At 37.4% G+C, this 273118-nt stretch overlaps 14 protein-coding genes across 32 annotated transcripts; 12 read left to right on the forward strand and 2 right to left on the reverse strand.

Moving 5' to 3' along the window:
• The first annotated feature begins 1248 nt into the window (after window positions 1-1248).
• On the forward strand, window positions 1249-53558 carry celsr3 (cadherin, EGF LAG seven-pass G-type receptor 3). Its single transcript, XM_067395044.1, has 36 exons — window positions 1249-6154; window positions 15711-16048; window positions 16568-16856; window positions 22052-22274; window positions 23841-23956; window positions 24129-24217; window positions 24403-24560; window positions 24665-24828; window positions 25530-25655; window positions 25811-25980; window positions 27726-27911; window positions 28193-28303; window positions 29441-29609; window positions 31447-31588; window positions 32601-32721; window positions 35332-35515; window positions 35595-35696; window positions 35787-35881; window positions 36539-36748; window positions 36876-37059; window positions 38679-38828; window positions 38898-39078; window positions 39162-39329; window positions 41591-41717; window positions 41912-42118; window positions 45417-45591; window positions 45676-45788; window positions 45911-45990; window positions 46327-46453; window positions 46574-46693; window positions 46825-46922; window positions 48199-48320; window positions 48463-48636; window positions 48765-48953; window positions 49776-50649; window positions 51899-53558. Exons 1-36 carry the CDS (start codon window positions 1249-1251, stop codon window positions 51924-51926), a joined length of 11016 nt encoding a protein of 3671 aa, XP_067251145.1. The 3' UTR covers window positions 51927-53558.
• A 183-nt stretch (window positions 53559-53741) lies between these two features.
• On the reverse strand, window positions 53742-61148 carry LOC137027162 (uncharacterized). The gene is made up of 5 exons (XM_067395051.1): window positions 61043-61148; window positions 59384-60073; window positions 59176-59281; window positions 58999-59060; window positions 53742-56490 (listed from the first exon to the last, which is right to left on the reverse strand). Exons 2-5 carry the CDS (start codon window positions 59690-59692, stop codon window positions 55957-55959), a joined length of 1011 nt encoding a protein of 336 aa, XP_067251152.1. The 5' UTR covers window positions 59693-60073; window positions 61043-61148; the 3' UTR covers window positions 53742-55956.
• Window positions 61149-61284: 136 nt separating this feature from the next.
• wdr6 (WD repeat domain 6) lies at window positions 61285-72740 on the forward strand. Its single transcript, XM_067395045.1, has 7 exons — window positions 61285-61533; window positions 63213-63341; window positions 68350-71011; window positions 71317-71391; window positions 71501-71617; window positions 71714-71808; window positions 72143-72740. The coding sequence occupies exons 2-7, from the start codon at window positions 63245-63247 to the stop codon at window positions 72700-72702; spliced, it is 3606 nt and encodes a 1201-aa protein (XP_067251146.1). The 5' UTR covers window positions 61285-61533; window positions 63213-63244; the 3' UTR covers window positions 72703-72740.
• Window positions 72741-74561: 1821 nt separating this feature from the next.
• Window positions 74562-78909, forward strand: LOC137027163 (uncharacterized). 2 transcript variants are annotated; one of them, XM_067395052.1, is made up of 4 exons: window positions 74562-74739; window positions 75018-75149; window positions 75273-75336; window positions 77649-78909. In XM_067395052.1, exons 2-4 carry the CDS (start codon window positions 75054-75056, stop codon window positions 78107-78109), a joined length of 621 nt encoding a protein of 206 aa, XP_067251153.1. In that variant the 5' UTR covers window positions 74562-74739; window positions 75018-75053; the 3' UTR covers window positions 78110-78909. The 2 variants fall into 2 exon arrangements, with proteins under 2 accessions (XP_067251153.1, XP_067251154.1); XM_067395053.1 differs by having other exon boundaries at window positions 75053-75149.
• A 10100-nt stretch (window positions 78910-89009) lies between these two features.
• On the forward strand, window positions 89010-102668 carry slc26a6 (solute carrier family 26 member 6). 5 transcript variants are annotated; one of them, XR_010895995.1, is made up of 20 exons: window positions 89010-89279; window positions 91711-91853; window positions 91990-92129; window positions 92531-92641; window positions 95449-95597; window positions 95670-95834; window positions 95915-96061; window positions 96296-96378; window positions 96493-96640; window positions 96758-96871; window positions 98068-98145; window positions 98230-98325; window positions 98456-98562; window positions 98661-98730; window positions 99040-99129; window positions 99208-99348; window positions 99540-99594; window positions 99758-99867; window positions 100014-100157; window positions 102542-102668. XR_010895995.1 is itself a non-coding variant. In XM_067395049.1 (19 exons), exons 2-19 carry the CDS (start codon window positions 91711-91713, stop codon window positions 100035-100037), a joined length of 1896 nt encoding a protein of 631 aa, XP_067251150.1. In that variant the 5' UTR covers window positions 89010-89279; the 3' UTR covers window positions 100038-100819. The 5 variants fall into 5 exon arrangements, 3 of the variants coding, with proteins under 3 accessions (XP_067251150.1, XP_067251149.1, XP_067251151.1); XR_010895996.1 differs by lacking the exon at window positions 102542-102668 and having other exon boundaries at window positions 99762-99867; window positions 100014-100056; XM_067395049.1 differs by lacking the exon at window positions 102542-102668 and having other exon boundaries at window positions 99833-99867; window positions 100014-100819.
• On the forward strand, window positions 101345-118329 carry LOC137027159 (solute carrier family 26 member 6). 2 transcript variants are annotated; one of them, XM_067395047.1, is made up of 19 exons: window positions 101345-102074; window positions 102542-102681; window positions 102802-102912; window positions 104199-104374; window positions 104451-104615; window positions 104804-104956; window positions 106819-106901; window positions 107037-107082; window positions 108324-108437; window positions 112517-112594; window positions 112741-112836; window positions 113040-113146; window positions 113531-113600; window positions 115515-115607; window positions 115805-115945; window positions 116051-116275; window positions 116359-116413; window positions 116775-116893; window positions 117038-118329. In XM_067395047.1, the coding sequence occupies exons 1-19, from the start codon at window positions 101926-101928 to the stop codon at window positions 117059-117061; spliced, it is 2145 nt and encodes a 714-aa protein (XP_067251148.1). In that variant the 5' UTR covers window positions 101345-101925; the 3' UTR covers window positions 117062-118329. The 2 variants fall into 2 exon arrangements, with proteins under 2 accessions (XP_067251148.1, XP_067251147.1); XM_067395046.1 differs by having other exon boundaries at window positions 107037-107184; window positions 117038-118328.
• Window positions 118330-118683: 354 nt separating this feature from the next.
• mgll (monoglyceride lipase) lies at window positions 118684-135303 on the forward strand. Its single transcript, XM_067395054.1, has 8 exons — window positions 118684-118868; window positions 120006-120150; window positions 128668-128774; window positions 129597-129733; window positions 131982-132092; window positions 132731-132820; window positions 134484-134699; window positions 134806-135303. The coding sequence occupies exons 1-8, from the start codon at window positions 118721-118723 to the stop codon at window positions 134920-134922; spliced, it is 1071 nt and encodes a 356-aa protein (XP_067251155.1). The 5' UTR covers window positions 118684-118720; the 3' UTR covers window positions 134923-135303.
• A 3974-nt stretch (window positions 135304-139277) lies between these two features.
• prkar2aa (protein kinase, cAMP-dependent, regulatory, type II, alpha A) lies at window positions 139278-162991 on the forward strand. The gene is made up of 10 exons (XM_067395056.1): window positions 139278-140816; window positions 152025-152060; window positions 154040-154176; window positions 156078-156184; window positions 158659-158812; window positions 159033-159134; window positions 159311-159385; window positions 160364-160429; window positions 160724-160862; window positions 160966-162991. Exons 1-10 carry the CDS (start codon window positions 140558-140560, stop codon window positions 161088-161090), a joined length of 1200 nt encoding a protein of 399 aa, XP_067251157.1. The 5' UTR covers window positions 139278-140557; the 3' UTR covers window positions 161091-162991.
• Window positions 162992-163703: 712 nt separating this feature from the next.
• On the forward strand, window positions 163704-168248 carry LOC137026520 (N-alpha-acetyltransferase 80). The gene is made up of 2 exons (XM_067393889.1): window positions 163704-163891; window positions 167285-168248. Coding segments are annotated over exons 1-2 (789 nt in total). The 5' UTR covers window positions 163704-163889; the 3' UTR covers window positions 168072-168248.
• hyal3 (hyaluronidase 3) lies at window positions 164674-176407 on the forward strand. Its single transcript, XM_067393888.1, has 4 exons — window positions 164674-164721; window positions 173074-174011; window positions 175165-175254; window positions 175442-176407. The coding sequence occupies exons 2-4, from the start codon at window positions 173076-173078 to the stop codon at window positions 175700-175702; spliced, it is 1287 nt and encodes a 428-aa protein (XP_067249989.1). The 5' UTR covers window positions 164674-164721; window positions 173074-173075; the 3' UTR covers window positions 175703-176407.
• A 204-nt stretch (window positions 176408-176611) lies between these two features.
• On the reverse strand, window positions 176612-181646 carry si:dkey-20d21.12 (uncharacterized protein LOC556245 homolog). 2 transcript variants are annotated; one of them, XM_067393891.1, is made up of 5 exons: window positions 181525-181646; window positions 180940-181001; window positions 179505-179648; window positions 179222-179434; window positions 176612-177483 (listed from the first exon to the last, which is right to left on the reverse strand). In XM_067393891.1, exons 3-5 carry the CDS (start codon window positions 179632-179634, stop codon window positions 177353-177355), a joined length of 474 nt encoding a protein of 157 aa, XP_067249992.1. In that variant the 5' UTR covers window positions 179635-179648; window positions 180940-181001; window positions 181525-181646; the 3' UTR covers window positions 176612-177352. The 2 variants fall into 2 exon arrangements, with proteins under 2 accessions (XP_067249992.1, XP_067249991.1); XM_067393890.1 differs by lacking the exon at window positions 181525-181646 and having other exon boundaries at window positions 180940-181265.
• Window positions 181647-183407: 1761 nt separating this feature from the next.
• Window positions 183408-189864, forward strand: amt (aminomethyltransferase). Of its 2 annotated transcripts, none has more exons than XM_067393892.1 (9): window positions 183408-183751; window positions 185144-185311; window positions 185484-185564; window positions 186484-186615; window positions 186900-186978; window positions 187131-187276; window positions 187808-187988; window positions 188066-188221; window positions 188887-189864. In XM_067393892.1, the coding sequence occupies exons 1-9, from the start codon at window positions 183641-183643 to the stop codon at window positions 189063-189065; spliced, it is 1233 nt and encodes a 410-aa protein (XP_067249993.1). In that variant the 5' UTR covers window positions 183408-183640; the 3' UTR covers window positions 189066-189864. The 2 variants fall into 2 exon arrangements, with proteins under 2 accessions (XP_067249993.1, XP_067249994.1); XM_067393893.1 differs by lacking the exon at window positions 183408-183751 and adding an exon at window positions 184792-184934.
• Window positions 189865-190387: 523 nt separating this feature from the next.
• Window positions 190388-202745, forward strand: ifrd2 (interferon-related developmental regulator 2). 2 transcript variants are annotated; one of them, XM_067395065.1, is made up of 13 exons: window positions 190388-190794; window positions 192436-192495; window positions 194344-194457; window positions 194551-194632; window positions 194718-194842; window positions 196411-196568; window positions 196651-196704; window positions 196796-196974; window positions 198154-198262; window positions 198338-198472; window positions 198645-198773; window positions 200181-200273; window positions 201778-202745. In XM_067395065.1, the coding sequence occupies exons 1-13, from the start codon at window positions 190746-190748 to the stop codon at window positions 201856-201858; spliced, it is 1368 nt and encodes a 455-aa protein (XP_067251166.1). In that variant the 5' UTR covers window positions 190388-190745; the 3' UTR covers window positions 201859-202745. The 2 variants fall into 2 exon arrangements, with proteins under 2 accessions (XP_067251166.1, XP_067251167.1); XM_067395066.1 differs by lacking the exon at window positions 192436-192495 and having other exon boundaries at window positions 201778-202744.
• A 182-nt stretch (window positions 202746-202927) lies between these two features.
• On the forward strand, window positions 202928-226021 carry zgc:136971 (S9 family peptidase). 10 transcript variants are annotated; one of them, XM_067395059.1, is made up of 26 exons: window positions 202928-202955; window positions 203457-203628; window positions 203797-204101; window positions 205728-205785; window positions 207433-207839; window positions 212309-212441; window positions 212547-212673; window positions 212837-212912; window positions 212995-213070; window positions 215802-215941; window positions 216074-216208; window positions 216365-216456; window positions 216655-216692; window positions 216833-216954; window positions 218522-218582; window positions 218694-218788; window positions 218995-219064; window positions 219193-219278; window positions 219361-219499; window positions 219617-219700; window positions 220427-220507; window positions 220595-220683; window positions 220760-220953; window positions 223220-223322; window positions 223729-223835; window positions 224297-226021. In XM_067395059.1, exons 2-26 carry the CDS (start codon window positions 203553-203555, stop codon window positions 224397-224399), a joined length of 2997 nt encoding a protein of 998 aa, XP_067251160.1. In that variant the 5' UTR covers window positions 202928-202955; window positions 203457-203552; the 3' UTR covers window positions 224400-226021. The 10 variants fall into 10 exon arrangements, 8 of the variants coding, with proteins under 8 accessions (XP_067251160.1, XP_067251158.1, XP_067251159.1 ...); XR_010895998.1 differs by lacking the exons at window positions 202928-202955; window positions 203457-203628; window positions 203797-204101; window positions 205728-205785; window positions 207433-207839 and adding exons at window positions 207907-209010; window positions 209630-209783; window positions 209898-210595 and having other exon boundaries at window positions 220760-220862; window positions 224297-224328; XR_010895997.1 differs by lacking the exons at window positions 202928-202955; window positions 203457-203628; window positions 203797-204101; ... (1 more) ...; window positions 207433-207839; window positions 224297-226021 and adding exons at window positions 207907-209010; window positions 209630-209783; window positions 209898-210595; window positions 221310-221454 and having other exon boundaries at window positions 223729-223738.
• The last annotated feature ends 47097 nt before the right edge of the window (window positions 226022-273118 follow it).

The raw sequence follows: 273118 nt of genomic DNA on the forward strand, positions 1-273118 counted from the left end.
AAAGGAAACTGGTGCCGCGTTCGTTCCGGAAGGCGTAGGACATTCAGCGTAGCGTTTTGAAGAATGCGGAAACGGGAAGTACGTTCAAGGCGATATTTTGTGTTTATAAAGCATAAACGGTTGTATTTTTTTTTATTTTTTTTTTCGAAAATGACCGATCGATTCGCTAGATAAGAACCTTATTCCTCGTCTAGTATCGTTTAAAGCCATTTGAAGCCGCATTGAAACTGTAATTTGGACTTTTAAAAGTTTATTTTAAAGTGTACTAATCCTTTAATAGGCCTATACAGTTTTGTTTCCGCACACTAAATAGAAAGAATATGCTTGACATTTTGCTGATTAAACATTTTATGTATAGTTCATCATATATATTTAGAACACAATAAAATACACGGCAAAGCAAAAACAAAAACAGATGAGCCTAATAGATTTAGTTTTAAAATTAATTTTACTGTAAAAGACTTAAAAATTTTAACTTTTATAAATTGGTATATGGTAAAATTGTATTATATTCATATTACATTTTATGTTTTTTTGTTGATTTTTTTTTTTAGTTCTTTTTTTACATTATATGGTGTCTTCTATTTTTGCCATTGATCAGGGCTTATCCATTTTGAGACATCATCATGTTGCTTTCTGTTACAGGTGTTATTATGGAAGAAATCAGTAGGCTTGCCTATATTTTAGGATACAGAGGGTGGAATACACATTATATAATTTGAATGTTTTTATTGAAAAATAAACATTCTGATCCATTTTCACGTGTTAACGCGACTAATTAATGATATTGTTTTCATTTTGTTATTGATTTGTTGTCACGTTTGTAGTACCTCTCCAGCGGTGGACATGGCGTCATCCGAGTGAGGAAACAGCCTTGCGCACACTGGAACGAACCATTCCCGTATGAGAGAGCGAGAAAGAGAGCGAGAGAGAGAGAGAGAGAGAGGAGGAGAGAAAGAAAGAAGCGAGAGGGGGAGGAGTGAGGGTAGCACCGGGTTCGCTGTGAGCCATGTTGGATGTGAATGAGAGATGCTGCGCTCGTGTCGCTGCTAGCCGGAGCTCTACCAAACACCGAGAGTAGATGCGAGCTTCCCGGGATCACCGAGCGACCGGGGAGCACGGCGGAAGGAGTCGGGCGGTGGTGGATGAGCTGGCCACTTAGCCGGCGTTTGGAGAGAGAAAGAGAGACACTTCGGTTCAGAGAGAGGGGAGAAAGGGGGGAGAGAGAGAAAGGATTTCACCAGACTAATGGCTGCACTGCTACTGGACTTGGGCTCGCTTTCGCCGCTTCTGTTTCTCCTTCTCCTCAGCTCTTTGTTCACTGTTATCCCGGGGAGTGCAGCAGGGCCGTGCTGCCGCTTTCTGTGCACCCACCCAGCCCCCGGAGACGCTCAAATCGCCAGCCTGCCCGACGGAACGGTAACGGGGGCTTTGGCTGGGGGCTACTGGAAGATCCACCCTGCACGGACGGTACGGTCGCGTGGACAGGAATTGCAATGCTTACGGTCTAGTGCAGTGGGAACCTCCTCAGGTCCGTTGAGTACGAATTCTAGTACATGGGTATCAGAACCGGCGGCGCACACCGGACGCTGTCATCACCAGCCTTTTTGGAATAACGGTGGCAGCGGAGAGAAGGGCGTTGTTTCTCGTGTTCTCGCCTCTCCGGTTCAGTATGGCAAAAAGAGGACTATACAAAGGACTAGAACGCGCTCGCGGCCACAGACGCGCCTCGACACGGACAGGATCGTTGCACAAAGCGTGTTGGATAACTCTGGACCCGCAGATAGCAAATCCAGGCCTAAACACTGCCCATGTCACCCCAAACGGGTGTTTTCCATTGCCAAGACACCAACTCGGTCGTTATTAAAAGCCCATTCTCATTCTAATGTGGTTTCGGACGCCAATAAATTGCACAAAGCGACAGCGGACCGTCCCCTTTCAGGTACCCTGAATGTTATCGATCTCAACAGAGAGGGCTGGAACGGGTCAGGCTTTGGGTATACCCGCGGGTGCTCGGAACCGTGCGCGCGGCAGCTCTCCCTAAGGCTTGGAAGCGAAGCAAGCAGATGTCTCGAGTCACACCGGATCACAGGTTGTTCTGAAAGGCATCCAGCCTGGCACAGCAGTAACTGGCACCGGTTCAACATTTCTCTGAGGCGCTACGCTGTTTGTGGAAGGCAAGCAATAGAAAATACAAATACCACATCTTCAAATAACAACTCAAAAGTACAATTTGTGCATGCAAAGTCTGATAGTTCACGGAAGTATTCTAAACGGACTGATGCTCTGGATTTAATGACACAGGCTGACTGGGTCAGAACTGGCACTTGCTTTGATGACAGAAAAGCTCATTACAATAGATCAATTGGAATCAGCGCTGCTCCTTCGTATATCGGTGATGTACACAACTCTGACTCATCTGCTACTGGCACTCCCAGGGGTCATAATGCATCACATATCTACCTCCTAATCGAGCTAAACTTTCCTAAACGTTTTCGTGACTCACATATTCACACGCGAGGCAATCGCACAGAGCGCGCGAGAGAATATTCAGCACCGGCTCAGTGGACAGCGCCAGTCTCCGTGCACGAGCTCGCTTACTCGAGTGACTTTGCTGAAAGTTTGTTGCTGAGGAATTGGAACAGTAACAATAACAACAACTACGCCAAAAATCGTAATAATAGCCACACCACCACCAACAACAACAACAGTCCTGGCGATCAAAATACAAATGAAACTCAAAATGTTTCTGGCAGTGAAGAGCGCGACTCTGTAAGAGGGGAAAGCGCACGTTCCCCTTGCTCCGGTGCGCGTGCAGAGTGTGGTGACTACGGCGCCGACGACAGCTTAACCGCCGATGGGGGAGCCACGCAGCCGCAATTAAAGTCCGGTAAACGGGTGTCATTACAAGCTGAGGGTGTCAGTCAGCAAGAGGAGCAGCTGGAAGCCGCGGATGAGTGCGGTAGGAGGGAGGGACAGATAGAGGGCGGGGTGAAAGGGGAGGGAAGGGGGGAGGGTGACAGACAGCCTGTAGAGGGAGAAAGGGAGGAAAGCATAGAGTGGGTGATTGCAGAAGACACAAAGGAAGAGGCAGTGTTAGAAGAGACAGATTTACTGAGAAGAAAAGAAAAAGGTCAAGGCAATGGCACCACTCAGTCGGAAAGAGACAGTGATGAAAACAAAGAGGGAATGTGGACTGAACAAAATGAGCTTAAATATAGTGTAGATGAAGTGGGAAACACACAAAAAGATCAGTACAGTGAGAAACTAAAAGTAGTAGAGAGTGATGAAGTGCAGAGAGGAGAGGAGCAAGAGTACAACGAAGAGCATACAGGTATCCCTCCTGTTGGGCGCTCCCGTAGAGCTGCTAATCGCCAACCCCATTTCCCCCAATATAACTACCAGGTTCAGGTAGCTGAGAACCAGCCTCCTGGTACCTCAGTCATAACTATGACAGCTGAGGACCCTGATGCTGGTGAGGCAGGCAGACTCAGTTACAGCATGGCCCCTTTAATGAACAGCAGGTCCATGGATTTCTTCCAAATTGACCCAATTACTGGCCTTCTCACCACCACACACATTCTGGATCGTGAACACATGGACTTGCACTACTTCAGAATTACTGCAACAGACCATGGCTCACCACGCCTTTCTGGAACAACTATGGTGACCATCACCGTGGCTGACCGTAATGATCACTCTCCCGTGTTTGAGCAAACAGAGTACCGTGAGACCATTCGAGAGAATGTGGAAGAGGGTTATCCTATCCTGCAGCTACGAGCAACAGATCTTGACTCGCCGACAAATGCTAATATACGCTACAGGTTTATTGGAGAAAGTGCACCTGTTGCACGCTCTGCTTTTGAGATCGATCCACGATCAGGCTTGATCACGACACGAGGTATTGTTGACAGAGAAGCAAATGAGCGTTATACATTGCTGGTGGAAGCAAGCGACCAGGGGAGAGAGCCGGGCCCACGGTCAGCCACTGTTAGCGTCCATATCACTGTGTTGGATGAGAATGACAATGTTCCACAGTTCAGTCAGAAGCGCTACGTGGTCGCAGTTAGAGAGGATGTTCGACCACATTCCGAAATTCTCAGAGTCAGCGCTTCGGACCAGGATAAAGATGGGAATGCTGCTGTGCACTACAACATAATCAGTGGGAACAGCCGAGGACAGTTTGCTATTGACAGTGTTACCGGAGAAATCCAGGTGGTCGCGCCACTGGATTTTGAGACAGAACGTGAGTACACACTACGACTGCGGGCTCAGGACAATGGCCGCCCCCCTCTTTCCAACAACACCGGAATTGTGAGTGTGCAAGTAACCGATGTCAACGATAATCCACCCATCTTTGTATCCACACCTTTCCAGGCTACAGTGCTGGAGAGTGCTCCTATTGGTCACTCTATTCTCCACATACAAGCTATTGATACAGATAATGGTGACAATGCACGCCTGGAATACCGTTTGACGGGGACTGGCACAGATACACCATTTGTTATCAACGGTGCCACTGGTTGGGTAACAGTGAGCTCAGAGCTTGACCGTGAATCGGTAGAGCACTACTTCTTCGGTGTTGAGGCTCGAGATTATGGCGCCCCACCTCTTTCCGCCACAGCTAGTGTTACGATCACAGTAATGGATGTTAACGATAACCGACCAGAATTTCTGCAAAAAGAGTATTATGTCAGACTAAACGAAGATGCAGCTGTTGGAACAAGTGTGGTCAGCGTAACCGCAGTTGACCGTGATGTGAATAGCGCCGTCACATATCAAATCACCGGTGGAAACACACGTAATCGCTTTGCCATTAGCACAGCAAGTGGTGGAGGACTTGTCACCCTAGCACTACCTTTGGACTACAAACAGGAACGTCGCTATGTGCTAACAGTCACTGCTTCTGACAGAACTCTCCACGACACCTGTCAGGTGCACATCAACATCACAGATGCCAATACACACCGGCCTGTGTTCCAGAGCGCTCATTATTCAGTAAGTGTGAATGAGGACCGGCCTCCTGGCAGCACCGTGGTGGTCATAAGTGCTACAGATGATGATGTTGGAGAAAACGCACGTATCACTTACTACCTGGAAGACAATATTCCACAGTTTCGTATCGATCCTGCATCTGGAGCGATCACACTTCAAGCTGAACTAGACTATGAAGACCAGATGACTTACACTCTTGCCATCACTGCTCGTGACAATGGAATCCCACAGAAATCTGACACCACATATGTGGAGGTCAACGTTAATGATGTAAATGACAACGCACCTCAGTTCCTGAGCCCCAGGTATCAGGGTGGAGTCAGTGAGGATGCTCCACCTTTCACTAGTGTCCTACAAATCTCTGCTACTGACCGTGATGCTCATGCCAATGGCCGTGTCCAGTATACGTTCCAAAATGGAGAAGATGGTGATGGTGATTTCACTATTGAACCAACCTCTGGAATAGTCCGAACCGTCAGGAGACTTGACCGTGAAAGTGTTCCCTTCTACGAGCTGACTGCATTTGCAGTGGATCGTGGTGTTCCACCTCAGCGTACACCTGTACACATTCAAGTCAGTGTTATGGATGTCAATGACAATGCTCCAGTGTTCCCTGCTGACGATTTTGAGGTTCTAGTCAAGGAGAATAGCGCCGTTGGGTCAGTCGTGGCTCAGATTACAGCAACCGATCCAGATGAGGGCCCAAACGCTCAGATTATGTATCAAATTGTGGAAGGCAATATTCCAGAAATCTTCCAGATGGACATTTTTTCAGGTGAACTCACCTCTCTAATTGACCTTGACTATGAAACACGGAACGAGTACGTAATAGTCGTCCAGGCCACGTCAGCGCCGCTAGTCAGTCGTGCCACTGTGCGCATTCGACTGGTTGACCAGAATGATAATGTGCCCCAAATGCAAGACTTTCAAATCATCTTTAACAACTTTGTATCCAATCGATCCAACACCTTCCCAAGTGGGGTTATTGGGCGAGTTCCAGCCCATGACCCAGATGTTTCGGATCGCCTCTACTACACTATAGATCGTGGAAATGAGCTGCACCTGCTGCTGTTGAACCACACAAGTGGGGAGATTCGCCTCAGTCGGAAACTGGACAACAACCGTCCATTGGTGGCCCCGATGCTCATCACCGTCACTGGTAAGACCAAAAGAGGAGGGAAAGATGCGAGGGAGAGGGGGAGGGAGAAAGAAAAGAAAGAAATGGGGAAATGAGGCAAGGGCTATTAAGGTCATGAGGATGAAATCAAATCAGGTCAAATTGGTTTTGCTAACTCTTTTCTTCAGAGGTCTATTATGAAATATTGCTGAAGGCAATGTGTCAGTGTGTAGAGATGCTGTTAGTGGAAAAAATGGAAAGAATAGAAGATATCTTTGGAGAAAGCTGACCCTTGACTTGCATTTTTCCATCTATAGACATTTAGCGATCAATGTAAATTACTTTATGCTGGAATGATTTCTTACTGATATTAGCAGGTAACCATACCCTTCAGGAGTCTCAGTGGTAACATGAGAGAGTGTAAGTGCTGAGGAGAGCATTGCTTGGCCACAACGGCTGATTTTGTTGATAGCATTGCTGGGAAGTGTAGATAATTGTGGCTTTTGAAAGGTTATACATGGTGAGTTGTTATTTACAGACATTGTGACTAAATGATAAATGTATCAAGATGTGTGGGTTTTTTGTGGCTGTTTTGTGTTTATTTATCAGTTAGAGAAAATGTTGCTGATGTTGTTCCTTTTTTAAAAAAAAAAAACCTTATCTGGCAATTTGTGTTTGTAAGGCATATAGGTTGGGGAGTTTGTAAGACTGCAGTGTTAGACAGCTCAGTTACCCTCTGGTAAAATTCTCTCTCTTTCCTCTGAGGGAAGCACACTTTTGTTTCCATCCCCCTTTTGCTCTTCATTCCTCATTCATTTTTTGCCTCCCTGCTGTCTATCCCTTTCTCTCCCTTTTTTCTCACAGAAAATCTTTTTCTGTTGGGTTGAATAATCTAAATATGTGTTTCTAAATAAGCAGAGCGGCTTATGCATTGTGCGACTTTATCAGAATTTTGATGTCCCAAGGGAAATGGAAGGTTAATTTGAAGGGATTTCCTATTAAGTAATTCCTTTGTTTTTCAATTCACCCAGAGAAACAGCAGTTAGTTTCCTAATGAGCATAGCTCATTGTCTGTAAGATGAGATGACATAGTTTGAAGCTCAATGTCACTTTTATCTTGTTATTCTCCAAGCAATGCAGATGTGCTTATATGGATGATTAGTAGTGTTTATTTTGCTATGACGTGATGTACAAATACATAGATAGATAATAGATCATGCATGTATGCCAAAATAAATGTATATGTACATACTAGTAAATGTAGTTTAATAGAGGATTACAGACAACCCTCTTATCTTGCATGCTCTCTCTCTCTCTCTCTCTCTCTGTTCTACTTTACTTTGAGTGTAATAGGACGTCCTTAGGGGAAGCCTGGCTTTGGAAACAAACGGAGCACAGTAATCAGCTGTCTAACTAGTGCCCAAGATTTTGTGTGTGTGTGTGTGTTTGTGCAATCAGATGGTTTAATATTCGTTCATGCAGCCATCTACATTGTTTATGCCTACATCTGGGTTTGTTTGAGCATATATTAAGTTTGTGTGTTTATACACGTGTGTTTGTGTGTGTGTAAGTGTCTGTAGTTGAGTTTTTGGCTGATGGGGATAGAAATATATTTCCAGGTGACTAATTCCAACTATGAAGGGCAAATATATCTAAGCATTTCACTATTGTTTTGCACAAAACACACACATACACACGAGACTTGGGGCCTGTTTTTAATCATGCTAGGTTTGTAATTTCAATGTTTAGAAGCGTGTCAAATGTGAGAGCTGCTGTTGTGAGAATTTGTCAGCATGTGCGTGTATCAGGTTTGTCGTGTCAGGCAGTGAAACCTGGATAACCTTTACTGTAGGGACCTACAAAACCTGTGTATATTTCATGTTTTTGTAAGCTGGTAAAAGGTATTTGCATGTTTTCCTTTGGCCCCAGCAAGAATTGCATCAAACACACACTCACAGACTCACACACAGTTATTTCTAACATTCCCTTGTGCAAAACAAGCCTAAAATAAAGTTCACTTAGGCTGAGTAAGTGAATTAGATTATAAAAGATTAAAAGGGTCTGAGAGAAAAATAGAGAGAAATACAATGTAGAAAGGAGAAATGAGTTTAGGGAATTTTCTGAGGAAGAAGAAGAAAACAGACTGAGGACGAGAAGGTAACAAAACACTGAAGTGTGGAATAGAGACTTGGGAAATGGAGGGAGGTGAATGACTGACGAGTGATTGAACAGAAGGAATAGAAAGAGGAAAGGCTCGCTGAGTTCAGGTCTATCCTTTGAACAGCTGAGAGGAAAATTATTTCAGATGAAAGAAATGGAAAATTGCTCTCTTTGAAACCTACCATACAGCTCTAAATATGCTTTATATTGAATAGCTGTGTGCGTGAGTACATGTATGCAATGGTTCTGTTTGTATTTGTGCCTACATTTACAAATTATCTTCATGAGCAGTATTTTGATCTGGTTTAATGGTAAAATATTGAAAAATCACTTTAAAGTTAAAAAATTAAAATCTAAATGTATGATATAATAAGACTTGTTAGATAAATCTTAACCCAGTGACAATTTTTTTTCTTGTTTTAAGCATACATTTCACAAAATTTTGAAAGATTTGATAGATAAAACAAACAAACAAACAAACATAAACAATTTGTCAATGGGGTTAAAACACTTAATTCAAGATATATTCTCTAAAAGAAGTCTTAATATATTAGCTTATCAAATAAGTGCATCTAATTTTAAGGGTAAGTAACCATTGTATTAATGATATAAACTATATATATATATATATATATATATATTAATAATTTAAAATAAAGTTTTCTATTTTAATATATTTCAAAAAGTAGTTTATTCATGATGGCAAAGCTGAATTTTCAGCATAATTACTCCAGTCTTCAGTGTCACATGATCCTTCAGAAATCATTCTAACATGCTGATTTGCTGCTCAAGAAACATTTCTGATTATTATCAGTGTTGAAACAGTTGTGCTGCCTAATATTTTTGTGGAAACCGTGATACATTTTTTCAGTATTCTTTGATGAATAGAAAGTTCAAAAGAGCAGTTATATTAAATAGAAATCTTTTGTACAATTATGCATGTCTTTAATGTCAGTTTTGATTTAATAAAAAAAAATCTCACTGACCCCAAACTTGTGAATAGTGTACAATATAGAGAAATTGTTTAGGAGTTATAATCAGATGCTGAATAGAGTATCCATTAAAAGTTCTTTCAGGCAACGGTCCAAAGTGGACTCAATTTTTTTTCTTTATTTTCTTTTTTTTCTTTTTCTTTTTTAACTGTAGCAATGAACCTGAGTGTAAATCAATTGATTGAGTCAGTAAGTGCAATATGTTCCTGGATCAACATCTTTGTTGATCCTGGGACAAAATTCCAATTAACCAATTAGATTTGAGGGGCAAGTTTACAGTTTGTCAAGTTTAGGCTTACAGCCAGGGTTAGGTGCTTCTATATCAGTGTTATTCTATAATTTCCCTCTGATTTTAATGAGAAGTTATAGGTAGGGTTAGGTTTAGGGGTAGGGATAGGGTTAGCACTAAATCTTCGGAAAGGAATGTTGTTCAAAAATCATGGTGACCTTCCTCTGTCTGTTAATGTCAGATGCCATAGACACATATTAAACAAAAGAGCAAGGAAACACACACACAGACATGCTGGTGATTTGACTTATCCTCTGTGGGAGCTCGAATGTGGTGATTTAATCAGCATGACTAATAATATTTTCCTGCTGTAAGCTTCATTAATCATTTAAATAAATGATTTGTTTAGTTTTATTTAGATGTTGAGTAACCTGTGTGTTACACCTGAACATGTTGTGTCCGTTTATAGTAATTAAGATTATTTACTTGTCAATTTTCCATAATTGGTATTATTTGTTCTACCTCAGTGCTTATTGGAATATGACAGAAAAATGATAGACAAGAAATTGCAGATTTGCTTCTGTTGTGTTTTGCGCCATGTGCTTTTATAGTGCTTTAGTTTAATGGCTGCATGGTGTGTTAAAAAGAGAGATGGGGACTGATTTCAGGAGGTCAGTAGGGAGTCACTGCCTTACAATCCCTTAATCAAACCAGCTGCCTCCTCGCACCCTTCCCCCTACCTCTCCTGTACCTCGTTCTCTCCCCCTACACCTTCTTTTTATCCATCTTTTCCTCATCTCAGTCTCCCACAAACACACTTTCCCGGATCTCTTGTCTGCTTGATATTGCCTTCATCTTTCTGACGTCTATGTAAACACTCCTGCTCCCCTGCCTCTATCCTTCCTCCTCTAACCCCTTTCGCTCTCTCTCTCTCTTTCTCTCTCTCTCACACACACACACACAGGGTGGCATTTCATCAAAGGAGGATATAATCTCCTTAGACACTGAGACATCCAGTGACATTAAAAACTTCAAGCCACGGCTGTCGTCCTCTTGTAGACGCTCACGCGTTGCACTTGACAAACAAGAATTTATTTCTTCAGCCATTACAGCGCTTCATTCATACACTTCATCACTGTGGAAAAACTGTACAAATATTTTGAGTTAAACTGTAATTTACAAACAGTACTTGCAAACAGAGATTGGTGTGGTGAGCCAAGCAGGATTATTGGATCTTTGAAGTGTCCCAATTACGCTTTTTCGAATGTTACCTTATATGCAGTGTGTAAAATAGCTGTTTGTGAATGCAAAAGGTCTGCAAAGTTTTAAAGATCAAAGTGCATGACAAATAGTTATTGTCTCCCAAAAGAAGGAATCAATTCTAAACTGCCGAAACGAGTTGTCAACATTCCAGTCTCACATCTCACACCCGTGCTCATACACAGTAGTTATAGCTGAGGCCTGGAAGAGTTTGGTTTGTGTTGTCGACATGTCGAAAAGAAGCTATTTTTAGTGCTGCAAATCTACTTTGCATGCCCGTCAAAAGGATGAGGACTTGTGCTGGGATTGATACGAAAAACCAATGCCATCGTTACTGTTCATATCACTGTGTGTATGCAAGTGCTGAGGAAGCCTCCAGAGCTGAAATTTAGATATGGTAATAGAGTTTTGTTTCCGACATACGTATGCTCGTTGAAAAGAGGGGTTTAGAGAGATTGAATCTTTGAACAAACTGTTTTCAGATTCTTTGAGAAAAGAGGTGATGTGCGCAACACATCACATATGATTATATGAACCGCTAAACGCCACTTTTGTCAAAAATGAGATTATATTGAGTGAATGCTCTCCGCACATAGTACACGATCATCAAATACTTTTGCTTCAAATCCGCTAAATCCCAGCATCAGCCCATTCAGAAATACTGGTTCATTGGCAGAAACCGCTAAATGCCTCTTATCTTTGCAGCAAAAGTCCATAGAAGAACCAATCGGAAGACACAAATCGAATCATATGATTACAAATCGAATCATATGATGAATGACGTGTGCGTATGAGCTGGATTTCAATTGCCGAGCTGCAAGTTTTTATCATGTTTTGTCCATTGTTACAGTGGCAATGACAGGATTTCACAAGTAGAAAGGAAACGCAACAGCGTTCATTTTGCTGCTGTAAAACTGACAGAAACTGATGTTTTACTTTGTCTTGTTGTCCAAAGAGTTTTGCAAAAAAAGCACACATGGAAGTTATGAAAAATTTGTTAAATACCAATGAATTTTTGAAAATAAGGCATTTTAATAACTGACTAATAACCTTTTTTTATTGCCATTAAAGTAACATTACTGAACCTAAACATAGGAGCCTGGTAAAAAAAAAATAATTTAAAAGAAAACATGTCAGATGGACTTTTGTTTTTGCATCTGAACTCTTCATATGTTATTTGAATAGATTTGTGTCTTCTCATTTTTGTTATCTGTAGTGTACATTAGAGTGTTTTATGTTCAATTTGATGTTATTTAATTAATGCACTTTAGTGTTGTGTGTTCCCCAGATGGTGTTTTGACCTTGTGCACCGTCTATACACGGGTATTGTCTGTGTTTTATAGACAAGCCACTTACGATGAAATTACGGTGGTTTTCCATTTTTTACCACCTGTATTATTAAGGTGCAGATTTTGGGAACAAAGCAGATTTTGGTAGTTCAATTAGATGAGTATAAATAATATATCATGAAATATGTGGTTATAAGTTGTAAAATATACAGGCACTAATATACCATCCCATAATACCTGAAACATTGTCACTGTAATTTTTACAGTGATTTTCAGCCAACCACAGCTATCGGTTTTGTACCCTAAACATAACATATTTTTTACTGTGTAGTATAGAGGCTCTGAAATTGCACACTTTACCTTTTAAGAATGCAAATTTGTTATATATTTGGGGGTTATGGATTAAAATGGGAGGTGTGGTTAAGTAGAAATCACTTTTTGTTTCTGTCTGTGTGTTTAAGAGAGAGAAGTGGGGGATGGAAGATGTATTTTATGAGAAATGCTTATCAGCATGAAAGGTATATGACTTTTAAGTGGATGACATTATGATCTAACGTCTCTCTTTCACCCCTCCCCCATTCATTTTATCTTCTGTGCTTTTATTCTTTCCCATCCCTGACTCCTCCTTACCAGCCTCCAGCCGCCTCACCCCTCACCCCAAGCTCTCTCTCTCTCTCTCCCGCTCACTCTCTGCTGAATCATTTCCTCTTCTCTGAGTAATTTTCTTTCACTCAATTTAAATCGACTTTAGAGTGACTTGCTGCCAAGACCATATTCATGCACTTTATTGCAAAAGCATTTTTAATGTATTCAGAGGAAAAAATCATTTAGAAAATGGAAAAGCAACTGTGAAAATGTCATCAATGTTGTACAAACCGCATGGACATACTGAATAACACGATTCAGAATTGCTTGAACTGACAGGGTGTTAGTGGTACTGGAGTATCAAAGTCCTTCAGACACAAACAGCTCTCCCTCATGCTTCGCTGGACACTATAATGATAATAGCGCAATGGGGTGTGTGTTTTCAAACTCACAACCCAAACATTGGTGCATGGTGCAAAATTAAAGCCAGTGGCTGTAATATTTAAACCCAAACAAATATGGATGTATAAAGCTTAATGTCAGAAGACTTGCCGAGAAGTTTTCTGGGTAATATTTTAGGCCCCCAAAGGAAATATTTTCCCCTTTCAAAAGAGAAGCAAGCCCAAATTGTTTTTATATACATTATTTTCATGATAATTAAACACATTTCCCCCAACTCTCATCACTGTTATGCAGAACAACAGCAAAGTTGATTTTGAGAAAAATGGAATTAAAGGTACAATATGTAAAATTTTTGCAGTAAAATATCCAAAAACCACTAGGCTAGTGTTATATATTTTGTCCAGCTGATTACTAACAATATCTCTAATGTTTTCAACTACTTGTAAATCATGAGAAAATTCCCATTCTAAACAGTGACACGGGGCAGTGCAGTCGCCTGTCAATGACGTCAGTTACCTTTGTTACCGCCTTTACTGACGTAGAAACCACATGACAACAGTGCCGTGGACAAATGCGGAAGTAGTGTCTAGCGTCCAGCAAACCACTAGCTTGCTTCAAGCAGTTCCTTATTTACTTCTTGCACGTTTTATGGTGGATTGTGTTACTTATTTATGGAACATAATTACTGTTTACCATCTGCCACTGGTTCTGTCGACAAGGACAGCTCCCGTAAACTCATGACCGGAAAAGCGGAAGCGGCGCCGGCAACTGTGTCATAATAAAAGTCCCGCTGCTCGTGAGGCGTGTGTTGATCAATCGCTCCAGCTCCTCGTTCAGCTCCACAACACTCGCTCCTGTTCTGCTTCATACTACAGTAACGTTAATAATCGCATCCACGAACATGAGTTCTTTCAGACTCCAATCCCTATTCTTTTGCACCGTCCGTTGAGATGGAGACCACATGTCCCAAGTTTCCGCTCTTAAACTTGGCGTCATCAAACTACGCCTTTGTTTTGAATAGGCTTCTAGCGACCTCTAGCGGAAAAAAATATCAAAAACCTTTAAAGGGTTAGTTCACCCAAAAAAGAATCATTTACTCACCCTCAAGTGTTTCCAAACCTGTATGAATTTCTTTGTTCTGTACACAAAGGAAGATATTTGGAAGCATGTAAGTAACCAAACAGATCTCGCCCCCCATTGACTATGTTGCAGAGAAGAATGTTGCATCTTTTCCTCCGGTTCTTTTCTTAATAATAATTACTATATTAATAATCACAATATGGCTATTTTTATTTTATTTTTGTTATTAAAAATAAGAACAAAGGTGCAAATGAACAGTAGCGCAGTCAAGAGCGGCAAGCGATTCCGTCTTTTCTTTTATTGTTTGATTAACATTGACAAACCTAAGACCTACTGGAGGCCTAATGCACAGATCTAATATAACGTTACACATCAGATTCCCCCGCCCACCCCCAACTGTTAACCAAATGTTAATTTAAGACATTAATTATTATGTTTGCATAATACACACCAAGACAGCTATTTTGCAATATCTTAATTCTGTGTATGTGGAGATTGCGCGCTCTCGGAGAGACGCGTCTTATGCGCACGCTTTGGAAAAGTCAGTCAGCGCGATAGTTTTGTTTTCATCAGCATGGGTTTGAAAATCACATTCACTGGTTCGGACCCATCAAGAATTCGCAGTGAATACTCACAGAGCTGGAATGCTGCGCTTTAGGCCTACAACATGTGGTAAGAAGGAGCAATCGTCCAGAGGCGAGCAGAGAAAAAGTAGCCTACTCCTCTCAGAAAACGTACAAATAAAGATAATTTTAGATGTTTTATTTCTATTTTGAGCATTGGGATCGCTAGACGAGAGCTTAATGAAGTCATTTTTGTGTGAACCTCAAATTCGACCAAAATTTACATTTTTCACTTTTTTTTTTGCCTGATCCCATAGCTCAAAATTATCATCCGACTCATTTTGCCCTAATGCACAGATCTAATATAACGTTACACATCAGATTCCCCCGCCCACCCCCAACTGTTAACCAAATGTTAATTTAAGACATAAATTATTATGTTTGCATAATACACACCAAGACAGCTATTTTGCAATATCTTAAAGGTGCTTGCTCATGTAATCTGGACATGTTAGCATTATGTTCACTGGACATGTTAGCATTGTGTTCACCCACACACTTTCTGATCAGTCACAGAAAACCTTGACTCTTTATTTTTCTCTTTTTATCTTTCCAGTTTGCTTTTCAATTTGTATGCACTGTACGTGCATTGTGTGTGTATGATCATAAAGTGTGTGTGCATTTGATGGACACACATGATTCACTCCGCAGCGTGTTGCTAATTTCACAGTCAGTGAGCTGTAGATGATGCTTTACTGACATCGACCGACTCAGTTCTGCATGTTGAGATGGACCTGTAAAGTAGTACAGCTCTCACAGCGGCATTAAAATGTTTCACATTACAGTAGAATAAAACATAGATTGTGTGACTATAGAGAAACTGATGTTCTGATTGAGCTGTCAGACATGTTCTTATCACTTACAAACTAAAGTGATTTGACATACTGCTCTTACACATACTGTGATACAGGGCAAACTTGTCATTTTTTAACTTATTATCTCTCCTTAACTTCATCTTTCTTTGTTTCATTTTCTCAGATGGCATTCACAGCGTCAGCGCTCAGTGTGTGTTGCGGGTTCTCATCATTACGGAGGAGATGCTCAGCAGTAGCATCACTGTGCGACTCCAGAACATGTCCCAGGAGCACTTCCTGTCCCCGCTGCTCACTCACTTCCTGGAAGGGGTGTCAGCAGTGCTTTCAGTCTCTCCTGATGATGTGTTTGTGTTTAACGTGCAGCCGGATGCCGATGCAGGAAAGGTTCTCAACGTTAGTTTTTCTGCAGCATTGCCGGGAGGGCAGTTTTTCCCATCGGAGGCTCTGGAGGAGCAGCTGTATCTCAACAGGCCTAGACTCAACACCCTCGCACATATGGAGGTAAAACACATACACACACACACTGTGTTTAGACATTTAAGCAACATTTAACGTATGAATTTCATTGTATTAGATAAGTTCTTTAAAATAAATGTCATATATCTATAATTTGGTTATGTCTTTTGTTAAGGCTTCATTTATATAAAATAAAAGATACAGTAAAAATAAGTACAAAAAATTGTGAAATATTATTACAATTTAAAATAATTGTTTTTCTAATTTAATATATTTTAAAATGTAATTTATTTCCGTGATGGCTAAGCTGAATTTTCAGCATGTTTACTCCAGTCGTCAGTGTCACATGATCTTTCAGAAATCATTCTAATATGCTGATTTGCTGCTTAAGAAACATATCTTATTATCAGTGTTGAAAACAGTTGTGCTACTTAATATGTTTATGGAAACCGTAATACATTTTTGATGAATCGAAAATTCAATAGAACAGCATTGATTTGAAATAGAAATCTTTTCAAATTCACACAAACACTTACAAGCACTCTTTATTGTGTATTACGGCAGGTTCTCCCGTTTGATGATAACGTGTGCTTGCGTGAGCCATGTCAGAACTACATGAAGTGCATCAGCGTGCTCCGCTTCAACAGCTCCGCTCCCTTTATCGCCTCCCCATCCACGCTGTTCCGGCCCATCCATCCCATCACAGGCCTGCGCTGCCGCTGCCCAGCCGGATTTACGGGAGATTACTGCGAGATTGAAATTAACCTGTGTTACTCAAACCCCTGCATGAATGGAGGAGTGTGTGCTCGCAGGGAGGGAGGCTACACCTGCATCTGCCGAGAGGATTACACAGGTGAGAGTGGGATTGTGTGATTCAGTAAGGGATGTATTATTGTGTCTTTCTAGATGCTGGGGTGTCTTGCAAATGCTTGCAAGAATAACGCACTTTGCAGTTTATTCTGGCCAAGAATCGCCCACTTATGGCTGGTTCACACTGCCAAAACAAACGGCATCATGTCAAATGTGCACTAAAGCTGGCTATTGGATGTACAGTAGAATGATGGGAATCACAACTGTCAAGTTCATACTGCCCAATAGACAGCAACTGATCCAACAAACCCAACAACCTTTGGCATTTGATGTGTCTTGGTTAGACAGGAAAGGACAAAATCTATTTTTTGATGCTATGAGTAGTACTGGGTATAGATACAGATTTTCCATGTAATATAATATACCTTCTTGGTACATTACATAAATACTAATTTAATTAATAATTTAAAAACAAGGTACTAACTGAAGTGAACTTTAAATTGCATTACTTATGTAAAACAATTTTTATGACAAAGAAATTATTGATTAAAATGAATAAAGAAAAGCATTTAACAAAACAAGAAAAGCAATTGAAAAATGGACAAAGAAAATGAACTGGACATAAATAAATATGTCCATTTATTTTTCAAAAAAAACAAAACAAAATAAAATAAATAAATAAATATATATATATATATATTTATATATATATATTTGTACATTAAAAAGGGTTGTTTTTTTCTATTTTTATGATTTAATTATTAATTTGATAACTTATTTCTTCATCTTATTTTTAAGTATCACTAGTCCTCTATCCACCTTATTTTTCTAATGCAGAATTAAACTGTTTTCTGTGAATGTGTGAGACTTCCAATTCATTATCCGCTATGGGGGAAATAATGAGAAAAATATCAAAGTGCAGTAAATGGTAAAAGCGCAACAAACCGGTGTGTTTATAATTAAGACTATTCATTAAAATAATGGTATTACCAGTTTGCACCGGTAATTTACAAATAGCCTTTCCTGCTCTTATGTGAAAAATAAGGTGGAAACATACTGGTAATATTAGAAAGAAATAGACATGTCTTGGAATTTTAAGAATCGGTATTGAGTTTGTTCAAATGAATATCACATTTAATGGGAAAATCAATATTATAACCCAGCCCTGGCCATGTGCATCTCCCACATTTCCAAATCCAGCTACTAGTTTTTCCACAGAGGCACTCGAAAATTGTGCAGCAGCCTGCCAATTAAGCATTGCCAGTTTTCCATGCAATATGCATCAGATGGCCAGTGAAGGGGTTGTGAGCGGTCCGTGGGCGCACCATCTGATGCCGAGACTAGACGCTGGGGCCTGGTGGTGGTACAGCACAACTGCTAACCAGTTTTTTTTTTCAGTGTATGTGTGTGGCCAGTGGGGTTAAACAGACCTAAACTCTCAGCAGTGAAGTCAGTCTGAAGTTAAATGAGCAACTCTCAGTAATACAAATGCTGCAGTATGAGAGAAAGTGAAAGAGAGAAAAAGAAATCCAGCGGAAGGATGAAAGCAGGGGCAGATGCACGATCCCCCGAGGGCCGTACCATGTGTGTGGGGGTTGGGTAGAGAGGGTGGTTTAGCCCAAGAGAAGAAGAATAGCTTTGATGAATTAAACATCATTTGAACGAAGGGGAGAGAATACATTACCAAATATTCTAGATAGGTACAGGGGAGTGGAGCGAAGCAGAAAGAGAGAGGAAGAAAGAGGGTGAAGTGCTCTTAATAGTAAGGCAGGAAGTGAACAGCTGGAGAAAAGAGAGAGAGAGAGAGCACCAGGCACAAATATAAAAGGACAAAAGTATCTAGAGACTAAAGATAGAGAGACTAAAGATGGAGAGATATTTGCAAAGAGGGTTTTAGAGCCTTTCCTTGCTGGTTTTTAAGTGATTTAGAGTCAGCTGAGAATCAATGGAGATTTGTTTAAGTGTGCTGGTGTGTGTGAGAGCATGTGTGTACTTAAAAGCTCTTTTTCCCTTTTGTCCATGTCTAGATAACTGCACTTGAATGCTCTATGCGTTTATGTAGGTGAATATCTCTTTGTGCTGTCATTTGTATATGCTGTGGATGATAAAGACAATTCTGTTTTTCTTTGTTTTTGGACTTTAAGATTAACTTTTATACCTCATTGTAAACTGTGAGAATGTGTTTGTATTTCTGAGCATGTACATGTTGTTTGTGTGTTTCTGTCAGTTCTGGTTGAGGAGTTTAAAGAAATTGCTGTTGGTCTGTGTGTCAGTAAGTGCTCTGAGAGCAGGAGCAGTCAGTGTGAAATGTCTTCTCAGAATTGCTTGTTTTCATGTCAGTCCATATGGTTTAACTAGAGTCAGGGGTGCAGAAACACTGTGAAAAGGGAATTGGGGAACATGTTAAATAATAATAAAACATTCTGAAAGCAATTTAATTAAATTCTTATGATATATCTTGCATATTATAACTCTTTATTATACATTCAATGTAACAACATCTGCAAAGTTACAATGCTCAAAGTCAATGGAAAGGGAGATATTTTCTTTTAAAGAAATCGCTTTTTAAGGACTACAACAAACAGCTGGTAGGGAGTTGAATCAACTCCACAACAACTACTTAAGTTTATACACTAACCATTCAGAAACGTCCAGTTTCATTCTAAAAGTTGATACTTCTTCCTGAGTCTCTCCATCAGTGTCCGACTCCGGTTTGAACATTGTACTGAACACCGTTACTGACAATCTTTATTTTGGCTGCATGAGATTCTCCAGCTTTGTTGTTGTTGAGCAACCGAAGCATGAGCTGTTAAAGCTCCGCCCTCTTCTGGAAAGGGGGCCGGGAGCAGCAGTTCATTTGCATTTAAAGGAACACACACAAAAACGGCGTGTTTTGCTCACACCGAAATAGGGGCAAATAAATGATCTGTGGGGTATTTTGAGCTGAAACTTCACAGACACATTCTGGGACACCAGAGACTTATATTACATTTCGTAAAAGGGGCATAATAGGTCCCCTTTAAAGGTAAAACCTATGCAGTCTCTCATACAGACAGATAGATAAATAGATAGATTACTATGTAAGGGTGACTATGTGGTTGCGATGGCATTTTTAGGCAGTTGCTAGGGCATTTTGGATGATTGCTAGGGAGTTGCTATGCACTTGCTAGAGTGTTTTGGTTGCTACTGTAGGTAGAAACTATGATATTTCTAGGGTGTTGCTAGGCAGTTCCTACAGGGTATTTTGGTGGTGAGAAGAGTGCAGACATTTTATTTGTTGACTAGCAAATTATTAAAATTCATTTATATAATTTACTTACTTATTTATATAGGCCATGGCAACAACTTATATTACTTGATTTAATGCTTAATACTGAATATACGGTTTCCTCTTTTATAAAATATATTTATCATAAAATATATTTATGATATTTTTAAGTTTAGTTTGTGGGAAAAATTCAGTTCAGTTGGTGTTCAGAGGCCTGTGGCCCTCTTATATATTTTTATTCTGGGCATTGTGACTTATTTTATATTGGCTTTTGAAAATTCAGATACCTTCAAGAGGAATGTGTGCTCAAATCCTTTTCCCTTTGCAGGCGATATGTTTGTAAGCTATGATGAATATGCTAATTCCTCTTGTTGAATATGCAGAGAACTCTAAGTAGCCAGTAGGATAAAGTCTGGACTGAGCTTACTTAAATCTGCAAGTCTTGTGGGTTTTAGTGTTTTTTGTTTTTTAATGTGTGTGTGTGTGTGTGTGTGTGTGTGTGGCTGGTTTTTATTCATATTGAGCATTTACTATAGTGTAAACATTAATGTTTTGTTTTGGATGTGGTGTGTGTCTGTCCATATGTGTGTCCTAAGGCATTTTGTATGTGTGTGTATTTCTGTGGTGGGTCAAAGTTTGAAGTGCTTTTAAAGGCAGTATTTTCATACTCCCACTAAAGGGAGACTGAGATGTCTACATGTGTGTCTGTGCCAGAGGTTTGGACACGCATGCACATTAATGTGCTTTATTTAACAAGTGCCAAAGGCTCACCAACACAATGCTGGAATATGACAGTGCCAGAATCTGGCTCACATTTGGCTCAGCATCATAAAGCCTAAGGGCAGGATCTGCTGATGTTTCAAAACCCAAACAACAAGCTGCTTTATGTAGGAGTGTGTGTGTCTGTTTGTCTGTTATTGGTCCATTGGGGCTTTCCTGTCTACAGGTTTTTACAGAGTTTATACACGTGTATGTGTGTGTGCGCGTAAGCTAGACCCCTGCTGATACAGTGATGGTACAATTGATTAATTATATCAAATGTTTCTTACAGACTGATTAAAATACAGTGACTTTAATGTTCAGCTTTTCATATTCTACATAAAGCTTTTCATAAAGGGTTTCATTTTGGAGTGTTTGCCAGTTTTATTTACATTTTGTTGTCACATTTGGTGTCATTTTGTTCCACCTGTAAAATCAGAGCTGAATGTGAGGGGCGGGTTTTAACCAGACAAAATGAGTCTGTTGTTTTACTGGAACATCAAGCTATGACTTTTTTGAGATTTATTTTTGGTGTTTTTACTGATATTAAAATTCTGGCCAATACCAATAAGCCATTAATTATTTGTATGCTATGGCCAATAACTGATACATATAAATGGCATAAATGAAACTAAAATTCTAAAGTGTTTTCTGTAAAAACAAAAACGCTAAAAACTAAAATCAATAATTTGAATATACATTATAATGTACAAAAAAAATGATATTTCTTGAGATTTACTTAAAGCTGCTGTCCGCGATTTTTAGCCCTCTAGCGGTTAATAAACAGAACTGCACACGTCTTGCGGAGGAACATTGTAGCCGGAGCTACTTTTCTCCATGTATGTCTATGGCAAGTCACGCAGTTACTGTGATACTCTGCGGCGAGTCCTACCAGTCCGGTCTGAAGTAGTCCGAATTTATTACACTTATTATAAGTGTACCATAATGATTCAGGATAAGACAAAAACATGGTTTGGAAAATGGATTCATGTTGTATATTCTCATTATATAATTTTAGTACATTTTTAACACAAAAAATAAGATTACATTTAACAGTGTTATTAAATTATTAGGTTTTTTAAAATTCTTTAAAAGATCAGCATCTAATTTCAAAGACCAGCACCTAAAGATCAGTCAAATTTAATTGAATAAGTATCAATGTGTGCATGTGTATATTTCATGTGTTTTAAATTTGTCGTCTGTCTTCTCAGGCGAGCGTTGTGAGTTTGACCGGCGTGGTGGCCGGTGTGTGGCAGGCGTTTGTCGTAACGGTGGCACGTGCCGTGAGCTCTCCGGAGGGGGATTCAGGTGTGAGTGTCCTGCAGGAGGTTATGAGAAGCCCTACTGCTCTGTCACCACCAGATCCTTCCCGCCAAAGTCATTCATGATGTTCAGGGGACTCCGTCAACGATTCCACCTCTCCATCTCTCTCTCGTGAGTACATACATGGACACACCTGTTACGTAATGTAAAGGCATGAAAGTCCAAAACTATGACAGAAATAACCAATATTTCTCTTTTGGGGTAGTATATTTTTTTCTGAGATAGGTAGTATATTTTTTTCTGAGATAGGAGAAATTATTTTAAAATAGTAAAAATGTAAAATATTACACACTCCACTTTGAAATATTATACAGTGTTAATTTATCATAAATCTTATTTTCCCTTCTGTAATCTGTTTCTTTCATTCTCTCCTCTCTCTTTCATGCTCTGTTCATGAGAAAAGCTCCTTAGCACTCTTCTTTCATCCTGTTTTTTTCTTTTTTTCTGCTTTCCCTTGTGAGTGTTATTTTCTGGTCATGTGTTTGATGTGATTGGTCAGGGTTTGGTTGCTGTGGCACAGAGGTAATATAATGGTTGTTTGTTATAATCTCCAGGGTGACTAAAACAGAGCTATTTTATTCATTAACATGGTCAAATATCAACACATCCAGAAAGGGCACAACCTTCTCTCATCTCCCTAGACACGCCAGAATATTAAATCCTTCTCTTTTTATCTCCCTCTCGGTTAAAGTCTTGCCTCTCTGCACTGAAAGATAACCATTGTGCTACAGTGTGCAGTTTACCAACTGGCCATGTCCTATAAAAACTCTTTTAAATCTAAAAGTCTTTGTTCAGGAGAGCGTAAACAGGGTCCATCTCTCTCACAACTCAGGCCCTTTGTCAGCATTTTGTCTGGACCAAACTAGTGCATTTGTGAATCTTTTTGCTTTCCAGAGTGGACATCCAGATGCGTGTCAGCTAGAAATGTATGTACCAAAAAGAGAGATTATTATTTTGGCTTTCATTTGGCAATTTAGTAGCAATAAAATTGCAAGTTCAAATAATAATTTATCATTTTATTTATTTATCAGTCAGAGAGTTTTACCTTATCATTCAATAATCTTATTTATTTAAGTTTTTTTTTTTATTAATAATTAATTATTTTATTTTATTTATTAATATTTTGGATCAGTTTTGTTTTAGTTCAAATTTTTGTCATTTTTAATACTTTTTTAAATTATGTCTATATAATTTTTATTACTTTTTTAGTTATTGTAGTTCATCAGTTTAAACAAAATGAAAATGAAAAATGTTGCTTTGGCAACTAGCCGAAATAAAATAACTTTAAGTAAAATAACTTTTTTTTTCAAGTAATGGAAATGTTTTTTTTATGGTTTTAGTTAACTATAATAACCCTGGTTCAGAGTGCATAATGTAATAAAAAATTACATGAGAAATAGCTTTCTCTACAGAAATGTGATGTAAACTTGTAATAACCTTTCAATATTGCTCTAAATGCGCACACTTTTTGGCTTTGAAAGTTCTAATGGATATTGTTTGCTGATCCCCCTGCCATGAACTTCCCATGTTGACCAGAAATTGAGTTAAATTCATTTAGAGATCACATTCTGCTGAGTGTACTTTTAAGACAATTTGTGGGCATTACATTATTACACTCTAAATGGACCAGTACTGAGTCATTCCAGATCTTTGATGAGCATTAAATGTGTTTTGTAGGTTTGCCTCATTGGAAAGTAATGGTTTGCTCTTCTACAATGGCCGGTTTAATGAGAAGCACGACTTCCTTGCTTTGGAGATACTGGACGGACAAATGGTTCTTAAATACTCCACAGGTAAAGAAGACTGAATGTGTGTGTTCAGAGTTTTAAAATATACCCATCTATAGTCCTAATTTTGGATTACAATGAAACACGAAAGGGTTAAAATGATTCTGTTTTATGTTGTGGTGTGAATTTTGTCAGTTTGTAACAGCTACTTCTGATCTCTGTGTGAACTTTGCCACAGGTGAGTCATCTACTCAGGTGAGTCCATACCTGCCCGGTGGAGTGAGTGATGGCAACTGGCACACTGTTCACATCCATTACTACAACAAGGTGAGAAAGTGCTCTGAAGAAGCAGAATTTTCATTCTTGGGTGGACTATTCCTTTAAATATTAATTATTCTTCTGTTACTATGGACTTTTTTTACTATGACTTTTAGCATTTTCTGTGTATTTGGAATGAAGTTGTGTGCTTAGTGTTCGTGTACTTATGAGGAAACATTTGTGTGTGTATCTAGCCAAAGCGAAGTGTGAGCGGTGAGGTTCAGGGTCCATCCGATGAGAAGGTCGCTGTCTTGAGTGTCGATGACTGTGATACGGCCGTTTCTCTGAGGTTTGGCGCTCAGCTCGGCAACTACAGCTGTGCTGCACAGGGGAGACAGACCAGCAGCAAGAAGTGAGCATGCACAAACTCACACATACACATTTATATGTACATGTTGGTTTTGCTCAGGAAAACACATTTATTCTCTCTCTCATTCTCATTCTCTTTTCTCACAGGTCTTTGGATCTGACTGGCCCGTTGTTTTTGGGTGGAGTTCCTAACCTGCCTGAGAATTTCCCGTTTGGTACAAGAGAATTTATTGGCTGCATGAAAGATCTGCACATTGATAACAGACCAGTGGACATGGCAGGATTCATTGCTAATAATGGCACTTTACCTGGTGCGTGTGCGTTACAATGTGATGATAGTGATGTTCTGTATCTCTGTAATGACATCAGCATACACTACTGTTTTGGGGATAGTATAAGAACTTTGAATTTGAAAGAAATTAATACTTTAATTCTGCAGTTATGCATTAAATTGATCAAAAATGACAGTAAAGATTTTTTTTATTGTAGCAAAAAAAACAACTTTAAAATAAATGATGTTCTTTTGATCTTTCTATTTGAAGAAACCTGAAAAAACAATTCTTAAGGTTTCCACAAAAGTATTAATCAGCACAACTGTTATTACCATTCATAATAATAAGAATTATGATAAATCAGCATATTAGAATGATTTCTGAAGGATCATATGACACTGAAGACTGGAGTAATGATGCTGAAAATTCGGCTTTGCCATCACAGGAATAAATTACATCTTAAAAATCTTAAAATAGAAAGGTTATTTTAGATTGTAATAATATTTCATCATGTTTTTAACTGTATTTTTGATCAAATAAATGCAGCCATGGTGAGCATAAGATACTTCTTTCAAAAACATTAACAATCTCACCATCCCCAAACCTTTTTACAGTAGTGTATACTTCCTCTTGTGGTTATTTTTGGCCTGTTATTGTCTGCTGTCATGGTGATTGTGCTGTAACTGTCTTTTTCTGTGATTGGCTGCAGCATTTGTGGTGTAATGCTCTGTCTTTATTAGGTTGCAGCGCAAAACTGCCTTTCTGCAAATCAAACCCTTGCCAGAATGGCGGCACTTGTCGGGTGAGTTGGGAGACCTTCTCCTGTGACTGCCCTGTTGGATTTGGAGGGAAAGACTGCAGCTTAGGTGAGACCTACATAATTGTACAAAAACAAGAATAAAATATTGCTCTATTGATCTTTAAGTTAATCTTAAACCAGGATGCCAATATCAAACAGGAACTATTACTAAATGTTAATGTCATTGCTGATGATGGTATTGCTGGAATGATTCTTCCACAGTGATGTCCCATCCCCATCGTTTCCTTGGAAACAGTGCACTGTGGTGGGACCTTAAGAATGAAGTCACCATCAACACACCCTGGTACATGGGGTTAGTGTTCCGCACCAGATCAAAAGAGGGGGTTCTCCTGCAGGCTCAAGCTGGACAGTACACCAACTTGATCTTTCAGGTATACTCACTTATAGAAATGCTTGCAGAATTGCACTGATTTTTTCCCCCTGCAGCCAATAAAGTGATATGTTTGGCCACCAAACATGTTTTAATATTGATTTTAAATTCATTTTTAAGTTTACATTTACGTATTTAAATTTTATTTTGTTTTTATTTAAATTTTAATAAAATTTAATATCAAATTTTACTGAAATAACCCAACTGTTGTAACTGGTATTTTAACAGAAATGTTTTAGATTCAAATTAAATAATCTAATTGGTGGAAGGAGGAAGCCCTCTTTATTTTATTACAATTGTAGCAGTAGATTCTTAAAGGTGCCATCGAACGTTTTTTTACAAGATGTTATATAAGTCTAAGGTTTCCCCTGAATGTGTCTGTGAAGTTTCAGCTCAAAATACCCCTTAGATTTTTTTAAATTAATTTTTTTAACTGCCTATTTTGGGGCATCATTAACTATGCACCGATTCAGGGGCTGCTGGCCCTTTAAATCTCATGCTCCCTGCCCATTGAGCTTGCGACTCTATAATACAGTGTATTTACAAAGTTCACACAGCTAATATAACCCTCAAATGGATCTTTACAAGATGTTCGTCATGTATGCTGCATGCATGCTTCAGGTCATGTGAGTATAGTATTTATTTGGATGTTTATATTTGATTGTGAACGAGTTTGATAGTGCTCCGTGGCTAAAGCTAACATTACACACTGTTGGAGAGATTTTTAAAGAATGATGTTGTTTATGAATTATACAGACTGCAAGTGTTTAAAAATGAAAATAGTGATGGCTCTTGTCTCCGTGAATACAGTAAGAAACGATGGTAACTTTAACCAACAGTAGCCTACATTAGCAACATGCTAACGAAACATTTAGAAAGACAATTTACAAATATCACTAAAAATATCATGATATCATGGATCATGTCAGTTATTATTGCTCCATCTGCCATTTTTCGCTATTGTCCTTGCTTGCTTACCTAGTCTGATGATTCAATTGTGCACAGATCCAGATGTTAATACTGGCTGCCCTTGTCTAATGCCTTTCATAATGTTGGGAACATGAGCTGGCATATGCAAATATTGGGGCGTACACCCCGACTGTTACGTGACAGTTGGTATTATGTTGATATTCGCCTGTTCTTCGGAGGTCTTTTAAACAAATGAGATTTATATAAGAAGGAGGAAACAATGGTGTTTGAAACTCAGTGTATGTCTTTTCCATGTACTGAACTCTTGTTATTCAACTATGCCAAGATAAATTCAATTTTTAATTCCAGGGCACCTTTAATGTGTTTAGCTACTATTTTTTATAAGCATTTCATTTTAATTTAAATAAAACAATGAAAGAAATATTCATTAAAGGCAAATACTAAGTAAAATCAAAGGATTGAATCCTCCATGAATTATGAACCAAGCTTTTCCTCCTGTGTAAAGATGTAGTATTGTGATGCTTTCTGGCAATAAGGAAAAACCTGGCTTTGTTTGTCTTATTCCAAGAAATGTAAATATTCATTAAGAGCCTGATGAAAGGAAAACATTATCTGTTTTGGGGTAGGAAACAAACATTTTCACTAGAAGCGCAGAGTTAATTAAATAAAATGAGCTTGACTTCCCATAGCACTTTGAAGTAGACAATTCTGCATCAAACTCCAAAGGCTCCAGAAGCTTAGCTGATCAAATATAACTCTCATATCCTATGCAATCAATAAATTAAATTGAGAAATTGAGTATGTGTCTGATTCCAGGTGGTTTCTGGTCAATTGGTGTTTTCGGTGGCACGGGGTTCGACTCGGCCGGTCAGATTGAGACTGGATCAGGTTCAGGTGTGTGATGGACACTGGCATGACCTACAGCTCGAGCTCCGTGATGTCAGGAGCGGCAGAGAGACTCGATATATTGCAACAGTACGACTGGACTTTGGACTGTATCAGGTACACACACTCACACACAAACACATACACCCACACATAAGTGGTCCTCTAACCTCTATTATGTCGCTGACTCATTGTTATAATCCCATGTTGTAATCCATAATCTGGAATTCTGGAATATCAGATCCTAATCTTTGTGGATTAAACTACAAATCAGACACAGGTCACTGGTCTAGTGATTAAACACTGAAATACATGCAGTATAACTTAAATGGACTAATTTAATCTCACTTTCTTTCCATTTCTTTCTCTGCCTCTCTTCAAATCTCTCTCTGTCTCAGGGAACAGTCATTGTTGGGAATGAGATTAATGGTGTAAAGGTGAAGCACCTGCATGTGGGTGGAGTTTTAGGGTCAGGAGAGGTGCAAAATGGGATCCGTGGCTGTATTCAGGTTTGTTTTTGTAACTTTCACTGATTTTTGCAGTCTGTTGTTTCTGTAATAACCTGATACTTAGGCTTAATTTGTGGGTGGGACTGGTGGGACATGTCCCCACCACTTTTTTGCCAGGGTCGATATTGTCCTCACCACTTTTTGAAACATCTTGCGGTACAGATGTATCTAATATCTGTTCTTAATGAGAAAAGAAAACTATATGAGGGCGAATGAGAACCCAGAACCTCTGGCACGCTTAACAAAAGTTCTACCACCAGACCGTTAGAACTCACAATCACTGATAGCAGATCTATGTATTTATTCTCTAATGTGAAGAATCTCGAGACTAACAACATATTATAATATAATATAGTTGATAAAATGAGTTCTATATCATTAACCTCAATGTACTATTGAAATTGATTTCTGGACAACGTAATGTTGTTTTTTGGAGACACACACACTCCTGTCCCACCCACTTTTAAAAACAAAGTTACGCCACTAACTTGATATAACCTAAACTTTGCTCACCGCACTTCTACTTCTGCAATTTTCTTTAATGTATGAATTATTGGTAGTTATCAATTGCTAATGGGGCATTCATTTTTAACAAGCTGACAATTAGTTGAATAATTAATGAGAACTTAGAGAACAGAGATAATATAAAAGTTCCTTCAGATGTGCAGTCAGCAAATCATTTACCAAGTAAATTGGCATTTATAGTCGTTATTATAATTATTGTTATTTTATTGGAAACTAAGGACATTTTATTAATTAATTTTATTAATTGATTATTTATTTAGCTAATGTCAAAGGTGAAGTGTGTAACACTACCTGTGATCTATTTGATCAAAAATGCAGTAAAATCTCTAGCATTGTGAAATATTATTACATTTTATTATATATCTGTGATATAAAATATGAATTTTCAGCAGTGATTACTTCAATCTTGAGTTTTACATAATCGCTCAGAAATTTTTCTAATATGCTGATCTTATTATCAATGTTGAAAGCAGTATTTTTGTGGAAAAACATTATACGTTTTTTTTTCCGGCCTCTTTGATGAATAGAAAGTTCAAAAGAACAGCATTTATTTGAAATAAAAATCTTTTGTTAAAATTATAAAGGTCTTTACTTTTGCTTTTGATCAATCAGGGGGTGCGGCTGGGGGTGCGCCCTGATTCCCCTGCATTGCCCCGCCCTTCCAGAACCATCAAAGTGGAGACTGGCTGTAATGTTGGAAACCCGTGTAACTCCTCCCCCTGTCCCGCCCACAGCCAATGTGCCGATGAATGGGATCGACACACCTGTGTTTGTGAACCAGGTATGATATGAGTTATGATCATTGGATGCAAAACCTACAGAATGAAAATGTTTTGTTAATTAAATTTTTTAAGTACAATTTATATACCCAGCATTAGAATTTGATCTTAAATTTACAGAATTGTACTTTTTTGTTTTAAATCTTTCAGTATCCTAAAACTTTTATGTTATTTCCAAGTTCAAGTTTTTGAATCCCAGATTTTCAATGCGGTGTTAGACGCCTACATATATGTACTAGTAATACACTGAGCATGTCATTGGTTTCTAAGCTAACAGTCTGATAGTTCACCCACACAGAGTAAAAGATACATTTACAAATTCTGCCTGTGTTTGTATGAGCTCCCATCATGTCTAAATGAAGATACAGACTCGTTCACTTCATTATCATGCCGTTAGAGTTGCATCAGCCCAGTGTTATTAATAGTGCTGTGCAGAAAGAGAAATCAAAGACTCCCCTCATAAACTCTGAATTAATTTTTCAGACCCCCTCCTGGTAGAGTAAACCCACACACACACACACACACACACACGTGCACACACACAAACAGTGCATAAGAGACGAGTACCTAAATTTAAGAACAGCAATATCTCTCTCCTTCTTGCCCTGTTGTTTGTTAGATTCCCATACATAATTTTACATTTTTAATAAGTCTCTACTGCAGTGTGCTAGTTGAATGAATATTGAATAAAGTCACTTTTTCTGAGGGCTTTATTGAAATCCTGTACTGACTTCCATATCATTCAAAGCAGTGGAAAGCTTTACCAGAAGAGCATATGGTTACATTACTGCATTCCATTTCTGATTAGTGAGCTTCATTTGTCTTAATAGGGTTTGCACACACTTCTATAGAGTAGTTCAAACATCTCTCTGCTTAAAGAGAGAGAGAGAAAGGGGGTTATTGTGTCTTTTGATCACTTGTCGTGCAGATGAAGGCTTTTCTATATGACTCTGATGAAGATGAGATCAAGGCTGTGCTGTTTTATGTGTTGTTTTGAGTCGAGATTGAAATACTTTCTTTCCATTCAGTTCCTGTATGTTTTATGCTGTAAATTCAATAACTATGTATGTGACGTTTTTTTTTCATCATATATATTTAGTTGTTATGGATTTCATTGGGGCATATGTATCATTTTCTTAACTATCTAGGATGGATTTCATAATGTTTATTGCATTATTCTTCCCCTGATATTCACTTATAATGTTAGTCATGTTTTATTTACATTTTTGACTTTTTAAGCAGGCGTTTTTTTTTGCAGATGTGCCTTTAAGCCACGTAAAATGAGTAACAGCATAAGCTGAGGGTTTGCTGTCGGATCCAATATATTTGGCACTGCCTCATCCTGCATTATGTTCACAAAACACTTCACTCTGAAGCATGTTGCTCATACTGTCAAGGCTGAATTGATGTGATCAGTCATAAAGTTGTGCAACGTGTAATTTTTTTGCAGTTTACTTCCAATGAATGATCTACTGACCTCTTGAAAGTATGTTTTCATTTTTTTAATCTCAAAAGGTCAAACAGAAAATTTGTTATGATATAATGACACCTTTTAAAGACATTCTGGTATACAAACACCAGAAAAGTCTGTCCATCTGCATTAATTGGTCAAACAGATATTCCCACCCCAAACTCACGCCATTGGTTGATCCAACTGATAGCAGTCACAGCTATCATACTTTACAGTGAAAGAAATAGATGAATGGATTACCTACAGTGTCTCTGCATATTAAGCTGAGAAAGTACTTTAACACTGAAAAAAACTGCACACTTAATCTTTTAATATCAATGTATATACATGAGGATTGTGTTGTAACAGTTTACTTTTATCAAATACAGGATTCTATGGTAAAAGCTGTATGGATGCATGTCAGCTTAACCCATGTGAGAATCAAGCAAAGTGTCACAGGAAGCCCAGCTCCTCTCATGGATATATCTGTGACTGTGAGGACAGTCACTACGGACAGTACTGCCAACACAGGTACATTTTCATACACACCACAATCATGTGCAATTACACGAGCACAAATACACGCTACATGTTCATTACATGCACTTAAATTTTTTTTAATATTTTCTTAAACATTGTTTTTGTCCTGTTTCCCAGTAACAATATCCAAACATACTCCCAGTAACAATATCCAATCATACTCAAAACAAGATATATTTAGTCCAAAAAAAAAACAAATCTTCTTTAATTTTTTTTTTTTTTTCAATTAATTTTTTCCTTGTTTCAAGCAGAAATCTAAGAAATTTTAGTGCTGTTTATACTGCAAAAAATGCCAATAGGCTAATAAAAATAAATTTACTTCAAGATATGTTTTTTGAAAACTAATCTTTTATCTTAACAGTTTTGATTTTCAAGAAAATGTAACTTTATTATAAGGCTGATTTTGATGGGAAATGAGAAAAATACTGAAAAAGGATTTCTGCTGTGTACTGTAGCTCCTCTGTCCTATAGCCCAGTTACTCTAATAAATAATATCTCTAATAAATTGTCAAGCAAATGTACCAGTAAGATAATCAGTGATATATGGGCAAAGACTTTATTCATGCATTCGGGTTTATGGCCGAATTTGTGTGTGTGTTTGTGTGAGAGTTTTTTTTTTTTTTTTTTTGTCACACTAATCCAGCGTTCAAGCTTATCCAAAAGGCTGGATGTGTATGGCGGGTAGGTTTGTGTTCATGTTAATGATGCATTAGTTCTGCTTAGCCACATGTGTGCGTGTGTGCTTAAGGTTTGCTGCCTTTGAACGGATGAAAGTAGACTTAAGTTTGCCGACAGACTGTGACTCATGTGACCCTAAATCAACCCCTACCTCAAACACACGCACACGCTCAGCCAAATCCTTCAAAACAGCGGCAATCTCATCGGCTCTCTTTTATCTGTCGGCTCCATCTCTCTCTCTCTCTATCACGCTGGCTCGCTCTCTGTGTCAGATCTGCCCTAGATACATAGGTATTTGATCAAATCTAACTGCATCTGTTTGTAGGATCGAGCAGCAATGTCCTCGCGGGTGGTGGGGCAGCCCGACATGTGGACCCTGCCACTGTGAAGCAAGTAAAGGCTTTGACACAGACTGCAATAAGACCACTGGACACTGCCACTGCAAGGTATACACAACTGAATAGTTTACCTAAAAAATAGGTAGTCTTGTACCTGTGTGTGCAGACGCAGCAGCACACACACCACTAATGGATTCATCTCTCTAAACCAAAGACCTTTAACCCAGATTTTTGGCCTTAATTTGTAATCTTAGGTTCTGATCCGTTTTCTAACCTGTTTTGTGTGAACTACGGCAATAATTTAAGAAAAGATGTCTACTAGCTTAGATTCCTAAACCCTTTTAGAGTTTCTGTAACCTGAGACCAGGCATGCACAAGAGAATACTCTCTATACAGTATCTCACAGAAGTGAGTACACCCCTCACATTTTTGTAAATATTTTAGAATTTGTAATATTTTATCTTTTCATGTGACAACACTTGATATAACTTGATATAACAAGAAATGACACTTTGCTACAATGTAAAGTAGTGAGTGTATAGCTTGTATAACAGTGTAAATTTTTCTCTCCCTGGTGTCATGTGACTCGCTAGTGTTACAAGGTCTCAGGTGTGAATGGGAAGCAGGCGTGTTAAATTTGGTGTTATCGCTCTCACTCTCTCATACTTATCACTGGAAGTTCAACATGGCACCTCATGGCAAAGAACTCTCTGAGGATCTGAAAAAAAGAATTGTTGCTCTACATAAAGATGGCGTAGGCTATATGCCAAGACCCTGAAACTGAGCCGAGACCATACAGCAGTTTAACAGGACAGGTTCCACTCAGAACAGGCCTCGCCATGGTCAACCAAAGAAGTTGAGTGCACGCGCTCATCCAGAGGTTGTGTTTGGGAAATAGATGTATGGGTGCTGCCAGCATTGCTGAAGGGTTGGGGGCTCAGCCTGTCAGTGCTCAGACCATACGCCGCACACTGCATCAAATTGGTCTGCATGGCTGTCGTCCCAGAAGGAAGCCTCTTCTAAAGATGATGCACAAGAAAGCCCGCAAACAGTTTGCTGAAGACAAGCAAACTAAGGACATGGATTAGGAGTACAAAGACAAGCGTGTCTTGCCTAAAGTCAAGCGTGGTGGTGGGAATGTCATGATCTGGGGCTGCATGAGTGCTGCCGGCACTGGGGAGCAGTTCATTGAGGGAACCATGAATGCCAACATGTACTGTGACATACTGAAGCAGAGCATGATCCCCTCCCTTCAGAGACTGGGCCGCAGGGCAGTATTCCAACATGATAACGACCCCAAACACACCTCCAAGATGACCACTGCCTTGCTAAAGAAGCTGAGGGTACCTAAACCCTATTGAGCATCTGTGGGGCATCCTCAAATGGAAGGTGGAGGAGCACAAGGTCTCTAACATCCACCAACTCCGTGATGTCATCATGGAGGAGTGGAAGAGGACTCCAGTGGCAACCCGTGAACCTCTGGTGAACTCCATGCCCACGAGGGTTAAGGCAGTGCTGGAAAATAATGGTGGCCACACAAAATATTGACACTTTGGGCCCAATTTGGATATTTTCACTTAGGGGTGTACTCACTTTTGTGGCCAGCGGTTTAGACCTTGATGGCTGTATGTTGAGTTATTTTGAGGGGACGGCAAATTTACACGGTTATACAAGCTGTACACTCACTACTTTACATTGTAGCAAAGTGTCATTTCTTCAGTGATGCCACATGAAAAGATATAAAATATTTACAAAAATGTGAGGGGTGTACTCACTTCTGTAAGATACTGTACATGCCATAAGAACTCAATGCCATTGACTGTCATTGACATGAAATCCGTTCCAACAACCAGCAGCTTCCTAAACATGCAGAGCGTTATGCTCCTCTGAGAACACTTGTTCCTGTCCTTCTCAGAGTTTCAGGGGAGTGAAAACAGACTTTCTCAGGATCAGCCTGTGGTGAATCTACAATGTATATTTTTGCAGTTTAAAACCACAGTTTACAGTTTTTAAAATTTTTTTATTTTTATTTTTTATTTTTTGCAAGTTGCAATTTGCATTACAAAATAAAAGCGAAATAACTGGGAATTAAAAATATCACAATGCAGATGCTCAAACGCCACAGCTTTAAATTGCAGTCATAATTTGGATGACTACAGCTATAGAAATGGCTTATGTTAGGTTACTTCCTCTCACTAGCTGCATGTTCTTATGTACAGTATATACAGTTAAAACCTTCTCTAAATGGGACCACTAGTTATAGTCAAAAACAAACATGTATTTTAAACAAATACAATACTTTTGAGTTGGTACTATTTTTAGGAGTAAATGCCTACTATATACAGCATAGCTGGTCAGGGAAGTGTTAATTAGTTTGTGTGTGCGTTTAAGTGTAATTAAGAGATTAGAGATGTGTGTTCTTCACTCTGGGGTGCTATAATAAAACATTACTTACCCTCACACTGTACTGCATCAGGCTTTTCATTATCCGTATATTACACTCCAATCCCAAAGGAAAACACGAACACACACAATCATATAAGGCTTTGGAAATATACAGTTAAATGATTTGTCTTATTATTATTATTATTATAGCTATTATGATTAAAACATGTCAATATTTTTTTATTATGTTATAATTACTAGGCTTTGCGATAAAAAAAATTAGTTTGTATTATGTAAATGCATGCGTTCATATGGATGTTTTGTGTGTATCAGGAGTTTCATTACCGACAGCGGGGCAGTGACGTCTGCCTGCCATGTGACTGCTACCCAGTGGGCTCCTTTTCAAGGTCATGTGACCCTGAGAGCGGCCAGTGCCAGTGCCGACCCGGCGTGATTGGCCGACAGTGCAACATGTGTGATAATCCGTTTGCTGAGGTCACACAGACGGGCTGTGAAGGTACATACACATCCATCCAACCAGTAATCCCTCCATGTTACCAAAATGTGTTAATTATTTCCTCACCCACTTTTCTTAGTGATCTATGATGGTTGTCCGAAGACCATAACATCAGCAATCTGGTGGCCCAGAACAAAGTTCAACCTGCCTGCTGCTGTCCCTTGTCCCAAAGGATCAGTGGGTGAGTGTGTAGATTATTATCTTTGACTTTTGTCTTTTTTTTAAAGTCCAACTAATCCATCAATCCATCTCTTTTTTTTTTTTTTTGAAGGAACTGCAATTCGACACTGTGATGGAGAGAGAGGATGGCTGGATCCTGATCTGTATAACTGCACCTCTCCTCCTTTTGTAGAGCTGAACACAGCCGTGAGAAGCTATACTTTCACATTTATCATCCATTTACTATAATAAGGGCTGTTTTCACGTTAGGGCTCATAACCAATAAATGGCTGATATTAAAATTCTACACTATTTAATAATTTAAAATGAATTTAGGCAGCACAAAATTATAATGTGCTGTGTGAAAAATGCACACTCATTTTAAATTAGATCAATCTAAAGATTGCTTTTATCAGTCTTAATAAATTGTTTTTTAAAAGATTTATTTTACTTGAGTGCAAAATAAATATAATATAATTATAATATATATATATGATAAATGAGCTTGCACAATTTTTAATCTCCATTGTCCAATATCGACCGATAGATTAAAAAATATTTCCTAATATGGAACCAATATATTATGCATCCCTAATAGAATTGAGAATAATTACAAACACATGCAATAATTATATTTATATAACATCCTCAAATCATTAATCTACACAAAACTGAACCAAGTGTTACAAACTGCTCATTCATCATCATGAATGAATAGAATACCCATAGCTTGTGCAGACACTGGATGTGCGAAACAGAGCTAAGGCCCATAACTTTCAGATGGTCATGCGTACAGTATTGGAGCTGATTGTCTACATTACATAACCATCTTTTCAATATGTGTGTGTGTGTGTGTGTGTGTAGCTGGAGGCCGTAGAGAGAAATGAGACAGAACTCAGCACCATCATTGAGAAAAAACTGGCCCATCAGCTTCGTGATGTCACAGAGGCAACAACCCGTCTCTATGGCAATGACCTTCAGATAGCCGAGCGGCTGCTGTCTCGCCTCTTGACCTTTGAGAGCCTCCAGTCAGGCTTTGGGTTGACAGCCACTCAGGATGCACATTTCAATGAGGTGTGAATTTCTTTAGGGAACCGATGAATAGCTGTAAATTTGAGATTCAAATTTTATTGAGTTTGATAAGACTAGTTGATAAACGTCTCATTCTGTTCTGTCTCTCGCACTGTGTCTCTATCTGCAGAATGTGATACGAGGCTGCAGTGTTTTGTTGGGTCCGGGCAGTGCTGCGTTGTGGAGGGGTCAAAGTTCAGGTCAGAACGGAGCGGCGGGATTGGCCGATCTGTTGGAGCAGTACGCCCGCATACTCGCCCAGAACATGAAACAGACCTACCTCAATCCTGTTGCACTCGTCGCCCCAAACATCGGTCAGCATTAATACACAACAAACACTAACACTAACATACAAAAGTTTGGGGTCAATATGTTTTTGTTTTTTTATTTAAGAAATGAATACTTTTATTCAGCAAGGACACATTAAATTGATCAAAAGTGACAGTGAAATCATTTATAATTAGGGTTTGACATTAACACCCACCAACCCACCAAATGCGGACGGATTTTAGCAGTGGCGTGTAACGCAGTCACTCCTACTAGCCACTTTGGCAGGTTGAATTGTGTATATAATATATACATTTTTTGAATTGTAGTCTTTTAAAAAGGCATCTGAAATAATAAACTAAGTTCAATGTAGTGTTGTCAAAAATATATATATATTTTCGATACTGATACGCTTCCATTACTTATTTTCCGCAGAATAGATACACAATACCAGCTGTGCTTTCTCACGCTCTCACCTCTCCGACACACAAACCCGCCTCTCCTCACTCACTCATTTCATTTGCTTCGGATGAATAATGTTGGTGTTACAGGGCTTGAATTTCGGCATGGGATTGCGTGTATTGCGCATAGTTTTACTCATTCCTGCAGACTTTGTGCTCACACCCAAAGTGCATGCACATAAAGCTGCCTCTCAGTATTTTTCAGTGCTTAAACAGTCAAATACACACAAAATAATGTCAAAATGCCGGTCTTGGCGAGTATTCAGGTAAACACACTCAGTTATGTTGTAAGTGAACGTAAACAAGTGAGAAAGGAAATGCATGTGTAACAGTATAATGGATCTGTGTGTCAGGTCTTAAAGTGACAGCAGCCTAATATACCTGCTGCCAAATTAAGAGATAATATTAAAATATCTGTATTGCAGTTTTCCCCATGGTATTGATGTCAAAATTATGGCCAGTGAAAATGCTGAACGGCTAGTAACTTTGGAAAACCACTAGCCACAGTGGCTGGTGAACAAGCCCTGATTTATATTTCAAATAAATGTTACTTGAGCACCCAATCAGCATGTTTGCATGGGTTTTGAGGGAGTGAAAAGATCTGGGTCAGTTTAAAATTCTCGATCGACCTCTCTGAAAATTGTTTTTTTTGCTTGAAATACACAAAAATGTTTTTCATTACATTCGAAATCTTTAAAGCAGTTCTGTTGATTTGTTTATTTTTTATTTGTAAAGGAACCTTTCAATTTTGAAAGTTTTAAGACCAGCAATTTATATATTAGTAACGCTAGAGCAGACTATATATATAAAAACCGGTATTAAATATAAATCCCCATTGTAAATATATCCAGGTAAAATTATATTTTTAATAAATTTAATTAAATCATTAAATGATTTGTTGATCATTTTACGCTAATGAACAAAATACTCTGGTGAAATGGTGTTCATTTTTGTACGTGACAAGCAAAGCAATTCAGTTCTAGAGGACAGAGTGGCTTAGTCAGCTGATGGTGAGAAAAAGTAAATATTGGAAATATTCTGTCATGTGCAGTGTGAGATAAAGCTGAGAAAGATCAATGAGAGACTAACACCTGCAGTGTGCACCTATGGTATGATCTTCAGAAACTGCAACTGCAGCACTACAGAGAGCAGATCTATTAAATGAATCCTGTAGTTCACACAGTGTGTTTGTTTGTGTGTTGCAGTCATGACTCTGGATCGCGTTGACAACCACACACACGTCCGGCGACGGTTTCCACGGTACCACAGTACTCTGTTCCGAGGTCAAGCACTTTGGGATGCTCACACACATGTTGTGCTGCCCCCTACTGCACTAGTCCCACAGCGCAACATCTGTAAGTCACATACACACTCTTAAGTCCACTTAAAATGCTTAAAAGCACTGAGCAAGACTTTGTGTTTAGTTTCAGCTCCATCTCCTGCTGGCCCTGTGAACCTGTTGGCCAATCAGACGCTAGAAGCAACTGCAGCGCGACGTTCTTTGTCACTGCAAGAGGCGCCTGTCTCCATAGTCATCCTTTTCATCTATCGAAGCTTGGGGGCCGCACTTCCTCCTAAATACCACACAGACCGTCGTGGGGTCAGGTTAGAAAGGGTCTAAACTAAAGATAAACAAAACACAGACCAGTTGTGATCATCTTTCTAACCATGTGTGTGTATCTCTGCAGGTTACCCAGACACCCTGTGTTGAACTCGCCTGTGGTGAGTGTGTCTGTGTATAATAATCAGACATTTGTGGAGGGTTTTCTGGACACACCAGTTTTGCTGGAGTTTCGTCTTTTGGAGACCAGCAACCGCAGCAAACCGCTGTGTGTGCAGTGGAATCACAGCAGCCCGTGAGTCTGTGTTTGCAGTCCTTGTTTACTCAATAGTGTCTCAAGAACAAATAAAACCACTATTAAAGGGTTAGTTCACCCAAAAATAAAAATTCTGTTATTAATTACTCACCTTCATGTCGTTCCAAACCCTTAAAGGTGATAAATAGGATCTTTTCGTCGACTGAGAATCCAAAGACTGTTAGTGAGTTTTTGAAATGAGCGCATGCATAAGGACAACCCCCTTCCTTTCGAGGGAACGCCTCCCAAAACTCGCACGAGTATTGGAACACGAGTGTTTACCACCGGCATTTGCTGTGTCATGCTTTTTGGATTCATTATGTCGGACTCACCGCAGGTAACTCATAATCTGCAGTTGTTACTCCTGTCTCCTGACAAAAACATTGCATGCGGCGTCTGTGGAGTGTGAAAAGTTACTGGAGCGCGCAGCCGCGCTCCTCTCTCACAAGGAACGTCACGGCAGTGATTGACAAGCCAGAGGGCCAATCGTGTAAATGATTGGCTGATGTTTTTAAGGCCCTACCTCGTGCACAGATGATGTATATTAATATTATTCCTTTCAGTGCGCCTAACAGTCTTTTATCAGTTAGTAAATACAGTTTCAAGTAATATTGCAAAAATGTATAAAACAAAACATCCTCTTTAGCACCTTTAAGACCTTCATTCGTCTTTGGAACACAAATTAAGATATTTTTGATCCGAAATGTATCTGGCTCATCCATAGTCAGCAATTTAAATACCACTTGTCATTCTCTTAATGCTCTTTACGTACAGCACTTCAAGGTTATACATCAGAACGCAGACTCAGTATTGGCCGAAGCAGCATGACTCATACGTGTGATGTTGACGCAGAAGCCGGCCAATAATGAGTCGGCGTTCTGATGCAGAACCTGGAAGCACTGAACGTAAACAGCGTGAGAGAATGACACAGAAGAGAAGATATTGTTGAATATTGTTGATTTTGCACACAAAAAGTATTCTCGTCGCTTCATAAATTTAAGGTTGAACCACTGTAGTCATATCGACTATTTTAACACTGTCTTTAGTACCTTTCTGAACTTTGAAAGTGGATTATAAATTGCTGTCTATGGAGGAGTCGTATACCTCTTGGATTTCATCAAAAATATCTTAATTCATGTTCTGATGATGAACTAAAGTCTTAAGCGTGTGGAAAGACATGAGGGTGAGTAATTAATGACAGAATTTTCATTTTTGGGTGAACTAACCCTTTAAAGCACTATCGGGAATCTTGCATTAAACTACCGGTCAAACATTTGGAATAATTCAATTGTTTAGGAATTATTCTAATATGCTGATTTTATGTTCCAATATTAACATTATCAATTTTGAAAACCGTTCATAAAACTGATTAATATTTCTGTGGAAACCGTGATGCATTTTTTTCAGTATTCTTTGATGAATAGAAAGAATCAAAAGAACAGCATTTCATTGAAATAGAAATCTTTGTAACATTATAAATGTCACTTTTGCTCAGTTTAATGGGTACTTATTTTTTTCTTTCTTATCCCAAATTTTGAATGGTAGTGTATCATGGTTTCCACAAAATATAATTATAATAAATGTTTCTTGAGCAGAAAATCTGCATATTAGAATGATTTCTGAAGGATCATGTGACACTGAAGACTGGAGTAAAATTCAGCTTTGCCATCACAGGAATAAATTGCATTTAAAAATGCATTAAAATATAAAACAGTCATTTAAAATTGTAATAATATTTCACAATTAGGGCTGTTCAACGATAACCGTGGTTATCGTGTACAAAATAAGAGTCTTTGTTTACGTATTATATGTGTGTTTGTTTTGTGTATAATTATTATGTATATATAAATACACACATACATGTATATATTTAAGAAATATAAGCATGTATGTATAAATATATTTATATTTTTCTATATTTAAATTATATATAAATGTATTTGTATAGAAACATAAGATATTTTTCTTAAATATATACATGTATGTGTGTATATTTATATATACATAATAATTATACACAAAACAAACACACATATATTATGTAAACACAGACTCTTATTTTGTACAAGATAACCACGTTTATGTTGAACAGCCCTATTCACAATATTTCTGATTGTACTGTATTTTTGATCAAATAAATGGTGGTGAGCATAACAGACTTTCAACAACATTAAAAAATCTTACCAACCCAAATTTTGAACGGTAGTGTATATTGTTATTGTAAGAAGTAAAGTGTAAATACTATGAACGTGTGTTTTCAGTATATCAGCAGGAGGCTGCTGGACTGTGAGAGACTGTAGTGTGGTCTATAGGAACATGTCACATGTTCGCTGTCAGTGCCACAGACTGGGAACATTTGGAGTCCTTATGGACAGCTCACAGAGAGAGGTATAGTACACAAAAAAATTCAAGGCCACATAACTACTAAACAGCTATTCTTTACAAAAAGATTCACATTTTCCATGTTTTTCAAGAATACAATTCTACATAGCAACATGATGTTTCATTGTGACATCTCCTTCAGCACAATCATCACTGCTGATATCTTTTTTTCTTTTTCTCTCTCTCTTTTTGCTAAGCAGCAGTTAGAGGGTGACCTGGAGACCCTCGCCATAGTAACGTACTCCTCGCTCTCAGTTTCCATGGCGGCGTTGTTGCTAACAGTGGTGGTTTTATCGTGCCTGAGGGGACTGAAATCAAACACACGCAGCATTCATTCCAACATGGCTGCCGCTACTCTACTCTCCCACCTCACATACCTGCTGGGCATCAACCAGACGGAACAACAGGTCAGAGAAGAGAGATGTCTGTGTGTGTCTGAATCTAAATGTGGGTTAGTGAGACAGACAAAGAAAGTTTGGGTGGTCTCGAACACAAAAACACTAAAACAGTCAAAAAACACAGTCTGTGTAGTCTCCTTTGTGCTGAACGTACATTGTTTTTTGTAGATTGAATCAATCAATCAATCAATCAATCAATCTATCAATCAATCTGTCTATCTATCTATCATTAAAAAAATGTTTCATCATATGATTTTTTTTTTTTATTTATCATTTGTCTTTGTTTTAAAATACCAAGATCCTAAAACTTGAAGTCACAGATTTTCAGTGTGGTCTTAAATGTTTGTTGCCCACTTTACATTTTACAGCTTTTATAAGCCAAGTGTAACAGCAGGTTTTAAAGATCATGAATAGTTCAGTAGAAAGCAAGCTGATTGTCAGGATAAAGCAGTAGGCTGCTTGAATATGATTTGTCATTCAGAAACCGACATTACAGCCATTAGCGCAATATGGTCCAAAAACCACTTACACCACACAGTGAGTTGGGAAACCAATGTTATTAAACACTTTTCTGACACAGACGCTCTCTCTGTGTCTCTACCGTCCTCAGACAGACACTCACACATTCTTTCTCTTTCTAAAGCAGGTTAACACCATTTTTAACAGACATTATTCTCTGGAGTGCAAACCACTCACACTAAAAGCCTGTTACTGCTGAGTTCATTAATTTCAACTGCTGGGCTGGGCTGGGATGTGGGTGTGTGTTTGTGATAGAGTATGTGTTCATTCATAATTCATCTTTTCCCTCAGACATTGACTTTGCTTGTGTGTATCGATTTTAGACCTTATATTCTTGTCTATGTCTTTTGGACATGTACAGCAGAGAGTATTCAGTAAATGATGGGAATGGGATCAGGAACTGTTTTGAGCTGGATGTGAACTCACAACACCTGACTAAGCACCTCGGCTTAATAAGTGAGAACACATGTACCAAGCAGTAGGCTAGGGGTTTTCAAACCTGTCCTGGAGGACCCCCAACACTGCACATTTTGTATGTCTCCTTTATCTGACATTCCCTTATCAGGTGTGTTAGATGAGAAAAATCGGGACACTGCACTAGTCCACTCAATGATCATTTCCTCAGTGCTGTACTCTTACTATAAATTAAATGACCAGTATGTACAACTCCATGTTTTCAGAATAGCCAACATTTATCAGGCCAACGACCCCTTCATTCATGAGAGTGCAGAAATCGAGTGCTCAGCAGACAACCGTTATTGGCTACAATGCTCAGCACTGAAACATTTTATGCAGTGGAGTAAATCTAAATATAATGCTGTAATCAACACTTTTCATGATAAGTTAATCTTGACAGCTGTAACTGTAAATACAGTTTTTCAAAAGAGTTGTTCCTCATGTAATACTTAATATGCAAAGATGTTTGCTACACAATCACAGCAGTATATGTTTACATTGAAGTCTTAAAGGAGATATGCCCATTTAACCCTTTAAAGTCAACATGAAATGGAGGTTGTGATAGTCTTTTCTATGAGAGAAATGGATTCTTGAACAAGAAAAATATGGGGTTTCTCATTTGTCCATGAGGAATTGATTAGATAGTTCTCATTTGAGTGACAGGTTGTCCCACCCTCACGCCAGTAAACACTTTATTAGAGAAGAGATGTTGCTGCAAGAAGGAGGGGAAGTTGTTTTGATTAAAAAATTAAAAAATTAACCCTTTGCTACACAACATGGGTCAAAAATGACCTGTCTGAGTTCTTATTTTCTATATCTTTGCAAGAAATTAATTTCATCATTCAGTATTCAAGGTATTACTCAATAAACAAATCCTTAATTTAATTTTTCCTTTCTTTTTTAATTATTTTTTTTTTGTGTGTGTCATTACCTTTCTAAAGGCCAAAGTATACTTCACTTTTTAAGCGTACGTGAGGGTCAGCATACAGATTTTTTTTTTACTTTTTATCATTTCCGCCGGATTTCTGTAACTCTGTATGTGCAACCTGCACATACACATTTAAATTGCGTTCGACTGTGCGCAAAGTATACTTTCAGCTTTTTTTACAGTGATGTCATAATCCACCTCAGTTCTGTTGAGGACCAGCCGCTAACACACTAGATTAAGAAAATCACAAGCACAAGAATATTTTCAAATACACATCAAACCGTTGATACACTTATTATATATTTTCACTGTTGTACAGAAACCTTGTTCAAAACAAGGAACACTGATAGATGTAAAAGGTGACCGGTAGCATTGGTTTATGACAAAAAAATAAAAATTATGAAATACAATATATATTATATATTATATGAAATATAATATGTCTTTCAGCCATCAAATATAAAAAAGCAGCCATGTGAAATATGTGGCAGATGAATAGTTTTCTGCAGTAAATATGTTCCTACTTGCGAAAATTTGCAAAGGTTTGTATATGGGTCATTTTTAACCCATGTGTGTAAAATTGATGTAGAAATACAAAAGCTGTGTTTGTTTATAAAAACATTAAGAAAAAATAAACAATGATTTGTGAAAATCAAAATATTTAATGAATACCTGGAATAAATGACAAAATACATTTCTTTCAAAGATTTAGCAAAGAAACACATAGGAAATGAATACGGGTCATTTTTGACCCATGTGTGTAAAATTGATGTAGAAATACAAAAGCTGTGTTTGCTTATAAAGTAAGAAAGAAAAAATGATTTTTCTTGATGACATAATGATTGATGAAAACATAATGATTTTTGACAATCAAAAACAAGATATTTAAGGAATACATGGAATAAATTAATGATAAAATACATTTCTTTAAAAGATTCAGCAAAGAAACACTCAACATTGATTGAAATTACATAGGAAATGAATACGGGTCATTTTTGACCCATGTTGTGCATTAGAAGGGGTTTTCATAGCTTGTGCATCAAAGGGTTAATGATGTTCGCAGATAAATCATTTATAATAAATACTGCAATATTCCATAAAAAAAAAAACAAGAATTGTCAATTTTGATTTCAAGGCGACTTTAAATCAGAGGGCTAAAATCAGTGTAGAAAATGGCCTTTTTTAAAGCCCTTTATTGAGTGTGTGTCTGTGTGTGTATATATATATATATATATATATATATATATATATATATATATATATATATATATATATATATATATTTTTATATATATATATTTATATATATATATTTATATATATATTTATATATATATAATCCAGTATGCTTTTTTTTTTATACTCTCTTTTTACTAAATGGTTTATTGTCTCTGGTTGGTGCAGTTCCTGTGCACGGTGGTTGCAATTCTGCTCCATTACTTCTTCATGTCGGCATTTGCGTGGCTGTTTGTGGAAGCTCTGCATATTTACCGCATGCAGACAGAAGTGAGAAACATCAACTATGGAGCCATGAGATTCTACTATGCTATTGGCTGGGGAGTCCCTGCTATCATTACAGGTAGGTAGTAGGTACACACACACACACACACACAAATGTATGCTTTAATATAGATATGCTCTGTGACATGTATGTGTGCTGCAGGGCTGGCAGTCGGTTTGGATCCAGAGGGGTACGGCAACCCAGATTTCTGCTGGATCTCCATGTACGATAAGCTCATGTGGAGCTTTGCGGGACCAGTTAGCGTCGTCATACTGGTATTGTGCTCTTCAATGCGTTGTAAAGGATCTTTATGTCTTTGAATTTCTTTCTCTGTGTTTTGGATGTATGTAGTACAGCAATGATACTCTAAATTGGCAACTCTCTCTCTGTTTTACAGATGAATGGTGGGATGTTTTTAATGGTCCTACGTATGCTGTGCAACCCCACTCAAAAGGAGATAAAAAAGCTGCCCGTGATGTAAGTACATGCATGTATTCAGGAACATTCAATATGGATAGTGGGACGTGGACATTATAAAACTTATCTTTATGAATATTAATAAGCTGACTTAATATTCGCCCAACTAATTTGATTGAGAGAAAAATATTATAATATTTTATTGATCGTATTTTGTTTTACTGAATTTTGCTGTTTATTTTACTGAAATTGTAATGTTATAATTATTGTTATTGTTATAATGGTAGTTTCTTTCTTGCATTTCATGAGTCAAACCTGTTTTCAGCACAGAATTAATGCCTTTTCATCTCTTTATTCTATACTAATTCCTTTTATTCCATTTTATCTCTCTCTCAGTTCTACTATCCGCAGTGCCTTCCTCCTGTTATTGTTGAGTTCTTGTGTTTGGTTGTTTGGTCTTATGGCTGTTAATAACAGTGTCCTGGCGTTCCACTACCTGTTCATTGTCCTCTGTTGCGTACAGGTAAGTGTGTACTGGCTCTTACACATCTTTTTTTTTTTTTTTTTTTTTAGTTGAAAACTTTCATAGTTGTGTCCTATGTAATGTAATGTATTATAATGTTATTCTACTTACTTGTCTCAGGGTTTGGCTGTGCTGTTGGTTTTTACTCTCCTGAACTCAGAGGTGCAGGAGGCCTGGAAACTGGCCTGTCTGGGCAAGAAAAGCCCCAGTGAAGAACCTCCCAGACCTCCACAGATTACTGTTAGTGAACATAAACACACATATTAAGATATGATCCCCACTCCATGCACGGTTACGCGCACACAAACACATATTTAAACCCATGGAGTGAAAATAAGCATGTATATTTGTAACCTGCTCTATGTGTGCAGGGCCAAAACCCGTACAACAGCGCCTCCCTGCTGGAACAGAGCGGATTACACCGGATCACACTCGGAACTTCAACTATCTCATCAGTCAGCAGTGCAAGGTCTGTCAACACATCAATTTATGATTCAATATTCTTAAAATTATATAAAATTTATAAAACCATATAGATTTTGGGTGAATTTCAGGTCATCTCTGCATGTAGAGAGAAGAGATGGGGTGAAGGAAAGGAAACGTAGATTAAGGCAATGCTGAGGTGTGATTGACTCAGTTTGATTGCGCCTCGGATGGGGATGCTAATTTTGCAAGAGAAAGTTCAAATGTATTTCCTTTGTTTTTTCAAAGAGTAGCCCTCTCTTGGTCCAGACAGTCCAGCATTAGTCTTACAGTCTCATTAACTATGTTAACTGTTGAATGTTAATGTAATAAAGTTATATGTTAGTTCATTGTTAATTCATATAATTCATGTAATTTAAATTCATGTAAAGTTGTGTAGCTGTGAACTGTTCACTGATAATATACACTATTCAAGTCTGGGGTCAGTTTCATACACTCTAAAAAATGCTTGGGTTGAAAATGGACAAACCCAGTAATTGGGTTGTTTTAACCCAGCGGTAGGGTTAAATATTTGCCCAACCTGCTGGGTAGTTTTATTTAACTCCACTATTGTTTAAAAATTACTGTATTGCTTAATTAAAATGAACTCAAAGTATGTTGGAAATGAACATTTATTAATGTTCAATGAATATGAATTATTAAACAATAAACATTTATTAAATCGCTTAATAAACTATTAAATTTATATTAATAAAATACTAAAGCTTATTAATAAACATTCACCTTTTGTCTATTATTGTTGCCTCTAATTGCATCTGGTTTTTAATTTCCCAACTATTTTGGGTTCATTTTAAGCTAGCCATATAGCAATTTTTAAACAATAGTTGGTTTAAATAAAACTACCCAGCAGGTTGGGCAAAGATTTAACCCAACCGCTGGGTTAAAACAACCCAATTGCTGGGTTTGTCCATTTTCAACCCAACTTGGGTTGTTTTTAACCCAGCATGTTTAAGAGTGTACATGCATACATTTATCAATGTGTGTGTGTGTGTGTGTGTGTGTGTGTGTGTATACACATATATATGTATGTATGAATGAAACCGACCCCAGACTTGAACAATAGTGTATATATACACTATATGGGCAATATCACACTCGTAGCCGTGCGATATCACATGTCTACGCGTGTGATATTGCGTTTATACAACAGTTCAACGGAGTGTCTTTAAAACCCTCTTTTGTGCAGAATTACTTCCTTTCGCCACGGATTAATTAATTAATTTTTTCAAAAGAAGCTGATGTGTTATTTATGTTTTTCTCAGGGAGAATCTCTTGGCACGGCAGACTCTAGAACACAATCTTGCTCACACAGGGGCCACTGACCTGGATGTGGCAATGTTCCACCGCAACGGAGGTACACTAACACACAATAACCTGCATGCATGTACGTATTCACACACACAACACTTATACACTTACAATTGCTCGCTATTCATTTTTGAGTTTTTGGCCATGTCTTGTGACAAATCTCTGTCAGAATTAGTGACATTTAGTTGATCTGTTCTTCATTTATTCCTGTCTGTCAGGTGAGGACTCAGACTCAGATTCTGATCTGTCACTGGAGGAGGAGAGGAGTTTGTCCATACCGTCATCAGAGAGCGAGGACAACGTGCGCCTGCGTGGACGCATCCAGCGACGCTTCAAACGGACTGGTCATGGTGAACGTTTACTCACAGAGCCCTCCCACAACGGTGGAAAAGGTACTGATATCATTGTCGCCGACGCCTATATTATTATTGATAGTGAAGCCAAAGGAGTGCAGAAAATTAGTTTAATTCTTAGTTTCATGATGCCCAACTGTTAGTGTATGGAACTGTTTATGTGTCAGATCTGGATGGCAATGACCTGCTCTCCTATTGGCCAGCGCTGGAAGGCTGTGAGGCGCACTCTCTGCAGAAATGGGGCTCAGAGCGCCGCCTAGGGGGCGACTACAGCAAGGACGCAGCTAATAACAATCAGCCAGATGCAGCGCTGACCAGCGGAGATGAGAACGGGCTCACACACAGACATCGCAAGGGTGAGGCACACATTCATCTAAGATGTTATCCAGTAGTGGCCAATACCCATACATTATGATATTTAATTTTGCATTTTCATATTACCTATTTTTATATTCAGATTACCATCTGCCCTCATCTAATGTACACTTAAAGTTATTCTTTAAAAACATTAGTAATTATATACATGTAACACTGTACTTTACTGGCTATTGGCCAATATCAGGGTTATTATAGTTAACTAAAACTAAAACCATGCCAAAAAATGAATTACTTGAAATAATATCATAAACTGGAGGAAAATAAAATATAAAACACAACAAATATTTTTTAATCTAATTGAGGAAACATTTCTAATTCAAACTAATTCAAAATTTTAATAAAAATGTAGTAGTATCTCAATGATACTAAAATAACACTGTTCGATATTAAACTTTTTTTTTTAATTTATCATCTTATTCCCCTATCGATCCCCTTTCTGTCATCTAACACTTACTTAAAATTAATCTTAAAATTTAACACTTTAAATGTTATCTTTACTAAATCTCTGAATGAATATCCATTTTTCATACTGTATTTTATAATGTTGTGATGTCTAAATTCAGTTAGATTTTTGCAGTATTTTTAATTTATTTAAAAATAAAATAATGGTACTTTCATCTTCAATATTTTCTAAATAAAATAGTAATAAGATAGTGACTTCTAAATATATACATTTTATAAATCTTAATTATATTAAAATTTAGTTATTGACTTGGTATCAGTCAATAATTGGTATCAGCCATAATTTTAATATGGATGCATAGAAAGCCATACTAATCCCCTCTGCATCTATTTCTCAGGAATCCTGAAGAATCGTCTGGGCTGCCCTCCTGCTCTGCAGGGCCTGTCTGCTGTGGGTCGCGCTCCCAGCGAGATGTCTTGGTACAGGACCTCCACGTTGGGTCACAGAGGTGTCCCAGCCGCCTCCTATGGTCGTATGTACTCCGGTACTGGCTCGCTGTCCCAACCCGCTTCCCGGTACTCTTCTCGCGAACACCTGGATTCGCTTGCGCGACGACAGCGTTCTCGTGACAACCTTGACCTCTTGCCACGACGACGCGAACTTGGTGCTGAACACCTGGGTGGGTCCAGAGAGAGGCTGGGCCCTGTTCACAGTATCCATGCCTCCAGGGAGGATCTGGTGGGCAGGGGTGGTATGGTGGGTTTAATGGGGGCAGAGGGTTCATTGAGTGGATCGAGAACACAGCTTAACACTCTAACGAGGCAACAGGCCTCTCGGGAGCACCTCGGAGGGGCTCTTATGAGCAGTCGGTCCCGGGAGCAGTTGGAGTCTAATGGTGGAGCGCAGCCCTGCAGGGAGTGGCTGAGAACCCTGCCCCCCCGACAGCTCTCACACCCTGAGCCGCACCCACCCTCCTCACCTCCTCCACCGATCACAGAGGAACCCCAAGAAACCCTGCCCTCTCGCCGTGGTCGCCTAGACTCCGCCCCCCCATGTAGGTACCCGTCATCTGCAGCTGCACCCGGAGCCCCATCCAGTCGCCCGCCCTCTAGTGAACACCTGGATATCCTCTCCTCCATACTCGCCTCCTTCAGCTCCTCTGTCTTAACCCCGCCCCCTAACCCCGTCTCTGCCTCGGCAGGCCCTTCCCCTTCCCCGCCTCCTCTCTCTGCAACCTCTCAGAGCGTCTCTGAAGTGTCACCTGACTCTGAGTAAGTCCAGCCCATTTTCGTCTCACTGTGTGTCCATTCATATTCCACATTGTTTTATGATCATCCTCGGTTCTGTTCTCATAAAACTGATAGGTCTCTCCAGGTAATGATATGAAGATGCAACTTTGTTTGCTGTAAACTGAAAATTCTGTCATCGTCTGCCCATTCTCACACTGCACAACACTCATATGGCTTCTTTCCCATTGAACACAAAAGAAGCTGAACAAAATGTCTGCGCTATTGATGATGATCAGTTGCAAATTTTGCATGGTTTATAATAATAATAAGTGAGCTAGGACGCATAACCTGATATTATATGTTCTTGGGTCAACATTTTTGTTGATCCTGGAACAACGTTCAAATCAACCAATCAGATTTGAGGGACAAGTTTACAGATTATGTCAAGTTTAGGCTTAAAATCATGAATTGATGCTTCTACATCAGTGTTATTCATCTATCATTTCCCTCTGATTTTTGGGATAACTTATGGGGTAGGGTTAGGTTTAGGGGTAGGAATAGGGTTAAGACTAAATTTTCAGACTAGAATGTTTTTCCAGAATCAACAAAATATGTTGACCCAGATTCAGACATTTTTACCACAGTAATAGACCCCAACCCTCTAACAGCTTTATTCGGGATTCTTCCGGATAATGCTAAACTGACAACTTTAGAGATGGATAATATTGCACTTTGTACACTGTTGGCTAGAAGACTTATTTTAATTAATTGGAAGCTGCCATCTCCTCCAACCTATCGTCAGTGGGTTTTTGACCTACTTTTTGCCCTTAAACTTGAAAAAATTAAATTTTAAATTAGAATGAAACCCGATCTTTTCAAAAAATCTTGGAGCCCGTTCTTAGATTATTTTAAGGAGACAAGCTCTATCTAAAAATGTTTATTTTTATTTATTTATTTTGCCCCCTTCTCTGTTTACTTAGATGATTATATGTGTATACGTGTATATGCGTATATTATTCGTTGATTGTTTATATGTATGTGAGCATCTACTTTGCTTCTTCATTTTTTTGTTTTTTTTTTACTCGCACTTGCTTAACTGTGTAATATTTTAATGCTTGTATTGTGCCTTGAGATGTTTGTTTTTTATTTTTTTAAAAATTAATTAAAATAAAAAAGCGCATCTAACTCGGCAATATCAGGACTGCCTCTGGTGCCCCTTCAAAAATGTATGTACATGATGATGAAGTTCTTGACATATTTCCTATTCTGTCTTTCTTTTGTCTCTTTGTAGAGTTAACAGAAGTGATGGACAATCTTGATGATTCCTTCACAGCCCCATAATGCACCTATGCAGACGGGCTCAAGAGAATCACAGGACATAGCCAACAGGAGCGATCAGGACTCCTACTTCAACCTGGGAAGAGTGTTGTTCATCAAGGGCTTGAGATATCACTCTCCTGAGAACAGACAGGAAATCAAACCAGAGAAGGTGATGATTTCTATGATTTTCATTTATCCAAACTGCAAACCTCAGATTGCAGGCCAACAGCTGAGAGGACTGGTCAGAGAGAAAGAGAGAGAGAGAGAGAGAGAGAAAAAAACTGTACAGAACACTTTTATACTTTTGTATCTTTTTCATCAAAGATCAAAGAAGAAAATCTCTAGTGATGTTTTTGAAGATTGTGTGGATATGTGTTTAAGTGGGTAGGACCGAAAAAACATTTTCAAACCCATTCCGAGCCAAAACAGTCCCAAACATTCCCACTCCAGTCTTTATATTCCAACATGAGTTTATGCAACAAGCCACGCCCACTGATATATGGAGAGATAGTCTACGAAGAAAAGGATTGGTCCATGTAAATGCAGCAGTTATTGGCCCAAACATGGGATTGGTGGGAAACTCCAGAGACAGCGATTGTAAAGAATTCTGAAACAGAAGATATGATTTGACCGTAATGATTGTCAATCAAGAGATTGTTTTCAGACAGGTGACTTGATTGGAAGATTTGTTTTGTTGCTCTAAACTCTTCAACAAACTCCAACAAACTCATGCTTGTATGAGATGCCTGTCCAATTTCTGGCCAAACTGCTCTGAAATATTATTGAAGCATGTGTTGAAGTTTGTTGCAGCTGTGTGAAGAGACCTTTATTTATTTGTGTTATTGACCTGCAATCATATTCAAGACTTCGTAGCATAATTAAAACCTCTTTCATATCCAGACTTATCATAATTCAAATATTGCTTAAGGAAAAGTTACGCAAAGATTCCAAATCAGCTATTCATGAGAAGCTATTTAACAAAGATACCTAAATATCTGTCTCTGTTAAGTACTGAATAAACTTCAGAGAAAGGAACATTGTGAGATGAGCTAAATACAGTCATTAAGGGAAGATCATCTAAAAATATCAGGCTCTTGTTTAAAAGGGAAATCATGCTTCATCATATGACTTTATCTCTTTAGTCATTTATAGTATTACCATGAGTTTTGCCAAAAAAGAGTGCCCTATGTCACCCCTTTTATACCTCTTGCTTGTCATAAAGTGCTCCAGTACTTTTTCTATTCATGATTTTATATTTTATTTAACTGCATAACTTTATCTTGTACAGACATTAAATTAATTTATTTTATTTATTAATATTTATTGAAATTCATTTCTCTACCATAATCATTGCTAGAGTGTTTCTAAAGAAGTGCGTGTGGGAGTTTTGTTTTTTTATAAGAGCGAGATTTCATCTGTTTCAAATGTTTTATCTGTGAAACTTTTGTATATGTACTGTCAGATATGTCCCCCTCCTCTTCTGTTCACAATGCATTCTGGGAAAAGAAATGTCCTCTGTACATCAGCGAGAGAGAAAGAAAGAGAGCGGTGGAAGACAATGATTGGGTGGGAGAGAGAAAAGGGGAATGTATAATGGCTCAACATGTTTATTATAGGACATGTTGTATCCCTTTTACTCATGGGGGGTTATCAGAAAAAATCTGCAACCAACGGGAGTTGAAAACGAGAGCCGTTGGGAATCAATAAAAGAGTTATTGTTACCACGCTTCTGCTTGTTTTTTTTTTTTTTGAATATTCAAAAGACAAACACTTCTTTAGTTAAAAAAGATTTACTTGTTTTATCACATTACACATTTTTCGAATTTCAATCGAATAAAATGAAATTACATCTACATGTAAATTTCAAATCTACTTTAACAGTGGAAGGTTCTCACTAGTTTAACATTTTGCTTCACTGATTTACACACTCCATTTCCAGGCTACTACTGTAACACTTTTAAGGGACAGTTCGTTAAAAACTGAAATTTACTAACCCTCATGTTGTTGACTTTATTTCATGCAACATCATGACAGAAAGTAAATGATGACTTTTTTTTTTTTGTAACTTGAGAAGGGCAGAGGGCTCTGCCAAACACTGTTTACTAAGACATAAATGAACAACACTGAACTTAGCTAAATTCAACCAGTCCATGAGTATGATGTCCATTTACGAGAAACAGTTGTTTACCTGAAAAAACCTGCATAGTATAAATAAGCTACAGTGAACAGAATCAAAAGGTTGGTCCTGAAGACAGTCCTAAAAAACAGTCAGATGAGTTGGATCCAAGGATGGTTTCTGGACTGGCAATAGCCTCCTTCACGCAATTGCACTATATTGACTTTTTCCCTCATAATTGCAGTATAATTTCCTGCTATTTAGACATTATGAACCACAATTGCATCAAAAGGGGGCCTTGCAGGACCTTAATCCATCCTTACAGTAACATTAGAAATCTCATTTCAGTTCATTTCCTCTTCCCATTTAAGCAGCAATGAATATCACTGCTCAATTCTGGCCTGACTATGTAAGGGTTTGGGGCTGTTCACACAACGCATTTTTGATGTTTGATCAAATCTTTTACTGCGTCTCTCGTGTGACGTGGCATCCTAAGAACAAGGCACTCAAGTTAATGCTTATTTTTTTTCATATTACTCTGAGTCTTGCGATTTTAAACACAAAAATGCATTTTGTGTGAACGATCCCTTATGCTGTGTTCCATTCAACTCGGAAAGTCTGAACTTCCACAACATTTTCGTTTGTGTTATATCACTCAAACATGACACCCAGTGTAACTTAAGGCGCGCTTACACCAACAACGATAATTATAACGATAACTATATTTGCTTCCACATCAACGTATGGTAATTGTTTATTGTAAGCTCACGCGCTGCGGTTTCAAAGTGTTTACAACATGTTTTTGCTGTTCCTGTTGCATTTACACGGCTTTAACCAGCAGATGTCCTCAGCATGCTATGTTTCGAGTGAATAGCTAGTGTAATCGATCTAATATAACGTTGATTAAGTCAATATAGTGGAATAAAAACAACGCCTAGTCTTTTTCAAAGGAAGTAAGACAAGTCGACATAGCGCCTGATACCTGAGGTAATTTTATGTTACACTTTTTGCTAGCCTGGCATAATCTCATCTCCGTTTATACTGCTCACCATTTATTCCGAGGGTATGACCAATTGTTTTCCATATATTCATTTTCTTTATCCTTTGGTCAAACAGTGGTGGCTTTTTCTGGACCTCAGCGATTAACTTCTCAGCAATGTCGTCTGCCATTTTAAATGCGCAAGCCCTTAAATTAGAACTGATTCTGTCAGCGTTTAATCGTTTAACAGCTGGAAAAAATCGTTCTGAAAGTGATTGTTATTATCGTTATAGCTATGGTGTGGACAGTGTTATTTTCTTACATTTAGAATGATTATTGAACTATATCTTTATCTTTATAGTTATCGTTCTTAGGGTGAACGGGCCTTTAAAGGGATAATTGACCCAAAAATGCTCCAATCCTGTAGGACTTGCTTTCTTCTGCAGAACACAAACAAATATTTTAAGAAATATTTCAACTGTTTTTGTGAAACGAAAGCCATTGGGTCCAAAAAGAAAACAAAAAAACATTGGATCTGAAAATAAACACTTTTCAAGATATATTCTTTTGTGTTCAACAGAAGAAAGAAAGTCTCATAGAGTTTGGTAAGACATTAGGGAAAGTAAATGATGAATTTTTCAATTTTGGGCACACCCCATTTAAAGTAGAAATATCCTACTTTCGACTGAATGGAATGCAGCACCAGTGTGGATGAATGGAGAAGAGATTTCTGTTCTGCTATTGGAACGAAGCCTGCTTGAGTGAATTCCCCCTCCATATGATACACATGGTACATTCCTAAACACCAATTAAGTTTAGTCCACAATAAAAAATATATTGTTTTGTAAATAAACAAAATTGATAGAATAAAAAAAAAAAAAAAAGACTTTCCAAAAGAAAGTAAAAATAGCTAAGATGTCATAAACATCTGAGTTCATGTCTGTGGATGTTCATTATCCTCGCTGTCGCTACTGGAGGGCAGATAATCTGCGCCTATCTTCCGTAGTTTGGCTTGGTAATATCTCTTCTTGGCCCGTGCCGCCTTCTCCTTCTGCCTCACTGCTTTCCTCTTCTCCTCCCACACACACTGCTGAAGCAGTAACAGACTCATCGTCTGCTGATGCTCCAGCTCGAACAGTTCCTGTCGGCGTGCCTCCCATGTTGAGTCTGAGGTACAAGAGTCCATTGGCGGTAATGAATTCTCAAATGATCCTCTGGCAGGAGCACGTGGCACCGCAGGCTCTCTGTGTATGATATCAAAGTTTGCACCCCTAGTCCCTGATCCCAGCCCTGAGGTGCTTCCTGCATTGGTTGGGTAGATGAGGGAAGGACGACTGGACCTGGAAGAGACTGAATGTGAGCGGAGAGGAGAGGAGGCAGTGGCAGGAGGAATCCCGGAGTTGATAGGTGGGTGAGCAGGTGAGGCCAAACCAAGTTCAATGGCTAAGTTCTCCTTGCTGTCTACTTCCTGTAAAAAAGTGAGTTTAACAGCATAATATTTGCTGTACATTTATGCAGTAAGACTCAAAAAGGCATGCTATGTTGGCAATATAACATGCATGTATTAAACATGCAGTAAACACTATCGCAACACTGGTGAAAATAAGAGTTCGCATTTATAGAATATTTAAATAATTATACATTTAAATAAAATATAATGATAATGACCAAGGCTGCATTTATAATATTATATATTATGAAATCACTCTTTTCTGTTTTAATGTATTTTAAAATGTAATTTATTTCTGTGATGGCAAAGCTGAATTTTCAGTCTTCAGTGTCACATGATCCTTCAGAAATCATTCTAATATGCTGATTTGGTGCTCAAGAAACATTTCTTATTATATCAATGTTGAAAATCATGATACATGTCTTTCCTTTTTTTAATGAATAGAAAGTTCAAAAGACATATCTGACATTTTTTTAATGCATTTAATGTCACTTTTGATCAAATTTAATGAATCCTTGCTGAATAAAAGTATTGATTCCTTTTTTAAAAAAAAATCATACTTACCCCAAACCTTTGAATGGTAATGTATACACTCACCTAAAGAATTATTAGGAACACCATACTAATACTGTGTTTGACCCCCTTTCGCCTTCAGAACTGCCTTAATTCTACGTGGCATTGATTCAACAAGGTGCTGAAAGCATTCTTTAGAAATGTTGGTCCATATTGATAGGATAGCATCTCGCAATTGATGGAGATTTGTGGGATGTACATCCAGGGCACGAAGCTCCCGTTCCGCCACATCCCAAATATGCTCTATTGCAGGGATGGACAACTCTGGTCCTGGAGGGCCAGTGTCCAGCAGAGTTTAGCTCCAACCCTAATCAAACACACATGAACCAGCTAATCAAGGTCTTTAGGATTAGTAGAAAGTTATAGGCAAGTGAGTTTTTATAAGGGATGGAGATAAACTCTGCAGGACACTGGCCCTCCAGGACCGGAGTTGTCCATCCCTGCTCTATTGGGTTGAGATCTGATGACTGTGGGGGCCATTTTAGTACAGTGAACTCATTGTCATGTTCAAGAAACCAATTTGAAATGATTCAAGCTTTGTGACATGGTGCATTATCCTGCTGGAAGTAGCCATCAGAGGATGCGTACATGGTGGTCATAAATGGATGGACATGGTCAGAAACAATGTTCACGTAGGCCGTGGCATTTAAACAATGCCCAGTTGGCACTAAGGGGCCTAAAGTGTGCCAAGAAAACATCCCCCACACCATTACACCACCACCACCAGCCTACACAGTGGTAACAAGGCATGATGGATCCATGTTCTCATTCTGTTTACGCCAAATTCTGACTCTACCATCTGAATGTCTCAACAGAAATCGAGACTCATCAGACCAGGCAACATTTTTCCAGTCTTCAACTGTCCAATTTTGGTGAGCTCGTGCAAATTGTAGCCTCTTTTTCCTATTTGTAGTGGAGATGAGTGGTACCCGGTGGGGTCTTCTGCTGTTGTAGCCCATCCGCCTCAAGGTTGTGCGTGTTGTGGCTTCACAAATGCTTTGCTGCATACCTCGGTTGTAACGAGTGGTTATTTCAGTCAAAGTTGCTCTTCTGTCAGCTTGAATCAGTCGGCCCATTCTCCTCTGACCTCTAGCATCAACAAAGCATTTTCGCCCACAGGACTGCCGCATACTGGATATTTTTCCCTTTTCACACCATTCTTTGTAAACCCTTGAAATGGTTGTGTGTGAAAATCCCAGTAGATTGTGAAATACTCAGACCGGCGTGTCTGGCACCAACAACCGTGCCACGCTCATAATTGCTTAAATCACCTTTCTTTCCCATTCTGACATTCAGTTTGGAGTTCAGGAGATTGTCTTGACCAGGACCACACCCCTAAATGCATTGAAGCAACTGCCATGTGATTGGTTGATTAGATAATTGCATTAATGAGAAATTGAACAGGTGTTCCTAATAATCCTTTAGGTGAGTGTATATAAAGGTGCGTTCACGCGGCCCCGTAATTCCTGTAGTTACGAGATTCTAGCTTGTAAAAAGCGTTCACGTCCTCGTAGAGCTCTTAATTACAGTTTGTAAGCTGTGAGTTTTCTGAAAGCTCCCACATGTACCACGTGGCCGCTGTACCACCTGACTGCTGTAGATTCATTTAGGCCTTGATAGTGGTGCCATGGAAACGCATAATTCCCAGTCCGAGGACGTGAACAGCTCCGAATATAACGTCACGTGTTGTCATTTCAAGAATCCGGTAAATACGAGGTGACGTGAACGCAGCATAATTATACATTTATTTATTTTCCCCAGTGTTGCAAGATAACCACATTTTCTGTGTTTATTGCATGTAAAACGTTGACCTGGTAACACTTTACATTTTAACATAATGGTGCGACATTTTCCACGCCTTGTACATCATATCACATTTCTTGTCATAAAGAAAGAAAACCTTTAGCTTAAGAGGCATTTCAGTAATCGTTTCAAGGCTGATTTCAGTCTTACATCATTTTGACTGTGGTCAGCATCTTCATGCTCACTCCCATTAGTGCCAGAAAGCCCCATCACTACAAGAGAGAGAATGACTCAATTAATCTCCTTCCCTGCATAATTACAGAGTTGACAGCTAGGGAGAGTGGTAGTATTTCATCCTGTAATAGAGATGACATGACTATTAATTACCTGCTCCAGGTGAGCTGCCCCTGACTGAGGCATAGCTGCCATCTCCATCTACATCCTCCAGACAGGAGATCAGGTTTGGCACCAGAGCAATGACTTCTCTCTGCACCTGACAAGAAGCACACACAACCACACTGTGTTGACTCTAGAAGCACATGGAAAGTCTCCTACTAGAATTTCCAAAACGTATAACAGAAAGACTTTAATTTACCTGAGTGAGGGCAGACACTGGAAGCCCAGCTGCCTGCTGTTCCTGTCTCTTCTGCAGCGCTACACGACATTCCACCTTCAGTCGTTTCCACAGCGTCTTCAGAGACCCGATGCTGCTGGGGGGTCGACTAGGGAACGCCGCATTGAAGGCCTGAGCCAGCTCTGCCCATACAGCGTTCCGGTGCACAGTAGTGTTGGTGTCTTTCCGAAAGTCCTGGACCGTGTCTACCACCGCATGGATTCTCCGAAGCAGGAAAAGCTTTTGCTCCAGAGTGAAGTTTGGCATGCGGTACGTCATGGTGGTCAGCATGAGTGTATTTGTGTGTCCAAAGGCTTATGTTGAGGTACTATGTGTTACTTCATTTATAGAAAATCTATAAAATCACAATTTCTGTATATTCAACAGAACAGTCTACTTTCAGTGTTACATGTACACTTTGTACACATGGTAACATTTACAGTATCACAGTGTCAGTTTTTGAGATTTACACTCCAGCATTACAGGAAGGTGAGGTCGGTTTGGTCCCGTTATGTGCAGTGCGATTCCAGAGTTTCAGTTGCAGTGATATGTTAAACTCTGGATGCCACAGGTAAATATGAGTGTGTGAGGTTGCTTGATCATCAGTTCTCAACGGAAATGCATCCAGGGTCCACCTGATGCGCAAGGGGTCACCAGACACACATGTGAAGTCTGTAATTTAGCAGACAGAAAGCAAAATGAAGGGACTGTTTTTTGAATCTTAATATTTGCTCCTCCTCTTGAAAGAATTAATGAAACATTTGATCTTTGGGGGATAAAACTCACGTTTCTAAGAATCGGTTCTTTTGAATCGTTCGTTTCAAAGAACCGGTTCATTAAAGAATGTTCAGCAGTTCTTCTACTTCGTGATGTCTTCATTAAAGCGTAGGCATTTTTATTATTTTGCTGTATATTTCTGTTATTTTTCGATTGTTTTTTCATTGTCATTGTAATTTTATTGGTCCCAGTTTGTTACAACCATTGTTCAATTAATTTATAAGCGAATTTTATAATGTGTATACAGTGTACGATAAGATTCGTTTATATCTATCGGTTGAAAATAATTTGAAAAACTTACATAAAACCAACTCAATCGCGTGTGTTCATAAAACTGTCTGACAAGTAGAAAACATATTTCCAGTTTTATTTATAACAATTCTGCTATTTAGTTATTGAAGTAATTCATCCCAAATCCTCAGTTCACAATGCTTTCATTGTCAACTCACTCGGTTCTCGACTCCTACGATTAGATCCGGTTCGGGAACGAATCGTTCATTCCAGTTTTGTGAACAAGTTCAACCGACTCATTTAAACGATCACACTCAAAAGAACAATTCGTTTAGGAATCGCGTCGCTATTACACGCAAGAGAATGAACAAAGGAAAAACAAGCTTTTAAATCCATGACTTGTCAAGTACTACAGGTGCAGGTGGAGCAGGCTGCATTTTATTGCAATTATTATTATTATGGATCCACTAGTCTCGTTAGCCACAGCGCTAAACCCGAGCACTGCACTAGAAGTGAACCCGAGCTGCGATGTAAGACTACAGCTAGAGCTCACTGTTCTTCATGAAGCTCTCGTGCATTATACAACCGCTAATGACAAACTGATAATATATCATTTATATTGACCCTACTTACATGCAATCATCAGTCTGACGATTTTATCCCGAAAATATTACACTTTGTCCCCACCCCCTGGGTTTAAGCGGTCCGTAAGAAATTTAAACAACAGACTGGAGACACATGCGCAAAAAGACGCTCCGGGCGTTAAAAAAAAGGCAGTTCACCCGTTTGTGCATTTTATATGATTTGTATACCATTCTCAGGAGATCTGCTCAATACATATGGTTTGTGCATCAGGCAAAAACACAAATCTACGCGTTATAATAGTAGAAAGCGCAGGACTCGTTTCATCCAATTGATAGCCAGTGTGGTGCAGTCTGTGCAGTATTGAACAGCGCGATTGGACGCTGCGCGATGTCAACGAGGAAGCGAGAACCACATGCATGCAGAACGAAACATGTTGGAGCAGAAATGCAACTGTGGCTGGATTTAGTATGAAAGAAAATACACCAGTTTTTACAGTTCACCTCCTCCCAAAATAGAGGCACGATCTCTACAGGGGACGCGTAAGTGAAATTGAACTCGCTAGTTATGATGATCTGTTGGAAAATACGTTTTATGGTAACTGACGTTCATTCTTTCAATAAATAAGTAGCAAACAGACCCTTGGTAGAAAACCTACTTAGTAGTTATCTTTTGGAACGTTTTAGCTAAAATTAAATTTCCCATTTCCCGTTTATGACCATTTTAGAGAATCTAATGACTAGATTGGATAATTTTTTATTCATCTCAGGCCAGTTGGAACCAACTGTCATGTTCCAAAACACAGTAAACAATTGAATATGATTTTTCCAAGAAGGTAAAATTAGTCTTTGGTCAACTTATTCCTTGGTTAAAGGGTTAGTTCACCCAAAAATTAAAATAATGTCATTAATTACTTACCCTCATGTCATTTTACACCCGTAAGACCTTTGTTCATCTTCGGAACACAAATTAAGATATTTTTGATGAAATCCGATGGCTCAGAGAGGCCTCTATTGAGAGCAATGCCATTGTAAATCTCAAGGTAATGTACTAAAAACATAAAACAGTTAATTTGAGTTCTGTGGTTCTACCTTAATATTATAAAGCGACGAGAATACTTTTTGTGCGATATCTTGCTTACATTGCTTACAATATCTTGTGATGGCCAATTTCAAAACACTGCTTCGGAGCTTTACGAATCGGATCAGCGGTTCGGAGCACCAAAGTCACGTGGTTTCAGTAGTTTAGCCGCTTGATAGGAGATCCGAATCACTGATTTGATTCGTAAAGCTCCGAAGCAGTGTTTTGAAATCGGCCATCACGAGATGTTGTTGAAAAGTAGTTATTTTGTTTTTTTGCCGCACAAAAAGTATTCTTGTCGCTTTATAATATTAAGGTAGAACCACCGAATTCACATTAACTTTAATGTAAAAATGTAAACATTAATTTTATATGTTTTTAGTACCTTACCTTTATGGATCTTGAGATTTACAGTGGCATTGCTCTCAATAGAGGCCTCTCTGAGCCATCGGATTTCTTCAAAAATATCTTAATTTGTGTTCCGAAGATAAATGAAGGTCTTATGGGTGTAGAACGACATGAGGGTGAGTAATAAATGATATTATTTTCATTTTTGGGTGAACTAACACTATAACTTACTCAATTAATGGTGTTTGTTTACTTGACATTCCCTTAATAATCCCACACTTTTGTCAGCTAAACCCCTTTGAACTAAAATGTTTTCTGAAGTACCCCCTAAGATTCACATTTTCACGGTTATGACATGAAGGTTGACATAATAAAAATCATCTTTTTTAGTCAGGGTTTTATTATGATTTAGAATACAATATTTATCCCACACAATACTTAAAATCACAAAAAAAAAATCACATAAAATGTTTTTATATGATATACAAGTATGTAGAAAATATAATTCTAATGTATATTTTTTTTTTTAAATGCAAAAATGTGTGCAGGATTTATATATGTATTTTTTAAATATATTTTTTCTAGTTTATATTGAACTTTATGACCCATTGTGAGAATCTAGCCCTGGACTGATATCGTAACTACATTGATTTGATTTGATAGTATGGTAAAGGCCATTGCGAGTACGAGCAGTATGCATTTATTCTCATTTATTAATTTGACAGAGACTTTTGCCTTGTGTACACGGTACTTCAGGAATGAATAATGCTTTAATGTTTTTGTTGTGCTTCAGAAGTCCTCAGCCTGCTGTGTGGACCGTGTGAGATGGCATCTCCTGTGGAGTCTGCTGTGAAGAAGATCGCTGTGCTTGTAGCTCCAGTGACTGCGCTGGAATTCTTGGGGGAGGATTTCCTGTTGACAGGTGACATTCATTCTTTTAATGAACGGATAGCAAATCATCAAACTTAAAATCCATTTTGGATTAAATTATGCAGGATATGACTCGTGGCCATTTTGGAGGTGGTTGCTCTTAGCAACCATACGTTTCTCCAAATGTTCGTGGTTTAGCTAGTTTGCATTTATTTCATGCCTTGTTTAACATTACAAACTATAATATCCTGAATAGTAAGAGACTATAAAGTCTGCGTGACATACAGATCAGGGGCCATATTCACAAAACATTGTATCTTACCACTAAGAGTTCTCCTAAATAGCAGTAAAAGTTCTTAGCTAAGAGTTTTCTCTTAAAACCTATTTACAAAGCTGCTGAGACAAACTTTTACTAAGGTATAGACTGAAGTTTTAAGCTAAGAGTAAGGGCGGGGTTGACCTCGTTGCTATGGACTATACACACAGTGATTGGCTGATGGGGGAGGAGTCAGCGATTTAATCATAGAAATATTGTAGAATGAGGTGTCATGTTTCCATATTAAAATAAAGGTTTAAAAATACAAATACTGCCCTATTCAAAACAAAATGTTGCCATATTGTTGCCATAAAGGTTTTAAAATATAGGCTAAGTGTCACTAATTAAACTAGTATATAGTATAAACTATATAGTATAAACTAGTATATACAGCACCTAAGGCTCTGTCGCTATTGCCTCAATGGTGTTCAGTGTCTTTGGGTGGATTAGGACTGTTTGTGATTTGGTCTTACCCACGTAGAAGGCAACGTTCTCAGGACCTTACGCAATGTTCCCTAAAAGTTCTCAAAAGGTGATGAAATTTCTGAACCTTTACAGAACAGTCAGGACTAAAATGTCCTCTTGTGGTACTGAAAGTGCTGCAGTTCAAGGTTCCGGGTCATTATACGAAAACGTGCCATTTCCCACTTTTAATGTTTGATTTTCAAAGTACTGTTTTGAAAATCTTTAAGCCCCTTTTTGGATGAAGTAGATCCTTACCTCTCGGGAAAATGTGCCGTGCCATCTCAGGCTATCTTATTTTTTTATTATTTTTTTTTTTTTCATATAACCAACGTAAATGTGTGTGTTTGGTCAACCCTGTTACTGACATATTAATTACTTTTTGAAAAGGTTTTAAATACATATATAGAACAAATCTGATATACTGTGAAAGATAAACCCCCCTTGTTACATTAAGAGTGTTTGTGAATTGAGAATATTGAAAGTTTTATTTTTTTTTAGTGGATGAAAACGTTCATTTCCAAATGACACTCTCTCAGCATCTTCTATTTTAAGAAAAATGTATGGAAACAAAAATAAAACACCTCAATTCAATTTTGAGTGGATTATTAGCCTCTCTTACTAAACATTTACATTTAGTTGATTACATTTTTATTTTCATTTTTTAAATGATATTAGAATATTATACAAGTAACAGGGTTGACACATCAGTAACAGGGTTGACAACAGTTACCGTATTGGTTATACCGCTTGTTTGAGTTACAGTTATGGTTGTAATGGAGTCTTAATTGGACATTCATAAACCTTTGATTCAACATGACTAATCAGCATATTTTGTAGAAAGCTCTATTGAGATATTTTAGCATAAAAATGATGAAAAATGATGATGATTCTGCTGATGTAAATGTAAACCAATTGTTTTATTAAAACATTAACATTACATTGCAATTAAATGACCAATTGAACATGTTTGGCCTTAACAGAATAAGCAAAAACCACTAACGATCACTTACTAAAGGCCACTATAAAAAAGTATAAAAAACAAAATGCATATCATATGATTATGTAGGCATTTGGTGAATGTGTTGTAACATGGAGGAAGTAAACTGGCGAAAAATCTAGAGAAATTGGATTTAAAGATTAGACACATATCGACATTTCAGAGTGGCCATTTCCTGATTCTATCCTGAAGGTGAATGGTGATGCAGCGATTTCCTTTGTTAACCATTCCCACCCAGCAGACAGTTGTTAGTCGTCAACTATGTCCACAAAAACGTTTTAAATACTGGCACTCAGGACCGGAGCAAAAGGACTCAGTTTTGCTATTTTATTATTGGATTTTCTTTGGCTTTTCTTTTTTCTTTCAAAACAGGTTTGTTATAGCAAAAGATGCAGGAGAAAGTCTGATCAGACGAATTTGGTTGTTTAGTGCTGATGATTCACTGGTCTTTTCCAGAGTCTAAACTATGAGTGTGTTAAATGTCAGTTTTGCATCAACTTTTTTCCCCCTCCTTTTTTATTAGTTGTTTTTTTTTTAAATACTTTATACAAAGTTTTGAGCAGTGTCTTTTAGACTCACACAGACATCATGAATCAGCGTATGATCCTCAACAATAGAGACACTAAAAAAATCTTTTTTTTGTGACTTTAGTAGCTTGTTTTGTGATGTTCAGAGTTTATCTGTTTATCTGAAAATTTTGTCACCATTGTTGATGATCATACGCAGAATCGTGATGTCTGTGTGAATCTACATGATGCTGTCTGAAAAATTTCTGCATAAGGATAAGAACTTTCAAAGAAAGACATGATCTTATGCATTATCATATTTCTACATAAAAGAAAATGCAATATTCAAAGATCAGAGAATAAGGTCACTGATCAAATCAACAACGATGACTAAACATCCAAATCCAATTGATCATATTTATTTTCTCACAATTTTTTATTGTAACAAATGCTTTAGAAAAACAGTTACAACAATTGGAGAAAAAATAAAGTCAAATTGTCAAGGGTCAGGAGCCCAACTAAAGCAAGCGCTTACCTCCGTAAAACATCAACACCTCATTAAGAAGATTTGTATGAAAGACACAAAGTCAGAGTGGTTTGTAATAAGTGAAGATGCAGATATCTAGAGAGATCTGGGGCCGTATTCACAAAACATCTTAAGGCTAAAAGTAGCTCCTAAATTGCCGGTTTAGGAGAAACTCTTAAAAATAATGGGCGTGTCAGTCCTAATTTTAGGACTCCTACATTTTTGCTCTAAGAGTATTTCACAAAGCATTTTAGCGCTAAAATTAGCTCCTAAATCTGTGAAACGTTAGGAGTAGTCAAGAGGACTCCTAAGTCACTAAGACCAAATCACAAACAGTCCTAATCCACCCAAAGACACTGAACACCATTGAGACAATAGCGATAGAGCCTTGGCTGCTGAACCTTTTCTTCCTAAATGCAATAAAATGCAATGCAATAAAAAAAAATTTGATTTATAGATTTGAATCTGTGATGAGACGGCAAAAATTTATCTTTAATAAATAAATAAATATTGTCCGATTACCTGTGGCAGTGGTTTTCATGGGTTCACACTTACAAATAATTAAACAGAGTAAAAAAAAAAAAAATATATATATATATATATATCTTATCTGTGTATTTATTCCTCTTCTCGTGCTGATTAGAAAGACCGTTTGAATGTGTTTCTCCCAAACTTTGTTTATAAAACATAATTTGTAGATGCAGACATCCAAGAGGTGGACAGTTAACTCTATATACTAGTTTAATTAGTGACACTTAGCCTACATTTTAAAACCTTTATGGCAAAAATATCTCAACATTTTATTTTGACTCTGGGAACATTTTTATTAAAAAAACATTTATTTGAATAGGGCAACATTTGTATTTTAAAACCTTTATTTTAATATGGAAACATGACACCTCATTCTACAATATTTCTATGATTAAATCGCTGACTCCTCCCCCATCAGCCAATCACTGTGTGTATAGTCCATAGCAACGAGTTCAACCCCGCCCTTACTCTTAGCTTAAGACTTCAGTCTATTCCTTAGTAAAAGTTTGTCTCAGCATCTTTGTGAATAGGTTTTAAGAGAAAACTCTTAGCTCTTAGTTATTGTTTAATGTTGTTTGTGTTATCTGTATTTTATTTGTCACCATTGTGCTGAAGGGTAGCTCCTGTGCTTCAGTCAGTGATGATCCAGAAACTCTGATGTTCTGCTGCATGTTGCTTTATTCAAAGACAGTAACTGTGTAGTTACTGATGCAGTGATACAGCAGTTACATTAGCTCATGTGTGTGTTTTTGTCAGCTAATGACTTAATGCAAGAGATTTGCAATTTAAAGAAAAGGTTTCATAATATTAATCCAGGAAATACCTGTAAAAAGTGAAAATAGTTTTTATTTGAACAGCCACTTTGTCAAGTTTTTGACCAGGGCAGCGGGGACGTTCTGATAAATTGTGATAAATAACTATGACGTTGTGATAAATGACATGCAATTAAAAACGTATTGTATGTTGGAGAAAATGCTGTATTACTGTTACTAAAAATAAAGCTGCACGAAATAGTGTTTTTCTCTCAAGCATGGTAAAGCATGGTACTCGCAAAAAATCAAGAAAATTATATTTAAACAATAAGACTAAACGTGTTGAGCTAGCTATATAACAATAATTAGTTTTCTGTCTATAAAAGTGTCAAAACATCTCCCTTGTCTAATAAAACAAAAATCTTACATATTGCAGCTTTAAACAGAATCCACATGTCTGTGAGGAATGTAATAGCAATAGAATAGCATGTTTTTAATAACTTGTAATGCATTCTAATCACTGATCTGTATAATGACATAATGTTCTTTATATATATCAGTGATTCTAATAGTACAAGTTTCCAACATTGCTTACTTTTCTATAATTTATGCAAAATTTGAATGTATTTTCATGCTGTTATGGGGACCAATTTGAATGGCAATTTATTCTCAAATCATTTGCATATTCTGCAAATGATGAGCATTCTGCAAATGATTAATGAATATTGAATTATTATTCCCACAATAATTTAAACCTCATTCTCATAATGTAGAGGGTCTCAGTTTTCTTCCTTTGCTAATTCATTCCTTTATTAAGAGGGAAATGTGCTTGGGAAATGCAGAAATGTGTCTCAGTATTCATAATTAGTTAAAATATTAAAATCATTAAAATATTCAGTATTCATGTATTAATCTCTATAAACAATTAATTAATTTGATTAATTCTTTCCTCTAAATCTTTTTTTAGGTGAGGGACCAATCCTCTCTGTGTACAGTTTACAAGCATCTGCTAAAGAATGTGCATCTTTAAATGTTCTCCATAACTACCGTATCCATGGGATACGACCTGGTAGAAAATATCAGTCTGGAGAGAGACAGTTCAACAATGCAATTTCATCTGAAATTTCTGTTCGGGACAATGACGAGGAGGAGATCATTGTTTTTGGAGGAAAAGGAGTTCGGCTTGTCAGCTTTAATTCTGCAGGGCAATGCCTGAAGCTGATTGGTCCTCTCTTGGAGCTTCAAGACTGGGTGCTGGACATTCATTGGCTAAAAGCACAACCCCACACACTGTTGGGTGTAGCCTTGGCCCACAATGCCCTGCTGCTCTTAGAAGCCGAATCTGGTAAAATTCTCTCCTTCTACTCCTGCGTAGAGACCTGTCTTCTCTACTCAGCACTTATGATTGGTCAGAATTGGGACTCTTTAGTGTTGGTGGGTGGGACTGTTTTCAACCAGCTTGTGCTGTGGAGGCCCACAGGGACCAAACCTGATGGCCAGTCCCAGGTAGAGAGACGTCTGCTGGGCCACAGTGGAGTCATTTTCAGTCTTTGCTACCTTCAGAAATCTGGGTGGCTGGCATCTGCCTCAGATGACCGCAGCATTCGTTTGTGGAGCGTGGGCACACTGGGTGGAGATGCAGGTTGTGGAGAGGAAACACCAACATGTCTTCGGGTGCTTTACGGGCACCAGGCACGGGTCTTCTGTGTCAAGCTTACACCCAGCCGTGTATTCAGTGCAGGAGAAGATGGAGCATGCCTGCTCTGGGAATGGGGAGGTGAAGGGAAGGTGGGGCGTACATTTAGAGGGCATAGGTCAGGTGGAGTGAGGGCTCTGGCTGTCAGCGAGGGAAGTGTAGGCTGTAGGGAGGGATGGTTGGCTACTGGAGGTGCAGATGGTGGGGTAAGAATGTGGAGAGTGGCAGATGAGAGAAAAGACGGTGAGGAAACTCAGACAAAGACTCAGCTGGATCTGGGATTTAAAGCGCAAGGTTGTCCCAAAGTGGTCCGATTAGTGGATGAGGATGAATCAAATACAGTGCTGGTCTGTACTGATCAAGGAGAAGTGTGCCTTAGTCAGGGTGACACCTGGGATGTTATCTGGCAAGGAGGAGCAGAATTCCAGTCATATTGTGTGATGGAGATCACAAGCATCCAAGTCCAGAATTCAAATTGCATTGTGTGGGTATGTGCAGTGGGTAATCTGAATGGAGGGGTCCAAGTGTTTCTTGTAAGGCAGCCAAGTGTGGGAGTCTTGCTCAAAGCTGGACAGGGTAAAGTTCACTCTGTACTTTGGGTCAAGGGACAGCCTGGAGAGTCCTGGAATTGGTGTCTTCTGGCATCAGGCTCTGAAGGATTGGTGTACCGGTGGACAATAAAGGTGATGGAGGATGAATCAGGCCTTCATATAAAAGAGGAAACTCTTCTTCCATTCCTGCTGCCACCCTGTGCCAAACGTTGGCTGACTGCTGCAGTTACCTTGTCACAAAAAAAAGGGTTGTACCTGTGTGGTGACCGGAGGGGGTCACTACTGTTGTATGCTGAAAGAGAAATTAATGACAGAAGAATTGAAGGAGGAGAAAGAAGAATGGACTTGCATGGTCAAGAAACCGAAAACAGGCAAACGCACCTTGGAGATCCTATGTCTCCCATCAGTAGCCTTTATGGAGTCCATGGGAAGCAAGGTGTGACTTCTGTGTGCGAGTATCAAGACTTATGTTACAGTACAGGTCGAGATGGATCTGTTAGAATACTAACTGTTGAAGAAAACATCCTGAAAGTGCGTAGAGTTCAGCGGGCCTGCAAAGGCATGGAGTGGCTGGAGAAGGTTCTTTTTCTAGGCTCGGATGCACCACAAGGAAAGATGCTGAATGAGAGAACTGAGAAGAGGAAGATCGATCAAGAGAGTGAAAGCGTAGCCGAGGCTCGGTTTGTAATGGTGGGCTTCCACTCTGTCCACTTCGTTATATGGGACCCTCACCGACAAGAGAAGCTATTATCAGTTGCCTGTGGAGGCGGCCATCGATCCTGGGCCTACAAATGCCCGATACACACCCATACGGATCCTCATGCACATGCAATCGGACATGGTACCCTTGTGTTCATCAAACACGGAGCTGTCATGGCATCACGTTCATTAGCGTCCACAGAAACTGATGTGAATGTACATACCCTGAAAGAGGGGCTACATGGGCGAGGCATCAGCTGTGTGTGTCACCTTGGTAGTCTGAGAAAGACTGGAAAGTTGTCAGAACTTTGGGAGATTTTTGTTACCGGAGGGGAGGATACCACAGTGGGTGTACTTGCCGTCAATCCACAGAGTGGAACTGTTAAAGTGCTTGCAGTTCTAACAGACCATATCTCAAATGTTCGTGCTCTGGCTGCCATCAGAAGAGTTGAAACTAATGAAAGAGGGAGAGATGACCAGACATATACCTCCTTGCTGTCTTCTTTGGTGTTCTCGGCGGGTGGCCGGGCTCAGCTGCAGTGTTACCGGCTCTTGATTCGTTTGGATGAGCAGCAGGGTCAGCCGATCTGTCAGGTCACTCAGATAGCTGGCCATCGATTGGATGAGCAGTGGGAACGGAAGCGGAATCGACACAAGACCGTCAAAATGGACCCAGAGACGAGGTATGTGTATGTTTGTCAAAATACTCTCTACTTTCCAAGTTTGGATCTAGAATTCGGTTTGGGAAGTCATTTGTGTTGTCTTAAAGGGATATTTCACCCTGAAATTAAAATTCTGTCATCATTTACTCACCTTAGTGTTGTTACAAACCTGTATGATTTTTTTTTTTTTGGGGGGGTAGTAGCTGTTCTGAAAATGTATGACCACCAGAGGGCAGACAATACAATGTACCCTCTTCCTAATTGTGCTTTTTTTAATAGAGAGATTCATTGTGATTTACTGTGCAAGTGCTTTCTCATGTTTGCAGGTACATGTCTATGGCTGTGGTGCATAATGGAACTGAATATATTCTGGCTCTGGGCTGTAGTGATGGTGCAGTAAGGTAACTTGGTTTGAGATTAAAAACATGAAATAAAATGAGTTTCAAATATGTTTCATGTTTTAACATTCTGTGATTAATGTATTGAGATGGTGCTTGTTTTCTCTTTTAGGCTGTTCAGTGTGACTGAGAGCAATAGGAGTGTTGACATGCTTTGGGAGTGTTTTTTCCATCAGAGGTGTGTGCTCAGCGTCGCCACCTACAAGCTGGAGGACTCCCAGGGCAGAGAGTAAGGAAATGCTGTACATTTATCAAAAACATTGTTATTCCATGTTTAAATGATTTCTTACACTTATTTTCATTTGTCCATCTCTTTATGTCTCAGGCTTTTGTTGCTGTTCAGTGCCACTACAGATGGTTGTATATCTGTGTGGGATTTAACAGCAGTTTTGAACAGTAAGGCTGGTGTCAGCTGGCAGGGTGAGTCATACATACACCAGAACATAAACACTTGTTTTTTTTATTATTTTTAATGTTTTTATAACCGTGTGTGTTTGTATAATTAACTGTGAGATGACTACAGCTTAATAGGAAAAATTACAGTGCATTTGTTCTGACTCAAAGACAGAGTATGTGTATTCTTATAAATTAATAAATGTTTCATCAATTACAATTTCAAGAGAATTACAAAAAGTTATGCATAAAAACTGTGAAGCTGTTCCAAAATCCCACAGTGTCGGGTGCCATCAGGCTCGAGTCTGGTAATAGAACTCTATGTTTATGCTAATAATGATTTTCCCTGTCTTTGCTTCAGGCCCATCAGCACCTTTCTTTTCCATACCTGTCCATCAAAGTGGAGTCAACACACTTGCCTTAGCACCGCAGAGAGAGATGGGGCAAATGGAGGAAAACATTATCTCATTGGCCAGTGGTGGGGATGATGGACAGCTGTCTCTACTGAGTATCAAGATTGATCAGAAAGAGCAGGAGAATGGAGGCATGTCTCTACAGCTACTTTCTCAGTGGTCAGTGCCCCTGGCACACTCTTCCCCTCTCACAGGGCTATGTTTACTACGCCCCACCCTATTGGTGTCCACCTCACCAGACCAACGCTTATGTTTGTGGCATGTGAACAGTGTCGGCCTCCACCCACTGAAGGTGTTGTTCTCACACATCGCAGATGCTGCTGGATTGTGTGCGTGGTTTGGGGTGGGACAAGAGGGAGGAGCCTGGGTGGTTGTTTGTGGTCAGGGCTTACAACTGTTTCAGTTAACAGAAAGAGAGATCGATGAACCAAATGTAACTGTTAACAGGAGGGCAAAAGAAGAGGAAAGAAAGAAAGTGATATTTTCACATCGTGTTTCAAGGACATAACACTGACTTAAATTTATGTAATTTGTAAATTAAGATGCCAAAGAATTTTAATTGTAAAGTTTGAGATTTTCAAATAAAGATCTTTTTTAATATGTAATGTTTTTACTGTGTCTGGGAAAGTATCTTGTCAAGACATTTTTTATTTTCAATATGGCCTAACAATGAATGTTTATACAGCTGTACAGAATCAGTCAAATTTTGGATACGCTTGACTGAATTTGTTTCTCACCGTCATACAGACTTTTTGATATAAAGGCCAGTGTTGTTATTGTTAACTATCTAACACAAAACTATTAAAAAACAGTTTTGGTTATCACAATTAAATGAAACAAACAAAGTTTGAAGTACTAAAATGATTAAAACTAAAAATATAAATAAGGCTATATATATAAAATAAAAATGACAAAAGCACATAAGATTACTAAAACTAAATTTAAAACTGAAAATATCAAATTAAAAGCCAATTACAGATATTAATAAATACCATAATATGATGTGCTTACTAAAATAACACTCAGACTATCAGGCTGCAAGCAGCAATACGGGGCCAAGCCCCAGAAGGGGAAGTAGCGCAATACAGAGCAGGAAGAGCAAAAACAGCAGAAATTGAACATACATGCAAAACAGCTGGGTCAGAAGCACCGGGGGGAACTCAAAATTAATAGAAGTTCAGATGAAAATGAACACAGCATGAATAAAAAACATTTTTTTCTAATCCAAGAGGCAATAAAGCAACCAAAATGCACAATTTAATAAAAGCACTCTAACCTGGATTCAAACCCACAACTTTAGGTTAAGGTGCTTCACAGGCATTTGACTTTACACATTGAGCTACTTGAGGATGTAGGTTCACCAAGCTGCTGAAGAGAACTTTTTGTGTGTGAATGAACCAAAAAAAAAAAAAAACCTTAGCATGTTAACCAGATTAGTGGTTAAGATTAGATACCAGATTAGATAAATTTGTGACATAACTTTTGAACATGATTTAAAAAAAAATCGTTCAGTCATTTCTGTGCGGCTCAGTCCAAAGATTATGTGATCAAAGTTTGGACAAAATTGAATATATACTGCACAAAATGGCCACTACTGTAAAGGGCAGAGACTTAATTGAATATTGAATAGCATCAGTATGAAGAGACAAATCAGATGTCTAGAGCAAATATTTCAAAACTTACAGTATAACCTTTAGAAAAGTGCATTTTTGAACTGGTGGTGGCGCTATAGAGTTAGTCCTAGAGACTCCAAAATAGGTCAGATTACTAGACATTACCATCACTACAAGTGTGCCAAATGTAATCATTTTCCTTCTTACGGTTCATAGGGCTGCCATAGACTCCCATTGGGGAAACATAATAATAAAACTGACAATTACAATATGGGGCTAGGCCCCTAATTAATGAAATGGATGAGTTGGGCCGAGCATACATGTGGAACCTCTAAATACTGTTTAAATAAAATGTAAAGATAATTGATATAGTTTTGATTTGGTCTGTACACAGTTTGTGGTAGTTTTGGTTTTAGTGACTTTATCAATCTGAGATGTGAAATATAGAATTGAATATAGAAAGAATGAGTAGGTGTGTCCAAACTTTTAAATGGTATCAGATATGTTGCAACTGTGTACGTGTACATGTGTGCAAGTGGCTTGAAGATAGATTGATGTGTGTATAATGTATCAATGTTTTCCTGGGCTACAGGCCAGCAGGTGTGTGTGTGTGTGGGTGGGTGAGTGAGAGAGAGAGAGGGTACACAGTGTGTTGGGGGGCTTTGGCTGTGCAACTAAGTATAAATATTTCACCCCCTTCTCCAGTTCCCTTTTGTTCATCATCATAGCGGCTCGATGGCCAATCCCATTAATCCACAGCTGAACGAATGAAAGCAAGAGAGGAAAGGAAACATGTGAGAGAGAGTCAAAGATATAAAAGCCACATTAAGGTTTGTGGAATTTGAAAGAAAGGAATGAGAATATTTTCTGATCACATGATGTAAAAAGGAGTGACAAAATGTGAAGAGAAGAAGATAATTGGAGAGAATAAAGTGAGTATAACAAATACTGCAATAGCTACCAATGTTACTTTAGTATAATATCTATACTATTAAAATTTTTATTAATATTTTGAATTAGTATTCATTTTTATTTCTTCAATGCTTATTTTAATTTTAGTTCAAGTTAGTCATTTATATGTTTTCACTATTTTATTTTTAGTTATTTTAGTACATCAAGCTAAACTAAATCAAAATGAGAAAGTAGCTGAAATAAAATATCTATGTATTGTTTGTTTTATTGTGAGGCTGATGTGTCTCTCTGTTTGAAGTGAGTCAGTGTGTGTTTCCTGATCTTTTGAAAAAGGATGTCACAATTTAGGGAAGCTCATAAAGAGGATGAATCTGAAAAGAAGAACTCTAAGATGCCTCAAAAACGAAAGAAAAAGGCTGAACATGACAAGGTATGGCTGTTCCACAAAAATTACTTAAAAATAGGTTGGATATACAAGTAAATATACAGTATCAGCACATTAACTCAAACAAAATCACACTGTCATGATCATGTGTTTTGTATCACTATACAGGACAACAGAGTGATGTCGAAGGATAGGCTTCCTCTAATTGGTTCATCAGGGAACAGAGCAGCAGGTACAGTCAATACACCACCTATAGATAAATTACTTTTATGGAATCAAAATTTATACAGTTTATGACAAGATGGTATCAGATATTAACTGATTTGACTGGAAATCAAATGTTTTCATAAGACAGATTGAAAGGTTCATTGCATGAGAAGTGATGCTAATCAGTCCTCATGTGTGACATACAAACTGTGTGTTTACATTAATCTTTGTTCTTCATGTCTACACAATGTTACCTGAGCTCATCATCAGACAATGCAAGTGCAAACTCAAGGATATTCAGGAGGTGCTAAGTTAATTAGCTGCTATTGTCCCAACATTTGCCTTTGTAATGGGACTTGTTAGGCGAGGGGATAATTAGAACTGAACGTGTGTGTGAGATAAAGTTAAATAAGGTGGAATTTAGAAATTTGAGTTCATGTTTCCTACATCAAAACAGGTAATTAAGTTTATAAAGATAAAAGATATAAAGTTGCAAATCTGAGAAAGTAGCAGCTGTGAGAAATAAGATACAATTTCAACAAAATTACAACAAAGTTGTAATTAATAATGGTCACAATTATGAGATATTAAATCACAATAATGAAATATAAAATTGCATTTGCAAGAAAGTCATAATTATGAGAAATAGTCGGAATTAAATAATACAGTGGGTACGGAAAGTATTCAGACGCCCTTAAATTTTTCACTCTTTGTTATATTGCAGCCATTTGCTAAAATCATTTAAGTTCATTTTTTTCCCTCATTAATGTACACACAGCACCCCATACTGACAGAAAAACACAGAATTGTTGACATTTTTGCAGATTTATTAAAAAAGAAAAACTGAAATATCACATGGTCCTAAGTATTCAGACCCTTTGTTGTGACACTCATATATTTAACTCAGGTTCTGTCCATTTCTTCTGATCATCCTTGAGATGGTTCTACACCTTAATTTGAGTCCAGCTGTGTTTGATTATACTGATTTGACTTATATGTACTTAAAGTCACACACCTGTCTACATAAGACCAAAAAAAATTTGTGCTGCACTTATGGTTCCTAAGAGCACAGTGGCCTCTATAATCCTTAAATGGAAGACGTTTGGGATGACCAGAACCCTTCCTAGAGCTGGCCGTCCAGCCAAACTGAGCTATCGGGGGAGAAGAGCCTTGGTGCGAGAGGTAAAGAAGAACCCAAAGATCACTGTGGCTGAGCTCCAGAGATGCAGTCGGGAGATGGGAGAAAGTAGTAGAAAGTCAACCATCACTGCAGCCCTCCACCAGTCGAGGCTTTATGGCAGAGTGGCCCGAAGGAAGCCTCTCCTCAGTGCAAGACACATGAAAGCCCGCATGGAGTTTGCTAAAAGACACCTGAAGGACTCCAAGATGGTGAGAAATAAGATTCTCTGGTCTGATGAGACCAAGATAGAACTTTTGGCCTTAATTCTAAGCGGTATGTGTGGAGAAAACCAGGCACTGCTCATCACCTGTCCAATACAGTCCCAACAGTGAAGCATGGTGGTGGCAGCATCATGCTGTGGGAGTGTTTTTCAGCTGCAGGGACAGAACGACTGTTTGCAATTGAGGGAAAGATGAATGCGGCCAAGTACAGGGATATCCTGGACAAAAACCTTCTCCAGAGTGCTCAGGACCTCAGACTGGGCTGAAGGTTTACCTTCCAACAAGACAATGACCCTAAGCACACAGCTAAAATAACGAAGGAGGGGCTTCACAACAACTCTCTGACTGTTCTTGAATGGCCCAGCCAGAGCCCTGACTTAAACCCAATTGAGCATCTCTGGAGAGACCTAAAAATGGCTGTCCACCAACCTTTACCATTCAACCTGACAGAACTGGAGAGGATCTGCAAGGAGGAATGGCAGAGGATCCCCAAATCAAGGTGTGAAAAACTTGTTACATCTTTCCCAAAAAGACTCATGGCTGTATTAGATCAAAAGGGTGCTTCTACTAAATACTGAGCAAAGGGTCTGAATACTTAGGACCATGTGATATTTCAGTTTTTCTTTTTTAATAAATCTGCAAAAATGTCAACAATTCTGAAAAAGTGTTTTTCTGTCAATATGGGGTGCTGTTTGTACATTAATGAGGAAAAAAATGAACTTAAATGATTTAAGCAAATGGCTGCAATATAACAAAGAGTGAAACATTTAAGGGGGTCTGAATACTTTCCGTACCCACTGTATGTAGTTGCTATTAAAAATTGTTTTTGTTGCAGTTACATGAAATAATATCTCAATTATTATTTTTTATTCTAATGCAGAAACAGGCTTCAATACAATTCTGTTTGTTATATTTCTTCATCTGTTTTGTTTTTAGCAAGGCCTTCTCTATCCACTCCCCAACATCCTCCTCAGGCCGACACGAGAAAACGTGGCCATCCTCCCATCTCATCTGTGGCCCCTGACAGCATGGCACCCTGGGAAGTCTCCTCCCACTCTGAGTCCTCCTTTACCGATTTCCCCCCTGCACCTTCACCCCTTCCTCTTGCCCACTCGAAGCCAATCACAGCACCAGATCCTCCGCCCCCGCGACCCCCTTCTCAAATCAAAAACATTGAACCCGAGAATGGGCAGAGTGCCAGAGTAAAACGCAAGCCCCTTCCACCAAGACACCCCCCTAGACCTCCACGTTTACCCCCTCTGAGGCAAATCACAAATCTTAGCTTTTCTCGTAGTTTCACTTTTTCTTTTTTTGAGCTGCCAGTTCACCAGTCTGCACGAAGCAGAGCGGAGCGGCTCAGAGATCTCACTGTGCTGCTGAAGCAGTTTCAATACTGAGGGAAAACATGTTACTCTAAGTTTACATCTGGGGCAGAAAATACAATGTATGCAGATTTGCATCAGATGCTCAAAATGACCAGGCTATACCATGGCTTCACATCAGCATTATATGCTTAATTAGATATTAAGATTAAGAGTGATACATTTTTGCCTTTTTATCCTGTTTGTGGTGCAAATTTCTGTTGTTAAAGATGCACTTCGTCATTTTTATTATGCACTGTTTATATATGCTCACCAAGGCTGCATTTTAATTTATCAAAAATACAGTAAAAACATTGATATTGTGAAATATTACTACAATTTAAAATAATTGTTTTCTATTTTAATATATTTTAAAATGTAATTTTTCATTGTGATGGCCAAGCTGAATTTTCAGCACCATTACTCCAGTCTTCAGTGTCACATGATCCTTCAGAAATCATTCTAATATACTGATTTGGTCCCAAGAGACATTTCTTATCATTTTAAATCTTTAATGTTCTTCTGCTTATGTTTTTACTGTCACTTTTGATCACTTTTCATCCTTACTGAATAAAAGTAATAATATACAATGACCAATGGAGTAATGGAAATTCCCCAATTTGTGTTTGTCTTTTTTGATACTTTTTTTAGGTTGTTAAATGTATATTTAGAGGATGTGTGGGTGTGAGATTGTACAGCCTTTTGCCTTCTGATGTTAAGCACTGTCGACATTTATATTAACCAATGAGACACATAGATGGGGGAAATTACCATGGTGATTATTATGTAGGGTGGAGACAGCATGTGTGATCAATTATATATGAGGTAACATTATAAATCTGGGGCCGTATTCACAAAACATCTTAATTAAGGCTAAAAGTAGCTCCTAACTTGCTGATTTAGGAGAAACTCTTAAAAATAATGGGCGTGTCAGTCCTAATTTTAGGAGTCCTACATTTTTGCTCTAAGAGTATTTCACAAAGCATTTTAGCGCTAAAACTAGCTGCTAAATCTGCGAAACATTAAGAGTAGTCAAAAGGACTCCTAAGTCACTACCCCGCTAGAAATTTTATGTTCCCAGAACATTCTCAGAACGTCCCCACTGGTGTTGAGTAACGTTCCCATTATGTTCACAGACGGTCACGATGTGGAGTTCTTTTAAGGTTTGGGGGACGTTATTTGGTGGACCTTCAGGGAACATTCAAGACATTCTCTGAACGTTTAGGGAACCATACTTTATTTGGAAATGTTCTCAGAACGTCCCCGCTGCCCTTGTCAAAAACTTGACTAATAAAAGTGGCTGTTCAAACAAAAACTGTTTACACTCTTTACAGGTATTTCCTGGATTAATATTATGAAACCTTTTCTTTAAATTGCAAATCTCTTGCATTAAGTCATTAGCTGACAAAAACACACACATGAGCTAATGTAACTGCTGTATCACTGCATCAGTAACTACACAGTTACTGTCTTTGAATAAAGCAACATGCAGCAGAACATCAGAGTTTCTGGATCATCACTGACTGAAGCACAGGAGCTACCCTTCAGCACAATGGTGACAAATAAAATACAGATAACACAAACAACATTAAACAATAACTAAGAGCTAAGAGTTTTCTCTTAAAACCTATTCACAAAGCTGCTGAGACAAACTTTTACTAAGGAATAGACTGAAGTCTTAAGCTAAGAGTAAGGGCGGGGTTGAACTCGTTGCTATGGACTATACACACAGTGATTGGCTGATGGGGGAGGAGTCAGCGATTTAATCATAGAAATATTGTAGAATGAGGTGTCATGTTTCCATATTAAAATAAAGGTTTTAAAATACAAATGTTGCCCTATTCAAATAAATGTTTTTTTTAATAAAAATGTTCCCAGAGTCAAAATAAAATGTTGAGATATTTTTGCCATAAAGGTTTTAAAATGTAGGCTAAGTGTCACTAATTAAACTAGTATATAGAGTTAACTGTCCACCTCTTGGATGTCTGCATCTCAAGAGAATGCAGAATTCAACCGACGAATTCAACACATTCAAACGGTCTTTCTAATCAGCACGAGAAGAGGAATAAATACACAGACGATATATATATATAATTTTTTTTTTTTTTTTTACTCTGTTTAATTATTTGTAAGTGTGAACCAGTGAAAACCACTGCCACAGGTAATCGGACAATATTTATTAAAGATTAATTTTTGGCGTCTCATCATAGATTCAAATCTATAAATCAAATTTGTTTTATTGCATTGCATTTTATTGCATTTAGGAAGAAAAGGTTCAGCAGCCAAGGCTCTATCGCTATTGTCTCAATGGTGTTCAGTGTCTTTGGGTGGATTAGGACTGTTTGTGATTTGGTCTTAGTGACTTAGGAGTCCTCTTGACTACTCCTAATGTTTTGCAGATTTAGGAGCTAGTTTTAGCGCTAAAATGCTTTGTGAAATACTCTTAGAGCAAAAATTTAGGAGTCCTAAAATTAGGACTGACACGCCCATTATTTTTAAGAGTTTCTCCTAAACCGGCAATTTAGGAGCTACTTTTAGCCTTAAGATGTTTTGTGAATACGGCCCCAGATCTCTCTAGATATCTGCATCTTCACTTATTACAAACCACTCTGACTTTGTGTCTTTCATACAAATCTTCTTAATGAGGTGTTGATGTTTTACGGAGGTAAGCGCTTGCTTTAGTTGGGCTCCTGACCCTTGACAATTTGACTTTATTTTTTCTCCAATTATTGTAACTGTGTTTTTCTAAAGCATTTGTTACAATAAAAAATTGTAAGAAAGTAAATATGATCAATTGGGTTTGGATGCTTAGTCATCATTGTTGATTTGATCAGTGACCTTATTCACTGATCTTCGAATATTGCATTTTCTTTTATGTAGACATATGATAATGCATAAGATCATGTCTTTCTTTGAAAGTTCTTTGAAAGTGTCACCATTGTTGAGGATCATACGCTGATTCATGATGTCTGTGTGAGTCTAATAGACACTGCTTAAAACCTTGTATAAAGTATTTAAAAAAAAAAACTAATAAAGGAGGGGGAAAAAAGTTAATGCAAAACTGACATTTAACACACTCATAGTTTAGACTCTGGAGAAGACCAGTGAATCATCAGCACTAAACAACCAAATTCGTCTGATCAGACTTTCTCCTGCATCTTTTGCTATAACAAATGTGTTTTGAAAACACAGTTAAAGCAGCCAAAGAAAATCCAATAATAAAATAGCAAAAATCAAGAGCCCATTTAAAGCAAATGTTCTCCTCTATAACAGTGACTTCAAACTTTATTTTCTATAAAACACACACAAAGAAGGCGAAGTTCTTGTGCAACTTTGTCTAAAAGTGATGAAAATTCTGAAATTTTACAGAACATTTGAGACATAAATCGTCCTCTTTTGGTTATGAAAGAGCTGCAGTTCAAGGTTCATTATATGATTTTATAGGGGGACGTTCCAATTTGGTTTATTTTATGGTCACATAAGAACGTTACAATGAGGATATTTAGGACATTAAACTGAACGTTGCTACATGGTCTTCTGTTGGTCATCTAATAACGTTCCCGTTATGAGTTTAGGGGAACGTTCTATTTTGGTTATTTTATGGTCGCGCAAGAACCAAAGAGGACATTTGGGAAGTTAACAGAACGTCCTATAGTGATAGTCCCCTAAACATTCCTAGAACATCCTGAATGTTCACTGAAGGTCCACCAAATAACGTTCCTCAAACCTTAAAAGAACTCCACATCGTGATCATCTCTAAACGTTCAGGACGTTCTGGGAATGTTGAGGGTACTATTACTATAGGTTCGGATAACTTCCCAAATGTCCTCTTTGTAACGTTCTTGCATGACCATAAAATAACCTAAATGGAACGTTCCCCTAAACTCATATCGGGAACGTTATTAAATGATCAACAGAGGACCGTGTGGGAACGTTCAGTTAATGTCCCAAATGTCCTCTTTGTAACGTTCTTTTTTTTGACCATAAAATAACCAAAATGGAACATCCCCCTAAAGTCATGTGGGTCATTATACGAAAACGTGCCATTTTGTGTCCCTCAGAAAAAAAAAAGCTCTGTAAATAATATACCATAAAATAAACCATAAAACATATAAAATATTTTATAATTTAGTTTCCATAATATGTCTCATAAAATAAGAATAAATTAATTTCTGTTTCTTTTGTTTTTAAAGGATTTTAATCACATTTTTGTGCAAAGCATCTTGCAGAAATACTGAAAATGGCCTGTCCCTGAGTATGACTTCTACTTGCTATCGAGGCCAAAAAAGTCAAACTATCATAAAAAAACATATACTTGTATAAAGCCTTAAGTGTCAGTTCATTAGTCATGAATGGATTTTATTCTTAACGTGTCAAATTTAAAAAAAAACAGACAATTTAGGCAGGTCCCTAGGTTCTCGTCAACCCTGTTACTTTTTATGAAAATACCTCTTTAAAGATAATTGACTGTTCCAAAAGTTGCATCAGTTCCAGGAAGTGACATCATCTGCCTTTCATGAAGTTGACGGTAGAAGACAAGTAAGTGTTCTCTTCTTTTTAATGAATTTTCTTTGAGTTTATGTAATGTCTGAAAAGACAGGGACACGCTCATTGTGTCAGCCCTGTTACCAGAAAAGCATACGTTAAAAAGTTATTTGTACATATTCAAAAATGTACATATATAACAACATTTAAGCCTCTCATTAAGGCATGTAATGTGGTGTCATTACCTATACCTCATGGCTAGTAATGGCCACCAATAACCTTTTTTGTCAACCCTGTTACCGTCAACCCTGTTACCATTCCAGGGTTACACGGTTGACGCAAGTATGCTTTTGTGTGTCTTACCCATGTTGTATACCCAAGAAGGGTTAAATCAAGGGCAAATGGATTTGGTTCTTCCATATTTGAAGATACTGCCTCTCATCCAAGGGGTTTCTTCAGTTCTAAATGACTGATTGGGAGTGCCAGGTATTTAACCTCTGTGGGGTTGTCACCCCTGAGCTAACCCTTCTTGGATAACTATGACCTGGATGACTGAGAATTTTAACAGACGTACTTTTCTTACTAATAGTATTTACATAATATGGAGGCCATTATCCAACTTAATTAAATGTTTTTTTTTTTTATTTAAATACAAAGCAAAATGATAGTGGAGGCATAATGTAAACGTAGCGGTGGCATATTCTTTCCTAATCATACTAACTACTCTGTCACGAGACTACTTTTCGCCTCGACGAGAAATCTCGTTAAATTTTAGCCTCGCAAGATCTCAAGACATGAGATATCGTCACACCCCTACTACATAATGATGCAACATACTAAAATATACAGTGCTAAACATGCTACAAACAATCTAAATCATGCTAGCAACACTTAGCTGAGTGCTAAAGCATGATATTATCGTCACGAAACAGTAAGTTGTTGTAAAAGGCGTTTCTCAATGTCAAGGATACTTCCTTGGCAGGACTGGTCCTTCCAAGTCACTTCCTTCAGAGGCTAGGCAAGGCTCCTCTTTAGCATTCGGAGAACACGTAAATGGAACAGACTAGCAAGTGCATGTCATTGCGTCATTACGTCAGTGAAAAGGTAAAAGAAATGTCAGTGACAGCAACCAAGCTAACAATTGTTAAATGGTCCGGTTCAGTTAGCCATCAATAACGTAATTTGTATTTGTATAATTTATAATATCAATACGGTAGTAATTTGTACTGGCCTTTAAACGTTAAACTTTATTTATCTGACATATTTACTACCGTTATAACAAATGTTTGGTAACATAAATATACTTACATTTGAAAGCATATTGCCCACTAACGTCCGACATTTTTTTTTTTTGAACAAGGATCGCAAAGCTGCGCGCATAGGATTGTGGGTGATTTTAGAGTGCGAAGGCTACACGTATGCATCCTTTCCTGTATATGGGATATTTTTCGAACGAAGGACTCAGTCCTTGTTTGAAATTCCGAGGATCCTCAACATTGGAACAGTCCTTCGACAGATGTCGATGATGTAGCATCCTCGAAATTCTGGCTTCCGAGGATCCTTCCTTGACATTGAGAAACGCCTAATGGCCAATCTGCCTAAAACTTCATGTTTGATAAGTGCCCTGCCTGAAGACATCTAACTTACTCTCCAAAATTTTGTTTTTTTTTCCTTTACTTATCTTTAAATCCAATTTCTCTAGATTTTTCACCAGTTTACTTCCTCCATGTTACAACACATTCACCAAATGCCTACATAATCATATGATCTGCATTTTGTTTTTTATACTTTTTTATAGTGGCCTTTAGTAAGTGATCGTTAGTGGTTTTTGCTTATTCTGTTAAGGCCAAACATGTTCAATTGGTCATTTAATTGCAATGTAATGTTAATGTTTTAATAAAACAATTGGTTTACATTTACATCAGCAGAATCATCATCATTTTTCATCATTTTTATGCTAAAATATCTCAATAGAGCTTTCTACAAAATATGCTGATTAGTCATGTTGAATCAAAGGTTTATGAATGTCCAATTAAGACTCCATTACAACCATAACTGTAACTCAAACAAGCGGTATAACCAATACGGTAACTGATGTCAACCCTGTTACTTGTATAATATTCTAATATCATTTAAAAAATGAAAATAAATATTTACTCAACTAAATGTGTTTTATTTTTGTTTCCATACATTTTTCTTAAAATAGAAGATGCTGGGAGAGTGTCATTTGGAAATGAACGTTTTCATCCACAAAAAAAAAATAAAACTTTCAATATTCTCAATTCACAAACACTCTTAATGTAACAAGGGGGGTTTATCTTTCACAGTATATCAGATTTGTTCTATATATGTATTTAAAACCTTTTCAAAAAGTAATTAATATGTCAGTAACAGGGTTGACCAAACACACACATTTACGTTGGTTATATGAAAAAAAAAAAAATAATAAAAAAATAAGATAGCCTGAGATGGCACGGCACATTTTCCTGAGAGGTAAGGATCTACTTCATCCAAAAAGGGGCTTAAAGATTTTCAAAACAGTACTTTGAAAATAAAACATTAAAAGTGGGAAATGGCACGTTTTCGTATAATGACCCGGAACCTTGAACTGCAGCACTTTCAGTACCACAAGAGGACATTTTAGGAACGTCCCGAATGTTCTGTAAAGGTTCAGAAATTTCATCACCTTTTGAGAACTTTTAGGGAACATTGCGTAAGTTCCTGAGAACGTTGCCTTCTACGTGGGTAAGACCAAATCACAAACAGTCCTAATCCACCCAAAGACACTGAACACCATTGAGGCAATAGCGACAGAGCCTTAGGTGCTGAACCTTTTCTTCCTAAATGCAATACATTTCGATTTATAGATTTGAATCTAAGATGAGATGCCCAAAAAAATCTTTAACAAATAAATAAAGATTGTCTGATTACCTGTGCCAGTGGTTTTCATTAGTTCACACTTACAAATGAAGTAAAAAAAAAAAAACCCACACACATACATATATATATATATATATATATATATATATATATATGGGTCAGTGACAAATATGGTGCGGCAAGATGAGAAATTAAAAAATCTTTTAAAAACCTGTTTTAAAAGCATGCATCAGGTACGTTAAAATGTAGCCTATATATTGTGTCTAAGTGACACATTTGCACAATGACATTTACACAATTTTTTACTAAAGTTAAGAATGAATGTACCTAAAAATGTCAAATGGTGTAACCACCAAAGAATGAGAAGTATTAAATATTTTATCTACCTAGATGGCATGTAAGCTCACTTATAGAAATATATACTTCAATTTAAAATATCAAGTGAAAAATAATTTTATTAGAGTTATCTCTAAATGTAAATTTTAATGTGTTTTTGCAATATTAGATGGGACACATGCTGAAAACACATCTGTTTTCTAAATAATCTTTGACAAATTATGTTAAAATTGTTTAAAATCATGTTATTACACTAAACTAGATGATTAAATTTTATTCCACATTACTTTTCTGTAAATAATTATATTTTTTATGAAAAATACTGGTTACGCCAATTGACACAAACCAGTTACACCACCTGACCATGTTACTTACAGCCAAAGGCCATTGTTTGTTGAACAAATTGACACTGAAAATCAAGCATGACAATCAGCAAGTTAAGTGGTTGCAGTGATGAAAAACAACATCTGACAACAAGAAATAATCATAGTAATGAACAGTGAAATCATGTCTCATATATTTTACAGTTAAAAGGTTAGTTCACCCAAAAATGAAATTTCTGTTATTAATTACTCACCCTCTTGTCATTTCACACCCACAAGACCTTCGTTCATCTTCCGAACACAAATTAAGATAATTTTATCTCCCATAGAAAGCAACGAAATTACCCCTTTCAAGGTCCAGAAAGGTACTAAAGACATCGTTAAAACAGTCGACGTGACTGCAATGGTTCAACCTTAATTTTAATGGTTCAACCTTATTATGAAGAGACAAGAATAAATGTGTGCAAAAACAGAACAAAAATCCACCTGCGTGAGGATAATGACAGGAAGAGTTTGTTTATAGTCATAATTTTCATTTTGTTTTTGCGCACAAAAAGTATTCTCATCTCTTCATACCATTAAGGTTGAAACACTGCAGTCACGTTTACTGTTTTAACAATGGCTCTACAACCTTTCTGGACCTTGAATGTGGGCATTTCGTTGCTTTCTATGGGCGATTAAAAAAAACCTCTCGGATTTCATCAAAAATATCTTAATTTGTGTTCTGAAGATGAACAAAGGTCTTACATGTGTGGGACGACATGAGATTGAGTAATAAATGACAGAAATTTGTGATGATTTCTTAAGAAAAAAAATATCTGATAGCAGGATCAGAATTCACTGGTGCTCTGTGATGAGCCACTGTTTTCTTGCTTGAAACTATATCAATTTATCTATTGGGTCAAGAGGGGCTCTGTTATGTCGTTTTTTTATATATGTTTTTTTATATATATATATATATATATATATATATATATTGTTGACTTGTGTACTTATATTATGCCAGATGTTTCCAAGAATGTTTAAATCTAGAGAAATAATAACCAGGACACGAGCCATGTCTGTGCGTCGCCTATCAATGACATGATACCCGCGTTAATCTCGGTTTCCGGTTTTATTTTGTCGAAACCACAGAAACACCAAAGACACTTTAATATATTATGTGTTCTATTAGACAGATGAGCAACTGTTTGGATACATTTGTCGACAGAAATCTAATCATATTATATAGCTAAACACGTTTAGTCTTATTGTTTAAATCTTGTTTTCTTGATTTAGTGTGAGTACCATGTTTTACCATGCCTAATATGGATCTAGTTGACTGCAGTGTGCAACAAGTGTCAGCTGCCGAGCGAACGCACAGAGAAGCATTATAACAAATTTGAACACACAAATGTGTCTAATATTTTAAAACAGAGCTGCTTTACCTCACATACGCTTGACCTGAAGAAGCCGAAGCAGCGACTTCAGGCATAATAAAAGCTGTTGTCGATACGTTTGACGCGCTTGTCTTTCATTAGCAATCACTCCATGATATTATATTGCTTACATTTTTAAGTGAACGGAATAGAAATATGCATTGAAGCTAAACATTTCAATGTTAAACATTAATGTTCTAAACATTGATGTTGTGCAACATAATTATATATTATTTTGCTGAATTACAGAGCTTTAATAATAAAGTTGTGGATAAAGCACCACTTTCTCAAAAAAATAAAACATTGAACATTTGAAAATAGTTCCAAATAGTAGTTTAGTTTATATTACATCTTTAATCAGCAATATAAACTAGTGATTTTGTCTAAATTTGCCCCTAACAGAAAGGCTTGTAATAGAAGTCAAATGGTGTAACCGGTTACACCACTTGACATTTCAATTTAAAATCAAATTTGACAGGTATTATCATGGACACCTATGTAAGCACTTGGCCTTGGTGGAAATATTTCAAATGTAATTTTTAAAGTCAATACACATTTTTATAATAATGATGAATTATCAATGTATTCATGGGGTCATACCATTTGACATGTATACCTAAGAATACCTAACCATACCCTAAAAATGTCAAAATATCTCATATTTTAAAGACAGTTACTAACCTTTACATGCAGCATTTAGTGTCACGTACAGGGGTCCCTCTTTGTGATACAATTTCCTGTCACATGGTTTTATTGCACAATATTAACAAAATGGCTCCTTGAGTGGTGGTTACACCCAGACATATGTATATGGTTACACCACCTTGACACTTCAGGAATTTTACTTGACTCAAATGATTCCCCATATTATCTATAATATTCAGAACAATGGTGTTAAACTTATTTTTATTTACTATTAAATTGTTCTAATGTAAGATTATGCCAAACTAGATTATATGGTGTTTTATTGAGAATTTCCCTTTTTTTAAACAAGATCAATTATTTGATAGTAAGTTTTTACGGTTACACCACATTGACATTTTTGCTATCAATCATCAAATATTCTCTCAAAATTGATTAAAACCAGAAATTTTAAACTTGGTCCTCAAAAAAGAGAATGTATTTAAGTAATTTGTTAATTTATTTGCAATTTTTTACCCTTTTAAATTTAACTAAAACTATAAGGACACAAAAAAATAAGCATCACGTCATTGACCCATATATATATATATAAACTGTATATACTAGTTTAATTAGTGACACTTAGCCTATATTTTAAAACCTTTATGGCAACAATATGGCAACATTTTATTTTGAATAGGGCAAAATTTGTATTTTTAAACCTTTATTTTAATATGGAAACATTACACCTCATTCTACAATATTTCTATGATTAAATCGCTGACTCCTCCCCCATCAGCCCATCACTGTCCATAGCAACGAGTTCAACCCCGCCCTTACTCTTAGCTTAAAAGTTTGTCTCAGCAGCTTTGTGAATAGGTTTCAAGAGAAAACTCTTAGCTAAGAACTTTTACTGCTATTTAGGAGAACTCTTAGTGGTAAGATAAAATGTTTTGTGAATACGGCCCTTGACCTTTAAACAACAGAAAACAATGAAAATATTTAAGGAGATACATTCAGCTGAGATACGTCCCACAGGTGGCTTGAGGTTTTGTTGAGCTGTTTGGGTCATGTGCACAGGGATAATAAAGTGGTTTCCTCAGGACACACAGAACAGAATTCAGTGAATTCTCGATAGACAAGGTAAGAAAACGAATTGATAACAAGCTAATTTCCTCTTTTATTGCACACTCAACTTTGTAGTCACCTGTCCTCACGTGTGTTCCTATCAAAAAGTGCTGATAGACGCAGATGAGCTTTGATGTGTTATCATTTTTGGCTGCTGATATCTTTGTACACTTAAGACACTGCACCCCTTAGTTGTGATCAGATATTGTACATGCTTTATTTGGCGTATTCCCACCAAAGTTTGTAACTGGTACACTTTTTAAAGGGTTAGTTCACCCAAAAATGAAAATTCTGTCATTTATTACCCTCATGCCGTTCCACACCCGTGACTGCAAGCGGCAGCAGAGCAGAAGCAGCGCGTATTTTTTTCGGTGCCCATGTTAACAGACGAGAGCGTTTACACCGCACGCAGAGGCTGCGCGGCAGCGCGGAGCAGAGCAGAAGCAGCAGTGCCGCGATCGTTGGGTCTATTTTTGCTGCGCTGCTAACGCTCAATTAAAGTGAAAGTACACCTTTGATGGACAAAATAAATATGATTTCACACAAAAAGTGCTCAAAATGCACAGAATAAGCATAGCCTATCTAGTGTGTTTTAACAAGAATTGAAGTATGTCATGAAAGAAAATAAATATTAAAAAATATTTATAGAAGATTTACTCATTTACACTTGTTTTTAATTATTCAATTTTGGCTAAAGTAGGCTATGGTATATTATAGAAAACTAAACTAAACTAGCCAGAACATATTATATATATAAACATTATTTTAGTTATTACACAGACAGCAATATAGGCTCTTGCATACCCAAATCAAACCCGAGTTTGCTGTCTTTTTCGCCGAGTTCGCAGTCTTGTAAACATGTTCATGCGTCAGATGATGTAAAACACAAAGCTTACCTCATTCGTGTGCAGCAATGGATGACATGAGGCTTTTATTTATTTATTTTTATTTAGGCTATTTGTGTTTATGTGAGTGCTGTAGCCTACACCTTGCATGTTAACAAACTTTCAAGACTATCAAGTTTAACAATGACCAATTATAAAAACAAATTTAAAGCTGTCTTTGTAAAGAAATGCTCACTTTATATGTAGCTTGGAGCCGCTGCTGTGACGCTGTACAAACGCTTCCAGTGTGAATACTCGCGCGTCTCTGCAGCTGCAGTTCACGCTCACGCGCTGCTAACGCTCTGCTGCCGCTTGCGGTGTGAACCCGGCCCAGTAGCCTACCTTATCTCATTAATCTTCGGAACACAAATTAAAATATTTTAGTTGAAATCCGATGGCTCCGTGAGGCCTCCATAAGGAGCAATGACACTTTCTCTCTCAAGATCCATTAATGTACTAAAAACTTATTTAAATCCGTTCATGTGAGTACAGTGTTTCAATATTAATAATATAAAGTGACGAGAATATTTTTGGTGCGCCAAAAAAAAAAAAAAAATAACGACTTATGAAAATAAAATAACAATATTCTCATCACTTTATAATATTAATATTGAACCACTGTACTCACATGAACCGATTTAAATATGTTTTTAGTACGTTAATGGATCTTGAGAGAGGAAGTGTCATTGGTCCCTATGGAGGCCTCACTGAACCATCGGATTTCAACTAAAATATCTTAATTTGTGTTCTGAATATTAACAAAGGTCTTATGGGTGTGGAACGGCATGAGGGTAAGTAATAAAAGACAGAATTTTCATTTTTGGGTGAACTAACCCTTTAAACTGTAGTACTGTGTGTTAGAAAATGAATTTCGTGTATATCTAAATATGGCTTCAGAAAATAGTGTGAAATTTTTTCTGGTGTAACATCTGCTTGTAATGAATTTTGTCCATATACTGATAAGTATATAAATAAAACATTGCATATAGACTTGATGTATGTCCTCTGTAGCGTCGGTCTGCACTATATATATAGAGAGAGAGTGTCAAAGGTCAGATTTCTTGTGACTGAATACGCATTATTTGTTGAAAAGTGGCATGTCTTCTTATTGGATAATATAGCCCTGCCTCCTACAAAGAGGTTGCATAATCATTATCTGGATATCATTATTAAAGTACTACAGTAAAAATAGTAACAAGTCCGTTAAGTACAAACTGTCGCTCAAGGATGTGTAATATGATCTCTGTTCTTAGGAGTGGTAGATTACAATCGTTTAACCTTTGGTCAGACCGAAGCTGATCCAAAGATAATAGACAGTAAATATTTGAGACAATAAATAACACTTTGGAACTCTGGAGGAGGAAAAGAGTGAATAATGAATTTTTCTCTCTCTCTCTCCAATTATAGACTTCCAGTTTAATTGGTTTCAGCTACGTTTGCTTGTGAGAATGATAATAGACGTTTTGTTCAAGGCCACGTCACAACAGCTTCGACATGAGAAACATAATCATACACTCTCTTAAGGAGTGTGCCTGTTTTAGCTACTTTTCTTGTTCTCACAGATGGACAATCAAAGACTTTCACAGAGTGAGAATTTCAATCCTAATCCAGTTTATGGTCGGAATGAAGCAGAACTAGATATCCAGGGACAGCGCAGGTGGAAGGCACATCGTACAATTTGGGAAAAGCTGAAGGAGGAGAGCCGGTGAGTGTGGGTGGGAAGAGTAAAGGAGCTTATTTAAGAAGCATGCACACTTAAGATAATTGGGATCACAAAATAGACACAGTGTTCATGAGAAATAAACACATTTAACCTTAATTTCTCTGTTGTTTTTCATCAGGTGTTCAGGTACACGACTGAAGAGCTGCTTCCTGTCTATTGCACCTCTCTTGTCATGGCTGCCACAATACTCACTCAGGAAAAATGCTGTTGGAGATGTGATATCAGGAATCAGTGTTGGAATCATGCACCTGCCTCTAGGTTTAAGACTTCCACACACACTCCTTTGATATTTGAACTGCTATATATGCGGTATATGACATGCATGAAACTTTATTTGCTAAGTATAAAGAATTTATTATGGTGCAGGTGTCAACATAGATCACCATTGATCATAGTCTATTTTTAGGGTTCTCTGAGAGTGTAGACACTTAAAGTGTCTGTGATGTAAGGGGGTCGATTATGATTTTCATCACTCTGTTTTTCATACTAAACACCTACAGATCTGTATTATTGACTGGCAGCCAATAATTTTCCTCACAATGCTCTTTGGTTCAAATCCGACAGATAAAGTGGATGTAATGACTAATTCTATTGTACAGAACTGCGCATACTTCTCTACACACAAATTGTTCATTTTCAGCATTTTTCTATTCCTGTAGGGATGGCTAATGCTTTGCTGGCTGCGGTTCCTCCAGTATTTGGTCTGTATTCATCTTTCTACCCTGTTCTCATCTACTTTATATTTGGAACATCCAAACACATCTCTGTGGGTAATTACACATACGTGAACTCTCTTTCAAGTACATACACAGTGCCACTTTGTAAGAAAAAAAGATATTAAAGGAGCAGTTCACCAAAAAATGAAATGTAACAAGCACATTTGCCCCCTTCCTGATTTTATGAAGATTTTATGATATTATGAAAGGAAAACAAAATCCCAAACCCACATGGCCCTGTGTGAAAAAGTGCTTGCCCCCTAAACCTAATAACTGGTCGGGCCACCCTTAACTGCAACCAAGTGTTTGCGATAACTTGCAATGAGTATGTTACAGCGCTGTGGAGGAATTTTGGCCCACTCATCTTTGCAGAATTGTTGTAATTCAGCCAGGGTTTTCGAGCATGAACCGCCTTTTTAAGGTCATGCCACAGCATCTCAATAGGATTAAGGTCAGGACTTTGACTAGGCCACTCTAAAGTCTTCATTTTGTTTTTCTTCAGCCATTCAGAGGTGGACTTGCTGGTGTGTTTTGGATTATTGTCCTGCTGCAGAACCCAAGTTCGCTTCAGCTTGAGGTCACGAACAGATGGCCGGACATTGTCCTTCAGGATTTTTTAGTAGACACCAGAATTCATGGTTCCATTTCTCAGAGCAAGTCTTCCAGGTCCTGAAGCAGCAAAACAGCCCCAGACCATCACACTACCACCACCATATTTTACTGTTGGTATGATGCTCTTTTTCTGAAATGCTGTGTTACTTTTACGCCAGATGTAATGGGACACACACCTTCCAAAAAGTTCAACTTTTGTCTCGTCAGTCCACAGAGTATTTTCCCAAAAGTCTTGGGGATCATCAAGATGTTTTCTGGCAAAACTGAGATGAGCCTTTATGTTCTTTTTGCTCAGTAGCGAACACTGACACTTAGTCATGAATACTGACCTTAACTGAGGCAAGTGAGGCCTGCAGTTCTTTGGATGTTGTTGTGGGGTCTTTTGTGACCTCTTGGATGAGTCGTCGCTGCGCTCTTGGGGTAATTTTGGTCAGCCGGCCACTCCTGGGAAGGTTCACCACTGTTCCATGTTTTCGTCATTTGTGGATAATGGCTCTCACTGTGGTCTGCTGGAGTCCCAAAGCTTTAGAAATGGCTTTATAACCTTTTCCAAACTGATAGATCTCAATTACTTTCCTTCTCATTTGTTCCTGAATTGCTTTGGATCTCAACATGATGTGTAGCTTTTGAGGATCTTTTGGTCTACTTCACTTTGTCAGGCAGGTCCTATTTAAGTGATTTCTTGATTGCGAACAGGTGTGGCAGTAATCAGGCCTGGGTGTGGCTAGAGAAACTGAACTCAGGTGTGATAAACCACAGTTAAGTTATGTTTTAACAGCTGGGGGCAAGCACTTTTTCACACTGGGCCATGTGGGTTTGGATTTTATTTTCCCTTCATAATAAAAACATTCATTTAAAAACTGCGTGTTGTGTTTACTTGTGTTATCTTTGATTAATATTTAAATTAGTTTGATGATCTGAAATATTAAAGGTCCCGTTCTTCGTGATCCCATGTTTCAAACTTTAGTTAGTGTGTAATGTTGTTGTTAGAGTATAAATAAAATCTGTAAAATTTTAAAGCTCAAAGTTCAATGCCAAGCGAGATATTTTATTTAACAGAAGTCGCCTACATCGAACGGCCAGTTTGGACGACACCCCTCTACTTCCTTCTTTAATGACGTCACTAAAACAGTTTTTTGACTAACCTCCGCCCACAGGAATACACAAAAAAGGGGGCGTGGTCTTGTTGCGCTCCCACGGAGAAGAGCAAGAGTTGCGTTTGTAGAGTGTGTTTGTCGCCATGTCGTCGAAACGCTGTTATTTTCATCCCGCAGTCCAATCACCTTTGTTTGGCAATGGTTACAATTTATGTTTAACTCGGTTCCCGAAAATTATAATTGTGGTATCCTTACTGCAATAGTTAATGTTGAACTGCAGTGCACATAATGGCCACAAGAGGGGACTATGTTTATGTATATGGCTGTTTTCCGTATGAGGTTCTCTTCTGAGTGAGTGCTAACGTTGTACACTTTCTGTCGCTGCTTGTGGTGATTAAAGAGTTCAGTCTCTCGGGAATTCTTGTCTTTTGTGTTCATTCGGCACAACACCACAATAATCCTTCCGGGCAAGGAGCGCTAAGCTGCTGTCGAATCACAACACAGGAACCGCTGGCACAATCAGAACTCGTTACGTATTTCTGAAGGAGGGACTTCATAGAACAAGGAAGTCATCAGCCCGTTTTTATGACAGTGGAAATACAGATAAGTAAATTATGTGAAAAATACTGTGTTTTTTCACACGCGAAACATGAACACATGTTATATTGCACACTATAAACACAATCAAAGCTTCAAAAACACACGAAAAACGGGACCTTTAAAGTGTGACAAACATGCAAAAAAATAAAAAATACTTTCCAGACCACTGTATATATTTATTTCAGGTGAACTATTCCTTGGGTGAACATAAAAAAATAAAATAATCCAAATATAAAATATATCATAATATAAAATAATTTATAAAATAACTTAATAAAATGTAAAACAAAATGCATATTTAATTAGAAATAGAAATTAAAACAGAAAATCAAGTATAAAATATATAATAACATAAAATAATAATATATAAGATAACACAGTAAAAAACAAAACATTAAAATATAAAATTAAGTATAAAATAATGTTGTAATAAAATATACAATTACATAAAGTCAAATATAAAATAACAAAAAACAAAACAAAAAATAAAGTCAAACAAATTAAGTGGCTTTGTTCTTATTTGATTGGACTGATGATCTGTCTGATCCACAGGTACATTTTCTATCCTTTCTATCATGGTTGGTACGGTAACAAGTGATGTGGTGTTTCAAGGCAGTGGAGCAGAGAGCAATGAGAAGGAGTCTGAAAGCATGAGAGTTGCCTTTGCAGCTCAGTTGACCATTCTGTGTGGATTAATGCAGGTAATACACACACAAGGCTGTATTAATTCTGTATTAGAATGTGTGTTTTTGTATCAACCTCTCTCCTTATAGATTCTGCTGTATGTGCTGCGTTGTGGAGGGGTGTGTCGGTGGTTGTCTCAGCCGTTGGTCAGTGGATACACTACGGCAGCTGCCATCCATGTGACTGTTCACCAGTTGCCTTTACTGATGGGCATCTCCATAGTCAGACACAGAGGCGTCCTCGCTGTGTTCAGGGTGAGAATGAGCTCTGTGTGTTTGACCTCTGTGATTTCTGTATATCTCAAATGCTGAATGTACATATGTGTGTCCGATAGATGTTTTTAAGCATTGCGTATGGAATCAGGAGAGTGTTACCAGCGACACTGGTAGTTTCCTTTGTCTCCCTGGTTATACTTGCTGGTGGAAAGGTGCTGAATTCATGCTGGAGCACTCGATTTCCCATTCCATGGGAGCTGGTGCTGGTGGGCACACGCACAAACACACTTGAAACAGGGTTTTTATAGTTTCTTAAAATGTTATAGTTTTTATTTAAAGAAGTTTTTATTAATATAATATTGTTTAAATATAAATTTGTCCTTTTACTTATTAGTTATTGTTAGTTTTCACTATCAACATTAGTTAAATACATCTGTTCCGTGTTAGTTCATGTTAGCTCAACTAGCTGTGCAACACTAATTCTTTCTTCATGTTCCTAGATTATCTTTGCCACTGTGTCATCAGTGCAGTTTGATTTGTCTGGTCAGTATGGAATACAGATCGTTGGACCCATACCAACCGGGTCAGCAGAGTGTTGGATTTTCTTTACAAAACCAATTAGCTGGAAGTATTTCGGTGTTAAAACTAATTCTCACTCTCATTTATCCCTTTTTCTCTCTCTTTGTTTATCTCTAAGTCTCTCACCTCCCTCTCTTCCATCATTTTTCTTCTCTCAGGAGCTTTTTTTGACAGCTCTTGCACTGGCAGTGGTTGGCTATGGTTTACTAGCTTCTTTGGGCATGATGTTTGCTCATAAACATGGGGACCCCTTTCACAGCAACCAGGTAAAAAACAAATGATGTAACTTTAACATTTTGTTCCCTGTATCCTCACAATAAGACTAGTATAGATATTTGCAGCCTCTCCTCTGTCTGATCACAAATGGTCTCTTCCTCCTGTAGGAGCTATTGGCTCTGGGTCTGTGTAACTCTATTGGAGGTGTGTTCCAGTGCTTTCCAGTAACCGGATCCATATCTCGCAGCACTGTGCAGCAGAGTACAGGCGGACAAACTCAGGTGCGAACACCTGCTGTCTCATATTACAGTCAAATGTACAAATGCTCAACAATTCTTTCCCTGTTTACATGTGAATCACATAACATGGTAAGGTTATATTGAGTATGTTCTCAGACTTTTAGTGTTATTCAGGCACTGGCCACATTAAGTACAGACGTTCGATTAAAGGGGGCCTTTAATGCCCAATAATACACAGATCATTTATTAAAACTTGTCAAATTGGCCCCTATTTGGGTGTGAGCAAAAAAAGCCATTTTTGTGTGTGTCCCTTTAAATGCAAATGAACTGCGGTCCGCTTTCTAAAATAGGGGGGAGCTTTAACAGCTCAGACTTCGGTTGCTCAACAACAACAAAGCTGGAGAATCTCACACAGCCAAAATGATGATTGTCAGTAACGGTGTTCAGCCTTAAATTGTTCAAACCGGAGTCGGACACTGATGAATAGACACAGGAAGAAGTTACAACTTATAAAATGCATCAACTCATCATCTAGCATGTGTGACCATTAATCTTTTGTGCAAATTCAATGTTGAATTGACCCTTGTTTATGAAGCAGTCTTGCATAAAATGACAGCATGGCAACAACACTCTACTACAACAACTCCTTCTCTTCTCTAAAGCAGCCCAATATGGCCTCACCCCCTTTTCTTGCATGTTTGCAAGGACAGGGTTTATGTAAATTTTAGGGTTAGTGATGTCACTAACCTGGGAAGAAGCTCACTGTAGTCCCTACCAGCCATTTGTTGTAGAAAATATCTTCCTTTGCAGTGTTGTACCTTTGCATATGTTGTTTATGCCCTAACAGCAACATTACACACTAACTGTTAGTGAAAAAAAAAGTTAAATCATAATCAACCACCGCTTTAAAATATTTTGATGTACAAATAGATACTGAAACTCAACCGAGTTTCTTAATTGCATAAAACTATTTGCATTAGTTATTTCAAATAAATAAAAGCTAAATTATTATTCAATTGAAACTGAATTGTGCTGTAAGAAATGCAGCATGTGACTCTGTTATTAAAGCATTGTTCATTAACATGTCTCATTCTTATCAGCAAAAGCTCACTGATTAAATCCAAACCACATACACAAATGAAAATGATTTTCTTCAATATATTTATGTACATTTAGGTGTGGAGCACTGCAGTACGGTTTTAACTCCATGTTGAACATGACCTCTCTCTTTTTCTTAGGTGACTTCTCTGGTGTCTGCACTGATAATTCTATTGATCTTGCTGAAGTTGGGCCCCCTTTTTCAGCAGCTTCCAAAGGTCCCAATATCACCTTAGCAAGTATATATTATACGGATATAGTGTAATAAAGTGGTTTATAAAGTGTATTTGTGTGTGTTTCAGACAGTTTTGGCTGTAATTATTGTAGTTAATCTGCAAGGGGTTTTTGCACAAGTTAAAGATGTGCATAAACTTTGGAATACAGACCGCTTGGACCTGGTAAGGGTAACCAATCCATTTATCCTAACATAATAAATCCCAGTACGACATGCTACTAGATCAAAATCCTGCTCCATGTAGGCCTTTCATCCAGGGTGTTTCCTGTGTGTGTTTCCCACTGAGACTGCAGGTAGTGTGGGTAGTGACACTGCTCAGTGCTCTGGTGTTTAACCTGGACCTGGGGCTTGGCATTGCAATTGTGTTTTCTCTCCTTACTATCGTCTTCAGGACACAGCGGTGAGTCATCTGCATTGTCTGATATTAATCTACAGTGTCTCTCTCTATTTTTCTCATCTTTCTCATAATCTTATTATTTTTCTTTCTAAATTTTTCAGTGCCAGGTCTGCCGTTCTTGGTCATATTGCCGGTACAGACTGTTACAGGGATCTGGAGAAATACGCAAATGTAATATATTTACACACAATTCTCAGATAAACCAGCCTTTGGTTAAGCTGAGCAACTGCTTATATAACTGTATAATACAGTAAGACTGGAGTAATGGCTACTGAAAATTAAGTTTTTCCATCACAGGGATACATTATAAAATATAGTCAAATAGAATTATTTTAAGTCTTAATAATATTTCTCAATATCACTGTTTTACCGTGTTTTTGACCAAATAAATTAATCCTTGGTGAGCATAAGAAACCCTTTCAAAACATAATAAATCGAAATGATTCCAGAATTTCCTAAAATTCCATTTTGTGGTTTTAGGCACTCCAGGTCCCTGGTGTGACTGTGTTTTCCTCCTGTAATCCACTTTACTACACCAATGCAGACCAGACCTTCACATCACTCAAACAGGTATAACCTCCATTACAGTACCCTGCTTTTCATTCATTTAAATATGTCTATATTTTATTATTCTTTTTGTATATGCAGGCAGTTATTAAAGGCATTAAGGAGAATCCCACAGTAAATCCTCCAGACCAGCAGGGGGCTCAGAGTGTGCAACACTGCATTATTCTGGAGCTCAGTGGAGTCACCTTCATGGACTCAGTGGCCATGGGCACATTCAAATCAGTTAGTGGCACAGAACACACTCACACACATACCACACGTAGAAGTGTTGATATTTTACCGGAGATTAACAGAAATAGATTACCCGTTACTGACTCTCATTAACTCCTAACCAATGAATGTCTGTTTAAATTCTGCATGTCATTGTGTTTAAATGCGAACCTTTGTGTCTTACCGCTCTGTCTGGGTCACAGGTGCTTCAGGACTTTGAGAACACACAGACCTCGTTTTTCTGTGCTGCATGTCCAGGTTACACGTCTCACACATACAGCCACACTCTCACATGAATATGATGTTTTTATATTAATATATAATGTGACTTTTAAGCAATAGTTCATCCAAGAACTGAACTTTTTAACATGTTTAATGCAGTCATATATATTTACTGTAATTCTTGTGTGTTTGTTTCTAGATAGTTTACTATCTCAGATGAAGAACCATGGTTTAGTTCCAGATTTTCTGTCTCTTTCTTCATTTTTCCCTTCAGTACATCATGCAGTCCTGCACTGCCAGGGGCTACAGGTGTGTGTGTGTTTAAATGCTGTTATATATCTGTGTCATCTGGTTATTTTTTATGTTTTTTGTCTCTTTGTGTTTGAATGGGGCTGTTGTAGTTCACTGTAATTCAATAGCATTTTCTAATTCAGTTACGCATCTACATTTTACAGAACACAGACGTTACAGAGCTGTGACCTTTAATGGCCTCCCTTCATGAATGATGGATTCATGAACCTGCAAGCCTGAAAGAACCACTCAGCACTGGGCTTTAGAAGTGACAAGAAAGGAGCAGAACTTCCAATTTTGATTTAATGGTTTGGAACAATTTTTTTGCATTCATCTGGATTTAAGGTGATATGTGGCAACAGCTGTTTGTTTATCGGCTACTGAACATGAAATTAGCCCTGACAATTTATGTCAGATGTTTTACTTTTCTTATTTCATTTTTTATTTGCTTGCTTGTTTGTTGCTTTTGTCATTATTCTACTTTTAGGTTAGATGGCTGTTTGAAATAGTTAAAAATGCTGAAATATATATAGAAGTGTCCTCAAAACATTATGTACATATCTGTGCATCTGTAATCTGCCAGATTCTTTTTAACATATGTTTGTTTTTTATGTTAGAGACCAATTTGGTTTGTAGACAGTAAAATAAATCAAATATGTACAAAAGAACAACATGTAGAAACATGAATAGTATGGATAATAAAGATCTAAATAATTATGAACGCTCCAACAGAGTCACAAAGGGTCGATTGCACCATCTCATTACAGTTCAGTCAATATACGTAGAGATCACACAAGTGCATCGCTGTAATGTTTTTCTTGTACCCCCAGTGAATTGAACCATAAATGTCATTAGAAGAGACTTTGTTCTCCGGTCCATTGTTGGGGAGAGGCCACATTAATATTTAATACAGTTCATCTTGCTCACATGTTTACTGGGGACATAGCATATTGTATAAAGCTAATCATAATTACTAACGCTGCCACCAACTGAAAACTTTTAGCATTTTTAGTATGCACTCTAAAAATTGCTGCGTTGTTTCAACCCATGTTTGAGTCAAATATGGACAAACCCAACTGTTGGGTTTAAAATTTAACTTAAAATTGTAAACCAACGGTTGGGTTTGTCAATATTTGACCCAAACATTGAGTGTGGTTAAATAAAATAAAATTGTATTACAATTGAGGACATCCCAAAATTTCCCCAAAGGAATGTTTTGTCAGTATTAGTTCACTTTTGTCACCAAACTAAAGTTAGAGTACATAACCTAAAAATACTGGGTTGTTTCAACCCATGTTTGGGTCAAATATGATCAAACAAATATGATCAACCATTTGTTTTTGTTTTTCTTTTAATTACATTTTTAAACTCAACTGTAGGGTTTGTCCACATTTGACCCAAACATGGGTTGAAACAGCCCAGCATTTTTACACTCATCATACACTCATCAAGTTAAACGTATAAACACCCATTTTTACATGATTACATAATTACAATTTCATATACAAGTCTGTATATTCTCAAATATAGACAAGGATCAAAGATCTACCTTTAACAATTCACTCATACAAAACTACATTGTTTGACAGAATGAACATGGTGTTTTCTATCTAATCAGACTGAGATAAGGTGGCGTAGGTCTCTAGTGTGAAAGTGTCCAACATTGACTCTAAAGAATCCCCCCCCCCCTTCCTCTGTGTTTTTGGGACTTTGCTCCCCATATGAATACATTAGAATTCTATCAGTAAGTGTGTGAATGGATCAGACGGGTATCGGAAAGGGCAGGATACACATTAACACAACCTGTGATAGAAGAGAAGAGCCTGGGATGTTAATCAATCCATTGCTGTCCAGAACTTCACTGCACAACAAACAAGACCCATAGATCTCTCACTGGATTCACTGGAGAACATCCTTCTTGTTTCTGGGTCTATTTTCATGGACATTAAGAATTGAGTTTTCATGTGAGGACATGTTTTTGGGATCTTGGGAACAGTGAGTGTGAGAAGAGAAAATTTGATAAAGGTTCACATCCACATCTGGAATAGAGAATTGAGTATTCAATAGAGTTTCAAAATGGAAGAAGAGTTGAAAGGCACAGAGCTCAGGAAGAGGGTACCATATCACATCCACAGGGATGTACTGGATGAGCTCAGTGTTGACCAAGTTGCAGAGAAATCGGATGTCAAATTTTCAGCAAAAGAAAAACTCAAAGATGCTGTCAGGTGTGTAAATATGTCTTTGTGCTGAGCCTAAAGGGATAGTTCACCTAAAAATGAAATTTCTGTCATCATTTATTCCCCCATCAAGTTGTTCCAAACCTGTATAAATTTCTTTGTTCTGCAGAACACAAAGGAAGATATTTGGAAGAATGTTTGTAACAGAATTTTAATTTTTGAGTGAATTATCCCTTTAAATTACATTATATTAAATAATTATAAACTTGTGAAAATGCCTCTATTTTGCTTTTTTTCCCATTACAGTTTGTATCAGCAAAATAGTTTGAGTGAAGAGTTGAACTGAAAATGACCATGAATTAATTGATTGATCATGTTGTTCAGCATGATTTGAGAATGATTCAAAGAGCTTATTGTGCTTTAATGAAGGGAGATGTTTCAAACTTTTAAACCCCACTTTTAATTTGCTCTTCTTCATTTTATTAACTTCCTCAATCATTTTCTTTGTTCATCAGGTGTACAGGCCCAAGGTTTAAGAACTGTTTCCTATCATTTATTCCTCTCCTGGCATGGCTGCCACGATACCCATTTCGAGAAAATGCTATTGGTGATCTTGTATCAGGAATCAGTGTGGGAATCATGCACCTTCCACAAGGTTTAACACAAGCAGATGCACATATATATTTCCATAGCACACCTGTTACTTGATATACTGTAGACCTAAACAAAAACACAAACAATCATATGTCACCTGTAATGTGTTTTGTGTGTGTAGGTATGGCATATGCTTTGCTGGCTGCGGTCCCTCCTGTTTTTGGTCTGTATTCCTCCTTCTACCCCATTCTCATTTACTTCATATTTGGAACATCTAAACACATCTCTGTGGGTAAGTACACACTTCCTTTGATTTCTGTTGTTCCCAAAAGGAAAGTTCAATGTCAAATTCTGTCATCATTTGCACACCCTCATGTCATTCTAAACTTGTATTACTGACTTTCTTCGGTGGAACATAAAAGAAGATATTTTGAAGAATGTTGGTAACCAACTTCCCTTGCATTTTTTGTCTATACATTGGAAGTCAATGTGAACTGAAACTGTTTCCTTTTAAACTATCTTCTTTTGTGTTCCACAGACAAAAGAAATGCATACAAGTTTGGGACAACATGAGATTGAGCAAATGAAGACAGAATTTTCATTTCAGGCTGAACTATTCCTTTAAATCATAAATGCCACTAATCTTGCAAGTCTGACATTGTGTGGATGTGGAACACTTAAAGAGTTAGTTCACCCAAAAATGAAAATTCTGTCATTTATTACTCACCCTCATGTCGTTCGACACCCGTAAGTCCTTTGTTCATCTTCGGAACACAAATTAGGATATTTCTGTTGAAATCCGATGGCTCAGAAAGGCCTCCATAGCCAGCAATGTCATTTCCTCTCTCAAGACCCATAAAAGGTACTAAAGACGTCGTTACAAAGTCCATCTCACTACAGTGGTTCTACAATCATTTTATGAAGCGATGAGAATAGTTTTTGTTCGCAAAAAAAACCCTAAATAACGACTTATATAGTGATGGGCTGATTTCAAAACACTGCTTCCTGAAGCTTTGAAGCGTTGTGAATCAGTGTATCGATTCATGATTGAGATCGCCAAAGTCACGTGATTTAAGCAGTTTGGCGGTTTGACACGCGATCCGAATCATGAATCAAATATCCTAATTTGTGTTCCGAAGATGAACAAAGGACTTACAGGTGTCGAACGACATGATGGTAAATAATTAATGACAGAATTTTCATTTTTGGGTGAACTAACCCTTTAAGAACTAGTTGATATTACTGATTTCAAACCTTTGCTTTAGGTGCCATGTTTGATTTGAGAGCTGCCGGTGAACATTATGGCAAATAATGACATAAATTTAATTTTGTTTTCACATAAAGATATTGTATGACTTGAAATATAGCTCAGTGTAGTTGTATGGACTACTGTTCTGGTGCTTTTGAGTGATTCACAGCCTTTTTGTCACAGTTCACCTTGTTGATGCAGTATGAGTGAGAAAACAATGATAGATTTTCAATTTTTGAGTGAACTATGCCTTTAAATCCAGCTAGACAGTTGGTCCCCACAAATATAGCAAAAATGACCCACACTTTCTAATATCTCTCTGTCTGCAGGTACATATGCAGTTATGAGCGTTATGATTGGCAGCGTGACGGAGCGTTTGGCTCCAGACTCAGACTTCATGATGCCAGGCAATGACACCAACATCACCATCTTAGACACTGTCGGCCGTGATGCAGAGAGGGTCAAGATTGCTGCCACTGTGACTTTCTTATCTGGCATTTTCCAGGTAGGCTCTCTTGGAATTGTACAGTATGTAGCTTTGAAGGTGTGTATGTGACTAAGTGTGGTGTCTGTTTGTGTAGTTGCTCCTTGGTTTGGTTCGGTTTGGTTTTGTGGTGACTTATCTCTCAGAGCCATTGGTGAGAGCTTACACGACAGCAGCTGCCATCCACGTTATCGTCTCCCAGCTTAAATATTCATTCGGCATCAACCCACAACGTTACAGCGGACCTTTGTCTCTTATATATGTGAGTATGAACACATGCTAACAACAATATGTATAACAATAAATCCCATGTGACTAATGGTTTTGGAGCATCAAGGACAAATAATCACACCTATGTGTAATTTGTGTTTAGTGCGCCCCCTATTATTACTTACGCTCTGAAAACAATGAATGATTTTAATACTTCTTTCACTTTTGTTCTCTCTCCAGACAGTCATAGAGATTTGTGCATTGCTTGGAAAGACTAACATTGGTACTCTGGTAGTTAGCATTGTAACCATTGCTTGCCTGATCATTGCAAAGCAACTTAGTGCCTTGGCAGCACGAAAAATTCCTATTCCTATTCCTGTTGAGCTGATCACTGTGAGTAACTTCATACAGTTAAACACACACATGCATACATGCATATTTACTTAGCTAACTGAGGATATACAGGGACTTGTACTTTTTTAATAAAAGATAATTGGTAACGCCTTACAATAATACAATATTATTAAATGCATCAATTAATGATTAATACATTTATTACAGTATTTATTCGTCTTTGTGAACATTAGCTGATAAAATTCAACTGTTCATTGTTAGTTCATGTTAGCTCCATTAAATAATTTTAACTGATGCAACTGGTCAATTTTACTTAGTAATGTAATAATAAATGTTGAAATTAGAATAATAAATGCTTTAGAAGTAATTTTATCATTAGTAATGTTAATGTAGTTAACTAATAATAACAAATGGAACCTTAATTGTAAATTATTACCAGATAATTACTGAAAAGGAGTAAGGAGGAATGCTCAGGTCGCTAGCTTGAATCCAGTGGGTCTGTTGGTAAGAACAGGTCCAGTCTAGTCACTCAGGTATAGGAGTCTTTATTGCACATCCAAGCAGATATTGTGTGTATATGTGCATCATGTGTCTGCGTGTGACCGTGTGGTTTCTACAATAGATCAGAGAAATACAGAGTTTTAGTTTACCAATAAACAATGGTAAATCAGTTACAAGGCAACTACAAATACTCCACTGAATTCACAGGTAATCAAGTAATATAAACAATACATGAGGCTACCTACTCACACTATAAGCTATAACATAGTCAATTACACACAGGAAAACAAAAAGGAGTAAGAATCATTCCTCTGCACAGTACAGCCACATGCAACAGAAAGGGAAAGCTGTGGGCGCAGGTGCAGATAATAAAGCCTGAGGGAGTCCTAATTGTCTTGAGATTGGTTAGGTTGAGCTTGGGGTTGGCAGGGAAATGAATAAGCTATAGAGAGCTTTATTAAAGCTGTTTTGAAGATGCAGCTTAGGGACACAAATATTCCCAACAATTACAGTACCTGTCAAAAGTATACACATCAAGGCTGCATTAATTTGATCACAAATACAATAAAAACAGTAATATTGTACAATATTATTACAATTTAAAAGAATTGTTTTCTATTTTATGAAATTAAAAAGTGTAGTTTATTCCTGTGATGGCAAAGTTTTTTCAGCATCATTACTCCAGTCTTCAGTGTCAAATGATCCTTCAGAAATCATTCTAATATGCTGATTTGCTGCTCAAGAAATATTTAATATTATCAATGTTGAAAACAGTGCTGCTTAACATTTTTGTGGAAACAATGATACCATTCAAACATTTGTGGTAAGATTAAAATAAGACAGAGGGAAAAGTGTCACCATTTCCACAAAAATGTTAAGCAGCACAACTGTTTTCAACATTGATAATAATAAGAAATGATTTCTGAACGATTATGCGACACTGAAGACTAGAGTAATGATGCTGAAAATTCAGCTTTACATCACAGAAATAAATTGCATTTTAAAATATATTCAAATATAAAACAGTTATTTTAATTTGTAATAATATTTCACAATATTACTGTTTTTACTGTATCTTTGATTAAATAATTGCAGCCTTGGTTATCATAAGAGACTTCTTTTGAAAACATAAAAAAAAATTGTAATGTTTTCAAACTTTTGACAGGTACTGTATATATACTACTGACTAGCCATGACTTTCTCAGCCCTAGACCTACACCTATAAGAAAACTTTATGCATTTTTTAGATGTATTTATATTCATATTTTATATTTTATTTATAATAACATTTCATTATAATTTTTTATTCTGTCAAAAAGTGTCTTTGGCTTTTCCTGTTTGGTAATGTACCATATTGCTTTGAGGGTTTCTTAAAGCTTTAATGTTGTTTGTGTATATAGATTGTTATTGCTACTGTGGTGTCATGGCAGATGAATTTGAAGACCAAATACAAAGTTGAAGTAGTTGGAGAAATCCCATCAGGGTAAGTCCAACACACTACTTTGCAACACAAATATAACTATACAGAACTCTAAGTATGTTACTACAAAATCATATACAGCATCATAGTACATCTTCATGTTCATATAGCCATCTGTATCTCTTCTTCACATTGTAGTCTGCAGGCTCCTGTGGCGCCCGCTGTTTCACTGCTGGGTTCAATGGTTGGTGATGCTTTTGCACTGGCTGTTGTTGGTTATGGCATTGCTATCTCACTGGGTAGGATTTTTGCCCTCAAATATGCTTACAAAGTCGACAGTAACCAGGTAAGAGACTCATAAAAGATGAGTTTTTTTAAATGATTTTTTTTTTTCACCAAGCACACATTAAATTGTTACCAAAAAAAAAAGAATCCTGAAAAATAATTCACTGTTTTCACAACAATATTAAGCAGCACAACTATTTGCATAATTTCTTATAATAAAAAAAGTCCTGAAGAATCATCTTACACTGAAGACTGGAGTAAAGGCTAATATAATTCTTTCCATCTTTTCATGTCAAATTTAGTGTCAACATAAGCAAACAGCATATAAAACTACGAGACCGGAAAATAGGGTTTCTATCTTTAAAATCTTTGGAAGCCATCTCAGTACAAACACAAATAAACAAAAAGGGAGAATTTAGCAAAGAGAGAGGTCAGTAATGCAAAATGTTTACTCTGTACCTTTTAAAAACAGAAAAAAGTCACATATACAAAAATGGGCAGTTAGGTGTCCTTGTTACAGTGAAATTATACAGTTAGATACTGAGTAATATTAACAACATGTACTTACTATGGGGTTAGGATTATGATTTGGTTTAGGGCTAATTGCATGTAATTATGCATAATTTACTGTTATTACTATAATAAGTACAAGGACACTGTAACACAGTTCGTATATACGGAAAGGAGGAGGTGGGAACCGGCGAACATTCAACAAAACTTTAATACCAAAATAAACAAAGAACAAAACTAAAGTAATGCCACACAAACATAATAAAACATAAAGTAATATCCAGGCCTGGTCCTCTCTCGTCCTTCACGGTCGTCGCTCCTCCTTTTATGCTCCCGGAGCTCCTCCGTGAGAGACTCAAGGCCGGTGCGCCTCCCAGGTGATGCTCATTAGCTCTCGCGCCACCGGCCTCGCGCCATTCCCTCACGGCTCTCGCCCGCCCTGGTCCCCACATACACACACAAAAAAAGTGTTACCGAACTGGCATTACACAATATTTTCCTGGAACTTTAGTTCTTAAATTCAAATCCAGTTGCCAGTTTTATCTGAAAAGCTGGCAGTTTGTGTCTTTTTGTTGCCGAAAGTCATTGATTCAATTCAACCCCAAATGTTTTTGTACAGAATTCCAAAAGTTTGGAAAAAACAGTTTTGTTTGAACATCTTGTGTTCTTCTTGTAATGTGTCTGGATCAGGAGCTCATAGCACTGGGTCTGTCTAACTCCATTGGAGGATTGTTCAACTGCTTTGCTATCAGCTGCTCTATGTCTCGCAGCATGGTGCAGGTTAGCACTGGGGGGAAGACACAGGTGAGTACATCAGCAAAATGCAAACTGACATTTCCTTTTTCACCTTTCTCTTCCTAACTTGTTTTGAATAGATGGATGGATGGACCCTTGTGAAAAAGAAGTCCACTTAATTGTAAGGAATGTACTTATAGTGTGCTTCAAATCTTAAAAGTACATAAAAAAACTGTTTCTTAACACACATAAGTACATTTTTAAAAAGTGCACTTAAATTAAAAGTTATTAAAAAATTAAAAGTACCTTAAAGTATGTTTAAAATTGTTATCTTAATATTTGGCTGTGTGAAAGAAGTGCATTTAATAACTAAAGAAGAAAGTAAAGTACCTGATTATAATTTTAACTGTAGTGTTGTTCAGTATTACATTTAAAGTTAATATTTTTAAATACACAACATTTCAGCATCATCATTAAGAATGTATAATACAAATATTTTTATTTATGAAGACCTATAATGTCCCATTGAAAAGATGTAATACAAGTCTCTGGTGTCCCCAGAATGTGTCTGTGAAGTTTCAGCTCAAAATACCCCACAGATTATTTATTATAGCTTGTCAAATTTGCCCCTATTTGGGTGTGAGCAAAAACATTTTGTGTGTGTCCCTTTAAATGCAAATGAGCTGCTGCTCCCGGTCTGCTTTCCAGAAGAGGGTGGAGCTTTAACAGCTCACTCTTCAGATACTTAAAGGTGCCCTAGATTCAAAAATTGAATGAGTCTCAAACTCCATTGTTTCCTCCTTCTTATATAAATCTCATTTTTTAAAAGACCTCTGAAGAACAGGCGAATCTCAACATAACACCGACTGTTACGTAACAGTTGGGGTGTACGCCCCCAATATTTGCATATGCCAGCCCATGTTCCCAACATTATGAAAGGCATTAGACAAGGGCAGATCGTCTGGATGTGCACAGCTGAATCATTAGACTAGGTAAGCAAGCAAGGACAATAGCCCCTATTTATTACTGTATTCACGGAGACAAGAGCCATCGCTATTTTCACTTTTAAACACTTGCAGTCTGTATAATTCATAAACACAACTTCATTCTTTATAAATCTCTTCAACAGTGTAGCATTAGCCGTTAGCCACGGATCACAGCCTCAAACATCAAAATAAACACTGTACTTACGCGATTAGACATGCTGCATGACGAACACTTTGTAAAAATCCATTTTTAGGGTTATATTAGCTGTGTAAACTTTGTTTATGCATTGTTCAAGGCAAGCGCGAGCTCCGTGGGCGTGGAGCAGGAGATTTAAAGGGCCACACACCCTGAATCGGCTCATTTATAATGATGCCCCAAAATAGGCAGTTAAAAAAATGAATTTAAAAAAATCTATGGGTTATTTTGAGCTGAAACTTCACAGACACATTCAGGGGACACTTAAGACTTATATTACATCTTTTAAAAAAAAGTTCTAGGGCACCTTTAACAACAACAAAACTGGTGAATCTCACGCAGCCAAAATGACAGTTGACAGTAACGGTGTTCAGTCTTACATTGTACAAACCGGAGTCGGACACTGATGGAGAGACTTAGGAAGAAGTTACAACTTTTCTGGATGTTTCTGAATGGTTAATGGATAGATTTATGTATTTTCTGTGGAGTTGATTCAACTCATCGACTAGCATGTACCGTCATGTTTAACTTTTGTGCAAAGCGTTAAATTGATCCCTCTTTTGTGAAGCAGTCAGCCGTAAAATTACTGCATGGCAACACTCTTCTACAACAACTCTTCCTCTTCTCTAAAGCAGCCCAACATGGCCTCACCCCCTTTGTTGCATGTTCTTGGGGACAGAGTTTATGTAAATTTTAGGGTTAGTGATGTCACTAACCCGGGAAGAAGCTTGTTGTAGTCTATACCAGCCATTGATGTTTATATTTTCTAGGGATCATTCAAAAACTAACTCAGGTTTCTGTAGTTCTGCTATTCAGATGTGGGTCCAATATTGTCTAAAAATGTGTCAATTAATGCAGATTGTCTGTCTTATTACTTATAATGATTAAGGAGTGTTTACAAGTGTAATGCATTATCAGCTATTCACGTTTGTGCTCGGCTAACGTGGGAGTTTACAACATGGCTGTGGGCCCGGTTCGCTTACATAATTGTAAAACAAACAGTTTTTTCTCTCTGCGTTTTTATTATTACAGTAGTAAGGAGCTCTATCTGTATTGTAATAGGATGTTAAGATGCTAGTCCGTGCTAACTAGTTGAAGTATTCTCTATGTAAACATTGTAATGTCAAACAATGTTATAGCCATTTTTTTCTTTGTTAATAGTTATGACGAAAAAGTCTGTGTAAACATCTGGCCTAAATGTTTATCTTATGTTTAGAGGTTTTCAGATTTGCTTGGCACCTACATAAAGTATAACAGTGACACTACTATCGTGTCTTATAAATAACGCAAACTAAGGTGACACTTACCATAGAGAAACGTCCTACTCCAGTCGTGATTGCGAGTCAGTTTCTGGTTGATCGACTGCTTCAGACGTTTCGTCGTACTGGGGCTCAAATTTATATGGTAAAGTCGATGCTATCTTTTCTGTCCATACATTGTACACAATGTTTTATTCAGTTATGGCAGTGGGCACGTGGTGCGCACAGTATACCAATCACAAAGGATTGGGTCATCTGACCAATCAGAGCAGTGTAAGCTCACGGAAAGGAGGGGTTTACAGAGACTGATTCATTGAACTACTTCAAACGAATCGTTTACCAATCTTTGGTGAACTGAGGTGAAATTAAATGTATATTATGAGAAAATGAAAGTGACCTTGCATGCATGTAAACCTGTTGTAGGAGACTCCCAAAACAATATTAAGAACCTTAAAAAAGGCATAATAGGGGCACTTTAAAAGAAAATATCTCCCTTTGCATTGAACTTTGGGCACCGTAACTCAACATTGCACACTAAGTGAAAGTTAAAAAAGTGAAATCATAATCAACCACCGCTTTAAATACACAACATACAAGTTTACTTAAGTGTCAAAAAAGCACTCTTAAAGGATTAGTCCACTTTTAAATAAACTTTTTTCCTGAAAATGTATCCACCCCCATGTCATCCAAGATGTCCATGTCTTTCATTCTTTAGTCGAAAAAAAAAAAAGTTTTTGATGAAAACATTCCAGGATTATTCTCCTTATAGTGGACTTCAATGGGCACCAAACAGTTGAAGGTCAAAATTAGTTTCACTGCAGCTTCAAATTGTTCTACATGATCCAAGATGAGAAATAAGGGTCTTATCTAGTGAAAACATCGCTCATTTTCTAAAAAAACAATGCTCATCTTGAACTAGCTCTCTTCTTCTTCTCTATTAGAATTCTTAGCAGTGTACACACTGCTAAGTGTATTACTGCCCTCCACAGGTCAAAGTTTGAACTAATAGTTATATACTATTGAACTAGCATATTGCATATAAAAATTTGTTCAAACTTTGACCTGTGGAGGGCTGTATTACGCTTAGCGGTGTCTACACTGCCGGAATTCTAATAGAGGAGAAGAAGAAGAGAGCTAGTTCAAGATGAGCTTATGGTTAAAACTTATATCATTTTAAATTGTTTTTTTAGAAAATGAGCGATGGTTTCACTAGATAAGACCCTTATTTCTCATCGGGGATCGTGTTGAACAATTTGAAGCTGCAGTGAAACTAATTTTGACCTTCAACTGTTTGGTGCCCATTGAAGTCCACTATATGGAGAAAAATCCTGGAATGTTTTCATCAAAAACTTTAATTTCTTTTTCGACTGAAGAAAGAAAGACATGGACATCTTGGATGACATGAGGGTGAGTAAATTATCAGGAAAAGTTTATTTAAAAGTGGACTAATCCTTTAAGTTAAACTAATTACTATAATACATTTCCTTTTAATTTGCAAATAACATGCAATTAAGTGTCCAGAAACATTCAGTTTGCACTTAATTATATTCATAGTATATTATCTCTGTAATAAGTACACTTTTTAAAGGTATGCTAAAGTGTGCTTCTTTTTCACAAGGGGATGGTTCATTCATTAGATTGTTAAACTGCTGGTTGGTTTTGTTGAGCAAAAGTTTAAATTGAAACCTCTCTCTGTCAAACTTTCAGGTGGCTGGAGCGATTTCTGCTCTGGTAATTCTGGTGATCTTGTTAAAGATTGGAGAACTCTTTGAGGAGCTGCCAAAGGTTAGTACCCTGATTCAGCCCTAGTGTGGGCCTGTCATGAATATTCATAATATAAGTTTTCAGTGCTGAGTTCATGAATATGCTAATGTGTCCATTTACATAGGAATATATGTACAAATTGTTCATGTGTGTGCTGGTTTCTTTAGGCAGTGCTGGCTGCTATAATCTATGTAAACCTGCATGGCATGATGAAGCAGTTTGGAGACATCTGCTCTCTCTGGAGGACCAACAAAGTGGATATGGTGAGAAGGAGAAAGCTTATGCAACACAATAAAAATAGACCTATACACACACACACACACACACACACACACACACACACACAAAAAAATAGGACTTAGAGCAGAAGGGAGTGAATAAAGCGACAAAGAAAAAAATGAAGGAAAAATTGAAAAATCTGAATTGACGGTTTAGATATTATTATCTCTGTTGTTTGTGTGTTTAGGTGGTGTGGGTGATGACTATGATCTTGACAGTGTTGTTCAATCCTGATATGGGACTGGCTGCATCTATCGCCTTCTCCATCCTCACTGTCGTCTTCAGAACTCAGCTGTGGGTGACAGAAACCACATACACAAAGTCTAAATAATTCACAAATACACACTAAACCATGGAAAATGCACCATATTCCAATAATCTTAAACCCTAAATGACTAAACTAGATACAAGTGCACCATTTGCGTAATTAAATGAGAAGGTAAAACTGGTTCTACATCTAGTCTCCTGTTGCACTTTGTACTGTTGAAGATCCCAGGAGAAGCTTTTTCGAGCGTCATATTGCATTTCCTTTTGAGTTCCCTTAGCTTTGCCATATGGATGTAAAGTCCTGTTCTTGACGTCATCGTTTTTAGCAGTTGCATATAATCTCTCCATCTGTCCCTCTTTGTTTTGACTCCTTTCTTCTCCTTCACTACCTGTTTCTTCTCCCTACAACAGACCGAAATACTCTCTCCTTGGCCAGGTTCCTGGCACTGACATCTACAGACCAGTAGAGGACTACAATCAGGTGAACATGACCACGACACCACCATCTACAACATCATTACATTATATTCACCTGATTCCTTAGTTTTGACATAGTTGTTAAATGTGGAACAGCAGAGGTGTTGCACAATTGTCAAATGGTTGAGCTGGATTAAGGCCTTAGTTCATCCAGAAAAAATGTGTTCTCATCAGCCTGACACTCATAACCTGAACTACTACTCACTTCTTGAAACACCTACTCTTTCATTTGACCATATCTTAGATAATCTGATGAAACAATGTGTCATGTAACTTTGCAAGGGTGTGACATGTCTGTAATTGTTTGGTTGCATTGTGTTCGTTTCTATTTGCGTTACAGTTCTTATGAATGGTGTTGTTGTTTCATTTATTCATATAATTTATAGTTTCATTTATTAACTGAAAGTGCTTTAAGAGAGACCTTGTTATAAATAGTATTAATATTTAAAGTATCTAATATTTGTTACATGTGTATGTTGCAGGTGATCAGGGGCATAAAGTGGTCAGTTTGTTGTAGTGCTATTGAAACTGAATACTTAACTAACTACCCTTTATTTTGAGATTTCAATTCCATGTCAAATGTAATTGGCCATAAGTTACACAGTCTTTGACCTTTAGCAAAGCATCAACAATTTTAATTACAGTATGACCATTGTTGAAGATGGAGGAAATTGACTCAAGTGATAAACGTTCAGTCAATAAACAACTATTCCATAGCAACATCTGCTTTAGTTAAAGGGTTAGTTCACCCAAAAATGAAAATTGTGTCATTAATTACTCACCCTCATGTCGTTCTACACCCGTAAGACCTTCGTTCATCTTCAGAACACAAATTAAGATATTTTTGATAAAATCTGACGGCTCAGTGAGGCCTCCATTGCCAGCAAGATAATTAACACTTTCAGATGCCCAGAAAGCTACTAAAGACATATTTAAAACAGTTCATGTGACTACAGTGGTTCAACCTTAATGTTATGAAGTGAAGAGAATACTTTTTGTGCATCAAATAACAAAATAACGACTTTATTCAACAATATCTAGTGATGGGGGCGATTTCAAAACACTGCTTCATGAAGCGTCGAAAGTTTACATAACTTTTGTTTCGAATCAGTGGTTCGGAGTGTGTATCAAACTGTCAAGGTCACGTGATTTCAGTAAACGAGGCTTTGTTACGTCATAAATGTTTTGATATTTCAATGGTTCACCACTGGGGGGCGTGACTTTGGCAGTTTGATACGTGCTCCGAACCACTGATTCAAAACAAAAGATTCGTAAAGCTTTGATGCTTCATGAAGCAGTGTTTTGGAATCATCCATCACTAGATATTGTTGAATAAAATCGTTATTTCATTTTTTTGGTGCACTCAATTTTTCTCATCTCTTTTTTAACATTAAGGCTGAATCACTGTAATCACATGAACTGTTTTAAATATGTCTTTAGTAGCTTTTTGGGCATTTGAAAGTGTTAATTATCTTTCTGTCAATGCAGGCCTCACTGAGCCATCAGATTTCATCAAAAATATCTTAATTTGTGTTCCAAAGATGAGCGAAGGTCTTAAGCGTGTGGAAAAAAATGAGGTTGAGTAATTAATGACAGAATTTTCATTTTGGGGTGAACTAACACTTTAAATGTAAAGTTTAGTAATTGTTTTCAGGATTTTCTTTTCTGGTGTCTCCTAGAGCCTCATTCAGAACATATTACATTTAATTTGGTTGTATTTGCACATGTAAATAACTTCAGTTTTTGAAGATATCAGCAAATATTGCTTTTTTAAAGAAATGATTGATCTCATTATTTATTTTTAAGAAAAAAGTTATTTTTTTATATTATAATATTTAAATTTTTTATAAATTATTAATTAATTAAATAAAATAATTATTTTAACTATAATTTCACTGTACATTTTACACTCTTACAGGTGAAGGAGATTCCTGATATAATGATTTTCCGTTCATCTGCAACATTGTACTTTGCCAACGCTGAAATGTACATCGATGCACTCTATGAGAAGGTAGACATATCTAATATATACTCTCATACATATTCATTCACACACATTTACATAAATACCATTTACAAGACATGTAATTATCCCAAACATACAATCTAACATAAACATGCATTATGAGATTAGACCAAACAAGCAACATATAACACATGCACAGGTCAGGACTTTCACGCAGTAAAAATAAATGTGTTTGCGTGCAGACTGGGGTAGATGTGGCTAAACTTCTCTCACACAAGAAGAAACTGGAAGCAAAGAGACTCCGAAAAGAAAAGAAAGCCGCAAAGAAAGCGAAGAAGGAAGCCAAGAAAAGAGCTAAAGAAGCGGCCGTTCAAACTACTAAGGTCTGCGTTTGAAGAGACCGTGTGATTGCATGTGGGTGTGTGAGATAATATCTATGTTTGCAAATTTTGGCTGAGCCACTGTTTTTTGCTTTTAACCATGGCCAGGATCCGCAGTTGTCGGACACAGATGAAAGCGACGAGGAGCCGGAGTTGTCACACACAGGGGCAAATGGGGATGTACATAAGATGTCAGTCAAAGAGCCAAAACATGTAGTAACTGTGGAGACGTGGCCTGACCCAAACACCGACAAGCCGCTCCCACGGGCAATCATTCTTGACCTGAGCCCGGTCAACTTCCTGGATACAGTTGGCGTTAAAACTCTACGCAACGTGAGACACAATCTGTACTCATTAATGATTTAATGAATATGTAACATGTTTTAACCCTGTTGAAACCCTTTGTTTAATGGCAGATCTATAAAGATTATGGAGAGGCTGGTGTACAGGTGTACTTAAGTGGCTGCCAGAGTAAGTGAACGATACAAACCAATACATTTTGTCTGAATACATTCTTAAAAATAAGGATTTCAAAAGGGCGATTTTATAGAAGAACATTTCAGTGGGCAGTTCTTAGTGCGAAGAACATTTTAATTATCTTCCACTGTAAATAACCTTTTGTTCAATGGAAAGTTTCCATGGATGTTAAAGGTTCTTCATGGAACTTTAGATGCCAAAAAAAAAATCTTTATTTTTAAGATTGTACTCCTCTATGTCACGTGTTCCTTTTGTTGCCTGGAATCTCACCTGAAATATGAGCATGCAGTCAAGGTGAACCTCATTCATCTTGACTGCTCATGTCATCATTGATTATAATCTCTTTCTCTTTCAGGAGGTGTTGTAGAGAGTATGGAGAACGGCGATTTCTTCAGTGAGAAATTAACTAAATCGATTCTCTTCTCATCAGTACATGACGCCGTTCTTTATTGCCAGCAAGGAAACAGTGAGGAGGTACTGTACATCCTTATCTCTCACACACACATACACAAATGTCAGTGGTTTTTCTAATCAGACAGGGCTGAGTGTTGGTGGCCCAGACAGTATTTCCAAAGAAACATGTATGAATAAACATAATTTGCCTTTCTTCTTTTACAGGTTATGCCGGGAACACATTTGTAAATCCGAACACCAAGCGTGATACGGAACACTCCAGAACACAAAGAAAGATGGATTGTTATTTATTGTGTATTTCACAATGACAAAGAATAAAGTAAAGGAGATGTTTTGATGAATAATTAGTTTTTTTAAAATAATAATCACTTTTGAATGTGAAATATCTGAGAATGTGAGAATCTGCCATATAGTTGTATTGTAGAAGTAAACTGAAAGTCAACTTTTGTAATGGCAAAAAGCCAGCAATTCTTGACAGGTTATTCCAGGTGGTGACACTGTAGAGTTCCAGGTAGTTGATGACGCTGAAATATTACGCATGAATGTAAACCCAGTTAAGTAATCAGACTCATGGAAAGCTTTACTACATGAAAGTAGAGTTCACATTTTAGCAATATATACTTCGGTTCAAATGTTTGTGGTCAGTAAAGACATTTCAACATTTAAGTTTTAAATAAATGCTGTTCTTTTGATCTTTCTGTTCGTCAAAGAATGTAGCACAGTTTCCATAAAAATATGTTGCAACACGACTGTTTTCAACATTGATAATAAGGAGAAATGTCCCTTTAAAGGATTGTGTGACTGAAATTCAGTGTTGCCATCACAGGAATAAACTAATTATCAAGTGTAATAATCTTTCACAATATTACTGTATTTGTGATCAAATATATGCAGCCTTGGTGAACATAAGAGAATTTTTTAAAAAACATTACTGACCCCAAACTTTTGTAATTACCATATAAAATTCAGTTTATGTATTTTATTGTGTATAAGCTATGTATGCTATGTGTAACTTTGTATGCATGTGTATAGAATCAGCTTAACTTAAATAAACAGTCATTTTCTTATTCTTGTGAAATTGTTAGTAAATTATATCTGTTATGTTATACTATCGGTTACTTTGGTTTTGACGGAAATATTTAACCAAGTTTGGAATCCTAGTATGGAGTACAGTCAGTCAGTGTGAATTACTAATAACCATTTCAGTGATATTTAAAAATAAACTACATAATTCTATCAGACATCTTTACTTTTCTTTTTTTTAATATCAAGTTTTAGTATAAGAAATAGAATTAATTTTGTTTATACAACATTTTTAATTTGATTGTTGCTGTTTTCATGTATGAAGACACATTTAGAGAGTTCAAAAATGGTGTGTTTATGTAAAAGTATAGGTCTTCCCTTAACAAGTTTCAGAGAAACTGGTCTGAACATTCCAGCATAATCCCAAAAGGGACAGATCATGTGGAACCTGTCCAACTAGCAGTGTATTGTTTCAAGAACAGATGACACCTTTATTGTGGCAAAAGCATTAGTGGTGTGAAATGGACTTATTGTGCACACAAAAAGGTGAAGAAAGAATAGCCTATGTTATATTGATCAGTATTAAAGAAAAAAGAAATAAAAAATACAACAAGTGAACAGTTTTAGTCTCATACTTTAATCTAAAGCTCTTAGACTTGTCGAAAGACAGTCGACATACCAAGATGAATGAGTATAATCAATCTCATTCATCTGTAACCAAAGAAAAAGAAGCGAGCGGGAGAGAGAGAGAGAGAGAGAGTGTTTCGTGTGTGTGTGTGTGTGTGTGTGTGTTAGCGGGTTCTTCTCACACAGCTCCCTTTTCTTTCTCTCTCCACCCATCAGGCGGCCGCTCAGCATCTGTGTATGTGTGTGCGGATCAGAGTTGAGCCCAGTGCGAGAAACATCAGCAGGCTGAGCGCCGCTGTCAACCACCGGCTCCGGTACACCGGACCACTGACTCGAAAAGTTGACTTAATTTCTGTCTCCAGCATTCAGCCTGTAGCAGGTTCAGGTAAGTGCCTGGTTGGATTTGTTGTTGTTTGATATCTAGTAAATATGTTTCTGCATTAAATACTACGTAGTCACCTTTGTCAAGCACTAGCCTATTGAATACAGACTTGATCTGAGCCAGACACGCGCATCGAGTCCCTGGAATTCACATTCTTTAAAGCAACTGCGTGTTTAGGGATTGAAAACAGATTTGTTTTATATCATTCAGTTGTTCTCCACGCTTGTATGACCACTTGTCCTTGTTATGGATACCAGTGTATTTAAAAACAGAATGAAATTACACTTAAAAAGGACATGTAGCTTACACTCAGTCAGAAATACAAAAAACAAAACAAAACAAAAAAAAAGCCATTTAGATGGATGTTGTGCAAACAGAAAATCGGTTTGGTGACATTTTACGGCTATATAGTCATCTAAGAAACTCGTGAATCTGTGAAAATACATTTGAATAAAAAGATGGCTATAGCCTAGCTATTATTAATACAATTTTCACAACATATTTTGTTTATTATTATTGTGGAAGTGTACAGTTTTAGTTATTATTGTGTCAAATTAATAACAGGTTCTGCAAATGTAAACACTTAATATAATATTCTGTATCTGTCATTTGCAAAAACAGCTTATTGGTCGAGAACTATTGAAGATGTGTAACGCATGAAAACATCCATTCTCTAAGCCCGGAGAAACACTGAATGACAGGACACACGTTTAGATGTCTATATAAATCAGTCAATGCTGGCCTCGATTCTCCATCGACCCAAATTCATAGATTGGCTCTCAATTAATTGGCTGGTCGATGCATTGGCAGCTTCTCTCTTGACGCGCTGTCAGTCACAACAGACCCGCAGTGCGCGTGCTATTTTTGCTTGTGTGTACGGGAAACCGCGCGGCGCGATGACAATAGACTTTCTTTGAACTGTCGGTCCAAGAACATTGCGAAGGGGTCAGGGCAATCCGTGTTATCTCTCCTGACGTCAGCGAGTGTAATTGAAAACACTCTGCCGGTCGCTGTACGGTGCGCTGCACCAGATGAATGAAATTCCCGGAATGCATATGCTAGCCACCTGCCTGTTAGTCGCCGCTGTTTCGTACTGGTACAGCAGCGAGCTTCTGACAGCGCTCCATCTCTTTATTTCAGACGCAGCCCTCGGGGGGGACATGCCGGAACCCGAGGGGACTCGTCGGTCACCACAAGGTGTCCCTTACAAGGACCTGCCGCACATCGTCAACGCCGACGGACTGCACTTGTTCTGCCGTTACTGGGAGCCTGACAGTCCGCCGAAGTAAGTGCGAGACATGACAAAACAGACACAGAAGATTAGGTCAGGCCTCTTGGGACAAATCCTTCCGTTACAGTCTCCGGTAGAGCAGGACGACAAGCTGAGAAACGTTTACGGAGGTTTCCTAACGGAGCTTATTTTTAACCCACTTCCAAGCCGCATTTCCATTCCAGCACCTCTACAGCTACTTTAAAAAGCTACACGCGTTCTTCAAATAGGCTATAACAGTGCTGGTTTATATTGCAGTAAACGTTAACAGTTGGTTGATCTACGGTTTTCCGCAGAACTTATCTTTTATTACAAAAGAACTGTTGGCCCGTGCAGTCACGTGATGCTGTGATGTGAAGTTGGTGAGTAAGGGAAATAGACGAGGGAAGTAGGCTAACTTGTAGGCTGTTTCTCAATTCCAAGAACGCAGAGAACGGACTTGCGTTCTCGTGGAGTCCGGTCTTGCCAGGACAGAGAACGCATCATTTGAGAATTGAGATGTGCTGCGATCTTGTTGCTCAACTGACCAACTGACCGTCCCAGCATATTATAAGTGGCTAATGCACAGTAAATACAACATAACATCACAAACAAATGTCATAACCTGTTAAAAATATATATATATATCATATAATTATAGACATTGTTTTCATATAATTATCTTTTTATTTCACCGCGTGTATTTATGAAAATGAGTTGGCTGTTATGCTTTTAAACGGTTTACTTTCACGAGCCGTCACGTATTTGCGAGCTTGTAGCTGGAATCTCACGAGAACTTCAAAGCTTAAAGGCTTCCGTACGTCGACCGCCGCAGCGTCTTCTGGGATTTTTAACGGTTCGATTCCCTCAAGTTTGCATTCGATGCATCCTCGATATCAAGAGCACATCCGGGTACTTTCATGCGTCCTCCGTTCTTGCGTTCTTGAGTATTGGAACGAACTTCGACGGTTGATGATGACGTAAAGCAAGAACACAAGGACGCAAGATCGCTGAAGAACGCATATTGAGAAACAGCCGTAAATTCCTGTTTTTAAAGGTGCAGCATTTAGGCTATATGGAGAAATCTCTCTCTCTCTCTCTCTCTCTCTCTCTCTCTGCTGAAAAAAAAAAAAAAAACATAAATAAACCCACTAAAGAATTCAGTGCATCTAGTTAACAATTTTTGGTTCCCAGAACGTTCTCTTTTAAGGTTTGTTTTTGGTTAGTCAGGAAAGTTTCCTTTACGGAAATAGAACGTTAGTTTTTTTTGTTTGTAGAACGTTTTTCTTACATTATTTTAACGTTCCTGTAATGTTATTCTAGCGTTCTCCTAACATTTTACTAACATCCCCTTAACATTATTTTAATGTTATTCTAACGTTCCCAGAACGTTGTTCTAATGCTATTTTAATGTTCCCAGAACGTTATTCTAACGTTAATCTAACGTTATTTTAACATTCCCATAACATTATTTTAATGTTCCACTAACCTTATTCTAATGTTTTGTTAACATTCCCCTAACATTATTCTAACATTCCCCTAACATTATTCAATGGTTACTCTAACATTATTTTAACGTTCCCACAACATTCCCAGAACGTTATTCTAGCATTATTTTAACATTAATCTAACGTTATTTTAATGTTCCCATAACATTATTTTAATGTTCTACTAAGATTATCCTAATGTTATTCTAACGTTCCCCTAACATTATTCTAACGTTCCCAAAAGGTTATTCTAACATTATTCTAATGTTAATCTAACGTTATTTTAATGTTCCCATGACGTTATTTTAAAGTTCTATGTTAGAATAACATTATGGGAATGTTAAAATAACGTTCTGGGAACGTTAGAATAACATTATGGAACGTTAGAATAATGTTCTGGGAACCTTAAAATGATGTTATGGGAACATTAAAATAACATTAGATTAACGTTAGAATAACGTTAGGGGAATGTTAGAATAACGTTAGAATAACATTCTGGGAACGTTAGAAGAATGTTAGTAGAACTTTAAAATGACGTTATGGGAATGTTAAATTAACGTTAGAATAATGTTCTGGGAACGTTAGAATAATGTTAGAATAATGTTAGAAAAACATTCTGAGAACGTTAGAATAACATTCGTAGAACTTTAAAATGACATTATGGGAACGTTAAATTAATGTTAGATTAACGTTAGAATAACGTTAGAATAATGATTGAATAATGTTAGAATAACAGTAGAATAACGTTAGGGGAACGTTAGATTAATGTTAGAATAACGTTCTGGGAATGTTAGAATAAAGTTAGTAGAACTTTAAAATGACATTATGGGAACGTTAAAATGATGTCAGATTAACGATAGAATAACTATATAATGTCATAACTAAATAATGTCATATTTAAGAAAAGTAACCGTAATAAAATTGACTGATATTCATTGTGAGGTGTAAAATACTGTCATTTCTTTCTTACGTTGCAATCTAACACTTATATTTCTTAAATGAGACTGCCTCCATGATGTATGCAGCCTTCAAAGGGAGCAGCTCCTGAATTGGGACACAGCTAATGTTGAAAAATCTCTTGGCTTCTGTATCCCGAACGAAACGCGTTGATAGGCGTGCTCTTGTTCTTGTTCTGGGTGATGTGTGTGTGCACGCTTATCAGGAAGAAGTGCCTATACAAGGAATTCTGTATACTTTATTACGTGGCCATACTTGAAAAAAATTTGGTGAAACATGTCCACAACCGGAAGTAGTGGATTTGGCACAGAAATACTCTGTCATAAGTCCAACTCGTGTTCTGAAACTTTGGCCATGTTTAGCATGAAAATGCTGCTCTGTAAATAAGTCAGAATTCATGAAATACCAATACACCCCCCTTTAAATCTGTGAATTCAGAATGTCCAAATTCTCAGTATTCATAAAACAGTAGGCACAAAGTACCCAGATGATTTACTTCTTCTGGCAAAATTGTGAAGTCTGCATCTAGTGGACACTTTACTTCCCCATGAGGCCACAGGAGAGGAATTGTGAATGACAGTGTAGCGACACAACTGACACTGCACTGAAGGTCAAAAGTCAACATGAAGAATGCAGTATGTCAAGATTACATTCATACTATGGAACATACTTTTTACTTGTCACAAATCAAGTACTTATTCAAAAGAAGTACCTACTCAGAAAGATGTGATTTTGGAAGCAGCCTCAGTCTTTTTGAATTAATCACTACAAGAATAGGCTCATACAAGTAATTTACGCATGAACTGGGCTACATTGATTGCTCTGTAACGAACTGAAATATGAACAGCACATTGGAGAAATAACATAGTAAATGATGTAAACTGATGTGAAATGAAGAGAAAGAAAAATTCATATTCAGTCTGCTCCTCATGGGCACTACCCTTTTGAAATCACATTGAAGTCATGCATTTGACAGACTTGTTGATAATAATATGTTTACTTAACTGAGAATTTATATCATACAGACAGTGCCTGTTTTCACTCACATGGTTTTGAAGTGATATAAAACCAGTTTCTCATAAACACTGCCTTGTTAAATGACTATACTGTCCTAAATTTATCCTCTGGTTAAAGTGAAATAGAAAGGGGCCCACTCAGTATCTATGCGGTGAATGCTGAAGGAAATGTCTTGGTTTCCATGCAGAATTTGAGTCAAAAGCCCCCGCCTATGGCCCCTCTATGAGCACTTATAGACACACACATTCTCACAGTACAGATCTGCTACAGTACACTTTTCTACTATATGTCATCAGCTGCAGCTCTTCTGAGTAATTATAAAATAGGTCATATTTTAGAGCATGTGGGTTTGTCAGATGATGCTTCCATAAATCTAACTGCACACATTCATACAGGAAGTTGTATGTTTGTGTGGGTGTCATGATTATGTCAAACAGGTCAAACTCTCTTTGACTATTGTTACAGAGCAGTTGTTTTGCCATCAGCTATTCACCCTGAAGTGGCCGTAGTGTGGCCCAGGGGAGCATGCCGTTACCATAGTTACCACCTCTTTCCCTCTCTCAGACTAATTTGATCTCTAATGCTTGTGTGAGTGTATATGACACGAGAGTGTGTGTATCTGTACATGTTCGTGTGCATATATTATAAGAGTGAATTGGTAAACCACAAACCATGTGATACTCAGTTAAATGTTATAAAACCCTAACTATTTAGTAATGTGGAAGATGTAGCATTTCCCATGTGACTGAATGTGAACGTCAAGCTAATGAAGTCATCAGACATGCTTATATCAAACATCTAAAGGAACGCTACCAGGATCCCCTCCAGTGCTGCGCTCTGTCATTCTGTTTATGGTGAAATATTTAACCTGTTTGATCGCTTGAAGATTCTGTGTGTATGTTTGCTAGCTGTTTAGAAACATCTCAGCTTAGGGCTGTACAGCATGGAAAAAACTAACTACACGTCATGCTGCAATAAACTGATCCAATATGTGTTTTTATGTAACTGCATCCAAACTAGGTCAAATAAACCCACCCAAATTTGAATCCCACCGGACCTAATGTTTAATATAATGTTTAATAATGTTAAATGTTTGATAATGTTTAAATTAGACGCTGCTCTTTATATCAGCGGTTTTCAAACTTTTTGATGCCAATGACCCTGAGTAAAATATATAAATCTTAATCTAAAAGTATTATTTTTACATTTACATTCATGTATTTATCAGACACTTTTATCCAAAGTGACTTGCAAAAGAAGAACAAAATCAATTTGTCGAAGAGCCAAAAATATTCATAATATAAAATTCCAGGTTTATTTAACAACTATGTTAGGAAGCAAGCAAGAAAAAAGACTAAATTTTTCCTTTCACAGAACTAAATTCAGTTTTTGTGTGTGTGTGTGTGTGTGTGTGTGTGTGTGTGTGTGTGTGTGTGTGCTATCAATACAGTAAAATTTATTTATTTGTAATACCATCAAATTTGGTAAATCTGATTAACCCCCTGTTCCTCTTTGGTCAAAAATGACCAAAAATTTTTACATTTTGAAATTTAAATTTTTTTTGCTTTGTCAGAATGGGACAAAATTTGGTGACTTTTGTCACTTTTGACTTTTGTTAGTTATATGAACACACACACAAAAAATCATGGACATGATTTAGATATGTTAATGGGTTAATGAGTCACACTTTGCTTTTCGCTGTCAAAACTGACCACCATAGGAAATGAATAGGAAATACGAAAAAATACCAAAATTCAGAGAAACTTTTGGTGGTATAAACTACAAATCAGCCACTGTGCAGAAACAACGTGCAAAACAGACACACATACTCACAGACATACACACAACACACTATTATACACACAAATGAACTGGTGTGGCTGTAACATTATGGTAAAATTAAGCCAAAGACTCAAATAAAAGGTTGAAATCAGACCAGATCCAGATTTATTAAGCTGTGATAAAACATACCTGTTCATTTTTGTTACATTTTTATTGAATTTTGATGTTACTTGTAACAAAATGTCCTCTTCTGCGTTCAGGTTTGACTGAAGTAAAAATAATGCAAAAACTGACACTTCAAATCAACATTTCAAACAAACAAACTAAACCTTGACAAAAAGTAGTCTTTGATAATGTCTAAGTATAAATCCAAATCCACAACTACTGTAAATAAAAATTGTTGTGGACCATCTAGCACTCATATGCACCCAGGTGACATCTCCACCAAACCAACCTTTGACAGTAAACATGAACGTATAAGGTTGTCTTTTGGAACTTGAACTTCCACTTAAAAGAATTGGCAGGACAGACGTAAGCAGCTGATGCTACGATCTGTTTACAATGAATTCAGTAGTTGGTTTAGCATTTAGAAAGTCCAGACGTCACCTCACACTGTCCCTTTACAGTCACGTACATGCACATGTCCAGCGCTGATGCCGCCAGATGCAACCAGAGAAACAGGAAGTGGGTGAAAGTTGAAAAGACAACAGTAGCTCATTGTACGACCCCTCTAATGATTGACAGATCACTCAATAGATAATCTGGGCATTGAACCCATGCAAAGTGAAGTGAAACACACTCATACACAGTCCGATAAATTGGGTCATGCCGGTCAGCATGTTTCATTCTCTAGTGTACAATGTCATTTGGAGAAGAATTCCTCTACCAAACATGGATATTTATACAGCTGTCAGTGCAATGTCAAAAGACACACACAAATTCGGCCTTCGCAAACTTAGCCAAAACTGTACGGGCACACAGAATTTCATTATCTGTTTATCTCTGCTCTGCCCTTGATGTTTGTTGCTTTGTAGTTTAATTGCTTTGTAGATCTGTTTTGGAATTCCAAAGCGCGCACACACACACACACACACACACACACACACACACACACACACACACAGTAGTCTCTCTGTCTGACTAGCAAACTCCATTCCCAGGGTTCAAGGACTAAAGCTTTTTAATCTGAAGATGGTCATGACAACAAACACACTCACAAACGTTTCCATTTTATCTTACACCAGCAGCTCTTAGATTGTGAGGGTTTATTTTTAGTAAATGCATGTCTGTGTACGACTGGGAAATGAACAGAAAGATGAACATATTCTGCAAATAGAAGTAAATCTACACACTCTCAGTCCTCTGAGACCATGTGAGCCCATTATACATTTACAAAGACTCTTTTTGTTACTGATTAGAGGCTGCATTGAGGTCATAACAAATCTGCAATAGTTTGGGCTTAAAGGGGTAGTTCACCCAAAACTGAAAATTCTGTCATTAATTACTCACCCTCATGTCGTTCCAAACCCGTAAAACTCGCACATTTTCAGAACACAAATTAAGATTTTTTTTTGTTGAAATCTGAGAGATTTCGGTCCCTCCATAGACGGCTACGCAACTGAAACTTTGACGCTTCAAAAAGTTGTTCGCTGATCAATGTTTATATGTGAATAAAAGTCTAAATTCAATCTGTTCAGCATATAAAGTGATCAAGTCCTAAACAGCTCGATATATATGGATTAGTTTTACGATCTCTTTATGAACTTGCATAGCTGTCTATGGAGGGACAGAAAGCTCTCAGATTTCATTCGTCTTCATTTGTGTTCTGAAGATGAACCAAAGTCTTCAATGGGTACTCTCTTTAGTGCCTGATTATAATTCCCACAAAATCATGTTATGATATGTTGCTTGAACTACATTATAATGACAATTAAAGGTGCCCTCGAATTAAAAATTGAATTTATCTTGGCATAGTTAAATAACAAGAGTTCAGTACATGGAAAAGACATACAGTGAGTCTCAAACTCCATTGTTTCCTCCTTCTTATATAAATCTCGTTTGTTTAAAAGACCTCCGAAGAACAGGCGAATCTCAACATAACACCGACTGTTACGTAACAGTCGGGATCATTAATATGTACGCCCCAATATTTGCATATGCCAGCCCATGTTCCCAACATTATGAAAGGCATTAGACAAGGGCAGCCAGTAACGTCTGGATGTGCACAGCTGAATCATCAGAGTAGGTAAACAAGCAAGGACAATAGCGAAAAATGGCAGATGGAGCAATAATAACTGACATGATCCATGATATCATGATATTTTTAGTGATATTTGTAAATTGTCTTTCTAAATGTTTCGTTAGCATGTTGCTAATGTACTGTTAAATGTGGTTAAAGTTACCATCGTTTCTTACTGTATTCACAGAGACAAGAGCCGTCGCTATTTTCATTATTAAACACTTGCAGTCTTGACGAACACTTTGTAAAGATCCATTTGAGGGTTATATTAGCTGTGTAAACTTTGTTTATGCACTATTCAAGGCAAGCGCGAGCTCCGTGGGCGTGGAGCAGGAGATTTAAAGGGCCAGTAGCCCTGAATCGGCTCATTTATAATGATGCCCCAAAATAGGCAGTTAAAAAAATGAATTAAAAAAAATCTATGGGGTATTTTGAGCTGAAACTTCACAGACACATTCAGGGGACACCTTAGACTTACTCTTACATCTTTTAAAAAAAGTTCTAGGGCACCTTTAATGCACTTACTTATCTGCACTTTCTAATGTTTCAGTTCAATATTTTAAGATCAATGTAATGATGTTCAATTATTTGATTATTAATATTTTTATTATATTGTTTATTAACATTTTATCAAATGAATTTTCATTTTTTTATTATGCAATATATAGCAAGCAATCAAATATATATTATAAATCAATGTCATTTGTTTGTACTTAGTAGCATACGATTATTAGAGGACAGCTGAGGGAAACCGGTTGATTTCTCACGACAACCCCGCCGTAACAGTGCTGCTGAATGTACAACCTGAAACAGACAGAGTGACCATTGTAGCTCAATTACAGAACAAATGACTCTAATGAGTCTGTTCTTTTTAGTGAATCAGGAAACATTCAGAGAAACCAGAGTAGTCTGATTCCCAAAGAAATGACTCAAAGAGAGTCTAGTAAGAGTTCAAACATTGAACTCTGTAAGTCTTGTAAATGTATTTATTATTGAAGAGTACTAAAGAATTATTAATGAAACTGTTAAGGAACTGGAATTGTTCAATAATTTTAATTTTTCCTCCATCAGGGCACTGGTGTTTGTTGCCCATGGAGCAGGAGAGCACTGTGGGGGATATGCTGACATTGCTCACAGTCTGACCCAGCATGGCATTCTGGTGTTCGCCCACGACCACGGTGAGTGGAAGACTCCTAATCAAACGGCTGAAATCCCCAACACAGATTTGTTGGTTAGCAACGGCGCAGCAGTGTTTTGGGTGGTGTAGGAGGGCGTGCTCTTTATGAGTCTGTGAGAGTGCGGGGTGAAAAATGTATTTACGCCCACATTTGATTCCTGGTAATTCATCCACCCTGTTTTCCTGTCATTTATAACAGATGTTGTGGGCATGGACATCCTGGGTTTAGAGTGGGGGATGGAGTTGAGAAATGACAAAAATGAAATGAAACAAGAGAATATAGAAAATAGCAGGTGCTATGTGTACAGAATGTTAAAGAGGTTTAGTGGCAGTGCCATGGTAACTAATGATTCACACAGAGAGACAGCAAGCCACCTTGTGATGAGCAGTTGGGGTTCTGCGAGTGTGTGATTTGACTGTCTGGTGTCTCGGTGTGAGTAATTGGTTCTATTGAAATATAACAAACAGAAACCATTACAGTCATTCTCTCTCTCTATCTGTTTCTTGCACTCTTCCTGTTTCGCTTCTCCTCTAACAAGCAATTTCACCTCTCAGTATATGTATACCACATGCTTAATTCTGTTCTTTATTCTATTCTATTCATTTGTTTGTTCCATTATTCATTTTATGTTAATTTGGTTGACTAAATGTCATGTCGATTGTGTCCCGAAATTTCCTGAGCTCTTCTTTGTGAGCTGTTGGCATGATTTAGTGATTGACAGTCCTCTTTTATCTCCTGTTTAAATGGAGAGCTGATATACAAAGACACTGGTAAATGGAAAGAGATGTCAGGAGTGTTATTCTCTTTCTCTTTCTGTCTCAGTTGGTCATGGGCAAAGTGAAGGTGAGAGAATGGATATCAAAAACTTCCAGATTTACATCAGAGACTCCCTTCTGCACATTGACATCATGAAGGGCCAGTACCCCGAGCTGCCTGTCTTCATCATTGGACATTCAATGGTAACATATATTTTGAAATTATTCCCCTATATTTTTCCATATGCAAACAGAAGATGTATGCTTTCTGTCTCTTTCTAGCTCCTTTTCTCTTTTTTAATGTTGTTGCATGACAAATAATCCTACATTTTCATTGTACAAGCTGTGGCCAGTGAAAAATAAATGTGAAAGATAATAAACTATAACAAAAAGAAAGCATAATTTATATAAATAATTGTAAAAAATTATTAAAAGAAAAAACAATAAGAGTGAATATACATTAAGGTAAGAGAAAGAAAACCGCATTTGTATTTCACTATCCAGCAGAAGTTTGCATAGTTAGGCATGTTATCGAAATTTTACATATTGTATCCTTGCATTCATGCAGCTCGATTTTAGCAGACCTATTTTTAGCTCTTTTATTTGTTCGCAATCTTACAAATGTGCAAATATGTCTCATATTCATATTTACACGTTACCTGTGTTTATATTAAAATTCTTTCCGAAAAGCAGACATCTCAAAAAGATGTAAATATTTTTTGTGGGGAAATTTCTATGCAAACATTTAACCCTCTGTTTAACAACTATTGAAAGCCAGCTACAACTGTTGATACAGTTAAACTAAACTATTTTCAACTGTCTGTGATTCATGGGGTGGAGGCCACAGGAAGACCCGTTTGCTTTTGCTTTGTTACATTTCCCATGCTCAGTGTGTGTTAGACCCAAACTCTGGATGATTGAATATGAGCAAGAATCCAGCTGGAAGCTCTTTACTTTTGTTTTTACTCAACACTTCCTATTAATAAAACAGACCAGCTGCATACTCAAGAAGCTTCATGAGCCATGTAGACTAGAAATGTGTCTGGATGCATCTGCACTGTATTTTTATGAACATATGAACACAAGTTGTGTCATAGTGATGTTTCTGGGATAGTTATAAGGTATAAATATCCCACTTCATGGGCATTCTGGTAAAGTGAGAATAGGAAATTCTTCATCTACTGCTAATACCCATAATGCACCTCTCTCCTGTTCCTTCAGAGCAGATTCTCAGTCTAAATAATGAAATATGTTTTTGCTGCTCTCCATCTCCCTCTCTTTCCCTGACTTTATTTAATTCACCCCCCTTTTTCTCTCTAATCTAGTATCTTATGTAACACCAGGCTGTTTGGTCCTTATATAATCACAGCCTTAAGTCTTTAATAAGAAATATGGAAAATTATGTTTTTTCACACAATGCTTCCTTACAAAGAAATGTACAATGTTGTTACACCCAGTCGTGGGATTGTGTGTCCTTGAATTTGTTGCTTCCTGAGACCTGAGGAACTGAAGCTATTGGCTGAATAAACATTTGCTTTCCTATCACATGTTTACAGATAAAAATGTGTATGTGTGTGTGTGTGTGTGTGTGTGTGTGTGTGTGTGTGTGTGTGTGTGTGTGTGTGTGTGTGTGTGTGTGTGTGTGTGTGTGTGTGTGTGTGTGTGTGTGAAGGAAAGGCACGTACAGATGCAAGCTGTTGTGAGTTTAATTATCTGTGTGTAGGGAGTGTATTCCTAGTTACTCCCATGATGCATAAATTCTAATTTAAAAGCAATTACCTCATATAATCACATCAAAGCAGACCACCTATTTTCTTGAGGAATCTTTAGTGTTAGTGTGCATGTGGTTTTGTGTGTCTAAACTGAGTGTGTGTGTTTGGGTTTGTATGTCTAGACTGAAAGTGTGTGTGTGTGTGTGTGTGTGTGTGAGAGAGTGTAACTTAAAACAGCCCATTATTGGAGTCTCTTAGAAATGTGGTGGGAACTGCTCTTTAATCTCTCCACCTCTTTTGAATTCAGGCCTCTACTCATGAATATTCATAGATAGGTTCATAATAGAAGCAAAGTAAAGAAAGCAGAGGAGTAGAGCATCAGAAAATTACAAATTAGGGACTTCTCACTCAGATTTACCCATGTGAGGAAAGAAAACATGTTTATTGTCATATTTTTTCATTCAGTGTGTTTACTGACAGCTTCCTGAAAATAAATTAAAAATAAAGGCAGCTATATATTTTCATGTATACAAGAAATTAAGCATATTATAGCTTTTATATTTTTTTTACCAACTTTTAGGGTGCTGTATATATGTGTATGTATATATATATATATATATATATATATATATATATATATATATATATATATATATATATAAGTACTAAGTAATCTACAACTTAACTAGTGTTTGTCCCAGTTTTCAATAACATGACGGGGTCTGTTTGTTTTACTACAGGGAGGGGCCATTTCCATTCTGACCGCATGCGAGAGGCCGCAGGATTTTGCAGGTGTGGTTCTCATTGCCCCCATGGTTCAAATGAACGCTGAATCTGCCACACCCTTCAAGGTAAAAAGTCACTGAACACACCATATTGACAGCAAATTCTTCTTTTTGCCTTTAAACATGAGGCTGTAAATTAGATCTGCTGCCCCCTGCAGTCAGACTGTTAAAAGCAATCAAATAACAATAGCTTTCAAATGTCAGCTGTCAAATAACAGCAGTAAAGCTCAGTGTTTTCATCTATTCAATCAATCTCTGCCTCTCTGTATTTGCATTTAATTCAAGTTTTTAGTGCATGTATGAAATTAGTTCTCATCACATTTCAACTACGAATATGTTCCAGTTGCATGTAACAAACAGAAAGCATAGCCTTTGTCTTCATTTTGAAGAGTATGTATTGTTTTAACATAGAATATTTTATGAGTGGATTAGGTGTCCAGATACCTTTTTGGGCCATGGTATGTTTATTCAATATGAAGTGAACATTGTCATTTTTATTAGCTGTTTAATTTGTAAATCTGAGAATGTTTCTATGAAGTATTTTAAATATGTAAATATTTAACTCTATATTATAAATATGTATAAATACTATAAATATGTAAATATTTAAGTCTGATGCAACAGAAATGTTACTACTGCTTTTAGATATTCAGATTTTTAAAATAGATTTCAAAAATATCTGTGGTTTCTTGGATTCTTTGCAGGTTTTCCTGGCAAAAATTCTAAGCCGTTTGACTCCAAAACTCACTCTCGGCTCGATTGAATCAAAATGGGTCTCGCGGGATCCCAAACAGGTACAGGAATGTATGCGAAAGGTCTTCTGTAGAAATGCACATGTGTGTAAATTTCACACTGAGAGTTAGTGTTTGAATAGACAATCTGCCAATGATGTTATGTTATGTTAGCTTTTGAAACATTATTTACACAGTAAACCTACTCTTTCTGAGTGAGGCACATGCACAGTGATGATAGCATATGAATGTAATTTTCTTCATAGCTTGGCTCTGGAATACTGTTACGCTGACAAAAACATTTATTCAGCCATAGTAGACAACATAAACATCTTACAGTCCAATTAATGTCATTTGAATTGTTCAAGAATTTGTTTTGTATGGTTTATTGTCAGTGTTGTGGAAAGTTACTTTTAAAAGTAAAGCATTACAGTATTGCGCTATACTCCCAAAAAAAGTAACTAATTGCGTTAGTTACTTTTTATGAAAAGTAACTTTTTCATACCTGGGCTGGGCTTGCTTGTTTGTTTTTTAATAACTACACACAAAAAAATTTTTTTTGGCAAATGTTAAAGCTGTAGTCCGCAACTTTTTTTGTGTTAAAAATTTACAAAAATAATATAATGAGAATATACATCATGAATCCATTTTCCAAACCGTGTTTTTGTCTTATCCTGAATCATTATGGTACACTTATAATAAGTGTTTATATTCGGACTATTTCAGACCGGACTGGTAGGACCGCCACAGAGTATGTCAGTAACTGCATGACTCGCCATAGACTTACATGAAGAAAAGTAGCTCCGGCTACAATGTTCCTCCGCAAGATGCGTGCCGTTCTGTTTATTAACCGCTAGAGGGCCAAAAATCGCAGACAGCAGCTTTAAGGCGCTTTCATACCAAAAGTGAAATGAATAAGCTTTAGGCTGAAGGAAATGCATATTTCCACCTGTACAGTAGAGGGCACAGCTCAAACAAACCTTTCAGCTGTGCTGCTGTTCTGGATTAAAGACCAATAGGATACAGGAGAAGGAAGTTCAGTACTCTTTATTTCTCTTATTTCTTAAATCTAATCTAAAGTATTTATTTATTTATTTTTGCTTATTATTGCTTATATTGGTTGAATTAGATCATTGAAGGCGAGAAAGTGAGATTAAATACATAAAGTACATGTGTAATTTAATATAGTTCATTATTACAGGTTTGCATAGAATTCCCAGATTACACTTCACTGTTTTTATTCATTTTGAGGAATACAGAATGTTTTCGTGAAACTGAGATGAGTAAATGCATGTTCGTGTTTAGTCTAGAACTACAATAACCGTCATGTTTACACAGCGCACACAACTTCTCGGCACTTTATTTCTTTCAACATGAACAGGACAGGAGAGCTGTGCATTAATAAACGTGAAAAAGTAACTTGCATTACTTATTTGAAAAAGTAACTTAGATATGTTGTTGTAAATTGAAAAAGTAATACATTACTGTACTAGTTACTTCAGGGGTGTCCAGACCCAGTCCTGGAGGGCCACCGTCCTCCAGGACTGAGTTTGGAAACCTCTGAGTTACTTGAAAAAGTAATCTGATTACATAACTCAAGTTACTTGTAACGCATTAGCGCCAATACTGTTTATTGTTCCCTGTTTATTGAGTATAATCTTAAGCAACGAGTTTCTGCTATGAAGATCATATTTTTAATCCTACATCATCTTTACCTCTCCCTCAGGTGGAGGCATATGACACAGATGAGCTAAATTATCACGGAGGGCTGCGCGTCTCGTTCGGAATGCAGCTAATGGACGCAGCGGCTCGCATTGAGAGAGAATTACCCAACATCACGTGGCCCTTCTTACTTCTTCATGGTGATGCCGACAAGCTTTGTGACATCAGAGGCTCCCATCTAATGTATAACGAGGTCAAGAGCACTGATAAAAAAATGAAGGTGAATCAAACCTGGGCCAAATAAAAATTCAAAAATTAACATTCTGTCGTCATTTGCTTTGCCTTGTGCATTCTAACTCACAAATTTGTGTTTCTACGATGAACAGGTATATGAAGATGCCTACCATGCCCTGCATCATGACTTACCTGAGATAGCTGACTCTGTCTTAAAGGACGTGAAAACCTGGATCCTGGAGAGACTCCCCACCTCTGATGGGTCTTAGCTGTCAATCACTGCATACACACTTGCCTAAGCCCCGCCCTCTATCAAATCTTTTATCTCTACTGACAAAGAGATGACTGATTGCACTACATGCCAACAAAACTACCCTCATTATAATTTATCTAGGTGATGTAAGAGGTCATTAATAAATGACCTTTGACCTTAAGTTCCAATTAAGCTTTAATATGGCCAGTAAGGGTTCTGTGGGAATTTATGTTCCGTCAAACTACAGGGCATGGCTTGTGTGTTCCCATAGCAATCATAATGAGGAATATAATGCACCCGGTTGGCCCTTGGTGCTGAGCTCTTTTTTTACTGTGTTGCCACAGTAATAGAACACAGCTGCAATTTGCTCTTTGTGATGTCCACTGCTCATTAGAGATGCAGTACTGTCCCCGCTGGACAACAGCAGTACTGCATCCTGCTTTGAGCACAGTTACCAAGGCAACTCAACCATTGCCTATGGCTTGGCAGAAAAACAAACTGAACCTACAGAATGAGAACATGGTAATGCTTTGAGACATTCAGAGAGCAAAATGTCTGCTGGGCAATTTTAAAATTGCACTCGAAGAGATCAATTAGACAATCTCTAACAGACACATCTATGCAGGAGATCCCACAGATACCCACATATCCACTATATATAGCCACAATAAGGAATATTAGAAAAGTTTTTTTTGCTTTTATGAGATTCTTTTTGTGGTTTGACTGTTTAAAACACCTCAGACTGTTCCATTTCTTTAGGTAAAGGGGAAACTGGCTGTTCTGCAGCTGTATTTACTGAATATGAAACCTATTTGCAGATGATTCTTCCTTATGGGCTCTGGAATTGTAATATCTCATTCCTTTGTGTTACGTTACTGAATTAATATGTTACCGTTGAGATTATAGTATGTTCACAATAGCTTTTGACCTCATTGTAGGCCTCAGGGTTCTCATGGGGTTTGTAGCTCTAAACAAGATGAAATTGTAAAACGTCAGTCGTTCACACCAGCTAAACATTTAACGCGACTGTTTTGATTCCGACAAAGGGGAATTTTGTTACAGAGATTTGCCTGTTATCCTCAAAGGCATTTTATCAATGAATGTGGATGAATATAGGTTTTTTTTATTACTGAATGTGGCACATTTTCAACACGCAAAAACTTTCTCTAGCTGAATTTTATAGATTGTCATTGAGTGCTCTGATTAAGATATACTACTATACATGACGTGAACAGAACTTAAATGAACCTAGCACAAGATTGTAAATAGTGTGCATGTTTGTGTATGGGTTTTGGAGAGACAATATGTAGAGAGAAGCTATATAGTTTGGATGTTTGTTTCACGCGTAAAGTATATTGTCTCTCAACCATTTGAAATGGATCTCATCACATGTACATGAAATGTATGCAACACATCTTGAATTTGTAGAAGAACTAAATCTTTATCAGTGATAACCTTTTGTGACATTGACTGTTTCCATAACTGTTCTAAAATCTTCCTAAGGTGGAAGTGCTAGGAGCACTGTGATTGGAGGAGCGGTTTATATTCTCAAGGACATTATCTTTACATTGGGCAATAATGCAGTATTCATTTGGATTGGATCTGTCCATTTGAGTTGCTTACCTTTACTATGACATCTAAAATCCTCTCCTACAGTTGCACTGTCCTAGTAAATGGCATATTTAATATGAAAAGGGTTCTGAAGTCTTGCATAAATGCTGTAATATATTAAACACAGAAATCAAAGCTATAATGTGATTTAAATAATACTCAATATGACCAGTTAATAGTCTCTGAATTGTAAATTCTATAAAATAATAAATTTTAAATGCTAAATGATATAAGTGGCTTCTGTGGATTTATTATTTTTCAGAATGATCTGAGCACTCTGGATTTTATTGTCTGAGAAATTCCTCCTCTGAATATTTGAACATTTATTTATTCATTTTATTTATGTGTTTGTTTGTTGAATGAGTGGTTGCATGTGTGCATTTGATTTCTCATGGACATACAAAGATGGTCCCACCCCAGTGTTGTGTCATAACTTGGTTCATTTGGTCATGAGTTATGATTAAGCCCTTCAGGCACCAAAAATTCCCTTGCATGTAAAAAGTCCCTCTTATCCAATACAACAGAGATTTGTGGTTGTGTCTTTTAGATTTGAGTGCCAGAACTAATTATGCCTGGAAAAATAGTTTACATAGTCTCCAGTGAAAATTCACTATAAGGATCTTTTTTAGTAACCACTCTTTGTTCTAGAAAACTGTCATTTGAAGTCATGCATCTATTATTCCAGTGAGCATGTTCCCCTTGGTGCACCTCTGTCCCAGTTTCTCCAAGTCTCTAGGCAACAGGCTTGTGCTTTTACTGTCAGTCTTTAGACTGTCAAGAAAACCCAGGTGGAATTTGTTGACTTTTTCCCAACGTTTTTTAATATATGTATAATAATAATTTAGACATGGACAAATGTGTTAAACACAGCTGAAAGTACCTAAAAAGCATGATGAACATTGAATAAACAAACATGCAAGGAGCAGAGGATGAGTAGATTTTTGTGAATGACTAACATTCCTCCTTTCTGTGAGAGTTCTGCCCTATCTACTTCCTTAAAAGATTAGTTCACTTTCAAATGGAAATTACCCCAAGCTTTACTCACCCTCAAGTCATCCTATATGACTTTCTTCTTTCTGATGAACACAATCGGAGTTATATTAATACAGTATCCTGACGCATAAGCTTTATAATGGCAGCCTTCTGATAAAAGCCTTCTGAAGCAAAGCGATGCTTTGTGTAATTAATATACATCATCTGTGCACGAGGTAGGGCCTTAAAAACATCAGCCAATCGTTTACGCGATCATCATGTAAACGATTGGCCCTCTGGTTTGTCAATCACTGCCATGACATTCCTTGTGAGAGACGTGCGCAGCTGCGCGCTCCAGTAACTTTCCACACTCCACAGACGCCGCATGCAATGTTTTTGTCAGGAGACAGGAGTAACAACTGCAGATTATGAGTTACCTGCGGTGAGTCCGACATAATGAATCCGCTAACACGACACAGCGAATGCCGGTGGTAAACACTCGTGTTCCAATACTCGTGCACGAGTTTTGGGAGGCGTTCCCTCGAAATGAGCTGTGAAGGAGGGGGGTTGTTCTTACACATGCGCTCTTTTCAAAAACTCAGTAACAGTCTTTGGATTCTCAGTCGACGAAAAGATCCTCTTTAGCACCTTTAACTGACACTTACTCTTTCTTCCTAAGTTGAATACAGAAGGCGGTCTGACTGAAGCTGGATATTTCACTTTATAACTTGATAAATATTAATATTTTTCTTACACAAACAAATCGCTTCACTTCAGAAGGCCTTTATTAACCCTCCGGAGCCATGTGGAGTAAGTTTTGCTTTGGATGCATTCACTTTCTTGAGCTTTATACCGTTTACTGCCGTTATAATGCTCGGATGCGTCAGGATATTCATTAATATAACTCCGATTGTGTTCATCAGAAAGAAGAAAGTCCTAGAATGGCTTGAGGGTGTGCAAAGATTGGGGTGATTTTCATTTGAAAGTGAACTAATTCTTTAATCTTCTTATGCTGAGTTTAAAAGTTTTGATAAAAGGAGAGTTAGTCACCATTCACTTTTAATACTGTGGCATGTCCTTTTGTGTTCCAAAGAAAATATCAGGTCATGATGCTGAGTAAAAAACAGAATGAACAATCCCTTTAAAAAAAGGAAATCCTCATGTCACCATGAACTATTTTTACCCGGCAGGGGGCGCAGGGGAACCTCGAGGAAAAACTGGAGGATTTAAAGGTAGGTTCTGTGTGGCCATGGAAACGGCTTTACCTGCGACCTGAATGGAGACCCGAGAATAGATCGACTGCTCTATATTTACTGACAGGGAACTCCTTCTCACTTGACATTTATGTGTTTGTCAATCGGTGATCATTTTTGCCATGGAGCCCTTCTAGGAATCGACACAGTTTGATTGTAGCTTTGCTTTGTGTTTTCTAAGTAGCCAAAATCAAATAATCAGCTCTTACTTTAGATAATAAAAGTTAATATTTTACGTTTTATGGTTGCTTACACAACGCATTTATAGAATTCATCATGACTCAAGACTCAAATCGAGGATTCTTGTATTAAAACAGTTCCACCGTTGGGGCTTTTTCGATATTTTTGTTCTTTTTCACTCACTTATATTAATGAGAGAGTGCTTCCGTATATTTCTCAACGCTCAGCTTTACTTGAGGTCAGAATTTGGCCCTGAAGCCCCCTACTATAGCCCCGCAGATCAGCTCATCTTCACCCACTTCCTAAATCTCGCACACACGCTTCAAAAGGGGTGGAGCTTCTGTCTTATGCTGCTCTGCGATTGGCCAATTCCGCAGTCCATCAGGGCTTGACGAGCTCGCTCTCGAACTCTGTGACCGCGCCCCCGAGGCTCAGCGGCTCGCGGTGGAGAAGGAGAGAGTGTGCGCCTTGTCAGGAGGCACCAACGGTCTGTTCTTACAGGAAAAAACGAGAATATTTCAGCTTATTCATGGCGAAATTAGTTTTGTTCGACGTCCAGAAACATATCCATTCCGGACCGCGGCTCTGACAACGACAGGCGACGCGAATATCTGCAGCTCTCAGAGATTGGAGTTTACCGAGGATTTTCATAGCAGTTTCGTACTTGGAGGCGCGCGAGTGCCGGCGTCGTCGTCTCCGTGGGCGCCGTTTCGTGCTTTCTGGTGACAGCTGACACTTGCCCGATTTCCGAAGGCCTGATTTGTCTCCCTCCTGCCCGGTTCACCCGGTGTCCCTGTCAGCGCCGGGCCGCCTGCACACTCACCCCGGCGCGGCCTCCCTCCTTGTCGAGTCCCCGACGACGACACAGCTACCTCCCCGGTAGAGCCAGTTACCCACACTCCTCTAAAACACCTGCCGTGATTGCAACAACCAAAAACAGCGGATCCTAAGAGAAAAAAACGGACAAGAGAGACGCGGATCTGTGCGCTGGTGATACAGACAGACGGAGCTGTCATACAACATATTAACAGCTCTCTGAATTTACATATATTAAGTTTATTCTCGCACGCGATTGGCTTATTCTCTCGTGCATATCCGTTATTAAGGTATTAGACAACAAAACGTCAAAAATAAAAACTAATCACGCTTTGTGCAAAGGCAAGGCCTCTTCTGCTAACTCAGATAGCTGCATCGCTAACTCCCAGCCTGGGTTTAATCAGCTTGTAATCTTATTAACTGCACTTTTGACTCCTATTCATCGCTTATTTTGTACCATACGACACAATAGCGAAGCGATTTTAATTTATAGTTACTGGTTCAACGCACAGTACAGTATCCTTGCCAAGAGACCCATTGAGTAAAAGCAGGAGGAAACAGCTATCAGCCTTTACTTTCTACTACTCGGCCTGATTAATTCCCACCTTGAGAAACAAAAACCGAAGAATCTTATGTGTTGCGCTGGTTTCAGCTGACCTTTGCTACCAAATTTAACTAAGTCCCTCACGAGTTTCTTGCGCTGCAACCCGCTGCATGTGCTGATACGGGAAAGACTTGATTTATATTTTTGTACCATAGTTCAGGAGCCATTTAGAACAGGGTCACATATCTGCACAAACCTCCTACTACTGTTTAGACATGAGTATTGAGATTCCAGTCGGTCTGACGGAGCTGCTTCAAGGCTACACCGTGGAGGTGCTGCGCCAGAGGCCGCCGGACCTGGTGGAGTTTGCCGTGCAGTATTTCACCCGCCTGCGAGACACCAGGAACCAGGACGGGTCCGGGGCGGCCGCCGCCACCAAAACCGGGGGCAAGGGAGTGATGTTTGATGGCGAACCGATGCAGACAGAGTCGAACGGCGACGAAGATGACGAGGACGATGACTCAGATTTTGAGCGTGAGTGCCTCTATTAAATGCGTTTATTACGCCACCTGTAAATCTGATAAAGATATTGCTGCTTGAGTTTGTTTTAGTGTAAGCGTGTTTGCACGGCTAACGAGGGTGTCAGATTTCCCTTGTGATGGGTAACGTGAGGAACAGCCTTATCTAGGCTGTTTCCATGGCACTCGCTCGAGCTCCCATCCAAGCGCTTTGATTGACAGAGTGACAAGTGGCCTGCACAAGGCATCCCCAGAATGCATGCAAAATTAATATGGGATAGTATGCCCGCTTAATAGATTTGCATTAATATTTATGCATTTCTGTTCTTGAATAGAGACGGCGGTGGTGTGTGATCGGTCTAGCGATGTTAGCCCATTCGTGCTGTATGAATTGCTTGTATGAATGGATGCGGACTGGCCATTGAGAATGCTAACAGGGATTTTTCATAATGGAGAGAGGTGTGCTCGCGCACATCAAAGCAGCCCCTCTTTCCTTTCATGTAGTGCAGAGAGAGCAGCTGCACTTTCCTAGTGGAAACCAAGCAGATTTCACTGGCAGACATTCTTGAAAAGAAGTCATTGAGAGAAATCTGACCATTGAGAACAGTGAGGAAGAGGAGTGGAAATGGATACAGGGATTAATGCACCTTTCCAAATTGCTTAATCATATTTCATCAAGCTGCTTAATATGCAATGCCTACCTGTGTCTGAGTGGATTATGCCCTGTTTATGCTGATTGTTTAATATTTAATTCTGTAATTGTTTTCAAAGCCTCTTACAAAACAGAATGGGGAAGTCCATACCCATCTCTGTGTTAATTTTGATCTCATATCAGTGAGTGTGTAGGTTTGTGTACTTTCAGTGGTTTGTATTTGAGCAGATGCATTATTCTCTTTCCGCGTCCTAATGTGCATACTTTGCTGCTATATAGAATGCAAAAAGCAGTATGTCAAATGATATCATGTCTACTCATTGTACCAGTAAGTACTTTTACATGCGCAGTTATAATCTGGCTGCAATTGGGCTGTAGTCTCTATCTAATAGATTGTTCGAAGGATTCGGTTGGACTATAGCATTTAGATGACATTTTAAAGACAAGTCGCATGTTAAATGCGTTTAATAAGCAAAGAATACTGAACGATCCACTGCATCCACCAAGATTCTGAAGTGCGCAGCCAATCTCATATCCCAAACTTCTGTGGAAAGCTGAGGAGCTGTCAGATTCGAAAGGTTGAGAAATGAAGAAAAACTGAGTGGCTTTTCAAATGCAAGTGCTGTAGTTACCAAGAAAGTTGTTCTTATTATTAGTGTTGTCACGATTCTGGAATTTCTAACTTTGATATGATACCTTGAAAATTAATTTCCAACGCGCGTTCATGAGAGCCCCACAATGCATGCGTGTTGTTGACGCAAGAGCAGATGTTGTTGCATTGGAGATTAATATTTTGTTTATAAAGTAGTAAATTATCTTTTTTGTGCAAACAAAGCACTTGCATTGCTTCATAAAATTGAAGTCACATGATTTACTTTAATAATAATACTTACTTAATACTTACTTTTGATTTACTTTAATAATGTCTTTACTACCTTTCTGGGGCTGGAAAGTGGTAGCTGCATAGGCTGTCTAGTGCTTCCCACAGGATTTTTGTGTAACTGTGGTTAATGGACCTTTTTCCCTCCCGGGGGGTCTGGGGGCATGCCCCCTCGTAAGAAAAGTTTGTACATTATAACGTTAAATTCATCAATCTGGAGCACTTTGAGAGTTCAAAATTTAGAGCTCCAACCCATATTCAGTGTGCAAATTGAACAAAGAAAAGAGTTTGACTTTGCTTGTACCTGAACTTACTGTAATAGTAATAGTCAGTAATAGTCATAGACAGTAATAGTCATATATAGTAAAACCGAAAAATAAAAGAAACTTTCATAATTAGTTTTGTCCTCATTAAGAGATAAACACGTGAGCTTTGATTTTGATGGAAACTGCAGTCAAGCTCTCTTTGCGTAGCACAAACAGACAGTCTTTTGCGATTTGATAAGGATAAAAAACCTTATCGCACTTTCATTTTAGTTTGTTTGACAGCAATGGCACAAAACAAGGCATTAAAGACCTTTTATGTTATGAGAAGTTACTTTTTTTGGGGGGGCCGCCACAGTCTGGTTAATGAATGTGAAGCACTGAAATCTATTCGTGGCAGTCGGTGACTGTTTACATGTGCACCAATAATGCGATTAATCAGTAAGGTCTTAATTGCAGTGAGATGTTTACATGATAGTAAGTATGGTTATATCACACTCAGATAGGCATACAGTGTGCATGTTAACAGCCATTGTTTTAATCTGCTCACATCAAATTCAAACTACATTTGTATGTACGTACTGGATATTATTCGGCGCTGTGAAGAACATCGCAATGCTGGGTTTGCCTACACTGCTTTGCATTCTTCACACCGTCTGGATGAAGATATGGAGCAGAGACTGCGCAGTGAGTTGTGTTGACAGAGTTTAGCGATTTCTTCCGATGTCAAGGAAATGTTGTGTGAACAATACATGGCATCCGTGTACATCCGAGCACATGCGCACTTTGATCAGAGCGGTAATAATGCGATTAAAGGGTTAGTTCACCCAAAAATTAAAATAATGACATTTATTACTCACCCTCATGTCGTTCTACACCCATAAGACCTTCGTTCGTCTTCGGAAAACAAATTAAGATATTTTTGATGAAACCCGTGGCTCAGTGAGGCCACTAATGAGAGCACTGAACATCTCAAGATCCATAAAGCTACTAAAAACATATTTAAAACCATTCATGTGAGTTCAGTGGTTCTACCTTATTATTATAAAGTGACGAGAATACTTTTTGTGCGCCAAAAAAACAAAATAATGACTTTTCAACAATATCACATGATGGGCGATTTCAAAACACTGCTTCGAAGCTTTACGAATATTTTTTTTCGAATTAGTGATTCGGATCTCCTATCAAACAGCTAAACTGCTTAAATCACGTGACTTTGGCGCTCCAAACCACTGATTCGATTTGTAAAGCTCCGAAGCTTCACAAAGCAGTTCTTGCACCAGATAGTGTTGAAAAGTTATTTTGTTTTTTTTGGCCCACAAAATGTATTCTTGACGCTTTACAAATATTAAGTCAGAACCGCTGTACTCTCATGAACTGTTTTAAATATGTTTTTAGTATCTAATGGATCTTGAGATGTTCAGTGCTTTCAATAGAGGCCTCACTGAGCCATCGGATTTCATCAAAAATATCTTAATTTGTGTTCCGAAGATGAACGAAGGTCTTAAGGGTGTGGAAGGACATGAGAGAGAGAGAGTAATAAATGACAGAATTTTCATTTTTGGGTGAACTAACCCTTTAGGGTTTTAAAAATGCCTGTTTATTGCAATTAAAATCGGCGTACACCACCTAGTTTAATGCGATTATGCTTACTACGATTATGAGCGTAGTTGCATTACTTTAATCGAAGTATTGCATTTACATGAGGTAAAGTTTAATCTTAATATTGCCAAAATCCCATTATAATCGCATTATGAGGGTGTAAACGGACTGATTGTTGATATTGTGGCGGACCGCCACCGATAATGCAATGTATGGGAAACACTGCTGTCAATGGAGGGACAGAAAGATCTCAGATTTCAAAAGATCTTCAATTTGTTTACCTAAGATGAACAAATGTCTTACGGGTTTGGAATGACATGAGGGTGAGTAATTAATGACAGAATTTTCATTTTTTGGTGAACTAGTACCTTTTAAATAAAGTAATCAAATGGAAAAATAACACTGGATAGTCTTCATTGTAAAAATTAAATACAGATTAATGCTTACAATTAAAGTTAGAAAAGTTATTCAGTCAAGAGCAGTGAGTGATTTTCTCTTTTCTTGTCTTTTCTTCTTTGATTAACATGACAGACTGCCGCAGGAATATTAGGCTGCTGTCACTTTAAGAGCTTGTGCCACGAATCCAATATACTGTTACAACGTATGTTTTCTTTCTCAACTATTTATGTTCCAAAACTGACTATGTTTGCCTGAATACTCACCACAATGGGTGTTTTGACACAATTTTGTGTGTATTTGTCCTTTAAGCACAATTAGCCATGAAAAATAACTCAATTTGGTACTTGTGAGTTGTTTGAGAGGCTGCTTTATGTGTGCACCACTTAAATAGATCTGTGTGCGCGCTTTTGTTGTGCTCACGAAACCTGTAGCAATGAGTAAAATTATGTACAATACCTACAACCCTGCACAGAAATTCAGATCCTGTAATGTGTTGTTCTACAGCGGAGCTTTAGTGACCTGAGGAATCCAGAGCATGCTGGGGCATGGTTGAACCATTGAACCATAGATAAGACCATCCCACTTTCTTACATTGCGTCATGCTGTCAAAAAAACATCTGCACATTACTGCAGAACAGGCAATGTAATCATGCAGAAGTTTGGATGGATTTGACTGCACTTAGACTTGCATACTCTATCACGTATTGTTCTTTTCTGTGAGAATAGATACATGATCACAATTGTTTTGCTAACTTCCGCCAGACTTAGAACACAACCATCTCTTTAACCACATGACCTCTGTACAAAACCCCTACCCCGAATGCACAAAATAATTGACAGGCAGAAAAACAAAATGACTAAAGCACCCTAGTTACTAATAAAAAAGATGTACTATAAATTAAAGTATAAGAGAAGTGTGTATCTAAGTGCAAGTGTATAGCTTGTTTGTTTTAGGTCATCTGTCTGGATGAGAGTGTACTCTTTGTTTTAAGCGGGATAATCAGAGAGGAACAGAGCAGTCTGCTGTTTTAAGGGCTCAGAGTCTCTACTTGCACAACAACCTGCAAATACCCTAACAGCGTGTCAAAGAACCTGTTTGTGCTGCTTCTCACTGCTGGGTTGCCTGTTGTTAGTGTGATTTGATAGGACACAAGTTGTAGTTTTGTTTTTGCATAATCTGAAACTCCATAGTGAGTGTAAAATCTTTTTCACATTACAGACATATGAAACTAAAACTTGAAAAGGGGAACTGTAGCTTTTTCAGACAGTTAGCGTGTTGTCACAACCATGATGTGGTTTATCTGAGAAGGTCTTCATGGCCTTTACTGAACCAAAACCATGTTTTTGCAGTTTTGTCAAGAATTAACTAGAAATAAAGGTCCTGAATAATTTGTGTTAAAATGGCTACCATAAAAGTAACATAAATAATTATTTTTTGTTTCCTTTTCAGAAAGGAAAAGATTGCACTATATATTGTTTTCAGTTGCAAGAAACAAAAAATATCTAAAAAAAAAAAAAAAAATGAATTCACTGCATTTTTAATTGTTTCCACTTTGAAAATGTTTAAAACAAATATTGAATGCTTTTCTGCTGGACCTTTGAGTAATAATCTTTTTTTTCTTTTATTCAGAGTTCAGAAAGAAGAAATGAAATGTTACATGTTTTTGACTTTACTTCAGGACCTGTCTGGTATTAAAGGGTTAGTTCACCCAAAAATGAAAATTCTGTCATTAATTACTCACCCTCATGTCGTTCCAAACCTGTAATGCCAAGTTTACACTACAGGATTTTAAGCCCGATTTGCAAGTTAAACAAGCTCGCCAATGGGTCGGGCTGTGATCGGGGGAAAATCAGCGGGTGATTGGCGCTCGCCAATCTTTATGTGTGAACTACTCAACGACACATCAAAGAGGCTTGCTGACGTGTCGCCGACACCTCTCTGACGCCAGACTAATATCTAGCATGCTAAATATCTGGAGCTGTCGGCCGACTCGATATCCTGTGGTGTCACATGTCGTGATGCAACAGCCAATGACATACACACTGACACTTATGTCTATGGAAGCAGCAATAACAATCCATTCAAATAGCCTATAATTTGCCCGACGTTTATTCATATCAGATACACATTGTGTAAGGTAACTATAAAGCTCACTCTATTCTTCTCCCAGTTCACTGGCCACATGTATTTCGGTACAAATGGATAAATTCACGTGTTGAAGCCTATAATTCCGACTGACAGGACTCTCTGAACTAAAGCACAAAAAAACAAGGCAGCGCCCATCTCGCGTTATAGATTAAGATCAAAATCATGATGTAGGTGTTTAAATGACAAAACACTCACTTGCAAATATTTTGTTTATCTAAGATGAACGAATGTCTTACGGGTTTGGAATGACATGAGGGTGAGTAATTAATGACATTTTCAAATAAAGTTGCTGTCGTCAGCTCGTGTAGTGTGTAACCGCCTGTTGCGGATCATTTACGTAGTGACACATAGTGTGAACACCACAACTGGCAGTGATTCCCACAGGTTTGAAATATACTTGCGGTGGTAGCCGGGCAAAAAATCCTCCTATTACCCACGGCAGCGCCTGTGGGAATGTCTGCGGGAGTAAGCAGTTCTGATGCACACGTAATGAGCAAGTATGAAACGACTAGTTTATCGATTGCAGATGGTTTCATTATCTTGCGCTGATATAAAAGTATAAGAGGATAAAAATAATAAAAGCAAAAATATGTCTCCAAATATACTTGGGCGGCAGTTATTATACGTGGGTGGCCCGCCCAAGTAAAGTCTATGTGTGGGAAGCACTGACAACTACTTAAAGACTCCACAGCAAGTCATGTATTCTGAACAGCACAGAGATCTGCGGACACTTAAAGTCCTGTAGTATAAACTTGGCATAAGACCTTTGTTCATCTTCGGAACAGCGTTCAACAGCGTAGGAGAATGACACAGAAAAGAAGAAATTGTTGAAAGTTATTTTTGTTTTGTATTTGTGCATGAAAAGTATTCTCGTCACTTCATAACATTAAGGTTGAACCACGTGGACTATTTTAACAATGTCTTTTATACTTGTCTGGGGCTGAGTAAGGGTGAGTAATTAATGACACAATTTTAATTTTTTTGTGAACTAACCCTTTAAGAATACATGCGCACCAGCTACTGGCTGTCTATCAGGGGAAAATGCTTCGGTATTGTTTTTTTCTGTCTGTGTGTGTATTGTTTGTGTGTTTTGCATGCCTGGGTGTGACTATATCTTTTATTCTTCATGTTTGAGGTTTCCGATAACAATCTGGACTTTAGTACTTCCTCCTATCTATCACCAAGAGGGTGACTATCAACCCTGGCCCTGTTTGTTCTTCCCACCCTGGTCATTGATTTCAGAAGCAGCATTATAGTGTGGTCATAAGAGCTTATGAAGTGTTATCTCAGCTGCTGGTCATAGACTTCAGCTTATTATCACATTATTTCTGCATTTTTGAGTCCTGCACTGGCAGAAAATAAGTTGAGATGAAGTTATTTAGGTTTAAGAGTTCAGATCGCTGTATTACACAATGCATAAACCATAATCTGTCCAACAGTGCAACAGAGCTGTTCCCTCTCAAGACATTGTGGGTAAGGCCAAAGGTTAGACAGGATGTGGAAACCCTACATTGTTGCCTACACTATTTTAGTCTCCAATTAAATATAATCTTTAATTTCCTCTCTCATGCCCACTCAACAGAGTGGGAAACATTGTTCTGATCCCCATTTATGCTTGTTAGTTGACAACAACACGCACACGAACACACAAGTTTACCCCTCAGCCTTTATAAGATGTTTGCAGGTCAGTCTGATTAGTGGTGGTGGCGGCTCAAGGAGAGGAGGTCATTGGGACAGGAGTGCAACCAATGGGAGGACTCCATTTGCGAGGTGTACGTTTTGATTGGACATACCTTGACCTTCAGCTAGCACCACATAATACAGTATCAGCCAATCAGAGATGGGTTAAAAGAACAGACAGTGGCCTTGTCCAGTCAGGGTGCAGATTAAGCAGACTGATGGCCTTGGCTAATCAGAGGCAGAGCTGACCTTGCCTCTAATGTTCATATTATGCACAAAAACGCACTTGCAGACATTTTTATTGGCACTAAATCCTTATATATGCCTTTGTAAAGTTTATAGAAAGTGAATAAAATGGGTGTATTTTGAGTAAATATCTGCTTCTGTTGATCCCTGGTACTGTAGTTGCCATTCATGCTCTCTCTTCTAATTTTCTGGCTGTCAGTAAGGAGTTAAACCCACATTGCACAGTTATAGACAGATCCACACTACCTTATAAGGGCTAAAGAGAGAGAGAGGGAGAAATGGAGTGCTGCAGAAAGATAGACAAAGTTTGTAGAGAGTGAAGGAAAATGCACCACATATAGACACCAAGATTGATTGGTTACAGCTGGAAGGGGGGAGAGAGTGTTTTCCTCTTGTTTACGAGTTGTACAGCTGTTTGAGATTTTATTAATCAGCCGAGCAGTTTTCTCCGTGTGTGAGAGAGGGGTGTTTTATTCATTGTGTTATGGTAGTGTTGCATAGTGTAGACTTCCTTGTACTTTTGCAAACGTGTATAGGGTCTGTTTACATCTGGTCGCAAATGAGTAGCTGAGTATGTTTTGCAGCGACATTTATGTGGCCAAGTGTAAATAAAAGAGTTGTAATGAAATGGAGAGCTATCGGATCAGTAAAACTGCATAAAGTGACCAGGTGTAAATGGGCCCTGCAGTATCGACTGATAGCCATCCCCCAAATCGTGTTGGCTCTGCTTTGACAATGTATATATAATTTTTTTTATTACTATTTTTTATTTTTGTATTTATATATTTATTTCTAGAAAATTATGTAGTAAAAATAAATGTTTGTCATGTACACTACTGTTCCAAAGTGTATGATTTTTATTTTATTTATTTATTTAAAAGAAATGAATACTATTAATATTATTGTAAGAAGCACCAAATCAACATATATGAAGGATAATTTAACACTGAAGACTGGAGTAATGATGCTGAAAATTCAGCTTTCCCATCCCACGTATAAATTGAATTGATTAGATGATGTTTATGTGTTTGTTTATCATGTTTTGGTATGGTTGTTTATGCATGTTGTGTGAGAGAGAACTGTTTGCAGTTTAGTTGATGACTCTCACATGATAAGTGATTATAACTGTACCATCACAGAGCTTACACACACATATTCTGTTTACTTTTAAAATTACTAGTCTCTCTCTCTCCCCCCCCCTCTGGCTAATATTTTCCAGCAATGAGAGAGAGTGATAAGACTTTGTGTGCATGAGGATATCTAGAATGACATGAAGGGAGATAAGAAGACAGACAGGACAACCCTTAAATTTTGTAATTCTCGGATTTCTGTTGTTTTGTACTATTGCTTATCCTTAAGCTTAGTGGTTTGAACAAACTCCTAATCCTAAAATATTAAACTCTGGCAGGTTTATACCTTGGATGTAATACATCAAATCATATGGCTTGCTGACATTTCTAAGCAGTCAGATAAAAAAAAAAAAAAAAAAAAAATGTAAATCATGGAAAATAAAATATTTATATTCCCTATATCTAGATGACATCCGTATAGACTAAAGTTTGGGGTCGGTAAGATTTAAATGTTTTTGAAGGAAGTCTTATGCTCGCCAATGCTGCATTTATTTGATCAAAAACTGTAATATTGTGAAACATTATTAAAATGTATTAATATTATTCTATATATTTTATTATTATTTTAAATTATATTATAAAAATGTAATTTATTCCTGTGATGGCAAAGCTGAATTTTCAGCATCATTACTCCAGTCTTCAGTATCACATGATCCTTCTAACATAAATCATTCTAATATCCTGATTCGCTGCTCAACAAACATTTCTTATCAACATTGAAATTGATTGTGCTGCTTAATATTTTTGTGGAAATTGGGATACATTTTTCATGATTTTTTGATTAATAGATAGTTGCTGAAAAAGAACAGCATTTATTTCAAATAGAAATCATTTATAAATGTATTTACTATCAACTTTGATCAGTATAATCCATCCTTGCTGAATAAAAGAATAAATGTATTAAAAAAAAAAAAACCAAACAAACAGAAAATTACTGACCTCAAATGTTTTGAATGGTTGGGTATAATAAAACAGGACATTTAAAACAAACATTATGGCTAAGCCACTGTTTTTCCTACAAGAAAAGTGGATGGTGATGCTGATGCAAGTACTATGATACTCATGCAAGTATCAGATTTCACTGTGACTTGAGTGCTGATATATTTCCATCTCTTCTGAAGCCGTACTGCAAATGCAATTTTATACAACAATCAATTATGGGAATTTATGTAAATTGATCCATAGTGTGTATGTGGAACTGATGTGAGGGTGAGTAAATGATGTCAGAACGTAAATTTCAGAGTAAATTATCCTTTAATGGTTCTTAATGGATCGACTTTGTATATTCATAGAAATATGAAGCCCTCACCCATTATTCTTTTTCGTTTCTTCTTTCCTGTGTCACACTTTCTTTTTTTCTTTTTTCCCCTCTCTCTGGTTGCTGAGAGAGTGAGTGGGTGTGTATTGTGGGGGGGAATAGTTGTTATAGCGATGAGGAGGTCTTCCTTGTATTTTGTTGTCATGGCAACTTTGTCCACTTGATATCCCCTACACGTGAGGTTGAAGCGCCCCATCTCACAACACTTCACGCGCTCATGCACGCACTCATTTCTTTGAGTGCTCTTACAACATGTCCATGTATTAAGCCGCCTTATCTGGGCATTGTACCTACACACACACACAGACACACACAGTGTTAAGTAATTTGCAAAGAGGTGTAAATCTAAATGCTTATGTGTGAATACACACAATTCGGTGGCATTTAACGTGAGGATGCATTTGTGTTGCAGGTTAATTACTGTAAGAATGTGTTCAAACATGATGATACTTTTTGGTATGTGAAAATCTGTTTGTTATAGAGCTATTGGTTATGAGCGGAACATCTTAAGACGGTACTTCACTCACAACAGAGTGTGTATGTGAGAGAAAGATTATTGCTAGTTTTACACCAAAGAGTTAATGGACCTGATGGATTGTAACAGCGCCATGAGAAAGGAGGAGGAGGAGGGTGTGCAGACCTGCAGGGCTCCTGAGAGTCGTGCTAGTGCACTCAACTGTGATCGTACACACATAATTGTAATCTCCTGAAACTGGTACAGCCTGTAGGACAGGCCTTTGACTGACCTTACCGAATATTTAACACGCCCACACAGTTACTGAAGGGCACATGTGAGATTTGGAGACTAAATTTGATCGTTAACATTGTCTGTGAGTCTGCAGCTCTCAGCAGGCATGGGAGAATTTGAACAGTCATTAACTCTCTCTGTCTTTTTTTCTCCACAGCTCCTCCCCCGAGCAGATTTAACCGGAGAGTGTCGGGTGAGTTCTGTTTGACGTCATTGCACTAATCATGTGGTTTAAAGTGTGTGTGTGAGTGTCCGATAAGTGCTCTGCCTTTCCGTCATTTCCCCTTGTGTTTGTTTTATAGTAATTACGTCGCCAGCATGCCCACTCATTCTGCCCCTTTCAATTGTGTACCAGTAAAAAAAAAATCCCCTCTTTCAGCATGTACATTCCTTTGATGTGGGATTTTTAAAATCCCACATCATCATATGAAACAATCTCAATATGCTATCAGTAAAAAGTTTAATGCATTGAGAAGAATACTTTTTTCATAAGTGTGAAGTTAAGCATTGTCCATGCTGGTTAAACACTTCTATAGCAGAGGTTTCAAACTGGGGTCCGTGGACACCTGGGGAGCCAAAAAAGGGTTCTAGGTGGCCTGTGGAAAATTTGAGAAGAAATAAATTATTTTACAAAAAGTGTGCAATACAAAATAAACATCTTGCCTATAGTTAAGATTACTAATTTTTTTGTTTGTTTGTAACAAATAAATGTAAGTTGTTTCTTCCTTCTGACATAGTAGTGTATCAAGTACTGTAATACATTCAAAAGTTTGGGGTCAGTAAGATTTTTTTTTTTTTGTATTGTTTTTGAAAGGCATTAAGTTCACCAAGACTACATTTATTTGATCAATATAAAAATTCAGTAAAACAGTAATATTGTCAAATATTATTACAGTTTAAAAACATTAACTATAACTGAAAATAACTTTCTGTTTGAAATTCTAAAATGTAATGTTTTTTACATGCACATTTTACCAATTCCAAATCACATCAATCTTAATAACTACTATTAATTATGTATTTAATCATTTATAAGTGATATGTAATTGTTCATGAAGGCTGGAAGTGAAAAACGTCTCATATTCAGGTGTGCATAATTATTAGGCAGGTTTTCTTTTACAGATAAAATGAGCCAAAAAGAGATTTAACTCAGACTGAAAGTTTAAAAATTATCAAATTCTTATGAGAAGGATGTAATACTAATGCAGTACTAGATATTGCAAAGTTAAAGCATGACCATTGGACAGTGAAATGCTCATTGGGTAAGAAGGGTTAGACAAAAACAGGTGGAGAAGAAAAGACACATGTTAACTGCAAAAGCATTAAGGTGAAGAATTAAGTGTGAAACCATCAGGAACCCTTTAGTCTCCACCACCACCATTTTCCAGAACTGCAACCTACGTGGAGTCTTCAGAAATGCAAGGCGTCAGGATCTCAGAGACTTAGGTTAGGTGAAGAATCCTAAAAAATGACCCGCTCTTAATAAGAATCACAAGCTGAAGTGTTGTAAAATACAAGTTTTTTGTATAGGGTTTATAGACAGACCGATTGAGAGTGACTCTTAAAGGACCAGCACCACATCCTCTTGTACCACTGTTTGAAGAATTTATCTTCCAGAATCTGGCAGTAAGTTTTGGAAGATCATTTGTATTCCATATCTGCAAGACAAACTTTCAGGATAGGAGATGGACTAAAAAAGCAGGATGAGGATGTGGTGCTGGTCCATCTTTTTAGGTTTCTTTATCTAACCTAAGTCTCTGAGATCCTGACACCTTGCACTTCCGGAGACTACAGGTAGGTTGCAGTTATGGAAAAGGCCTTCTGAAGCAAATCAATTTGTGTGAGACAAATATCCTTATGTAAAACTTTATAAAGTAAAATAACAAGCTTCCAGCGTGGCAGCCATACACATTCGACCTAGTTTAGAACATCATGGCATTGTGTACTACGTTGCGGAAGTTGATGCTTTTTGGACATACATTGAATGCGTATGGCTGTCACGCCAAATACTTAATATTGGAAACAGCAAGCTGTTTTGCATGTTTCTTATTTTTCTTGCACAGTATAAATGGGTACATTTTGTGTATTTGGCATTGAAAAGTCCTGATTCAATTGTATGTGGCTTTGGTGATGACTTCTGTCAAGTAATTGAATAGTTATTTGTTTTCATAGTGTGTGCGGAGGCCTTTAACCCTGATGATGATGAGGAAGACTCTGAGCCGAGAGTTGTTCATCCAAAAACAGACGAGCAGCGTTGTAGATTACAGGAGGCCTGCAAGGACATTCTGCTGTTCAAGGCTCTTGATCAGGTACACACACACACACACACACACACACACACACACACACACACACACACACACACACACACACACACACACAAAAACACACACACACACACACACACACACACACACACACACACACACACACACACACACACACACACACACACACACACACACACACACACACACACACACACACACACACACACACACACACACACACACACACACACACACACACACACACACACACACACACACACACACACACACACACACACACACACACACACACACACACACACACACACACACACACACACACACACACACACACACACACACACACACACACACACACACACACACACACACACACACACACACACACACACACACACACACACACACACACACACACACACACACACACACACACACACACACACACACACACACACACACACACACACACACACACACACACACACACACACACACACACACACACACACACACACACACACACACACACACACACACACACACACACACACACACACACACACACACACACACACACACACACACACACACACACACACACACACACACACACACACACACACACACACACACACACACACACACACACACACACACACACACACACACACACACACACACACACACACACACACACACACACACACACACACACACACACACACACACACACACACACACACACACACACACACACACACACACACACACACACACACACACACACACACACACACACACACACACACACACACACACACACACACACACACACACACACACACACACACACACACACACACACACGAGGGCTATTAAACTGTAAACAAATGTCATCCAGATCGTATGTGTGCAGGCCAGTCAGGTTTGGTTTGCATGGGCGACTGATCACACATGCCTTACTTGAGCAGCCACTGTCGGTTCATTGTTGGAGGAATTGATTTAACATGTGTTACTTGAACTGATTATTACTGTTTATTTTCTGCTGATGTCATAGAACACATTGTTTTTCCCTGTTTGGTGCACACTTAAACATGTGTTCTATGAAGTATTTGAAGGTTTACATAAATGTGTAATCAGGCTTCCAAAATTGGAATATTTGCATTACTTTGAATTTATAACACTTGCAGATAAGAATTTTAAATAATATTATGCTGATGTTATTACATAATATTATATTAACTATGATAACGTTATATCCTGGTTGTCTAGTCATCCAGCGTATTACAAATCAATTGGTGATGTTGAATTAGTATGTTTTGGTTTTATATTAATATAATATTTTTGGTTGAATACTGTGAGGTTAAAAGATGCATTAGCATAGACAGTATGCTAAAAGTCACGGTCAACATGGTAAAACCTGCTTCATTTTTCGTCTTTAAATTCACCCGTTAACTTCTGTAACAAAGTTTTCTTAAATTGTTTTCAACCATAAATTTCAAGAAAATGACCATGATAGTTTTATGAAATACGTTTATAGATATTTAACCTTTTTTTAATGTCTGTTAAAAGATGGTTCTCGTATTCTTTCTTCACTACTTTTTAAATGTTAGTCTGTTCACTTGCATATGGGTATCTTTTGGCGTAGAACTGCGTATCACTCTTTTGTCTTCGTTCAGCATCTTGCACCATGATTATTGAGGTTTTTAAGATAACATGTCAAGATAAAAAATCGTTGAAACATGTCTGGAGACCCCCACACTTCCATTATGTTGCACTCTGTCTAGCTGTTATGAACCATAAAAACCGTTCCTATTTTTTTTTTCAAAATATGCAGTTTTGCATAAATATGTACTATATGATCCAGAACACACACCCATTTTCTTCATCAGGCTCTTTGTCTCTCTCTGGTACAGGAGCAGTTTTCACAGGTGCTGGACGCCATGTTTGAGGTTCTTGTTCAGCCACAAGATCACGTCATTGATCAGGGAGATGATGGGGATAACTTTTATGTAATCGAGAGGTATGTATTTTAAAGTGCGTTTTTGAAAATTACCTTATATGTAGTGTGTAATATAGCTGTTTTTGAATGTAAAAGGTCTGCAAAGTAATAGTTATTGTCTCCTAAAAGAAAGAATTGATTCTGAACTGCTGAAACAAGTCATCAGCAATTGCAGTCTCACTTCCTGTTACATACCTACGTAACGATATAACAAATTTGCATAATGCTGGCCCATAATGCTAGCCTGTGATCTTTATTGGCTACCTGCAAACAGCATCTACTTTGACCAGTGCTCATGCACTGTAGTTGTAGCTGAGGCCTGGAACAGATTTGCATTTGTTTGGTTCATGTTGTTGACATGTTGAGAAGATGCTGTTTTCAGTGCTGCCAATCAACTTTGCATGCAAATAAAAGGGATGAGGACTCGTGCTTGAATTGGTACAGAAAAACTGACACCATCGTTACTGTACTTTCACTGTGTATGCAAGTGTTGAAGAAGCCTCCGGAGCTGAAATTCAGATATGGTAATAAGTGTTCTGTTTCAGACACGCTGTAGGTGGTAGACCAATCACAACAGACTGGCAGACTGGGCCGTCTGATCAATCAGAGTAGAGTAGGCTCTTGGATACGAAGGATTTAAAGGATTAGTTCACTTTCAAATGAAAATTACCCCAAGCTTTATTCACCCTCAAGCCATCCTAGGTGTATATGACTTTCTTCTTTCTGATGAACACAATCAGAGTTATATTAATAAATATCCTGACGCATCCAAGCTTTATAATGGCAGTGAGCTGGATCAACGAGTATGAGCTGAAGAAAGCGCCTCCATCCACATCCATCCATCATAAACATACTCCACACGGCTCAGGGGGTTAATAAAGGCCTTCTGAAGTAAAGCAAAACAACAATTGTGTAAACGACAATCCATATTTAACAAGTTATGAAGTAAAATATCTAGCTTCTGCTATATCTAGATACTTCATTTTTGCTATATCTAGATACTTCAACTTTTTTTTTTTTTTTTTTTTTTTTTTTACACAAACTCATTGCTTCGCTTCAGAAACCCCACCTGAGCCATGTGGAATACGTTTATGATGGATGGATGTGGATGGAGGCACTTTCTTCAGCTCATACTCGTTGGTATCTCTCGCTGCCATTATAAAGCCTTGATGCATCAGGATATTTATTGTTATATCTCAAATTATGTTCGTCAGAAAGAAGAAAGTCATATACACCTAGGATGGCTTGAGGGTGAGTAAAGCTTGGGGTAATTTTCATTTGAAAGTGAACTAATCCTTTAAGGCCCGGTGGGTATATTTCATTTTCCTCGTTTTGCTCCGTCCTGCGCACAGTTGAGCGCGTGAGCCTTTCAAAGTGTACTCCTTTGGCCGTGAGCACAGAAAGACGATCTAGTGGACTTTGTTTTTTTAAGTTGGTTTCAAGTCATTCGCACATGTGCTGTTGTATGTGCACCATCCATGTAAACACAAAAATTGGGGTGTGTGTGGACCTTCATGCAACGTGGACAGCTAAAGTACACTTTGGGCTTTAGAGGGACTGAATCTTCAAACTAACAGTTTTCAGACTCTTTGAGAAATTAGGTGATGTGCAGTGTATATTATGGAAATGTTATGTTATGTTATGTTATGTATATGTTTTTTGACCTTAGATGCATGTAAACCTGTTGTAGGAGACCTCTGAAAAATTAGGAACCTTTAAAATGGCAGAACAGGGGAACTTAAATAAACAGTTTTATGTGTGCTGCCAGTGTGTGTATGATATTCTTGTACGTTTTAAGTATATCATGCTTTTGGGTAACAAATCATACATTTTGATTAATTTGATTAAACATTTTGATATTAATCAATCTATCAGTTGTTTTCCTTGTTAGTTTTTAAATTTTTTACTTAAAAAGGTGTGCCGTTTCACTTTTTGCCCTTTTTCTAATAATAAGCAAATATAAAAAAAACTACAAATACATTTACTGCTACTGAATACTTTGTTACTGTTCATTTATAAAAATGTACTTGCATTACATTCTGTATGCACCGTGAATTACACATGCACACACACTCTTTGAAGTGAAGAGGAACGGCAACGCCACTTGCTTTTAGGAGAGTTTATTTAAAAATTGCAATATTTGCATTATTTTAAATCTATAACACCTGCATACATGAAATTTACAGTAGTATTACGTAAATGTTATATATTACAGTAGTATAATATCCACATTCTGGTAAAAACACATCAGTGTTCATTTTCATTTTGATTAATTATAGCACCCCTAATCAAGTTGAGACTGAATTTGTGACTTGATAAAGGAACTGAGAAGTTTCAAAAAGCAGTTTATATTAATTCTTGTTCAATGTTTATCTCGAACCGTAGTAATGTTCCTCATTTTCAATGTCAATTCCTGAAGGTCAGAATAAGAAGTGTAGTAACAATACAATTGCCACCACAGCACTAACTGAATGTATGTTTTTGTGTATTTTCAGGGGTGTGTATGATATTGTGGTACAGAAGGATGGTGTGGGCTGCTGTGTGGGACAGTATAATAATAAGGGGAGTTTCGGAGAACTGGCCCTCATGTACAACACTCCACGTGCTGCAACCATCATCGCTAAAGAGGAGGGAGCCCTCTGGGGACTGGTGAGTGTGTGTGAGAGAGAGAGCAAGGGAACTGACAGCATACCCTGTTGATGAAGTGCTCTATAACAGCACCACCTTGTGGTTGAAATACTGAATGACTGCTGCTTCATTTTCACAGTGCTTTTATAGCAAATATGAGATGACAATGAGTGTGACAGAAGCATAAATCCCGATCCTAACACAACAGAGTTTTCAGCTGAGCGGTATATGTCTATTTCAGGATCGGGCAACTTTCCGTAGACTCATAGTGAAGAACAATGCAAAGAAGAGAAGGATGTATGAATGTTTCATCGAGTCTGTTCCACTGCTCAAATCACTAGAGGTGAGAAAATCATTGTAAAAACATTTATTATACTGCCAAACATGCTGTTTAGTGGCTCTGTAAAAGAGTATCAGCTGAAGTGAACATTGAAGAAAAACTTTAGGAGTAAAAGAAGAACATTGTTACATTCTTAGACTGGTAATGATGAATACTTACCCCATCTTTCTGTTTCATAGATATCTGAGAGGATGAAGATTGTTGATGTGCTGGGTGTAAAATCATTTCATGATGGAGAGAGGATCATTATGCAGGTGAGCTTTGCAAAAAGTAGGACATAGGTGTATAAACATTGGACAACAACAGTCATAAGTAGCAATTATTTTAAAAACTACACATTTCAAGCAAAACGCTTCATTAAAAGAAGTTTGTTAGGTTTTAAATGTAAAACAATAGATATGCTGTTCAAAAGTAAGTGTCTTGACGCTTACTGGTATTCAAATGCTCATTGTTATTGTGATAACCTCCATCTGTTGCCAGGACACCTGTATCTTAGTAACTCCAATATAACTCTATACAGTAAACGCACATAAGGCAATATATATATATATATATATATATATATATATATATATATATATATATATATATATATATATATATATATATATATATATATATATATATATATATATATATATATATATATATATATGCTACATAGCAAATCTCACCTGAAGGATTGTTCATATCATCGCCAAATGTAAACTATTGCCCAAACATTATGAAAATTATAATAAAATCATATTAACATTATGAATTTCGGTGTATTGTGAAAAGTTCTGTACAAAAGAAAACTGACTTAATGAGAACTTAAGGACAACTGACTTCATATATCTGCTAAAAATCACCTTTGGACCAGTTAGTCATTGCAAAAATGCCATATATTGTAATCATTTGTTTGCAGATTCCACTTGGTCGTATATTTGGTAATCTAATGCCACTGTACATTTACCTCTATACACACTGTATGTCACATTCATTTTGTGTGAGTCAGTGGGTGGAGTCATTGAGTCTTGATGTGCTCTGTTCAGCTCTCACGCACTTGAGCAGCTAATATACCAATACACACACACAGACACACACACACACACACACACACACACACACACACACACACAGCCGGTGTAATTATAGCACTATAATAATAGAGCAGAACTGAAGATCAGGACTCTGACTGATGCTATTGTATCATTAATCATTATCATTATTATGGGCTGCTCTATTACCAGGGTGATAAAGCTGATTGCTTTTACGTTGTGGAGTCTGGAGACGTGAAGATTATGATGAAGAGTAAAGTGAGTTACTTTATCTTTCTTTTTTCCTCCATCTTTAATTCTGTTATTATACTGTGCTCAGTTTAGTTTAGATTTTCATTTGTTTTATGATAAAATGCATCTTAAAATGCATAGACCTCATTCAAAGGTTGATTTCTGCTTAACCAATGGATTAGGTTTGGGGTGGGACTATTTGTTTGGCCAACCAGTTTTGGTAGCAATGTAGAAACATTCTTCAATTTTAATATTCCCTCACAGTAATGCCAACATTTCATTTTTAAATAGTTCTTTCTGTGTTTTTCCTGTGTCTCCCAGACGAAAGCAGACCGACAGGATAACGCTGAGGTCGAGATCGCTCGCTGCAGTAGAGGGCAGTATTTCGGAGAACTTGCTCTCGTCACTAATAAACCACGCGCTGCCTCAGCCTATGCTATAGGGGACGTCAAATGCTTGGGTAAGTGTCTCTTTGGGCATCTGACTTTTATTTTTGCATTGAAATAAAATGTGTGCCAAGTGCTCCAACAACAATGTCACATGACTGATGTTTCTGTCTTCAGTGATTGATATACAAGCCTTCGAGCGCTTGCTGGGACCCTGCAAAGAGATCATGAAGAGGAATATCGCCCATTATGAGGAGCAGCTGGTGGCTCTGTTTGGATCCAGCGTGGACCTGAGGGACTGAGACAGACTGGCCGTGCCTTACACACACACACACACACGCACTATACAACACGACACGACACATAGGCTATACACTCCTAAAACATTTTGTAGGCACACATTCCTTTTTATGTACACTCATACTCCAGCCAACATGCTCACACTTTCAAATCATACCTCACAAACATACACACACACACACATGCCTGTTGTCACTGCGTCAGTTGTTCAGTACGAAATAAAAGCATTACCAGCTCAACTGATGTGACCCTGAACTAACCACAGCCTGGAGAGGATATATGCACGCGCGCACACACACACACATTCACTTACACCAAATATTCCCAGCCAAGGACCCATCCTTTCTCATGGTCACTTGCAGTCACAACAAAGAAAAGAGAAAAAGAGACAAGATAAAAAAAAATCTATGTTTAAACAAGAAAAAAAAAAAGTTGATATCTTTCAATAAAAAAATGCAAAAAAGTGCAAAAATTTAACGTTTTAGAGCATTTTATGACAATGCAAAGCTTTGATAAACTTGTTTAAATATGACCTGTTTCCTTCCCTGCTGTTGGTGCATAAAAGTTTTTTGCTGGTGGTATCCACAGTGACTGGTTTTTCTCACTTAAACTCCACATTGTATTGATTAATGTGTTACTATTATTAATAATATTATTATTATTATTACATATTTTTGTTGAAGGTTGACTCGCTGTTACACCGCCCCCTAACTGGAGGATGCGAGGCCGAATCTAGTGCGAATTTTTCCCTTTAGTCCTTTTGAATGAGTCGTCCTGAAAAATAAATAAAGCAGACATTTTGGTAACCTGCTGGGACTCTTATGATGCGAATGTTTGTGTGCGTGCCTGCGTGTGTGTGTGTGTTGGACGGTGCGGTCTGTAATTACAGGAACAGTGCCATTTAAATGTCAGGAATCAGTTTTGTTTGTAATATTTTGATTGGAGACACCATATAAGTGTTTTGGAATGGAGTGTTATTTTTTCTTTAGGGCGTTAGATGGATATTGTTAGTTGGTTATCACCATTGAGGGTTGGCTAGTTTCAGCATTTACAGATTGTACTTTTAATAAACTTTGGATAAATCAGGGTGTCTGCTTTTATTTGGGGAGATTTTTCCTTGGGGAGAAGATGTAGGGGACTGTGTTCTGAACACAATACCTTACATGGTAGTAGTTACATTAAATGAGTTGACAGAAATGTACCTTTATTGATTGATTATCATTTACTTTTCCCTACAATTATCTAGAAAAATATTCAAATGTGTTTATTGTTTGAAACTTTCCAGTGGGTTCTATTGAGCAGCTGAGGCATTTCGTCTTACTTGTGACTAGAAATAGACTGGTTAACAATAGCATCTTACTATGTGAGATTAAACAGTCACTCTTCTCAAAGCTCTGAGACACTTGCTGGCATTTTCTTCAGCATTAAGTCTGAGAAAGATTCTGCAGGGTCCCTGTCACGAGGTTTGTCCTCCAGCCAGTGTCTGTCCAGCTGCTTGTTTTCCCGTGGAATGTACAGACCTCCACTGGGTCTTAAATAGTTTAAATAGCACTTAGACACAACTGTCTATAACAGTATTGAGGAAAAAACCCTCATGAAAGAATGTAAACATCACAAAAACTGGCTTCAGAAGTCAATATATTGTTTGATTTACTATCATTGATCATAAGCCAGTCACTGTTCTAGTTCACAGCAGTCGGCTCGATTTATTTGTTGTATTCTGCGTGTGATATTTTTAATTGTTGGTTTATGTAAGACTTTGGAAGCTACATAATCATACTTTTTCAGCATCTCACACCACAAGTTTGAAGTGTATAAAAAAAGACAACATAATCATTAAAGGTGCTACAGAGGATGTTTTGTTTTATACATTTTTGCAATATTACTTGAAACTGTCTTTACTAACTGATAAAAGACTATTTATTAGGTGCACTGAAAGGAATAATATTAATATACATCATCTGTGCACGAGGTAGGGCCTTAAAAACATCAGCCAATCGTTTACGCGATCATCGCGTAAACGATTGGCCCTCTGGCTTGTCAATCACTGCCATGACGTTCTTTGTGAGAGACGTGCGCGGCTGCGCGCTCCAGTAACTTTCCACACTCTACAGGCGCCGCATGCAATGTTTTTGTCAGGAGACAGGAGTAACAACTGCAGATTATGAGTTACCTGCGGTGAGTCCGACATAATGAATCCACTAACATGACACAGCGAATGCCGGTGGTAAACAATCCTGTTCCAAATGAATACTGGTGCATGAGTTTTGGGAGGCGTTCCCTCAAAATAAGCTGTGAAGGAGGGGGGTTGTTCTTACGCATGCGCTCATTTCAAAAACTAACAAGTCTTTGGTTTCTCAGTCGACGAAAAGATCCTCTGTAGCACCTTTAAGTTTCAGCTCTGAATGTACTGTATGTTATTTATTGAACGTACAGTATTTTGTAAGCGTGTTTTACAATATTATGGTCTTTATTATTTTAAAGAACTACTCTTATGGTGTAAATAGCAGGTGTGTACAGTAATTATGTGAAAAGCTTAATGTGAAGGATGGGGGTGCTATAAACTTAAAGCTCCCCCGTCCTTCTTTTGCAGTATTTGGGTCTAAAGACGACATTCTGTGATGTATGTATGTAAAAATATGAATATATGGTATGATGATAACAACGATGCCCCCATGTAGTGTAAGAGCGGGACATGTCCTGTAGGTGGCAGTAAATCGACTCGTGCTGTTTCATCTGCTCCACTAGAAGAAGAGGGAGATTCTAAAGACAGCTGATGTGACAGCGATAAAGCTATCAGCATGTAGGTATCACAGATAAGAACTAATATAAAGTAAATCCGAAATTAATTGCATGTGTCTCTCACAACTGGAATCGTAACCGCTTGCTGTGTTTGTTTATCTGTACACTTCTCTGACTTGCGGTCAGTCGTGTTGTGCTCATGACTGTTGCCGCATGCTGTTAATGTTGCTTTAAAGAAAGAGCTTTTAGCTATTAATTTTGTAAACATAATACGATACCTCATAAGCTCTTGCCATATTTAGAAATGTTAAATCAAACTTTCCTCAGTTCCTGTTAGAGAGCCGCGTGGCCTTTGGCGAATGAATGACTCGTAGGTTGGAGAATTCAGAATATCCCTAACTTGAGCGTTTCTGTCCGGCTGGACATCACTGATAGTCTGAATGAAACAAATACTTAATAAGGTTCAGCTTAAAACCAGAGCTCATCTGATTCTAATGTAAACCAGACAGAAATGACCATATTATTCCATGGACATGTTAAATGACTTTAAATAGCTTTACTGTCTCTCTCTCTCTCTCCATATTAGGGCCTGCAAACGTTTATAGCACAACCTTTTCAAAAACCCACATACTTCCCATCAGCATTTCACACTCGGCCTGTTAAAGTAAAAAAAAGCTGTTGAAAGTTGTTTCCTTTCATTACTGATCTACAACCAGCCTCTCCACCCTAAAACCAAAGTAATTAATACATGAGAACTAACTAAACTGACTCCAAGCCAGTGTTAAAGGGAGCTTACATAGAAAGCCTCTTGTTTCCTGATTTTAACCCTCAGTTGCATGAGAGATAGTTTTGAAATATTAACTGGTAGTTCTGTCTCTCTGAGCGCTGCAGGTGAGGCTGGTTATTTTATTCACAAACTTTTCTGTGTCTAATAGATTCGTGCTTTTTATTTTGAAGTGAAAATGGATTATGGTTTATGTTGGCATGCACAATTTGCATCCTTTAGTCCATTTATGGTTCTGTCTTGATTTTAGAAACTATTACTATCATTCATTTACATTTTACAATTACGTTTATGCATTTAGCAGACGCTTTTATCCAAAGCGACTTACAAAAGAAGAACAAAAGCAAAGAGCCAGCAATATTCGTAATATGCAGTTGCCAGGTTTATTAGAACATTTTTGTGAATTGCAAATTTTGAGTAAGTATTTTTTGTACAATAAATGTTTTTCATTTTAGCTGTTTTTGTGCTTATCATTTGCGGTAACAAACTGCTGTATTATACAGTACAGTCCAAAAGTTTGGAACCAATAAGATTTTTAATGTTTTTAAAAGAAGTTTCGTCTGCTCACCAAGGCTACATTTATTTAATTAAAAATACAGAAAAAACAGTAATATTGTGAAATATAATTACAATTTAAAATAACTGTGTACTATTTAAATATATTTGACAAAGTAATTTATTCCTGTGATGCAAAGCTGAATTTTCAGCATTGTTACTCCAGTCTTCAGTGTCACATGATCCTTCAGAAATCATTCTAATATGCTGATTTGCTGCTCAATAAACATTTATGATTATTTTCAATGTTGAAAACAGTTGTGTACTTTTTCCTCAGGATTCCTTGATGAATAGAAAGTTCAAAAGAACAGCATTTATCTGAAATACAAAGCTTCTGTAGCATTATACACTACCGTTCAAAAGTTTGGGGTCAGTAAGAATTTTTATTTTTTTGAAAAGAAATTAAAGAAATGAATACTTTTATTCAACAAGGATGCATTAAATCAATCAAAAGTGGCAGTAAAGACATTTATAATGTTACAAAAGATTAGATTTCAGATAAACACTGTTCTTTTGAACTTTCTATTCACCAAATAATCCTGAAAAACAAATATTGTACAAAAATATTTTGTACAATTGTACACATTAAATGTTTCTTGAGCAGCAGATCAGCATATTAGAATGATTTCTGAAGGATCATGTGACACTGAAGACTGGAGTAATGATGCTGAAAATTCAGCTTTGCCATCACAGGAATAAATTACTTTATGAAATATATTCAAATAGAAAACAGTAATTTTAAATTGTAATAATATTTCACAATATTACTGTTTTTTACTGTATTTTTAATTAAATAAATGTAGCCTTGGTGAGCAGACGAAACTTCTTTTAAAAACATTAAAAATCTTAGTGGTTCCAAACTTTTGGACTGTACTGTATATCAGAATTATATTGACCATTGCCCACCCTGCTCTTTAGGTGCATTGAAAAGTCAGATGGATACTAGATTTAATGGGATAGTTCAACAAAAAATACAAATTCTGTTATGATTTACTCCCCCTTATGTTGTTCCCAACTGGGGTGACTTTCTTTCTGCTGTGGAAAGAAGATATTTTTGTAAAAATGTCTCAGAGTTTTTCCCCCCATACAATAAACAGGTTTGGAACAATGTGAAGGTGAATAATTAATGACTGAATGTTCATTTTTGGGTGATCCATTCACTTCCATCCATTCATACATAGAAATGTGAGCAAGTGCAAACAAGTTTGTAGTGAATTTAGTGAACTCTGACCTGCAAATCTGCATAGCTCATAAACATTGAAAACGTGTCTAAACTGAACTTGAACACAAATGTGAAAGCTTCAGTCATATTCTTTTCTAAACTATAGTTCACATTAGCATGAAGTCCATATGGTGTAACAGAAGAATCACACATTCAGACAAACCCAACAGCCACACATCAAGACCACAGCTTCCTCTGCTATTTTAACTTCAGCAGATAAAAAAAAAAATGTTAGTTTTATAAATTATATGTGCAATGAGAAAAAAACTACTCATTAAATAGGTTGTTCCCATTGTTTTTGCTTGTGTTTGTTGCTTCAATGCTGTGAATTATATCGTCAGTCTACCTTTTTGTCATGTGAAAATGACATGTGGAAGTGATGGTGATGAAAACTGTTGAGCGTTGAAAACAACTGACAACTGTTGCAGCAAGTTAAAGAAATAACAGTCGAAAATAAGTGATTTTAATGAAATCAAGTGGATACTCCTCCTCTGTTCCTCACACTGCATGGCTCTTAATGGAGGAAAAATGTTCATGTTTGGGTGTAAAATCCCTTTAAAAACAAAATTCTGTCATTTACTCACTCTCATGTGGTTCCAAACCTGTATGAAGTTTCTTCCTCTATTGAACTGAAAATTATGAAACAATGAAAGTCATTGGGGTCCAAAACAACATGTTGTTTTGACTTTTATTGTAGTCAAAAAAATATATTGTGTGTGTGTGTGTTCCACAAAAGAAAAAAAGTCACACAGGTTTGGGACAACACAAGGGTTAGTCAATGAACAATTCTTTTAATAAAGTAAGACTGTTAAACTGCGAAATAACTCCAGTTTCGCTCAAAAGCGACGCTCATTGACCCCAGTGTTGACCCCGTGTCCTTGGCGTGTGTGCAGGTGCGATGGCGACGTGAGCTGCGCAGTAGTTCGTATCGAACCTCTTCATGAGCGCTGGGACTTAGTGGAGGCGTGTGCTGAATTACTCAATGCCCAATGGCAACGCAGCATGGGGGCGCGAATTCACTCGCTCCGCCAGTCGAGCCAAAGCTATCCTGTGTGTCTCCTGCTGCTGAAGGGGGAGAGGCGGAGTCAAGACGAGAAGGTAATAGGCCACGCCCGCTTGTCGCGTGTTCTGGGGAGCCGTAGTTTGTTTGTGGAGTCGGTGGTGGTGAGCGGCATGCTGCGAGGGAAGGGATACGGCCGTATCCTGATGGAGGCTGTTGAACGCTATGCCAAAGGACGGGGCTGCACCCGGTTGTGCCTAACCACCCATGATAAGCAACACTTCTACGCCCATCTGGGGTTTGTGCTGTCCAAACCTGTCCAAAGTGTTGGGACGCTGGCCTCCTTCATGCCTATGGAGGTGCTGCACAAGTTCTGTAGAAGCACAGAGACTGAGGAGGAAGAGAGGAAGAGTGATGTTAAGTTGTTTAACAATCCTGCACCATCTATACCTTCTGTTTTACCACCTCCACCTCCTCCTCCACTCTCCGGTCCTCCTCCACCACCACCTCCTCCTCCACTCTCTGGTCCTCCTCCACCACCTCCTCCCCTTATTTCTGCTCCTCCACCTCCTCCATCTTGTCCTCCGTCATCCTGGGCTCCAGTAAGTCAGACTTTGGAGCAAACACCGTACACAGACAACAGAGGGTTGCCCATCTTCTGGATGCACAAGGACATCTGAAACTCATGCTACACTCCAGTCTGGAATTATTCAGGGATAAACAAACAGTGAGCGTCAGACTGTTTGAACTGTATTGACTGGAAATACTGTGACAATCTGAATGTGCCTTAATCAGAGTTTACTTTGTTTTAACTGTTATTTATTTAGTTTTTTAATGATTGAAAGGTTAATCTTTTATCACAGCCCTCTAAAAGAAATGTATTTGATGAGATTATCTGTTGCTTTCAAAGGGTTTTATCAAAAATAAAAATGCTATATAACTTTTCAAGTTTTGTGCTTGTGCGTGTCACTTAATGGATCACGTTTGAGGTTGGGAAGTTGATGCATAACAATCCCTTTGGCATTTCCTTTTATCAACATTGGGATTTTGTTTTCAATTTCACACTATTTTCCAAAAGTTTGAGCTCAGTAAGATATTTAAATGTTTTTGAATGAAATCTCTTATACTCACTGCTCACTCCAAAATACAGTAAAATAGTAATTAAGTTGGCTTGAAAAAGCCAACTTACTGATCTACTACTTAAGCTTATTATTATTATTATTCTTCTTAGACTAAATTTCTAAATGCATCTCCTCCTTGACTGTTCAAGCTACAACCACCAAACTCGGACCAGACCTTCAGACTATTCTGACTTAGTGTGCTATATCTTTTCAGACTGATCAGACTTACGGTTTTCCTAAAAAAGCTGATCAAAACTTGGAAAAATCCCATTGACTTTCATTGACGGAATGTTCAAATGAGCCAAGACTATTCAAACTCCAACTGTCAAAATTCAAATTTTGACAGTTGGAGAGGCTCATCAGACTCCATTAGCTGCCATTCTATGTACTATTTCTAATCCATTGAGACTCATTCAAACTTCCATTCTATCTAATATGTCTTATCTATCTATCTATCTATCTATCTATCTATCTATCTATCTATCTATCTATCTATCTATCTATCTATCTATCTATCTATCTATCAAACTAAATCTATCTATCTATCTATCTATCTATCTATCTATCAAACTAAATCTATCTATCTATCTATCAAACTAAATCTATCTATCTATTTCTCTTTCTAATCTATCTATCTATCAAACTAAATCTATCTATCTATCTATTTCTTTTTCTAATCTATATCAAACTAAATCTATCTATTTCTCTTTCTAATCTATCTATCTATCAAACTAAATCTAGCTATTTCTCTATCTATCTATCACTTCTCATCTATCAATCTATCTATCTTCTCATCTATCACTTCTCATCTATCTCTCTTCTCATCTATCACTTCTCATCTATCTCTCTATCTATCATCTATCTATCAACTCATTCAAATTCATAAACTCTATCTATCTATCTATGATCAACTCTCATAGCAACCACCCAAAACAACCTAGCAACCACCCAAAACAACCTAGCAACCACCCAGAACACCATGGCAACTGCATAGCAACCACACAAATCACCCTGGCATCATCCTAGCAACCAGCCTGGATACAATAGCAACCGCATAGCAACACCATGGCAACCACCCCGAGTACCCTAGCAACCGCATAGCAACACCCTAGCAACCACCCCGAGTACCCTAGCAACCGCATAGCAACACCCTAGCAACCACCCCGAGTACCCTAGCAACCGCATAGCAACACCCTAGCAACCACCCCGAGTACCCTAGCAACCGCATAGCAACACCATAGCAACCACCCCGAGTACCCTAGCAACCGCATAGCAACACCCTAGCAACCACCCCGAGTACCCTAGCAACCGCATAGCAACACCTTAGCATCCACCCCGAGTACCATAGCAACCGCATAGCAACACCCTAGCAACCACCCCGAGTATCCTAGCAACCGCATAGCAACACCTTAACAACCACCCGAGTACCCTAGCAACCGCATAGCAACACCCTAGCAACCACCCCGAGTACCCTAGCAACCGCATAGCAACACCTTAGCAACCACCCCGAGTACCCTAGCAACTGCATAGCAACACCATAGCAACCAAACAGAGTGCCCTAGCAACCAATTTGCAAAATCTATATCTCTGCATCAGAACATCGTACAGACATGGGGGTTGGTTTATATTGTCAAGCAGCCTTTGGAGTATCATCACTGGTAGCTGCCAAGTCACTCCCTAGCAACCAAACAGTACCCTAGTAACCATTTTGCAAAATCTGTATCTCTGCATCAGAACATCTTCCAGACATGGGGGTTGGTTTATATTGTCAAGCAGCCTTTGGAGTATCATCACTGGTAGCTGCCAAGCCACTCCCTAGCAACCAAACAGAGTACCCTAGCAACCGTTTTGCAAAATCTATATCTCTGCATCAGTACATCGTAGAGACATGGCGGTTGGCTCTTTTGACTCATGCTAGCAATCTGGACTTCAACATGCTAGCAGTGAATAGCTACATGCTAATAGTGATTAGCTAAGTGCTAAAGTGGGCTAAGAACATGCTAATAACTCTATAAAAACTCCATAGTATCCATCTGTGACAATTACCAATCTATCTATCTATCTATCTATCTATCTAATAAAACTTAAACTTTCAAACTTCAAACTTTTAAAACTTCTTCAAACTTTCTGGCTATGCTTTTTCAAGCCAACTTAAAGTTTGTCCTCAAACTTTTTTATCTAGTATTGTGAAATGTTATTACAATTTAAAAGAGCTGTTTTCTATTTTAATATATTTTAAAATGTAATTTATTCCTGTGATGCAAATCTGAATTTTCAGCATCATTACTCTAGTTTTCAGTATCACATGATCCTTCAGAAATCATTCTAATATGCTGATTTGATAATCAAGAAAATTTACTATCAATGTTGAAAACAGTTGTGTTCAACATTTTTGTGGAAACTGTGATATATTTCTTCAGGATTCTTTTTTTTTTATGCAAATCTTTTGTAACATTTTAAATGTTCCTTTTGATCAATTTAATGTGCCCTTGCTGAATAAAAGTATTAAAGGTGCTCTAAGTGATGGGTGAAGGGAGGGTCTAGCTAGCCTCTGTTTTGTTAGACAACACTTCGAAGGTCAACAGGAAGTTACTCCACCCAGGATCACTTAGAGCAACTTTAAAATGTTTTTATAAACACCTTTTTACCTTCATTAGATTTAGATTTTAAATGGTCTTGCAGTGTGATGAAGGATTTTTTAAAGGTGCACTATGAAAATGTTTTTTTTTTGGTACAAATGAACAGAAACATCAATTATTGAGTAAGTAGCCTACATAAAAAATAAATAATGAAGTCAAGAACAGTTTTGAACAATTATGTATATGTCCTGATATGGTGATCAGGCAATCGTAGGTATACCTTAACCATCACATTTATGCAGAGGAGCGGTACCTTGTCTCGCGTAGCCAGACCTTCTGACTGATGGCTGACTGACAGCTTTCATTGGCCAAGGACCACCCAAGAGGACGTTTGACTGACATGTAACGCAAGCAATCACAGTTTGTTTTGTTCCGCGTCATGTTTAGGGACGTGGAAATGTCAAGTCGATGTCCCTACAATAACAGACCAGCGTACATCTAATAAATTATTCATTCAGGAACGTTGTGAAAGTTTACTGCAACAATGGAGCCGCAAACTTAAAGGGTTAGTTCACCCAAAAATGAAAATTCTGTCATTTATTACTTACCCTCATGCCGTTCCACACCTGTAAGACCTTTGTTAATCTTCGGAACACAGTTTAAGATATTCTAGTTGAAATCCGATGGCTCAGTGAGGCCTTCATAGGGAGCAATGACACTTCCTCTCTCAAGATCCATAAAGGTACTAAAAACATTTAAATCAGTTCATGTGAGTACAGTGGCTCAATATTAATATTATAAAGTGACAATAATATTTTTGGAGCACAAAAAAAACCCCCAAAATAACTTATTTAGTGATGGCCGATTTCAAAACACTGCTTCAGGAAGCTTCGGATCATAAATGAATCAGTGTATCGAATCATGATTCAGATCGCGTGTCAAACTGCCAACGACTGAAATCACGTGATTTTGGTGCTCTAAACCGCTGATTCGACACACTGATTCAGTTATGATCCGATGCTTCCTGAAGCAGTGTTTTGAAATCGGCCATCACTAAATAAGTTGTTATTTTGTTATTTTTGGCGCTCCAAAAATATTCTCGTCGCTTTATAATATTAATATTGAACCACTGTACTCACATGAACTGATTTAAATATGTTTTTAGTACCTTTATGGATCTTGAGAGAGGAAGTGTCATTGCTCCCTATGAAGGCCCTATGAGGGTAAGTAATAAATGACATAATTTTCATTTTTGGGTGAACTAACCCTTTAACATACTTTTGAAAAAAACAGCATTAGTTGATCCTGGTAAGAGTCCATTATCAAAGTTGTAAACATGATGGCGTTCTTTCTTCCACAAGGGGGTTTGGCGTCATGGCATTTGTTTCCAGGCGGACCATTAAAGAACGCAACATGCACGTCTCCTGGACATTAAATTTAACATCGTTAAATTTAGAAAAAAAAAGTCGAGATAAAATGTTGAGAATAAACTCATTAAATTATGAGAAAAAAAGTCATTAAATTACGAGAACAGAATCGTTAAATTACGAATTTGTTCTCCTAAATTAACGACTTTTTTTCTCGTAATTTAATGAGTTAAATTATGAGAAACTTAAATGCGATTAGCTCGTAATCACGACTTCAGAAGTGGGAATTATCAAATTTCCGATGGCACATGAAGGCAGCATAAGCAGTGCCTAACCACAGCTGATGAAAAAGCTGAAAAAAAACAAAAAACCACAAGTAACTTGAATTGTAAGTTTCAAGCTCAGGTGGTGATAGAGAGGTCAAAATTTAATTGCATCTTTAATGGAGTGTAGGACCTTAAAACACTGGATATCCCCTATACTTCCCTAGAAAAAAATCATAGGAGTTTAATTATTAAACTAAGTACATAATTTTAATAGCTCCAGACTCAATAGATTATTTGCTGCAAGGTATGATACTAAATATGAATGACACTAATTGTGTGTATTCCATAGGCATGCTTTTGAGATCTTCTATTCCACATCCCATCTTCACCTTAGCCCTGTCAATCATTTTGTCTCCCAGCAACCCTGTTGAGAACATGGTTCAGGGGGTGGAGTCTGTCATCGGGAGGCGTGGCTTTTCAGTGGTCTGGAATATGCCTACAGCTCGGTGTCAGCGTCGATATGGTGTCTCCCTGCCGCTGCATCAGTACAACATTATACATAACTCACAGCAGAGATTTCAAGGTCAGAAGATGAGCATATTTTATCAGCGCCGTCTGGGCCTCTACCCCTACATCAACCGTCAGGAGTTAAAAGTCAATGGTGGCCTGCCTCAACAAGGATCCCTAAAGGCTCATCTCTCATTGGCTGAGGCACAGATCACTGAAGTGTTGAGACAGACGTTCAGTGGATTAGCTGTGCTAGATTGGGAGGCGTGGCAGCCCATATGGATGTGGAACTTCGGAACCAGAATTGTTTATCGTAAATTTTCTAAAAAGCTGGTTAGGTTTGAACATCCAGATATGTCAGAGGAGGAAGTGAAATCCGAGGCGAAGGCGGAGTTTGAATTAGCAGCAAGAGAGTTTATGGAAAAGACACTGCGCCTTGGTGTTCGCCTCTGTCCAAGTGGATTATGGGGGTTTTATGGGTTTCCTGGTTGCTTTAACAATCATGGCCAAGGACAGAGCGGATATACGGGGCAGTGCCACAATGGCACCGAGAGTTTGAACGATAGACTGGCGTTTCTATGGCAACACTCCACCGCCCTGTATCCCAGCATTTATTTATGGCGTAAACTGGCAGGACACACACATGCTCAACTAATGGTGAGGCATCGTGTACTTGAGGCCCTCCGAGTGGCATCCCAGCATTCACCTGGCACTGAAGCACTTCCTGTTTTTCCCTACGCCAGATTGGCGTTCACACACACATTGACATTCCTGAATCAGGTACCTACACAAGAACACCCTGACCATTTCCACATGTTTCACATTGTGAAGGTCAGAGCTCCGAGGTCCAGTCTTATCATGCGTTAGTGGGCTCTTCACCTCCACTCAGAATAGACACTGATAGAGGAGGGGTTTTTGCCCAGTATAGTAATAGGGTGACTCGCCTCATTGTCAATCTTCAAGTGGATGGTTCTCCTTTAGCCAGATCCAAGCTCAATGAAACTATATGAATTCTTGGCCAATGCACTGTAACTGCAATACAATACAATGCATTAGTCTACATACTTAGCATTTTTTTTTGTTTGTTTGTTTTTTTTGTTTGTTACAGTGGCTGTAACAAACCTCCGTACACAAGGGGGCGATAGATTCAATAAAAGGTTATCTTTAAAAAACATTTTATTAACAGTTAAAAGTAACCTTTAAAATGAATATCTATTTTTCAAATTCAATAGCATTTAAATGATTTTTAGCTTTCATTGTTTTATTTAAAAAAAATAATAATAATTATTTAACCCAAATATTATAGATTTTTATAGAAGACATTTATAGGTTATTGTTAATATGAAAATAATTCAGAAATGGCCAAAATATAAAATTGGTAAATCCCTAGCTCTGGCCAGTGTTATTGTATAGTATTATTTAAATACTATAATAGTTTTATTAATAATTTCAATTAGTTTTTATTTGTATATTTTTTATTTTAGTTAATTTTCATTTTTAGCTTACATTTCTAAATAGTTTTAATTTATTTCGGGGTTTACTTTTTAAGTTTTATATTAATTTTAGTACTATTTTTTTTCTTATATATATTTACATCTTATTTTAATAGTTTCCTTTATTTCAGTTATTTTTAGTACTTATTTCACTTATCTTATTTCAGTTTCCAAGCAAACATATCTAATTTTAATTTTGGTATAAGTTTTTCATCTAATTATATTAATATTTTATTTTAGCTTTATTTCATTTACCAAAGTTGTTTTTAAGTAGTTTTGATTAACATGAACAACGCTTGCGCTGACCCATTCTACAGCATTCACATACTTTCATGGAGCATGTTTCAAGCTTACAGTGTCTTTATTCTTCGGCTGATCTGACTTTAAAAACTATATTATTGTGTGAAACTGTATCATAATATGTGTATATCTTTTTTTAGACAGATTTGGAGCACACACTAGGTGAGAGTGCTGCTTTAGGTGCCGCTGGAGTTGTGTTATGGGGCGAACTGAGTTTTGCCAAGTCCAAGGTCAGCAAACTTAATTGTGTGTAAAATTTACCTTTGTGTGATAACCTAATGATATAATTTCTATTGTATAAATCCAAACGTTGTCAGTACACAAACTGAAAATTTATATTATTCTATTTTAGACTTAGCACATGTCTCATTACTCATGGCTGGAGTTATGATATAACACGTTTCTGTCTTTCTCCAGCGGCAGTGCGCCCTCTTGCGTGATTACCTAGGCTCAGTATTAGGAGAGTATGTCACCGCCCTGCAGGCCAGTGTGAGGAACTGCAGTGAAAGAATGTGTAACGCCCACGGACGCTGCGCTCGACGGGACCCTCACTCAGGTCACATGATCCCTCTACATGGTACCCATGAAGCTCTTCCTCTCAGTGACATGAGGTCAAAGTTCAAGTGTTTGTGTTATGAAGGATGGAGTGGAGAACAATGTGAGCAAAGAAGTTCCTAAGAACAGTGTGCTGTCCTGATTTCCCCCGATTATAAACCACACACTGACTCAGTAGCGATTGGAATAGATGCTTTTGAACAATGAAGGCATACATGATAAAGTCAATGTGAAATCCTGTTTGCAACCCATTTAATTTCTGTAATGTGGCATTTATGAGTTAAATAGAATATTCGAAAAAAAAAAAAAAAAAAGTAGAGCGAGACTTGAGTTTATCCATCACGAATTGCTTGGATGGTGAAAAGTGGGTGTTATACATACTAAAATGGGGTTAGACTTGAATCTTGGCTAAACATTGCCTAAATAGCAATTTAGCTATTTATTAACATTATCCAACAGAGTGCAACCATTCCAGAAGTATTTTTTCCCATTTATTTTTCCTGAAGGGACTTTAAAAACGTATTTCTTAAAAAGTCATAAGCTATCATAAGCAACAAGCTACTAGGTGAAGTGAAACTTTAATTTGAAGCAAAAAAACAATTTGAAAATAAAGGTTCAAAACTGTGTACTTAACAGCTTTATAAAAGAACTACAATCTCATGCAAAGAATAGAACTACAATCTCATGAAGCACAGCAAATGATATTATTGAAATAAAAACAAATATTTAAGTAGTTTGATTAGGGAGACTCTTTCTAGTGGATGGGCACTAGAAAGTTATTTTGCCTTGATTTGCTTGTTTCAATTCTCTGATGGTTGGAAATTTCATTGCAGAATCATGGGCAATGTAGTTTTTCACCAGAAATCATGCTGTTAAAAATTAACAGCTGTTTTATATATATATATATATATATATATATATATATATATATATATATATATATATATATATATATATATATATATATATATATATATATAAATCATTAGAAGTAATGTAGAATGGTCTGTTAAAAGTTTATAAATTATAATCCCATTTATGGAGAAAATAAATGGGATTTTTACTTCTAGAACCTGACTGTTGCACTCTATAACCCCATGGCCTGGGACATAAGCAGAAATGGAAAGTCATTTTAAGAGCACAGATAAATCATTGACAATAAGACCAGGAACATAGTATATTGGGCCAATTTTGATTTCATTTTAACTTTAAAGTGCTTCAAAAACCCAACAAAATGTAAGAACCATGTTGTTTAGAATTTATTTTTACTCTTTATTTCTTTTAAAATGATTTTTTTCTTATTAAATAGAACATCATGGTCTATATAATTATTTACAGTCATTGTGCAATCACTCTCCATAGTGAATGTTCTTGCTCATTCAAAACATCCTCGATGAAGCATATTTTATATCACAATTTAATGTTTGTTTACAGTGATATCAACAAATTAAAATATATTATTCATATTCTTTCCATATTTCCTAGTGTGGTTTTGTTGTACATTAGTTTCACTCCAGCAAATGATATAAGTGTACGAAACAATACTGGTGAAAAAACACTTAAATCACTACATTATTGTCTTTTAAATAGGGTAAGTGAATGTTTTTGAGCAAGATAACTGACTAATGGATTGCACCAGAGTAATAGAAGACTTTAAACAGAGAATCACACATATTGATGTAAAGTTCTCCATCATTAATCAGACTCATAATCAGCGCTGTTCTCTCTCAGTGTTGTCACAGTGCAGTAGTGTTTGTGTCGAGTCATATGTTCTTATGGTCGCTCCCCTGTGAGGTTGATGTGCAGCTTGTGCAGTTGTTGTAACAGTTGGGAGATGTCTTCAGCTGTTTCCTGTTTCTGTTTCACCATCTCCAGAAGTGTGTGGAGAGCACTGCTCTGCTGGACTGGAGGGTTAGTAACAGAAAACAGATATTATTTGGTGAAATAACAGTTTAACAGGCTCTCTAAATTAATGTTCCAGGTTCAATATGTTCGAAAAGCTCTGTCAACAGCATCCGTGGAATAATGATTATTACCACAGAAAGTCACTTGGACAATTTAACAACAAAAACTGCAGTAAAGTAAGGCACAAAATGAGAATGTATAGAGAGATGTATTCCCACTTCAAAAATGACAAATTTTTTCCCGTTTTTCGTGTTTTTTTTAAGCTTTGATTGTGTTTATAGTGTACAATATAACATGTGTTCATGTTTCGCGAGTAAAAAAAACACAGTATTTTTCACATAATTTACTTATCTGTATACCGCTGTTTCCACTGTCATAAAAACGGGCTGATGACTTCCTTGTTCTATGAAGTCCCTCCTTCAGAAATACGTAACGAGTTCTGATTGTGCCAGCGGTTCCTGTGTTGTGATTCGACAGCAGCTTAGCGCTCCTTGCCTGGAAAGGTCACGCCTCTTACCATAACATGGAGATGCACGCGCTCAGTTTTAATGTAAACATGTCTTTAATTTTACCCTATTAATTTGAGCCGTAATCAGACCCGGTGATTGGACTGCGGGATGAAAATAACAGCGTTTCGACGACATGGCGACAAACACACTCTACAAACGCAACTCTTGTGTATTCCTGTGGGCGGAGGTTAATCAAAAAAGTGACGTCATTAAAGAAGGAAGTAGAGGGGTGTCGTCCAAACTGGCCGTTCGATGTAGTCGACTTCTGTTAAATAAAATATCTCGCTTGGCATTGAACTTTGAGCTTTAAAATTTTACAGATTTTATTTATGCTCTAACAACAACATTACACACTAACTAAAGTTTGAAACATGGGATCACGAAGAACGGGACCTTTAAACAACTTTACAACACAAATTTTAAAAATCTTACTGAATAATTCACGCGCTTCAAAATTACGAGCTTCACTCCAATAAGATGGGAGGAAAAATTATATTTTAATGCTTTCGCATTCTCTTGTAAAACTTTCATGATGGAAATAATATAAGGTTGGAGGAATAACTACATTTCAGTGCTTCTGCAAACTAAATGGTTTTGTGAGAGAAAACGCAAGTTTCTTGGAAGAAAGTGGCATTTTTGCGAGAGAACGCAAAATTTATAGGGGGAACGGGATTCTTTTTTTGAGAGAATGCAAAATTTCTGGGGGCAACACGATACTTGTGCAAAAGAACGTACAGAGCCCCTAAAGGTATATTTTTAAATATAAAAATATATTTAAATGCCTTTGCATTCTCTCACAAAAGTTTTGTGTTCCCCCAATAAACTTTGCGTTTACTTGCAAAGTTTTGAGCGAACACAAAGTTTCTCAGGGGAGCGCAAATATTTTGTGAGTGAATGCAATGTTACTCAGGGAAAACATTAGCGAGAGAATGTAAAATCACTGATATTTAATTTTTTCCTACCATCATATCATTTCTTCCATCACAATGTCCCTTAAGGGGTTCCGTAAGAATGCAAAGTTTCTCGGGGGAATGCAATAATTTTGCGAGACAACACAAAAGCATTGAAAATGTATTTTTCCTCCCATCTCATATTTTTTCCATCACCGTGTGGGGCAAAGTGTGACAAAATTCCACAAAAGCTGTCAATGGAGCTTGAACCAAAAACATTTCTTTCAGTTTAGCATTAAAACACATTAATTTCAGCTTTAACAAACAGATTTTCTCACCTAAAAAACTGAAGATAAGAATGAGAGTAAGGAGGAACGCAATGATGGCTGCACATGCTAAGAAATAGTGTCGCCTAGTGGAAGTGCAAATGTCATTCAGTCGGCTCACACAGGGCCTTCTCACTGGTTGACCTGTTTGATAGACAACTGCCCGATCCTGCATCTGGAGGTTCCCGTTGGTGGAAGGAGGTGGTGGACGGGGTGGCTGAACACCTGACAGTCAAAGGTAGGTGTGAGTTGTATAGAAACCAATAAGGATTTCATACATACACTGCTGAAATACCTTTGCTGTGCTGTTCAGAGTGTGTGCGGTGCAGGTCATTGATGGAGTCGACCGAATGAAGCTCGATCTCGGTCAGGTCTCGCTCGCTGACTCGAACAAATGCTGGAGGAGGAGAAGGAGTGGACTTCATGATCACTCCCAGTACTGAGAAAAAGACAAAATGCAAACCTGATTTAAAGATTCAAAAACAAATCTTTTGTCATCTTTACGCCCCCTCATGCCAATCCAAACCTGTATAACTTTCTTTCTTCCATGAAATTCTGCCCGCAATCACAACGAATGGGGACTGTCTACAGACTCAGAAGACTTGGGTAAAGTTGGTTTTATATATTCGCACATTCAGACATCTGTATTCAATAGCCTTGTTAATCACACTACATTGTACATTCACAAGTAAATATGCCATTAAAACAATACTTGCCTATTTTGATCAACTGTGAAAAATGTTGTAAGTTGACAATCGTTGCTTGTCAATATCATGTCGCTGTTTAAAATTCGCAAACGTTAATTTATTGCACATTTATTGGAAAGTCTGAATTTATCAGAAGTCCAAATGTGCGAATATAAAACCAACTTTACCAAAGTACTCAGAAGCACCATTAAAGCACCATATGGTCTATGGATTGTGCACTATATTACAAATCTTCTAAAGTCATATTTGAACTCATGTGAGAGACAGGCTAAAATTGAACTCATCCAGTAAGCTGTTTATTACAAGTAATTGTAATTTCTTGGGACAAAGCAAGGAAAATAGTCTTCAGATTTTCTCCTTTTGTGTTTCCATTAAGAAAAAGATTGTCCTATGGGTTTGAGGAGAAATGAGAGTGAATAAATGATGCCAGCATTGTAATGTTTGGGTGAACTATTCCTACTAAGAAGAAGTGCAGAAGACATTTACATGTGTGAATGACAACATATTCCCATCCATTGATGAATGGACACTAAATTAACTGTAATGTCATATAATATTACAGTTAAAGCACAGCTTTATTGATGTTAAATATGCTGCATTTGCCTAATGCAAGGCTATAGTGCCATTTCTTTTGAACAGCTATATTTATCTCAAACATTTTGCTAACTTTGATGCATAACTAAAATCCAGTAATGTAACAAGTTTTTAAAGCATGGAAACAGCAGTGATGTTACATGTATTTTATATTGAATAAACAGAGACATTTGTTTGTTTGATAGCCAACTGTTCACAACACCACAAAAAAAACCTCTTTACAACCCCTTATACATCTCAGATAAAGAGAGTCAACACTGCATGCAGCAAACATCTCATCCCATTACTCATTTGAATAGTCTCAGATGAATATTGGCTGATTAAATTAAACTGAGATCAGTAGCAGTGATTTCTGTTTGATGTCTCTGGCCCAGATAGTATTGACTGTGACACGGTAAACTGTTGATGCCTGTGCATGTGTAGACTTACCCTCAGACTGTCTTCATCAAACGCTAGTAGACGCCTGTTCGTGTTTGCTCTGTTGACAAACACTAAAGAAAAGGCAGAGAAAGTCGCTGTGATTTGGATGGTCTTCTCATACGGTCTGAAACGATCTGTGTCCGTCTCGTTCGCCTGGCACCTCTACCCCTAAACACAGCCCAAAATCCCCAGACCCAAAATAGCTACCGTCTCATGGTGGAGAGAGAGGTTATTTATAGATTTGGGGCCAAACAATCATTCAGTAACATGCGGACTGTGTGTATTTTGTTATACAGCCATTAAAACTTTGATATTGGCGTTAGAGAAAGATTGATATGCAGCTTAATAGTATGAATGCGTTTCTTATATCCATTAGATTCTTCCATTAATATGAGGGTAGTATAAAAACTACAACATAAAAATGACTGTTTTACAAACTAGCTTTGTACCTAGAACAGGTTGTTATTGACATCGTGCATCACGAATGATGGTGGAAGAAATGGGTGGAGTCCAACCACACCCTAACCCTAGCGCTAAACATAACTCCAAAGGGTTAGTTCACCCAAAATTAAAATAATGTCATTTATTACTCACCCTCATGTCGTTCTACACCCGTAAGACCTTCGTTCGTCTTCGGAATGCAAATTAAGATATTTTAGTTGAAATCCGATGACTCAGTGAGGCCTTATGGAGCAATGACATTTCCTCTCTCAAGATCCATTAATGTACTAAAAACATATTTAATATTATATTCAATATTAATATTATAAAGCGACGAGAATATTTTTGGTGCACCAAAAAAACAAAATAACGACTTATATAGTGATGGCCGATTTCAAAACACTGCTTCAGGAAGCATCGGAGCATTATGAATCAGCGTATCGAACAGTGCCGGAAGTCGACCGGAAGTTGAAGTCGGCCGAGTGCCGCCATCTTGTAGCAGAACTTCACTTGCGTTAGCATCCCCATTGACTCCCATTCATTTTGGCGTCACTTTGACAGTGAATAACTTTACATCTGAGGCGTTTAAAGACTCCATTTGTCCATTATTTATTTCCAAAGATACACGACAATGTATAAAGGGCTCCATTACCTTCTATGTTACATTATGGCCCCGTAGAAACAGTTTTTGTAAAAATAAGCTAACGATTGCATCATAACCACTCGACTCTCTGTCGCACAGTAGAGAAATTACCGTACAGACAGGAGGAGAAGCTCGCAGGCAATCGGGGAGATTATCTTAATATGGCGTACTGGCGTTACATTTTAAAATACTATACAAACTAATTAATCAGAATACTTACTCCTGCTCACTCACGCCAAAGAATTCCCCGCTCAAGCTCGCCGTCTCTGCAAGATTAACGATGGCAGTTTGCACGTACAGCTACTAGAAGATTTACATCTGTCAGACATGTTGCGGACGTCATCAAGCTTAGTGTGAGTCTGCGCGTCAGAAACGGAAGTGCTAAAAATCGCTAAAAATGGGCTTCACTTGACTCAATTGAGTTCCAATGGGGTCGCTGTGTCCATTTCTTTTACTGTCTATTGTATTGAATTATGATTCGGATCACGTGTCAAACCGTCAAACTGCTGAAATCACGTGACTTTGGTGCTCCAAACAGATGATTCGACATGATGATTAATTATGCTCCGAAGCTTCCTGAAGCAGTGTTTTGAAATCGGCCATCACTATACAAGTCGTTATTTTGTTCATCGTGTCGAATCATCTGTTTGGAGAGCTAAAGTCAAGTGATTTCAGCAGTTTGACGGTTTGACACGTGATCCGAATCATAATTCGATACGCTGATTCATAATGCTCCGATGCTTCCTGAAGCAGTGTTTTGAAATCGGCCATCACTATATAAGTCGTTATTTCGTTTTTTTGGTGCACCAAAAATATTCTCGTCGCTTTATAATATTAATATTGAACCACTGTACTCACATGAACTGATTTAAATATGTTTTTAGTACATTAATGGATCTTGAGAGAGGAAATGTCATTGCTCCCTAAGGCCTCACTGAGTCATCGGATTTCAACTAAGATATCTTAATTTGCTTTCCAAAGATTAACGAACGTCTTATGGGTGTAGAACGGCATGAGGGTGAGTAATAAATGACAGAATTTACATTTTTGGATGAACTAACCCTTTAAGTCCACAGAGGTGGAACTGGACAAGAAAAGCTCCACGAATTAGGCCTACTCCTTATAGTCGGACTTCCAAACGTATGAGTCCGAGAAATGTGTTACGTTATCTTCATAGTTTAATATATATATATATATATATATATATATATATATATATATATATATATATATATATATATACATCCTACAATATACGTTTTGTTGAGACCAATATTATTATATTATATTATTAAAATATTATTATAATCTAATCTAATATATATAATCTAATATCAATGTTGCCATATTTCTGTTTGTTTAGTAGTGCTACTGTGGGCCACCTCTTTGTCACATCAAATATTATATTTCTTATGCGCCATATTCTTATGGTCTGTGGCAATTTCTCAACAGCACGTGTGCGTCAGGAATTCCAACTACATTTCCCAGGATTCTCTGAATTTGTTTTGCAGTGAAAGCATAATTACGAGTGAGAGTCGAGTCCAAACGAGCTGACAGTTCACCGTGAGATCGTGTTGCTCTCGCTGGGCTTTTGAAGAACTGCTGTGAAACTAAACGAAACGCAACATGCTTGCTCGGGCTTTTGCAAATGGACTCTGTAACCGACTTTCCAGGGAAACCACGCGGACTGTTGGGTTGGGGGTAACGGGGCGGCAGAACAGACAAGCTTCCACAGAGGTATGCACGGTACTGGGATCATCAAAATCATCTTAAGCTGTGCAAACAACTGAAAATACACAGAATCCTTTGCAAAACCGTGACAAAACAATAAAGATCATTCCTTGCAATGCGTGTAAAGGGAAAGTTTGCAATTGGTGCATTTCAGTGTAGTTCTTATTTTAAAATGATTTTGAATGCATTGCGGTTTTAGTGGTCTATTAATGCTAAGGGTGTCGTTCATGCACGAGGAACACGGCATCTGCTGTGCTGCTGTCCGCTCGAGCTGCTGCGCTAATTAGGAGCACGAGAGCGTCCATCCGTTCAGGGTCCTCGCGGCTTTGACTCTGAATCACTGAAACACACACACTTCTGTTCATATTGGGTCCCTACGGAGTGTTCACACTCTCTCTGCTCTCTTGTAGAAGTTCACTTCACTTGGGATTTTTTCTTTTCCATCTGGAACACCCAGTAACGTCATCAAACGCAGACAATGAGTCGCTGAGATTGTTTTTTTTTTGTTGAATGACAGATGTACATAAGCGTTTTAAAAGTTAAAACGTGCATGAATATACGAAATTATATTTTTAGCTCATGTACCACTACAAGGCTTAAGCTAGTCCTAGACAAAAATGCCTTTTTGAGCTGTTTTAACTGAAAGAAACTTGCACTGATGTATCTTAAAATATGTCAGTGTTATTGTTTTGTCTCACACCAGTAATGTTTTTTTTCTAGGGTACATTTATAAAAGCTACATAAAAACCCTAATTGAACTCAGGCCTAATCCTGGCTTAGTCTAAGCCCTGTTTGTGAAACCAGGCCATAATTTCATTTTTAAAATAATAAGATCTTGTGAAAATTCATGTGAAATAATTGCAATAATTACTTTTAAAATAATTAAACTTGTAGTCTCAGTTGACAGAACACTAAACTTCTCTTGAACTTTTAAACACTTTGTGTGAAACCTGAAGTAATAAAGATAAAGTCACACACACACACACACACACACACACACACACACACACACACACACACACACACACACACACACTTTCTCTTGGTAGATCAGATAGCGTTCTAGTCTCTCATTCTGACTACTTGGTTGACTTTGGACTGGTTTCGTAAATGGTAAATAGCTAATGTGGCCTAATGTGAGGTGACAGTGGCTGGACTCATAGGCAGGAGCCAGTTCTTGAGGTCAAAGGTCAGTACCATAAGCTGTATCATGCACACGATCTTATTTATTATGTAATTTATTAAACTCTCAAACATGCTGGACAACATACAAGATACCGTGGAAATTAAATTTTTTTTTATTAAGTATAAATATTATACTTTATTATTATACTATAATATATAAATATTAACTTCATCCCACAGGATTTATTTGCACTGCTTTTTCTCTGTATCTAGGTGGCACTCAAGAAGACCCCGCTTTATGATTTCCACAAGGCTCAGGGTGGTAAGATGGTGGAGTTTGCGGGATGGAGTATGCCTGTGCAGTACAAAGACAGTCACATTAACTCACACATGCACACACGCCAGCATTGCTCCATCTTTGATGTCAGTCACATGCTGCAGGTCAGTGTGTAGACATTCAAAGAAATGTCTTTGTAGGTGTTTGACCCAATACTGATTTTAATAATTGAGTAAAAATTATGTTAAATAAAAATGACATCAGTTTAAAGTGTATCATGAGGTAGTAGTGTGAAGTGTATCTGAATGTGTCTGATTTGTTGTTTTCTCCTCATAGACTAAAGTCTATGGTAGAGACAGAGTGAAGTTCATAGAGTCTCTGATTGTTGGAGACATTGCTGAACTAAAAGACAACCAGGTATGATGCACACACAGAGTGTTAGTAACTTCAAACTTTGTCACCATGAAATCAAAACTTTATTTTAAATGAATTATCTGTTCGCATCATTATTTTTTCCAAAATGAATGGGCCCTCATAATCTTTAATCAAAATAACTTCCCCCTCCTTCTCGCATCTCTTCCAGGGCTTCTGTTTCCCTTTAAACAAATTAAGGCATTAAAAGGTCTTAAATCAGAGCAGAAAGTCTTAAATTCATTTTAAGTTAAATATTGATAACTTTTTAAGTTATCAAAAGTTATGGCATTAAATATTGCATGCATAAAAAAAAAAAATCTTCATCAGTATTTTTGTCCTGTTTTCTAATAAAAATATCTAAACATCTTTGATACATTCACAGATGCAAGTGTAAAATGAAGTTATGAAAACTTCCCTTTGAATTAAGTTGACTGAGCAAATTGGCAGATATCTGGTCTTTTATAAGCATAAACACACATCATTTTGAACAATTTTGCAGAAAACAAGACTTCATATTTTATTTCATACTGTATCTCCAGTAAATGCATCTTGATTTAAGAATCTTTAGACAACTGCACTGGAAAACAAGACACAAATACTTAGGAAGAACATCACGCTTTTGCAGTGTGATCACATATTCTAGTGGTTGAGAGCACTTTTTGAATATTTATTTTTCTTTCTTTTCTTTCTTTCTTTCTTTTTCGTTTATTAAGAAAATGAATTGAAACGTAATTATCTGTTGGTTATCTGTTGCAAGTTGTTTTCAAACGCTGAAGTGTTGCTAATATAACTCTCCCTACACATTTACATTAAAGAGAATATTGATGTATTGTATTCCCTTCAACATTTTCTTTACTTGGTCTTAAAAAGGTCTTGAAAAAGTTTGGATTTACCTTATTATTATTTTTTCTTTCTTTTTTAGGGCACTCTCTCCCTCTTCACAAATGCTAAAGGAGGAATCATGGATGATCTGATTGTGACCAAGACAGATCAGGAGTACCTGTATGTTGTCTCCAATGCTGGCTGTGCAGACAAAGACTCGGCTCATATGCAGGCCAGTAACATTAATGATAATTAAACATGCTCTAATCGTTTGATCATGACATTTACTTATTTTTTTTATTTATTTTTTTTTTTATGACTGTGAAAATGTATTGTAGATATTGCAAAGATTATATTAACTATCCTTAAACACCACATGGGGGCATCTAAATTCCTTAACATTTTTCATTTCCAGTTTCATTAAATACTGTTGTGTGAGAATCTGATTCTTTAATGTAATCAGTTCTTTTATTTGCGTGCATGTGTTTCTGCTCAAAAGTTTGTGTTTGTTTGTAGGCCAGACTGCAGGAGTTCAAATCGGCAGGTCATGATGTAGATTTGGAGTTCATGGAAGAAAGTCTCATCGCTCTGCAGGGTAAGTCGTGGGTCTGTGGATATACTTGCATGGTAATATTGCCCACATTCCTGCTTTATGCTTTTAGAGTACATTGGTGTGTGTGTTATTTAAATGTATAATGTACATTTTCAGGCATTCGATTGCTTGTATGTTTATTCATGTGTATGTAGGCCCATCAATGGCCCAGGTTCTGCAGAAGGGTGTGGGTGATGACCTCAGGAAGCTGACCTTTATGACCAGTGTATTGACCCCAGTGTTTGGCATCCAGGGCTGCCGGGTCACACGGTGCGGATATACAGGGGAGGATGGAGTTGAAGTGAGTGTGATTTCCATCTGACTGTATGACATATATCCTGATATTATTTACTACCATGGAGAAGTTTCTTGTCAGTAAGTTGTCAGATTCTTTAAAAAAGACATTTCACGGTTTCCACAAAAATATTAAGCAGCACTGATTTCAAAACTGACAATAATAAGAAACTTGAGCACCAAATCAGCATTTTCAACTGTTTTCTGAAGGATAAACAGTTATTTTAAATTGTAATAACATTTTACAATATAACTGTTTTACTGTATTTTGATCAAATAAATGCAGTCTTGTGATCATAAGAGACTTCTTTCAAAAACATGACAAATGTTAAAGACTTGAACAGTGTGTCCAATGACTATTATCAATATTTAGAGGCACAATTTTTTTTCCAATATAAGAGCTATTAGAAATATAATCTAACATAAATTTAACTTAAAATAAGTAGTTTTAAACACTTTTTGGGGGGTTGGTTTGTGTATATTTTTTTTGGGCTGCATTTAAAGTTACATTTCTTGTCTGTACACATGATTTATTCAGATATCAGTACCACCTGGAGACGTTGTCTCGCTGACTGAAAAGCTGTTAGCCAATAGTGAAGTGAAACTCGCTGGTCTCGGGGCCAGAGATAGTCTCAGGCTGGAGGCAGGACTTTGTCTCTATGGCAATGACATTGATGAGACCACCACACCTGTGGAAGCAAGTCTTATCTGGACTATAGGTGCGTCAAGACTTTTATTATCAGTTCTCATGCAAGTATATTGGGTGTTAATCTAAACTTAATTTGTTTGTGTTAAGGTAAGCGCCGTCGACAGACACGAGATTTCCCCGGTGCCGACATTATTGTTCCACAAATAAAGGCAAAGACTCAGAGAAAGAGAGTGGGACTAATCTCCACTGGACCACCTGTCAGACAACACACACCCATCCTGTCATCTGATGGCAGGGTTATAGGTAACAAATGCATTTGTGTTTAAAGTGCCACTATTATGCGTTATCAGATATTACCTTACCATAGTTGTAGCTGAGCCCTGGAAGAGTTTGGTTCATGTTGTCAACATGTTGAGAAGATGCCCTTTTCTGTGCTGCAAGAGCACTTTGCATGCACTTCCAAAAGGATGAGGACTCAGGCTTGAATTGATTTAGTAAAGCTGGCACCATTACTACTGAGTTTGTATCATTGTGTAAGTGCTGAGGAAGCCAACAGAGATTAAATTCAGATATAGTCATGTTTTTTTTTTTTTTTCTTTTCTCAAAGCGCACTGTAAGCTGTAGACCAATCACAACAGACTGGGCCGTCATACCAATCAGAGCAGAGTAGGCTCACGAAAAAGAGGGGTTTAAAGAGACCGAATCCTTTATCAAAACGATTCAGACACTGTTAGACTATATGTGATGCTGCAATGTATATTATGAGAAAATTATTATTTTTTTATTTTTTATTTTTTTACCTTGAATGCATGTAAACCTATTGTACTAGGAGACCTACAAAACAAATTTAGGAACCTTTAAAATAGCACAATATGGGCACTTTAAAAGAATAGTTCAAAGTCATTATTTACTCACCCTCATTCCATTCCAAACCCGTATGATGTTATTTCCCACCCACATTATTTTAGGTGAGGTCACCAGTGGATGCCCCTCCCCCTGCCTCAAGCAAAACGTTGCCATGGGCTATGTGGAAGCTGGCTTCAGTAAAGTGGGCACATCAATCCAGGTGGAAGTGAGGAAAAAAGCTGTACCAGCAGTGGTCAGCAAGATGCCATTTGTGCCAACCAAGTACTACATGGGCCAGTAGACCTACTGATCATAAACCCGTCTGTGTTTAAGATAGGGTCTGTCGTAGATCTGTCTGGAAGTATTTAACACTGGATTACCACTGGGATCGAAACCAACATTGGAAATGATGTAAAGCCTGGGACACACGTCAACATTGAGCATTCCATAAGGCAAACACAAATGCAAACTTAAACACTTTCACAATTTACTTTAGTGTAGTGGCAAGTAAATCACATTCCAGAACATTTTGTAATAGTTGCACAACATTATAGCCACTACACTAGAAATTAAAATCAAATGGACTTTGAGGATGTGGGATAGGACCACTTGCTGTTGGTGTGTTTGTCTAACATAGAGCACTTAAAATGTTAGTTTGAGTCTGGGAAGGTGACATCTGTTTTAAAGACTACTCAGTAAGATTTTGCTACACCTCTGGTTTGTTTTATGCCAGTGTACTACTTTAGTGTCATAGTTCTATGATGGACAATGATAAGTTCAATAACAAAGCTAATCTGAATGATTGATTATATATAATATATATAAAATTAGAAAAGTGCCTAATTTCTCAGTAGTTTGTCATGCTGTAGTAATTATTAATGTCATCATCTTTTAACTTCAGACCACATCACTGTGAAGCCTTTCTGTCTGAAAGAACATTTACATTTTGTTTTTTTTTGGGATGTGATTAAATAATTACATTTTATTTTATATAATTTTATAAACCTTTACCTGATTGGCAATACAGTAGTGTTCCTTAGCTGCCAGTGAACAATTTGGTAGGATTTGTATTTGTACTGTGGGCTGTGATTTAAATAAAACTTAAGTGTATATATTTTAGATTTTGGTTATATTTACATATAATGAATTTGGCTATTATAAATGAACTGGGTGTAAATTACATAACGTTTTGCGATGAGTAATATTAGTTGATTTGTTTAGTTAATTAATAAACAGAAAAAAGCGGGTATTGATATTGTGAATAATTAACTTGTTAAAGAGTGAATGGTTTTGTGGTCGGTGCTGTTAAACCTGACGGCCACGTGTACCACCGTCTCATTCTATGAAAATTACTAGCGACATAAAACCATAAAAGTCAGTGTATACTGACAGTTCTGATTAGCGTCTTAATTGTTTTCAAGCAGAAAAAAAGTTTATAAAGCTGTAACTTTTCTGCAGACTGCAATCCAAACATTTCTGAATAGCTGATCATTGTTGGAATTGTAGTTTTCAAGTTTACCTCTCTGGCAGAGGCCGCCAGTCGAAATTCCAACAACGAACTACATTACCCACAATGCCCTGTTGCGGTGTGAGCCGTAGAGGAGGAGCGTGCCGGGTGTTCGAGCCGTTACCGATGGGAAGATGGTGGAATCTGAAGCAGCAACGTGCACGATACTCCGTCCCAAACATTTCCAAAAACATTTACCATCACAACCTGGCATTATATATCGGTTACCCGGGGACAACCATAGATAATAAATACTAAAACTAAGATAGAATTATAAGTATTTTGATTTCGGTGAGCGGCGCACCTTGCATTGTGGTGCCTGAAACGTGGGGCCAAACTACACAGATCACAGTATTTTGATACTCTGGAAAGGATTTCTCGGCTGGGATTGTTTATAAACGGATCACTGTCTACAGTGTGTTATTTTTTATAATCTGTTTCCTTTCGACTTTGGTGTTTGGAGCGGCTGTCAGCATGCCACGAAGCAAAAAGGGAAAACGCAGTGGAAACAGTTCGAGTAAGGGTGAGTTTAACACCTCCTGCTGTCATAGGCAGTATAAATACAATCACACAGCAAAATATCAATAAGCAATCTATATGTAAAATAGGGTGAGATGTACAAGCCATGCTTGTTTGGGTGATAAAATGACCAGCTGGAAACTAGTCTGGAGTTTATTTGTCTTTCCTCTCAGATTTGTAGCCAAAATGTTGAAATGATGAGGCATATTCATTCACATTAGATTTAGTCTTGCTGATGTGGCTGCTACCATTTACAGCAGTTTAGCTTCATTGCTTCTCAACTTGAATTAATAAACAAAAACGAATAGATATAATTATTAATAATAATAAGCTAATCATTTAACAAAGTCTGCTTGCCCTTTACTTAAGCATCAAGGATAGAAGCAAAGTGATTGACTGTCGGGGTTATTCAGTCTGCAGCATGACAGGTGAAGCTCATGCCAGCTCGTGTATATTTAGCCCAAGTGTCACGGAGCCGCGAACACCGGGCCTTACAGGACCACTCACGCGAGCTGTATTACAGCCCGCTTTTCATTAAACATTCATCCATTCGTCTCAAACAACAGTTTTTTTTTTTTTTCGTTTTAAAAAACTAAGTTTTTGTTAAGTTCGCGTGCAGAGCAGCGTCACGTGCACCGCCAGCAGCACGACGCGTGCGTGTGTACCGCCAGTCAAACCAGATCCAGTGTTTGATGATACTCGCGTGGCGTCACCCGGTAAATGCAGGCATGGCAAAAACTGGTCTCTCTTGTGACAGAATTGACTACGACGAGTGCTGAATAGTTTTGTTTGAATGTTGTCAAATCATCTGATTGAATTTCTGTGATTGTCCTGCTACAAACAAGCTAACAACACCACACACAAACAGGTTAAAGCAATCTGCAATGGTTTGCTGGTCTTTACTGCTTTAAAGGGTTAGTTCACCCAAAAATGAAAATTCTGTCATTTATTACTCACCCTCATGCCGTTCCACACCCGTAAGACCTTCATTGATCTTCGGAACACAAATTAAGATATTTTTGTTGAAATCCGATGGCTCAGTGAGGCCTTCATAGGGAGTAATGTCATTTCCTCTGTCAAGGTCCATAAAGGTACTAAAAACATATTTAAATCAGTTCATGTGCGTAAAGTCGTTTAATATTAATATTATAAAGCGACAAGAATATTTTTGGTGCACCAAAAAAAAAAAGACTTATTTAGTGATGGCCGATTTCAAAACACTGCTTCAGGAAGCATCGGAGCACAAATGAATCAGTGTATCGAATCTGCAGTTCGGAGCGCCAAAGTCACGTTATTTCAGCTGTTTGGCGGGTTTGAACCGCGATCCGATTGATGTTTGTAGATAGCTGGTGGACGAGGTGAATTCTCATCCTGATCAGCTGAAAAATGACCTAAAACCAGATATCCAGAGTATGTATGATCAGATACATACCAGCACACCATTTTAGGTGTTTGTTTTTTTTTTTTTTTTTTTTAGCAGGGTTGTAATTTTGAAAGATTTGGGAAGTCATTTCACTATTGCACTTCATACTGCAATAGTTATCAGCTGACCTTGTCCTACAGTTAAAGTTGTAATGTCAAACTGATCTCAGATAAGATCTGTGTGTGGTTTAATCTGTCTCTTCCTCCTGTTCACTGTGAGCAGGCTCACTTCGACAGGAAGTGCTTCAGCTGCAGTTGTCAAAAACTGCCCTGTCACGTCCAGGTAGCGTGACCTGATCTTGATTGTGACCTCATGCCTCTCACCCCATTAATATTTTATGAGCATGTGAATATCCATTCATGTGCATTTGTTGACAACATCTCTCATTTCTTTAATGCCTTTGATGACTTGAGAACCAAAATTCCCCACAAGCATCTATCACTTCTGCTTTCTTGTGAAAGCAGACCTATAGACCAGTGTTACCCAACTTTTTTTTTGGTCTGTTGTACAGCCACATCAGTAAAGGTCAACTACTTTTTTTTTTTTATTATTATTGGTACCAAGCAAGAAATCTGGTCTTTTAACTACTATTATACTGGAAATCATTTATAAATTTTCAGAGGCTGTTATTATCTCTCCACTTAGCTTCTTCTCTAATAAGGCAGCTAATCCTTCACGAGTTTCAACTGCTCTTCAGGCAGTCATAAAGAAACTGGGATAATTAACAAAAGTAGTCATTTGCACTTTTTCATTGGTGGAATTTAAATACCAAAGGACCCCCTGGGTTACACAGACCCCCTGGTTCTAGTCTGTTGCAGCTCCAGCTCCACTACATGATGAAGCTTCTGGAAAGTTTTGGAACTCAAGTCAAAATATTTGGAATAACTTTTTCTATCCACATTTTGACTCGCAAAGTCTGAGGCTATTGTGGATGGTCTCAGATGTGTTTTCCATAAATTCACAACCATTCTGCCCTCCTCCTCCACATGGCATCCATCCTATGCTGAATGCACTGCTGCTTCCCATCTCATTCCTGCTGTTCTGGGCAGCGTTTCCCAAAAGCATCGTAAGCCTAAGTTGATCGTAGCTCCATTGGTTTCAATGGAGCTACGATCAACTTAAGCTTACGATGCTTTTGGGAAACGCTGCCCTGGTGTCTTGTTATGCTGATGCATGTATTAGTACAGCAGTTAATACACTATCATTTCAAAGTCTATTGAGGTGTCACATTGATATTGATGAGCTATTTCTTTTATTGTGGTCAGACTGCGAGCATGAGAGACTTCATTAAAAACATTAGGAAAATCTTACCAACCCCAAACTTTAGAACAGTTGTTTTATGTACATTAAGCAGACCAACTTAAATGAGTAATATCTTCACTAAAGTACTCCCAAGGATATCAGACTAATCAAGATAAATTATGATTAAATCAAACTAACCATATCACTTAAGACAATATCTAGTAAAGCAGGTTAAAATCCAGATAAATAATAGTTTCAAGTGGTTTGATTGAATCTTTCTTTTGAGTATGAACTGCATGTACCTGGCTTTCAGAGATTAGCCTGATTCAGTAGATTCTTGATCCAGAGTGGATCAGTGCAGAGAGACAGTCATTGTTTTAAAGAGGATGGAGTCCCTGGGGATATGTCTGTTTTAATCTCTGTCTGCCTGTATTATTGATGCATGCATTTTTTCACTCATTTTTAAACATTTACAAATCATCATTTCTGTGATTGACACTTCTGTTTCTTGTATGTGGGGTTGCTGAGTTTATATGTGAGAATGAAAAAGGTGGGCTTTTCTTTTGGTTTCCTATATAGCCAGACTGTTCGCACTTTGTCAAAAGTTCAATTTAAAGTCAGCGGGACACTCTGTAGATTATAAAAGCGGTTTTGAAATCTTACATGCCTGTTGGTTTTATCTGAGAACTGAAGTGAATCCTCTGGCTTTGTACAAGCAGAGGGTTGGTTTAGGTACATCACAGCTGAAACACACATCCATCACTTTGACCCATCCATTCTCCTAACCTACGATCATTCCCTTCTGTTTTCCCTCTTTTATTTATTTAACCCACTAAACTAATGTTCAATGTGCATCTCTTCATCTCTGTCGCTTTCTCTCTGTTTCAGGGAAGAATGGGGTGAGAGGCGAGTCTGGTGTGAGTGATGATGATTTAGCTTCTGATGTTCTCAGTCACTACAGCAGCGCTAGTGAGAGCGCATCTGTCATAGAGGAGAGCACAGGTACATGCACAAACTTTATCACAATTATGTATTGCCACTAGCATACAGTTACAAAAAAAGAACATCCATAGACTGACTCTCTGTGCTGTACAGGTGAGGTGGTAGATGAACAAACTGCTCAGGAAGAAACGGAAGACAAACTGAGGCAATGCATCGACAATCTGATGGACAAAAGGTACCAATATGTTTTGAAATCACACAGTTACTGAAAAGCATATAAGCTCTGCTGCTGTTTCACGCTGTTGTTTTATGTTTCTCAGTGCTAAGACCCGTCTGGCTGCATTAGAAAGTCTGCGCTTGGCCTTTTCCTCCAGAGTCCTGTATGAATTCCTGTTAGAGAGACGTTTCACCATCAGTGACTGTCTGGAGAGGAGCTTGAGGAAAGGTTGGAATTAGGACTCAGTTTTGTGGGTCTGTATGTTTTTAGGGTTTGCTTTAATATGTTTTATTATATCAAAGCTCATGTTTCATTGTTTTTAATTATTTATTTTAATTTTAGTTGTTTTATACAAACATTTATTTGTTTTATCTTTTGTGAATTAGTAAAATGTGCACGCAAGAATTTAAGTACAAGCACTGTAAGGATATTTTTTTATTACATTATTTTTTTAAATATATTTTTCCTTTTTACAGTGCTTGTACTTATTCACAAAAGATAAACTATTTATGTAATTAAAAACATAATTAAAACGAAACATGCGTTTTGATCTAATAAAACAAGAATGTTAAACCAGACTGCTTGCTCCTACATTTTAATGATATTAGAAAGTCATTACCAATCTTCATCCAAAAGCTAACTGTATTTTTAATATCTACGAAGGGCCAAAAATCAAAATGGATTGAGGACAGTGGGCAAAAGATAAATGTTGCATTTTATCCAACTATATTATAAAAAATATTTTATATAAAGATTATATATTGTTATTTTCACATTCTCTATAAAAAATCTTTCAAAATGATATATAATTTGTTGGAATCTGACTACTCAGCTACTCCTGTTTGAAGTCGATAGAGTCAGCAAAGTCAATTTTAAGAAAAATCAAGTTAGTTTTCTGAAGGTTCCAAAATAAAATCCCCTTGCCACCATACCTTAAAATCCCTGGTAATTCCAACAAATTTGGCACGAACCAAGTCAAAACCCATGTCTATAGTAAGAAATATATATTCTGTACTTCTGTGTATATCGGGATTGCGGCGTCTTTGTGCACGCGCTTCGGATCTGTCAGTCAGCGTGAGTAAGATCAATTTGTTTACATCAGCATGAGTTTGAAAATCACATTTCATTGGTTCAGACTAATGCCATCAAGAATTCGCTATGTTCACTAATATTCAAAGTTGGAATGCTGCGTTTTACAACGATACCAAACTTGTGCTGAGAGGAAGCGCCAGTCGTCCAGAAGCGAGCAGAGGAAAACAGCATTTTTCTTGGACGAAGGAAAGGTACTCCTCAGAAAACGTACAAATAAAGATACTTTTAGGTGTTTAATTGCTATTTGGAGCACTGGGATTGCTAGACAAGGGCTTAATTAACTTATTTTTGTGAGAACCTCAAATTTAACTGACCAAAATTGACATTTTTCACATGTTTTGCCTGTAGCTGGAAATTAGCCTGTGCGCATTCTGCTTCATTTTGACAGCATGGGTCACATATTTTTATTATATAACTTTTATTATTGCATTGAAATGTAAAAACGAAACAAAACAAAAAAATTCAACCCCCGCCCCGTGATATGACATAGCGGGCCAAATCACAGGCCATCTCGGGCCAACTTTGGTCCGCAGTCCCTGGTTTGGTTATCTTTGGTAAAGAAGCTTTTTTGGTACTGATGTTTGGAGTGTGTGATTATTTATGTGGGGAGAAATCCCAAGCTGCACATGGACATGTGTCTTTTGTTTCTCTCACTTGGCAAATGATCTGAGTTTACTAACTAGATAAAATCTCATTTCCTCTAGGTGGAGGAGAGGAGCAGGCGGCTGCTGCAACAGTGGGCGCTCTCTTGTGTGTGCAGCTCGGGGGTGGAGTTGAAGGTGAGGAGGGCTTTAAGATGCTCCGCCCCATCCTCAGCACCATCCTGATTGACAGCTGTGCCAGCCTATCAGCGCGACAGAGTGTGAGTGATGCCTCAAAATATGTCCATAAACTCTAGATCTATTACATTGACTTTTAAAATGTAATTGTTTACCTTTCGTCAGTGCGCTCGAGCTCTGGGTATGTGCTGCTATGTGTCTGCCTCAGAAGATGCAGAGGTATGATCAAGTCTTGTAAAATGCATAAGAATATTTATAGATCTGCTTGTTTGTAGAAGTATCAGCTGTCTTTTTTTCTTTTGTGTTTAAGGACCTGCTAAAATCTCTTGGAAATTTGGAGAGTGTGTTTGTGGGTGCATATCCCCTGGGTGATGGCACTCTGCCCTCTGTCAAAACTGGGACCCCTGCACTTTACAGCGCCGCCCTACAGGCTTGGGCTCTGCTCTGCACCCTCTGCCCTGCGTCACGCATCGACACCATTCTCAATCAGTGAGTTTGACTTGCAAGAAAACACAAAATCTACAAATAACCAGGGTTGCCGCAGGTCCTTTTATATTGTAATATGTTGTAGATGGTTGTAAACAGTGCATATTTTAAATCTCTTTTTGAGTGGGCAGCTGTAAGCGGGAATAAGCAGCTACAAATACATTTCAAAATAAGAGTCCATATGTATTTCAGGCTTTTTTTATAATTAAAAGACCAGCATTATGCTTAATCTTATTTTTCTAATCTTCCCTCTAATTTATATGTGTTCATATATTAGTTCATGTATTTTCAGTACATATATACCAACCAATATGAATCTATCCATGTCAATACATTTGTATATATTAAATAAAACAAATTGAGTATTTTAAACTTGTTTTGCTGATAAGTAGTATTAACTCCTGATTAAATATGTGACCAAACCTGTTTAATTAAAGTAAAATAATATAAGATGCATGATTTATTTTTAGATTTTATAGGTTTGTTTTGTAGGGGCATATGGTATTAACATATATTTGATTTTAAAAACATATCCTAGCATATACAGTATCCTGAACCACATTAGCCATGTTTCCACTGTCGGTCCAGAAATGAGCATGCTAGTGTGTGCCAGGGCCAGTCACGTTTCCACTGTCACTCTGGGGCTTGATCAGGCCTACTAAAGGCCAACGGCCAGGGGTTTTTGGCCCACCAAATACCTTGGTCCAAAGCAGGCCAACTGGGGCTGAGGGAGTGGTCATGAACAAGGGCAAAGTTTATCTGAATCAGAAAGAGGATCAACACCACTGCTCATGTCCCAAGTTTTCATATCAGGCTACCAGCTAAGCTAACCTCATCATTTAAAACATTTTTCATATCAACTCACTTTCAGACACCAGCGAGTGTTTTACATGTACTCCGGTTAACTCTTGTTTCCTGTCCATGAGCTCCTTCTGTTACTCTGTCACTGAAAGGATAACAGTATAGTGAGATGGGATAGTGTTTTGTTGTTACAAAGCCACAATCCAAAGCAGATCTAAAATCTAAGCCACAGTGAATACACAACACATTATAATAATGTCTCCAAGGTTTTTATGTAATTCTTTTATCAGGGTGAATAAAAAGCCATGTGACAACACCCAGATAGAGTACAGATAGTCCAATTTGTCTGTAATATGATCTTTCTCTTTGTCTGTATTTCAGCCACTTGCCACGTCTGCATGCGTGTTTAGAAAGCAGCGAGGTGAACTTCAGGATTGCTGTGGGAGAGACCATCGCTCTGCTGTATGAACTGGGCCGTGACATCGATCAGGTGTGTATTGTGTAGTGTTGAATAGGTTTGAGTGTCAGGATGATGGCAGCGTGCATAATGTGTGTTGTTTCTCAGGAGTTCGAGTATGAGGACTGTGATGCATTGTGTGACAGTCTGAAGAGTCTAGCGACTGATGGAAACAAACATCGTGCTAAAAACGACCGCAGGAAACAGCGCTCAATCTTCAGAGAAGTGCTGCACTACATTGAGGTGAAAGGAGAGCCGCAACTGAGGCTTTTTTAGCTTTAAATAACAGTTAATTACATATTTTATAGCAGCACTGCATACTGTGCTGATTATCCGGGTTGATCCAGGACTGTCATAGATGATTATGGTTTTAAATTTTACATACACCAGACCAATCATTCCCTCCCATTTTCAGAATGAAGATTTCACAGAGGAGAAGATCCAGTTTGGGATTGAGGCCATCTACATCGATGGCTGGATGCGCCGCAGGATTTATGATGCCTTTAAGGAGGTGCTAGAGTCTGGAGTCAGACACCACCTACAGGTGAGGAGGACCAATTGCAATTCACTGTGGGCATATGTAACACTATCCCTGCGTCCCAATGTCCATACTATCCATCCTAAATAGTATGTGAGATTAAAATAAGTGTGTCCCAAAGCATAGTATGTTGAAAAGAGTGTGCCAAAAGTCCCCGGATGGTCTGCTATTTCCGGTAGATTTTCGAAGTGTGGATCCGTGCTCAATATAAAGGCTAATATTGCCCACAACCCATTGCGTGTTGGACGAGGATTCAGTTAAGAACTACAAACACGAGTAAAAAGTGTAAAAGAAAAAAGAAAAAGAAAAAAGAAACATGGCGCGATCGACGCTGAGAGGTTTGAGTGACTAATAATCAGTTCAACCTGATAGATAACATTAAATAAATATTTTCTGTGTTATTTTTCATCTGCAAATACCAATGTGGACTTTTATAAAGATCCGATTGGCCATTAAGTTTTAAATGCATCTTTATGCATTAATATGAGGAGAGTTCTCCACATGAAAGACCCGCGACAGCAGATCAACGTGCTGCATTTCTGTCCGATACGGTAGGAAATGAGCTAAATTAAATGTGGAGGATGTAAGATGATTGACAGGCCAGTTTACGGTGACAGGATGCGACAGAGAGAAAAGACGCAATTGTATGACGTGATAGTATGTCCCAAAGCTTGTCTACTCTTTTGCTACACACTCACAAGTAAGTACTTTTTGTTCACAGAAAGAGTACATACTTTTAGGGCGTAGTATAAGTAGGCGAATTGGGACGCAGCATATGGCTGCGTTCCAGTTCGTTTTTTAAATGCCCTTCCCTCGCTAACTTCCCTCAGTCTCGTTGACTCGGATGTACGTCATTGCTTACGTTGCATGAGTGCCCACTACTGGCGGAACCCTTGCAATGGGCTGAAATGTAACGTCCTATGCCCTTGATCACTTGAAATCCACAATGGAGCTGATTTATTATTTATTTTTTCCCCTTACTTTAATACAGCATTCTATATGTATATATGTGTGTTTTAAATGTTTAAAAAAATAATATATCATAGAGTTGTTTGTGGTGGGGTAAATTAAATGCAATATGCGGTGACGTCATAATCGTGTTGCATTGTGGGTTCTGGAGCTGCCTGAAGTGTACATATGAAGTTATGAAGAGCGAGGGTTTATCCATATAAACTTCCCTCATCCACGTCACGTAGTGGAATGCACTTCGAAATGGCAGCAGGGATTCCCCCGAGGGGAAGGGTTTAGGGAAGTTCGCGAGTGCGTGTCTAAAACGAGAGTGGAACGCAGCCAATGTAGTACTGGAGAAAAAGTTAAGTTTACTGAGCTTCCCCAGTGGGCCCCAGGGCCCCTGGTTGAGGACCACTGCTATAAAGTGTTTGTTATAAATAATTGTTGTATCTGTTTGTGTAGTTTAATCCTTTGCTGAGGGATATTTTTGGACTTGGACCTCCTCTCATCCTGGATGCATCTGTTAAAGCCAGCAGGATCTCCCGCACAGAGAGGGTAATCTTTCACATTTTCATTTATTAATGTAATAAAGCACGCAAAGTGACACTGACTTAAAAGGTTAATTCACCCAAAAATGAAAATTCTGTCATTTATTACTTACCCTCATGCCGTTCCACACCCGTAAGACCTTCATTAAGGCCTTTGCACACTGAGTCTGAAATTTTCGCATGCGTTTTTTCGTATTCGCAATCCTAAAAATTCGTCACGCACAGAGACCTTGCACACTGAGTCCGATGCGTATTAATGAATGCGTTGCGAAAAAATCGCAAAACAAATCGCAAAACAATACAAAATGAAGTCTTCAAGCAGTGAGCACGATTAGTTGTCTCCTAGAGAAAAAGAAAGAGAAAATATTGGGTCTATTCAATCCCGAGATTGCATAGAGAGAAAGGAGAATTCACCTCATCAAGGAGCTGCGGGATTATCCGAGCGTTTAAAAGTTTACTTCAGAATGTCAGTGGCTCTGTTTGATGCTTTACTACTGGCACAATCTGTCTTTATATAGAAAATCGAACCTGATCCGAATATTTTTTTGACGGACGAAAGTTTCGGAGGCAGTGTGCAAATGCGATTGACATAACGTGAGGTCGAATTTATTTTTTAACGTGCGAAAGTTTCGCATGCGAATTTCGGACTCAGTGTGCAATGACCTTTTAATCTTCGGAACACAAATTAAGATATTTTGTTGAAATCCGATGGCTCAGTGAGGCCTGCATCGCCAGCAATGACACTTCTTCTCTCAAGATCCATAAAGATACTAAAAACATATTTAAATCAGTTCATGTGAGTACAGTGGTTCAATGTTAATATTATAAAGTGACGAATATTTTTGGTGTGCCAAAAAAACAAAATAATGACTTATATAGTGATGGCCACTATAGCTTCGGAGCATAAATGAATCGGCGTGTTGAATCAGCGGTTCGGAGCACCAAAGTCACGTGATTTCAGCAGTTTGGCGGTTTGACACGCAATCCGAATCATGATTCGACATGCTGATTCATAACGCTCCGAATCTTCCTGAAGCAGTGTTTTGAAATCGGCCATCACTATATGTCATTTATAAAAAATGTTTTTTTTTTTTTGTTTTTTTTGCCCCCCAAAAATATTCTTGTCGCTTTATAATATTAATATTGAACCACTGTACTCACATGAACTGATTTAAATATGTTTTTAGTACATTAATGGATCTTGAGAAAGGAAATGTCATTGCTGGCTATGCAGGCCTCACTGAGTCATCGGATTTCAACAAAAATATCTTAATTTGTGTTCTGAAGATTAACGAAGGTCTTACGGGTGTGGAACGACATGAGAGTGAGTAATAAATGACATTATTTTCATTTTTGGGTGAACTAACCCTTTAATAAAAGGTTTTAGTTTGCAGAGATTCAGTTGAGTTTTGTGAACTTTCTGCAAAGATAATTAATTCAAATGAAAGCAGCACCCTTTATTTTAAGTTTTTGCTCACATATTCATGTAACTTTGGCTTGTCTCTTCACAGCATTTGTTTAACTCTGCTGCGTTCAAAGCTCGGACTAAACTGAGGAACAAAGTGAGGGACAAACGCGCCGATGTGATGTGAGGATGAAGGCAACACGAAGAGAGAAACACTACATCCTTAAAATTCCCTCTGCTCACTTGAAATTATACTTTGACATACTGCCAAGCCAGAGACTTGACACAATGTGTGCGTGACTGACTATGTGTCTGCCTGTGTGCGAGTGTGAAAGGCCGGGTGTGTGCACTTGTGTGTATGCGGTGTTTTTATTTAACATCACAGTGTGTGATAGCTAGGAATCCTGCAATTAAACAAAACATGAAATATTGTATCTTTATAACAACCTTTTGTAAGGCTGTATTCAGCTTTTCTGTTGAAACCTGTTTTACCTCCTCAAGAGTTTTTGGGAAAAAGAATTTTTATCACTGAAACATCAACTTTTTACAGCTCTGCAACAAGGAAAGATGCCAAGAAAAATGAATTCTTTGTAGTTTTTCTATATGCATTTTATAAATGGACTATGCTGATGCACCTATGATCTCATGATGCAAACAACTGAAAATACATCTTGGACCGGAGGTCAGAGTTACAGTTTTGTTAAACCTCTCTCACTGCCACTAAATCAACCATGTTTTACATAATAGTCATCTGCTGAAAAAGTGTGATTTTTATTGGTTCCAAGTGTGATGCAGTTGATTCTTACACCCTGACCCCAAGCATATTGCCTGTTTAGATCATGCTTCCAACATTTGTTTGAATTTGAATTTCTTTCTAAATATCAAAAGCTACCTTCATCCTTTTTTTTTTTTTTTTTTGAAGCTTATGTATGGATTTTTGAAGAGAATAAATTATGTAATTATCCTTTTCAGAGTTGGAAGTCTTTTGGTTAACAGACATAAATGTATATGTAAGACATCATGGCTTTCATTAAACCAAAATACAGTAAAACTGCACTAATTTCTCCTTCCCGGGTCTTCGATTACAAACGTTTATCATGAAAATGTGCTTGATAGTCCAGTCAATTAATATATATAATAGGAATGATATGAGTATATTTTAAATGACTCTTGTTTTGTAACTATTTTGAAAAGCTATCTAGCTCATGGGTAATCTCGCGAGATTTCAGACAAAACATCGGGTTCTTGACTAAAATGTTTAGCCATACACGTCAACATACAGAGGTAAATTATAAGGTTTCTGCATACTTAACAATAAGGGTAGATATATCACCTCACATTGTGTCATGAAAGAATAAGCAATCGTACCACAATACAGAGTTTATAACGCTACAGGTGAGTATTAACAGTTGGATGCAGCGACAAGAAGCGACCAACTGCAGACCTGCTAATCGGCCCCTGGCTGGAGGAGTCCGTCAAAGGATCAACTGTTATTTCAGAGAATTTGTTTTGTAATAAATTAATTGTACAATAAAGATACCAAAATACTTTAAAACGCACTGTGTTTTGGGCCTGGCCACATTAATGTGACATTAATTTGGCTTTAAATTCAAATTTGGATTTGAAATTGAAATTCCCTGTTTTATAAAAATGCAGATTCAGATAGATTTGGTGCAGGCAAACATATTTTGCCCTAGGTTATTTATCTTTTTTTTTTTATCTCATAATGAGAAGAAATAAGATTTTCATGTGTGTATTAAGATTGTTTTTCCCTACATTTCATAGCTACACAAAACTATTTTGCGAGGAGAGGAGCAGCCAGCTGTCCAGAGATGTGAGGACTGTTGTTCCTTGTACCACTGTCCTTTCTGTGGGCCTGAGATGTTCAAACCCACCATCAAAAGCAAATGTTTGAAACATTTACAGGGTCACAGAAGAAGAGCAATACGACACAAAGGCAAGTGCTAAATAATGTGTGAGAAATGACATGCATATTGAATATTTATTACCTGAAAGTGTCTCAAGTAGTGAAGTCACCGGAATAAATATTATTCTCTTCCTTCTAGACTTAAAATTTTCTATAATTTTATTGAAGGATAATCATTATAATAAAATCTTCTTCCAGAATTCTTCATTTTCAAATGCCATTTAAAGTGCAGAACTGCTCCACACTTTCACTGCATCAGCTGCACATCCACTTTTATGAGGAAAGATGGTTTTCTAAAACACCTGGCAATGTGTGAGAACAAAAAACCCAAGATAACAGTTGTGGAGTTGAAATCGGAGGAGAATTCACCTGCACCAGATCTTCATCTGACTGCCTCTGAGGAAATGCCTGTCAGTGAAGGACACAAGAGCCTGATCTCTGAGGATCCTCAGAAAATCAGACCAACAAAAGCAAACTTTGAGCAGCGCATGTGCCCTAAAATGGTAAGTTTCTTTTACTTTTGTTTTTTATGTGTCTTTATACACTACCGTTAAAAAGTTTGGAGTCAGTAAAAGGGTCAATTGGCCATAAGTGACAGGCATTTAAAATTTTACAAAAGATTACTATTACTATTTATTAAAAATTCTGGAAAAAATGTATCACATTTGCACAAAATTTCCACCATTATTACATAGAATGATTTAAGGATCTGTTATATATTTTAAAGGGTTAGTTCACCCAAAAATGAAAATTATGTCATTAATGACTCACCCACACGTTGTTCCAAACCCGTAAGACCTCCGTTCATCTTCGGAACACAGTTTAAGATATTTTAGATTTAGTCCGAGAGCTTTCTGTCCCTCCATTGAAAATGTATGTACGGTAGACTGTCCATGTCCAGAAAGGTAATGAAAACATCATCAAAGTAGTCCATGTGACATCAGTGGGTTAGTTAGAAGTTTTTGAAGCATTGAAAATACATTTTGGTCCAAAAATAACAAAAACTACGACTTTATTCTGCATTGTCTTCTCTTCCGGAATCCTTTCCATTGAATTGATTCCATTGAATTGATTCCACTGAATTGATTCCATTGAATCCTTTCATCTGTCGGCATTAGTAATGCACTTTTATGTCGCCGTGGTTGTTTTTGGCGATTAGGACATCCGCGACATGCACACTTACGCACCATTTAAAAAAAATATAGCAATACCAAAATACAAACAATGTAGAATAGCTTGAATACAGTGTGCGTCTCCCTCAGACTGTAAACGAAGCTCGGGCGCACTGGATAACATGTCAGCAGCGTCTTATATCAGCAGCGAGAGTCACTGCGGAGTCTTGAACCCGGATTGACAACAGCCCCGGAAGAGAAGACAATGCTGAATAAAGTCGTAGTTTTTGTTATTTTTGGACCAAAATGTATTTTCGATGCTTCAAAAACTTCTAACTAACCCACTGATGTGACTAACACATCTAACTAACCCGACATGAGGGTGAGTCATTAATGACATAATTTTCATTTTTGGGTGAACTAACCCTTTAACATTAAAGGGAGTTTACACAACAATGATGTACTAAAAACTGAAAAACTTTTCCTTTGCGTTCTTCTGCTTATAACAACGTTATCAAAACGATCCCCGTTTACACGGATCTGCAAAAACGACTGAAAATGCTGTATTATGTATGCCAGGCCAGTAGTTGGCGATGTCACTTTGTAAAGAAACACTGCGCAGGCTATAAACTGCATGACGTCACCATTTTCGCAGATTTGCGTTTTTGTAGTTTACACAGAGGCGATAATTATATAATTTTCAAAAACTTGCGCTTTGAAACCCGTTTTCAAAAGTTTGCATTTTCAGGCCCTCAAAATGCCATTGTCACATAAATGAATGGACAAAATGCATAAAAGTTTAAAATTTTTAGTTGAAAACGGTGTCGTGTAAATGCCCCCTAATACTAATGCACTAAAACATTTTTTAAAAATCTTCATTTCGATGAATCATCATAAACTGATGGCAGAAAAATCATCCCTTAAAATCCTTTAATAGGGCTTTGTTGTGTCAAAATTTATAAAGCTGTGGAAATTGATATAAACATACAAAACAATTTTGGTCCTTTGCTTTTGCAGGCTGTAAGTGAGGAGACATCGAGCCCGGGGCCCACTGATTCAGAGCAACGGTCCACAGGTAATGAGTCTCATCAAACAGAAAACCTTCTGCATAATGCAGTGTGCTCATCGTGACCTTCTATTTCTAGTGTGACAAGGGAATGAAGTAATATCAGGCACAGAGTTAAACATTTTCACTTGTTATTTGATCATAGTGCAAAAATAAAAACACAAAGCATTAAAATAAAAAATGCTAAATAAGTAAGGCAGGGCTCCACTTGCTAAATTAAACAACATGATGAGGTCATAACAATACTATAGGATTGAAACATTTATCCTTGCATGCTGTTTTAACATCAATTTTTTAAAAACTATACAGCGAACACTGTGCAGTTTGTGATACAATGGTAGCTTGAACTGAATTATAGCCTATGTAACATCAAAGACTATAGAATAACACAAGATGTGTCACTCATATTGTTTTGAATGGGAGAAAGTGGAACGCACAATATGGCGGAATAAGTCCTGCCTTCTAAATAAGAGACAATCACCAATTGGTAAAGTCACTGAGTCACTGCAGCGGCCGTTAGAAGCTCCGGTTCCTATAGAAACAGTCAGACGTGCGCCTCCGAAATGAGACACACAAGAGACGAGATTTCAAATATGAAATTTAATCAAAAGCTTGGCAAACAGCTTTGGAGAATTTGATGTTTCCCCATTTAAAGAGATAGGAGCTGCACTTGCATTCCCGAGAGGCGTTTCAACGATGGCTGCCGAGTGAAATGACTTGTCTTAAAGGGACTTTGGTAACATCCCTTTTAACACTTGCCCAACAGGAACATAAATAGTGGCGGCAACTGTTTTTCTTCAGTGAGATGTTTTAAAATGAGTTTAAGGACTTTGTGTTTTTTCTAGTACTTTAGATACTGAATTCAACAAACAGATTTAAAGGCTGGAATAAACAACACAACACTTTTGCCCAGATTTTTGCCCTGTTATGCAGTCTGGAAAGTCAGAGCCAGTCTACAGTTTTTGAGAAATCAGTTTTGCATAATTGTATGATGTGCAAAGAATCAAACTTTTTCACTTCAGACCATTAAACATTTCATTTTTCATGCAGGTTTCTGTGTGAGTTTGTTGCGTTCAGAACAACTTGAAAGTTTGGTAGTGTATGATCATCAGTCTTTCGGCAAGTGTATGATGCCTGCTGTTTTAAAATCCTTTCAGATTTTAAAAGTAGTGCAGTGCATTCTAGCCTCTAAATTGGAATGAAAATGAAGTTCCTATAGTCTTTTCTTCCTTATTGTGAAATATATACAAGTGAAATGGCTTATTGAACTGTGAAAAAATGTAGGGTGGGACATTGGGAATTGACTGAGTCATTTGATGGTTGTGGTTTGCTTTTGCTGTGATCTCATGTGAGTGACAGGTTGTCCCGCCCTCACGTCAGTAAACGCATCATCAGAGAAGATATGTTGTTATTTTGATTATAGATTTCAAAGGCACATAATTTAAGAAAAAAAAAATGTGTGTGGATAAATCATTTAAAATAAATACTGCAATATTCCATTAAAAAACAAAACAAGAATTGTCCATTTTGATTTCATGGTGACTTTAAATCCAAAAAACAGGACTATGAAATCCAGTGTGTAATGTATAATGAGTCTTGTTCATATTGACATGCTCTGATCAGAGACCTTAATATTTGTACTCTCTTTAATCTCAGGTGAAGGAAGGATTATGCAGGTGAGAACAGATGAGCCATCTAAATCCCCAGTGGATGAAGGAGGTCCTTCAGTTGTAAATCTCTCTGTAGTGGATCACAATGTCACAGAAACCACCGCCTCAAATTCTGCTGCCAATCCTCATCCTATAGAGGCTGATGTCGCCATACAGACTTTGGTAAATGAGATGTTCACTGGACACACACCCGTTGAAAACACCATCCCACAAAGGTCCAGATCCGACGCACAAGATCTGTGTCCTTTCTGTGGTTTAATGCTGCACAGGAAGAATCTGCAGGTGCATTTAAGAAGAAAGCATCCAGATCAAGTTTCAAACCAGGAGAAACCCGCCCCTGCTCAGGTGAAAAACCCAAAACAACAGAGACTCCCTTTGCGACAACAACAGAAGGTGAGAGAAGTAGAAATTCATCCTTTCCAAAGTATGCTGCCTTTTTTTACTCTTTAGAGCAGTTTGCCAAACTGGGGTTTATGAATTCCTGGGAAATCTAACAATTAATGTAAAATTAAAATAAATAATTTTAATATAATGACAAAATAAAACACTTCATAAACAATTTTTATTATAAAACACTTTATTATATAAACACTTATAATATTTTAGTTGTTTAACTGCTTGTCATGTGACATTTACTGACATCAGAGAACTGTGAATATGCATTTTTATTGTTAAATTATTGGGGGGCAATATTTTAGTTTAAAGGGGTTCTGCTGAAATAATAATAATAATAATAATAATAATAATAATAATAATAATAATGAAAAAAAAGGGGAACTGTTCCTTTTTTCCTGATTTAGAGTAAAGGGACTGTTCACCCAATTATTCACCCTCATTTTATTCAGAATTTAGTCTTTTGTGTTTCCTAAATGATTCATCCAAGTTTTCAATGACATAATGCAATTACAGATTTCTTTTGTGGGTGAACTATACTACGGTGGCCCAGTAGTGCACAACACAACCAACTAAAATACAAGTTATCAACAAAACGAATAGCCACAACACAGTTGAATTGCTCCCATGTGCTCGTGTACAAAACTTGTGCATTCAGCCAATTTCACGGTGACGTTTCTATAGACTCAGGGGGTGTGTTAAAGCTAACATGTAGGCTTTATACTACTGGCAATGGACTAACGAAACACAACTTTTGAACAGTTTTTACTGTACCAAAATATTTTTTATGAGCTCTTGAATTTCCCAAAAGAGCCAATACATAGGAGGGTCTGTCTGTGTCCTGCAAGGCTACAAACCACGCTTATTAAAGGCACGTCCATCACAAGAAACGCCTACTATCACCCATGTAAGTTATACAGTAGGTAGGTGGCGGTAATACTGCCAAGGAGTGTGCGGCCATTAAAACAAGAAGAAAAAGAAGAAACGCCTAGCAACAACAACAGCAACACTCCCACGCCCACTCCAAGATAGACGCGCGAATTTGATGTCAAGATGGTTCAATGTCGAGATGAGAAAGTAAGTTATTGAAATAAATATTAGCTTTTGTCTTTGTTGTTGTTTATACAGTAATATGGCACGGGACGTGGCATCATGTAGCTTAAGTTTTAAAGTAAGTTATCTGGTCGTGTTTTCCCTCTTCTGTCTTCTATTTTCATCCGAATTGGACTTCTGTAATAAATAAAGTTCTTATAATGTGTGTGGTTTGTATAGCGTGAGGTTTTAGTTTAAATAAACAAGAATAAATTAAATAGTTAAAATATATAGTCTATCCATCTCTCTGAACTGCCGCAAATAGGTGTTCTTCGGTAAAGTTGGTTTTATATTCACACATTCGGACTTCTGATAAATTCAGACTTTACAATAAATGTGCAATTAATTAATGTTTGCGAATTTTAAGCAGCGACATGATATTGACAACCAACGATTGTCAACTTACAACATTTTTCACAGTCGATCAAAATAGGCAAGTATTGTTTTAATTTACTTGTGAATGTCCGCTGAATGTCCAATGTAGTGTTATTAACAAGGCTATTGAATACAGATGTCCAATTGTGCGAATATAAAACCAACTTTACCCATGTCAATTTAAGTGTGTTTGAGAGTGTCTTAAAACCATTGTTCGTTTGTACTGAATCCTTCAGACATACACATTTTATAAATTCAATGTTTATCATTTTGGTTGATGTGGACTTTTAAAGAGTTCTAATAACTATTTTATTTATTTCTAGTTTCATGTTACCATTTTGAATGAGGGGAGTTCTCCTGGACCTATTTCACTTGCTGAAAATGAGTACAAATGCCTGTTTTGTAAAAAGACTGGAGAGTATCCTGCTCTGGTGGCACATGTACAGACCCATGAGAGGTCTGCTGTCAAGCATAAAGGTATGTTTTAGAGTAAATCTGTTATAAAGCACACAAAATCAAATTCGCACTGAAATTATTGTCAGCATATAAAATTATGTGTATACTTATATATATTTCTTCTTCTTTTTACAGGGTATAAAATGTATAAATGCCACTTGGGATGTATAGAAAGTGGACACTATCACTGCTTCTGCTGCTTTCATATTATAATTAGAAAAAACTTATTTATTAATCATGTGCAGAAATGTGCATCAGCCAAAGTCCAAATGACATCTACAGAACCTTCCAGAGTAGAAACATGTCCTATAAAACCAACTAACTTTCCAACGTCCCACAGCATCTCAACAGTATCTGCCACATGTGATCTTATCTCTAAACCTATAACCAATCTAGGTTTACCTCCAGCTTTGACTTCTCCACCAGTTGCCAGCACCTCTGGATCTTCCATTATTTCTTCAAAACGCATCAGACTGGTTGACCACGGTGCCTCAGAAATGGAACATTTCTCCAGCACACCAAATTCAATGACAGGATCAAAGACTGCTGTTTTACATCCTACAGATGTAATGCCCTCAGACATTCAAAATATTGTGTCTGCCAACACAACTGAAAGCATCTCAACCAGTAACAAAAAAATACTTAAGTGTAGGCCAAAGCGAACAATGTGCTGCTTTTGCAACAAGATTTTGAACAAAAAAAACATCAAAACTCACATTCAAAGACGTCATTCTTTGTCTTCTCTAGATATCAATATAAATCACCATCGTCCATCAACGGGCATTGGCCGTAAAAATGGAAATGTCACTGTTGGAGGACCAGTCACTGGACCAGTAAGACCTATACATGTTCAGAAATATACATGGGGAAATCTCCATAAAGAAGCATTTGAAATAGAAAAGTGCAGATTTGCGTTGAGTTTTTCCAGAGGAGTGGATTAATAGGCTTACAGTGCATTCATCTTTGGTCTTTAGTTTACTGTCTTATTTCCGCTGAAGATGAGACACCTCTCAATAAGGAAGGTCTTTCAGATGAGACAAATAAATGGATTTCTGAAAATACAAAAAAAACAGTATATAGATGTGTAAACACTCCTCATATTACCATAGTTTGGGGACAACAATAAAAAACACACATTTGGCACTGCCCGTGTTAAAAAAAAAGTAATCTGTGTACACAAGTCCATTGCAATGTTTCACTCGAACCAGACAAATTCTGGGCTTTTCCGAGTTCAGACAACGATGATGTATTTGACTCCTTTGCAGACTGATATTGTGAATGATAATAGTAATGACAAAATGTGTCTGTATCCACCCAATGGAAATGGTGTTTTGTTTTTTTAAAGAAAATTCCAGCTCTTCTACTACCAAACAGCTTCTAACCAGTTTTTACCATTCCAATGTTTTTTTTATGGACCCTTGAACTTTGCACATATTAAATCAGCCAAGTCATTTCATGTAAAGGATGCATTAAAAAGCTTACATTTGGGTTTCATACTAGAGGAAATGGTCTAACAAAATCTAAATTTCAAATGACTTTTACTTTACCAATCTTTTTAAATGATACTTTAAATTCGTATATGCATATAAATGACTTAATAAATGCAGTTGAAGGGCTTATTAAAAAGAAGAAGAAGATTGGTACACTAAAAATGTTCAAAGTTTGGATCGTTAGAGCATCACCTCTAGTGTGAAGCCCTTGTGGCCGAAAAAGGAGCGGGAGCATTTTTGTTGTGTTGTGGCTTGATTCTGTGTAACTTATATTTATGTATTTATTTACGAAACACAATACTTTTCATATGATGCTATGGGTTATATAATTAAAACAAGCAGTTCTTAAATATTGGCGCAGTTAAATAAAGATCGTTGTGTCGAAAGTGTGATGAAAAAGCCGAACCCCCCTCAGAGCCGCAGAATGGACGCGTCCGCACAGAAAGCGCTTTGACGACGGTCGAAACATCGGCTCTCATCGACTCTCCAGCGATTTTTCCCGATCTCTCTCTTCTGTCACGACGGTCCACTTCACTTCACTCGACCGGTGTGGATTATTGTTGTTGACATGCCTTGCGGAGGGGTGTGTTTTTGCTGTTTTAGCCATATTGCATTTGCGCCCTTCTGACCCACATCTATTGTAAGGTGCGAACGGAACCAATGCTACTTTTTAATGTCCGGACAGTCTTTTTATTCTTATTAACATGTTGCTTTATTATTGACAGAATAAACATTTTTATGAGCTTACCGGAAGCGTATCGTTATCATAGCGTTAAACAGACCGGTGAGATAAAACGAGTTAAATAATGTCTAAATGGGGGACTAGAAGCTGATTAAAAATTAGTTGCGTTACATATAACACATTTTGAGTTTTGAATGCTGCTGTACACTGGTATCATGAACTTAAGTTTATATACTGTATATAGTCAGTGGGCTCTAAATGTAAAAAGGGCTATTGCCAGTCTCAGCCCACAAGTAAGGCTGGTTCAGGTTTGCTTACTCATGTTGTTTTCTGTTCATGTTGTTGACTGGTAGTTAATATGTTTGTGGTTTCAGATTGCCATGGAGAGTGTGATCAGAGATGTGTTCAGACACTGTATCAGGTTTCCTGTACCCATCTCGGCCTCTGTGGTCGCTGATGAGCTTGTGGACACTGCCAGCGATAAGCGGTGCATCACTGTATTGGCCAGTGAGTTTAGTGGAGAGTTATGTCGTGTAATTTTATGGTGTATTTGCATAGTGTAGTAATATTAAAACTTTATGGTGCTAGCTTTTCAACTCTCTTTCTCTGTAGAATGGAGTCAGTGTGATTTGGAGAGAGGGGTGAAACTGCGTTTCTCTCAGAGATGGACTCTACTGTGTAAACACGACACAATAGAGCTCGTTCTGCCATCTGGAACAAGCTCACATATAGAGAAAGAGTAAGTTTTATATATATATATATATATATATATATATATATATATATATATATATATATATATATAATGCAGATATTCATGTATCCTCAAGAGGTGAAAAGAAAGATAGTTTTGCCTACATGTAGACAACACACCCGTCATCAAGATTAATTTTTTCACTCAGGTTGCTCAGCTGTCAGTCTCCTTCTGGGACTCTTCAAGCTGTCATCCGGGAGGAAGCAGGACATCAGTACCTGGAGGTAATGGCTGATATCTTTTGAAATTCACATATTAAGGTGAGGAAAATATATTAATTATCTTTGTTTTTCTTTCTTTTGGTAGGTTTGGGGCCAAAATGGTCTGGAGAAAAGCTTGGACCTCATAGCTCTGAATAAGCATGGAAAAGTGTACGAAGATGGTGAGAAACACTTTTTGCTGTTTGTGTTACACACCAAGAGTCTCGAATCACTGGCCTGTGGGCCAAATACGGCTAATTGTGAACAAATTACCCTTTTGAGCTTGTTCTTTGTAATGAATTAGGCCCAAATTCTAAAACAAGAGTTTAAATCTAAAAACTAGCTCACTCGATGGACCATCAGCCATTTACGGGCATGTCTCATTTGGGATGTACTGAGAACCTTTACTGTGAGGTGCACTTCAGGTTTATGTTTATATCAGTCTTATATCAGACTGTTTTTGATATGACAATATGTACAGTACCATTCAAAAGTTTGGGGTCAGTAAGAAATTAATACTTTTATTCAGCAGGTACACATTGAATTGATCATGGGTGACAGTAAAGAAAGTTTTCTATTTCTGTTCTTTTGCACTTTTCATCAAAGAATCCTGACCAAAAAATGGTTTTCAACATTGATAATAATAAGAAATGTTTCTTGAGCACCAAATCAGCATTAGAACGTTTTCTGCAGGATCATGTGACACTGAAGACTGGAGTAATGATGCTGAAAATTCACAAGATTAATTTACATTTATAAATATATTAAAGGGGTCATGACAGGGATTTAAAAAAAAAAAGTTTTCTGAGGTTCACTTCTAATTGGTGTTAATATTGTCAGCTGTTTTTAATTTAGTCTTAGGTGTGTTCTCACTTGACATGTTTGATTAAAATGAACCCTAATGCGATTGCTCTGTTAGTGCGGTTCATTTGAATAAGTGTGAACTCTATCGTCCGAACCCTGGTGCGCACCAAACAACTTCCAAACAAGCTCTGGTGCGGTTCGAATAAAATGTGAATGCAACACGGAAGTAAACAAACCAAAAACAGGATATGATGTCACAAGGCACATTTTATAAGTTCTTCACAAGTTGTTAGCTCCATCATATACCATCATATGTTCACTCATACAGTGAGCACATTTATCTCAGCAAGCACACAGCATTGTTTTGGTTGTTCAGCAAGTTCCATCACAAAATATACGTCACAAAAGCCGTTTTTATGTGTTTGTATCTTTAGGTTTGGTGTTAAAAATGACAGTGTGAATGCAAGGTGAACCAGGGCTAAATATATGATTTTCTTTTTTTGGTCCAGACCAAAAGAACCAAACTACAAGTGTGAACACACCCTTAAGCTGCGGTCACAACAGACTTTGAACGTGCGAAATTTCTTGCGTTTCCGGTCTGATGCATTCCCATGCGTTTGAATGGAAGTCAATGGAACGAAACGTGCAGTGTGACCTCCCCTTTAGACTTAGTCCTGTATCAAATGTACTTTTTAGTTTTTATCATATTTAGTCACCTTGCCCTACTTTTGTTTAGTCAAGTTTTAGTCAAAGAAATGTCTAAGCATTTTAGTCTAATTTTAGTCAATGAAAACTTGTCATGCTACATAATGGTTAAATTGGTAATCATGGTTATTTTTCTTAAAATTATAATCACAATGATTGTTGTATTTTGAGATTTATTTCATCAGAATTATTGCACTTTAAGCACAAATCAAGAGAATGTCAACTTGTTCGTATAGTTTAGTGTACCTCATTTAGTTTCCTGATTATATGCTATTTATCATATAAATTAACACAGTCCCTACATTGGTAAAACAAGAAACTTCTTTCTTGCGGTTTGTGATGCAACTGCTGTCAGATCCACGAGTTGTTCTTTTAAGAAAATTTCCTTTGTGAACTCTCCATTACACTGTGCCTTGTTTACAAAACAAAATGCTCTGAACAAACATATAATCCTCCGATGCAATCCGGGACGCCATTAAATAATACAAAACATCCACTTTTTCCAATGCTGAGATCCTTCTTAAGTCTGTACAGAGATGCTAACGAGCTGTTTAAACTGGACGTGTCAAAGCAAACGTTCGTTCACTCTTCCATTTGTCCTGTTGTCGACAGACTCAAGTCCGTGGAGTATGTCAGAAATTGAATGCGCATTTGTATGCTGTATCCAGTGTAGACAGCATCTGTGATTATAATGGATTCTAATCGCTTTTTATGTAGTGCAATGCTCATATCCACGTAGGCCTACGGTGCAAATATATATAACTATTCGTTGATGTCTTGCTCTGGAGGCAGTCATATGCAAATGATAATTACCGCGATTTAATTTTTCTCAATAAAACTGTATCAAGAGCTCCATTTATCTGCTTTGCTCAAAGTCCAAATGGTAGCAAAGCACGAGCTTACTAGAGAAGTTGCGTTTACTTTCTGATTGGTCTCAGTCATGCGACCATTAAACAGTGCTGTGAGATCCAGTGTGAAGCACTTGAATTCAGTGATGAACACACGTCTTGGTGATTTACACTAGTTTTAAACCAGATGAAACCACTCAGACAAACAGGAAAAACTTTTTTTTTTGGCCATATCGCCCACCCCTACGTCACAGGTCACCCAACATCAAAAAATGCTTTGTTTATAATGAGAACGTTTTAAGCTATGTAACTTGAAGTATGTTTTAATGGTTCAAACACCTCTTATATGTCATAAAATCAAGACAACTTTGATTTCTCATGTCATGACCCCTTTAAAATAGACATATATTAAGTGGTTCTGTAATTTGGCTAATAATGATTAATTTTAGTAACCAGTGGCTCTCTATTGATTTTTACCTACTCTGTCTGGAGCCCTGATCAGTCTGTAAGGATATTGATCTGATTGTGTGTCTTCCGTTTCTTTGTGCATCATTAGCTCAGTTTGCATGTCTGGCCTGGTCACCATGTGAAAAGAAGTTGCTGTATGTGGCTGAGAAGAAGAGGGTGGAGCCGTCAGCTCAATCATCAATTGTATCAGCCAGTGAGGACGGAGGGCTAGTGTTGCTTGAGGAACAAGTGAGATGTCTGTCAATCAAATCATCTAAACTGAGCTTATCCCAGATGTAGCCTTGTGCAATAACTGTTATAACTAGATGTCAGAAGAAATTAATTTATAGTTTTATTTATAGTCTTGTGTGCATTTCTCAGGATAAGAACGTGTATGTTGAAGACTGGGGTGAAGGGCTGGTGGGTAAAAGCTGTCCAGTCTTGTGTGTAGCTGATCTCAATAAAGCTGCAGTCATTGTTTATGCTGGCGTCCCTCCTAATATATCACCAGGACAGGTAAGCAAGATATATTTCACTATTCTTATTTGCCTAATTGATAATTAAATATCTTATGCCATACTGGCTTTAATGGTAGATGTTATATCAGCAATCTCAAATTCAAGTGTTGTAAATGTTAACTGAATTATGAACTACTCCTTGCTCTCTCTCAAGGCCCTGTGGGGACCTAATGGAAGGGGCATCATTTTTGTGGGCCAATGGAATGAGCCATTCAGACTGGGCCTGAAATTCTGCTCCAATCGTAGGTGAGAGGCGGAGTTGAAGAAAGCTTTAATCCCTTTAACAGTTTTTTTTCCCCTTACTGATTTAGTTATTTTCCACCCTCAAGTGCTACTATTAAATACGATGCTTATCTCAGTTGGCTGACTTACCCTGTGCCAAGATTTTAAAACACAATAATTTTTAAAAAATATAATATTTGCTGATTTTCTCTTTTTTTCCAGATCAGCTCTTTTTTACTTGGATATGAAAGGGAACTGTGGTGAGATTCTTTATAGGAGGCATTTTATGTATGCATCTTTACAAGTGCTTTTGCTTTACATGATGAGCTTTGATTTATATATAGTTTAACTCCTGGTCCTTTAACCTTTTTTTGTTCAATTTGACTTTTGACCTGTTCAGAGTGCTTGTCACCTGAAGGTGTGTCTGTGTCAAGCCCTCGAATGAGTCCAGACTCGTGTTGGATCGTCTACTTACAGGGACAGGTCTTTGGACCACATCATCAGTGCTTGAGCATGATGTTGGTGAGAACGTAAATGATTGATTGATTTAATATTTCACTTAGGAATGTTTAAATGAAATGCCAAAATATGGAATATTTTGTTTAATATTTATTATATTATATACTCAGCCGTTCAAAAGTTAGGGGCCAGTAAGATTTAAAAAAAAAAAAGAAGAAGAAGAAGAAATTAAGACCTTTACACATTAAAGGTGCCCTAGAATTAAATATTGAATTTACCTCGGCATAGTTGAATAACAAGAGTTCAGTACATGGAAATGACATGCAGTGAGTTTCAAACTCCATTGTTTCCTCCTTCTTATATAAATCTCATTTGTTTAAAAGACCTCCGAAGAACAGGCGAATCTCAACATAACACTGACTGTTACGTAACAGTCGGGATCATTAATATGTACGACCCCAATATTTGCATATGCCAGCCCATGTTCAAGGCATTAGACAAGGGCAGAACATCTGGATGTGCACAGCTGAATCATCAGACTAGGTAAGCAAGCAAGAACAATAGCGAAAAATGGCAGATGGAGCGACATGATCCATGATATCATGATATTTTTAGTGATATTTGTAAATTGTCTTTCTAAATGTTTCGTTAACATGTTTCTAATGTACTGTTAAATGTGGTTAAAGTTACCATCGTTTCTTACTGTATTCACAGAGACAAGAGCCGTCGCTATTTACATTTTTAAACACTTGCAGTCTGTATAATGCATAAACACAACTTCATTCTTTATAAATCTCTCCAACAGTGTAATATTAGCCGTTAGCCACGGAGCATAGCCTCAAACTCATTCAGAATCAAATGCAAACATCCAAATAAATACTTTACTCACAGGAATCGATGTATGCATGATGAACACTTTGTAAAGATCCATTTTGAGGGTTATATTAGCTGTGTGAACTTTGTGTTTGCTGTTTAAGGCAGTTGAGAGCTCGTGGGGGCGGGGGAGCGGGAGATTTAAAGGGGCCGCACGCTTAATCGGTGCATATGTAATAATGGCACAAAATAGGCAGTTAAAAAAAATTAATTTAAAAAAATCTATGGGGTATTTTGAGCTGAAACTTCACATACAAATTCAGAGTACACCTTAGACTTATATTACATCTTTTGAAAAGGGGTTCTAGGGCACCTTTAAGAATGCATTAAATTGATCAAAAGTGGCAGTAAAGACATTACTATATCAAATAAATGCTGCTCTAAGCTTTCTTCTCACCAGAAAATCCTGAAAACTGATTGTTTCCAAAAAACAGTGAAATGTTTTTAACATTGATAATAATAAGAAATGTTATTTGAGCACCAAATCAGGATATTAGAATGATTTCTAAAGGATCATTTGACACTGAAGACTAACAATTTTTTTAAATTGTAACAATATTTCACAATGTTACGTATATTAGTTTTACTATACATTTACTATAAAATGAATACAAAATTGGTGAGCATAAAAGACTTGTTTCAAAACTTTTACCATCCCCAAGCTTTTAAACGGTAGTGTGTATGTGTGTGTGTGTATATATACATTTAAAATTGTATTTATTAAACTATTTTCTCTGTCTTTGTTTGTCCCTTATAGTATGACATTAAGAACAGAAGCACTTCGGTTTTGGTAGATGTGGTTAGACGAGCAGAAAAGGGTACTTAGATGAAAACACATGCACACATTGAAGAGGGAGGTCAAGTCACTTTAATTTGTATAGCATTTTCACAATAGATATTGAAGTGAGTAATGTCATGATCCCTCACAGGTCAGTTTGCTGGTATATACGAGTCATTGCATTCTCAATGCTGGTCTGCAGACAGTGAGAGAATCTTCTTCAGCAGTGCCTGTGAAAACAATAAGGTAAACAAATACATAAATACACATACCGCCAAGGACAAAAAATACAGGTGCTTTACCAAAATAATGAAAAAGTGCAAAACAATTGGCCCACTGTTAAATAGCTTGCATAGAAGACCTGTGTGAGTCACATGTCTGCACTGTGTGGATTCTGAATTTCTGATTTCAGGTGTTAAGATTTTGTGATTTTGCACCATTTGTTTTTCTAGGCAGTTTTCTCAGTTGACAGAACAACAGGAAGACTCACACAAGTGTGCGGACTGGATGTGCTAAGACTAGGTAGTGTGAATATAAAGTGATGTCATGACTGCTTCGACTCAGGCCGTTTGTTCACTTTACTGTCAGTGTCATTTACTGTTTCTTGCCATTTGTGATAGTCGTTGATTCTGTGGGTTTGTGTTTGCTAGATGATTTTGGGAGTGTGCAGCTGTTGACTATACAAAAAGATCTGATGGTGATGAGCTGCTCGTCTCCAAATCAGCCACCCTGCCTGGTATAACCACACACGTGCACACACTTTACAATAATAGTCATCTTTCTCTGAATATACATATAACTTTGTGTGTTTTCTGTAGAGAGTTGGCTTCCTCTCAACAGTTGACCAGGCTGAGGACATGCAGCTTTGTAATCTGGGTGGAGCAGATGTGTATGAGGAATTTTGTTGGCAGCCCATGTTGATCACACCGACTTCTCAAGAGGAGAACCATCAGTTCTGTGAGTAACATGGATGTATCATCAGTTATACAGTCGCTACTAGCAATATGATTATGATTATGATACAGTCACTACTAGCAATATGATTTCTCATTCCTCCTCTCTGCCTCTATATAGCTGGACTGAATTTTGGAGCAATTTTGTTAAAGCCTTACAGTCCTCCAGAGAGAAGAAAAACTCCTCTAGTGGTGAATATACACGGTAAGTCTGGCACTTTTTTCCATGTAATTTTAATTTAAATGTCTGTGATGAATAGCTTACATTTACATGCACCCAAGTACTCCATTAATAAACAGATTGATGGCTCCTGAAATAATCCAATCAATCCAATCAATATGAAAAAATAAGCATGTAAACACTTCGAGAGGGCTGTCACGATTATGAAATTTGACTGACAATTCAGTCAAATTTTTGTCATTTTTGACAGAGAACACCACAAATGTAACAAAGTGGGGGGGGGGGGGGGGAACACAAAAAACTGAAAAATTCTCAACTTTTGGGGAAGTAGTTATACCCTGGGCGAGTTAAATAAGTTTTAGTCCAATGCGGTAACGTTAACTAGCATTTTCAGGAGTTCCTCTCCGGGTCAAAATGACCCTCACGGCTTTACTATTAGTAGAAAAACGCTGCACAAATGGAATTTACATGCACAATCTCTCTCTCTCTCTCTCTCTTATTAATTAATTCAAATAAACGCAATCATACCATAGTGCTTTTATCTCTGTCTGTTTTAAAGTTGGCACCATTCGATCCGACATACCTAGTAAACACTTGAATATGGTTATCTGTTTCATAAATGCCTTGTGCGCTGTGTTGTGATGCATATGTTTACGAAAGCCTTTTAGAATCTGAAATTGGATTGGTCTAATTCAGACTGACGAAAATGACTACATCTAAACATGCATAGTAAAATATTTCTCTGTGCAGGTGGTCCTCACGCTCATTTCGCTGCTGACTGGAACGCCACAGCTGCAGCTTTAACCAAACTGGGCTTTGCTGTTCTTATGGGTGAGTGTTCATATGGCATTCTAGTTCCTGTTACAAAATTGAAAATGAGCACTGATTTTAAGTATTTAAAAATTTTGTGTATTACAGTGAACTACAGGGGCTCCACTGGTTTCGGTCAAGATAGCATAGAGTCTCTGCTTGGAAATGTTGGCAGTCAGGATGTCAAAGATGTTCAGGTGTGTATATGCAAATAACATGTACCTGTTATTAAAAAAGTATTGCATTAGCTTGTTTGTCATTCTTTGTGTCCAGAGGGCAGTGTTGTGCGCTTTACAGAATGAGACGACTCTCGATCCTGATAGAGTGGCAGTGATGGGCGGCTCTCATGGTGGCTTCCTGGCTTGCCACCTGGTTGGTCAGTATCCAGATTTCTACAGAGCATGTGCAGCACGAAACCCCGTCATCAATGCAGCCACGCTGCTCGGAACCAGTGATATCATAGACTGGTAATGCACTCATGTTTACATTCATTAGTACTAGGGCTGTAAAAATGGCTGAAAAAACTCAATTTAGTTTATACTTAAATATTACTAATATTTAAATTTAAAAGGCATAATTTCAGTTAGGGCGGAGGTCGGCAACCCGCGGCTCTAGAGCCGCATGCGGCTCTGTAGCGCTCCCCTAGTGGCTCCCTGGAGCTTTTTCAAAAATGTATGAAAATGGAAAAAATATTTTTTGTTTTCATATGGTTTCTGTAGGAGGACAAACATGACAAAAACATGACACAAACATTCTTAATGTTTTCCAATGCTGTAAAAATGTGTATAATAAATATTACATTTCAACATTTCTGTTAACGTAGATTTGCGTCATAGCCATCGACGTCACTTTCCCGCCGAAAGCGCGCTCCCTCAGCTGGACTCAGTGGCAAAAGAACCTGCTGCATGACTGGATTTAATAGAGGAAACTACGAAAATGCGAGTAAAAACAAAGGAATTACACTAAAGGTTGGACTCGAAAGTGTTTCTTACAACTTGTCAAATAAAACTAATCTATGGATATTGACATACAGCGAGGAGTCCTGTTTCCTGACATTTAAATGTGCCTGATTTGACGCCGGGGAAATACATAAAGCAAATCTGCCTGTGAATATTTTATATAACTACAATATCGGTAGGTTTAAATCCGCGTAATCACTTATATCAATGTTATATATATCGTCATATTGTCCATCCCTAAAACATATAGTTTTATAGGATAGTTTTTGTCCGTGTTTATTTTAAAACACACAATTATGCAGAATATAAGATGGAAAATATTTAATAGATGATTTGTCAACATAATATATAACAATACAATATATATGGAATGATTTTTACCTCAAAATCCAACAATTTGACACAAAATTATAACTGCAAATCCATGTTTCTCTGCTTGAGCCCAGCGGTTTCTGTGAATTGCACCGATCCATTTGCTTCTTTTTTTCTGTAGCTTTCAGAAGTTTTTAAAAATATACCTCGGGAATACCTCATTATGTATATGTAGCCAACTTAGTCATTTTAATAGTAGGCTAAGCTAATATACACTTACAGCATGTGTTGCCTTCATATAAGGCTTATATAAGGCTTTTAATTTTTTGCGGCTCCAGACAGATTTGTTTTTTGTTTTTTTGGTCCAATATGGCTCTCTGAACATTTTGGGTTGCCGACCCCTGAGTTAGGGGAAGAAAAGCTTGGCTTGTCTCATGAGGCCACAAGAGGGTGCAATGAGCAAAATATTAATGCTCTGCATTAAATAGTTTTTTCAAAGCAATGAAATAACATCATTTTAAAAAAAAAAGGTGCAAAACTTTTAAATTAACGTAACCAAGATCTTCTCCTCATTGAGCTTCTCTATATCTGCAGTGGTTTAAATGAACTATGCAGCAGTGTCACATCTAGTGGGTTCAACTTGAAAGGCTAACAAAAAACATTAAAACACGACTCTTACATCATCCCATCTCATGCACCACTGATAATAATGCCTGATGCACACCTAAAATTCGAATGCGCATTTGAATGTGGATTTTAATTTTAAATTAGACAAATATTTGAAATTAGAATTTTACTTTGACAGCCTTTATTAATTCCCCTGCTGTTAAAGATGAAATGATTTGATGAGCTTTAGTTATGTCACTGACAAAACCAGTATATTCTACTTTCTAGTCTGTTGCAGGTGGTATCAGGACAGGGTCATGCTCATTCTAGAGAGCATTTGAATGGAAACAAATCTGTTTATTGCAAGGAATCAATATATATATATATATATATATATATATTTTTTTTTTTTTTTTATATATATATATTTTTTTTTTATATATTTATATTTTTTTCTGTTTTTCAAAGAGCATAAAGACATTTTAATTGTTGTAAATCAAAAATATTTTTTTTTAGTAGAGGACACTTTTTTTTTTTTTTGCATTCTTTTTTTTAAATGCTGTGCATGTATAGATCATGCATAATAAACACTGCAATATTCCATAAAAAAAGAGTAGTCAGTTTTGATTTGAGTCTTTAAAAGCATACAACCAGTTTCTTAAGATCCAGGAAAAAACACAGTTAAGCCTAATGTATTCCAGCAGAAGGAAGGAACCTTTGAGTATAATTCAGTAATGTAGTATTGCTTTAGCATTCTGAAATTATAATATTTAATCTGTTCGATAATTATCAATAGACTGTATTTCAGTTTTTGCAGTGGCCAAAGGTAACTCTAATGGTGTTAATGCCTTTACAGGAGATATTCCTCTGTTGGGCTTCAGTATGCTTTTGACCGGTTGCCCACATCACAGTCCCTTGCTTCCATGCTGGAGAAGTCACCTATAATTCACGCTGCACAGGTATACACTGACACGTGCACACACATACACACGTATTTACTAAACTATCTAAATAGGGAATTTGCACAGACTTCTATTGGTTTTAATGTACAGATAGTTATACAGTAAACACTGGACCCTAAAACTTTCTGCATTTCTACAGTTAAAAAAAATGTTTACAAATGAGGGTGTCATAAAAAGGAGGGTTTTTTGATATTTTCTTAGGTTTAGCACATTTCTGAGTACAAATTTGTCCTCAAACTATGCACACACACACACACACACACACACACACACACACACACACACACACACACACACACACACACAGACAGAAAAAGTCATTAATTTACATACATTTTGTAGCATGATAAGCTTAATATGTAAATAGTAAACCATAATATGGTTTGTGTGTATGTGTGTTTAGATTCGTGCTCCTGTTTTGTTGATGTTGGGTGGGAGAGACAGGAGAGTATCGCCTCACCAGGGTTTGGAGCTCTACAGGGCACTCAAGAGCAGGAATACACCTGTCAGGTACACACACACACAGCATTTAATATACAAACATACTGAATACTATTTTCGATACTATTAGTCACTAATATTGATAGACCAGGCTGATTAAACAGCCACTATTTTGTCCATTAAAATTTGTATTATAAAATGTAATTTATTCCTCTGATGGCAAAGCTAAATTTACAAATCTAAATTTTTAATCATCACTCCAGTCTTTCACATGATCCTTCAGAAATCATGCTAATATGCTGATTTGGTGCTCAAGAAACATTTTTTCTTATTATCAATGTTGATACTTTTTTCAAGTTTTTTTTTTTGATAAATAGAAAGTTATAAGTACATTTATAAGTATCTTTGCTGCCAGTCTAAATCATTCTAAACCTAATAAAAGTATTAATGTCTTTAAAAAAATCTCACTGACCCTTCAGCCTGCTCCTTTATCACACACTTTTTGTCTCTTCTCTTTGTCCGTTTCTCAGGTTGTTGTGGTACAGTGATGAGGGTCACTCGCTGTCTAAAGTCAACACTCAGTCTGACTGCTTCCTCAACATCGTTCTGTGGTTTAAAGAACATTTAAACTGATATTTACTCAGAAGTGCGAATGAAAATATCCATCAGAAGCTTTTTTTTCCCCCTGTCTGGACACTTTGTGTTTGACATTCTTGCCAAAATTGAATGTCTATGAATGCTGCACTGAAGCTAAAGTTACAGGCTATGGAGGTCGTTGTCCACTAGGGGGCAGACATGTCCATGTTAATTCAGCACTGCTAAAATAAGGGGTCAAATGCCAAAGCATGGAGTCTATAAGTTAAGAAATCTGAACTTATGTACTGTGATACTGAACTTTTCACACTCTTTTGTGAGATGTTTGCTCTTCATTCTGTTTCTAATGGACAGTGATGGACATGCCAGTATTTTACCATGTCAGTGATTGTTTGTAGATTTAAATTTAGTTTGGATATGAAAAAAATTACATTTTGGATGGGAAGTACAAGAGAAGAGCAAAAAGCTATTTTCTACTTTCAGAAATGTATCTGTAAAGATCTTTAACATTCCATGTTTATAAACATGATACAAGAGACAAATGTGTTGTTCATACACTTCATCCAGGTGTGCATGCTAGCTTTGGTGGCTGCCGTAACAGCTCACATATCTAAGACTCTCGTGTCCATTTCATTTACAGCCGCTTAAGAAAGATCCTTCTCTCAAAGATTTCTTTGTTTCATAGTTTCAGCAACATTCTTGTCCTTTGAACACTTAATCTTCAAATCCCCTTTGACAGATTCATTCAGCTCTTGTGTTTCTGTCATGAACTCTTGCTTTTTGTATTATTATTAGGCATTTTGGTTTGCCGTTTGTGGCATGCTGAGCATCAGCCAGGTTTATGTTACAGTGTTTTAAGGCCAATTGTAACATGTGGATTTTCAGTATGCTGGCGGTCTCAGGGGGCAGATTTCTTTATACCCTGTTAAGATTGCATTGCTAATGACCCACAGAGAGAGAAGTAGAACACAACAGGTCACCTGAGACCACTGCCACTATGTGTGTGTGTGTGTGTGTGTGTGTGTGTGTGTGTGTCTGTGTAAGAGAAAGAGAAAGAAAGGTCTTTTATTATTCACCCTTTGATCGGGTTTGGTGTAGGTGTCTGGGTCTTGGCAGGTCAAATATCATTATAGGTCTTTTCTCTCTGTCTCAGTCTGCATAGATGCTGGAAGACATGCTTATAAAGGAAGATTAAAGAGCAAGGGAGAATTTGAGAATAAACACAAACACTAAAAAAGCAGAAAATCATTGCCAGGGGGTGAAAAGCAGAAGTAGATTAGAGGAAGTAGAAAAATCTGAGTAGTTTTAAGGTCACACTGAGTAAAGGGAGACCGGGCTAAAATGAGCCACTGCTTTGTTGGTACTTTCATGAACTATGTGTGGCAACTTAACAAAAAAACAAAAAAAAAGTTAACTTTATCTGATTCCTCAAGCATTTTTTCTTGACAATGCTGGGAGTTGGGTAAGATCCAGTTGGCCTGGAGTAACAACAGCCATAAATATGACGCAGCTAGAATCAGTGATTGTGCACTGAATTAAGTTGGCAAAATACTATAGCATAAATTAAATCCTTCAGACTTCTTTGTTATACTTTGGTTCATGTGTCCTCAGTTGCTTTTGGTCATTACAAGTTGTTTTCTGTGATCTTTAAGGTAGATCCCTGTTTCTTAAACTGATATACTGTTGCTGTTCTGTTTTATTTTCACCTATTAAAAAGAAAAAGGTAATAAATCAAACTGGCTCAACTTACCCCACTTATTGGCTCAACTTACCCCACGCTTGAAGTTATACAAAACTAGGGTGTTGCTGTGAGAGGGGTCACTGTCCATCCTAAAAAAGGTGCCCACTTAATAGAGATCAAGTAAAATTTGCTATTTAGCATAGATCTTTTATTTGTTTTATGTTTTACCTTTTTTTTTATTATTATTGGCTGTCACCTCTGCATTGTTGACAAGTTTCTAGGTCATTTCTGGTGCCGAAGATTAACTTTTTTCTGACATCTTTAGTACTACTTATTTACTATTATAGTATTTAATGTTTTGAATCAGCTTTTTTATATTTAAAGTTTTCATTTTATCAACGTGCTTTTGTCCCTTTTATTAGTTTTTCTTATTTATGTAAATTTACAGTGGCATGAAAAAGTATGTGAACCCCTTGCAGAATCTGTGAAAATGAGAATTATTTTAATAAAATTATAGGGATAATAAAAAATGCATGTTATTTTTTGTTTAGTACTGTCCTGAGTAAGATATTTTACATAAAAGATGTTTGCATTTAGTTCACAAGACAAAACAATAGCTGAATTTATTAAAATAACCCCATTCATAAGTATGTGAACCATTGATTCTCAATACTGTGTGTGGTTACCTGATGATCCGCGACTGTTTTTATGTTTTGTGATGGTTGTTCATGAGTCTCTTGTTTGTCCTGAGCAGTTAAACTGAGCTCTGTTCTTCAGAAAAATCCTCCAGCTCCTGCAGATTCATCAGTTTTCAAGCATTTTTGCATATTTGAACCCTTTCCAGCAGTGACTGTATTATTTTGAGATCTGTGTTTTCATACTGAGGACAACTGAGGGACTCAAACTCAACTATTAAAAAAGGTTCAAACATTCACTGATGCTCCAGAAGGAAACACGATGCATTAAGAGCCGAGGGGTGAAAACTTTTGAATTTAAATATCAAGGTAAATTGTACTTAATTTTTCTGCTGGGAAACATGCAAGTATCTTCTGTTGGCTCTGAAGGGCAGTACTAAATGAAAAACAATGATATTTACACAAAATAAGAAAAATTGTGACATCTTCATCCTGTTCAAAAGTTCACACACACCGACTCTTAATGCATCGTGTTTCCTTCTGGAGCATCAGTGAATGTTTGAACCTTTTTTAATAGTTGTGTTTGAGTCCCTCAGTATGAAAACACAGATCTCAAAATCATTCAGTCACTGCTGGAAAGGGTTCAAATATGCAGAAAATGCTTGAAAACTGATGAATCTGCAGGAGCTGGAGGATTTTTCTGAAGAACAGAGCTCAGTTTAACTGCTCAGGACAAACAAGAGACTCATGAACAACCATCACAAAACATAAAAACAGTTGTGGATCATCAGGTAACCACACACAGTATTGAGAATCAATGGTTGACATACTTAAGAATGGGGTTATTTAATAAATTCAGCTATTGTTTTGTCTTGTGAACTAAATGCAAACATCTTTTATGTAAAATATCTTACTCAGGACAGTACTAAACAAAAAATAACATGCATTTTTTATTATCCCTCTTATTTTATTAAAATAATTCTCATTTTCACAGATTCTGCAAGGGGTTCACATACTTTTTCATGCCACTGTGTATAGCTTTAATTCATTTTTATTTTAGTTAGTTGCTAATGCAACATTTCTAACTTTTAATTTTTCATATAATTGTGTTATTTTATTTCAGCTTTATTTCTTTTACCAAAACTGATTTTTAATACTTTTAGTTAACTGTTTAAAAGTTCTTAAAACAAGAATGTTTCAATTAAATATTGAATGAATATTGCAAAGAAAATAACGTTTTGTCTTATCAATATATTGAAAAAGACCCATCTTACTCCATTCTAACTGAATTCCCTGCAGTCTCTCAGGAAGTCCTTAGTGCTCTGATCACAGACTAACAATGTGGAAAATTGAGCAAAAGGGTAAAAAAGACTATAAAAGAGTCCAATCTAGAGAAAGTAAGGGTGAATGTGAAGGGACAGAACTGACCAGTCATACCCATTAATGAAAGAATATACATAGTAGAGGGGCTGCTCATGTGTGGTTATCATTGTGTTTAGACAGAAGGCTCTGGATGGGATTAGACGGAGTAGAGGAGATTAAACAAGAGTATTTCCACCTGCTTGTGATTTAGTGTGTTGGAAAGGAAATGCAATACCTCTTAGTGTGAGGGATGTGAGTGATATGTTGTGTGAGTTTGTGCAAGCCTGAAAACATTACGACACTCTCATAGGACGTGAAGAGTGTGTTTGTGTTTATGTGTTCAGAGGGCCGGAGGGTAATAGACTTTTGGGGTAATTAGCATGCTGCTGAAAGCCATTAATTCATCTCACCTTTCCTCCCCTATGCTTCCATTCGTGGGCCGGTCCGCAGTGCTCTGCTCAGTTGTCACTGTAATGGATGAGTCCATTAGCTGCCCCTGGCAGGGGAGGTGATCGGTCAGAGATTAAACTGGGTAAAAAGGGCAAAACTGTCACCAAACAACTTAAGCTAATAGCATCACCACTTTACTTGATGAAATGTGTTTAACACGCTCTCTTGTGCTTTGCTTTTCTCCCTTCGTCCCTCAGATAAACACACATTGCTAACACCTTCATACTCCAGTGTCTCTCCATGTCGGCCTTCCACTGTCATTTTCTCATTCCATTGCTCACTCCTTCCCTTCCGCTGTTTTGCCATGTAACTCTGTCGTTTCTTGGGAGTGATGGAGCTGGAGGATATTTGGTCACTTGTAAAGAACTGACATTTCCTGTCAGCGTTTGAGTGTTATGACTGGGCATTAGGGCGAGACGGGGTGCTGAAACAGTGTGTGAGTTCTGCAAGCAATAACAAATTCAGCATTTCACCGATTTGACATTCTCCAGTGTGCAAAGAAAGAATCTTATGGAATCTTACACGAAGATGAATAAGCAAATGCAAAAACTGTGTGCCGTGAGTGTGTGTTTGCACATTTGCAGATGTCAAGTTATATGATTTTGTGCATGCTCACTGGACTATGTTCAAAATGGAAAGCTAGCATGCTGCACAGTATACACTGAATCCTGCCTATTATTAAAAAAATAGTATGTAGTATGGATTAGACAAAAAAAAAATGCAATGAAGTACAATAGTATGCATTTTTTCCCTCATGAACTCACATTAGTCACATTAGCTATGTTTCCATCCACCTATTTTTTTGTGAATTTTGCGATTATTGCATTTAAAAACAAAAACTCTGGATGGAAACACAATTAACGTATAAATCCTTTGATGCGGAACAAAAAACTTTGCCTTGATAGAGAATGTGATTGGAGAACTGGACTTCCCAGTGGACCAATTCCATTGCACAGTATCTCAAATTTTGGTGGCCATCCTGAAATGCCTGAGCCAGAGTTTGTCATCAAAATGGTTTGGTATAATTACATCCTAGAACTGTCCAGGCATCTGCCTCTAAACAAAAGATAACATGATATTTATTGGCTTTCATCTGCACGCTTTTAATTTAGACGCAATTAATTCATGATACTCGAAAAAAGAGCCACAGTGACTTCCCCAATTGTAGCAACTTACATTTTATTACAGATATTTTTTGCCGATGGAACACATGAGATGGAAACTGCTATATTCACAAAAGTTTTTTGCGATGTCCCAATTTTGCGCATTAGTTAAATAGTCATCCCAGACTATAAAACCTGACTTTATATATAAAATTAATGTTTTCTGCGTGTGTAATTCTAATTATGAATACATTAATAGCAATCCTTTTGTGGTGTTTGTTTTAAATGAGTCATTAGATCACTTATTTTTCTGCCCTTGGCTTCATCAGACTCTTACCATGAGCTCCTGCAGTTTAAGTGGTTTTTGTAGTGGGATGTTTTTCCCTCCCGTATCTCTTTTTCAGCCCAGAGGAAGGACTTATCCAATACTAGATGTTTTTGGCTCTACATGACAGAGTTTCTCTTAATATTTACACAGCCGGAAGGTAGGATATGTCTCTCTATGTACGTTTCTAGTTAATAAGTGCATGCTCAAGGGAGATGGAGGAATTCAGCAACTCTATAGTTTAGGGTTCAAACCAAAGATTTTGGTTGCCAGCCCAGATTTCTAATCATCACCCTGGCACCAATCCTGTCATATGTGTGCTAGTGTGTTGTTTTGGAGATAAATATTTTATCTGCAGCAAAGACCGAATTGAGACATTTTTTAGCATTTAGCAAAATCCCTGAATCTAATAAACCATGATTTGCATTTAAGATTTTCCCCTAATTCTTAGAGATTATTTCCACATGTTCCATGATTTAGTATGGTATCAGATGGCAACACCAAATAGTACTTAATACATTGTAGTGAATGATACCATATTCATGCTCCATTGTATTTACAGACTAATCAAACCACTGTGCAACTTTTTAGTACTTTTTCTGTTTGTGACAAAACCTCCACTTTACTTGAGCACCTATTCCACCAATAACTTATGGGTCATTCTGTTCTAATTTGCATATATTTAAAGAAAGTTCAAGTTTAAGTCCTTTTTCTCAATTTTAAATGTTTTAGGCTGATGAACAGTCCTAATGAGTATAAACCTAATCTCTCTTTAGTCAGAGGCCTGATTACAATCGCAGTAACAAACAGACCTGCTGTAATGTCTGCCACATGTTCCTGATAACAAACCTGCAGGAGTTACAGCATAATCCTAATTTAAATGACAGTTCTCACAATGAATGACTGTTTTACACTGGTGAAGTCGGAGCACTGCTTACAGCACTGTAAACTTTCTTCAGCCCTGAGACACATTTAAACAATAAATGTACAAGGTATGTAATGTTATATGTACTTTAGCCATGTAAATTGTATTCCAGCTTGTTATATTCACTGCGGGTGAGTGTGCATTTACAGAAAGTTTAAAACTAGTACTTGAAAAATTGCAGTTGCAAAACATGTAATCCAAGATTAGATTCAGTACGTTGTCCTTTATATATATATCAATCCTGAACACTTCTCTATACTAGAGGAAAACATTTAGATTTGCATGTTTACTTACAATTTCTTTAGAGAGAAGTAGTATTTTTCTTATTTTTACCCAAAATAGGGTGTTGTTAGCTTTTTTGTGTACAGGCATATAATGTAGCTATTGTCTGTTTCATTCATTCATACTCGTAGCCAGAGGCTGCCCTCCTGCTGAAAGTCCACAAGTGAGACATAGAATTCATAAAACTTATGACATTCCACTTATGGGGTGTCGATGGGATGGGTGAGTATGAGGGGAGGGAAAAATCACAGTATACAAACTATATATAAGTATATAAAACGCAGAGGAGTTTTGAATGATAAAACATGAAGACAATAAACATATGATTATGACAACATATGGTTTATCTGTGGTATTCTATACATCTCATGTAGTTTAATTTAGTTTGGAAATCTTTATTAATCCCCTTGAGAAGAAACCCATTGGCCACCATTACAGCACAGTCAATCCATACAATAATTACACAGCTTTATTTAAAAACCTCACTTCAGCAGGGATAAAAGACATTCTAAATCATTCAGTAGATCACTAATCTCTCACTAAATTAACTTTTAAGTCCACTAAAACTACAATGTAGTGGATGACTTTCATAAGACAAAATCATTTGTGATTTTTCTACGGTTCTATTTTCCACTGTGACTTCAAGTGAATCTGGAGTAAAACCAATAACCGAACCAGCCTTCCTAATCATTTTATTAATCCTATTTTTGTCGTCCACAGTAATACAACCTCCCCAACAAAGCACTGCATACAACAAGACACTGGCCAGGATTCCCTGATAGAAGACATAAAGAATAGTCCCACTAATACCAAAGGAAGTTAGCTTTCTTAAAAAGAATACTCTTGACTGTGCCTTCTTGAACACAACCTCACTATTCATCTTCCAGTTTAATTTACTGTCCAAATACTTCCTTTATAAGACTGAACTATCTCTATCTTCTGACCTTTGTCACTGATAATACTTCTTTATTTCTTCTAAAATCAATAATCTACGGAAGAGGATTAGGGCCAAGCAATAATAAAAAAAATAAAACCATCTCAAGATTAAAGTTGTTAAATTTCGAGAAAAAAATCACTAAATTTTGAGAAAAAGGTCGAGATAAAATGTTGAGAATAAACTCATTAAATTACGAGTAAAAAGTCGAGATAAAATGTTGAGAAAAAACTCGTTAAATTACGAGAAAAAGGTTGTTAAATAACGAGAACAAATTCGTTAAATTATGAGAAAAATGTCGTTAAATTTCGAGAAAAAAGTCTAGATAAAATGTTGAGAATAAAGTCATTAAATTATGAGAAAAAAGTCATTCAATTACAAGAACAAATTCATTAAATTACAAGTTTATTCTCCACTTTTTTCTCGAGTTTTTTCTTGAAATTTAACAACTTTAATCTCGAGATGGTTTTATTTTTTTACTATTGCTTGGCCCTAATCCTCTTCCGTAATAATCAACTACAGTCTTTTATGCATGAACAAAATGTACATACTGCATATTCCAAACATGTTTCCCAGTGTCCATTAAAGGATTAGTTCACTTTTAAATAAACTTTTGCTTATAATTTACTCACCCCCATGTCATCCAAGATGTCCATGTCCTTCTTTCTTCAGTCAAAAAGAAATTAAGGTTTTTGATGAAAACATTCCAGGATTTTTCTCCATACAATGGGCCTGAATGGGCACCAGACGGTTCCAGGTCCTAAAGACCGTTTCAGTGCAGCTTCAAAGGGCTTTAAACTATACCAGACCATACCAGACGACGAATAAGGGTCTTATCTAGTGAAACGATCAGTCATTTTTTAAAAATAAAAAATTATTAAGTTTTATAAGCACAAATGTTCTCCTTGCTCTGTTCTCGGATGCGCGTTCGTGACGTCACGTAAGACACAATTACGTTGAAAAGGTCACGCTCGACATAGGCGGAAGTACAGATTCGGTGTTTACAACTTGAACGTGCAAATACTAAGTCAAACGCCGTTTACAAAAAAAGGTAAAGTTAAAACAACAATGTCGGACGAGGAGAAGATGAGTTTTTCGCCTGCCCTACCTTTTGAACCGGAATACACAGAGGAAGAAATCAGGCAGATGGAAGAGACTGCTGCGGCGACACACACCTCTCAAGCATCGGGCAGACGAAGATCTAACAAGACGTGGTGGTGCACATGTGGCAAATGCCAACCATAGCCAACAGAGGAAGAATCTAGATGCTGCCACGACTGGACCATTTCGATCCCGCCATTAGAATCAGTCGATGAGTCCCTGTTTCCATCTCGCTGCATTACCGGACAAAATTTCCACCGTTACTGAGCAACAGCATTTAAGGGGGTCGCACAACGGACGCGAAGCTCAGCGCGGAGTGTTTAAAATTCGAAGTTGTTTCCTATGAGTGTACACACCGGCGGCGACATTCGGTGCATGTACATTGTTTACATTAAATGTGTATATTATATTTCTCTCAAATCGTCATTAATGTACATACTGACTTCACCCTGTGCTGCAAGATACATCAGTTTTACATTCTTAGTTTAACAGCTTGAATAAAGTCTAAAAATGTATAATAAACGTAGCCTTTTCTTTCTTTTTGCTTTGTTGTGCCATTTTCCATGTACACTAACCTCAGTGCGAAATATTAAAGCATATGTAATGTTTCCCTGTTGACGTAAAACACTCCCATTGTGCAGCTCTTCTATCAGGAGTCGAGTCAAAATTGAGCTTGCGCATATATAATGTGCGCGTCCGGTGTGCGACCCCCTTTAGAGGTGTTTTTGTTCTGATGGAGAAGGCTATGACAGTCTGATGGCACTGACAACAGAGGATGTAAGAACCATTAGTTTTTTTACCTTGTTTTTGTAAATGGCTTGTGTCTCAATCAGCTCCCTAGTTCAGTCAGGGCACTGATCAGGGAATCAGCCACATTCACTTTCATACTGATTCACGACCTAGCTAGGGGACTATGGAGCTGATCGAGACGCAGGGTTATATTTGCACGTTCAAGTTGTAAACACCGAATCTGTACTTCCGCTTATGTCAAGCGTGACCTTTTCAACGTAATTGTGTATTACGTGACGTCACGAACGTGCATCCGAGAACAGAGCAAGGAGAACATTTGTGCTTATAAAACTTAAACTTTTTTTTTAATTTTTTTGACTGATTGTTTTGCTAGATAAGACCCTTATTCATCGTCTGGTATAGTTTAAAGCCCATAGAAGCTGCACTGAAACCTTGGACCTTGAACCGCCTGGTGCCCATTCAAGCCCATTGTATGGAGAAAAATCCTGGAATTTCTTTTCGACTGAAGAAAGAAGGACATGGACATCTTGGATGACATGGGGGTGAGTAAATTATAAGTAAAAGTTTATTTAAAAGTGAACTAATCCTTTAAGTTAAAATTACCCAGACTTCAGTGCTGCTCTCTCTCTGCAGGACAGCTCTGTGATAAAGAAAGATGGGAGTTTTGGGCTGTGTTTTGTGATTGGTTGTTCTAACAGTTTTCAGTAGCAGCTCTGTTGTTTTTTTGTAGGAGTATAAATATCAGTGTTGGAATGTTTTTGACAATTCAGAAGAGAGCTCAGAGAGTAGAAGACTATGTCTGAAGGGTCTCAGAGGGTTTCAAAAGTTGTTTTTTCTCTAAATGCTATCGGTCAGTGTCAGACCGCACATGTGCTTTATGTTTCTATAGCCTGATTCTACCCTAATGCACACTTCATCAACAGTTAAGAGGTTCTTCACTGAATTCAGTACATACTATACCCAGCCTTTCTCTGTCATTCACTTAATCCTTTCTTATCCACCAGTTTTTCTATACTAAACAACAGATCACTCCTATTTGATCAGGTCTTCTCACCCTGTGAAGTGCTGCTTTACTCTGATCAGTGAGGGGCCCATCGCTCACTCGCGCTCTCTCTCTCTCTGATGAGGTGTCGTGTCATTAGAGTTCCGGAATCTTGGAGTGGGTTCTGGAATGTAACTGTCTGAATAGAATCTTTACAATCTCAGGTCTTCCTCTCCTGAGAATATCATGTATTAAATAATGCATGCAGTTTTTGTTTGAGTTTCAAGTTGTGAAAATTGGAAAGTTTGAAAATGTAGTTGTTTCATGTAGAGTATTTAATAGATAAATAGTGTTCTGCTAGTAGGGAAGCATGATATGATACCATATCGTTTATTGGTATAAATTGGTATAATCGGTGTTAGACAATATTGGATTTTTTTTTTTTTATGCTTATTTGTACTATTTTTAGATTTAGATTTTATCAGTCATTATTTACTATTCACTCATTTACTCTTCATTTACATAATTTACTATTCAAAAGGGTAAACATTTTAACATAGAAATCATCATACTTCTATGGAAGCTTGTGGAATAAAAAGCTATGGAAGCACGGATTCGCTAGATAAGACCTTTTATTCCTCGTCTGGTATCGTTTAAAGCCCTTTGAAGCTGCACTGAAACTGTAATTTTGACCTTCAACCATTTGGAGGCTATTGAAGTCCACTATAAGGAGAATAATCCTGGAATGTTTTCATCAAAAACCTTAATTTCTTTTCGACTGACGAAAGAAAGACATGGACATCTTGGATGACACGGGGGTGAGTAAATTATCAGGAACATTTTATTTAAAAGTGGACTAATCCTTTAAACATACTGATGTGTCTCTAAGAATCCTATATAAATGTTCCTTTGAGGAAAATTGTGTTTTTTTTTTTCTTAAAGGAGGTGTTTACCTAGGATTCTTAAAGATACATCAGTCTGTTTAAATCTAAAGTTCGGAGAGAGGTTGGAATATGGTTAAGAAGAAAATTAAGACTTCTTTAGGCGCAAGAAACGTAACTAATATTATACATGTACCCCTTTAAGGGTGTCTGGATGAAGTTAAGACATCACATTATGGTGTCAGCAATGATAAAACTATAAGAAAATAGAGAGATTTGGAATTGGCTTGGTGCCTGTTTAGTGGGCTCTCATCTCTCTCGATCATGTCTCTGCTGTCCTACAAAAACATTTTCATTCAGCACTTCAGATACCCAAACAAGGTCAAAACGAGAATATCACAGAGAAAAAGAAAGCAAGGGAGGATTTAAACAGAACATAAAGAAGGTTGATCATAAGAAGATGCACCCCTTTCTTCACTCTTTCAGAGCTGTGACCCTACTAATACGCGTCAATTCACTTACCGCCCCGTCAAGCGACCCTCGCTTTAATAAATCAGTAGGCAGAATGAACAACCGCAGCAAAGAAAAACCAATGTGTTCTCAATTAGCTGCCTCCTAAGGAGCAAGACGGAGGAAAGGAAAATTATGATGGGTGAGAAAAGGGACGTCCTGAAAAGAGAGAGGCGGAACGAGGGGATGGAGAGGTGATGCTTTGCCCCAGATGGTTTATGGTTAATGGTTTAATTATCTGCTTTTAAAGCTTAACAAAGACCGTCTGGAACTAAATGCTCATCCCAGCTAGAGAAAGCGAGATGGGACGTCTGACAAGCTGATCTCTCTCTCTGTCTCTCGCTGTGCAGTTGTCTGCTTGGTTGATTAGTTAAAAACAGGAAGTGGGCTGGTGGCTATATTGTCTGTCACTCTCACCCGCTGTCTTGCCTCTTTCTCTTTCTCACTTTTCTTCTTTCAGCATAATCCACCATTCATCGCTCCATTCAAACCAAAATCCCACACTGCACGGTCATGGGCACATAGACACACACACACACTGCGTTCTCATTAACACATGTGCTAGCACAAACACACACTGCATGCTTGTGAATACATTCTTACAAATGCATCATAGCAGACACCAAAAGCCATTGAGATTATGGCCGGCCCCAAGCGCACACACTGCACACCTCCATGGGATTCAGCTTTGAAAGAGATGCCTCTGTGCTCACAACACTCTTCGGTTTGTTTGGTGTGGGGCTCAAAGGGAGTGAAATTCTTTTGTGTGTGTGTGTGTGTGTGTGTGTTCTCTGTCTTTTGAATAAAATCTGAGGGCAAACATTACCAAGGCATCTATTTGTGGTCTTTAACCTATAGCAGAGATTCATTTGGGGGCTGTGGCTTTAGAGAAAAGGCTTTAGAATATATACTAATAATTTAGTGATGGTTTTTAAAAAACACATTATATATAAATTATATAATATCACTAAATTATTTCAGGCCATTTTCCATTTGATATAGGCTTTATGCAGGATTTCAGGACAAAAGGAGCACAAAAATGGATTATTTAAAGGGATAGTTTACCCAAAATTTTTTATTTTGTCATCATTTACTCACCCTCAAGTTGTTCCAAACATTTATGATTTTTTTTTTTTTGTTCTGCTGAACACAAAGGAAGATATTTTGAAGAATGTTTGTAACAGTTGTAGGGCACCATTGACTTCCTTCGATTGTTTCCCTAAACTACGGAAGTCAGTGGTGCTCTACAACTGTTTGATTACAAATATTCTTCAAAATATCTTCCTTGTTCCTTTGGAACAACTTGAGGGTGAGTAAATGATGATACAATTTTCATTTTGGGGTGAACTGTCCCTTTAATGAACATCCATTTGGGTCAATTCAGTACAATTCAGCACATTACTGTTCAAAAGTTTGAGGTCAAAAAGATTTAAAAAAAAAAAAAATAAATTAATACTTTTATTTTGCAAAGGTGAACATTTAAGTAGGTCAAAAGTGATAGGAAAGACTTAAATTGTTTAAAATATTCCAAATAAATGCTGTTCTTTTGAAATTTTTATTCATCAAAGAATCCTGAAAAAAATGAAAGGGGTCATATAATGCCACTTTTACAAGATGTAAAATAGGTTTCTGATGTCCCCAGAGTGTGTATGTGAAGTTTCAGCTCAAAATACCCTACAGATAATTTTTATAGCATGTTAAATTTGTCCCTTTTTGAGGGTGAGCAAAAACACGCCGTTTTTGTGTGTCCCTTTAAATGCAAATGAGCTGCTGCTCCCGAGAAGAGGGTGGAGTTTCAAGAGCTCCTATTAGCAGCTCTGATTAAAGGTGCATTCATGCCATATAGTAATTGCTGTAACTACGAGATTCTGGCTTGTAAAAAGCATTCACATCCTTGTAGAGGTTGTGATTACAGCTTGAAAGCTGGGAGTTTTCTGAAAGCTCCCATATGTACCACGTGGCTGCTGTAGATTAATTTAGCCATAGATAGTGGTAGTGGTGCCATAGAAACTCATAATTCCAAGTCAAAGGACGTGAACAGCTCCGAATACAATGTCACGTGTTGTCATCTCAAGATTCCGGTAAATACAAGGTGGCATGAACGCAGCATAACGTACCTCACTGTTCAGCCTTTTATGTTCAAACCGGAGTCGGACAATGATGGAGAGACTCTTAAAGTCATTGATTAGCATATTCTGTCATGATAATCTATAAATCTCTCATGTGGGAACTGTTGTAAGATGCCTACAGAGGCAGAGAATATATGCTGCATGAAGACAGAACAGGTATAGTTTAGTTTAATTATGGTTATAACTTATGTTGTCATCTTGCTTTTATGACATGCTATTGCATTTGTGTTGCATACTGTATTGCAATAACATGGCCTCACCCCCTTTGTTGCTTGTTCTCGGGGGCAGGGTTTATGTAAATTTTAGGGTTAGTGATGTCACTTACCTAGGAAGAATATTACAATGATTTCAGAAGGATCATGTAACAGTTATTTTAAAGGTGCCCTAGATTCAAAAATTGAATTTATATTGACATAGTTAAATAACAAGAGTTCAGTACACCATTGTTTCCTCCTCCTTATATAAATCTCATTTGTTTAAAAGACCTCAGAGGAACAGGCGAATCTCAACATAACACCGACTGTTACGTAACAGTCGGGATCATTAATATGTACGCCCCCAATATTTGCATATGCCAGCCCATGTTCCCAACATTATGAAAGGGATTACACATCTGGATCTCTGCACAGCTGAATCATGATCATGATATTTTTAGTGATATTTGTAAATTATCTTTCTAAATGTTTCGTTAGCATTTTGCTAATGTACTGTTAAATGTGGTTAAAGTTACCATCGTTTCTTACCGCATTCACAGAGACAAGACTGTCGTTATTTTCATTATTAAACACTTGCAGTCTGTATAATTCATAAACACAACTTCATTCTTTATAAATCTCTCCAACAGTGTGTAATGTTAGTTTTAGCCACGGAGCACCATCAAACTCATTCATAACCAAATGTAAACATCCAAATAAACACTGTACTTGCGCGATTAGACATGCTGCATGACGAACACTTTGTAAAGATCCATTTTGAGGGTTATATTAGCTGTTTGAACTTTTTTTTATGTTGTTTAAGGCTAGCGCGAGCTCCGTGGGTGGGGAGCGTCAGCATTTAAAGGGCCACACACCCTGAATCGGCTCATTTATAATGATGCCCCAAAATAGGCAGTTAAAAAAATGAATTAAAAAAAATCTATGGGGTATTTTGAGCTGAAACTTCAGACACATTCAGAGGGACACCTTAGACTTGTATTATATCTTTTTAAAAAAAGTTCTAGGGCACTTTTAAATTCTAATACGATTTCACAATATTTCAGTTTTTTTCTGTTTTTGATCAAAATGAATATATCCTTGGTGAGCATAGACTTGGTGAGACTTCTTTTGAAAACAACAAAAGTATTGCTGACTCCAAACTGATTTTTATTTTTATTTTCTGGTGATTTTAAATGTTATTCATTAAGCAGAGAAATGTGGAAAATCACAGGCAGTTTGTCATAAGAGCCTACTATATTTGCAGTACATACTCATTTAATGCTTCAAGACTTGAAGAAATGCTCTGGCTTTGGCAACTAGCATGAAGATGGCAAGAAAAAGAGACTCCTTAAGTCTTCTTAAGAAATTCCTTAAGTATAGACTTTTCACCAAGTCTATTTGAAGCACTTGGAAAATTAAGTGTGAGACTCCTGGGTCTTTTATTAAGCATTAAAGTGAATCATGATGTTTTGCCATTGTATTGCATTTACCTAACTCCATATTCATTCTAATCTCTTTTTGTGTTCCATAGAAAAACAAAATTCTGCTTTGGAGCGACATGGGGGTGAGTAAATGATAACAGAAAGTTCATTTTTGGGTGAACTATCCCTTTAAACCTGATTCTCAAGGAATCTAGAGATTTACACACTAAAGAATCTGCATCAATCATTCTGTGATGATAAAGTTTTAGATTAAGCATGCTGTTCAGCATGAGTTGTGAAATCAGTTTCAGATATCGCAGCATTTTTCAATCATTCCATTGCACACACACACATACACACACATTCCAGTACGTACCCATGCGTTGTCTGTGTCATCGTCATAATTCATGCATCTCTGGTTTGTCTTTCTGTCAGCACAGAAAATGTGGGTGTGTGGTTCAAGTTAATTATGTGTGTGTGGAGAGAGACACTTGTTTCATGCTCTACTGTCACAGAGAGAATGTGAGGGCCAGAAAGTCTTTAAAATCACACAGCAGTTCTTGCATTGACTCGGGATGAGGGTTACGACCCTTGACCTTGGAGTTATTCAAGTTGTCGTCTCCTCCCCAGACACAAAATGCAGAGCACAAACCAGCCATATATACAGAGAAAGAGACTCTCGCCCAACAACTTTGCAGAGCTTCTAACAGACAGTGGCTCTTAAAGGGAACATAATATAGAAACACAGTGCAGCAAAACTAGTTTGCTACTATATAAACAATGCAAGTACATTGCTATTAAAGTATATATGGCTGATTTAAATGTTAGAATTTTTCTGTCACTTATTTAACCCTGAAAACCAAGATCTTGCAAGATGTTTTTTCTTCTTTAATGTCACTGTTTCTTATTTATGCAATTCAAGCTCTAACATAAACTTTTCAAATGTACAGTCTTGAGGTGAAACAACTGACGATAATGCTTGACTGGTAATGGAAAATAAAAGATAACATATTTGGAAATGTGTTTATGTGGGAGAGGAATTCATGGGTGAATGTGCACAGTTCTCCATTTTATGCTTGTTAGTTTTAAAGCATTTCTTTAGATTAGCTTCGAATGCTGCTAATTAGCAGGGTTACCGTAGCACCCGTTTTGCAGAAACATGAGTTATGCGCTTGTTTTTCTTAGAGTTTTCGGATAAGCAGTGCATGACCACATCATAGACATGCCGCTTGGCAGCATTCAGCAACTCTGTTGCTTTACAACCCATGCATGCCCTCTGATCTAGAATGGAAATTCTGGTGCTAGTCAAAGTCTCAGAGAGAAATAGAGCTCTACTTTTATTAAAGGTATAGTTAAAGGGTTAGTTCATCCAAAAATGAAATTTCTGTCTTTTTCTGTCATGTCGTCCCGAACCTGCAACACCTTTGTTCACCTTCAGAACACTAATTAATATATTTTTGATGTACAAAATGCTGGGTTAAAAACAACCCAAGTTGGGTTGAAAATGGACAAACTCAGCAATTGGGTTGTTTTAACCCAGCAGTAGGGTTAAATGTTTGCCCAACCTGCTGGGTAGTTTTATTTAAACCAACTATTGTTTAAAAATTACTATATGGCTAGCTTAAAATGAACCCAAAATAGTTGGGAAATTAAAAACCAGATGCAATTAGAGGCAACAATAATAGACAAAAGGTGAATGTTTATTAATAAGCTTTAATATTTTATTAATATAAATTTAATAGTTTATTAATATAAATTTAATAGTTTATTAATATACATGTATTAATAAGCAATTTAATAAATGTTTATCATTTAATAATTATTCATTGAACATTAATAAATGTTTATTTCCAACATACTTTGGGTTAATTTTAATTAAGCAATACAGTAATTTTTAAACAATAGTTGAGTTAAATAAAACTACCCAGCAGGTTGGGCAAACATTTAACCCTACCGCTTGGTTAAAACAACCCAATTGCTGGGTTTGTCCATTTTCAACCCAACTTGGGTTGTTTTTAACCCAGCATTTTTTAGAGTGTAATACAAAAGGTTTTTTACCTCCCAGAGAAAGCAACAAAATTACCACCTTCAAGGTTCTGAGAAGTAGTAAAGACATCGTTAAAATGGTGGTTCAACCTTAATATTATGAAGTGACGAGAATACTTTTTATGTGCAAAAACAAAACAAAAATTACACCGCTGGCATTCAGACATAAACACAGAAGCCTGCACTGCATTCATTATGTCAATTGCGTATGACAACAGTTCAAATTTTTGTGCACAAAAAGTATTCTTGTCGCATTATAACATTAACGTAGTCACATTGACTATTTTAACGATGTCTTTACTACTTCTCTGGACCTTAAATGTAGTAATTTTATTGCTTTCTATGGGAGATTAAAAAAAAACTCTCGGATTTCATCAAAAATATCTTAAATTGTGTTCTGAAGATGAACAAAGGTCAGCAAAGATTTGTTTAAGAATTGGATATTGCTGCTGCTGCTTTTTTTTGTAAGTCATACAGGTTTGGAATAACATGAGGGTGAGAAAGTGATGACAGAAGATTCATTTTTTGGTCAACTATCCCTTTAAGAAGACATTCTGTGACTATTTACTCTCATGATGAAGCTAATAACACACAGAGATGAAATATGGCCAGATGGAAGGTGTTAGGAAATTGGGTAAAGCTGCATTATATCACTGGTTTTTAGTTGATGGCATTCCTGCTTGGTTAATATTGCTTTCTCTTACTTCTCTCATTCAGACGCTTGAAACCACATCCCATGGTTCACTGCATCACTCAGCACACCTTCTGTTTTTCCTTTCATCTCTCCATCTCTCATTCTCTCATTTCCCTCACCATTATTTTTGGTTCTATTCTGTTTTTTTCTTGACTTTTCTTTGCTCTCTCTCTCTCTCTCTCTCTCTCTCTCTTCTTTCAGTTCAGGCGAGCTGTAGGGAGACGCCCAGTTCCTTCATGGAGGTCCTGCAGCCTGTGGCTCTCGTCAGGGTTACTGGGCTCAGGAGTTTGTAATGGAGGTTTTTTTACTCAATGATGATTGCTTTGGGGCCAATGAGTGTTTCAGGGTCCACTGAGCTTTCTAGGGGCCCCCAATCTAGCAGGAAGACCTACACACACAGACGCAGTCTTCCTGACTGCTAAACACCTGTTTGTAATAGGTTACGTTTTAATATTTACATCCAGTGACAGGTTTGGGCTTATTGTGGATTTAATCATTTAGATTTGGCCTGTTGTCTGTTTGATCTATTTTGTCTTTTTCTGTGTTGTCTGTTTGTCTCTCTCTCTCTTTCTCTCTCTCTCTCTCTCTCTCTCTCTCTGTGTGGCACACAAAAGTTGAGACCAGCTTTGTGCATTAGAGAGATTGTGTAAAGTCAATATCCGTTCATTCAATAGAGCTGCTTAGGGTAATGAGATTTGGCCTTTATTTAAAAATCGTCGGCTACAGAAAACATGTGAAAGTGTTTTGAATGCTGATAAAAGTTTCCATTTATTGGTTCTGTTTAAAATGAGCACATTGTTTCCCCTAGTCTTATCAAATAAGTTATTTTCTTTGAAATATAAACAGAGTGCCGGGTCTATTTGGTTGCTCTTTCTCTTTTGATGTTTTACAAAAGTTTTTCCCACATTGTGTTTCATTGTGTTTAACTGAAGGTCAAACTTTTCCAAGAAACAGGCAAAATATACCCTAAAACAATCCTCTTCTTTATATCACTAACACCCTCACCAACAGGTTACTGAGGGGCAAATTTTGTGTGTAGTATTTCATTGCAAAAACATGCATATTATTCACTAATCACCTGCAATTCAGTGTTACCAGGCACTAAATATGAATTTACTCTATTTAAAATCAATTATTGTTGTTATTGTCTGTGCAGATATGTACTCTACTGTTCAAAAGTTTAGGGTCGGTAATATTTTTTAATGTTTTTGAAAGAAGTCTCTTATGCTCACCAATTTATTTGGTTAAAATACAGTAAAAACAACAATGTTGTGAAATAATATTACAATTTAAAATAATTGTTTTATTTTTATTTATTATATATATTTTAAAAAATTGAATTTATTTCTGTGATGGTAAAGCTGAATTTCCAGTCTTCAGTGTCACATGATCTTTCAGAAATCATTCTAATATGCTGATTTGGTGCTCAAGAAACATTCCTTATTATCAATGTTAAAAACTGTTGAGCAGATTAATATTTTTGTGGAAACCATTTTCAGGATTCTTTGATATTTATTCTATATTGAATAGAAAGTTCAAAAATCTTTGTAACATTATAACTGTCTTTACTGTCACTCTTGATCAGTTTAATGCATCCTAATTGCTTGATAAAAGTATTCATTTCTTTAGAAAAATCTTACTGACCTCAAATCATTTGATCAAAAAAGTATAAATCAGGCTTATTGTGAATTGCTGTGTAGTCGAGTGTACTTTGGCTCTGTGGTGTTCAATCCTGGTCCTGGGGATCAACCGCTCTGCACATTTTGTTTTGAAAACCAATGCTTAACTCATGCATGTATTATTATTGTTGTTGTTTTTTTCATTTTATTATTATTTTACTTTTGCAGTTTTATGCATGAACAAATTCTTGCTCTTATCCATAGATCTAATTTGAAATTTGGAAAGTTTTCTTGAGGTACTGAGAGGCAGAGATGAGCTCAATTTTTTTTTCTTGTGTATACATGTGTGTGTTTAAGAAGGGAGGCCCCTCACTGGAAACTGCAGTAAAGTTTAGGTCTACAGAGGTCACCACACCTCAGTTGAAGGTGTCATCATCGGGACAACAGGGAGAACAGGGTAGAAGATGATAGCTTCACAGAGATGTAACAAGAAAGCTGTGATTGGTGGTTTGGGCTTACAGAGAGCAGGTCATGGGGTCAACCTGACAGGCTATTGAGCTCACACTGTTTGATAGGCAACCTGCTGTGGAAATAGTGAAGCGCTCAGGGAGTGAGAGTTAGTTCATTTAGAGAATGAGCAGAAAAAAAAAGGATAAAGGTTGAAAAGGAGAGGAGAAAGAGATGCTTGGGGTCACTCATATGTTTGCCATGTGTGAAGAAAAGCAGACAACAGTCCTCACATGAAAGAAGTGTTGATTTTGTGTTTTAAGTCAACATGAATTTAAACCTGACCCTATTTACTTTCTTTATATGTGTTCCAGTTATTATTATGAAGGATTCATCAGTGCATCAGTATTCTGTCATCAAAATGTAATAACTTGCCCCACCTCTGAAATGGCTTTTCAGCTGATGCCATTAAGCCCTCTTATTTTTCAACCCCCCAACCAAATACCAGTCATATATAGACCACTTTTCATGATCCAATCAAGCCCCGCCTTATGTTGTTTGAATATGCTGCTTTACTCTGAATTACATCACATTACAAAAGTAAAATGGGTTGCAAATAACATTTCGTGTTGACTTCAAGCGAGAGGCACTAGTTTTCTGTCATAACTTTTTGTACTTCTTTCAAGTTTGTTACATTTATCAAATTACATGTTACAAATTTATCAAATTATAATGTTACATCCTAGGCATGATGAGCTGGATAGATGAGCTTATTGAAAACATATTCATCTAATAAATAATATTTATTATATAGTACTATTTATTTATTTGCATTTGCATTATTATTATTACACATTTTGTGTAATTTATTATTTACTTCTGAATGTGAATGTATTAAGACTTTAACCATGAAATAAGTATGAGATTAATCACAATTAAATATAATAATCATATTTTTATCTACTTTCAGCCTTTGTAGTAATATATTGTATATTTAATGGGAGCGTTGTACCGCAAAAATAGCATTTATTTATTTATTTGTAATTTTCTTAATTTGTTGATTGGTTTCGGAGGATAAATATGGTAAAAATCTGCTAAATGAATGTGCTTTAAAGGTGCCCTAGAATTAAAAATTGAATTTACCTCGGCATAGTTAAACAAGAGTTCAGTACATGGAAATTACATACAGTGAGCCTCAAACTCCATTGTTTCATCCTTCTTATATAAATCTTCATCCTTCTTATATAAATCTAATTTATTTAAGAGACCTCCAAAGAACAGGCGAATCTCAACATAACACTGACTGTTACGTAACAGTCGGGATCATTAATATGTACGCCCCCAATATTTGCATATATGCCAGCCCATGTTCAAGGCATTAGACAAGGGCAGCCAGTATTAACGTCTGGATCTGTGCACAGCTGAATCATCAGACTAGGTAAGCAAGCAAGGACAATAGCGAAAAATGGCAGATGGAGCGATAATAACTGACATGATCCATGATATCATGATATTTTTAGTGATATTTGTAAACTGTCTTTCTAAATGTTTCGTTAGCATGTTGCTAATGTACTGTTAAATGTGGTTAAAGTTACCATAGTTTCTTACTGTATTCACGGAGACAAGAGCCGTCGTTATTTTAATTTTTTAAACTCTTGCAGTCTGTATAATTCATAAACACAACTTCATTCTTTATAAATCTCTCCAACAGTGTAGCATTAGCCGTTAGCCACAGAGCATAGCCTCAAACTAATTCAGAATCAAATGTAAACATCCAAATAAATACTAAACTCACATAATCCGACGCATGCATGCAGCATGCATGATGAACATTTTGTAAAGATCCATTTTGAGGGTTATATTAGCAGTGTAAACTTTGTTTATGCACTGTTTAAGGCAAGCGCGAGCTCCGTGGGTGGGGAGCGTGAGCATTTAAAGGGGCCGCAGCCTGAATCAGTGCATTTCTAATGATGCCCCAAAATAGGCAGTTAAAAAAATGAATAAAAAAAAATCTATGGGGTATTTTGAGCTGCAACTTCACAGACATATTCAGGGGACACCTTAGACTTATATTACATCTTGTAAAAAAACGTTCGATGGCACTTTTAACATTGAGTATCATAAAAATGCTTTTCAAAGGAGATGAAAGAGAGAGAAAAAAAGGAGTGTGGGGCTTTATCACTGAAATCCTGTGTATGTATGTGTGTGTGTGTGAGATGTGAAGTGGTAGAGGGGTATGGTATGATGGAATGCTCCCTAATGTGTTTATATGAAACATTTTTCAGGTTGGTTTTAGTCGAGTGAGTGATGTGTGCGAATGAGATTGGAGACAGGATGGCTGTGGAATGTGCTGCACTGTCATTGCAGGTGCCTCTCACAAAATTCCTTTTTTTTTTCTTTGTGTGATGTCATGATAACATCAGTCCATTGTGACAATGGCCGTGCTGTTAACCCCACCCCCAGACCCCAATAATTATCCTGGGCTAGATTGTGATTGGAGGGGTCAGACTAATGGGGCACCCCATGTAAGGAAACCACAGAGATAAACTCATGCCAGACTGAATTACAACACTTGCACACACACACTCACTCTATAATTCACAGTTCAGACTCAGCAGGGCTCCAGTGCAGTCACACAGGACGAGTAATAATTACATGGAAATGAAACCTTTCATTTAACAATGTCATCTGTCCCTTTGCCCTCTTCCGCTCACTCTTTCATTCTCTTTGTTTCTCCATCATCAAGATGAAGTGAGCTGAAATGCAGTTCTTTCAAGAGCATGTGCCCACCATGTGTTCAGCTTGTCCCAGTGTGAGTGTGTGTGTGACTGATTGACTGTGGTGAAAGCGATCTGCCAAGCCAAACCAAACCGACATAAATCTGCACTTAACCACAAAGGCTCCAGCGATTACACAAAAGCTCTTTTCCAAAAACCTAGTGTGCTGCCTCACTGCCTACTTCTCACATAAACTGCTGCCTTCTGAGACAGCATCATAACCTTCATGAAAGCTCTTATATGACCAATTTAAATCTCTCTACATAGGCAATAACTCCATTTACCACACAACTAGCACTCTGCACAAGAGACTCAACTTTTGAAAAATTGAGTTTAAAGTTGCTTTGAAATGAAAAGTCGCCTATCTATGCATGTTATCTTATTGTGAACAATTCATTCATACGTGTCCTTTTATTTTTATTTATTTTTTTGACACTGACGAAGGCGAAGAGCCGAAACGTTTGTTGATTTATCTCCTGGGAGCTTCTATTAAAGTCTCTTTTAGAGTGCATACCTCCTTTGTATTCTTATTTATTTTTTTAGAAATGCTTAAAATGTCATGACTGGACCTGACAGACTCCTCTCTGGTGATGTTTGCAAAACTTTTCTAATCATTTAGTTTGCTTAAACTCCTCTTCCCTCACCTTCATCTGCCTTCACTTTTGAGACCAACACTCACATCTCAACATGCAACCAGCAACTGAGGCATAAAACCAAATCCCTGTCCCTCATTTTTACTTTTTTGATAATATGTTACACTTGGATGTGTCACAATGCGGAAAAAAAAAGATCTGTTGCTGCCATATTGTCGCAACATTAATGTTAGCATGTAGCTAAGCTAACAACAAGATACTGTAATAAGCATAGAAATGTGTAGCACACGTAATATAAAATTTTTAATTACACAGAACTAATTTTACACTTTTAACTAATGAAGCATATTTATAATTTTCCTCATCCAATCTCTTGGCTTCAATGTTTTCTCCACTAAGCAATCTAGGATTGCCAGGAGGAATTCATGTGATTTTGCCTTAGAATTTGGCTATTTGATATTCTGAATGAAATAGAAGCTTGCTTATTTATTATTTTTAAAGGGGCTATATGTAGAATTCAGAAACCCTTGTTATTAGCGACACTGGTGGCCATTAAGTGAACTGCAGACAGCATGTTGGATGATGGGACAGCGCCACCATCTTAAGAGGATCGCCCCTGCAACTGATACTGAAATGAATACCGATACCTGTTTACCTTTTTTGTTTTCTTTTTGCCTTGAAATTAAATATTCACATTCTTCATGGTATTGTTTGCAGAAAAGAGAAGCTATTTTATTGCATTGCATGATAATTTGATCTTTTCACTGTAGTTTTGAAAACCGTGTCACATGCTGGGCAATCATCTTGCTGCTTCAGCCATCACGGTAGAAATGTCCAAATATAAATTTGTGTTGAACAAGCTGCAAGAAGTTGATCTCTTTATTTTTCAGTTTTTTGGAGATCGGTGTATTTATTTCACCACACGAAAAACAAAATCAAATTCTTAGAAGCTTGTGAACAGTTTTGTAGTAGCTGTGTGTAAGTTATGCTAATTCAAAAACATTTTACATTGTCCAGTTTTCTCCCTAAACAATGATGTAAGTTACTATGGCAATTCTTGATGCAGCAGGAATGACCTACAATGTTGACATATTCGCAATCACGACAGAAAATCAAAATACTGCCTTAAACTCAATAGCAGAAAGGCTGCGCGATCCTCCTTATATGGCGTCTAAACAAAACAGTTACTAAGAACTCAACACAGTGTGACGTCAGCTTCTCATTCTCTATAGACTATTCATGGCAAAGTTTTTGTTCTTCTCTTAGAAAGACAGTTGAAAAACCTTTGTAACGATATACTTTTAACAAAGATCCAGACATAGTCCACTGCTCTGAGCATTATTTAGATGAATATGTAAATATGTGCTTTCCTCTCAATAGCAAAATAAACACACAATAAAAAATGACAGCAGTGAGAAAACAGCAGTTAAGAAAGCATCTGATCTTAGTGATGTGGATGTTTGCACAAGCTCTGCAGTTCACTGGCATCAAGTCGACAGATGAGGTAATTAAAATTAAACTGTTATGATAGTTTGATTATAAAGTACATTTAAGACCATAGACAATATAGATCTGGCTATGTGAGACTATAGTTTGAATTAATCCCTTTTCTTTGCAAGACACATTGACATTATATTACAGAATGGCTGTACAATATTATCCTGAATATTGTATAAGCATTAATTTCATGTGTCATTAAATGGAAGAGAGGCTCTTGGCAGTGAGCGTTAACGTCACATCCTTTTGATTTTCCTGATAAAAGTCCTTCACATAACAATCAGTCTATAGATGTTCATAGACAACCTAGCAAGTTTGGGAAGGTCTCGTATTTTAAAGTTTTGTTACAAGCTGTTCAAACATTGGCAATAAAAAAGCAGTAAATACATGAACATTTTTAAAAAGGGATTTTCTTATCCATAAAAGATGCATGTGATGCTGCTTTATTTGGATAAAATGTGTCAGTGGTGCACCTGTGATGCCTTGAAATGTTGCTTCTTTAGGCATCTCACTAAGTTTTCACGACAAAAAATGTGCTGATCAGTTGATGTGAGTTTGTGATGGGGGTTGGATTTCATGGGTATGTGTTATTGCAAAATAATTTGATATAGTGTTGCGGAATGTGTTGTTAGAATGTGTATATGTGGGTGTTGGCAGACATTTCACGCCACACAGAATTTTAAAGAAGCAGTGAAATTATTTCCTTAGCACATTTTATCTCTCTCTTAGTGTGCAATTTTGCATGCATTATTTTATTATAATATCTTAAATTGCCTATAATTACCAGTTCTTATCCTCCAAATACACTCATGGGTGCAGTCTGGCTCTGATTTTGTGGGCCCTGTTAGATGGCCAGTGGTTTGATTGTACGCTTTATGTCTTTGAGAACATGATACTGCATAGCTCTAAATTGAGCACATACACAATATCCTTCTGCTGACCTGGTATGTGTCAAATAAGAAACAATAAGTTTCCTGTTTTCCAAAACTGTTTCATATTTTGCTGAATGGATTTCTCTGACACAGTCATTTTATATATTCTTCTGTGATTTGTTTGTTTATATGAATGAGCAAATAGGAAAAAACCTTTGAAATTAATAAGGACAGAAAGTATTGTGGCGGTATTTTGGAGTGTGTTTCAACTGGTTTAACCCACTGGTATATGGTGTGGTTATGGTACGAGATCAGAAAATACCACTGAATGGTTATCACGTTTATGCACTGTTATTAACATGATACTCCAATTATCTTTTATATTTTCAGTTTCATTTTAATTTGTTTAAATTTTAATCATTTTATACTCCACTTTTTTTTTTAAATAATATTTATGTATTTATTGTTAGTTGCCAAGGTAACATTTCTATTTTAAGTTCAAGTTTACATTTTCTTCTAATATTTATATTTTACATTATTTTCAGTTACTGCATATCAGTTTGAACAGTTTTAGTTTTAGCTAACAACAGCAACACTGGCATTACCATGGTGTTTTTGTAAAACTGTTGAATTTATTGATGGATGGACTGTATAGTTTGAGATTGTTTCATAATCATGATTAAGAATAGAAAGGAAAGTTGGCATAGTCTGAAGGTGAGAGAACTTCCTCTTTCCTTCCCCCTTTTTTAACCAAAATAATTTTGCAAACTGAGAAGAAATGAATGGAGTATAAGAGGGATGAAATTAAATGCTCACGAGGGAGTATAATGAATAAAGGAAGGTAATAAAGGAAGTTTTGGGAGTGGTAAAGCACACAGTGGGTGGAGACAGTAGACCCAAAAGTGCCCTGTCCACCCCCCCACCCTCACCCTCACCCCCCTGCTGAGGGCAGCCCAGGGTCAGACTCTCTCCCTGGGGCATCTTCTACTCCAGCCCCAGGCTTCTGACAGGCCTGTGGGAGTTTTTGGAAGGTCCTGAGAGAGGCCAGACCCTTTACACCTTAGAGACCTCACTTCACCTGCTTTCTCTCTCCTCTCCTCTCACTTCTATTCTCTTTAAATTTCTACATATTAAACACAGTAATCACAGCTCTACAACCCCAATGTGTATAGTACATATGTTTCTATGTTCTGATGTCTAGAGTAAAGAGAAGATTTTTGTGTTTTTCATATGGCTCAAGCATGTTTCATCTGTAAAGGTAGGATGTTTAGCATAAATGATATCTGTTGGCTTCGATTTTGATGGGTTGTTGTTGAAACCATGTTGTTGGTGAGTACATGGAAGTGTTCATGTTGTTGATTTATTTATTTTTTTCGCTCCACAAATGTCTTATGTTCTTGTCTGTCTATTTGTGTGTGCGTGCACATGGCTGTGTGAATGTTTGGCCAAAGGGTTTTGATTAGAATCAGATATGTGTGAGTAAAGGTCAGCATATGGAAAACCAATAGGACACATACAATGAGGCAAAGGGACCAGAATAGAGAATATGTTTTCTCCATCTTCAGGTGGAGAGGTTTGAACAGACAGATTGTTGATGTTCAGTGTTATTCATAATTCTCTTTGTGTGTGTTTGTTCTGGTCTAATGTGATCTGGATGTGTTTGGACAGAGTTGTCCAGATGGAAGTCCTCACAGCGGCCTAAGTTTAAATCATGTCATCAACTCTATAACCCAAACTACACTAACTCAATCAACTACAATCAGCGAAATGCCCTACTATAAATATATATATATATATATAATATCTTGTTACAGACTTAGACTTTCAGTCTTAAAATAAGAAAATCCATTATAAAAACATGTGTACTAAATAAAACCTATTTCTATCATTTTAAAGCTGCAGTCCGTAACTTTTTTGGTTAAAAATTAATTTTGGGCAAGTACATAATCAGCCAGTGTTCAGAACTATCTCATTATCTTAGCTCGATTCACAACGGTAAGCTTGTAATAATGTTTTATAATAAGAGCGACATGGTGGATTTCCGCGGGAAATTTGAGCATGCAGCAGTTCCTCTGTGCGTCATTACGTCACGTCCGTAAACAGAAAGAAAGAGTCCAGGCTAGTCGGTTTTATCACGTGAGGACGCTGTTGGTAGCAGATCATTTATAGCCTTTTCTAACAGCAGCTGAAATAATTTAACTTATCATTTTTATGGCGGATTGTAATCCAGAAAGGTCCAGATGACAATCATCAGTGACAACTGGAGATTCAAAAAGCCAAAGACTTTGGACTGTGGAGTGGCTACAGAAATTGAAATCTACAGGTAACGCTAATATACACTGAATACACATAGTCATGGTAATGCTGTTGCTGTTAACATTAACGATTTGAGAACAAAGTATAACAGTAATAATAATTTGCACGATTTAGCCTGATTCGAGCTAAGCGATCATTAGATGTAATCACCATTTGCAGCGCAATTTATTGTAGGCCTAATGCTTTTTTCCTCAGTTGGTCAGAACAAAAGTGGCAGAAATGTTACTTACTTGTTCAGATGATATTTTCCAGTGAAAATTCTTATATTGGTCATACTTTCAAGACGTAGAATCTGTGATTCTGAAGTACAGTATTCACCGGTGACTCCATATGACTGCAATTGCAGGTTTCTAACAAGAGATGGCGACAAAGAGGAAAAATCGCAGACTGCAGCTTTAATTATTGCTTTTTTATTGTTTTCTTTTTAAGGATAAGTTCACTTCAGAATTAAAATTTCCTGATAATTTTCTCACCCCCATGACATCCAAGATTTATGTCTTTCTTCCTTCAGTTGAAAAGAAATTACATTTTTTGAGGAAAACATTCCAGGATTTTTCTCCATAGTGGAATTCAAAAGGGTTCAGCAGTTTAAAGGTCCAAATTGCAGTTTCAATGCAGCTTCAGAGGGCTCTACACGATCCCAGATGAGATAAATCAAGATAAATATCACTTTCTGAATATTCCAAAAAGTGTAAAAACTGATTTAATTGTGTATTTAGGATAGATAAAATGAAATAGCTGTACAAGACAAAGAACTGTTGTGCCATCTACAATTGAACATAGAATTCAACAGTAGTATTTAATCGAAATTTCATCAGAAGTTAAAGTTAAATAATCCAGAGCTGAAGAGACTAATTCCAGACCTGGTTTAATCAGAGACTTTGAGGGAAAAATCTCTACAGAAAAAAAGAAGAAAAAAAAAACGACTTTGGATATGGACCAAAAAGGAAAATGTTCATGTTATTCATCTAGCCATGAGATGAACTGTTCTTTCCCATCTTAAATAAAACTGAGGAGCAGAGGTACAGGCTCAGGGTGAGATGAGATGTTCCTCAAACACAAAAGAGACAGAATTATGAGGCTGTAAGATATTATGTGTTACAGTTCTTAAGTTTTTATGAACTATGCGGTTTCTGTGCAAGTGTGTGCAGCACGTGTGTAAAATGTAAGAGTGTGTGTTATGCATTCTTTGAGATGTGATTGCTAAAGGGAGGATGTGTGTGTATGTGTCTGTCTGTGTGTGTGTGTGTGTGTGTGTGGACTTTGAGAGGGAGTGCTGAGTGAGTGAGAGTGCTCGTTTGTCATTGAAATTTGTTTAATTACAGCCTGTCCTACTCTCCCTCATCCCTCCATCCTCAGTAATCTTCTCCTCCTCGTTTTCTTGTGTAAATCCCTCCCTCCATGATGGAGGCTTCATCTCTCCTTCAAGGGAGGGCAACATTTGGCTGACTGAAACACTGGGGAGACCAACAAATGAGTAGGAGTGTGTGCGTGTGTGCGTGTGTGTGTGTGAGATGCTTGAGTACATGCGGCGACTCCTGCAGGGTTTCATTCAGGGATTTGTGCATATGTGCTTGTTCATACAGTATACAAATTTATATTTACATTAAGCGTCCATACATTTGACATATTTTATTTTTAGGGCATTTTACAATAAAGTTTAATTGTAAGAGTGGTTTTTGCATTAGGTATTATAAGCTAACAATATTAGCAGATTTTGACCCCTTTTTAAAAAATAAAATAAAAAAAACCTAGGAAAATGTTGATTTATTAATATATTAACATTCATTGTTAATTAATATTTGTTTATAAAGCAAATTAGTAAAGGTATATGTAGAAAATAACATTAATCAAGAGTAATGAGAGTAATTTTCTTTCTTTCAATAACTTTTTACTTAACTCTTTTACTTTTGGATGGTAGTGTTTATAGTAGTGAGGACATTAATGTGGAAATTATTCTATTTTCAGTCAGGAGAAAAATCCCAAACCTGGCCAAAACTCAAGTAATTCTGACAGAAATTGAAGTGAATTCTGAGCTTTAGTCTCTGAAGGGATGAAGGGATGTCGAATCACAACATCATGTGTGATTCCCTGTGATCTGTGCTAGTCTGAGGTAAACTCTCAATAGAATCCATGTCTAGCATTCCTTACGGACCAGTCCTACTTCTCACTCTTTTCTTTCCTTTTTCTTCTCTGTCTTTTCAGGCTAGAGACTGGATTATTCTGGGTGGTAATAAAGGATCAGTGTCTGTGGGGTGACACAGGGCAAGACACAAACGTGAAGGAGGCTGCTGGGTCCTGTGAGAAATTACATTTTTTGATCCTCAGTCGCTTTCATTTGTCCGATCTGTTTCCCTCTCTGAGTTTGGTTCTCTGAAGTGGTCTGTCTATTATGTTTATAATGTGAAGCTTATGAAACTCTGGATTGTCTCTCTTCGCTCTTTTAGTGTCTTTTCCTCTACTTTACGTATGACATCTCTTTCAGTCATACCGCTGAGTGTGTGTGTGTGTGTGTGTGTGTGTGTTCCCAGCATGGGTGTGGCCCTCTTCAGTTAAACAATACAAGTTTACGTAATCAGGAAATCTCCACTCTGCACCGACATCAGCAATTGAACAATACAAGCTTGACCTTTGACTTTTGTACAGTAAGTGGGCTGAAAGAGGAAGGAATTGTCAGATTACCTACAGGTCACATTTGACGTGTATTTAATCTGAAAAATGTACTAATACATATTGATAATGCACACTGTCACAATCATTTATTTTTATACAAGTGTTATGACCATTCAAACTGATTTTTGAAGAAATTATATTTTATTTAAAGGTGCCCTAGAACTTTTTTTTAAAAGATGTAATATAAGTCTAAGGTGTCCCCTGAATGTGTCTGTGAAGTTTCAGCTAAAAATACCCCATAGATTTTTTTTAATTCATTTTTTTAGCTGCCTATTTTGGGGCATCATTAAATATGCGCCGATTCAGGGTACGCTGCCCCTTTAATTCTCGTGCTCCACGCCCCAAAAGCTCACGCTTGCCTTAAACAACATAAAAAAAGTTCAAACAGATAATATAACCCTCAAAATGGATCTTTACAAATTTTTTGTCATGCAGCATGTCTAATCGCGTAAGTACAGTGTTTATTTTGATGTTTACATTGATTCTGAATGAGTTTGAGGCTATGCTCTGTGGCTAACGGCTAATGCTACACTGTTGGAGAGATTTGTAAAGAATGAAGTTGTGTTTATGAATTATACAGACTGCAAGTGTTTAAAAATGAAAATAGCGACAGCTCTCTTGTCTCCGTGAATACAGTAAGAAACGATGGTAACTTTAACTACATTTAACAGTACATTAGCAACATGCTAATGAAACATTTAGAAAGACAATTTACAAATATCACTAAAAATATCATGATATCATGGATCATGTCAGCTGTTATTGCTCCATCTGCCATTTTTTGCTATTGTTCTTGCTTGCTTACCTAGTCTGATGATTCAGCTGTGCACATCCAGACATGTAATCCCTTTCATAATGTTGGGACATGGGCTGGCATATGCAAATATTGGGGCGTACATATTAATGATCCCGACTGTTATGTAACAGTTGGTGTTATGTTGAGATTCGCCTGTTCTTCAGAGGTCTTTTAAACAAATGAGATTTATATAAGGAGGAAACAATGGTGTTTGAGACTCACTGTATGCCTTTTCCATGTACTGAACTATTGTTATTTAACTATGCTAAGGTAAATTCAATTTTTGAATCAAGGGCACCTTTAAGAATATATAACTTATATAAATGTAAAAATTTTTCTTTAAAAAATTTAATAACTAAAAAAAGGTTTAACTTTATTTACAAAGGGAAGTTACTAAGTAAATAACTTGCTATAAATGTTCCTATTATTTTGAATTAAAACTGCAGTCCGTAACTTTTTTGGTTAAAAATGTTCCAAAATCAATTTTTGAGCAAGTACATAATGTTGTAATAATGTTGTATAATAAATCGATACTGGTGGATTTCTGCGGGAAATTCGAGCATGCAGCCGTTCGTCTTTGCGTCATTACGTCACATCTGTAAACAGAAAGGAAGGAGTCCCAGCTAGACTATGCATATATAATACTGCTGGTAGCGGATCATTTATAGCCTTTTCTCACAGCAGCTGCAATAATTAAACTTATAATTTTTGCTGGCGGATTGTAATCCAGAAAGGTCCAAATTACAATCATCAGTGACAACTGGAGATTCACCTGTAGTCAAAAAACAAAAGACTTCGGACTGCGGAGTGGCTACAGAAATTGAAATCTAAAGGTAACGCTAATACACTCTAAATACACAGTCACGCATGCTGATGTTGTTAACATTAACAGTTTGAAAACAAAGTATAACAACAATAATAATTTGCACATTTTGATGCGATATGAGCTAAGCAATCATTAGATTTAATCACCACTGGCAACACGATTTATTATAGGCCTAATGCTTTTTCCCTCAGTTGGTCAGAACAAAAGTGGCAGACATGTGACTTACTTGTTCGGATGACAAAATTTCTACTTTGGTCATACTTCAAGACTACAATCTGTGATTCCGAAGTACAGTATCCACACCGGTGCAGTGACTGACAGCAAACATTAGATTAATCTGCGCTGAGGAGCTGTACCGATGCACAATGCACATAAAGATAATAATTCCGCATATAACTGCAATTGAAGGTTTCAAACAGAGATGGCGACTAAGAGGCAAATCTTACGGATAGCAGCTTTAACTACAAATATTATTTTATTATTTTAGAGCAAAGGGAACTATCATTGGTGCCCCTTTAGGAAAAAAAGATGCATGACGCTTTAGATTATGCGGTATTTGTGTTTATAGATTTTAGATATTTTTCTTTTATTCTCATATGCATATCCATTCTGCCTTTGTATGAGGGATGCATGTAGATGTGTAGCAAGAAAACACATTCTCAGAAACTCAGGAACTCAGTGTCAGTGCTGATTGGTTGATGAACTAGATTGTCTTTGAATTTAGAGTAAAGAGTAGTGATGAGCACCTCACCTTCCTACATTCAACTACTTTCTCTATTTCTTTCTCAATCACTCTCTCACTCCGTTGTGGGAATAAGACTGTTATCGTGGTGGTGATTTGTGCTTGTTATGATGTGGAAACAGAGCTCGCTCAGTAGATTAGCTCCCTTTGAAACAGCAGAAAATTAGTTCCAGAACATCAGACATACCTGCGAGTGTGTGTTGTAAGGTTTGTTTGAATGTTCCCACAGCGTTTTTCCTAGATTATCTTGTTTTGTGGAATGAGTGAGGAACCACACACAAACGCACAGTCCATAGAATGAAGGGGTGATGATTTGTGTCCGAACCAGTCATCCATCATATACTAAACTAATTCAGCCCTGACTGATAAACTCTTGCATACGCCTACACTGCATTTTCTTCATCTGTGTTTTTGTCTTGTTGTCCAGTAAAAATATCTAAATGCTGATAATTTATTAAGAAGCAAAATTGAGTAATATAGTAATACGTGTTTTCAGAGAATTTCTTTATCTAAATTTATTGTTCTTACCCATTGCCAAAATGTGTTCTTTTTAAGTGAGGTTTATGCTTAAAATTATATTTAACTTTGGCAGTGGGGTAAGAAAAATTAATTCAATATGTACAATATTCTTTTAAACAAGTCTTAATATCTTCTGAAATTTTGCGTCTAAGTAAACATTTTTTTAGAGAGAGGTTTTGATATTTTTCTGAGGAAAAAAGTGAAAAAATATTAATATATAATATAAAAAAAGTAAGAAATATTTATTTATTTTAGTGTACCACTCACATTCTATTTTTAATGATTGTATTGATGTTGTGCCATGTAAACTGATTTATCTAACCCCATTTTGACCTTTTTCATGTCTGTAGGAAACAAATGAATAATAATAATAATAATGAAAAACATAATCATGAATATGGAGACAAAGCAGATGCAAGATGAAACCCATGTATAAACATTCCTGAAGAATTATGTTATTTTCACAAATCTAGCAGTCAATATCCTTGAAAACATTTAAAAGTCTCACAAGAAGAATAACACGGCAATCAGACAGCCCAGAAAGGAAAACATATGACTATACATCTGTTTAAGACTATATAGATTATGATAGCAGCCTTCATAATGCACACAGGTCATATAAGTTAAGCTAAGGTGAGTTTCTGTGGAGTTTAACATGAACTTATCTGTTAACTCTGCCATTTGCTTGGACTCTAGGGAAGTTTTGAAGGCGTGGTTCGAGGTGAATGATGTCCTGATGTTTGTGTGACTTTGTATAGGGATTTTGAAGCTGATAGATAGATTTGTCTTCACAAAGGAGTAAGCTGTTTAAACAGATGAAAGACAGAGCCAAAGCGTCATGCGCACCGACTAGTGTGTGCGTGTTTGTGCGAATGATAAAGATTAAAAATGCACACAGCTGTATGTATGAAGAATGAACTTCACGAGGAAAAGACAAAGTACACAAAGTTGAGGATTAATAGAGTTTGTATGTGTGTGTGGTTCAGTTATTCCCTTTGTTATGGGGATAAAATTTCCCAACAAAGATGGCAATATACAAAGTCCTTGTGGTGACAATGAGGAAAACAGTTTTACAGAATGATGTTTTTTGAAAATGTAAACATGCAGAGAGCTTTCTGTGATGGGTAGGGTTAGGGGATAGAATATACAATTTGTACAGTATAAAAATCATTATGTCTATGGAATGTCCCCATAGAGTTTGTCTGTCTCCTTCACTCAGTATGAGTCTGGGATTTGCTTCGTGGAAAAATATCTTTAATGTGAAAGTTTAAAGGTCACTGGTTGCAAGGTGAACGCCAATGATGCTGTGCCAACCTCCTGATGCTCATTGGTCAGCTGCCAGATGATTGCTGGAATGTTGCTGGGTCATCGCCACATAGTGTTTGTGATTGCTGGGCCATTGCCATGTAAAAGATCATTTTGATCAATGGCTGCCGATGGAAATGCCAGGTTTTGTCTGGGTCCATGCCAAAAATTAAAAGCGTGAGTGAATGTGGATAGTCCATATGTGTTGTACACAGCAAGATAAATAGCTTTTTATTAAACATACAGTACCGCATGTCATTTACAATGGTAAATATAGTGCATTGGATTAATTTCTTCAGTCTTGGCGGTGCAGTGAAATGTCATGAGTTTTGCGTTTGAAAAATGTACAAACCATCTGCTTTAATTTATCACACTTTGAGAGCACTGGTTTTGTCTTTCTCTCATCCCTCTTTTTCGCTCACCTTTTGTCCACAGGTAACACAATTCCTCTTGAGGAGGTTATGTAGTTTTAACCTTTGACCCCACGACCCTTGTTAGTGGATCCTCGTTAAGTTGTGAAATGATTGGCTGTTTGTGGTTCTGTGGATTTCGGTGGTGATTGTAGTCCAGCAACTGAACCAATCAGAATGTTTTGCTTATTAGCTTTTTAAGCAGCGCAAGTGTGTATATTTTGTACATGTGTGGATTAGTGGTTTTGGCTCTGGCTAATCTGCTCATCTCTGGGGAGTCTGGACCCTGGACTGTGTTGAGAGTGTGTGTATGTGTCCGTTCTTGCCTATTAAGAGTGTGTGTGCACAAATGAAAAGTGTGTTGTTCATTTGTGTTGAGACTTGTATGTAGTCATATAGGTTTAGAAACGTTAATACATTTTAATAATACTTAATATCTTGCTGATTTTAAGAAGCCTGTGTTTTTTGGATAGTAGCCATATACTAATGTATGTGTGAGTGCATCTAATAGACTCAGTGTGTGTTCATGTGTCCGACTATAAAGTCCCTGCTGTGGCTGGTTTGAGAGGGTAATTGGTGGTAATTGGCAGTAAATGTCCAGGAAGCACAAAGACCATTTCAGCTCTAATCTATAAACAAAAGTGCCAATACTTTAACTATGCGGGTCCAACGTATAAATTACCTCTTTGTGTTGGTGGATGACTGACTGTGTATATGACATGGTTCTGTATGTGTGTATATGTGTGCGTTTACCTATGGGACCTATTGCCTTAAAGTCACACTGAGGGATTAGGACCAGGCGCCATATGGAAATGGGAAATTAGCCCGAGGCTGTGTGTGTGTGTCCAGAAGGCTTTGTAGAAAGTGCACTGGTATTTCCATTGAGACGTTAAGGCATAGCGCCCAGATTCTTGACAGGAAACAGACTTATAGTGGACCTGTGCACACAGGTTAGGGAGTGACTGTGTATATTTATTTGGAAGAGAGAGGCATGGTGTCCTTATGTTATTTAAAACATTCTGCCATCATTTACTTACCTTCATATCGTACCAGTATGAATTTTATTTTTCTCTGGAACACATAAAAAAATATTTTTAAAAATGTCCCAGTGTTTTTTATAGAGTGAAAGTCAATAGGAGGCAATGTAATTTTGAACCCCATTGACTTTTAATTGTATGGACAAAAATATGAAACATCAAAATATCTTCTCTTCTGTTCCACAGAGAAAAGCAAGTAGAACAGGTTTGGAATGACATGACAACAATTTAATTACACTACCTCCTAAAATTGCTTGTTTTACCCAAATTTTATGTCAGCATCATATGTATGCTTCCAAGAATGCATTGTGATAAGCTCAATGCATTGTCTCAGAGTCATTGGAGTTTTCTGTTAAATGCCTGAAATAAGGTCTATGGTTTACAAAACCTCAACATACTTCATGTTTTATTCTATGACATAAAGTACATCAGTAATACCAAAGTCCCTTTAAGACAAGTCATTTCACTCGGCGGCCATCTTTGAAACGCCTCTCGGGCATCCTGGGCATCATGCAATCTCTTTGAATGGGGAAACATCAACTTCTCCAAAACTGTTCGCCAACCTTACGATTAAATTTCATATTTGAAATCACCAATGAAATCTAACAACAACCACCTCATAAATTGTGTTTCTTAGCGCTCGAATCATGACAAAAAACTGTATTTTTCAAGCTGGATCAAGCTAATGCGCATGCGCAGACCTAAATGCGCATCTCTTCGGAGGCACGCGTCTTACTGTTTCTATAGAAACCGGTGATTCTAACGGCCGCTGCAGTGACGCGATGACTTTACCAGTCGGCGATTGGCTCTTATTTAGAAGGCGGGACTTGTTCCGCCATATTGCGCGTTACACTTTCTCCCATTCAAAACAATACGAGTGACACGTCTTGTGTTATTCTATATAGTCTTTGGTAATACCCCATTTGTGATTTTTTTTAAAACTGTGTATTGACTAGAAGCTTTCAGGCACATTAGATGTCATCATGCTGAGCAAACTCACTAGTCTTTCTTTTACAGCATTGTTGTGTTTTTACTCAAGCTCTTGCAAACTATTCCAACTCAAGCTTTCCAACTTGTACATTTTAAATAAAGATTGCAAGAGTTTTCGGAAAGTTAGTGGTGGTGTTTTATAGTCTAACTGTAGCTTTTTACTTGTGCAGACTATATTTAGGCTACAAAATTAATAAAAGTTTTTCATTTCTGAAGATTATCAGTAATAAGTTTATTATTAAGAATCATTGCTCACAAAGCTTATTTTCTGAAATGATCTAAAAGTCAATGAAAAATCTTACTGGGTTTTTTGTTGTGGGAACCAGTATGATGCTAACTTTTGGGTTGTAACTTTTGTACAGTAAAAATTTCTGTGTCCGTACATTGTGCGTCAGCCGCCAATTAGAAAGAAAAACAAAGCATTAAATGTCATGTGAATCAAGCGTTAGTGGTCATTAGTTTCTTGTTTTGTGGCCAAATTCCAGCCTGAATTGTATTGCTCTCTTTAGAAGCCCTCAAATCCATATGACAATAATCAAAGTGAATAAAATATAAAAGTAAATGGAAAAAGGAATGGGACTCTTTTGGAGGAGGTGGTCTGGGGTTCTGCTGAGTGGGTTTGGCAGCTGGTATACAGTAGGTGGGGTAGATCGAAGTTTGGATCATTATTAAGGGTCTTTTTGAGTAGGTTTGTGGAGTTTTGAGAAGGTTTAGAGGTTTATTGGGGGCAAGTGGGTTCCTTTAGAGGAGGTTTGGGAGTCAAACACTTATCTAAAATAAATCTCGGTGGTTTAAATAGGAGAAGGCTGAGAGAAAGGTATTTATATAAAATAAAAGCAGGATTAAGGTGAGGTCTGGTCTTCATTGGGTTCAGACAGAGTAGCAGAGCCTCATAAAACCCTCATGATTGTCTATAAGCTTTATAACGCCCTCATTTCCTCACACACAGATGGACACACACAAACACAGCCAAACGTTCTCTTCATGATCTTCAAATGTTTATTCAGTGTGCTCAAATTAAAATACTGTAGACCAGCTTTATTCAATGGCTGTGCTGTATACATCCGTACACTGAGGCATATATCACCATTTTATGTGGCATTCCCATGAACACACCCACAAACATACAGATTTCCTCTCGGTGGACATCTGCAATGGCTTTTAGTAGAGATATAAATCAATGTGATTCATTTGTTATGTTGCTGAACTGTGGGGTGATTAAGTGATTAAGTTAATGATTCGGACACACCCTAAACACACATGAAATACACATTCTGTCTTGACACAGACACACACACACACACACACACACACACACACACACACACACACACACACACACATATGAATCTTGTTTTAATTTAGAGTTTAAATGTCTGTAGTTTATTGACTTGTTGAAGGGATAGTTTACCCCAGAATAAAAATTCTGTCATATAATAACGGTATGATTTTCTTTCTTCTGTAAAACACAATAGAAGATATTTTAATAATAATTGTTTGTAAGGAAACGGTTTTGGTGGCCATTGGCTTCTACTGTACGAACAAATTTCCTAAAATATCCTCTTTATGTTCCACAGGAGAAAGTAAGTCATACTGGACATGAAGGAGAGTGAATGATGACAATTTTTTATTTTTGGGTGAAATATCCCTTTAATGACTTACTGTAAATTTTGTTACTCAAAGCTATCGTATGCCTTCAAAAGACTTTGAATGTAGTACGGACCACTTTTATGACTTTTTTATGGTGCTTTTGTGTCCATTTAGAAAGCTTTCATTGTAACTGCATGGAAAACAGTTTTCTTCTTTAGTTTTCTTCTTTTTTGTTCTGTGGATAGATGCCATATGGTTTTAGAGGGTTGACATGAGAGAGCTATTCAGATACTAAAACCTTTTTCACACAAACTTTAGCTGTGTTAACAGTTAAGACTGCAGAATTGCTGATGCTGATACAGACTCCAGAGGCCCACCAAAAGCCAAAACACAGTAACTGGATCAACCACAAAACAGAACTGAAATAAAGCCAGGGAATAGAGGGAGGAAACAGGCTGGGGAGGAGGCAAAGCAAACCTTTTCATCCTTTCAGTCACTAATTTCTGTTCAAACTGAGCAGGTGGCTCTGGACTCTGTTCTGTGGATGGTTATAGCAGAGGACAGGGATAAAAGAAAAACAGAATGAAGGATGAAAAGAGGAAAGAAGTTCAAAGTGCTTACTTTCACATGTTTGGAAGCATGATCACATCTATGTATACACACTAGCATTCAAAAGTTTGGGATCAGTAACCTGTTTTGCTGACCAAGGCTGCACTTATTTGCTCAAAAGTAAAGTCAACAGTAATAATGTGGAATATTATTACAATTTAAAATATATATTTTTAAAATATAATTTATTCCTGTGATGGTAAATCTGAATTTTCAGCAGCATTACTCCAGTCTTCAGTGATTTGCTGCTAAAGAAACACTTTACAATAAGGTTCATTAGTTAGACATTAGTTAATGTAAACTTACAACTAACCATGAGCAATACATTTGTTACTGTATTTACTAATTTTCGTTAACATTAGTTAATGAAAATACAGTTGTTCATTGTCTGTTCATGTTAGTTCACAGTGCATTAAATAATGTTAACAATATTTTAAAGGTGCCATGGAACTGAAAATTGAATTTACCTTGGCATAGATGAATAACAAGAGTTCAGTACATGGAAATGACATACAGTGAGTTTCAAACTCCATTGTTTCCTCCTTCTTATATAAATCTCATTTGTTTAAAAGACCTCTGAAAAAAAGGTGAATCTCAACATAACACCGACTGTTACGTAACAGTTGGGCTCGTTAATATGTACGCCCCCAATATTTGCATATGCCAGCCCAATGTTCAAAGCATTAGACAAGGGCAGCCAGTATTAATGTCTGGATCTGTGCACAGCTGAATCATCAGACTAGGTAAGCCAGCAAGAACAACAACGAAAAATGGCAGATGGAGTGATAATAACTGACATGATCCATGATAACATGTATATGCATCTGTATAATTCATAAACACAACTTCATTCTTTATAAATCTCTCCAACAGTGTAATGTTAGCTTAAGCCATGGAGCACTATCAAACTCATTCAGAATCAAATGTAAACATCCAAATAAATACCATACTTACGTGATTAGACATGTTGCATGACAAACACTTTGTAAAGATCCATTTTGAGGGTTATATTAGCTGTTTGAACTTTGTTTATGAAATGATAGAGTCAAGAGCTTGGGAGCAATTAAAGGGGCCGCATCCTGAATCGGCGCATTTCTAATTATGCCTCAAAATAGGCAGTTAAAAAAATTAATTAAAAAAATCTATGGGGTATTTTGAGCTGAAACTTCACAGACACATTCAGGGGACACCTTAGACTTATATTACATCTTGTAAAAAAACATTTGATGGCACCTTTAATAATGTATTAGTAAATGTTGAAATTAACATTAACAAAGATTAATAAATGCTGTAGAAATGCAGTTCATTATTAGTTCATGTTAACTAATGAACCTTATTGTATGTGTTACCAGTGTTATCAGAAACATTTCTTATTATTATCAGTGTTGAAAACAGTTGTACTGCTCAATATTTTTGTGGAAACCATGATGCATTTTGACTAATAGAAAGTTGAAAAGAGCAGCATTTAATTGAAATCAAAATCTTTTGTAACATTATAAATGTCTTAGCCGTCGTACCTACAATGTTTGTGCACTGTGTAAACAATGAGTGACATATACGCGTGAGAGATCACTTCCGGCGATTGCATAACCTACGCAAGACCAGATGCTGTGCACGCTCAAGGTAGTTGGACATAGTGGTGTTTCAGAGGTAAAAAATGATAATGTTCGGTTTCTTGCACAAACCGATCATTTCGTGTCTTAGGACATCAATGTGTCGTCACGAGCCACAGTGGTTCATTTGGATTTGTCTGTGCATGTTTTTTTACTCTCATTTTGTTACCATTGGCATGTATTATACGACTGACAGACTGCAACGGTTGGAGTTAAAAATCATTATTTGTGTTCTACTGAAGAAACAAAGTCACCTACATCTTGGATGCACTGGGGGTAAGCAGATAAACATCAAATTTTTATTTTTGGGTGAACTATCCCTTTAAGTATTTTCATAAGCATTTTCAGCTGTGACTGTTGTGTTTGTGTGTTCGTGCTCTGCAGCCTACTGGTAGCTTTTGATGAGTAATTGGCCTGTTTCACAACTGTAAACATGAATCTCTAATATTCAGCTGTTATCACATTAAAAACACATCTACAAATCATGCATTCACGGTCCAGCAGACTAAACACAGGCCATTTATGTGCACAAACTTAAATATTTATGCTAACCCATTTTTCTCAGAAATCTACATTCACACACCTGCAAACAAGCCATTCAAAGCCACACAATTATCTCTAAACACACACACTGTTGTGACAGTTATGATTTATGAGCACCAGGGTTTTGAGGGCAAACAAATAAATGTAGTCAGAATGCACAGGAGGTTAAAGGTCATGAGTCACGGTCAATGACAATGTCACCATGATCATCTATGTCAGGGTCATGATCCTATCATGCTTGACCAATTGCTGTGAAGCATCACGCCCTTTCCTGACAACAAGCTGGAACGAGGCCTAGTCAGTGCGTGTTATCAGAGCCTTATCACATTTATTCAAAAGTGTTCCATGTTATCAAATTACCTCCTCAAATTCAGAGAAGATAAGAATTCAAACAATAACAAGCCCAAACACTCATTCATTCCACATACAGGCTTGAATATGAAATATATATTCAGAAATATAAGCCAGGATGCACAATTCAGGGTGTAATTATACTGCTGTTTTGGGTTTGAATCTCTTCATTAATTTTTTTTACTGACCAGGGAAGGTTCAGGTTCTTGTGTAACCAGCCATATGCCATAAATTCACCCTATTCTGGAGACTTCCACTGTTAATCTATCTGTCATCATGTCCAACACTAGAAACACATGCACACAATATGTATATATACACAATTATATAATATAATATAATATAATATAATATAATATGTATGTATATATATATATATATTATGTATGTGTGTATATATATATATATATATATATATATATATATATATACACATACATATTATATATATATATCTATATATGTATCTGTATATATATATATATATATATATATATATATACACCCATACATAATATATATATATATACACATACATAATATATAGGGATGCACCGATACCGGTATCTGGTATCGGCCTCGATACCACATTTTCTAAAGTACTCGTACTCGTTAAAAGTCCCCCGATACCGGGGACCGATACCACGGTCTGAGAAATGTCTATGTTTGAGCGGCGTGTAAGGGGTTAATCAAAGGCGCCGAGTGCCCGCCCCCAGGCTCCGCCCCGGCTGCAGCTCAGAGCGGGGAGAAGGCGAGGCGAGACAACATGTCAGCCGTGTGGAACTATTTCAAAGTGAATGAAGACGACAAAACAAAGGCGGACTGCAAATTGTGCTCAGCGAAATTGTCCAGAGGAGGCTCAAAAGGTAGCTCATTTAACACAAGTAATTTAATCAAGCACCTAAAATCCCAACATGACAATGAGTACAAAGAGTTTACCCACGCTTCTAAACCAACACAACCCACGCTGCAGCAAACTCTTGCAAGACGAGAGAAAATGTCCAGAGACAATCCACGTGCTGTGAAAATAACACAAGCAATTATCGAATACATTGCATTGAGTGACCAGCCACTCTCAGAGGAAGAAAATGTGGGATTCCTGCGTCTCCTCCATGTTTTGGAGCCCAGATATGATGTCCCAAGCCGCCGCTACATGACTGACACAGAGCTGCCTAAACTACACGACTCCGTGAAAAAACATATCCACAACCTACTGCAAGCCTCCTCTGCGTTTAGTTTCACCACGGATATTTGGACAAGCAGTGTTAGCCCCGTGTCGCTAATTAGCCTAACCTCCCAGTGGATAGACGAGAGTTTCACGCCGCAACGACATAAACATATTTATCCAAATATTGTGCACTAAATAGCTAAACATCACTAAAAAGATGTTTATGAATGCCCCTTGTGTTGTCCAAAGCGGCAGAGTTTACAACAAACTGAAAAAAATACTTGAGTTGCACTGTCACTTTTTAATTATTTTTTTATAATTATTTATTCTGTAATATTTTGCATACAACATGCTTTTCATTTTAAATAAATGTTCTTAATTCCAAACTAGTCCCTTGTTTTTTTGTTAAATTTATATGACTAAAGCTGTTACCTGTAAATTGAAATCATGTTTTTTTTTATTAAGTACTCGGTATCGGTATCGGCGAGTACTGAAATGCAAGTACTCGTACTCGTACTCGTACTCCAAAAAAGTGGTATCGGTGCATCCCTAATAATATATATATATATATATATGTATATATATGTGTATATGTGTATGTAGCAAGCTAGCAGTGAATTGTTTATGAATTTGTGTGTGTGTGTGTGTGTGTGTGTGTGTGTGTGTGTGTGTGTGTGTGTGCGTGCGTGCGTGCGTGCGTGCGTGCGTGCGTGCGTTTCCATGCATGCTTACTCATTGTCTTAGCTGTTATTGGTCTGAGAGAAATAGCTTGAAGTCAGGAAAGGGTGGGATGACATGTACACTGGAATATCCTCAAAGTCAAAGAGAAAATAAGACTAATGAGAAAAAGAGCAAAGGAAGAGAGGAAAATGAGTGCTGTGTCAGAGGTCACAATACAATCAAGACTTTCTATAATTGACCTCTTTCCTCTTCATAGGGTTAAAGGTCAAGCCCCAGCAGGGATTTGGTGTTACCTCACATTTCATCTGTCTAGCAGGTGGTTCACACACACTCTTTGGTGAAACAACTTGTCGCTTTTCTAGTATTTTCATTCTAGTCCTCTCTCTTTCTTCTGTTTCATTGGTCTGAAACCATCAAACTTTTAGGTAAGTTCAAAGACATGAGGGTATTTGAGATTTTGTTTGTCATCTTTATCAGATTCACAAACACTTTGCATTAGTTTTACTAATTTAAAGGTGCCCTAGATTCAAAAATTGAATTTACCTCGGCATAGTTAAACAACAAGAGTTCAGTACATGGAAATGACATACAGTGAGTCTCAAACTCCACTGTTTCCTCCTTCTTATATAAATCTCATTTGTTTAAAAGACCTCCAAAGAACAGGCGAATCTCAACATAACACTGACTGTTACGTAACAGTCGGGATCATTAATATGTATGACCCCAATATTTGCATATACCAGCTCATGTTCAAGCCATTAGACAAGGGCGAAACGTCTGGATGTGCACAGCTGAATCATCAGACTAGGTAAGCAAGCAAGAACAACAGCGAAAAATGGCAGATGGAGCAATAATAACTGACATGATCCATGCTAACATGATATTTTTAGTGATATTTGTAAACTGTCTTTCTAAATGTTTTGTTAGCATGTTGCTAATGTACTGTTAAATGTGGTTAAAGTTACCATCGCTTCTTACTGTATTCATGGAGATAAGAGCCATCGCTATTTTCATTTTTAAACACTTGCAGTCTGTATAATGCATAAACACAACTTCATTCTTTATAAATCTCTCCAACAGTGTAGCATTAGCCGTTAACCACGGAGCACAGCCTTAAACTCATTCAGAATCAAATGCAAACATCCAAATAAATACTATACTCACAGGAATCGATGTATGCATGATGAACACTTTGTAAAGATCCATTTTGAGGGTTATATTAGCTGTGTGAACTTTGTGTTTGCTGTTTAAGGCAGTTGAGAGCTCGTGGGGGCGGGGGAGCGGGAGATTTAAAGGGGCCGCACGCTTAATCGGTGCATATGTAATAATGGCTCAAAATAGGCAGTTAAAAAAAATTAATAAAAAAAAACTCTTCACAGACACATTCAGGGGACACCTTAGACTTATATTACATCTTTTGAAAAGGGGTTCTAGGGCACCTTTAAATGATAATTGGTAAATGGTAATTTAAATCAAACTGAGTATATGAGAAACTCTGCCATCTTCTCTGTGTATGTGTACACACACACACACTAATATTTGTATGTAGAAAATGTAAGTGATAAAGAAAAGTACATGCATACAGAAGCATTACTGGTCTATATACTAAAACATCTAGATAAGGCTAGGAAAGAAGTGGAGAAGCTAAACCTATAGAAATGCTCATGCACCATCTTAAATTTGTTCTCTTGGCCCACCAACATACTGGCTGTCAGTCTAAATCATTGCCTGAATCCTTCTGTATATTTAGACGTGAACTGCTGTGTTTGGACATGGAATGACGGAGTACTCCTTGCAGACTTTAACTACAAAATGTCCTAGACAATAAACTAAAAGTCTGTTAAAAGAGGTTCTAGTACTCCAGACAGTTTGCACTTGGCAAACAGTCATACTGTGTCCAAAGTTTCTCCCTATATTATATACTTTCTCTCTCTCTCTCTCTCTCTCTCTCTCTCTCTCTCTCTCTCTCTCTCTCTCTCTCTCTCTCTCTCTCTCTCTCTCTCTCTCTCTTTCTCTTTCCCTGGTCATTTCCAATCACCCATTGCTATGACAGTAACCGCTCTGGAAGTGGTATGCTGACATCATGCACCAATGACGTCGACATTTTTGCCGTTTGATTGTCCTGATCAAAAGATCCCGCAGCGTCTAAACACTCCCAGAGTTTAGGGACACCCCCTCCCCCCCACCACCTGGCAGAAAAACATGTTTTACAAAAGACACTTTTTGAAACCACCTCCCCAATGCAACCCTTGAGTTAATTAAAATCCTCAAGCCGCAACAATAGTGCCAAGTGTCAGATCAAGGGAGAGATGGAATGTGGCCTTAGGCTATATATTCTGGAGTCAAAATAATCCAAATAGAATTCTGCAAACAAAACATCCAAGCTCAAATGGGCAGACTGAGTGAGTGTATAGACCAAAGACAAATTAATTTGTGGTTACTGCAAGAAAGTTGAAATAACATTTTTGTTCACTGTACAAACATTCAAAATACTAAAAAGAAGTACTTTACATCTTTGAAATATTTATAATGCTACAATCCTCCTAAATGTTAATTTATTGAAACAATATTTAATGTGATAATGGACTTTTAAACGGGTGATGAACTAAGAAATCAAATTTTCCTTGAGCTTTTGACATATAAGAGGTCATCATACTATAAGAATATCCTGTAAGTTTTAGAGCTGAAAACTTCCTTGTTAGTCCAATAAAAGCTTTAATTGACACCAGACCCAGAAAACGACAGGATTTACAAAGTGAAGTCACCCACCGATTCGCGCATGAGATGCGCTGTAATATATGTATCTTAAGTAACATGTGGTGCTAAACAAGATCGAGCTACCAAGCAATAAACATGCCGTTGAGGATTACAAAATATTGTGCAGTGCCTGGACTCGACAGTAACGCAACAACATGTCAGTAACTGTTAAATCTAATACCTGATCTGATATGTAATGATTCATGTACTGACTGATAATCTTTGTCTGTGTGTCAGTAAATCAAACCCGTGACTAAACGTCAACTTGCGTCGTTTCTCTTAGTAGGATGAAAATAATCTGTTATTTAACAGTGATTAAATTATATAAAGAAAGTGACCGAAGAAAGCCCTTTTGCAATCGTTGGAGCAGCACGTGCTGAAGCTGTCAATCAAACAGCGTGAGTTTATCAGTGACAGACGTGCAAAACTCCCATTTTATTCAACGAATCTCTTAGTGATATCACGTTTGCACTGTTAGTGAAGATGAAAGCATTTGTTAGTGTACAGAAATTGAGTTGCAATGATGAGATCACTGCTTTCATGCGCTCAACAACACGTCTGTGATCGGCTACAGTGTTCATCTCTGCAACCTTTCATGTCACAATCTAAATATAATGCCATAGATCTAAATGTGATGCAAAACTTTTCACGATTAGTTAACTTTGAGAGCCGTAATAGTAAAAACGCGCTAAAAGAGAGAGTAATACTTGGCTATTTCATATGGAAAGATGTTAGCCAATCACAGCAGTGGGCATTTACACTGAAGTCTCACAGCAGACATGCCCCTTAAAACAGAGCGTTCAAACCAGAGGGCTAAACTCAGGGTAGGAAAAATGTCTTTTATTTATAATTTATGAAAATTTTGGATGTAAAAAGCATACTAACATTATAAGTGCACCCCAGGAAACATTATAAAACAATAAACCAACATAGTTCATGACCCCTTTTATAAATTAGGCACTGCATTTTACTTGAACAGTTTTTTTTTCCAGGTACAGTGGCTCACATCACCAGTGAAAGTGAAACAGTGATTATATGTCTTTAGTAAAAAGGTTTTCCTGAAGTTTAAATGATAAAAGCCATTTCTTATGACAAGTGACAAAAGTTCTAGAAGAAAAATAATTTTCTATCAGCTTAAGATGGTTTTGGGACATGTTAATTGGTTTGTCAGCTTGATGGAGGTGTGCCTGGATGATTTTGGCCACACAAGCTGGTAGTCCACCTGATTCATCATCAAGACCAGCTTAAACCAGGAAATAGCAATAGACATTAGAAGTGAAATGACATGTGGCCAAGTATGGTGACCCATGCTCGGAATTTTTGCTCTGCATTTAACCCATCCAAGTACACACACACTGCGGCCCCCGGGGAGCATTTGGGGATACGGTGCCTTGCTCAAGGGTCTCACCTCAGTCGTGGCATTGAGGGACATTCACTCTCCTCACCGTCAATCCCTGCCGGACCTGAGACTCAAACCCACGACCTTTTGGGTTACAAGTCCGACTCTCTATCCATTAGGCCACGACTGCCCCTGCCCCTTAATCATGTAAAATCCTGCTAGAAATCATGTAAAACCAGCAAACATGCAAGGTAACACATAGGGCTACTAGCATATGTAATTT

This window comes from Chanodichthys erythropterus, chromosome 9 (genome assembly GCF_024489055.1).
Source record: "Chanodichthys erythropterus isolate Z2021 chromosome 9, ASM2448905v1, whole genome shotgun sequence".
In the NCBI taxonomy this organism is placed as follows: Eukaryota; Metazoa; Chordata; class Actinopteri; order Cypriniformes; family Xenocyprididae; genus Chanodichthys; species Chanodichthys erythropterus.

Excerpts from the sequence above, each read along its gene's own strand:
- celsr3 (XM_067395044.1), top strand. The coding sequence starts at position 1,249 with ATGGCTGCACTGCTACTGGACTTGGGCTCGCTTTCGCCGCTTCTGTTT. Across the intron at positions 28,304-29,440 it reads GGATCCGTGGCTGTATTCAG|GGGGTGCGGCTGGGGGTGCG; the intron begins GTTTGTTTTTGT and ends TTGATCAATCAG. Across the intron at positions 46,923-48,198 it reads TCATCAGTCAGCAGTGCAAG|GGAGAATCTCTTGGCACGGC; the intron begins GTCTGTCAACAC and ends TGTTTTTCTCAG.
- LOC137027162 (XM_067395051.1), bottom strand. The coding sequence starts at position 59,692 with ATGCTGACCACCATGACGTACCGCATGCCAAACTTCACTCTGGAGCAA. Across the intron at positions 59,282-59,383 it reads CAGTGTCTGCCCTCACTCAG|GTGCAGAGAGAAGTCATTGC; the intron begins GTAAATTAAAGT and ends GCTTCTTGTCAG. Across the intron at positions 59,061-59,175 it reads GGGCAGCTCACCTGGAGCAG|TGATGGGGCTTTCTGGCACT; the intron begins GTAATTAATAGT and ends TCTCTCTTGTAG.
- wdr6 (XM_067395045.1), top strand. The coding sequence starts at position 63,245 with ATGGCATCTCCTGTGGAGTCTGCTGTGAAGAAGATCGCTGTGCTTGTA. Across the intron at positions 63,342-68,349 it reads GGAGGATTTCCTGTTGACAG|GTGAGGGACCAATCCTCTCT; the intron begins GTGACATTCATT and ends ATCTTTTTTTAG. Across the intron at positions 71,392-71,500 it reads TGTAGTGATGGTGCAGTAAG|GCTGTTCAGTGTGACTGAGA; the intron begins GTAACTTGGTTT and ends TTTCTCTTTTAG.
- LOC137027163 (XM_067395052.1), top strand. The coding sequence starts at position 75,054 with ATGTCACAATTTAGGGAAGCTCATAAAGAGGATGAATCTGAAAAGAAG. Across the intron at positions 75,150-75,272 it reads AAAAGGCTGAACATGACAAG|GACAACAGAGTGATGTCGAA; the intron begins GTATGGCTGTTC and ends ATCACTATACAG. Across the intron at positions 75,337-77,648 it reads ATCAGGGAACAGAGCAGCAG|CAAGGCCTTCTCTATCCACT; the intron begins GTACAGTCAATA and ends TTTTGTTTTTAG.
- slc26a6 (XM_067395048.1), top strand. The coding sequence starts at position 91,711 with ATGGACAATCAAAGACTTTCACAGAGTGAGAATTTCAATCCTAATCCA. Across the intron at positions 95,835-95,914 it reads GCGTCCTCGCTGTGTTCAGG|ATGTTTTTAAGCATTGCGTA; the intron begins GTGAGAATGAGC and ends TGTGTCCGATAG. Across the intron at positions 96,379-96,492 it reads GTTGGACCCATACCAACCGG|TCTCTCACCTCCCTCTCTTC; the intron begins GTCAGCAGAGTG and ends TTTATCTCTAAG.
- LOC137027159 (XM_067395046.1), top strand. The coding sequence starts at position 101,926 with ATGGAAGAAGAGTTGAAAGGCACAGAGCTCAGGAAGAGGGTACCATAT. Across the intron at positions 102,913-104,198 it reads ATCTAAACACATCTCTGTGG|GTACATATGCAGTTATGAGC; the intron begins GTAAGTACACAC and ends CTCTGTCTGCAG. Across the intron at positions 116,894-117,037 it reads AGCAAGGAAACAGTGAGGAG|GTTATGCCGGGAACACATTT; the intron begins GTACTGTACATC and ends CTTCTTTTACAG.
- mgll (XM_067395054.1), top strand. The coding sequence starts at position 118,721 with ATGTGTGTGCGGATCAGAGTTGAGCCCAGTGCGAGAAACATCAGCAGG. Across the intron at positions 118,869-120,005 it reads TCAGCCTGTAGCAGGTTCAG|ACGCAGCCCTCGGGGGGGAC; the intron begins GTAAGTGCCTGG and ends TCTTTATTTCAG. Across the intron at positions 132,821-134,483 it reads TCTCGCGGGATCCCAAACAG|GTGGAGGCATATGACACAGA; the intron begins GTACAGGAATGT and ends CCTCTCCCTCAG.
- prkar2aa (XM_067395056.1), top strand. The coding sequence starts at position 140,558 with ATGAGTATTGAGATTCCAGTCGGTCTGACGGAGCTGCTTCAAGGCTAC. Across the intron at positions 140,817-152,024 it reads CGATGACTCAGATTTTGAGC|CTCCTCCCCCGAGCAGATTT; the intron begins GTGAGTGCCTCT and ends TTTTCTCCACAG. Across the intron at positions 160,430-160,723 it reads AGATTATGATGAAGAGTAAA|ACGAAAGCAGACCGACAGGA; the intron begins GTGAGTTACTTT and ends TGTGTCTCCCAG.
- hyal3 (XM_067393888.1), top strand. The coding sequence starts at position 173,076 with ATGCTTTTGAGATCTTCTATTCCACATCCCATCTTCACCTTAGCCCTG. Across the intron at positions 174,012-175,164 it reads CATTGACATTCCTGAATCAG|ACAGATTTGGAGCACACACT; the intron begins GTACCTACACAA and ends ATCTTTTTTTAG. Across the intron at positions 175,255-175,441 it reads TGAGTTTTGCCAAGTCCAAG|CGGCAGTGCGCCCTCTTGCG; the intron begins GTCAGCAAACTT and ends GTCTTTCTCCAG.
- si:dkey-20d21.12 (XM_067393891.1), bottom strand. The coding sequence starts at position 179,634 with ATGAAGTCCACTCCTTCTCCTCCTCCAGCATTTGTTCGAGTCAGCGAG. Across the intron at positions 179,435-179,504 it reads CTCTGAACAGCACAGCAAAG|GTGTTCAGCCACCCCGTCCA; the intron begins GTATTTCAGCAG and ends TTTGACTGTCAG. Across the intron at positions 177,484-179,221 it reads TCTTATCTTCAGTTTTTTAG|TCCAGCAGAGCAGTGCTCTC; the intron begins GTGAGAAAATCT and ends CTAACCCTCCAG.
- amt (XM_067393892.1), top strand. The coding sequence starts at position 183,641 with ATGCTTGCTCGGGCTTTTGCAAATGGACTCTGTAACCGACTTTCCAGG. Across the intron at positions 185,312-185,483 it reads ATGTCAGTCACATGCTGCAG|ACTAAAGTCTATGGTAGAGA; the intron begins GTCAGTGTGTAG and ends TTCTCCTCATAG. Across the intron at positions 186,979-187,130 it reads AAGTCTCATCGCTCTGCAGG|GCCCATCAATGGCCCAGGTT; the intron begins GTAAGTCGTGGG and ends ATGTGTATGTAG.
- ifrd2 (XM_067395065.1), top strand. The coding sequence starts at position 190,746 with ATGCCACGAAGCAAAAAGGGAAAACGCAGTGGAAACAGTTCGAGTAAG. Across the intron at positions 194,458-194,550 it reads TGTCATAGAGGAGAGCACAG|GTGAGGTGGTAGATGAACAA; the intron begins GTACATGCACAA and ends TGTGCTGTACAG. Across the intron at positions 196,705-196,795 it reads CTGCCTCAGAAGATGCAGAG|GACCTGCTAAAATCTCTTGG; the intron begins GTATGATCAAGT and ends TTTGTGTTTAAG.
- zgc:136971 (XM_067395057.1), top strand. The coding sequence starts at position 208,972 with ATGGCACGGGACGTGGCATCATGTAGCTTAAGTTTTAAA. Across the intron at positions 216,693-216,832 it reads GGATATGAAAGGGAACTGTG|AGTGCTTGTCACCTGAAGGT; the intron begins GTGAGATTCTTT and ends TGACCTGTTCAG. Across the intron at positions 219,701-220,426 it reads TCTAGTGGTGAATATACACG|GTGGTCCTCACGCTCATTTC; the intron begins GTAAGTCTGGCA and ends TTCTCTGTGCAG.